The sequence below is a fragment of the Lygodium microphyllum genome, chromosome 29 (assembly GCF_053477565.2).
Source record: "Lygodium microphyllum isolate KBCC chromosome 29, Lygodium_microphyllum_v1.1.10, whole genome shotgun sequence".
Taxonomy (NCBI): Eukaryota; Viridiplantae; Streptophyta; class Polypodiopsida; order Schizaeales; family Lygodiaceae; genus Lygodium; species Lygodium microphyllum.
Window position 1 is genome coordinate 12,067,867 of NC_141163.1, and position 288,358 is coordinate 12,356,224.

The window sequence follows — 288,358 nt, forward strand, 5'->3', positions numbered from 1 at the left end:
TATTTTCTAGTTAATCTTTGTCTCCTACCCATACAAGAGAATTATATATTCCCTTCTTTCCAACAAAAGTACCCAGTCCAAATCACATGGCACCATAATTTCCATCCATTATCTAGAATAGGATCTTCCAACTCCATAAATGTTGGACTCACTGTAGTCTACAACTCTGTTCCGGTCTAGGCAAAGGGTGTCCAAAGCTCCAACTGACCTACCCCTACCGACCTAGGAGTGAGACACAACTTCTGTGGTTGGCCTTTTCACCACTGGACCTTCAGCCAGTAAATCAAGCAGTGCCCTCTTGGGTTGAAATGTGGCGTGACCTTGGAGATGATCCACCCACGAAAAATATCCTTCCATAATTAATCCAATTAAGGGTCAAGTATAATCAAGGCAATCAACCTAATTTCATCTTTCAAGAAAAATATTCCTTTATTTCCCCATGGCAACTTGTCTTTACAGACCCTTGCCATGAATTTTCCAACAATCACAAGCACTTAAAATAATCATCCAAATCACATCCCACAATTTGTTTAATGCAAAAGCATTTTGGGACGTTATTCGATCAATCGACAAAAAAAAAAATGGTGTCCTTTTTCTAACATTGCAGGATTATTCACGATAACCTTCCATCGCACATTTGCTCTCCCCCTCAGGACCTAAGTGATTCCATGCAAAATTTAACACTTCCTTCATTCGGCTAGGACATATGTTGAAGTTTCAACATTTCTCAAGTCATGAGTTCTAATAGTCCCTTACCTTGATTGATAATCGATCCTTCTTCCTAACGAGTACAAAAGCATTGGTCTTTCCTTTGACTTGGGGTTTCCTAGCTCGTGAGCTCCTCATTTGGCTTTAACGCCTAGAGTTGTTTGTATCTATTCTAGTCCCTAAATAAGATTGATAGCATCGTAGTGGACGGATCTCGAGGCATCTCAATTTTAGCCCTTATGATTGTTGTTTGTGTTAACTATGCACAACATCAAGACTCCCAATCTCTCAAACATAAGCTATTAACAAGAGCTTGGACAACGGTCTAGAGCTTCGATAAGGATTCTTTTCTAGACTCAGATGCTTGCCATGCAATCCTTCAAGCATGCAAGTTGCAACATATACCTTCAAGTGAGGATAATGCACATACTATTGTGAGGACAAGAAGTCGACAATGCTTGAGTCTTTATATAGTTATGAATTCATCGTATAGCATTCAAACACAACGGTCTTCTCTTGATACACGCATTCGGGGAATTCAGTCTTTCAAATACTTGCGACGCAGTTTATTCTTTTTTATGTCCTATTCACGCACAGCATGATATAGGCCTAATGCTCCTTATGCAGGAATTCAAAGTAGGCATCTATTAATTTGGAAACACATTACTTACGATCAGTATCGCATGCGAATTGCTAGTGATGTCCTTGTGTGAGCCTTCGTTGCCCATTGTGAGGTTTCCATCCGCACACGTCATTTTCCGCTTGGGGGCCATTCCCAATCGATGCGAGACACGTAAGATTTCCACACCTTGTGCTCGAGTAGTGGGGACGTTTTCAAGTGATGGATAATCCCGCGAGACAAATATGGGTTTGTAGCCACCACGGGGGAAAGAGATGTGTGTGGTCACCCTCTTCAGAAGGGAAAGGAAATAATCTCACTCCCTCTCTCACTCTCTCTGTTTCCCTCTTCTTCTTCTTTCCCTCTCTCCCTCTCTCTTACCCTTCTCCTCCCTCTCTCTCCCCCTCTACTTTCTCTTCTCCTTCTTCTCTTCTTCTCTCCTCTCTCTCTCCCTCTTCTTCTTCTCCTCCCTCTCTCCCTCTCTTCTCCTCTTCTTCTTCTTCTCCTCTTCTTCTCCCCTCTCTATCTCCCTCTTATTGCGCTTCTTCTTCTCCCCTCTCACCCTCTCCCTCTTCTTCTTCTTCTTCTTCTCCTCCTCCTCCTCCTCTCTCTCTCTCCCTCTCTCTCTCCCTCTCCCTCTCCCTCTCCCTTCAATGTCCTATTCTGCATGTCAAGCTTCCCTCTTCCTCTCCTTTAGCGTATATGGGTTTCAAGGCACTCTCTCTCTCTCACGGCAACAACAATGGCAAGAGGTGGTCTCCCTTTTCGATGGGGGGTGTTTTATAGGGAAGGAAGGAGTATTATTGGGCTTCTCTTCACCTCCACCTGGATGCCCAAGAATGCCCTGCCGTCATGTAGTCAGCAATTTGGGAAGGGGGAGGGGGGAAAGAAAGAGATAGTGGTGGGGGCATCATCGTCTCCATCTTCCTTGTCATTACCACCTCCTTCCTCCCCTCGCAATCATCGCTGACAGCTTCCTCCCCTTGTGATCATCTTCACACTGTCCTTCTCCTTTCTTTCCCCCCCCCCTTCGCCACTTGTCAACGATGACAAGGGGGGAAGGGATTTTAATAAATTTTGAACTAAGGTTAATTATTAAAGGGGGGATTGTTCCCATGCGGGCGGGAGATATTACACAATTAATATATGGCCACATATCTTCCCCTAAAAGACAATACATGACAAGTACGAGAGACATCCATAGTCTTTCAATTTATTTCCTCTGTGAATAAAGCACCCTCAACATCTTAGAGTTTCAAGCCATCCTTAGGCATATTACCACAATGGCTATACAAAAAGTGTCCCATGTGTCTAGAGAAGTGTAACAAGCAAGAACAAGGGAGGTGGGTTATCCTTAAAGTCAATGTTATGTGAAGTCAAAATTTGGCTGAAAATCGATTGAAATTCATTCAAATGTGAGGGCATACTAGTCCCTTCCTTCATGCAAATGTCAATAAGGTATTTTAATCAATACATTTATGATGTAGGACCTTGCTTATCATAAAGGTTGAATATTTTTTTCCATAATTACCAGGCATTATTATTAGGTGTAACAACATTGAAGTAAATCTGTTTAGACAATAATAGTATAAGGGTGGATTTATATAGCTCATTCAACTCATCCCAATCATCATCATCCATGCCTTCAAGCTTTACACTCTTTGTTTTCAATGGCATTACCTACTTCTTTTGAACTAATACTTGCAATATCTACATCTTCCAATATGTAAAATTCATGCTATTAAGCTTTTGAATATTGAAAATAGCACTATCATTCGAAGAATCAACCATAATGATAATATATCAATGCAAAATCCAAGATAATGGGCTACTATAAATGACTGCAAATTAGCCCCTAAAACTTAGCCAAGAAAACAAGGGCCAAAGAGAAGAGAATACCAAAGTATAGAGTTTTCCTCTAAGTATAAGCAATAGATTGCCAAAGTGCAATGCATGCTCTCTAAGACAATGCTAAAAATTGTAATTATAACAATGTTGAAATAAGATAAAATTATATGTTAGTTTGTGGGCAAATAGCTAAGAAAGAAATATCCCACTACCGTGGATATTTGAGTAGTAATCTAAGATATATAAAATGCAACTAGTCATGTAGCAACCAAGTGCAAATAGCTATCAAAGCATACAAAATCAAATTAGCCCACAAACAGAGGTGATTACATCCAATAGCATACAAGAGAGCATATACATAAAACAAGAGTCGCACTGTCTCAAAGAACCAAGCTTTGCTAAGTATAAATATCTCCCACTCGAAGCAAATCCGAAATGCAAAGTGAGTAAGAAAAGCTCAAGACATATACAGCAAAGCATCTAGGAGACCCAAGCACATCACGAAGACATTTGGAAGAATAAGTGTCTAATCAATCTTCAATACTTGAAAGTGAGTAATCACAAAAACTCAAAGCAATTGACCAAATCCCAAGTACATTAAATATAGCTAAAATCCAAGTATCAAATGATGTCATAACCATATCCAAGTTCATACATCAATGGTAGATATCATTGTGCCTAAACTATTATTACATCAATATCCATCCACTTCATTTTTTAAAGGTTATTTTGAAGATAGGCAAGTCAATCAACATTGATGAAGCAATAGACTTTGTGTCACATCCACTGACACTCCCAATACAATGGTGAAGTGTTATACATATGCTCCAAGATCCTTATGAAGCAATCCCACCAATCAAAATCAAGAAAATGCATGATTGAGGTAAATATTGCTCAGAATACCAAGAAGTTTTGCTAATCTTTTTTATTTTGAAAAAGATTCCATCGATAGCTAGAGGGTGAATCATTTTGCATCTAATGTTTCCTTAAATAAGGTTACAAACAAATCTTTCTATACATTGATTTCATTTCACTCTAATACCACATGTGACATGCCCACTCTGAGACATCCTCAATAGCATGATTTAGTGATCCATCGAGATGATTTTCTAGGAAACACCACTTGGTGCTCTTTCAAATAACACAAGGTTCACCGCCTAGACTCTCTCGAGTCCACTTCGCAACGGAAGGTATTTGCCATTCCCATAAGAATCAACCTAAATTTTGGCTTCTATATAAAATAGAAGTAGATCAAATCTGTAATTGGTTCATAGTGAGTAAGAAACAAGGGGGAGAAATACGCATCGACTCCTCCACCCATAGAATATAGTCTCGACTCTATTTCCCTAAAATGGCATTTCGTCGAGATCTATACCAGATAGTCACGTATTCTGTCACTTCCTAAATCTAGTGTCTTAAGGAAAACTCTTAGCTCACTAAGACTATCTATCTATAGGGTGAATCTGTCAAGGTCCTAACACATTTATTTTGTATACATAAAATAAACTTCCTTAATTATTCCCTTTAGTCACAATGCTCATTTACGTAATTTAAGTCACGACACACAAACAATGAAAACAATCCTTTGGAAAAAAAACTTCTTTGTTTAATACAAGTGTTAACCTTCTTTTTTTATCTTGTTGCAACTTAATACATTAGGATTTTGATTCAATTCAATCAACTTCCTAACTACATCAAGTTAAACTTGTATGCACCATTACAAGTATAGGCAATTCTTCCTCAAGTAATATTTCTACACAAATAGGCAGATAATCAAGGCAAGTTCTTAGCTTAGTGGCAATTCTTTCCAAGTTGGTCCCATTCATAAGGTCTTGGATTTCTCCTACTTTTCCTTTGGATTTTTCCTTTCTAAGTTTCTCTTTTTGAGATCTAAATTTTGATTAATTTCCTTACATTGAATCTTTCCTTGGTTATTAGTAGTCTTTGTTCACAATCTTGCTCATAACCCTTGTTAAAGGTTGGTCACTTAATCTTATTACGAGTCTTGACTATTTTTCTAGAGTTCTATATGTTGGGAAATAGTTAAAATTTTTCCTAATTTGTGGAACTAAGTTAGAACCTTCAATCACAATTTTTAACTTGGAAGCTATGTGAGTCAACAAGGTGACTATTTTTCCTGGGAGTTTTTAGACTTTTATTTTTCTCAAAGGAGAATTATATCATCCTTTTGGTTACTTCATGACCTTTCATTGGATGGATGATGGAGCTAATGCAGGCCTATATGTCCCACAAACGATCAGGTGGCCCAAAACACATTCCGGGGCCACGCCCCCTTTCTAGGTCAAGCTCTATAGTTGGCTCACGGCAGTCGTTACCTCAATTGTACCCACATCGCATGTGCCGCAAGGAGGGTTGCAATATCTCCAATGTATCTCCCCCTTTCACCGACTACTTCTCTAACAACGAGGCTAGGGCACAATCATCATTGTACTATCCTTTTTCTGAGCCTTCGAAGCTTGACATTTTCCAACCCATTGAAAGGCTGATAGCCTCAACATATTGTAATGGTTGTACTCAGGCAAATTTATAAAAAAAACAAAAAAAAAAGAAAAGAAGAAAAGAAAAGAAAAAGAAATGAATGGAAAGATAAGAAGCACCCACGATCACAGCACAGCACCTAGGGGTCCTCAAATTAGGTATGTCTGGTGACCTTGGTCGACCGGCTTCGTCCCTAGTCCCCTAGCCCCTTACAATCACCCACAATTGTTCAGGGCACATCAAGGGCAAGACATACTTGGGGAGCTTGTCTCACCTAGGGTTAGACCTGTCACCCTGACCCACTTGCACAATTTTCTTTTGCACTCTGCCTTAATACCATTGCAATCAGTGGTGATAAGCACCGCACGATTGGCCATGAAAAGTACACTATACTCATCAAGCAAGTCCAATGGTTTCCAGCTACTGAAAGTGCGGTGTCCTTGTATTCAATTATGCTCCGTCGTGCAGTCACAATGCAAAGGATGTCTCATATACCTTTACGTGTCCTTCTTCTCAACATGGACAACTTTGCTTCATCCACACATTGTTATGAGAAACTAGCCCACGGTCTTCTAACTACGTAATATCTAAGTATGCACGAGCACTTACATAATATCTGCCCCAAAGTATATGCACAGTTTGGATCCTCAAGTGCAGGGCAATACTCTCAGCTTGCTTAGAGTTCGACCTATCTCCCAAACTAATCAAATATGCCTTGTGCACGACAAGAAGACTAGCACTACCCCTTAGGGAGAAATCACACGAGAGGTTTTCAAATTGCAGGTATTGAAGCCTCCAACGAAATTTCAATCGTTCCTTATCAAGACTCAACTTTGAATGCTTGACCCTTACCATTCGACAAGCCCGCAAGGAATCGTCATGTGCAGAATCCCCAACAAACCAACACTGGTGCTGGCCATCAATGCAATCCCCAACACAGCATAGCCCTACCACCAACTCCAACAACCTTCCACCAGCCACCTTGGCCACCAACAGGCCCCCAGGACCTTCTGCCACACCACCACCAACACTCCTCCATGGAAACCACAATCGTCCTTGTCACCCACGTTTTCGGTGCATGCTATAGCCTGCTACCTACGACAGTGAGTGCCATGGGACTGGCACTCGTCTAGGAGGGGGGTAATGTTAACCCCAACACGAAGAAAGCAAAAGGAAGGGGAAAAGATGCAGGGCAAAGGCGGAAAAAAGGTAGCCCGACTGAAGAAAGAAAATGAGAAAATGTCAAAAGCGCAAGGGCAACCTTAAAAGTCCAAGGCAAAGGCAAAAGGGGAAAGGCACATTTTAAAATAAAAAGGCGCAGCTTGAAATCTTGTAAAAGAGCGCCGAGCTCTCACCCGTGCAAATTGTAAATGTAGATGGGCAGGGACAGGAAGCTAGGAAGATAGAAGGACAATGGGAAAAAGGGCCTAAGCTATGGCCGGCCATGTAAAAAGGGGAAAAGGGGATGACCACCCAAAAGGGATTTAGGGTTTTGTATATAAAGTTGAAAAGTGAATGAGAAGCTTATTCTTGTGTGTGGCCAAAAGTAGCTCTCCTCTTCTTCTTCTTTTTCTTGTTCTTGCTTGCTTGAGCTTGTGCTTGAGAGAGGGAGTGTGAGGGAGTGAGTGTGTGAGGGTGAGGGACTGAGGAGGAGAAGCTCTCCATCTTCTCCTCTCTTCTTCTCTTCTCTTCTTTTCTCTTGCTTGCGGCAATGGAGCTTGGAGCGTGGAGCTTGAGGATGGAGCTTGCTTGAAGCTTGCACTTGGATCGTGGAGCTACCGGAGTGTGCGGGAGAGGAGGTAACTCGAACGGCACGAAGGTAAGCTCACTACACCCGTAGGTATGGATGGCGCGTCGGTTATGTGAGAGGTAGCCATTAGTGCTTGACTTGGAACGCTTGAAACAATAAGCGGTCCGTGGGTCTTGGTGGTTGAGTGAAAGCTCCCACAAAGTGGTCTCGACATCAGTTTTTGTGTATACTATAGTTTCGGCTATGTCAGTTGCTTACAAGTGTACATGTTAAATATTTTGAATCTGTAAAGATTCATGTGTTTGTTGAGTTGCAAACATAAAAGGCATTTGCATACAGATTACAAATTGCAATTATTATTGTGCAGTCAGTGTGTGTGTGTGTGTGTATATATATATATATATATATATAGACTCAAGAGTGCTTAAGAGCTTTTTGTTGGGAGAATTAGAATTTACAGGGGCCAAGGGTTAACGTTCTTGCTAAGTAGGTAGCCAAGGCTTTTGGGCACTATATGAAATAAAGGATGGGGATAAGATATTACAACCCATAGGAGGGAGAGGAGAATGAGAACTTAAGGGGTGTAGGGCCATGTGAAGTTCAAGCTTACACTTTTTGGGTCACAAAATTTTGTCTTGGATTTAGACTAGCCTTCATGAGGGAGATTTAGGATGCTTGTGACCTCAATAGGGTGGCACCTGGAAAGGGGGAGTTAGGCTTGAGGATATGGAGGGTTAGGGCCTTTTGTGAGGTAGGTGACAATGGTTTTTTTGGGGACATGCTTGAACCCCCACCCCCCTCTCTCTCTCTCTCCAATTTGATGTTTGATATAATTGTCATATGATTGATTGAGACCAACTTCTCTATCATTATCTCTCATGTTTGCACTCTTTAATACATTGACCCCATAAAAATAGTAAAAAAAATGTATTGTGAACATTAAAATTGTCATATGATGTAGTCGTCATATGATTGATTGAGACTAACTTCTCTATCATTCTCTCTCATGTTTGCACTCTTTAATACATTGACCCCATAAAAATAGCATAAAAATGTATTGTGAACATTAAAATTGTCATATGATTGATTGAGACCAACTTCTCTATCATTATCTCTCATGTTTGCACTCTTTAATACATTGACCCCATAAAAATAGTATAAAAATGTATTGTGAACATTAAAATTGAGAACATAGACACACACACACTTTCTCTCTCATAGGTATATATGTATAGATGTAGTCTATTATTGTGCATGCCTGGTGTCTACACGTGTATGTTTGGGCACATAGGTACTAGAAGTGCAAGGTTTTACAAAGTCTTTGTTTGTGTGTGGACATGTGTGTGTGCATGTGCATTTCTATTTCTATGCATGTATGGATGTGTATGCACATGTATGAAGATGTATCTTGATGCATGGATATTGAGGATTAGGTTTGCCATAGTGCATGCATGTTTACCTTTTGTATTATGCACACATTTACATCTTAAGTTTGTGTGTGGACATATGTGTGTGTGTGCATGTCTATTTTCGTGTGTGTATGTATGTGTATGCACATATATGGAGATGTATCTTGATGCATGGATATTGATGATTAGGTTTGCCAAAGTGCATACATATTGACTTTTTATATTAAATGCACATTCACACATTAAGTTTGTCCTCTCTTTATGCCCATTTTTACCTCTTTTTGCTACTCTCTCCCCTCTCTCTCATTTTCCTTTTCCTATTCTTTTCTCTCTCCTTTAATTTTGTTCTATCTCTCTCTCTCTCTCTCTCTCTCTCTCTCTCTCTCTCTCTCTCCCTTTTTTAATTTATTTTGGTTTTCTCACTCTCACTCTAAGTCCCACTCCCTCTCTATTCTTTTCTCTCTCTATTTTTCCTTTTTTTGTTCTCTCTCTCTCTCCGAGCTAAAATGCCTTTTCTCAAGGCATTGCCTTGCCACTACTGGCCCTCTACCCTCTCTACCTAGCTTCACCCTCCCCACAATCTCCACCCTCCCCATTGTGCTTTGCTTCTTATGCTAGCTATCAATCATTGTGGGGGGAGAGAGTATTGTGGGGAGAGAGAGAGAGAGAGAGAGAGAGAGAGATGCTGCTCACCACCCAATTGATTCTCTCCTTAACTGTTAGTGGAGAGTCGTGAGGGGGAGGGGGACCAGTTGTGCTTATACCCTATTGTGCTAAGAGCCCACCACTACATCTCGAACTTCAAGCCCATCATTGCCTCTACTTTGCAACGAGCCACTACATTGTCTTTGCTTTGAGTTGCTGTTGCTTGCACGCACGCACACACATGGATGAAATGATATATTAACAAATGCCAAAATGACCTATGAGACCATGAGTTACAATCATGTGTATAATGGTACAATTGTTTGAGCAAAACATCTGCACAAAGCAAATAAGAAGGAAACTAACTAAGCCTATATGTAAGACATAAAACTCTATCTAGTAATAGTGAGCTCCATATGGTACAATCTCATGTGGATATGGAGGGCATAGGCCCTAGCTCTAACTCGAGCAATAAACTCCTATCTTGGCTTATCAAGATGCTATCAACATTAGTGTCAAGGCCTATGCTGTTTGGTTTGATCAAGTTGAGTGGCTTGATCAATCAATACTCCCTGTTTGTGTGTGAACTATGGCAGTGAGAGAGTCTCATGTGTAGACTGGGGCTGTGACTATACTAAGATCTCTTGATTCTCTCATGTAAATAAGTCTATGAGCTATATTTGGGATAGAGAGAGAGAGAGTTCTAAGGCTGAGAGAGAGAGAGTGAGTGAGAGAGAGAGAGAACAAATTCGCCACTTCTGTAGCAGCCCTCTGTCCGTTCCTCCTCACCAGTTCTGACATCGCCACGATTTGCCAAACAAGGTTCGCCATTGACATGCTGCTGTGGGCGAGGGTGCTGTTACTCAGCCGGACAGTTATAGGCACTACGAGTCTGGCTACGATTTCATCACGAGGAGGCGAGGGAGTGACCAGCTAGCAGGCGCAATACAGATAAGAGGTGGGTGCAAGAGAATATTTGGTTGCGGGCGCAGATCAAGTGTTGGGTGCTATTCAGGTGCCGACCTGCAGGTAGATTGAAGGACAGACCTGGGCAGCCCTAAAAAGTGCAGGTCCGTTCTGCCCAAGAGACAGAGAGAAAGGCCTGCGTCGTTTTTGCCCCCTGTGAGCTCATGGCTCGCCCTCTGACCGCCACAAGTACTAACTCAACATGGCTAGTCTGGATATGGCTTTTATAGACCAAATAATGGCAACTCTTGGTCCGGATTCCGATACCGAGGAACCAAAGGATATGGTTCCTTGCACAGAGGAGATGCTCCCTGGTCATGACTTTCAGCTTGCGGGCAAATGCACCAAGCATAGCGACAATGGATCATCAGGGATGTTCTTATGCTCAAGTTGCCTCTGATTTGGTGGATTCTCAGGATGTTGACTGGGAGCATTTGTTGGAGTTTGCCAACACTCTGCTTGGCGATTACGTTCAACATAATCATGAAGCGTTTTTTGACATTAGAACTGAAGATGTTTTGGAAGCCACTGTGGATTCGAAAAATGTCTTGCACTCAATTTCAGTGTTTTACGAACGTGCTATTATACTCTTCTTCACTGGTAGGATCCCAGTGCTTTCCCATATTCGCCAATGGCTGCATAGTTTGTTACAAGGGGAGTGTGTTGAAGAGATTTTTGCTGGGCCCCGAGGCTTTTATGAGGTGCTGTTGAAATTTGAGAAGCATCGTGCTGATCTCTTGTGTAAACTGCCATTGTTCTTTGATTGCCATTTGGTCCATGTTGTGCCATGGCGCCCAATGGCAAACTTTCAACGCCTACTTCAAAGTGAATGCCCGGTGTGGGTTGAAGTGGAAAACTGTCCATTGGCCACTGTTAAAGGATGCCATGGCCGTGGTGGACACTGTGCTAGTCCCCCTTGAGCCTCAGGGCCATGAATCGTAACCGTTTGTGTATGTTATGGGACATTGCTCGCAAAAGGCCGGCTTGGTTACGTCTTAATTGCTATGGCATGCATCCTTTGCACTTTTATTTGAAATGGGGTAACTTTGCGGGGCATTGCTTTTCGTGTGAAAAATTGGGGCATTTTATGGCCGAATGCCCAGACAAGCAACCGGCTTCAGATGCTAAGCATGTTGTGCTGCCCATGGAAGATATGGTGCTTGATGCTCCATCGCAGGATGCAACCCAACCACCTAAAGTTCTGGATAAAGATAAACAACAGGTTTCCGATTTGGATTCACGTGGCAATGACTGGGTAGATGTACATGTAAAAAAGGTAAAAGGTTTGATGCTGGCATGGTGGATACTGTGCCTACTACTTCACAAGAGTCCATGTGCACTTATATGCTATGTTGTCCTCGGAGCACCTTGCTCATGCTATGGTTCCTTCTGCTCCCCGTAATCAATCTACTAGGAAAGTATATACGGACGGCCTGAAGGGTCCACCGGCTAAGTTGGCTTTTGATACTAGAAGTAATGTGATTACCCCATGGGATCGTCATTATCCCCGTTCCATCTCCAAGACTGTGGACATACTGTCTATCTCCAAATCTAGCCGTCAGAACTCATTTGCCGTGTTGGCTGATTTTTTGGATGAGGGAGTCCTTGACATTCTAGGAGAAAATGTTAAATTGAGGCAAGCTATGCCTCGTACCTGATTTTCTTTTTTGAATGCACATGAAGATAGCCACGTGGAATGTGCGAGGCATTTGTTCTCACCATAAGCAACATGCCATGTGGACTGTATTGCATGAGAATCAATGGGATGTCTTGTGTGCTGTTGAGCACAAGGGTCACGGTGAAGCAGGCAAAGTTGTGGATTGCCATGGGTTTCTCTTATTTTATGCAGGGATACATGCCATGCATTATTCTTGTGTGCTTATGATTGTACATGAGAAATATCAGCCTATTTTTCTTAAAAATGATGTACATGGCCATTTTGTGGTGATTGAAGTTCTATTTGAAGGAGAGATCTTATGGTTACTTGGCCTCTATGCTTCGAATGACCCTTTATCCAATCGGGATATTTGGAATACTTTGAAGACCTCCTTGTCACTTGGCAGATGGGGTTTTCTGATGGAGAATTTTAATATGTGTGTTGATTCTTCACAGTCCACATCAAAGCATTCGGTGATGGACGCTCCAAAAAGTCGTGTGTGGAATGCGTTTGCTCTGGCTGTACTCCAGCAAGATCTCTGGTCTTGGCTCCACCCTTCTTCTACAGGGTTTACTTTCCATTCTGCACAGTATACAACTACATGGTTGTGGTTGGACCGCATGTACATAATGCAGAATGGTGATTTTCTTCCTGAGGTGCTCGAAATGAAAGTGTTGCAGCAATATGCCTTGTCAGACCATTTCCCTCTGCAGCTTGAGATGCTTGCACAACCCATTACACATTTTAAGCAATTTCTGGATAGACTACCTTTGCGTTTCAACTCGTCTTATTTGAAGCATTCAATCTTTCAGGGCTATATGCAGTAATTGATTAATAGATTCTTATTGGACTTCCCCTCTGAGGGCAATGCTTTGTTTGAACGATTGCTTTCTAATGTGCAATGGGTTGTTTGGCAGTATGGGATCCATCATGCCTCTCTTTGTCGGCAGCGTCAACAAGCAGCGGAGGACTTACTGGCTTTGGTTCATTCTCTGTTGGTGGACTCTCCAGATGATGTATTTCTGCTGTGCCACTGGCGATGCGCTTGGCTGATCTTATTAAAGAGTTTCAGTTGAAATCATATCAGCAGGTCAAATTGCAAAATTTGACTGAGAATTTGCAAGATAGTGCTTGTCAAACTCATAAGTTCTTTCGAGCTCTACATGCTTCTCCTGCTCGAGAAAATATGACTAGACTCCAAGATCTAGAAGGTCAAATGGTCATTGATCCTTAGACTATTGTGAATATGTGCAGGAATTATTTTCTCGACCTTCTTGGTTCTTCTCCTTCACCTTCTGACCAAGCTACTCACGCACGTTCAGTTTTCTATGATTTGGTCTGCAATCAGGTTCCATAGGACATGAAAACTACTTTGGAGATAGATATTTGTGAGGCGGAGGTTATGGATGTTTTGTTACACTTGCCCAAGGATAAAAGTCCCGGTTGGGATGGTCTCATCAATGAATTCTTTGAGGTTTTTGCTACTCAATTGGTGAAACCATTGACGACTATGTTTCAGCAGGTTTGGGAAACAGGGTTCATGCCTTCCTCATGGAAAGAAGGTCTTATCAAACTGCTTCCAAAAGTTCCTTCACCATCCATGTTGAACCATTGGAGACCAATATCTTTGATGGGTTTGATGTATAAAATCTTTTCCAAAGTGATGGTGAATCGGCTCCACAAGCATCTTCTAGCCATTGTGCATCCTCTTCAATATGGTTTCATTAAGGGCCGCAACATTTTGCATAATATCTTGAATGTGCAAATGGCTATTGACTATGCAAGGCATTCTAATCAGAAAGTGGTATTGATTCAATTGAACCTGGAAAAGGCTTTTGATTATTTAGACTGGTCTTTCATTGTAGAACTGATGTCCAATATGGGCTTTGGTACTCAGATGTCTCGCTTGATCTACACCATTAGTGTTGCGGCTTCTTCGCGAGTGATGCTAAATGGTGGTGTTACCGAGCCATTTGTCCTTACACGCTCTATGAGACAGGGTTGCCCTTTGAGCCCTCTCTTCTTTGCCCTTGCGACTCATCCGGTTCTGTCGATGTTATCTTCTATGGCAGCTTCAACTCAGTTGGCTGGATTGTCGCTTCCTTTTGGACAGCACTTCATTAGTCAATCTTTGGTTGATAACAGTTTTATGATTTTGCGTGCGGACAAGGATAATCTTCGCAAAGCATTAGATGTTTGGACACTCTTTGGTCAGGCGTATGGTCTTCACATTAATGCTTTCAAATTAGCCATTCTCAGTTGCACGAAGTCAGATGTATAGTCATTGGGTTGGTAGGGAACGGTTGTTTCCCGTGGTTTCATTATCAGGCATCTTGGGTACCCTTTAGGTGTTGATGTTCGGCCAAAGCAATTACTAGACTGGATTTCACAAAAACTAGTAGCCAAGTTTTTGTATTGGAAGTCGTAGGCTTGGCCCTTCCATGTTCATCTCAAAGTGGCTCAGACAATTATGTTGCCAATGCTCACATATTTCTTGCCATTGCTGCCTTGGACTCCTACTACTTTGAATACTCTTACTCAGTCAATTCGTTTCATGTTATGGAAGAAGGACTCCTTGCATGCCTGTATTTCATGGATTTCTTGGTCGCATGCATGTATCCCAGACGCATGGGCGGTGGGGATGTTTTGGATGCCAAAACTCATATGCTGGCTCTTTGTTGGTCTCTCTTTCATGCCATGTGCTTTGATCATCACCCATGGGTCGTTATAGCCCGTTATTTTCTGGAGGATCACGGGCTAATGCATGGTAATACCCAAATTCGGAGCTCCTGGTGGCATGTTCTTAATGTGGACTCTCGGTTTTCTAGTCCTTTCTCGTCCCTGCTTGCTCATTTGGTATGCTCTTGGAAATTGGTCCTCCACAAGGCTCGGTGGCATCCAATGGAGGATCGCTTACATACTAACTCTTTTCAACTGGAATTGTTGACAGCCTTGAGATTACTTTCTTGGGAAGGCAAACATGAGCTCAGACCAAAATTTAACCGCATGGTACGTTTGGGCTTGACTTCAGTTTTGCAGATACCACCCTTGCCAGTCGCAATGTGTTGATATCATTTCGTACAGCCAGGAGGCTTTTCAGAATTCCCCGTGGATACTGTGATTTATGGAAATAGCTTTTGCTAGTGCTCCAGAGCAAACAACAATTTCTTGCCTTTGCTTTGGATCGTCCCTGGCAAGACTGGGACCTTGCAGGTCGCTTGAATTTGGAAAAGGCCTCAGCTAACCAGGTGTATCATCTCTTGATTAAAGATCATCAGTGGTTGGCTGGTTGCTAAAGCTAATACTGTATGGGGATTGTGTAAATCTCAGTCATGGTGGAAGGCAACTGTGATGGAGGGTTGGTTGAACAAGACACCTTTTAAATGCAAGGTGTTTCTTTGGAGGGTGATGATTGGCGGTCTTCCGCTTGCTTCCGCCCTTTCCAAGCGCCGAATCTCTAACGGCAATTGTTTCTTTTGCACTACCAGTGTGGAATCGGCTTGTCATCGATTTATTTCTTGCCCTCTCGCTAAGAATATCTAGTCACTCTTGTCAGCGGTTTGGCGAGCAGTGGTTGGTTTTTCCCTAAGCCCTTTTGATTGGGTTTTTGCATGGCCCACACAGAGAGAGAGAGAGAGAGAGAGAGAGAGAGAGAGAGAGACACACATGATGTGATAGCTATTAAAGAGAGAGGGAAAAGATTTTCAAATTTCAAATTTGGTAATGCTATAGGTTTAAGAGATTTTTTCAAAAGTTTGGGATCTCTCGAACTTACAACTAGAGTAATATAGAGTATAAACTAGTGCAGGTTTTAAAAGAGGTTGAAAGTTTGACTAGCTTAGTACATACCTTGGAGCATAAGATTGTAAACGGAACGTGCACGAAATGTTCATGACAACATTCAAAATAATAAGATGACTAAAAGCCTAGCTGCCCGTTTTACATTTCAGGGGTTAAAAAATAAAAACAAAAACAAAGGGAGAGTGTGTGTGTGGTGGGGTACGTGAGGGGTGCGTGACACTGTGCAAGCGGGGGGGGGAGAGAGAGAGAAAGAGAGAGAGAGAGAGATGAGGTTCGTGGTTCGCTCTCGCTGCGGGGAGAGCAGGGCCCGTGCTGGCATGCTGTTTCTGGGAGCACGATGCCCCCCCTTGGAGACGCCCTGCCTCCTGCTGTCCACCCGCAAGGGCCTCCCGGACTTCATCCCCCCCGACCTCCTCCCTTCCCTCCATGCCGACCTGCAAGCCCTCCAGACCTGCCCTCTTCACTTGTTAGTCCACATCTACCTGTACAAGAAAATAATGGCACACACATTCACTATAAGTAGCTTTATCATGTACTGAGCTAATCATTTGTTTTGTCCGAATTTATGATGGTTATAATAAAGAATAAACTAGCTTTATCATGTACTGAGATAATCATCTATTTCTCCAAATTTGTGATGGTTATAAGCTGTAATAAGCTAATAAAGACTCTAAGAATGTGGTCATTGTGTATCGTGTACTGAACTAATCATTCATTTCTCCAAAAGTTGTGATGGTTATAAGCTATGATAAACTAATTAAGACTGTCTGAATGTGGTCATTGTGTACCGTGTGCTGAAATAATCACTCATTTTTCCTAATTTGTCATGGCTATAAGTACAGTAAACTAATCAAGACTCTCTGGGTGTGGCCACTGTGATGGCTATAATATAACAAGAGAAAAAACATTCTCTGAATGTTGACCACCGAAAAGTTTTTGCTGGAGCCAATTCGAAATGTTCAACTTCAAAAATTTCCAGGCCTTTCTTGATATTTCTGTAGATGGTAGGCATTTTTCAAACTGAAATTGCATGAAATTTTACGATTCTAAAGCTTCCACTTCAAGGATTGGTTCCTCTTTGAGGAGAACTGATTGGGGCGGAAGTTGAAGACCTTATGATCAGATAAGGGCGGAGAATTTGTTTCTAATGACTTTACTCGGTTTTGTACAGATTATGGCATACATCAGGAGTTTGCCAATACAAACACCCCTTAGAAGAATGGCATTTTGAAGCGGAAGAATCGCAGTGTGATCAGGATAACCCGTACCATAATGGAGCATCGTTAGACACCTCAGTGTCTGTAGGTTGAGGTTGTGGCTACTTTAGTTCACATCCTTAATTGTTTCCCTATTTCCGTTGCTGTTGGTATGACTCCTTTTGAGGCGTACTTTGGATCAAAGCCCGATGTTTCTTATTTCAAGGTTTTTGGATGCGATGCTTATATTCACATCCCGAAGACATAGTGTGACAAATTTGAAGCGGCTTCTAGAAGATAGGTGTTTGTGGGCTATAGCTCGTAATCTTGAGGCTATCGATTGTATGATCTTGTTAAGCGGGATATCTACATGAGCCGTGATGTTTTGTTCGTGGAGGTTCCAACCCCAGAGGGGGGTGAGGATCACCCTGTACTTGGAGATCCCGGTGATAGCTAGGCCCTAGCGACGGTTCCACTTGAGTCTGTGTTTCTTGAGGACTCTTCTTCAGATGAGGAGTCTACTTCCTAGCCATTGGATTCACTGATTGGTCCTTCGATGACGGTAGACCTTCCAGAAACTTCAGTAGATGGAGAGCGCCGAGGTGAGATTTGGCCTCCTCCTCGTTGGGCCCATGACACACTTCGAGATTTAGGGATCGAGGGGGTTCATGAGGAGTGGCAACCGCAGGATGGACCGTAGAGGTCACGGCGGCACCAAGCACATACTATGGAGCTTGTTTGCTCTAACTACTGTTTGATGTTACGTGTTATGTAGGATAGAGAGTCTGTCACAACTCTATAGAAACAAAATTTGTATCCTTTTTCATTAATTTGTCTATATAATGATTTATTAAATTTGTTTCCTTTGCACTAATTAGATATAAAGAAAAGTGCATTCGAGCTGGCTACTGATGAGTGGTCACAGGTTATGGTGGACCCACACGGTGGGCTAGAGAAAAGATAGTTCACACTTCCATCTATATGGCCCGATTGGGCGCCTGTGACCAGAACTCACGCATATCAGGGTTAGACTCGCACACAAAAAAGATTGATGCCTTGAAGTGTGGGCTAGATCCGCCAGAACAGACAGTTACAATCAACAAGATGGCATGATCATGAAATGCTTATATAATGTGCATGTGTGGGCTGAAAGCTTGAAATGCACATTTCTTTGCACAGAAAAGTCACATGAAGATTCTGATACCGTTTTTGCGACGTACATAGAAAAAGCTTTCATATGACATCCATATTGGGGGGTTCCTAAATTTTAGGAGCCTCGAATTAGCCTAAAAATGCTCGTCCTAAAAAATAGGGATATCATTCTAAAAATAGTAAATTCTGTACTCTGACTGTGCTGACTAAATTTGGTTGTTTCTATTCTTGATGGTATTTAGCCCAAAAAGGAAGGCCATAGAGAAGAGACAAGTGTCAAGACACTTGTCACACAAGTTTTTAAGTGTCCCACCACTTGTTACATCTCATAACATGTGGCTGGACACTTGTCTTGTGCTACTCCACTTTTCCCTTTTGTACTAGCTCTTCTCTCTCCTATAAATAAGAGCTCGTTTTTCTTCATTCAGCATCATTTTTCTTTGCTGTAAACTCATGTACAGCACCCACAGATAGCCAGAAACGGGCCCCATCCATCCCCATCATCATCTCCCACTTCTCCATTATCAAATTCCTCCAAATTCCCTCTTTTATCATTGTTGTTTTACAGGACGTCAAGCCTGTAAATTCATTACAACACCTTCTTCTTGAGCTCTTTCTTCCATTTTAGCAACAAGAAGCAAGCCCTATCCATGTACTGCTGATCAACGATGTAGAAAGGTTGATTTTCCCTCTTTCTTCTCTCATACTGTAAAGAAATCAGTTCTTATCATTGCATAATAGATAATGCATGTGTGTTTGTACATCTTTGCATAATCTTGTGAGAGTGAGAATTACTTCTCCTCACTCTCAGGTTGATTGTAACTGAGCTCTTCCCTAAGGGACTTGGGTTGAGCAGAAATACATTCCTTCGGGGGGGGGAGGGGTTGCCCATCTTCAACCCTCAATCTTGTCTCCATTACTTTTACATTTTCATGGCTGTAATTTTGTGAGTAATTTTCATTTTCAGCTTTAAGTGTTCATTCTCTTTTATATTAAATCTTGAAAACAAGCGAATATCATAATTGTTAAGCATACTATGTTGTTAGGGACGTTCACAGTGGTATCAGAGCTTTGGCTTGGTCCTCACCCCAGCACTGGTAGTGCTTACAATTATAAGTTTGTTTGTTTTTAGCCCTTGCATTGAGTGCTTGAGTATATTTTTCTTAGAGTCTCAATGGATCAGTCGAGTGCTATTCTTCAAGCCATTCAAAGTCTTAGAGAGGAGAATCAGCAAATTCGTGAGCAACTTCTCAAACTAGAAAAAGTTGAGAATCCCAAAGAATTTAAGGAAAGAAGTCCATCTGCTTCAAGGAGACAAAGCCATACCAATGAAAGGAGCCAATTAAGAAGTCAAACTACTTCTAAGAGGCAGTCCCATTCTACTTTAGGACAAAGAAAGAGATCGCGTCGAAGCTCATCCTCTTCTTCAAAGTCATCTGGCGCCTATTCTGATGGATCCTCTTCTAGTGACGAAGAGTCACATCCTTCTCGTGGAAGACTGATGCCAGGAGGCATATTCCACGGTGGATTCCGTAAGGTTTTACGGTGGATTCCGTAAACTTACTTAGATGACCGGGGCTCATACGCAAAGAGGATTCTTTGTGCGAGAAGTTGATGGGGACGCCTGTCCTTTTCGGGCGTTTCATTAATTTAGTGTGTACATGGGTGATTCCATAGCGGGTGATTCCGCAAAATGCATATTAAATTAATAAACGTTTATGAGTTTAGAGTGCGCACTCGTAATAAATTAAGGTTAGGATTTATTTCTAACCAGTTGATTTATTTATGTAGCTGAAGACTGCTAGGTATTCACTTTTGTTGGTTTAATTGTGTTATTTTACTAACGATTGTGAATGCTTCAGTTGATGTGTAGAGATAGCAGCAGTGGCGGAGGAAAGCATTGGAGTCTAGCGGGTTTTCGACCTTTGGACTATATTTTGATAGGCGCCACGCCTATATTTTGTTATGTCTATAGAGACATTGATTATTTATTATTATTTTGTATGCGCCTATGCGCCTGGATATGTTATTTCTATTTGGACATTGAGATTGGGCGTGCCAGACTCTATGGGCACTGTCCATTAGCTTTATGTTCTTATTTTTGGTAGAAAGCAAACTCAAAAGCTAAAAGCTTGTCATATTTTTGTAATTGGGCTATTTTTGAGCATGAAGATTGGAAATATACATTAAATACATGCTTTGTGAAGCGCTCACACAAGGCATGGGGGAGATTGAACCCAATTTGTCTCTTGCCTCTTGTCGTGCTTGCTTTTACATGGGTTTTTGTGCTAAAAAGTAGAGTGCTTTGTTCTTGGGGACCTTCCGGGATTCACCACGTGAGCTATCTGCGACCGATCTGCGCACCAGTGGTATCAGAGCGGAGCAGAGATCAAGAGCTTCCAATCGCTACCAATCTCGGGCGAAGGCGGAGCTCCAGGGACAAACGGCCTCTACAGTCAATCTCGTCGCGAACCGTCGATACAGACAGACTTCTGGCGATCAAGAACCCCTGTTTTCACTGTCAGATCGCGAAGGACCAAGCTCTGCAGGCGGAGGACCACGCATCCATCTCCTTCATGAAGTCGTGGAGTTACAGATAAGCTTGATTAATTTTTCTCATTATTTCATTGAAAAAAGCTTAAGAAGCTTAAAAGCTTCTAAAAAAATTCTCATCGTGGCCTCAGAGGAGGTCCGAATTTTTCGCGCGGCGAAAAAAACGGACCCCCCCCCCCCTCACGAAATTCACGACGGTCTGCAATTAAGCTCTTAAGCTTAACTTCTTTAAGTTAAGCCAAATTACTCCAGTCAGTTAAGGCAGAGAAGTCTGTAAACTCCGGGTCCTGCGCATCAGAAGTCAAGTTTCGCAAGTCGACTCTAATCAAGTACTGCAAGTTCTGCAAGTCGGCCTAAGTCCAGCAAGTCAACAACTCTGCAAGTCTGTTAAGTCTGCAACTCTGCAAGTCAGACTAAATCAGAACTGACTAGTGCTTAAAACTCATAGAAGACTTGTTCGTATGCAAAAACTCTGAACTGGAAAGTTGTTCGCAGCAAGCTGTTTTACCTATCTACAAGTTTGTTGAAGTACTTTCAGCAAACGGAGATAGAAATATTGCAGAATTTCTGAAAATTGAAGAAGAAAATACCAAAAAATACATAGCCTTGTAACCCCAAATTTGAGCTACGCTCATCCCGCTAACCGATTTTGAGTGAGAAAGGTTTGTTGAGTTTTACAGGATGACTACCCCACATATGGATGATCCTATGGCTGAAGACGATCTACCCGAGCCTACCATGGAACAAAAGCTGGATCTTATCATGCTGCAATTGGAAGAAGAGCGAAGAGCTAGGCAAGCCTTGCAAGCGCAATTGACAAAGCTACAAGGAGCGTCCACTGATAAAGAAGAACCTCAAGCTGAAGATCTGATTCGCCGTACCATCGACGCCACTCTTGAAGCACAAACCATTCGCAAGGAATCCAAGATAAGTAAACGAAGTTTCAAGTTTCGCACTTTCAATGGCATAAGAGAAGGAAAGACTGTTTTATCATTCATTAGCCAGTTTGATGACTATTTCCATGAGGAAACTTATCCCGAGAAAGATAAAATCAAGTGTGTTACTAATCATCTGATAGACAGAGCATCACTTTGGTGGACTGTAGTCCGCAAGAGCATAGAATGTCCTGCTACATGGGAAGATTTCAAGAAGAAGTTCATGCAAAATTTCCTTCCACCGCAATTTCATGAGAAGGCTATCAAGCAATGGGATTTACTTCAACAACGCGATCGTGAGCCTATTCCACAGTATACAGAGCGTTTTTGGAATGCACTCCTACAGCTACGCATGCTTGAAGACGTACCAGAGACGACACATAAGCGGAAGTATATGTCTGGACTTCTTGGACATTACTACGCTGAAGTGAATATGTTCAAGCCTGCTACCCTTAAAGACGCCATCTCCTTAGCTCACGACACTGAAGATAAGTTACGCGGAAGAGATCGACGACCACAGCCATTCCAAGCAAACGGTAATTATGGATCTAAACAATTCAATTCCAATTTCAGAAGGTTTAATCCAGGTCGTTTCTCATCACCATCTTTCCGCAAGAATTGGCCTAAACCACCTGCATTACCATCCACTGTCAATCCAAATCCTAAGCCTATTCCACAAGCAAATCCAAATATACCCAGACTCCCAGCCATTGCAAATAATGTGACCAAAGCCAAGCCCATAGTATGCTACAAGTGTCACCAGCCAGGGCATCTCGCAGCAAATTGTCATTCAAAGAAGCCATCAGCACATATCAACTACCTTGGAGCTATGGACGAAGAAGAGCATGAGGATATGCCGGATTTCACTGAAGAAGAAGATGATCCTACTACTACTTCCGATACTTTACCAGGTATGCCTACTTTACATTCATTGTTGACTATGAAATGTATGGTGCATGGAAAAGAAAGAACTATATTGCATGATGACGGTAGTACCCATGATTTTATTTCAGCAAAATTGGTAAAGGAATTGAAATTGCATACAGTACCTACGCATTATCGCATAAAAGCTGCATTTTTAGGTACTAGGTACAATGGCACACAAGAAGTTCAAGACTTAGAAATTCAAATTGGTCCATATATTGAAAGAAGAAATTTCTTAGTTGTCCCATTACAGTCTAGCGACATTATTCTAGGAATGCCATGGAGACACCAACATAATCCCAATATAGATTATTCCACACACACAATGAATATAAATTTTCAAGGAAAATCTATTACATTGTTTGGTATGCGTGCATCTCATATGTTTCCACTGCTTTCGGATACTCAAGCAAAACGTGCACTACGCAAGAACACTAAATCATATCTCATTTGGGTGAATGAATTGCACGCAAAAGAAACTCATATGCACCCTAGGCATCAGGAATTTCTTGCATATTTTAAGGACTGTTTTGCAGAAGACCTACCACCAGGTTTACCTCCATCACGTCCAGAAGACCATAAGATTGACCTAATACCTGGCACACAACCACCTTGCAAAGCCCCATATAGGCACAATCAAATAGAGCAAAAAGAAATCCAGAATCAAGTTGAAGAATTACTCAATAGAGGTTTAATTCGACCTAGCAGTTCCCCATTCGGTGCACCTGTGCTCTTAGTCAAGAAAAAGAATAATACTTATCGGATGTGTATTGACTACCGAGCATTAAACAAGATCACTGTAAAGAATAGATATCCTATACCTAGAGTCGATGACCTTATGGACAAACTGCAAGGATCTTCTATATTTAGTAAAATTGACCTTAATTCTGGATATCATCAGGTGAGGCTAGATAGATCCGACATATTTAAGACTGCATTCAGGACACAGTTTGGCCATTACGAATTTTTAGTTATGCCATTCGGATTAACTAATGCACCTGCTACTTTCAGTAGAATGATGAACCGTATTTTTCTAAAATATTAATATTGTGTGATTGTTTTCTTTGATGATATTTTAGTGTTCAGTCAAAGTGAAAAAGAGCATTATGAGCATTTATCATTAGTTTTTCAATTACTGAAAGAAAATCAATTGTTTGCAAATCCTGAAAAGAGTGAATTCTTTAAGACAGAAATAGAATATCTAGGTCATATTGTATCAAAAGAAGGAATTAAAGTTGATCCTAAGAAAATTGACGCAATATTGCATTGGCCTATTCCTAAAAATGTACATGAATTACGCTCATTCCTTGGTCTTGCTAGTTTCTATAGGAAGTTTGTACGTAATTTCTTATTACTTGCTTTACCACTGACCAAACTTCTTAAGAAAGGCATTGTTTATCAATGGACTGAAAACCAGCAGAAATCCTTTGATTTACTCAAACGTGCATTAACCAATGCCCCTGTTCTACAATTGCCTGACTTTAACAGACCATTCTTTCTAGTTGTGACTGATGCTAGCGGATCAGGAATAGGAGCCGTGCTTATGCAAGACAACCATCCAATAGCATATTCTAGTTCTAAGCTGAAACCCTCTGAGCTGAAATATTCCACTTATGACAAGGAACTCTTAGCAGTTGTACAAGCATTAAAACAATGGAAGCATTATTTAATGGGTTCAGAATTCATGATAAAGACCGACCAGCAAAGCATTAGACATCTACTTAGCCAACCCCAAATTTCTGACCGTCATATCAAATGGGCTTCATTCATTCAAAGTTTCCATCCTATCATTCAATACCAACCTGGAAAAGAAAATGTAGTTGCTGATGCATTAAGTAGAAGACCTGCAATTCATAACATTTTTATCATATCTTTTGATTCTTTAATTGCTATGAAAGACACATATCACCAGGATATTACTTTTCATTCTGATTGGCAAAAATTAGTTCAAAATAATTTCATTCCTGTTGATTCATTGTCATATAATGATGGATTCATGTTCTTTGAAAAGAGACTGTGTGTTACTATTCCATTCCGATATTTTATTTTGAATGAAATTCATTGTCCCCCATATCAAGGTCATAGGGGTATCATTTCTACATTACGCATGTTAATTGAAGATTTTTATTGGCCGCATATGGATGCAGATGTATCTAATTTTGTTTCTGAATGTTTGATTTGTCAAAGAATAAAAAGACATCATGGTAAACAGTATGGATTATTAATGCCTTTATCTATTCCATCTAAACCTTGGGAACATATATCTATGGATTTCATTACTGGCTTACCAAATACTAAATCTAACCATGACACGATTTGGACAATTGTAGATAGATTTAGTAAGCAAGCATATTTCATTGCATGTAAGAAAACTTTAACAGTATCACAAGCAGCACAGTTATTTTTGAAAACTGTTTTTACTAACCATGAATTGCCGAAAGTGATTATTTCAGATAGAGATTCTAGATTTTGTAATAATTTTTGGATTACACTGTTTGCAAATCTAGGCACAAAAATTGATTTCTCATCTGCATTTCATCCAGAAACAAATGGACAAACAGAAGCCACAAATAGCACCATTCTAGATCTTTTACGTGCATACACTATCTCTAAACCTCAGACATGGGATACTCATTTACATTTATTACAGTTTGCATATAACAATACACCGCACACATCTACAAAGAAAGCACCTTTTGAAGTTATTTATGGATATAGATTGTCTACACCTGTTGCCTCTTTGTCTAATAAAATACAAAGTGCCGATGATATTGCTGTTATGCATAACACTATTTTTGATGAGGTCAAGGATATGATTGCTAAAGCCCAACAATCATATACCAAACAAGCCAACAAGAAAAGACAAGCCATGAATTTCAAAGTTGATGATTATGTTTGGCTTAGAATAGAAAAGCGTAGACTGCAAAGTGTAGATAGACATCCAGTTATCAAATTAGCTCCTAGATTCTACGGACCATTTAGAATCATTCATAAGATTAATGACAATGCATTCAAGTTAGAACTGCCATCACATTGGAAAATTCATAATACATTTCATATTAGTTTATTGAGACCATTTAGAGGACAATTACCTATCCACCCTGTCTATGAAAACCCACCTTTACTAGAAGAAGAGACTGAAATACTTGAATCAGAAGCCATTATAGACACTGACTACATGACCACTAGAACTGGCCGAAGGTATTCTAGATATCTAGTGAAATTTAAGAACCATCCTGTAGAGGAAGCACAATGGATGCACGCTAGAGACCTAAATGCTTTCCCCACTCTGTTAGCTCTACATTGAGCTAATAGCAATTGAGGTCAATTGCTATTCCACCCCGGGGGTATGATGCCAGGAGGCATATTCCACGGTGGATTCCGTGAGGTTTTACGGTGGATTCCGTAAACTTACTTAGATGACCGGGGCTCATACGCAAAGAGGATTCTTTGTGCGAGAAGTTGATGGGGACGCCTGTCCTTTTCGGGCGTTTCATTAATTTAGTGTGTACATGGGTGATTCCATAGCGGGTGATTCCGCAAAATGCATATTAAATTAATAAACGTTTATGAGTTTAGAATGCGCACTCGTAATAAATTAAGGTTAAGATTTATTTCTAACCAGTTGATTTATTTATGTAGCTGAAGACTGCTAGGTATTTACTTTTGTTGGTTTAATTGTGTTATTTTACTAACGATTGTGAATGCTTCAGTTGATGTGTAGAGATAGCAGCAGTGGCGGAGGAAAGCATTGGAGTCTAGCGGGTTTTCGACCTTTGGACTATATTTTGATAGGCGCCACGCCTATATTTTGTTATGTCTATAGAGACATTGATTATTTATTATTATTTTGTATGCGCCTATGCGCCTGGATATGTTATTTCTATTTGGACATTGAGATTGGGCGTGCCAGACTCTATGGGCACCGTCCATTAGCTTTATTTTCTTATTTTTGGTAGAAAGCAAACTCAAAAGCTAAAAGCTTGTCATATTTTTGTAATTGGGCTATTTTTGAGCATGAAGATTGAAAATATACATTAAATATATGCTTTGTGAAGCGCTCACACAAGGCATGGGGGAGATTGAACCCAATTTGTCTCTTGCCTCTTGTCGTGCTTGCTTTTACATGGGTTTTTGTGCTAAAAAGTAGAGTGCTTTGTTCTTGGGGACCTTCCGGGATTCACCACGTGAGCTATGTGCGACCGATCTGCGCACCAAAGACCTCATTATCGTTAAAGGTGTCGACATTCTTCACCCTCGTCTCCATCTTCATCCCCATCAAGCACTTCATCATCTTCAACCTCAAGATCCGGGCATGGACGAAGGTATAAGAAGAAGAAGAAGAAGAAGACTAAGTCATTATCTCAACTTGAAAAGAAGATGAGGTTCAGTATGTATGATGGTTCCCGAAATCCTGATCTTCTTTTGAAGTTTATTTCTCAATTTCAAATTTTGTATGGTCGTGACAAGTATAAAGAAAAAGAAAAGATTAAGTTTGCAGCTTTACATTTGGCCGACTTAGCCCATACTTGGTGGACAGGGTTGGAATATGATCATGCTGCCCCAAAATCATGGCGGTTCTTTGTTCGCATGATACAAAGCCAATTTCTTCCTGTTCATTTTAAAAGAGATGTAAAAATGGAATAGGATCGGCTTTGGCAAAGGAAAAATGAGTCACTTGGTGACTATACCAAGAGATTTTGGGAGCTACTTTTGAAGGTCCAACATTTCAAGAAGATCAGCAGTTCGGAAAAGCTTAGGAAGTTTCAAGGAGGTTTGCATTTTAAACTTCGTACTGCTCTTAATCATTATCATTGTTCTAGTCTTAGGGAACTCATTGACCATGCTGAGACATGGAAAATGGAGCACAATGGCAACAAATCATTTCAAAAGAATGATAAGAAGAGAGTAGCTGATGATGAGGAGTATTCAGCCCAAATGAAGGACAAAAACAGCGGCAAAAGCAGCCATCAAATCAAAAGAAGATGAAGCCCTATGCACGTCCTAATGCTCCTCAATTTCGCTCCAATCTATACCCATAAGTAAAGCAACTTTCCGAAGAAGAAAAGCAGCGCTTCATGAAAGAAGGGAAGTGCTTTAAATGTGGATAAACAGGCCACATAGCGAAGTAATGTCCAAACAAAGGACAAAGCAAGGTTTCTGACAACAAGCCTAAGTCGCCAGTGAAAATCAATGCTATCAGTGATGTAGTTGCAAACACAACTCACACTCCAGAGATGCGCAAATTATTAAAAGCTTGGGGACAGTTGCAAGGTAAGCAAGCACTATTCTTGATAGATCTTGGGGCGAATGAAAATGTCATTTCCTTGCAATTAGCTAAAGGGCTTGGATTAAAGAATGAAGAGATGGATACTCTGGCAGAAGTTCACTAAGCTTTAAATGCCGATGAAGGTGACGCAGTGAAGACTGTGACACTCTATATTGGCAAGCTCAAGTTTCAAATTCAAGGCTACAGTGACGAAGATACCTTCTGTATCAGAGACCTTGATGGTTGCGATGTGATTCTTGGCATGCCCTGGAATCATAGAGTAGATTCAACCATCTTCTCTCAGAAAAAGAAGGTAGAACTCACCAACAAAGGCAAGAAGTACGAGATCCAAGCTGGAGTTTCTGGAGACACCATACCTATGGTAAGCCATATGCAAGTCTCTAGAGCAATTAAGGATTGCGTTCAATGTTGTTTGCTTTATGTCACTGATGTAAAAGATAATATGAATGCTGAAAATCAAGAGCGACTTCAGCTCTTGGAAAAGTATAAAGATTGTTTTTCGGAAGATCTTCCTTATCAACTTCCCTCAGAAAGGCCAGAAGACCATAATATTGATATTATTCCGGGCAGTTCTCCTCCTAATATAGCACCATATCGTGTGAGCCGTCCTCAACAAGAAGAAGTCAGAAAGCAAGTCGAAGACCTCTCAACCGTGGGCTAATTAGGCCAAGTAGCTCACCATTTTGTTCATCGGTTCTTCTTGTTCAAAAGAAAGATGGCACATTCAGGATGTACATTGATTATCGAGCCCTCAACAAAATCACTGTGAAGAATCGATTTTCTATTTCCAGAATTGATGACATTTTGGATCGTCTAGGAGGCTCCAAGGTTTTCAGCCGCATTGATCTAAAGAGTGGTTATCATCAAATTAGGGTAATACCACAAGATGTACACAAAACTACTTTCCGCACTTGATACGGTCTTTATAAATTCTTGGTGGTTCCTTTCGGATTAACCAATGCACCAGTCACCTTTAATCGAATGATGGAGCGCATCTTTAGAGAGCATCGATAATATGTCGGTACTTTCTTTGATGATATTCTTGTCTTTAGCAAGAATGAAGAGGAGCATCATCATCACTTGAAGATTGTTCTACAATTACTCTTGGTAAATGGTAAAAAGAGTGAATTTTTCATGCATAAAATAAATTACCTTGGGCATATTATCTCTTCTGAAGGGATTTAGATGGATCTTGAAAAGATCAAGATAATCCAAGAATGGCCTCATCTTCATGATGTACATGAGGTGCGATCGTTTCTTGGCTTATGCTCTTATTACCGCTGCTTCATCAAGCATTTTGCACATATGGCTTCTCCACTTCATGACCTTACAAAGAAGAAGACCTCTTTCCAATGGAAGGAAAAAGAGAAGGCAGCCTTCACAAGGTTGAAAACAACTCTTACTTCTGGACCTGTTCCTATCATTCCAGATTTGGTAAAACCATTTGTGGTGGAAGCAGATGCTTGCGATGATTGTATTGGTGCAGTGCTAAATCAAGAAGGCCATGCCATAGCCTTTGAAAGCCGCCGTCTAAATGATGTGAAGAAAAGGTATGACATTTATGAAAAGGAGCTCTTAGCAGCGGTTTATGCTTTGAAGATATGGAAACATTATCTTTTAGGCAATGAATTCCTTATTAAAACTGATCATCAGAGCTTGAAGTATTTCAAGACTCAAAAGCATTTGCAGGAGAAACATGCAAGATGGGAAAATTTCTTGTCTATGTTTCATTTTCAAATTATGTACACTCCAGGGAAACAAAATGTAATTGCTGATGCACTTTCTAGAGTGCCTCACATTGCAACTATTACAGTGGCTCATCATGAAGATTTTCAAATGATGAAGAATACTTATGATGAAGATACTGATTTTGCAGCAATTTGGTCAAATTTACAGTAAGGAGGTTCTCATCCAGATTATTCCATCAAAGACGGTTACGTTCTCATGAACAATCGCCTTTGTGTCACTCTTCCTGTTCGACAAAAGGTGCTTAAAGAAAGTCATGAACCCCCTTATACAGAGCATAGAGGGAGGGCAGCCACTCTAAGCGCAATTGAGCGTTACTTTTATTGGCCAACATTACGAAGAGATACACATAACTTCATCGAGGCTTGTCTAGTATGCCAAAAATCCAAGTATGATAGGCAGAAGACTCCAGGATTGTTGCAACCTCTTCCAGTGCCCAAAGATCCATGGGAATCTATCACAATGGATTTCATCTTAGGTATTCCAAGAACACCTCAAGGTCATGATATGATTTGGGTCATAATTGATCGATGCAGCAAGCAATCACATTTTATTCCTTGTCATAAAACATTGAAATCCGCACAAGCTGCAAGACTTTTCATTTAACATATCTTCAGATTACATGGTATGCCTTCTGAGATCATTTCAAATAGAGACTCCAAATTCACAAGTAACTTTTGGTGTGTTTTATTTGAGAATTTGGAAACCACTTTAAAGTTCTCCTCAGCTTTTCATCCTCAAACTGACGGCCAAACAGAGGTGATGAATCTCACTCTTTTGGATATATTGAAAGCTTATGTTAGTGAACATAAGTTACAATGAGAGAAATATCTTCCATTATTGGAGTTTGCTTATAACAATACAGTGCACTCATCCATAAGGAAAGCTCCAAATGAAATAGTACAGGGTAAAGTGATTCCTCCTCCAATTATTCACACTAAAGATAAGATTTTTGCTGCTGATGAGTTTGCTTCAGATTTAAAAACAGCAATGGATCAAGTTCGAGCCACTATCAAAGTTGCCTAAGAGCGACAAAAGAAGCAAGCAGATAAACAAAGAAGACCTTTGGCTTTTGAAAAAGGTCAATATGTCTTGCTAAAGTTTGATAAAAGTAGGCTCAAACAAGGTTCCGGTCAAAATTCATATTTTCCAAAGCTCTCCAGTAGATACTTTGGACCCTTCAAAGTGATTGAGAAAATAAATGAAGTTTCTTATCGACTTGAGCTTCCTGCTCATTGGAAAATACACAATGCTTTTCATGTAAGTTTGCTAAAACCTTACATAGGACCAGAACCAAAGGAATCCATTACTGAAGATCCCCTAGAAGTTGAAGAAACAGAGCAACTCTTGAAACTTGAACAGATTTTGTTTCACAAGGATCGAACTACGAGAAGTGGCCTTGTGACATGAAAATTCTTACTAAAATTCAAGAATCTACCCACAACAAATGCACAGTGGCTAGATGAAAAATTCATGAAGGATTGCCCAGATATTGTTCAGCCATATCAAGAAGCTTTTTAACTGAGGACAGCTGAATAAAAGCCAGAGGGCTGTCACAACTCTATAGAAACAGAATTTGTATCCTTTTTCATTAATTTGTCTATATAATAATTTATTAAATTTGTTTCCTTTGCACTAATTAGATATAAAGAAAAGTGCATTCGAGTTGGCCACTGATGAGTGGTCCACAGGTTATGGTGGACCCACGTGGTGGGTTAGAGAAAAGATAGTTTACACTTCCACCTATATGGTCCGATTGGGCGCCTGTGACCAGAACTCACGCATATCAGGGTTAGACTCGCACACAGAAAAGATTGATGCCTTGAAGTGTGGGCTAGATCCGCCAGAACAAACAATTACAATCAACAAGATGGCATGATCATGAAATGCTTGTACAATGTGCATGTGTGGGTTGAAAGCTTGAAATGCACATTTCTTTGCACAGGAAAGTCACATGAAGATTCTGATACCGTTTTTGCGATTTACACGGAAAAAGATTTCATATGACATCCATATTGGGGGGTCCCTAAATTTTAGGAGCCTCGAATTAGCCTAAAAATGCTAGTCTTAAAAAATAGGGATGTCATTCTAAAAATAGTAAATTCTGTACTCTGACTGTGCTTACTAAATTTGGTTGTTTCTATTCTTGATGGTATTTAGCCCAAAAAGGAAGGCCATAGAGAAGAGATAAGTGTCAAGACACTTGTCACACAAGTTTCCAAGTGTCCCACCACTTGTCACATCTCATGACATGTGGCTGGACACTTGTCTTGTGCTACTCCACTTTCTCCTTTTGTACTAGCTCTTCTCTCTCCTATAAATAAGAGCTCGTTTTTTTTCATTCAGCATCATTTTTCTTCGCTGTAAACTCATGTACAACACCCACAGATAGCCAGAAACGGATCCCATCCATCCCCATCATCATCTCCCACTTCTCCATTATCAAATTCCTCCAAATTCCCTCTTCTATCACTGCTGTTTTACAGGACGTCAAGCCTGTAAATTCATTACAACACCTCCTTCTTGAGCTCTTTCTTCCATTTTAGCAACAAGAAGCAAGCCCTATCCATGTACTGTTGATCAACGATGGAGAAAGGTTGATTTTCCCTCTTTATTTTCTCATATTGTAAAGAAACCAGTTCTTATCATTGCATAATAGATAATGCATGTGTGTTTGTACATCTTTGCATGATCTTATGAGAGTGAGAATTACTTCTCCTCACTCTCAGGTTGATTGTAACTGAGCTCTTTCCTAAGGGACTTGGGTTGAGCAGAAATACATTCCTTCGGGGGGGGGGGGGGGGGTTTGCCCATCTTCAACCCTCAATCTTGTCTCCATTACTTTTACATTTTCATGGCTGTAATTTTGTGAGTAATTTTCATTTTCAGCTTTAAGTGTTCATTCTCTTTTATATTAAATCTTGAAAACAAGCGAATATCATAATTGTTAAGCATACTACATTGTTCGGGGCGTTTACAGAGCCTACAGTAAAGGAGGCTTCACAGTCTGATCATTGGTGGAAAGCGATGGAAGCCGAGTTGGAGGCTATTGAGCGGAATGGCACTTAGTATCTTGTGCCTCGTCCCTCTCATAAGAAGGCGATTGGTATCAAATGGGTCTTCAAGACCAAGTACCATAGTGATGGCTCTTTGGACAACCACAAGGCTGGCCTTGTTGTTAAAGGTTTTGCACAATGCCCAGGTGTTAATTTCCATGATACTTTTGCCCCTATTGCTCACATGGCGACTATTTGTGCTGTTTTCGCCTTGGTTGGTCATAGGAGATGGTCTATCTTTTAGTAGGATGTGAAGTTGGCTTTCTTGAATGGTTTTTTGAAGGAGGAGATCTATGTAGAGCAGCCTCTTGGCTTTGGTTTCTCAGATGGGAAGGCTCACAAGTTGAAGAAGGCCTTGTATGGCCTGAAGCAGGCTCCGCATGCTTGGAACGAGAATATCGATTCGTTTCTCTAGGCCAAGTTGGGATATCGGCGCTCTAGGGCCGATCCACAGCTTTATGTGCACACTTCAGAGGGTGGTCATGTGTTGTTTGTTTTGTATGTTGATGATGTGATTGTTACAGGTGATCATGCCTAGAAGGTCGAAGAGACGAAGGCAGCCCTACATTAGAAGTTCGAGATGATGGATTTAGGACTTCTCCATGTCTTTTTGGGCCATGAGATTTATCAGACTCAGAGGGGGATTTTCATCTCTTAGCAGAGATATGTACAGGAGCTCTTGGTGACTTTTGAGATGGAGGATTGTCGGTCCATTTCTACTCTTATGGATCCAAATTGGAAGGCCACTTCACATGTAGATTCTCCTTTGGCGGATGCTACTTGCTAGCGTTAGTTGATTGGATAATTAATTTGGCTCCTTAACACACGAATTGATCTATGTTTTGCTGTAGGTCTCTTGGCTGGGTTCATGAGTGCACCTCAGTAGGTGCATTGACAGGTTGCTCAGAGGATACTTCGGTTTCCAAGGGGGACCTCTGACCTCGGGATTTCCTATCCAACAGGTACAAATGCTTTTGATCTTGTTCTTGCAGGTTGGAGTGATTCGGATTGGGCTGGCAACGTGGACCAACGGCGGTCTATTATAGGTTATTGTTTTACCTTGGGTGCTGGTGCTATCTCTTGGAGTAGCAAGAAGCAACCGGTGCGACAATGAGAGTTGCATTGCCTTGGCATTGAATCCCGCATTCCATGCCCGGATGAAGCACATCGAGATCCAGTACCACTTCATCAAGGAGAAGCTTTTGGATGAGACCATCGATGTGGAATATTGTAAGACCGAAGACAATCTTGCAGATTTGGTTACGAAGGCACTTCCCCAGGCTTTACTTCATTGACATTCCAGATTCCTCCGTTTGCTGCCTTGTCTAGGATTTGAGAGGGGGTGTTAAGAGTCATTCCCTGGATGCCACATCAGTAGGGTGCCACGTGGCAACAACAGAACCTGATCAATTATTGGCATTATTTCTAGTCTATAAATAGGTTGAGTTTCCAGCAGTCTTGGCATATTGTCTCTCACAGATTTCAGCGTGCTGATTGCGGAGATTGCTCTTGGGGTTGACAGAGATCGAGATTTTTATGTAGATATTATCTCTGCACCCGTGTATAATTCTGCATCCTTATGCAGCATTCTTCACTGTAGATTTTTTGTGTTTCATTCTCTCTTTTTCTCTCTCTTCTCTTTCTGTTCACTCTTTGTCATGGTCATTTGTTTCCGCATTGCTTCACTCTGACACCACCCTCTTCACCCACCTGAGCTTCCCAATGTCCTCCATGAGCAAGTCCAAATAATGACTTGCACATGGAGTCCACGCGATCATGGAATCCTCAGCCTCAAGTAAATGGCCCATGCGTCAACAATTTAATGCATTGTCGGTAACAACTTGCACCACATTCGAGGGGCCTACCTACAGCCACAATTTACAAATTACAAGTAACAATACTTGGAGGTTGGAGAGAGAGAGAGAATTGAGCCTCTTAAGTTTCAACTTTTAAGATTCAAGAATGAAGAGAGATGGGGGTTGGGGCCTGAGGGAAAAGAGAGAATCGAGATAGACATTAGAGAGAAATTAGAATTGGGAGATAGATAGTTATGCATAAATCATAATAAAAGAAAGTGAAACAAATTTAAAAGGCAATGTATACCTCAATGATAGCTTGTTGAATGTGGTGGTATATGAATGCACCCGTCATTTTCCTCCCCCTCTTGTTGGTATCTACGGCCCGCAAAAAGTAAGTGCCGAGGAGACATGAGACGAGTATGTTGATGATGCCCTGTTTCTTACGATCAGTCCATCCGTCAGTGAAAATGGAGCAACCATATTTTATCCACGCGGCCCGAATACAATCAAGGGCTCTATCAATCCTCTCCTCTTTATCAATGTTTTTCGTCCTCATGTCGTATGTGACACTAGTCCATCCTTCACATGGACCTACATTGGCAATGGCTTTTACCATCTTCTTTCATTGCTCTTGCTTTAGGACATTGAATGCAATATTGTACTTAATCACTATGCGTGCAATTTCAATGTTCGCAAGTCGTTGCCTTTCTCTAAGAAAGGCAATCGATCCACTCACGTGACCAGGAGCTTGAGAGAGAGAGGATTGTCTCTTTGGTGCCGCGTGAGCCTCCACTCTTTGTCTTTTACTGGAGCTGGATGCGGATGTGGAGCCCCCACTACCAACGGTAGAGGCCTTTCCTGCACCGGTTGAATATACACCTACATTCGATACTTTCTCATTAGTAGGCATAGGACTTGTGCCGATATAAGCCACTTCCTCCTCTTGTGGATCCCCCTCTCATCTTGGCGAGAATCTCATCTACGATGTTTAGAGGGATCTCCTTGTATGGAGCAACTTGCCCCCCCAATCTTGGAAAGATGTTGGAGAAGCTGGGTTGCACCACTTGTATAGCACTTCCCGCAATACTTGCACGTTCAATGGTGGGAGTTGGACTTCTTTGTGTCCCTCTCTACATGGATTGCATGCAAATTGAAGGCCTCGTGCTTCTCATGAGTCATGGTGCCGATGACGGATGGAGAGACTTGGGGGAGAGTGAGAGAGAGAGGGAGAGTGAGACGCTTGAGTCTTGACTCTTGAAACTTGAAAGTTGAAAGAGAGGGAGAGGGTTGAGGTAAATTTGAAAGAGCAAGAGTGAGAGAGAGGGGATGGGCAAGCCTTGAGCCTTGAGCCTTGATAGGGTGTGAGAAAGAGGAGAGAGTGAGAGGTTAGAGCTTTACAAATCACAAATGTAGAAGTATGGAGGAGAGGAGCACCTTTTGTAGATGACAGAAGGGTCAAACAGTCAAAGAGGGGTGAATAGTCAAAGAGGGCTACTAGCTAGATGGAATCCAAGGAGGGCTGGGGGGAGTACATAGCTGAAAAAGGGGGTGAGATGAGGTTTCCAAGGCTTCCCACCCCCCCCCCAAAAGTGCCACGTAAGCAGAAAGTGTAGATAGAACGTAGGGAGACGTGGAAAGGCGCGGCAAATGCGGTGGCCAAAGTGGGCCCTTTTTTCTGTACGAAACCGTATGGATACATACGGTACCATACGGTACAAATCGTACGGTACGATCAACACTGTATGATGTACGAAGGCAACCCTGATGGTTGATTTATAGATGACAACTAGCTTGTGATAAGTGTATTCTTCGATGTAGAGATGGAGCTGTAGTGTTGCCAGCATACATGCTAGGGAGGCATGGTCCACCCCACTAAATTGTAAGCATCATTCCTTGTGGAGAAGGGTGGCAAGTCCTTGATTTACTGTAAGATTTACAATCCTAATGCACAACTCAACTGAAGCAAAGAGAATCCAAGAAAGGCAAAGGAGATTCTCAGATATTTTTTACAACACTAGAATAGAGACTCTGTCCATCGCTTCTATACCAAGAAGCCACAAATTGTCCTATCTAGGACAATCTTTCTCTTTGTCTCAATCTACATTGAACAACCTTCACCTCAATCAAGCCACAAACACACTGACTTGCCTTGATCTCGTGTGCACTCTGGCTTGTAGGTAGACTCGCTTGTTGCTCCTCGCACCTTGGCACGAACACAAGAAGAAGAAAGCGAAAGCTGAACGCCACCAGGATGATCTCCACGATGCCCACTGTCACAAGGACGTGAAAATTTGATGCTTTGCTTATGTTTAATTGACATTTGATTAAAGGATTAATCAAATGTGCAATTAAAAGATGCACATGTGTTGCACATGTGAGGTGCAAGCTACTTTCTCACAGTTGAAGACCGAAGGGCCGTGTGAAAAAGATGGGTGTCAAAGGCAAAAGTTGTAACAAGTTACACTTGTTAGATTCTAGGTGAATTTTGGTGTCAGTTTGTCCCTAGGACCATTAATTGGCCATTAAGTGTCAGTGGTGACACTAGGGACTAGGCATTAATTAATGGATTAATGCTTGTCCAAGGGTCAATTAATGCATGGGACCACTTTGGGTTGCAAATGGCCTAGCCAATTAATTTTTGGATGGGCAAGGTCAATTTTCTGGGCATGGATTAAGGGCTGAATTAATTTTCAGAATTAATTAATTCTGAAAATTAATTAAATGGTTGGAAATTGCTGAAAATGGATTAAGAAAGCTGCCACTTGGCAAAACTTTCCCATGCAAGGGGGGGAAAGGCTAAATAAGGCTGAAGGGAGAGGGAAATCTCGTTTTTTTTCATTTTTGGAGCTGTTGGAAAGAGGTGTTGGACTATTGCTTTTGGGGCCAATTCCCAGCCATTGGAGACCATTTTGGTGATGGAGATTGCATAATCTTGACCTTGGGAAGCTGACAATTGCTGCTGATGCACTTTCTCTTGAAGATCACAGTCTTTGATGCTCCTATTGTTGTTGGTGCATCTGTTTGAGGTTGGTACAGCAGGGCAGCAACTGATTTTGATCAGTTCTTCGCGACAAATCTCAAAATTTTCTCTCTCTACAGCATTCTCTCATCTCCTTGAGCCTATGCTCAGCCATTCTCAGCAATTCTCAGCCATTCGGAGGAGATCTCAGCCATTGTTGGTGGGCTGATCTATAATTTCTGCAGTAAATCCTAATTCACAGCAGAAATTAGGGTTTAGCAGCCACCTTGGGATCCGTGCTAGAGATTGAAAGCTCAAGGGACTGAAATCAGCAGCTGATAATTGAAGATTATCAAGGGATTTCAGGAGCTAGCCCATCCCGAATTGATTTGGGGCAGCATTTGGCCAGCCAAGGGTCAAATCGGAGAAGTCTTGGGTGAAACAAGGGGCAAATGACCCAAAAGGCTTGCTGGACATTTATGACAGCAAGAGCAATTGGTTAGTAGGAGGAGATTGAAGAATCGCAAGTTGTACTCCTTCCAATTGAATGAAAGCTAAAGAAATACCGCAAGGGGCGCCAATTTTGGGGCCAACAGGGTGCCTGCTGTCCAAGAATGTTATGGTAAAGTGTGTATTTCATTTTATGTGCAATTATTTATTGCTGTAATTAACTCTTTAATCAGGTTATCACCACCCATTCCAAGAAGGAAGGCTGGTTTCACCCACTACAATTGACTTATTGAAAACTAGGAGCGACTTTAAATAGCCCAAATCTCTTCAAATAAATTACAAAGTAGGCCAAACTTTTAAAATAATTACAAAGTCAGCCAAATCATGAAAAGCCAGTTTTTGACCATTAAAATGACCATCTAGGGTCATCTTAAATGTCCAGACCCTTGGATCATTATACCCATTGTCTAAGAATATTTCTAACAAGGTTTCGACTCTTTCTATTGCCAAAAAGTGTTTGTTTTGTCAAGGAAAATGTTGCCATGTTATAGGTGTGCTACATTCCCCCCCACTAGAATTGCAATTGCCCTTAAATGCACTACACTCCATCAAAATTCATGAATGTACAACCAGCCTCTTTGAAGACTTCCTCAATGATTTAGCCCATGGAAATTGATAGTTGAACTTCTCACTATTGTTGTCTCTTTGGAAGTCCTTGTTCCTTACTATCAGCCATAGCCACCATACCTATCTCCACCATGACCAAATTACCAACCATGGTGCCTAGTCACTTTGTGAGTAAGCAACTCATGTGGGCAAAGCTCCTCAAGCTTCTTCATACTTATCTTGTAGGATGTCTTCCAAGGACATTCCTCGCTTGGAACTAACTCAATTTTGAGATTTGTTGGTTGTGATGGGACATTCGTGAGGTTACTCATCTTAGAAAGGAGAATCAAACATCCGCAACAATGTTAAGCTTGTGAAGATTCCTTCTCAAGGTCTTCCACATACAACATCATAGCATGGCCAGCCTTGTGAACTGCGAGCTGTCTAGAGATGGGAATAACTACCACTCTCTTAGCTTCTTGAGCTATCGAGGGTGCAAGAATGCCCTGTAGAGTTGTCAACGCTTGCCAAGTCCCATCTCGAATTAGGATGGAGTGAGGGTGATGATCCACCAAACTCATGTTGTGGACCTCATGTACACGCATCAAGTGTGGCCATGAACGAATTACGTCAACCTTTGCGGGATCCATACACATAGCATCAGCTGACACGCTATGCCCCAAAAAGTAGATCTCATGCAAAAAGTGTTAGCTTGCCATTTTGTCAATCGGTCATCTCTTGATTGTGAGTTTCGTCAGAGTCTGATGAGGCATTGGAGCTCCAACTGTTCTAGATCATTTTGTTAGTTTGCATTTCCTTTTTCAATGAGTGTCAGGTGTGTTCACACTATGCACTCCACAATTTGCAGCTTTTCAAGCAATTAGGAGTTTGGATACTTGTGATTTAGGCTGGGCGGCCAGTTTTTTAGTGGGCAGCAGCATTTTTGTTAGCCAGTTTGGGTGGTTGGCCAGATTTAGCAAAGTGACTGTATTTATTATCCCCCTCATCAGCTGGTCAGCCAAGTTCAGCCTTTTTTGGCTATTTTTAGTTGCCTTCAGCTTGGTGGGTAGATCTGTTTTACTCGCAGGTTGCACACTCCAACGTTTGTCTTTGTCTTCATCTTTGGTGCTGCCATCATCTTCAGCCTGATCGGGTGCCCTCATTGACACTCTGGGCTGCGTGCAGCAGGGACTGATCAGTCCATCATCGTATTCAACATTTGTTTCCGATTCAGTGCAGGTTTTTCTTCCCTTCTTACTGTCTCTCTCTCTTCTCCTTTTCTTTCCTTGTTTGTGTTTCTTCTGTGTTGCTCACTCTCACAAAAAGAACTCACTTTTCTTGTCATTTATCACTAACCGATGCTTATGCAGCTCATTAATTACTATGGCCAAGTACTTTTTGTGCTCAACCTCATTCTTTCAAAACACTGTCATGCCATCAAAGATTGTTCCCAATGCCCATAAAAGCTTTATGTGCTCTAAAGATTCTGTCCATTATCCGATTGAACGTTGTAGGAGCATTTGTAAGTTGAAACAACACAACAAGAAACTCATAAAGACCAATAGATATCCAAAGCGGTCTTTGGCACATCCTCAGTCTTATGCATATTTGATGCTATCCACTTTTCAAATCAATACAACTGAAAATAGTTGATCCTTGCAATCTATCCATAATATCATTGATCCTAGGAATTAGAAATGGATTCTTGATCATGATTTTATTCAACGCACGATAGTCAATGCACATATGCCACAAACCATCCCTCTTGCACCAAAAGCATTGGAGAACAGTAAGGAGATGAGCTTGGTTGAATGAGCCCCTTTTCTAATAGCTCATGCACTTTGCTCATAATCTCCTCCTATTGGGCTGCACTCACCTTGTATGGTGGCTTGTTAGGAGGGTTACTGCCATGCATCAAATCTATGGCATGATCTTCTAGCCTTTGAGGTGGTAGCTGCCCCAAAAGTGACTAAGAAAAGCAATCAACATACATTTTCAGAAATGCAATGCGATCCTTATCCAATTTAGACATATTCTCGACGCTTTCATTATCATCTTTATCCTTAGCAAAGGCCAGGCATGTTGAAAGGTGATTTTTCATTACTTTTAAGATGACAAAAGCTGATACAATAAGGGCATATTCCTCTTTTAATTTTACATCTAGAGTATGGGTCTTGCCTTGTAAAGAAATACTCAAATACAAAAGATAAACACAAATGTATACCAAAGCACAAAGTGATAATAGAACTCAGGGGTGAAGAGTAACTCAGAGACAATGAACGCATGAGAAGAATAAATAATTAATAATACAATGCTCAATGCAATCAACACACTATGCAAAGTGAATACAAAACCTCAAACTCCTGTCTTTGAAGGACTAGGGTAGACAGATGAGCTGAAGTGTGTTATACTCTACATAGATCTTGAACCATAGTAGGCAGTCTCCGAATATGAGCAACAGCTGCAAACACAGATTTTTTTGTGTCTCCATCAAGCGGAACATGGCAATGGCAACCTGAGAATAGTGGGCAGCAAGCTGAATATGATAAGGGAGATGATGGCGATAGCAGGCATTGCAAGACACAGTCTATAGGCTGCCCGTGGAAGGTTGGCGTCTGTTGAGAACTGCAAACGCAGGCTGCAAATGTGCTGGGTGCAACAAATGCAAGTGTCAAGTGGAAGAAGGTGTAGACGGGCTGAGAAGGTGTTGCTAGCTGCAAATGCAAGTGTTTGGGTAGCATAGACTGCTTGTAGGAGCTGGAGCAAGGTTGGAAGCACCATGAACTCAAGTATCCACCACAGAGGGGTGTAGACAATAGTGGGAAGAAGCACTAGTAGATTGAGGACCTACAATGAATGAGAGATGACATGAGTGGAAGGGTAGACCCCTATTAATAGATATGGATCCTCCCAAATTAGGTTTGGTTTATAGGACATAGACACTCTCTAAGAAAGTTTTGTAATTTAATGAAAGTTTGGTAATAAGTATGTTTTGGGGCTGCATTAAACACTAATTAGTTTATCTTTCAAGGTTTGAGGTGTGCGAGCGAACCACGGCTGTGAGTTTTGCTCCAATGTTTTTTCTAAGTTTTGCAAGGATCACGGCATTTGGGTGGAGTATTCCCATCCAAACTTAACATTAGAGAATGGTATGGTGGAGCTCACCAATTAGACCATGCTTGAGATGGTTGGATTGATGTTGGAGCATCGGAGTCTACCTTGCTCTCTTTGGGGCGAGGCGGTTGTTATAGTGGTGTATATTTGCAACTTTTTGACTTTGCATTATAGGACATGATTCCTTATGAGGCTTTCTTTGGGAAGAAGCCTTATGCGTCCCATTTTGGCATCTTTGGGTGTGATGCTTATGTCCGTGTGGATAAGAAGAAATGAGACAGCAAACTTCACTTGAAGTCAAAGAAGCTTATCTTCATGGGTCACAGCATGACCATGAAGGGCTACAGGCTCTATGACTCGTCGGTATGAAAGATTGATGTGATCATGGATGTGATCTTTGATGAGGCTTTAGCCTACGATGATCCCTTTTATGGTGCTTCTTGTGTAGGTGGTTCTTCATCGCATCGATTGAAATCCCCCCCCCCCCCCGGCGGCCCATATGCATGTGCGCATAGACAGACTCACAGCCCCCCACAAAGTACCACCATTAGCTCCACCCCTTTTTTCTCGATTACCTATCAGAACCTCTTCTTTATCTTCAACTCCTCCCCCTCCTTTCCCTTTTGCTCCTCTTTCACCCTCGACAACTTGCTTTATTCCTTCTTCATCGAGTACTTCTACTCCTTCCCCATCTCCTCATGTTTCTTCTGGGGGACTTGAGTTGTTTGAAGAGGAGCCCTCTTCTTTTGACGAGGGGGATGTACCGTTACCTAGTAAGGGCGAGTCCCTTTCCTAGATAGGTGCATTATAGGTATCAGAGGCCTCTTGGTCTCCCTCGCAGTAGGATAAGCCTATCACCTTTTCTTGGTGGTATCGACAACTTTGACGAACCTTGGGATCCTTTCTTTCTTGGTTTGGATATCTATCAGATGGCACATGGCATTTTTATCTCCTAGCACAGGCCCATCTCCGAGCTTCTATCAAAGTTTGGTATGGCCGAGTGTTGGCCTATTTCTTGCCCCATGGACCCAAAGTCCAAGTTGGTTACGACTAGAGACCCCCTTCTTGATGCTACCAGGTACATGTGTCTTGTTGGATTATGGATCTAGCTTAACATGCTAGGCTAGACATCTCTTTTATGGTGGCATTATTGTCTTATTTCATGAAGACTCCTACTTGGGCTCACTAGACTCAATTCTATGGGATCATGTATGGAGAGGGGGCCACTCTTGCTAGATGGAATGACTCAGATTACGTAGGTGAGGTGGAGTCTAGATGCTATACTATAGGTTTTTCCTTCTCCCTTGACTCTAAAGCTATCCCATAGAGCAACAAAAGTAGCCTATTGTGGCCCTATCTTAGCTCTAGCAAAGAGCCTTGTGTTTCATGCTTGCATGAAGTAAATTGAGGTTCAGTACCATTTTGTTGTGGAGGAGATTGTGAATTTTGAGTTAGTGGTGGCCTATTGTCCTACCGTGAACAATGTGGCAGATCCTAGTTTAAGGGCCACAAATCACAACTGCATGTGTATATTATGGGATACCTCTCGCAAGAGGCCTAATTGGCTGCGCTTAAATTGCCTGGCATGCCATCATTGCTTGTTTGTTTGAAATGGGGCACTTTTGTTGGACATTGTTCCTCTTGTGGGTAGTTGGGGCATTTTATAGTTGAATGCTCAAAAAAATATGCAGCTCCAGAAGTTGGGAGTGCCTTGGCTATTAATAAGCATCTTATGGTTGATAGTCTTCCGAATGATGAGGCCCCTACTGTGATAAATGCCAATAAGGGGCAAAATCCTATGCAGTCTTCGCATCACCTAGATGAGGGTTGGGTGTGTTAGTAGATATGTCAGTTCATGTGTGAGTTTGTGCATGCAGAGGCTGGGCACACTATTTTGGATATTTTAGGCATTTTTTATGGTCTTCATTTTGGTCATATAAAAGTACATGCGGCATTTGCCGTCTTAGTACGTAGAGCTCTCCCTTCCACTTGATTAGTCAAGTCTTCACGAGCACTTATTGCTGGTTGACCAGCATTAAATGCTGGCCGACTTGATCATATTGAGGACATATTTTTGTCTTATATATTCGGGCTCCTTCTCCTCACTCAGTCACTTATCTGCCATGACACATGTGGAGACTCTGTGGAGAGGAGTGACTGTTGGTGCCCATGCAACCAGTGACTCACTGTTGCAGGTGACTGTCTTGTGTTGGATATAAGGATTCCATTTCCTGAGCATACATCTGAGTTCTCATGTGTATTGTGTTCTTTAGTGTTCTTTCTTTCCCTTTCTCTTTTGTCTTGTGTTTCAGCAGTTTATTACAGCATATGTTTACACTTCCATTGCCGCTCCACTTTTGACATGGTATTAGAGCTCAGATTCTATGCTATTTTTGCTGTGAATTAGTGATTTCAGGACTGATTATCTCTCTTGCTGATCAGGCGACAGCTGCTCAGCCTGTCCTACATCCCCATCTGTCTGCGTTTTTTTCCAAAAGGGACCTTTCAGCCTGTAGACGACATTATTGCTGCATTAAATTTCTGCTCAACTGGTGTTTTTACATTTGCTGTCATTGTTTTTTATTCTCTGAGTCTTTTATTGCAGTGCTTTCAGCATCTGATGCTTGCTACTACTGGGTGATAGCATCTTCTGACATCTGCCATTGTCTGTTGGCTGTTTTCCATTTTCTCTAGTTGATTTTGTGTGATCAACTTGTGAATACTGTGTATGAATTCATTTTTGTGCAATTTGTGCTTGTGTTTTGGCTGTGTTCCCCCTCCAAATACCCTCTTTTCTCTATAGATGGCTCCTCTGTGCACGTCCACTGATGATAAGTTACATGGACCTAATTATCTTACATCGAGTGCTGTGGTTGAAGGCTTGGTTTATACAAAAGCGGTTATGGTATGTTGTTTGCGGAGCTATTGAACGTCCTCAGTGGCCTTCTCTTGTTCCAACTGATTTTGATAAAGACAACCATGAGGAAGCGGTGCTTACATGGGATTCGGACAATGCAGGTGCTTACTCGGCCTTCCTTCGGTGTATTTCCAAAGAAGTCCTACCGGCGGTTACCTACCGTAGGACATCTTCTGAAGTATGGACAAAGTTGCAGTTGATGTATGTGTCAGAAGTGGTGCTCAATGGAATATAAACATAAGATGTAATAAATTGCTGAAATACAAGACAAAAGAGAAAGGGAAAGAAAGAACACAATATAGATGAGAACTCAGATGTGTGCTCAGGAAAGGGAATCCATATATCAGACACGAGACTGTCGCATACAATAGTGAGTCACTTGCTGCGTGGGCACTAGCACCAGCTCCTCTCTCCACGGGACCTCTAGGTGGTGAATTGAACTAACTGAGTAGGAGAAGCCCAGAATATATATAGGCATGAATAATGCCATGAAATATGCCAGGTCAAATGCCGGCCGATTGGCAGCAATAAATGCCACGATAGCATAAGTGCTACATAATAAAAATGCCTAAAATAACTACATAAAGTGTCTAGCCATAATACATGCTCAGACTCACACATGAGCTGACATACTTTGCTAACACTCTTTCTCAGATCATGGGTGATCTGATACAATACAATGGTACAATGAGAATGAATCAGAAACCATATAACATAGAACCACCAAGTAGAACCATGTATATCCAAGCAGTGGGTGATCAAGCCACCACCAAGGTGCCTCAGAGAGAACCTGATGTCGATGTTGATCGTATCAGCTCTTGAAGATAGAGAAGATCATAGCAGCTCTCAATGTGTGTCAACAATGCATGTGATGTAGCATACGTGACGATCGTGTCACCAATGCCGCAACACATAAATGACCATGAATTTCCCTACTTGGGCTAGACCGCCAAAGTGTCCCCTCATGTGAGCTCCAAACAAAAGCCACCCGCTCTCTGTCAAAGAACCAACCCATCATGAATCTGGTTGGCAATCCTAGCTCTAGGATTTGTACTTGCTAGACTTCGGTTGATGCATTAAGGATATCCCTCTCTGGATCATGCGTATCTGTATAGAAATATAGATGAGGCACGATTGCCCCATCTCACCACCCTCTCACACTTCCTCTCAGGCACTGGAGAGTCGTGAGGGATGATCTCATCACCACCACTAGAAAGTAGCTGAGGAAGGGGCCACCAAGCCCTTCCCACGATCCAAAGAAGAGGATTCCTTTCGCGCCTTGGACTTCACCTTGGCCAGAGGATTGGAGTTAGAATCTGAGGCAAATGATGACTTGTTAGAGGAGTCCGCATCCTGCTTCATCTTCTACTTCTTCTTCTTCTTGGAAGCCACTAACTCTTTGCAGTCCTTTCGTAAATGGCCCTTCTTGCCACAGTGGTAACATTGAGCCTTCGATTTCTTCGTCTTTGAACCCCTCGCACTGAAGTTGTAAGAACCTCACCTGAATCTCCATAAAGTGACGGAAGCCGCCCTTGTAGTCACCAAGTTGCCTCATGCTCAAGTAGCATCGAGGGCATATGAAGAAAACTGATAGGAGTCGTAGATGTCTGTGTCTGTAAAGCATTCGCTGCTCCATCAAACTCTTGAGGAAGCTTGTAGAGCACTGTACCAACAAGATGTGCCTTTGATAGGGTAGATAGCATAGTGCGAAGCTGGTCCTAGATGTGGGTAACTCGAAGTAGGAATGATTGGATCGTATCTTGGGTTTCAAACTTCAGTTGTTGGAGTTGGCCATAGAGAGTAACGGTCCTAATGGTGGAAGGAGCCTCGTATATCAATTGCAACTTCGACAATACGTTTGAAGCTGTCTTGTAGGAGGTGACTGCTGGTAGGGCTTCTTTGGAAATACATCGAAGTAAGGCCGAATAAGCACGGGCATCATCTGAATCCCATGTAAGTACTACTTCCTCATGGTTGTCTTCATGAAAATCAGTTGGAATAGGAGAAGGCTGTTGAGGATGTGTAATAGCTCCGCCAACCACGTACCATAACCGCTTCTGGATAAACCAAGCCTTCATCACCGCACTCCACGTGTAATAATCAGGGCCATGGAGCTTGTCATCAGTGGATGTGCATGGAGGAGCCATATGTAGAGGATTTAGAAGAGAAGTAGAGAAGAGAAGGTATTTGGAGAGGAAACATAGCCAAAACACAAGCACAGACTGCAAAAATCAAGAGTTCACATACAATATAACCCAAAATCTGACCAGAAGAAGACAAAAGCTGCTGCAAAAAATCAAAAAATCAGTCAGAAACTGCCAAAAACAGCAAAAACGGCTTCAAGGTACAGTCGCCCAGCCAGAAAGGAGTCAAGAACACCAAAACACAGGCTGAGTATTGCCACAAATAGGTTGAAAAGCTGTCGCAGCAGCTTGAAAACTGAAAACATAGGTAGTAGAGGGGCTATAGACAGTAGGTGATGGCAAATCTGTAGAAAACGCATGTAAAACATGTCGCCTGTATGGAGCAGCAGTAACCTGATCAGCAAGGGTGAAAACAGTCCTGAAATCAGCAAGAAAACATAGCAGGAGCACAAATCCTAAAATCTGATACCATGTCAGAAGTGGTGCAGCAATGGAAGCATAAACATAAGCTGTAATAAATTGCTGAAATTCAAGACAAAAGAGAAAGGGAAAGAAAGAACACAATACAGATGAGAACTCAAATGTATGGTTGGGAAACAGAATCCATATATCAAATACAAGATTGTCACATACAATAGTGAGTCATTGGTTGTGTGTGCACTAGCACCGGCTCCTCTCTTCACGGGACCTCCAGGTGTTGAATTGAACTAACTGAGGAGGAGCAGCCGAGAATACATATAGGCATGAATAATGCCATAAAATGTGTCAAGTTTGCCAGCATTTAATGCTGTCTGATTGACAGCAATAAATGCCATGATAGCATAAAATGCTACACAATAAAAATGCCTAAAATAACTACATAAAGTGCTTAGCCATAATACATGCTCAGACTCACACATGATGAGTTGACATACTTTGCTAACAGTACGTGGCACCTTCCACCAAGAGGGCAGTTACTCTTTATGGACAGCTCTAGCAAATTCCATTCGAGGCCAAAGATACTATCCAATCTTTTCTACTTCATGCGACCCAGATCCAAGACCAACTTCGGCAAATGTATTTTGTCCTTCCAGAGGCTCATCTTATTGGTCTCGTACTCTCCAAACTTCCTCTAGTGTTCGATGGAGTGGCGAATGCTTTGAGGGCGCAGACATCATTGTCTCTTGTCAATTTTACACACATAATCTCGATGCTATTTGAGCATGAGGCGTCTTCGTGGTTACAGGGGCAGCTTTCGTCGTGTTCTAGTGACGCTCTTGCAGCTTTAGAGAGGGGTTCGAAGAAGAAGTCGTTGAAGCCCCAGTGTTACCATTGTGGGAAGAAAGGTCATTTACGGAAGGACTGCAAAGAGTTAGCGGCTTCCAGGAAGAAGAAGGAGAAGAAGACGACGCGGGATGTAGACTCCTTCGATGAGTCATGATTTGCCTTTGACTCAGACTCCGATCCTCTGGCCAAGGAGAAGTCCAAGGCAGGGAAAGGATTAGTTTCTTCGGATTGTGGGAAGGGATTGATGGCCCCTTCCTCAGTTGCTTTCTAGTGGTGGTGATAACGACATCCCTCACGACTCGCCAGTGCCAAAGAGGGAGTGTGAGAGGGTAGTGAGATGGGGCAGCCGCGCCTCATCTATACATTATTCGGATGTATAGGATCCAGAGAGGGACTTCCTTAACGCATCGATTGAAGTTTGGTAGGTTCAAATCCTGGAGCTAGGATTGACATCCAAGTTCATGATTGTGTTTTTCAATGTTCTTTCTTTCCCTTTCTCTTTTGTCTTGTGTTTGAGGAGTTTATTACAGCATATGTTTACACTTCCCTTATTGCTCCATTTCTAACAGGGTGGACGTATGGCCTAAAAGAAGCAAGAAGATTACTACTAACTTTTCAATCGCTATTCGTAGCCCTATTGAAGACTCTCTACATACCTATGTGCAATGTAAAGATAAGCCCCCCATGGCGCATCCAAATAATGACACCGTCTCTTTTGCCCCTCGGACACCTTTTGTAGTGAAAGCTTTTACGAACCACTCTAAATATTTACTGGCTAGACTTGCCTTTGACACATGGGGTAAGGTGATTATGCCATGGGATCGTTGTTATCCAAGGTGCATCGTCCCAAAGAAGGGAGATGATCCTTGTACCTCAGAATCGGCAAGTCAAAGGATGAACTCATTTGCAATGCTGGCTGATTTCCTTAATGAGGGAACTCTTGAATTGTTAGCAAAAAAAGTTAACTCTAGACAAAACTAGCCTCGGGTTTGATCTTCTATCTTGGATAAATATAAAAATTGCCACTTGGAATGCGTGTGGCATTTGCTTACACAGTAAGTGGCATGACATGTGGTGTATTTTGCATGATAATCAATGGGATGTTCTATGTGCTCTCGACCATAAGAGTCATGATGATGCAGACAAGACATAGTCACAGGGAACGGGTGGGATGGACCCTTGGGACATCGAGATGCTGTCCCCGAGTTGGATCCGAGATGAGACGCGTCACTTTTAGATGTGATGCCACTTTTTTGTCTGCAGAGCGGGACGCGAAATGTGATGCTAGGTCATGTTTGTGACGGAAGGTTGGGACAGATTTGTGACGGGCAGCCGACTCATGAAAGTTTATTATTAAACTTAAAAAGGCTTAAGCCTTATCCAAACGAAATGTGACGGAAATTTGCGATTAAAATATGTTGATATGAAGGCAAGATGGCACGTCAGATTAAAAAATGAGGGCTTCAGTTGACTCATCTTGTGACTTGCGGCCCGTTGAGTTAGGAACCAGCCGACTCCCTTCTCTTTGGTTAGATTTGAACAAGCGATATCAACTCATCTACTATAGACGGTCTACTCACTTCACTTCAAAACAATAACTTCAGCCTCCAGCTAGTTGTGAACAGTAAACTCCACGCTTATAGTCCAGAGCCTCTCTCTCTCTCTCTCTCTCTCTCTCAACTTTTTTTAATCTTCCTCATCATCTCAAATTCTCATGGCATCAACATCTTGAGCATGGGGTAACCACACTCGTCGAGGTGGTCATCATGGCGGAAGAAGTAGGAGGGTTGACACATAGTCTTGGTGCGATGAAGTGCATGCTGAGCTCCTGGAAGTGGCCGAGGATCTCGTGCATGGACATGTAAATTATGCCCATATCGGCACATGAGTGGAACAAGCAAAGTTTGAGCTCACTTCTTACACATTGTAGGATATGAGGTGCAATACTGCCCTAATGTGACCCTCGAGAAGAGAAGAGAGCTCATAGAGAAGGATGCCGGGCTGGGAGCCTCGTCTTCTACGAGAAGAGCACCACGTGCGCTAGTCGTTGACCTTGCTACATTTGCGACGGCGTTGACCTCTCAGGTATCTCGTACACCATCTAGTGCTGGTGTTACTTCATATATTCGAGATACATTTGGGATAGGAACATCAATTGGGCAAGATTCTCCTAGGTGACAACGCACTCTTGATGCTATTTGGAAGCCACAAAAAAAAAGGAGGAAGTTGATGCTGTTGTTGCACGGTTTTTTTCCATGATCACATAGCCTTTAATGTTGCGAGGTTTGAATATTTCAAAGCGATGTGCAAAAAGATAGGGGAGTATGGTCCAACTTATACTCCTCCTTCATGAGAAACATTGTGTATTGCATTGCTTGAAAAGGAAAGGCATGTGGTGGAGCAAGCAGCTGAAAAGACCAAGCCTACATGGCAAAGGAATGGTGTGTCTACATTGCAGATGGATGGAGTGACTCGTGCAAGAGATTTATCCATGGGGTGGTTGCTTATTCTTGAGGTGACATGTACTTCATTTCATCTCATGATGCTTCAGGTATAGGAAAGTCAGCTGATGCACTTGCTGCTGAGTGGACAGATGCAATAGATTTTATTGGTAGAGATCTTGTTGTGGTTTTTGATGTTGATGGTGAGCCCACAAATCGGGCTGCAACTGTTATTTTACAAAGCGTTTATTCTCATATTATAGTTTCTTTTTGCATGGCTCAGTGTCTGAATTACTTGTTGAAAGATATTGGAAAGCTCTCATGGATAGAGCCTGTCATTGATAATGCAAATTTAATGGTATCATTTCTGCTGAATCATCAGTTCTTGTGCCATGAGCTCAACAAGAAGTCAAATAAAATCCTTTTAAAATATTTTGATACCCAGTTTGCATTTAATTTTCTCATGTTGGGTCGATCGAGCTCATGCAGTGGTGCTTTGCAACAGCTTTTTATTAGTGATGAGTTCTTCACCACTAGCTGTCATTGATGCAGGAATGGAATGTAAAGAAGTGGCAGAAAATCTTGTGTTTTGGGATGATGTGAAGTGTATTGATGCTATGGTACAGCCAACAATGCATTTATTGAGGCTTGTGGATGATATGCAGCCATGCATTGGTAAGGTGTATGAGGCCATGGATAGGTTGATAGAGAGATTGAAAGATTTGGAGCCTGATGCAGATAGGTATGAGACCATCCATGAGTTGTGTGTCATCAGATGGAATTCCTACTACTCTCCCTTGCACACAGAAGCATTTGTCTTGGATCCAAAGTTTTAGGGGGTTGATCGAATGACAGATAAAGAAGTATCCGTTGGTTGGAGGGCAATATTGGATAGTTTGGTGCGTGATACTGACACTAGGTATTGGCTGTGCAGATGCACTTGTGGATTGTTACAAGGTTGGGGCAGCACTATGTTGGGAGGATTATGGTGCAAATGGGTGTGAGCTGCAGATTTTGGCCATTCATGTACTTAGCCGGACAGTTAGTTCATCATGTTTGGAGCAATTATGGAGCTCCTACAGCCATATAGCATCTAAGAAAAGAAATCGCCTTGGTGTACAAAGGCAAGTGACTTGGTTTTTGTGAGTGCCAACTTGCATATGCTTGGTAAAAGCATGATTGCAAAGGCAGATCCTTTTATGGAGTGGGAAATGCAGCAGACAGAAGAGGCAAAGGAGCACCAGTAGGATGAGGATGAGAAGGATCATAGTGAGCATCGTGATGAGGAGGATTCCGAGTGATGTCAGATGCTTCTAGCTTTCAGCTTTGGCATGAGTGATGCCCATTTTGATTAGTGCTTGGCTTGTAGCTCCAATGTACCTTGGGCCTTCGCATGCATCATATGCCATTTTTGACTTGTCATGACTCATTTTGATTTGCTAGCCTTTGTCATAGTCATTTGGACTTTGTTTGAGCAGATTTTCTACTTTGGTCTTGAGTTTCAGTTTATATGTTTCAGCTTTATAGTATATACTTGTAGTCTTGCTGGCAGCGGAAATTTGACCATCAATGGCAAAACTAACATGTCACATGAATCACACTTTGTTTGAGCAGTTTTTCTACTTCGGTCTTCAGTTTACCATTTCAACTTTATATGTTTCAGCTTTATTATTTTTAGTATGTACTTGTAGTCTTGCTGGCAGCTGAAATTTGACCATCAATGGCAAAGCTAATGTGTCACATGAATCAAACTTTGTTTGAGCAGATTTTCTACTTTGGTCTTGAGTTTCAGCTTTGTACGTTTCAACTTTCAACTTTCAGCTTTATAGTATATACTTGTAGTCTTGCTGGCAGCTGAAATTTGACCATCAATGGCAAAGCTAACATGGCACATGAATCATGATTTTATCATTATACATTATTCAGAATTTCAGCTATTTGAAATTTGTATCGTGTAAGGTGTTATTACTAATTATACTTTAGCTTGAGCCTTGTATTAGTGTCGTAACTCGTTACTCATAAGTCATATCTCAAGTTACACCTTTGTATTTTGCTTTGATGATGCATATTCTCATTCTAAAGAATGTTAAGTACAGATTTTGTTAATTTTTAAGTATATTTTACATTTTTGGAATGCCACCCTGGTCCCCTACTTTTGGCCGTCCCTGTCACGTCCTTGTCCCCGTCATTGTTCCCATCCCTCGTCACTTGTGACTATGAGACAAGATTGTGGATTGCCAAAGGTTTCGCTCGTTTTATGTTGGGGGCTTTGCATGACATTTGAAACCAATCTTCCTTCTTGGATAGGGTGGTAATAACTTGAGTTAACAGTAATTACAACAAGTAATTAATTTCACATAAATTGAAATGCACACTTTACCACTTTAATCTTGGACAATGGGCAGCTTGTTGGCCCCAAAACTGGCTCCCCTTGTGTTATTTCTTTAATTTTTATTGCAAGTGGATGGAGTACAATTGAAATTCTCTAATCTCCTCGCCTAATCCAAGTGTCTCTTACTATCAAAATTGACCAACAAGCTTCCAAACCAATTTGTCCCTTGATTTGCTTGGGGATTGATCTTAGTCCTGCTCCTTGAAAGACAAGTTAAGCTCCAAATTTGATATGGACTAGCTGGCCTCTTGAATCTCCTTGAAATCCTTCAATTTCAGCTATTGAAATTCAAATCTGAGGCCTTTAATTTTGAGCATGCATCTCGAGGTGGTTGGCAAAACCCTAATTTATGTTGTAAATCTCCACTTCTGATGACTCAAATGGTTGAATTTTGTAGAGATAACTTGAGAGATGGCTGTAGGATAAGAGAGAATATTGTATAGAGAGAAGCTTCAGAGTTTCATCGTGAGAAAGAGCTGAAAAATTGCTCATGCACTGCTCAAATAGACACAGAAGCTGTTGCTTGACTTTTGAAAAGAACAAGAAGAAATGATGGTAATATCATTAAGAGAGTTGGGCGACAATCAAGGACATGGACAAGTTTTGCCAAGCGGAAGACCTTTAATCCTATTTTTCAGCATTATCCAACTTATCAAATTAATTGTCAAAATATTAATTCTAAAAATTAATTTAATAATTATTCTAGTGGTTAAAAAAATCACGAGCTAATAATTAAATTGGCTAGGCCAATTTGCCTCCCAAGTGTCCTTGAGCAGTTACCAGCCCTTAAATTGGCATTAATTAATTTATTAATGCCTAGTCTCTAATGTCATCATTGATATTAGTGATTGGTCTAGGTCCAAATCTGACATTAGGTACCACCTAGTACCTATCATGTATAACTTATTACAACTTTTGCCTTTGGCACCAATTGATATCTTGGGTTTTTGGGTCTTACACCATGAAATAATTAACTTGCACTTTACATGTGTAAGTCACATTAGCACAGTTGATTAAATTTGAATCAAATGTTAAGCAAAGTAATAAAATCTCACATCCTCATGACATACAATTTCCTTGAAATCCTTGCAATCGTCCTACATTGCAATGTGCCAAAGCATCCATTGCCACTGCTGGAAATACATGTTAGCATCATAGCCAAACAACATGTGTACCTATTGCTCAACCATGCTCATGCCTTTTGCATGTGAAATCCGAGTCACTTAAATCAATTACAATCTACATACACAAATGATAATCACTATCGAAACCACAAGGGATGCATTCACATGCCAAAACCTAACATTGTTCTGACAACTAAGGCAAAGTAATGCATAAACTAAGCATGGCCAATACCTCATAGCAATGATGTACCACATGATAGCATATATTAACTGCAAACCACATGTAACTTATGCAATCGTATTTCTCTTGCATTATGTGCAAATGTACATTGCACGCCATCCATGTATCCCATACATGCCTTGCAAATATACATCACATCAAAATGTACATTCCATGTATTCCATGGGTGTCAATAACCTTGCAAATGTATAGTTTCAGAGCCTAAGTACAAACCATATACATCTGAATATCAACTCACAGTGACTAGGACGCTGAGTAGTGTTCCCAATGACAAAAATACTGTCAGCATATAGTACTTGTTGAGCTGACACACGCTTTATAATTGATTAGCATTTTTAAATAGCCCCAATACATGCTTAATTAATGAAAAACGCAAATTTGGTGCATGGTTCGAGAGAGTTTCAATGGTCCCCCATAACCCTACTTTTTTGGGGCACCCTTCAACATCTATAAATAGATGGGCTGCCCACCATTCAACCTTATCCTTTTGTGCAGGTTTCCCACTCTACCGTGCAGATTTTAGCCATTAGCCACCTACCATTTGCTGTCCAACCATCACTGACTGCAGCCCATCACTGTCTAGTCCTAGGTAGCTTGTTTTCAGCCATTGCCTTGTTGTTTGGAGGTCTCCATCTGTTGTGTCATTACAACACTTGATCAACCTGCGTTTTCAGCATTTGGTGTTTTTGGTGCTTTTGGTGCTAGGTGATAGGCTGCTACCATCTCTCCTACCAGGTGACTGTTGTAGTGCTTGCGTTTTTGCTGTCCAGAAAGTCATCTATATCAGCAAACACCTCTCTTGTTGTCGCCTCGGTTCCCTAACACTCTAATGATTAGTGTTTGGTGTTTCCTGCACTCTAACACTCCAACTGGTGGTCACAGCACTTGGGATCCATCTTCGGTGGATGTCACTCTCCGACACTACATTGCTTTGCCTTTGGGCATTCTATACACTCTTACATTTATTTATAACATTCGTTCACTTCAGAGTTTCTTCTCTTTGTGTTTGTCTTTGTGTTTGAGTTTTGAAGTTTTGTGTTTTGTGTTTAGGGTTTGAGTTTTGCTTGTCTCTGTCTGAGTCTTTGTGTTTTAGTCTTGGTCGTACATGTTGTGTTTCCTCAGTGTAAACCCTAGTATATCTTCACATGGTATCAGAGACGGTGCTCTTCTAAAGAGTATCCTGCAGTGATTGTGGAGGCTAGTCTTTGTGCGAGACTTACACACGACTCGATTTTGACTCACAATATCTCAAACACCTTCTTTAGAGCCTATGACGCCCTATCAGGCTGCTTCATCATTGGAGGCTTTGAGAAGGCATTATGGTCTTGAGGAGGAGATAGACACACCTTCGTCTTTATCATCTTCTTTTTTTCATTTTGATCATCTAACAGATGAAGAGTTTGAGCACTTGCGCATCTCATATAGTTCGGTTTACACTCCTCCAACAAGTGCTACTACTCTATTTGGACCGATTGGTGAGATTGGCCATCTCTCTAATCTTGGAGGGACCACAACATTTGGTTTGTTTGGCGATCCATCTCCTTTATCATAGCTAGGCCTTGTGTTAGGTTTGTATAACCCTTTTGAGTCGTATGAGTCAAAACCCTCTTCTGTTTTTCCTTTTGGTGTGCAAGATCCAGATGGTTTTCAATATGTTAACTTTAATATAGGAGGCTCTCAAAGCAGATACCCTTCATCAGGTATGTCTCTACCTTCTGTTTCATTTGAGCAAGTAAACTATACTTCTTAACTTCCTTTCATCCCACCACTATCTTTTCTATATTTTAATATATTTACATCTTTATTCCAAAATATTGGATTACATTTCACTTCTGCTCAAAGCACACAGTAGGGGTTGAATCTCCCTCCTACCATCTATCTATTCTCCATTCACTCCATCTCTTGGTGCATCATTAGGGAGAATGCGACCCTTTATTACTGTATCTTCCACCTACTCTCACTTTACTCCATCCTTCCACTCTGGGATGGTTGTGATAGGCATCCCCCTCACTACCCTCAAACACTTACAAACCCCCCACATGACCTTTCAGACGCAAGGAGATTCATTCTCTGCTTATGGACTATCGTCACACATCCCTTGGGTCACTCCTATGCAGGGATTTACATTCACTACTTCCCGTGTCCCTATCCCTCCACCTTGGGCTCCATAGGCACTTACCATACCCATACCCAATCTGCCCATGCCCACATTTGGATCCGCTATGCACACTTCTCGTATGCATGGTGGGCACTTTGGGATTACTTCCCAAGTATGCTCCACTGCATCTCCCTATCCACCCTACCTCCCATTATCCACCTTTTCCTCTCCTAGCACTACCACTCCTGTTGCAATGGCCAAGAATGCCTTCACACAGGTAAAATTCATTTTAATGGGTTGAATTTCACCACTTGGTCGAACTTTATGCAACAAGTGCTCGAATCTTAGGGACTTTGGACCTTGATGTTGGTATCGACAGACCCTTGATTAGCTCACCTTGATCACATTTGTCAATGGAGAGCTCGCAATGCCACAACCAATGTTGAGTTAATGCAGGGGTTGCTTCCTGAGTTTCACTCTCAATTCCAGCATTTTTCCCTTGCATCTGAGCGTTGGAGTCATCTCATTGACGGCTATGCGGCTTGAGATCGCACTCGATGTATCAATCTCGATTTTGAGCATCAGGAGTTTTTCATTAAGGAAGGGGATAGTTTGAAAGTCAAGTTGGTCGAACATCGGTGGTTACTTGTCGAGTTTGCTACTATTGGCTTTCCAAAGTCAGACACGTTTTTCTTAAACAAGTTACCCAACAAATACTTTCATTTTATCCAGCATATTATTTCACTATCTAGATTACTGACCTTCTACGGGTTTGAGTGTGAGTTCTTGCGTTATGCGAGGTTGCATGATTAAGTCTGAAAGAAGTTCTTCACACATATCCATTCAAAGAGGCAAGGGTTGGTTGTCTCTTCTTCAAGAGGGAAAACCACCGGTGGCAAGAACTCGCAAGATGCGATGGCAAGCCAAACCAAGGGTGACACAACTTTCTCCGATGGAACCAAAGAAAGGCGACCCTTTTGGTAGCAAATTCCTAAGAAAAATAGGTTTTGCACACACTACTAGAGGTCAGGCCATGTGGACGAGGAGTGTTGTATGAAGGCCCAAGGTCTTTCTCCTAGAAAACCATAACAAACTGTTGTGACTATCTCCACTCCTTGGCTTACTAGTCTAGAAGGGCTACGCCTCTCGCTGCTACGCTATCTATTCTATCTGCCCCAACAGCTAGTGGATAAATGGCACACAAATAATCTCAGCAGCCTATCTCCTTCACTACTCCTGAAGGATTGGCTGATTGGTCTGCTAGTGACTCACTTATTGCACTTTACGTATCTGAAAACCGGCCTGTTCACTGGGAAGGGCGGTAGTGTACAACCAAAATATATAAATGCTTTCACCCAATTAATAGTCCCCCACTTTACTTGAACTTAAAGACACAGAATCAAGAAGAAATACAGGAAGCTAGAATGCTCCTGTTGCAACACAGACACCCTGTTGGCCCCTAAGTTAGGTGCCCCTTGCGGTATTTCTTTATTTTTAAAAAGAGAGAAATTACAATGGGCTGTCTTTCACCTATTCTGGGTGAAATTTGGCAGCATAACAGTACAATTACTGACCCAAAACAAGCCGACCAGGAGGGGAAACTCTGCAAAAGATTGAATCTTCTGGTTGGAGTGCAGAATTGACCATTTCAGTCTGCTGTAATTACAGGTTCAGACATGTTCTGAAACCTGTTTACAACTCATACTGTTCCCTGTACTGTTCAGCCCACTGTAATTACTGGTTCAGACCTGTTCTGACACCTGTTCTCAACTCATTTTGTTCCCTGCACTGTTCTGCATCATCTATGCCAAATGCCCCTTGATTCTGGCATCAATTGGGCTCTAAAATAGCCTCTGAACAGTCCAGAATCAGAACTGATTTAGTGCTGTTTCAGACACTTGCTTGGTGAGGTTACCACCCTCACCTGTTCTTGCTTGTGGGCAACAAACAACTGCTCCTGTTCCTGGAGAAAAGAGGCTCTTGCCTCATGCAAAAACAGCATATTCCACACAGCTGTACCTGAATCAGAAGAAAGGCCCTTGATTCTGCAACATAACCATACCGTCAGGGAGAGAGAGAAAGAGTAGGGAGCAAGCCCAGCCTTTTGTGCATCATAGACAAGGTAGGCCAGCTCTCAAGAGCTCTCCATCTGCAGCTGTTCATCACAAATGAGCCCCTCTTTTCCCAAAAACTGCACGCCAGCCCTCTTTAAAGAGGTAAGTGCACCAATTTGTGCCAAGTGGCAGCATTGGAAGATATTTCATGTTCCAGCCTTTTGGTCTAAAATTCTCCATGCTCGGTGCAGAATTTGACCCCGGCACAGACCAGAGGATTGATCCTCGTGCAAAAACGAAGATAATGACGCGAACAGATTGTGGGGTCCAAAAATAGTAACTCCCTAAATTTTAGGAGTTGCTTCCTTTGCATCCATCTTTATAGACTGTACCACTTTCACAAGTCTCTTCCAGACTTATACTGGACCTTAACTGTCCAGTCTTGACTCACTAGACATTCCTGTCCGTTTCACATACTGGCCATGCAACTTAGGCGTTTAGATTTCAAGAGGGATCCTTTCAAAAAGAAAAACCAAATAAAGTATGTAATAAAGAAATCAACAAAAAGGTAATAGTTGTCACAGTCTTGTGACATATCTCCCTCTCGAAATCGCAAACGTCCTCGTTTGCATGAATGTCATACATGCTTCCAGCTAACCCAGTGAACTTACACTTGGCAGCACATGTACAACACATACATGCTATCAGTCAACATTGTGTACTGAACACACTGTTAACACATGTATGTTCTAACTGTGAAACATGGCAGACTATCATCATGTGACTCCACATCACTGTCTCCAGATATAGTGGCCGGTACACCACAATGATATCCCCATAGTGGCAGATTCTCATTTGATGACTCCACATCACCCTGACTAGAGATCTAGTGGCCGGTACATCAAAATGATATCCCCACTAAGTCAATTCACAAAATACATGCCCGATCGAGTAACCATTGTTACAACATGTATTCAATTCAATAGAAGTAAAAACTGTATTCTTGCAAGCAATACTTACTTCTTTAGCACTGAGAAAACCATATGGACACAATAAGTGTTACCCTGTACAAAATCTATTTCTGCACATAATTTCTTTCTTCAGCAATTATCACTTTGACAATCTATTTCAGCTTAGAGATACAAGGGGTCAAGGTAGGTTGCAAGGGAAATGCTTCAAGGTAAAGTTCCAACACATTAGGTGACTTTGCAAGTTCACCTTGGTCCATCCACTTAGCATCTATAGTTGGATAGTTCTTGAACTTAACCAAATACCTTCTAGCAACTTTGCCTGTCTGTGTCCTTGGAAGATCAAAGATAAAATCCATAGCTATGCTTTCCCATGGTTTATCTGGAATAGGCAATGGCTGTAAAAGCCCTGGTGCTTTTTGCCTGCCAAACTTGACCTTCTGGCAAATCAAGCACTGCCGCACAAAAGCATCCACGTCTCTTCTCAAAGTAGGCCAATAAAAGAATGTCTCTACTACTTTGACTGTTGCATCAATACCACGATGCCTTGCATACGGTGGAGAATGACTCTTTGTCATAACTTTCCGTCTCAATGGCATAGTCACACATAGTCTACCATGCATCAACATGAAACCATCCTTGAGAAGATAATGCTCATGATGTTGTCCATTGACAAGCTGATCAAAGATCCTTGCAAAATCTTCATCATTAGCATACTGTTCCTTCATATCATCAAGCTCATGATGATAAGGAATTGACATAGCTGAAATTTGTGGCTTCCTTGACAAAGCATCAGCCACAACATTCTTTTTGCCTTCCACATGCACAATCTGAAAATGGAACATTGAAAAAAAGTTTGGCCAACGCATATGCTTTTCTAACAGGTTAGTTTGAGTTAAGAAATAACGCAATGTCTGATGATCTGTCTGGACAACAAAATCTGCCCCAAGTAGGTAGTGTTTCCAACAAGAAAGTGCATGAATCACAGCCAACAATTCTTTCTCATAGACCTGCATAGTCTTCTCTAGCCCTCGCAAGATTCTGCTTTCATAAGCCACTACCCGGCCATCTTGCATTAACGTTGCACCAATGCTGTTGCCACAGGGATCACATTGGACAACAAATGACTTTCTAAGATCTGGCAGAATGATCACTAGACTAGAAGTCATCTTTTCTTTAAGAAGATTAAAAGCTGAAATCTCTTTCTGTGTCCACTGGAAAGAGACTCCTTTCTTCTGTAAAGCATGTAAAGGTGAAGCAATCTTTGCAAAATTGCGAATGAACCTCTTGTAGTAAGAACACAAACCCAAGAAGCTTCTAACATCATGGACAGTCTTCAAATCTGGCCATGTTCTAATTGCTCCAACCTTAGCAGGATCCATTCGGACACCATCCTTTGACACTATGTGCCCCAAAAACTGGATTTCTTCCAAGAACTCACTCTTCTGGCCATTGATAAGCAACCTATTACTGCAAAGCTCATCAAAGACTGCTTTCAAGTGTTCTCTATGCTCCTGTTCATTCTTTGAAAAGACAATCATGTCATCAAAGAATGTACCAACAAATTGCATGTATGGACGAAAAATCCTGTCCATCATTCGATTAAACGTAGCAAGAGCATTAGTAAGTCCAAATGGCATTACCAAGAACTCATAGAGACCAAACGTGGTCCTAAATGCAGTCTTATGCACATCCTCTCCCTTAATCCTGATCTGGTGGTATCCACTCTTCAAATCTATCCTGTTGAAAATTGACACTCCTTCCAAACGGTTGAGGATGTCGTCAATTCTTGGAATGGGGAACGTGTTCTTGATGGTACTCTTGTTCAACGCTCGATAATCTATGCACATGCGCCAAGAGCCATCCTTCTTCTGCACTAGGAGCACTGGTGAGCAAAAGGGAGATGAACTTGGTTGAATCAGCCCTTTTTCCAACAGCTCATTCACCTGGCTCAATATCTCTTTCTGTCGGGCTGCACTAACCCTATACGGAGGTCTATTTGGTGGGCTACTGCCTGGCACCAAATCTATCGCATGATCCTCAGACCTCTCTGGTGGCAACTGTGATGGTAATGAGTTAGAAAAACAATCATTGAACTGAGACAAGAAAGCAGACCTGTCTCTATCTAACATAGAGAAATTTGACTCATTATTATCCTTGACATCACGTGCAAAAATCAAGTACGTAGAAAGATGATTCTTTATTACAGATGTAGTGGCAGAAGCCGATACAACAAGTACAGACTCTCCTTTAAGCTTCACATCAAGCACATGAGTCTTTCCCCTATGTTCCAAAGTCAGTGTCTTATTAAAGGCATCCAACACACCATGCTTTCTGAACATCCATGGCATTCCCAACAAGACATCACAGCCTTCAAGTGGCATGATATAAAATTCTTCTGCATCAACATAAGACTGTACATGAAGACGCAGCTTTCCAAGAATGGGTGTCACAGACTCTGAGTGACCAGGCAATGCCAACCCTGCCTCTGCTGTGTAGCCCATCTCATCTGCTCTGATGCCCAAAGTAGAAGCCAACTCTGGTGAGATAAAGTTTGCCTTAGCTCCAGGATCAAAGAAAATAAGTACATGTTGATCCCTAACTTTACCCCAAGCTCTGCAAAGCTCATTAGCATCCGAGTGTGGCTTATCTCCCAGCATATCTAGCACTAAACCTGCTGAAGGTTTGGGCTTCTTTCCTTTCCTGTCCTCTTTATCATCATGAGCTGATCTCTTATTCTTGTCCGGACAGTTAGACGCAATATGACTAGTCTGCTCACAGATAAAGCATTTCCTCTCAGCCATTAAAGCCTTTCTCTCTTCAAGAGACTTGCACACAAAAGGTTTCTTCTGGTCCTTTGACTGCTGTCCAAAGAACTTGGCTGGCTTCTTCTTGAATTGCCAAGATTTACTTGTCCTTTGAGAAATTTGAGAAACCTGTTTACCAAATGGCTTCTTTGCTGAAAAATTTTCAGATTTGTCCTGTTTAATGCTGCCCCCAAAACCACTTGACTATCCCAACAATAATGCATTTCCTGTAAGTCTTCTTAGACCCTATGTGGGTGATGTGCCAGAAGATATGCCAGCTGAGAAACAGCCCGAAGTTGAGGAACTTGATGAAATTCTTGTTCCATAACAGGTATTGGCACACAAGGAAAGGAAAGTGAAAGGCAAAGTTGCTAGAAGGTATTTGGTTAAGTTTAAGAACTATCCAGCTATAGATGCTAAGTGGATGGACCAAGGTGAACTTGCAGAGTCACCTAATGTGTTGGAACTTTGCCTTGAAGCACTTTGCTTGCAACCTACCTTGACCCCTTGTATCTCTAAGCTGAAATAGATTGTCAAAGTGACAATTGCTCAAGAAAGAAATTATGTACAGAAATAGATTTTGTACAGGGTAACACTTATTGTGTCCATATGGTTTTCTCAGTGCTAAAGAAGTAAGTATTGCTTGCAAGAATACAGTTTTTACTTCTATTGAATTGAATACATGTTGTAACAATGGTTACTCGATTGGGTATGTATTTTGTGAATTGACTCAGTGGGGATATCATTTTGATGTACCGGCCACTAGATCTCTAGTCAAGGTGATGTGGAGTCGTCAAATGAGAATCTGCCACTATGGGGATATCATTGTGGTGTACCAGCCACTATATCTGGAAACAGTGATGTGGAGTCACATGATGATAGTTTGCCATGTTTTACAGTTAGAACATACATGTGTTAATAGTGTGTTCAGTATACAATGTTGACTGATAGCATGTATGTGTTGTACATGTGCTGGTAAGTGTAAGTTCACTGGGTTAGTTGGAAGCACGTATGACATTCATGCAAACGAGGACGTTTGCGATTTCGAGGGGGAGATATGTCACAAGACTGTGACAACTATTACCTTTTTGTTTATTTCTTTATTGCATATTTTATTTGGTTTTTCTTTTTGGAAGGATCCCTCTTGAAATCTAAACGCCTGAGTTGCATGGCCAGTATGTGAAACGGATAGAAATGTTCAGTGAGTCAAGACTGGACAGTTAGGGTCCAGTACAAGTTTGGAAGAGACTGATGGCACTGTAGATTGACAAGCCTGAAAGAGACTTGTGAAAGTGTATATGGACAAGTGTGTTGAAGAACTAGCCTGGAAGAGACTAGTTCAAAGTGAAGATGGAGAAATCTGCAAGAGATTAATCCATATGGGGTCATCAGTGGAAATTCACTTTCAGTTGAGCTACATTACAAATTTGGATGTAGCTATAGTCTGCAAAGATGGTCAGAAGACTAGTGGGATGCAATGGAAGCAACTCCTAAAATTTAGGGAGTTACTATTTTTAGACCCTAGAATCTGTTCGTGTCATTATCTTCGTTTTTGGACGAGGATGAATCCTCTGGTCTATGCTGGGGACAAATTCTGCACTGAGCATGGAGAATTTTAGACCGGAAGGCTGGAACAGGAAATATCTTCCAGTGCTGCCACTTGGCACAAATTGGTGTACTTACCTCTTTAAAGAGGGCTAACGTGCAGTTTTTGGGCTGAAAGTGGCTCATTTGTGAGTAACAGCTGCAGATGGAGAGCTCTTGAGAGCTGGTCTACCTTGTCTATGATGTACAGAGGGCTGGGCTTACTTCCTACTCTTTCTTTCTCTCCCTGATAGTATGGTTATGCTACAGAATCAAGGGCCTTTCTTCTGATTCAGGTACAGCTGTGTGGAATATGCTGTTTTTGCATGAGGCAAGAGCCTTTTTTTTTTCCAGGAACAGGAGCAGTTGTTTGTTGTCTCAGCAGGGACACGTGAGGGTGGTAACCTCACCAAGCAAGTGTCTGAAACAGCATTAAATCAGTTCTGATTCTAGACTGTTCAGAGGTTATTTCAGAGCCCAATTGATGTCAGAATCAAGGGGCACTTGGGCCAGATGATGCAGGACAGTGCAGGGAACAGTATGAGCTGAAAACAGGTCTCAGAACAGGTCTGAACCAGTAATTACAGTGGGCAGAACAGTGCAGGGAACAGTATGTGTTGTAAACAGGTCTCAGAACAGGTCTGATCCAGTAATTACAGCAGACTGAAATGGTCAATTCTGCACTCCAACCAGAAGATTCAGACTTGGGCAGAGTTTCCCCTCCTGGTTGGCTTGTTTTGGGTCAGTAATTGTATTGTTATGCTGTCAAATTTCACCCAGAATAGGTGAAAGACAGCCCATTGTACTTTTTTTAAAAATAAAGAAATACCGCAAGGGGCGCCCAACTTAGGGGCCAACAGGGTGTCTGTGTGGCAACAAGAGCATTTTAGCTTCCTGTTTTTCTTCTTGATTCTATCTCTTTAAGTTCAGGTAAAGTGGGTGACTGTTAAATTGGGTGAAAACATTTATGTGTTTTGGTTGTACACTACCACCCTTCCCAGTGAACAGGCCGGTTTCATAGTCTCCATTTCTAGGATATCCATTGCAGCTTCTAGGACCCCTTCCCCACCTCGCCGTACGTGATGGTGGCTGTACACTCAACCTTTCTCTTTTTAGACTTCCACTATATACTTACATACTCATTGCATTGCACTTAGCTTTGCTTTCTTTTATTTTCAGCTTTGTTTTTAGAGCATCTTACTACTCATCTTTGTGCTTGTAGATTTTTTGATCTCTTTTGCAGGGTGTTGTATTTTAGTATCGGGCTTACATGCAGGCTTGCACTAGTTCTTTTTGAGTTGGAGATAGGAGATGTGCGCCGTTCCTTTCATGGTCCATCTACTTGGAGTTTTGCTCTTCTACTAGCATGAAGGCTTTCCCTCCTATGGTGGATCATGCAATATCCCTCTTGATGCTATCATGGTGGTGACTTCTATCCTTGCTCTTCTAGTAGGGAATGTGCATCATCTTCCTCCACGTGGTTCTCGGCACCACATGAAGACCCACATCCTCAGGCTCCTCTTCCTTCTTTGGCATCAATATCTAGTTTAAGAGGGGTTTCTATCCTTCTTGGTATTCTACAGGTTTTGGCACTTGTCTTCGATATCGATCTCCTTTCCCCGTTGTACCTTCTGCATTCCATGTTTCATCATCTTTGTACTAGGGCACTTGGGCAAGTGAACAAATTTTCCATGAGGGACAACTATCCATGTGCCACCTGTTGCATGAACATTTTTTACTATGTAGCATAGTATGCATCCCATTGTGCAGAGCACCATTGGATGGATCCTAAGTTGTTTCATTACTGTTTAGTTGGCTTTGGTTTTTACTGGATCTTCTTCACAGGATACTTCATCACCTTTCCCTCGTCATCGACATTTTGGAGTGGTTGGGTAAGCTTTTACTGTTTTGTGATGTGTTGGGTGTACCATCCCTACTCGCGTCTTCAAGGTCACTGTTACTTTATTGGCCACTACCCCTAAAATTAACTTTTTACCACAAAAAGAAAAAAGAAAAAGAAGGATAAGTGTGGTTTCATTCGCCTTTGTAGGGCTTGATAGGCCACTGGACAGCCGATGAGCACACTTTGTTCGATGCCCTATCCTCTTTGGGGTAACTACTTGGACTCCCTTGGTAAGATAACCATCGCCTTTGTAGTCTTGGTAGGCCACTGGGCAGGCGACGTGCACCCTTTGTCTAGTGTCTTGGGTGCTTTGGGGTGGGATGCCTTGGGATAAATATTGTTGGCGTTCTCTTTTAGGCTCAGTTTTGGGCCTGAGAGGGGGTGTTGAGCTAAGACACGCTTTACAGTTGATTAGCATTTTTAAATAGTCCCAAAACACGCTTAATTAATGAAAATGTAAATTTGGTGCGTGGTTCAAAGAGTTTCAGTGGTCCCCTAAAACCCTAATTTTTTGGGACACCCTTCAACATCTATAAATAGATGGGCTGCCCACCATTCAGCTTGGCTTGTCGTGTACTTGTAGATAAAACCACATAAGTACGGCCATGTGCACGGTCTCTGCTAGAATGTGTCACATTGTGACGTGTATCTTGCCAAAGCACCAATGGAACTAGCTCCTTTTAAGTGAGCGTCTCCTAGCTACGAGAAGTGAGAAGATTGGTATAGAACACATCATAGGTCGATGTGGGAAGTATCATAGCTAGGTCCTTCGAGAAAATGTCTGTATTAAGGAATGAAAGCTCATCTTGTATCTCCTCCATCATGTGGATGTGATTCCTTATCGTAGGGGAATCTGCGACAAAAAGTTAGTGTAGCTTCAACTCAAGAGATAATCGATGCCAAATGTCTGGATCTGGAAGAGAGATGCCAATCTCCTCCAAATCTCTGTAGTGGTGTAGATATGTCTGACATGCACAAGCACAAAATCTGCACAACTCAAAAGGAGATAAGAGCGAGCCCTAGCATTCAGCCGATCCCATAATGGTGCGGAATCTATGGTCACACATCATGAGGATCCATGGGAGGTAAGGGTATAGCGACTGTAACAAAATCCCAAAGGTCATAGTCATGGAGAAGGTACTCCATGCGGCTCACTCTGAAAAATAGTGATCCTCATGATGCTAACCAAGTAGACAACCCATGTAACAATTGAATGAGTCCTTTATGACCCTCTAACTCACCTAACCACCTTTTCCACTCATCCTAAGTTTCCTAATTTAGTGATGAAAATCCCAAATGTACTTGCATGCACAATGATGGTGCTCTCTCAAGTGCATGTGCATCTAAAGTTTTACTGCATATAGCTAGAGCGGGTATCATGCTATGCTAATGCTCAACAATGGTATAAAGAGTGCATTACTCCAACCCATGGCATGAAAGTAATTAAAGACATTCAGAAGAAAATCCTCAAGTATGGTGTCTTAAACAAGTGTAATGTGAAGTACTCCTAAATTCATAATCCCTATGACGTGTAAATATGTCAGTAATAAAGTCTACCTAATTCACAATGACCATAGAGGATAGTTCGTCCCATCCGACTTGTTGGATGTGGAGAGAGGGGGTAGGATTGGCACCTACTCGAGAGATGCCATCAATGCCAATGGGGGACTAGAAGTCCTAGAAGAATAGAATGGGAAAGAGTAATAAGATGGTGGTCGGTTGGAATGATCTCGAACCACATGATTCCCCACAGCATACACGTCAGCCATAAATGTTCTTCAATAAAGTACGTGCAAGAAAACAAAAAAGATGTTGTCACTAGAATAAAGGTGACCAATATAAGGTGTCGTTGGGATAATTGGGGTTCGTTGGGCCATGGTACAGAAGAAGACTGATTAGAGCAAGGTAGACGGGGAGTATTTGATGGTAAAGGGAACACACAATATCGGACAGAGAAAGGGAGCAGTAAATGTAGCTGAAAATAGACCTTTAGTCTGTAATCGCAACCAATCCAGGGGCTGATAATGTACTAGCAATGCTCGGAAATGGTATACCTGTCATGAGGACATGTATTTTTGAAACCTCACTTAAGATGTGGATTAATTTTAATCACATGATTAAGTAAATGTTGCACATGTGAGGTGCAATTGGGGTTAAAGTAAATTTGCGTGCCCGAGACCCGAAGAAATCACGAGATGCCAAAGGCAAAAGTTGCTATAAATTATGCCGCACAGGTACTTGGTGTATCTAGTGCTAGTTGTTTGCCTAGGTCATCCATTTGGCCATAAGTGTCAGTTGGTGACACTAGAGAAGTGGCGTTTAATGGTACCTAATGCCAATTTGATGGTCAAAGATGGCGCAAAGACATTCGGGAATGAAAGTTGCCTAGCCAATTTAATTATTGGCCAATCAGATTATTTTTCAGGGCACCAAAATAATTATTAGATTAATTTTCAGTATTTAAAGACTGTAAATTAATATTTAATTATGAAAAATGTTGGAAAAACTATCTGGAAAGGTTGTCACTTGTCGAAAATGCCCATGCAAGACTGAAAAACGTCTTTAGAGGTTGGAGAGAAGCATTTCTATAAATTCAGCCTACAAGGGAGAGGGAGGGGAGGTTGCTGGTTTGATTTGCAGCCATTGGAGGACCTTCTAAGGCTGCCAGGGGCAAGAGAAGACCAATCAACAGCAAGAGACAGCATCTACAGGCTGTTGAGGCAGGGCAGTAGCTGTAAATGACTGATTTTCTTCAGTTCTTTGTATCTACAAGTTGTTGTGGTAGGGCATCAGTTGCATTTGATTGATTTTCAGTCATCCTTCGCAACAAAAATCTGAATTTTCTCTCTCTACAGCTTTCCCTCTCATCTCCCAGCCATTCTACAGCCTTGCTCCGAAGATCTCAGCATTTGGACCCTTGGAGGTTGAGAAATTTCAGATTTCTCTGCTGTAAACCCTAATATGCAGCAGAAATTAGGGTTTAGCAGGAGCCTCAAGAATCGTGCCAGAAATTGGAAGCTCCAAGACTTGGATTGAACAGGGCTAAAGCTGTTTTTTAGCCTATTCAAGTGGAGGGACCGGCAAATAATTGAATTTGGGGCATTTTCCATTTCCATCAAAGCGGGTGAATGCCAATTGATTGCCCGAATCAAGGGGCGAATTGGATTAAAGACTTGTTGGTGATTCATCACAACAAGGGGAGTTGGAATATCGAAAGGGATTGGGAGAATCCCATTGTAAATCAACTTATTCTTCAATTAAGCTAAAGAAATACCGAAAGGGGTGCCAATTTTGGGGCCAATCGGGTGTGCATTGTCCAAGATCAGTAGGTAAATTTGTATTTTCAGATTTGCACTAATTGTTTGTTGCCGTAATTAAGTTGTAGTAAGGGATTTACCACCCATCCACGGAAGGAAGACTGGTTATAGTACCTGGAAATAAATGCAAATCTGCCCTGCTGCTGGTGTGAAAAAGAGGCTGCCCAGCATCGAAAAGAAGTCACCCTGGTCATAAAGACTAGTGTGTATGAGAATGCAAAAAAGAAAGAAAATTGTCCGCTTGTAAATAGGCCGAGAATAGGTGTCACCCAACTTGTAAATGTGCCGCCTAGAAGGGCCGATGACTTGCCTGCACAAAATGCAAAGATACACGGGCTGTTTGCACAAAAATGCAAGTAATGCAAGGCCTGGTTTTGCAGCACGTGTGCCTAGGGCTGCCTCTAGAAAACACATCTGTTTTGGTGTTGCCCAACCAACGAAATGGCCGCCCGGCTTGTTTGAGACTGCTTGGTGCAATAATGGTGCGGCCCAGCTTGGTAGAGGCCGCCTAGGAGCAAAACACAAATCTGCCTTGGTAAACACAGCCTTAAAACGGGCTGGAAACAGGCTGTCTTCTCTCGTTTGACTCCAAATGCAAGGTTTGTAGCACGTGGAAATGATGGCTGGCAAGTTTTGTCGTGGATAGTACACTCCTCTTCAAGATCTCTGGCTCCCATGCGTGGCTCTAGTACCATGTGAGAGTGCGCAACGGAAAGAGGAAAGTGAACATGGAGAGGAGACAAAGAAAGAATGTAGGAGAGAGAAGGAACAATGTGACTGCAATGGCTAGAGGTACAAGGCTGCAAAAGTCAGGCCCAACATGTAGCTCTACACGTAGTGTGGGTGCCAGACGGTATTAGGGGGATGAAAGAACAAGGAGGGTTGGCTGATCACGAAGAATCAATGATGGATAATGAAAGTAGGAGGGTAGGCCGTCTATATATAGGCGAAAAAGAAGGAAAACTCTAATGTGGTCAAACCCCAAAAAAGTAGCCAAAAGTGCACAAAATGAGATGCACTAATGTGTCCTCCATCTAAAGTGTCTAAAATACATAAAATGATAGACAAAGGCAATGTTAGAGCTCCTAATGTCCTTGTCTAACTTAGACCGAGGCTCATAGGCAGGAGATGACCACACAAGACACACATGATTGCTAATAGTTGCTTGACCATGAGACGTCTTTACACTTATAGGGGAAGCTTTCATCGTAGTCTAGTGGTTCGAGTGAGGCCTTTATGACTTCAAAGAGGGGTGACATGAAGAAGAAGTCGAAGGCCTAATGTTATCATTGTGGTAAGAAGAAACATTTTTGCAAGGATTGCAAAGAGTTAGCGGCTTGAAGGAAGAAAAGAAGAAGAAGAAGAAACAAGATATGGACTCTTCTGTTGAGTCATCCTCTTCCTCAGACTCCGATTTCGATCCTCCGGCCAAGGCCAAGACCAAGGAGCAGAAATGATTATCTTCTTGAGATTGAGCGAAGGGCTTGGCAGCCCTTCCCTTTGCTTTCTAGTGTAGGTGATGCGGTCATTTCTCACGACTCTCTAGTGTTAGAGAGGGAGTGGACAGGGTGGTGAGGTGTCGTGGGTGAGCCTTATCTATACAGGTTCATAGTTGCGTAGGTTCTAGAGAGGGACTTCCTTGACTCATCGACTGAAGTTTGGCAAGTTTAAATCCTACTGCTAGGATTGACATCTAGGTTGATGATGGATTGTTTCTTGATAGAGAACGGGATTAGCTCCTAGTCAGAGCTCACATTGAGGAGATACTTTGACGGTCTTGGTCAAAGGTGGGGAATCCATGGTTATGTATGTTCAGAGGCATTTTTGATATGATGGTCTTGTATGCTATTGCAAGACATTGTTGAGAGACACAGAGATTTGTTATGATTCTTCTTGGTTTTTCAAGTGCTGGTATGATTGACATCGACACTCAAGTTTTCGATCATCCACTACTTGAGTATCCATGGTTCTATTTTGGTGGTCTTTGTTGATGAGTCATTATCATTGTATTATTGTATTGTATGAGATCACCCATGATCTGAGAGAGTGTGTTAGCAGTCTAGATAGCTCATGTGCGATTTTGAGCTATGCCAGGCATGGCTAGGTATTTTAGGCATTTTTCTATGGTCATTATGATGCTTATTTGGGCATTTTATATTGGCCGACCAGCATTAAATATTGACCAACGTGCTGCCATTTATGGCATGTTTTTGTCTTATTTATGCTAGGCTCCCTCCTTAGTCATATCACTAGCATAGGTTCTGTTAGAGAGAGGGAGTTGGTGCCAGTGATTCATTGTTGTACGCGTCATTCTTGTGTTTGGTATATGGATTCCATTTTCTGGGCGTTCTTCTGAGTTATGTTATTTTGTGTTTTTCTCTTTTGTCCTTGCGTTCAACAGTTTATTACAACATTTGTTTATGCTTCCATTGCAGCATCCACTTCTGACACTTGAAAGACAAATTAAGCCCCAATCTGATATAGGTTGGTTGGCCTTTGAATCCCCTTAAAATTCTTTAATTTCAGTTGTTGGAATTTAAATCCTAGGCCCTCAATTTCGAGCACACATTCTGAGGTGGTTGTTAAAACCCTAATTTTTTCTATAAATTAGGATTTACAGCAGAGATTAGCCAAAATCTCCACCTTTGATGACTTAAATGGTTGGATTTTGTTGAGACAAGTTGAGAGATGGCTGTAAGATTAGAGAGAATGATGTAGAGAAAGAAACTTCAGAGTTTCATCATGAGAAAGGGTTGCAAAACTATTGATGCTTTTCTCAAACAGCTATGAAAGTGGTCATGTACAACTTAGGACCACCAGAATGGTTACTGCCCTCTCTTGTACGTTGTCACCTGCACTAGAAAGGCCTTGGGTTGCTGTCAGTTGCACCTGGAGGGCTCCAAACTACTGTCACCTGCTGCAGGATTGGTCCTTGTGGTTGCAATTAACATCAACATCTCCTCCTTGCTCTCTAATAGCCTCTTCTCTCTAGCAATGGTTGGAAAAACTTCTACCAGCCCCTAACAACGTTTTTCCTACTTACATGGGCAAGTTTTGCCAAGTGGCAGCCTTTTAATCCTATTTTCCAGTATTATCCAGCTTATTAAATTAATTTTCAAAATACTAATTTTTAAAATGAATTTAATAACTATTCTAGTGTTTAGGAAAATAATTCCAGAAGCTAATAATTAAATTGGCTAGGCGAATTTACCTCTCAAGTGCCCTTGAGTAGTTATCAGCCCTTAGACTGGCATTAATTAATTAATTAATGCCATGTCTCTATTGTCAGCATTGACATTAGTGGCAAATAAATTGGTCTAGGCTCATATTTGAGATCGGGTACCACCTAGTACCTATCGGGCATAGCTTATTAAAACTTTTGCCTTTGGCACTAACTGATATTTTGGTGTCGTGGGTCTAACACTGTGAAATAATTAACTTGCATCTCACATGTGCAAGTCACCTTAGCACAATTGATTAACTTTAATCAAATGCTAAGCAAAGCAATAAAATCATATCCTCATGACAACATTGCTCTCATGTGCTCATGGTGGTTACAAGAGATCTCAACTGGTCTTGGTCAAGAATGATATGCATGGTCGTTTTCTGGTGGTTGAAATTGTGTTTCAAGGGAAGGTCTTGTGGCTGTTGGGCCTCTATGCCCTAAACGATCCCTTGTCTAGACGTGATTTGTGGAACATATTGATAGTTTGTTTGGCACTTGGTAGATTGGGTTTGTTGATGGGAGATTTCAATATGTGTATTGATGCATCACAGTCTACCTCTAAGCATTTGGTGATGGATGCTCTTGAGAGTCATGTTTGGCATGAGCTTACTTTGGATGTTCTTAAACAAGGTCTTTGGTCTTGGCTTTGTCCATTGGATCCAGGATTTACTTTTCATTTGGTATAGCATACAACTACATGGTTTAGATTGGATTGTATCTATGTCATGCACGATGATGGCTTCATACCAAAGATCTTGGATGTGCAAAGTCTTGCAAGGATACACCTTGTCGTACCATTTTCCTCTGCAGTTTGAAATGCTTGCATAATTTGTGGCTCCTTTTATGCAGTTTCTGGGCGGGCAGGCTTCCATGGTGCTTCAATGCATCTTATTTGAAGCACCTTGCTTTCAATGGTTATGTGGGGCAATTGCTTGACCAATTCTTGTCTAATTTTTTGCTAGGGGATACTCACTCGTTTGAGCGATTGATTGGTAATACGGGTTGCCCAACAATATGGCATCCATCATGCAAGGTGTGGTAGAAGAATTATTAGCCTTGGTGCGTTCATTGTTGCTTGAGTCCCTAGATGATACATTTTTGTCCCCATTAGCTATGAGATTGGTTAATCTTATTCTGCTGTTTCAATTGAGATCTTATGAGTAGGCTAAATTGAAATCTTTGATTGACAATTTGCAAGATGCCTCTTGCTAGTCTCATAAAGTTTTCGGGTTTGCATCCGTTCCCTGCTTGTGAGAATGTGGTTAGATTACAGCATCCGGATGGCCACATGGCTACAGATTCACAATCCATTGTTCGCATAAATCACAACTATTTTTTGGAGCTTCTTAGCTCGGCCTAGAACCTCTCTAAGTAGATTTATGCGGCCCATTTGGCTTTTCATGCTTTGATTGGGGACCATCTTTCTTTTGACATACAGGTTGCATTGGAGAGTGACATTCATGAGGATGAGGTCATCGATGTCTTATTGCGTTTACCCATGGATAAAAGCCCTTGCTGGGATGGCCTAATTGATGAATTTTTTAAGACCTATGCCACTCATTTGGTGAAGCCTTTGGCCGTTTACACATTGGAGACCCATCTCCTCAATGGGTTTGATGCATAAAATTTTCTCCAAAGTGTTGGCTAATTGCCTCCATAAGCATCTCCTTGTCATTGTGCACCCCAATCAATATGCCAAGCATTCTAACCAAGAGGTGGTCTTTATGTAGTTGGATTTGAAAAAAGCTTTTGGCTATTTGGATTGGTCCTTTCTTGTAGAACTAATTTTGGGCTGCATGTGTCTTAGTTGATCTATACTATCAGTGTGAATGCTTCTTCTCGGGCTATGTTGAATGGTGGTGTTATTGACCCATTCATTTCTCCTTGCGCGCTCCGTTGATAGGGCTGTCCATTGAGCCCCTTGTTTTTTGCCTTGGCAACACATCTGGTGCTTACCACGTTATCCCATATGGTGAACATTGAGTAGTTGGTGGGTTTATCTTTTCCTTTTGGACAGCATTTTGGTGCCTAGATGCTAGTAGATGACACGTTCATGATGTTGCATGCAAAAAAGGACAATTTTTGTAAAGCATTAGATGGTTGTGGATGTTCAGTGTTTGGGCATGCTTGTGGTCTCCATGTTAATGCTGCAAAATCATCCCTCATTAGTTGCATTGAATTTGACTTCTAGTCCTTGGGATGGTAGGGGGTGGTGGTGCTCTGTGGCAATGTTGTTAGACACTTGGAATATCCTTTGGGTGTTGGTGTTTAGTCAAAATACTTGCTTGAATGGATTTCCCGAAAGATGGAGGCAAAATTTTTTAATTGGAAAACATAGGTGTGGAAAACATAGGTCCTTTTATGTATGCCATCATGCTACCCACGCTTACCTACTTTGTACCACTTTTGCCTTGAAACACTGCTTCCTTGAATGCTCTTACCAAACATATGTGTTTTATGTTGTGGAAAAGGGACTCCTTGTATAAAAGTATCTCTTGGATTTCTTGGAGCCATGTTTGTATCCCGAAGAGCATGGGTGGTGAGGCGATTTTGGATGCATAGGTCCATGGTGGTCCCTCTCGTTGGTCCCTCTTCAGAGCAATGTGTATAGATAGTCATCCTTGGGTCTTTATAGTCCACTTTTTCTTGGAAGACCAAGGTATTGTACATGATAACATCAATACACAAGCATTGTGAGGGCACATTTTTAATTTTGATGCCCACCTTTCCACATTCTTCTCCATTTTGGTGGATCATTTGGTTTGTTCTTGGTGGCTTGTTCTTTAGAAGGTCTGTTGGCAAATTCATTTCAATTGGAATTGTTGGTAGTGTTATAGCTGCTCTCTTGGGATGGGAAACATGAGGACAGGCTCAAGTTCAATCATATGGTATGTTTGGGTTTGTCTTTTGTTGTGGATGCCACTTTGGTGAGCTGGGACTGATGTCCTTCCATACAACTATGAGACTTTTCCGGATTCCTCGTGGATACCATGACTTATGCGGCTGGATTGAAAGGGTGGTGCAACCTTTGCGGCCTTTTCCTGCACTTGACTTTGATTGCCCTTGGCAAGATTGGGATCTTGCTAGCGGTCCTAGTCTTTAGAAGGCTTCAGCTAACCAAGTGTATCGTCTCTTGATTAAGGACAATCATTGGCTGGTTACTAAAGCCAATGTGACTTGGGGCATACATACATCCAAGGCTTGGTGGAAAATGACAGTGATGGAAGGATGGCTGAACAAGACCCCATTTAAATGCAAGATCTTTCTTTGGAGAGTGATAATTGGTGCGCTTCCCTTTGCTTTGGCCACATTTCAAAGCGCTGAATCTCAAGTGGCAATTGCTTTTTCTGTATGAGGGCGTGAGATCTTCACATCATTGATTTATTTCTTGCCCTTTGGCTAGGAAAATTTGGGCTCTCCTATTAGATATTTGGCGAGCAGTAAATGGTCTATTGCAGCACCCTTTTGATTGGGTTTTTGCCAGGGCCTCCTTGGTGCAGCCACATATGAAGGTCTTGTTCCATTTTTTCAGATTTTGGGGCTGCTGGCATAATTGGATCACCCGGAATGCTGTTGTCTTTGACTGTGCCACAGGTGTCCAGGGACACGTTGCCACAAACTCCAGGGTCTTCTACACTGGCAGTTAGATCTTGTGTAGCATTCTGATCTTCTCCCTAAGGAGGATTTAGCTCCTTGGCGTACAACAATATCTTCTGCTTCTTTGTCGTGACTTTTTGTATCTTTCATGTTATCTGACTTTTGTATGCCTTCTGTGATTTTTTATAATATAAATTACCCATTATGAGAGAGAGCGGATGACCCTTTGTATGTATTTCTTTTCATTAATTCAAAATCCTTCACGAAAAAAAGAGAGAGGGAGGGAGGGGGATGGGAAACATTCATATTAATTTCTTGAGACAAAACTTTTGACTACAATTAATCCATGGGATGTTTGGTAATGGATCCACTGAATAAGCAACAAGAAATATGAGAGAGAGAGAGAGAGAGAGAGAGAGAGAGAGAGAGAGAGAGAGAGACTTTGAAGTGTTTCTTGCAGTCTGGATAGCCCATCTGCAAGCACTTTGATGGCCATTGGTGGAATTCATAATCTTGTTAGCTTGCCCGAGTTTGCTATGGCAGCAGTTCCCTGTGATTCTGTTGTTTGTTACACACACTTTGAGGGGACTTGCAAGCTGGGAGCATGTTTTCAAACCCCTTTTGGTCGCCGATTGGTATGGAAAGCTGGGCTCTTTTCTTTCTCAAACTTCTTTCTTTGACAATTTACTTACAACTTAAATATTTGACTTTGAACAGGTGAGTCCCTCAGAATATATGAGTGTTGTAAATGCTATGCAACCTGAATTTTGGACAAGCCTCCCTGATGAGGTCCCAGCTTGGGTTTCAGCTAAACGCAACCTATTGTCTGTTGATAGAACTCTTAAATGGCTTGATCAATGCTTATCACTTCAATGTGTAAGGGAATCACTTTGTTTTCCTGGTATTTTTATTTTGTTTGCAGATTTCAGAAAAATGCTTCTACCTTTTTGCTTGTTTTCTCTAATGTGCAAATAACCATACATATGGGCAATGCTTATAGCTTTTGCCCTGTTTCCTCTTAACATGCCAAAAATTATACGAGTTCATTGTTCTAGAAATCTAACTCAAAAAATGTACAACTCTTTGATGATATTGCATGGTCAAGTTACCATAGACTGATCAACAAGTTTTGCAATATGAGTATACAACAACGATATTGTGAACACACAGTTCCAAGTTAGGAACTAGACTTGTGATTTTTAGTTCTCTTATCCTGCCAGTCTCACTTTTGACATTTTATTGAACTACAAACAAAGTTCCACAAGATCTGCATTTTGAGAATGGTGGAATTGTTTGTATATTGATGAATAGGGAAGCAATCTAATGAAGAATATCATACCCAATCCAGGTCTAGCACTTGAATGGATTTGGAAAATACAAGAATATTGTATTAAACATCAGTATCCCTTGGCACACTTTCAAATATCATATTTGTTTAAAGGGCACCGATCTTTTTATTTTTTGTGATAAATTTGTTATATAACATAATATGAAGCAAGCAAAAGTGCAGATGTAAGTAGATCTGATTTGAGCTTTGACTATCAATCGGGCATACTGGAGAGAAGCTGGTTTCTTTATTGTCTTTTGTACGTTTTTAGTTTGAAATAAGCAACAATCTAAGAGTATCTATTTAAACTTTCTTCTTGCAGTTTCAATTCACACTACTTGGACATTACACACAGGAAAAAGTGACATAAATTGGGAAATATGATACATGTTGTTTTATTTGTTAATGGAGCTAGGCATAGGGCCTAAAAGCATAGAGGTTAGTCGGTAAGATATAGCAAACCTTTAAAACATGTCTGTACACATGGACTAGGCAAGGGATGCTTGGACCATGTTGTCAAAATGACCACATTGTGAAAGTTAAACAAAAGATCAATGCACATAGGGAGATAAAAAACACGTATACTTAAACAAAAAAGAGAAACAGAGGAATAGAATCCATGTGTGTAAGCAAATCAAGTACAAGGCCAATCGCCATAGCGAGGAGGAAGCAAAGTTAGAGTAGCCTCTTTGCTTCTAGAAGCAATGAGCTCATGCCCAAGGATAGCCATAATGGGATGTAGAAGTATGCACAAAACGGCTAGGGTAGACATATATGGAGGCAACTTAAGTAAGCACTCTATGAGAGGAACCAAAACGGACCATTCAAGTGGCTTTTAGGTCCTACTAATGTGGACATATGCGAGATAATAAAATGACCTCTAATATCATGTACCAGTTCATTGGTGAACTCTATCATTTCGTAGGTGAACACCAATGACGAACAAAGTGCACTATGTACACCCTAGCATAGGCCTCTGCTAGATACATGTTCGAGAAGCACAATCTTGAAGCACTATCAATTGCCAAGTGTAGCAAGAAGCTTTAAAAAAAAGAAAAAAAGAAGAAAATTCTACAAAGACACCTAGGAGAAAATCCCCTTGAGGTAAGAATAGATAGTACAAAGAAGGCCTATAAAGAGCAACTAAGTTACCAATCTGGTGAGCTATAATACCTGACCATAGGAGGGGCAAGGTGAAAGAAGGTGTTGGAGTCCCATGCATGCATGAAACCATCTCTTCTCATCCACTCAGAACCACCCTAGAACCTCTCCCACTTATTGCGGAGAGTATGGATGATCTCTGATCAAATCCTAGAAAGGGTCTCTTAGAGGAAATTGTAAAGATGCTGGTCTAAAGTATGGAGCAGCAGACACAGCTGTACCAGCAGTAAAAACTGGTTGCCAGGCTGCTGGTAATTCTTTGACAGCAGGGGCAACACTTGTACAAACTCCTGATGTCCTGTGGAAAGGGTGTGGGCAGCAGTGGATGATGAGAGAGCTGAAGCTGTAACTGGTTGGAATGAGGGAATAAGGATGCACAAACACAAGACTCCTATATAGAGGTTTGGTGGTGCATTTCTCCTACTATTAAAAATAACCTGTTTTTTGGGTAATTTAGCATAGATTGCTTTTTGCGGCTATTTCAAGAAGACTAAATTACTGGCTGATTCACCATAATTATGTCTGAGTGCAAACCATAATATTAGTGCTGAACACATCTTGAAGGCCAATAGAATGGCTACAGCTTGCAATCCAAATGAACCGAGCAAAGATATTGGCAATCTGCTTTCATCAACGACATTGTCCTTGTGAGAGTGCGTAACGAGAAGAGGAAAGTGAACACGGAGAGAAGGAGACAAAGAGAGAATGTAGGAGAGAGAAGGAATAATGTGACAGCAATGGCTGAAGGTACAAGGCTGCAACAGTCAGCCCCAACACACAGCTCTACACATTAGCATGGGTGCTAGATGGTAGTAGGGGGATGAGAGATCGAGGAGGGCTGGCTGATTACGAAGGATCAATGATGGATAATAAGAGTGGGAGGGCAGGCTGCCTATATATAGGCAAAAAAGAGGCAAAACCTTTAAAAAAATTGCCGAAAGTGCCCAAAAAGAAATGCACTAATGTGCCCTCCATCTTAAGTATCTAAAACACATAAAATGATAGACAAATACAGTGTTAGAGCTCCTAATGTCCTTGTTTGACTCAGATTGAGACTCACAGGTAGGAGATGACTACACAAGACACGCATGACTGCTAACACCCCCTCTCAGATCCTAGATAGGGTGGAAGGCCAAAGGAGATGTGGATCTGAGGGTGGCACGAAGAGTGCCAATGCGGATGTAGTCCGTCGATTAAGAAAGCCAGCCAAGGAGCAAGACCCCCTTTCCATAGAAAAATCTGATCAAATGGAAGGCCACCAAAGAGCAAAGAAAATGAAGAGGCCTCAAATGATCACTTCTTAAAACTCTAAAAAAACATGGGTGAGCAAAGCCTCTAACCCAACTCTAAGATGATATTGAGGAACTATCGAAGGTGCCATAAGTTGCATAGAAACAATAGGGACCAGGGGCCAAGTGGCAGGGGATGGTGGCTTGATGATGAAGAAAGGAGATTGCCAGATAAAAGAAAGACCCAAAGTAGATCAGAAACCCTAAAGAAACTTGTCCAGATCTTGGGAAGGCTCCTTTGAAACACAAAGGGCTAGGAAATCCACAACCGCATCACCAATATTGTCCCCCTTTGAAAGGGCTGGGAGGTATGAGGGAACCACTAGAGGAGATGGTGGGGAATGGGATGAAACTCGTGGGATGAACTGTGCACAATCCGGAATAGGTGTGGCTATAGAAAGTTGCCTCAGAGGGCCTTGCACAAAGAAAGGGGTATGGAGTATAACTAGCCCTCTCCTGTGAATGTGTCACAAAAGTGGCTCCTGTAGAAGAATCCTCAACAAAGACGGCTGGTTGGTGAAGACAACACGGGTCCTGAGACTAGAAAGACCATGAATTGAGAGGAGGGGGAAGCTTAAGTTAGGAACATGTAGGGCCTTAGAAATGGAGCTTGATGGATGGTCAAATAATAGAGGCAAGGTGCCAACACCACTAATAAGCAGCAAAGAGATGTCACCTGTGGTGACAATACCCTGTGACGGATAGAGATCTTGCAAATGCACCACTATCAATGAGCCAAGACTGCTCAGAAGACTAGACAATTAAAGAAGGCTCATCCACTTGATAAATGTGTACTTAGTGGTAATAGCGGGTAATGAAGTAGAGGTAGATGAAGGCTTTGATGTAGATTTGCCCTTTGCTCTAGGGTTGCATTCTTACGTTGTACGGTATTGATCGTACTATACGATTTGTACTGTACATGTTATGGGAGCACTAGACTGTGCTTGAGAGACCAGACTAGATGCAATATTTGTTACAAGAATTCTGATTACAAGATAATCCCATGTAGGGGCACAAGGTACAATGATAATAAGATACGGAAAATCGGACAACCTGAGACCGTAGGTATAGACAACATGACTCAATAGGATATGAAGGATTCCACAACCTGGGATCATAGGTATGGATACAAGATATCGGAATTACAAGATCTTCCTTGACGGGGATGAACAAGATACAATACAGTAGTAGACAAGATCTTGTACTATGAGATTACAAGGTGATAAGACAATTGGAGTATAATGGAAGACCACACAAGACTAGATACCATGACCTAACAAGAACTAGAACTGGAACTTGAAGTTACTTACTTGGAGGTCTTGACTCCTTGAGCTCCCAAGATTGGCATTGACAAGACTGAGGAGCTCTATGGCGAGCCCCTCCTTTTATGGGTGTTGGAGGGCGGCTAAAGATCTTCTAGAATGTTCCATGATGATATCATTGATGATGTAGGCGATGACATGGCATATCTTCTAGAAGGTTCTATAATGACATGGCAAGGATGGGTTTGCATGGTTGGCTTGAGGATGTCCTGCTAAGGGTGTGTTTGCATGGGGTGTGGATTCATATGGCATGAGCAAGAATTAATCTGTGCACTTGATCATGGCATGTCTCTGACATCACCCCCTTATCTAGGGACAAGTTTCACGAGGAGCGAGTTGGTGGTTTGATCCAAGTTTTGTTGGATTCCTCTTGTGAAATTCTTTAACTTTGAGAGGTACTCTTTGGAGATATTCTGCAGGTTCCCAAGTGCGATCATTGATGTCATATCCTTTCTAGTGATGATGAACAAGGTATTCCAATCAACCTCAAGAGATCCTCAAGTCAAAGACATGCTCAACCTCAAATTCTTCATGATCTTCAATCTGGACACGTGGTGGGGGATTAGATTTGTTCCCCCTCAGTGGTGAGCTATGGTATGGCTCAAGTAAGGAAACATGGAAGGTTGGGTGGATCTTCATGGCGCTGGGGAGTTGGAGTTGGTAAGCAACTGGGTTGATTTGGGCTACAATAGTGAAGGGCCCAAATCTTTGATGGTCTAGCTTGGTGGAGGGCCTTGTTGTTTGGAGGTCATAGTTGAGTAACCATACTATCACCGATTTTGTATGTTGGATGTTGGAGACGATGCTAGTCTGCATAGTGCTTGTACTGATTCTGAGCCTTTTGGATTTGTTGCTTGAGTTCTTGGTGTATATCTGGTAGGTGTTGAGCTTTATCTCGGGCGGTAGGGTTCTTTACTTGATTGGAGAGATTACATCCATCCTTGGATGCCAGTCATAGTTTGCAAAGAAAGGAGTTTGATTGGTAGATGCATGGATACTATTATTATAAGCAAACTCTACAAAGGGCAAGAGCTCAAACCAATCATTTTGATGGTAGTTAATGGTGCAATGGAGATATTGTTCCAAGAATTGAATCTCGATCGCTGATGATGTTGTCTGGGAGTCCATGTAATCTAAAAATGTATACGAGGAAGAGTCTAGCTGTAGCTGCACCTCTGATAGTCTTAGTGGTAGGGATGAAATGTGCTATCTACCACAATGAGAATAGAGTCATATTTGTCTGACTTGGAAAGATCTGTTGTGAAAGCCATGGACAAAGAAGACCAAGGTCGCGCTGGAATGGGCAAGGGTTCTAGTAGGCCATGTGCCAAGGTGATGAGGTACCTTGGCCTTGTTGCAGGTATCACATGATTTTATATATTCCTTAACTTCTTTTCACATCTAGGGCTACCAAAAATCTCTTGAAATAAGCTCTAAGGTCTTTTTAACTCCAAAGTGTCTTGCTGCTGGGGTATCATGGTGCTGTTGGAGTACTTGGAGTCTTGGCTTTCTTGGAGGGATGTAAAGTGGATCCTTATAGTAAAACAATCCATTAGTTTCCTGAAACTCACAAACGTCATTTCCTTTTCCCTCTTGATTTTTTCTCTTGACATTGTTGGCCAAATCATCATGCGGCAGGGCTTCATGGATTAACTCAATCAAGGTAGGGTCATCTTGGTGACAACTGGAGATGGCTGCTAGTTGGAGGTGCTTTGGCTTGAGTAGTATTGCTCGTTGTTGATCAAAAGCTTCTTCTCTCTTTTTAGGTTCCAGGTAGGATCTTCTTGATAAAACAGTTAATTGGCATTGTTGGTGTCCTAGGTGATAGGTGATGACAAAGTCAAACCTAGATAAGAAGTTACTCCAGCAGGATTGTCTTCGATTGAGGATGTGGGTTGTCATAAAGTATTCTAGATTTTTGTGATTTGTATAGATGATAACTTTATGGGATGCATCCTTAGATGATGACTCCAAGTATCAAAGGCATCTACAATGGCAAGGAGTTCTTTGTCATGGATCTCATAGTTTATCTGGAGGGGAGAACTTCCTTGAGTGGAATGCCACTGGATGCATATGACCATTATCTCTATGCTAGGACAAGATGGCTCCTAAGGCATAGTTTGATGGATCAGTCTCCAAGAAAAATGACTTGGTGAGATCTGGGTGGGCTAGGATTGGGGCAATGGTGAAAGCGGTCTTTAGGGTCTAGAAGGCCTTCTCGGCTTCTGGGATCCATGAGAACTTTTGAGTTTCTTGTGAATCTGGTGAGTGGTGTGACTATCTTTAAGTAATTATTGATAAATATCCTGTAGAAGTTGGCAAAGCCAAGGAAACATTAGACATCGCGGACACATGTAGGTGTCTGCTAATCAAGAATAGTCTCGGTCTTCTTGGGGTCCATGAAGATTCCTCTCTGGGAGATGTTGTACCCCAAGAATTCCTCTTCTATCTGATGGAAAAAACACTTCTTAAGTTTTGCATATAGTCCTTTTTCTTTGAGCTTTTTCAAAACTAATTTTACATGGTGTTCATGCTCCTTTGGATCTTTTGAGGATATCAAGATATCATCCAAGTATATAACTACAAAATCATCTAGATGCTCTTGGAAGATATCATTCATTATATGTTGAAACACTGCAAGAGCATTGGTGAGACCGAATGGTATAACAACATACTCGAAGTGACCATACCTTATGTGGAAGGCTGTCTTCCATTCATCTCCTTCTCTGATCTGTATAAGATTATAAGCCCCTCATAGATCAATCTTTGTGAAGATCTTGGCTTTTCCAAGGCGTTCTGTCACCAGGTGGTGATACTTTTTACAGTTGCTTTTCTTATTTACTTATATAAATATTTTATTTTTCTTTTCTTTTGTTGTTGTTGCTTTTTACCCCTAGAGTTCTCTTGGAATAAGCGAGATCTTTGCATGGCCAGAAGAGGCAACCATTGGGACAAATTGGACTAATGGTTTGTCTGAGCCTTAGGACTAGTTCCATATTGAATGGGCACTGAAGAATAGAATGCCAGTGGTTTGGGATTGTGTGCTTAGCCACTGGAGATGGTGCAAGACAATGAGCCTGGCCAAGATAGAAGATGCACATGTGAGAATGCTCACGGAATAAAAGTCACTGTAACTGAGCCACATTACACTTTTGATGTGGTCACAATGATAAAAGTTGCACAGAACAACTTGAGGAATTCAGGGGTCACCATCCCTAAAATTTAGGGAGTTACTATTTTTGGACCCCAGAATGTGTTCGCGTCATTGTCTTCATTTTTACACAAGGATTAATTCTCTAGTCTATGCCGAGGTCAAATTTTGTACCAATCATGGAGAATTTTAGACCGGAAGGTTTAAATGGGAAAATTGTTACATATATGCCATGTGGCACAAATTCCCAAAAGAGAGAGAGAGAGAGAGAGAGAGAGAGAGAGAGAGAGAGAGAGAGAGCATTAAAAAAAACGTAATAGGCGTAAGGGGAGATGGGAGAATGAAGTTTGGAGGAGCTGAGAGCATATTGCTGCAAGAAAACCAGTCATGGAGAGTACTTCTACGTCTCTGACTCAAGCACGGAGGTAGAGCTTGCTCCCTCTGATCACCTCTCTCTCTATTCTCAGAAGAAATGCTTTGCATGATGGATTGATTCCATCGAAGGTACAATTCTATGTTTTTCTCTGCACATGCTGAATCAGAACAGTGAACTCTGTTCATGCTGAATCAGAGCAGTGAACTCTGCACATGCTGAATCGTAAGAACAATGAACTCTGTTCATACTGAATCAGAACAGTGAACTCTGCACATACTGAATCGTAAGAACAGTGAACTCTTCTCATGCTGAATAAGAACAATGAACTCTGCATATGCTGAACAGTAAGAACAATGTGCTGGATAGTAAGAACAGTGAATTCTGCACATGTTGGATAGTAAGGGATGTTGATCTGGACATGTTGTACTGTTCCTATGCAGCTGGGATTTACTTAGAAGAGATGAAAACCAATTGTTCACAGGTTATGTATTTTGGAACATTACCATTTTTATAACTTTCTTTCTTTTAATTGATAAAGAAATACCGAGAGGGGCGCCGGTCTTCGGGGCCAATTCGGTGTTAAGCGAGGGAGAGAGGTCTCTGTTTATGTGTGTGTAAGTAAAGTCCAGGTGTTAATTGAAGGAACTACCGCTTTATGTGAGTCATAGACCGGTTGCATGGTTCCATCCCCGGGATTTGAATTCTTTTCTGTAAGAATTTAAGCTCGGACAATTTTGGGTGAAAAGGCCATACACACTTGTTTTACAGAGATTACAAGACTAGAGAGATTGCAGACATGGATAAAGGCAAAGGAAAACTCCCCCATGAAGAAGAGAGTTCTTCTTCTGCTCATAGACACCGAAGAGAGAGTATTGGTGCACAGGTGTCAGCACCTTCTAGAACCAAGATTGAACCACATGATGAGGAGCAAGAGCAGGAGGACTTGTTTATGGCACAACTCCTCAGTATGGTTGGCTCTTTTCAACGGTTGGTAAAGAATCCTCGGATGCAAAAATGTTTGAAGTCACATAATGAGGATTCTCAGGCTGAGTCATCACATCATACCATGGAGCTCTAAAAAAGGCAAATCTCTAATGTGTGTGAGCATGTGGAAAAGACACCAAACATGGAGACAGGTCCAGTGCAACAAGAAGCACAAGCACAGGATCAGGGAGTGAATGGTCAAGGCAGTTATGCACAAGTGGCACAGGAGACTATTCCTCCTCAGCTTGCTACTTATCCTGGTTACTTTGGTGGTGGGTCAGTTTTTCAAGCAATGGCTGGATTACCCACGGGTTATCAGGGATACTTGCCTAGAGGGCCACCAGGAATAATGCCTATTGAGGCAGTGAACCCACTTTATGCTACTAATTGGTCTAGAGCCCGGTTATCAGACTCTGCAGAGTCCTTATTTGATGCCTGGACTACAAAATGCAGCCGCTGGTTTTTCTCAGCCTAGTGGGCATATGGCAGCTAAGATAGGTGAAATGAATGTTGATAATGCACCTAAGGGACTCCCCTTTTTACAGCCACCTGTCTATGACAACCTGACAGCAAAAAGTGCAAAGGCTAAAGACTTTAAAGAGGGTGGTTAGGCAATAAAGTTTGAAACCTTCAGTGGTATGCAAGATAAGCTGAAAGCTTTGACATTTATACATCAGTTTGATGCAGCTTACACAGGAGGGAATTTTATTGAGACTTCTAAGGTGCGGAAGGCTGCAACTTTTTTGAAAGGTAATGCTTTGCAGTGGTGGAACATATTGTTGATGCAAGGATATGCACTTGCCACTTGGGTTCATTTCAAACAGTTGTTTGCAGCCTCATGGTTAACTAACACGTTTGAAGTAGATGTCATGACTGCATGGCATAAATTGGGCGTGGAAAATTGCACAGATTTAGAAGAGTACAATAAGAAATTTTGGGAAGCACTTTTGCCCATGAGTTCTTACAGGACAGTGCCCCTGTCAGAACAAATTGAAAAGTACTATTGCGGTTTGCTTGAAGCCATCAGGGATTATTGTATCAAGACTAGGGTTACAAATATGGTACAGTTAATTGAAAATGCTGGTGTGGCAAATGCATTGTTGAAAGGAAAAGCTAACAGCTTTAAAGGTACTGAAAAGAAGGATTCTCTGTTTAAGCAGGATCCTGGCAAGAAAAAGAAGCAATTTCCAGAAAGGACCAGTCTTACAAAGAAGTCTTTTTGGAAGAAAAGATTTTAGTAGAAACCTCAAACTTCTTTTAAACAGGGTAAAGGACAAAAGAGGCCACTTTTTGGCAAAACATTTGAAGAAAGAAAGGCTTTAATGATGGCTGGAAAATGCTTTAATTGTGAACAGAAAGGCCATATTGCTTCTAAGTGCCCATATCAATTTTTTAAAGATGCGGAGGATAAAGATGCGCCAAGTAAAAAGAAGCCTAGCATTGGCTTAGTGCCTAATATGGTGGGAGATCAATCAGTTGATGATGCTACAGAATTGTGTAGAGCTTGGGGAAAGATCAGAGATTCCACAGTGCTTATTTTCTTTGATCTTGGAGCTCGTGCAAACTTTATTTCACCAGCAGTGGCAGCTAAATTGGGTATACGTCTCGAGGAAATGGGACCAGTTGGACAGGCTGATTTGGCATGCCCAGGACATACTGAACCTGTCACCCCCATTCTCGGCAAACTTCGTATGCATATTCAGAGCTATGTGGACACAGAGGAGTTCCATATTATGCCTCTAGAGGGTTGTGATGTTTTGTTGGGTATCCCATGGTGCCACAAGAAGCATGCTATCTTGGATACTTACAATAGGACGATTACTCTTGTGCATAGAAGCAAGACTCATGTGTTAGATGTGAAGCTTAAAGGAGAGTCTATCCCAGTTGTTTCTACTTTTGCAATTACTTCTGTAATGAAAAATCATATTTCTGCGTACTTGGTTTTTGCAAAGCAAGTTAATGAAGTTGACAGTAATGTATCTGTACTAGATGAAAGTAGAAGGGCTTTCTTGGATAAATTCAGTCACAGTTTCTCAGATTTGTTACTAGGAGAGTTACCCCTTGAGAGGCTTGAAGATCATACCATAGATCTTATTCCAGGGACTAGTCCGCCCAATAGGCCACAGTACAGGGTTAGTGCAGCGCATCAGAAAGAGATTATGACACAGGTTAATGAGATTTTTAGTCATGCCGTTTGGATTGACCAATGCTCCTACTACGTTTAACAGGATGATGGATAGAATTTTCCGCTCTTATCGAAGTTTCATTGGCACATTCTTTGATGATATGATTATCTTTTCAAAGAATGAAGAGGAGCATAGAAAACACCTAGTTGTAGTCTTTACTGAGCTTAAGCGTAACATATTACTCATTAATGGTAAGAAGAGTGAATTCTTTTTGAAAGAGATTCACTTCCTTGGGCACATAGTTTCTAAAGATGGTGTGAAGATGGATCCTGCAAAGATAGAAGCAATTGTTTCTTGGCGAGACTTGAAAACTGTTCATGATGTCCGCAATTTTCTTGGCCTGTGCTCTTACTACAGAAGATTTGTAAGACACTTTGTAGAGATTGCTTCTCCTTTACATATGCTTGAAAAGAAGGATGTCAAATGGCAATGGACTCATAAAGAGAAATCAACATTTAGATGTTTGAAGGGGAAAATGACTATAGATCCAGTACTTATCTTACCAGATCTGTCTAAGCCATTTGTAGTGTAGTGTAGTGTGTTGCCTCTAATCCTGTGGATTCGTAGGAGATTGACTGGGAGCATTTGTTGGACTTTGCCAATACTCTGCTTGGCGATTATGTCCAGCACAATAATGAAACTTTTTCTGACTCGAGAATTGATGACGTGCTGGAAGCCACAGTGGACCCGAAATCGGTCTTGCGGTCTTTTTCGGTGTTTTATGACCGTGCCGTTATACTTTTCTTCACTGGCAAGATCCCAGTGCTTTTACATATTCGCCAGTGGATGCACCATTTATTGCAAGGGGAGTGTATTGAGGAGATCTTCCTTGGACCCCGCGTCTTTTATGAGGTGCTGTTGAAATCGGAAACACATCGGGCTGAGCTCCTGTCCAAGCTGCCATTATTCTTTGATCGCCGCTTGGTCCATGCTGTACCATGGCGCCCTATGGGAGACTTCCAGCGCCTGCTTCAACGAGAATGCTCGGTGTGGGTGGAAGTGGAAAATTGTCCGGCGGTCTATTGGCCATTGTTGAAGGATGCAATGGCAGTTGTGGGAACAGTGCTGGTTTCCCCAAGCCTCAGGGCTATGAATCAAAACCGTTTATGCATGTTATGGGACACGGCCAGGAAAAGGCCTGCGTGGCTTCACCTCAATCGCTTTGGCATGCATCCTTTGCATTTTCGCTTGAAATGGGGCAACTTTGCAGGACATTGCTTTTCATGTGGTAAATTGGGGCATTTTATGGCCGAATGCCCAGAAAGACAACCGTCTTCCGAGGATGCGCATGTTGTGTTGCCTAAGGATGACATGGTGCTTGATGCCCCGGCACAGGAGGCCCTTTAGCCACCTAATGTTGTGGATAAAGGCAAACAACAGGTCCTGGGTTTGGATTCCCGTAGCACTGATTGGATTGAGGCATGTAAAAAAAAAGGTAAAAAGTTGGATGCAGGCCTGGCGGATTCTGGGCCTAATGCTTCACAGGATTCCGTGCGCACGTATATGCGTAGGAAAGAAATGTTCACTTCACAGCATGTTGTGCGTACTATGGCCCCGTCTGCCCCCCGTAATCAGTCTACAAGGAAAGTCTATACAGAGGGTCCCAAGGGCCCACCTGCTAAGCTGGCGTTTGATACTAAAGGTAATGTGATTACACCCTGGGATTGGCGTTATCCCCGCCCCACTCCCAAGGCAATGGATTTTCCATCTATCTCTAAAGCAGGCTGCTAGAATTCGTTTGCAGTATTGGCTGATGTTCTGGATGAGGGTGTCCTGGATGCTCTCGCGGAAAAGGTGAAATCGAGGCAACAGGCGCCTCGTTCCTGATTTCCTTTTTTTGAAGATATATGAAGATAGCCACGTGGAATGTGCGAGGCATTTGCTCTCGTCATAAGCAACATGCCATGTGGACTATCTTGCATGAGAACCAGTGGGATGTATTGTGTGCAGTTGAGCACAAAAGTCGCGGTGAAGCAGGAAAAGTTGTGGATTGTCATGGATTCCGTCTGTTTTATGCAGGGACACATGCTACGCACTATTCGGGCGTGCTGATGATTGTCCATGAGAAATACTAGCCTGTTCTTGTTAAAAATGTTGTACAGGGCCGCTTTCTGGTAATCGAAGTTTTATTTGAAGGAGAGATTTTATGGTTGCTGGGCCTCTATGCTCCGAATGATCCCCCATCCCGACGGGATCTTTGGTCGACTTTGCAGGGCTTGATGTCACTTGGCCAAAGGGGTTTTTTGATGGGCGATTTCAATATGTGTGTTGACTCTTCTCAGTCCACTTCAGGGCATTCGGTAATGGATGCGCCGGAAAGCCGGGTGTGGAATTCCTTTGCTTTGCGTGTACTTAAGCAAGATCTTTGGTCTTGGCTTCACCCTTCTTTTTCAGGGTTTACTTTTCATTCCGCACAATATGCAACTACTTGGTCGCGGTTGGACCGAATGTATATCATGCAGGGGGATGATTTTCTTCCCGAGATGCTGGAAATGAAGGTCTTGCAGCAATATGCATTGTCGGACCATTTCCCCCTCTAGCTTGAGATGTTTGCACAACCTATTGCACCTTTTATGCAATTGCTGGATAGACTCCCTTTACGTTTCAACTCCTCTTATTTGAAGCATCCAATTTTTCAGGGCTATATGCAACAATTGATTGAGAGGTTCTTATTGGACTTCGCCTCTGAGGGCTTGGCTTCCTTTGCACCGCTGCTCTCTAATGTGCAGCAGGTTGCTCGGCAGTATGGGATCCATCATGCCTCTCTTTGTCGGCGACGTCGACATGCAGCAGAGGACTTACTGGCTTTGGTCCGTTCATTGCTCGTGGACACCCCAGATGATGATTTTCTGTTGTCACTAGAGATGCGTTTGGCCCATCTTATTCAAGTGTTTCAGTTGAAATCTTATCAGCAGGCCAAGCTGCATAACTTGACTGACACATTGCAAGATAGTGCCTGTCAGTCTCATAAGTTCTTTCGCGCCTTGCATGCTTCTCCTGCTCGTGAAAATATGACTAGACTCCAAGATTCAGAAGGTCGCATGGTCACTGATCCGCAGACCATTGTCAATATGTGCAGAAATTATTTTATGGAACTTCTTGGTTTTTCTCCCTCACCTTCTAGCCAGGTTACGCATGCCCGCTCAGTCTTCTATCATCTGGTCCGCCAGCAGGTTCCACTTGATATGCAAGCTACTTTGGAGGCGGATATTTGCGAGGAGGAGGTTATGGATGTTTTGTTACACTTGCCTAAGGATAAAAGTCCTGGTTGGGATGGTCTCACTAATGAATTCTTTGAGAACTTGGCCGCGCAGCTGGTGAAGCCATTGGCGGTTATGTTTCAATAGGTTTGGGAAACAGGGGTCATGCCTTCCTCATGGAAAGAAGGCCTTATCAAACTGATTCCAAAGGTCCCTTCGCCGTCAATGCTACAACACTGGAGATCAATTTCTTTGATGGGCTCGATGTATAAAATCTTCTCCAAAGTGCTGGCGAATCGGCTTCACAAGCACCTTCCAGCTATTGTGCATCCTCTCCAATATGGTTTCATTAAGGGCCGCAACATTCTACATAATATCTTAAATGTGCAAATGGCTATTGACTATGCGCGGCACTCCAGTTAGGAAGTGGTATTGATTCAATTGAATTTGGAAAAGGCTTTTGACTATGTAGACTGGTCTTTCATTGCAGATCTCATGTCTGCTATGGGTTTTGGTAGTCGGATGTCCCGATTGATCTACACCATTAGTGCTGCAGCTTCTTCAAGAGTTATGCTAAATGGTGGGGTTACAGAGCCATTTGTCCTTGCACGCTCGGTCAGACAGGGTTGCCCTTTGAGTCCTCTCTTCTTTGCCCTGGCGACTCACCCGGTCCTTTCAATGTTATCCTCAATGGCGGCTTTTGCTCAGCTGGCAGGATTGTCTCTTCCTTTGGGGCAGCACTTCATTAGCCAATCTTTGGCTGATGACACCTTTATGATTTTGTGGGCAGACAGGGACAACATTCGAAAGGCATTAGATGTTTGGACGCTCTTTGGTCAAGCTTCTGGTCTTCGCATCAATGCCTTTAAATCAGCCATACTCAGTTGCACGGAGCCTGATTTACAGTCATTAGGCTGGCACAATCATTAGGCTAGCATGGCCAAGTTGTTTCCCGTGGCTCCATTGTAAGGCATCTTGGATACCCATTGGGGGTGGATGTACGGCCAAAGGAACTACTGGAGTGGATTTCACAAAAACTGGCGGCGAAGTTTATGTATTGGAAGTCGCAAGTGTGGCCATTTCATGTCCGCCTCAAAGTGGCTCAGACAATTATGCTGCCAATGCTAACGTATTTCTTGCCATTGCTGCCGTGGACGCCTACTACTTTGAAGGCTCTCACTCATCCCATTCGTTTCATGTTATGGAAGAAGGATTCACTGCAGGTAGGTATTTCGTGGATTTCATGGTCGCATACATGTACCCCTAAACGCATGGGTGGTGGAGCTATTTTGGATGCGGAAACTCATATGCTGGCTCTTCGTTGGTCTCTTTTTCGTGCCATGTGTGTGGATCATCACCCGTGGACCATTATAGCCCGTTATTTTCTTGAGGACAGTGGGCTACGCCATGGTAATACATGACTTCGGGCCTCCTGGTGGCATGTCCTTAATGCTGACTCTCGATTTTCCAGTCCCTCTTCCTCTCTGTTACTGCACTTGGTCGGCTCGTGGAAAGTGGTGCTCCAAAAGGACAGTTGGCATCCAGTGGGGGACCGCTTTCATACTAACTCCTTTTAGCTGGAATTGTTGGCAGTATCGAGATTACTTTCATGGGAAGACAAACATCAGCTCAGACCGAGATTTAACCGCATGGCCCGTTTAGGTGTGACTTCGATTGCGGATGCTACCCTTGCCACTCGCAATGTCCTCGCATCGTTTCAGACTACTAGGAGACTTTTCAGGATCCCGTGCGGATACCGTGGTTTATGGGAACAGCTTTTGTCGGAGCTTCAGGGTAGGCAACACTTTCCTGCCCTGGCTATGGATCGTCCTTGGCAGGACTGGGACCTTGCAGGCCGGTTGAGTCTGGAAAAGGCCTCTACTAATCAGGTGTATCATCTTCTCATTCAAGATCATCAATGGCTGGGTGTGAAAGCTAATATTGTTTGGGGACTGCGGAAATCGCAGTCATGGTGGAAGGCAATGGTGATGGAGGGATGGCTGAATAGGACACCTTTCAAATGCAAGGTCTTTCTTTGGCGGGTAATGATTGGTGGTCTCCCTCTTGCCTCGGCCCTTTCCAAGCGTAGAATCTCGAATGGCAATTGTTTCTTCTGTATCACTACTGTGGAATCGGTCCGACATCGATTTCTTTCTTGCCCGCTCGCCAAGAATATTTGGTCACTCTTGTTGCAAAACTGGTGCGCAATGGTGGGGTCCTCACTAACTCCTTTCGATTGGGTTTTTGTGCGCCAAAGTACCTCACACCGCCACAATTACATATGAAGATCTTATTTCACTTTTTCAGATATTGGGGATGCTGGCACATTTGGACCACATGCAATGCTTTTCTCTTTGATTCGGCCTCTAATGTACCGAGACACATTGCCAGGCTTAAAGGGCTCTTGCATTGGCAGATAGATCTCATCTGGCACTCGGACTTGCTTCCTCGGGAGGATTTGCTTCCCTGGCATATGGCAATTGCCTCTGGGTCGTTGCCATGATTGGTGTAACCTTTTTCGTGGATTAGTACAGGGATTTTCCACACGTTGGCCTAGGGCCCTCGTGTCTTTTGTAATCATGTAATCATGTAATCTTGTACCTTTTTTTCGTAATTAATACAATTACCTTTTATGAAAAAAAAAAGAGAGGTTGAAATAAAAAAAGAAAGATGTATAATACTGTCTTCTGAGGCCAGAATTGGCCTATGAGATAAAACCATGTACAATGTTGATTGTCACTAGACAACAAAGTGTGACTTGCTAAAATATGATCAGTGATATACTGTGTAAAGAAGCTAAGGTGATGTACAAGACAAGACAATGCCCATGACGGGATACGACAAGAGGATGAAGTAGTACATGTATAGTTGTGTGGTTGAATATGAATCTGATACACAGATATCAAGTTCCACCCAATCAGGGATTGGTTGGTAGAGTGTGTCAAGGAGGTGAAATTTTCATTGCTCTACTTAACATTTGGATAAATTTTAAATCACATGTTAAAGTATGTGTTGCACATGTGAAGTGCAATTGAGATGATTTCACATTTACGAGCGAAGGATCGAAGGAAATCAATGGATGCCAAATAAAATTTTTGTCTTAAGTAATGTTGCATAGATACTAGGTAGCATCCGGGGCCAAAAATTGGCCTAAGACATTTTATTGGCCAAAAGTGTCAATTAGTGAAACTAATGCCAATCCTGGGGCTAAAGAAGGCTCTGGAACATTTGGCAGATGAATTGGCCTAGCCAATTTAATTGTTGGTTGGTCAAACTAAAGTTTTGGGCATTGAAATAATTATTAAATTATTTTTCACAATTTTAAAGCTGAAAATTAATTTAATAATGCAGATAATGCTGGAAAATGGGATTGGAAGGTTGCCACTTGGCAAAACTTGCATGTGCAAGTGGGAAAGACGTTTTTGAGGCTAAGGGAGAGAGAGAGAGATACGGCTTGTGCAAGCTGAAAGAGACATAGAGAAGGCTGCCCTAGCTAGTACAACAATTAATAAGCCATTTCCAGCTACCAAGAGACCCTTTGGGAGCTGGTGACATGCGTTGAAGAGACCACAACAGTAGGTGATAGTAGTTTGAGGGTTGTTTCTCTTAGCAGTTATGTGTGTCTTGTGTGGTTATCTCTTGCCTATGAGCCTCAGTCTGAGTTAGATGAGGACATAAGGAGCTCTGACATTGTCTTTGTCTTTGTCATTTTATGTGTTTTAGATTCTTTAGATGGAGGATACATTGGTGCATTTCTTTTTGTGCACTTTTGGCTATTTTTTTGGGGTTTGACCACATTTAGGGTTTTCTCTCTTTTTCGGCTAAATATAGGTAGCTTGCCCTCCCACTTTCATTATCCATTATTTGTCATTGATTCTTCATGATCAGCTAGCCCTCTTCATTCTGTCATCCCCTTGCTACTGTCTGGCGCCCACAGTGACATGTAGAGCTACGTGTTGGGACTGACTATTGCAACCTTGTACCTTCAGCCATTGCAGTCACATTGTTTCTTCTCTCTCTTGCTTTCTCTCTTTGTCTCCTGCTCTCCATGTTTACTTTTCTCTTTCCGTTGCACACTCTCACAGTTTCAGGCAAACAAACATCATATTTGGTGTGTTCCATCAATGGAGACAACTTTCATGGCTGTCTAGGCAGGTGAGCAGCTGGTTTTTCCATTTTCTTGCCATGAAACTCTGAATTTTTTGTCTATTTTGCATTCTTTTCATTCTCTAGCCATTTGCTAGCCTTGCTCTAAAGATCTTAGCATTGTAATCCCTAGGGGTTGAGAAATTGTATTTTTCTTTGTTGTAAGTTCTAATTTATGGCAGAAATTAAGGTTTGATAGTAACCATGGGAAGCGTGCTAGGAGATTGAAGCCTCAAGACTTGAAATTTCAGGGCTAAGAATTAATTCTTAGTAAGACTCAAGAGAGGAACTAGCCAACATTTGAATTTGGGGCAAATTTCATTTTCCAATGTATTGGTAAAGGCCAATTGCTCAAGCAAATCAAGGGGCAAATCAATTTGAAGACTTGTTGGTCATTATTGATAGCAAGGGGCTTTTGGATTGCGAAGGAGATTGAAGGAATCTCATTGTAATCGAATTCAATTGCAACAAAAAGATAAAGAAATACCAAAAGGGACGCCAGTCTTGGGGCCAATAGGGTGTCCAATGTCCAAGATTGATTGGTAAATGTTTGTGTTTCAGCATTTCATTAGTTATTGCTTGCTTTGAAGATCTCATCATTCTAATCCTTGAAGGTTGAGAAATTGTATTTTTCTTTGTTGTAAACCCTAATTTATTGTGGAAATTCGGGTTTGACAATAACCAGGGGAAGCGTGCTAGGAGATTGAAACTTGAAGACTTGAAATTTTAGGGCTGAGAATCATGAATTTGGGGCAAATTTCATTTCGCAAAGAGTCGGTGAAGGCCAATTGCTCGAGAAAATCAAGGGGCAAATCAATTTGAAGACTTGCTGGTCATTATTAATAGCAAGGGGGTTTTGGATTATGAAGGGGATTGAAGTAATTCCATTGTATTTGAATTCAATTGCAACAAAAGATAAAGAAATACCGAAAGGGGCGTCAGTTTTGGGGCCAAAGTGTGTCATGTGGTAAAGGCCATTAGGTTGTGTTGTGCCGCGAGCAATCACTAAACTAGTTTGAGAGTCTAGGACCTCGACTGTGGTCTGTGTGAAGAAAACTGCTCACCCCAATCGGCAAAACTGTTGAATGGACAACAAGTTGACATGATAGACATCATCCATCGAAGTGAGATTTGGACCGAGGTTAGTGAGAAAGCTAATGCAACCTTGGGTCTGAATCTAGACCGAGAATTTGTTTCTCACGCAGACACTCCCGGTTGCAGGGGCTTGAGAAATAAAAATGTCCACTCTAGGAGTCATGTGATGGGTAGCTCCATTGTCCATGAGCCAAGTAGGTACTGACTTGCTCGGTTGTGACGAGTGAGTCTTTGTAGACACCTCATTAGGAAGCAACTCGCATATGTGACTGAGACTCGCATCTGATGTCTCTAAGGACATGATGTGGGCCTTTGTAGACCAATCAAACAAACCCTCTGGAGTTGAATAGTTCGTCGACTTAAAGTCATCCTTGTCTGTGATTTTGAAATTTTGGAGCTCATGATTCAAATTGATGCGACGGGTCCTATGGTGAGCCACATAGCGGTTAGTCAAGTGTGCCCAATGCTCGGATGCTAAGTTGAAATGTTGAAGCTAAGAGTGAAATTGAGGTAACAAGCCCTACATAAGCTCGACAATAGCGGAGGCGTTATGAGCCTTGCATGAGCGGATGACCTCGTATGAAACAAGGGCGAGATCAGGTTGAGATTCTAACCTTTGCACCAAATCCCATAGGTTCTGAGAGTATAAGACATGTCTCATTAACTTTGACCAAGTGGTGTGGTTTGACCCATTGAAATGAGTCTTGTCATTAAATGCATGCTTGGCGGATGAGGAACTAGAACCATGAGGTATTTGGGAAGATGGATGGATGGGATAAGATGGAGGATAAGATTGTGGTGGTGGTGGTGTATAAGAAGTAGGAGAAGGTAAAGATGGATAGGTAGAAATAGGTTGTTGATGTGCAAGGAGTGCCAATTGCTACGAAGATACCGAAACGGACATAGGTCCATATGATACCGTAGGTATAGATGGAGGCATTGGGAGCCTTATCCAAATGTCGGTTGGGGCACTACAGAATGATCGGATGGTTCACTAGGTAATGCCAAACTATGGTACCAAACAATCCACACTCGAGTATGTTTGGGATGTACTCACAGAGGGATAGCCTGAAAGTGTGTGTGTGTGGGAGGTCGAGCCTCCATCATAGGTACACCACCCGGAAACAGGTATGTAGAGGTCATTAAGGCTGTGCCTAAATGTGCAGAACTCTCCAGTGTGGTGTGTGGTGGTGGATAATATGGTGCACTTAATGGAAGCGGAAAGGAAGGTGCAACGGAAGATGATGGAGGGATAGGTAGGAACCCAAATGGATTTGTGATGGATGTTGTTGGAAACATCATAGGTTCATGCACTAGATGAAGATGCACCTACTCCATATTGACCATGAGAAAATCATTTGAAGGAAAAGGAAGGGTAGCAATACTTACATGCTTTTCTTTTAGCTTCTTACCTAGTATTGAGTTCATGAAGAAATACTTGTCTTTCTCATTACTCACAAACCAAAGCTTGTTTTGAAGAGTCCCTTCCTGATGAGCATCTCCCAATCCAACATAAAAGATAGAATCAATTGGCATAGAATCTGAAATAATAGGGTTCATACTTGGCATTGGAGAAAATAAGTAATGTGGAAGTGATGTGTAATCCTAGCCAAGTTCCACTTGCAGATGACCGGTGCGTAGTGGAGATCCTGAAGGTCCTGCAAGATCATTAGTTTTGTGCACTGAATCTAAAGGGGAAAATTCAGGCTTACCTTCAACCTATGGCTAAGCCCTATGCATAAGAATAATATCATCCTCAGAGGTAGAAATTTGATATGGTTTATGGTCTCCATGGTAGTCCAATGGGGCTTCACCCATATCAGATCGGGCGGTAGCAAGTTGGAAGGCATATTCCCGATCATTTCTGTCCATGTTTGGCTATGGAGATTGGAGTGGTGTCGTGAATGTGTTTGAAGTTATCTGACTCTTTTGTTGTTTTTGCTTTCACAAATGAGCTTTCTGATCAAAGGCCAAGGTTTCTCAGAGAGTACCTTGCTCTGATACCATGTGAAGAAATGCTCTAAATGCAAAAAGTACGAAACCAATCATACGACAAAACACAGAGTGATAAACTCAGAACACAGTTAAGGTTAGGGTTAGGATAACTCAGAGATAGAGAACAATGAATGATAAAGTGAATGAATAATGAATATACAGTGCTTATGCAGTAAACACACTATGCAATGAATATTGAACCTCGAACTCTCGGATGTCTGGGATCAAGGTAGAGGTTATGAGCTATAGAGTGTGTCATACTTCGAATGGATCTTGAATCGCAGCAAAGGGAGCCTTTGAGTATTAAACACCATTAAATTCAGGCAAGGAAGGTTGGATTTGATGAAGATGACAGTGTAGGAGAGAGAAATACTAAAAACGCAAGTACCTGAGGAGAGAGAAAATCTGCACAATAGCTGTTACGTCCAAGCACAATAGACAATGGTGAGAGAATGTCAGGGCGGTAGCTAAAAAACCAAAACGTAGCATTCAAAGGAGAGAGAAGATGGAGACAACAACTAGTTGATGGCGACAACTACCAATTGTAGGCGACAGCTCTTGGAACCTGGCTACAGTTGCAAATACGCGAGGAAGGCTGGAATCAGGTGCCAAATGGTAGCAGGTGGCTGGTGGAAACTCTGACCGCGATGTCCTTCATGAACGGTATGTGGGCAACAGAGATATGGTTCTTGAAACTTGCAAAACGAGATTGAGGAAGAGTGGTGGGTTGCATGCCTATTTATAGAAAGTTTGGGGCATCCAAATTAGGGATTTGCATGTGGGGCACAGTAACTCTCTAGGATCACGTTTCTTTTTAAAATAAGAGTTTTTCTTCATTAATTAAGTGTGTTTTGGGGCTGTTTAAGTCAAGCGAATGCATTTTTAGCTTAACAGCTAGGAGGCCCATACCTGCTTGTTTTTGGACATGTTTGGTTGTGGAGATTGAAGCAGTGTGGAAGTGTTCAAAGTCACCTAATCCTTCTGTTGTTCTTGCTTGTGCGGATGAGCTTTTCAATCAAAGTCCTATGTATCTCAAAGAGAACTTTGCTCTGATACCATGCAAAGAAATGCTCTAGACGTAGAAAACGCGAAACCAATGGTACGACAAAGCACAAACTGATAACATAGAACATAGTTAGGGTTAAGGTAACTCAGAGATAGTGAACACAATGAATAATGTAGCGAATGACTAATGAATATACAATGCTCATGCAGCAAATGCACTATGCAGTGAATAGTGAATCTTGAGCTCTCGTATCTCTGGGATCAAGGCAAAGGTTAGTCATACTCTGAACAGATCCCGAAATGTAGCATCACAGCCTCTATGTGCGAATACCAACAAAGGCAGTTGTGGACGTTGGATCTGATGTAGACGGGCAGTGAGGAGAGAGGACAAAAAGTGCAGGTATCTGATAAGAGAGAAAAACTGCAGCAAGCTGATGATGATGTGGCAAACTGATAGTAGCAAAAATGCATGCGTGATGATGCGGAAGGCTGATGGCAGCAAAAACGCAGGTATGATGATGTGGTAGTTGGTACAGGAGCCATAGATCACGAATGCAGTTGTTCAGTAGTTGGCGAGCTTTAGACGATGTGGTTGATCAGCAAACATAGCAGAAATCAATGTAAATTACACGATGGAGGCTAGAAATAGGCTTTAGACTGATGGAGACAACAATGGACAGCTTCAGATGAATGTCCTTCACAAATGGGGTATGGGCAACAAAGCTAGAGGGCTTGAAACTTGCAAAAACGAGATTGAGGGAGAGTGGTGGGCTGCATGCCTATATATAGAAAGTTTGGGGTACCCAAATTAGGGTTTTGCATGTGAGACACAGTAACTCTCTAGGATTGTGTTTCTTTTTAAAATAAGAAGGTTTCTTCATTAACTAAGCGTGTTTTGGGGCTGCTTAAGTCAGACTGATGCAATTTTAGCTTACCAATGAGAACATTGTGCTTGAGACAAGTCTGGGATGATTTAAGAGCAAGGCACATGCGAATCACTTGCATTGAGAGAATGTTGGTTTGTGGCAGTAGGTCACTTGTGATTTGTGCAAGCTTTGAATGATGGTAATAACATAAGGGGCACCAACCTTTGGGGCCTATTGTATGCTGTTTATCGTCCATTCTAGCTCTCATGTTTAGTGAGTCTTTTGTTTATTGGGTGCTATATATTATGTGTGTGAGTTAGTTTATATTCATAGTCCTTTAGATTATTTCGAAGTGTGGTTTAATTAGTCTATGTATCATATGCATCAGTTTTTGAATTGTTCTGTACATCGGCTGGCCCTTGGCTGCCACTTGAAATTAACCTCAGCTTAAGTTTACTCTATTGATCGTTGATTGGGTGGTATGGCTGCACTTGGGGTCCGTACATGGAGGAAGTCACTCTTTGGCACTCTTTTTTTCAGAGGAGAGAAGAATTCTATTTATAAGATTCCTTGGAATAAAATATCCCAATGTAAAATGCAAAATACAAACTAGCCATGTAAGGGACTTCTATATTAAAAAAAGATGTACCAATTGGAAGTCCATTACAAAGCTTGAATGAGTAACCAGTCCGGAGGTCTATAAGGCCAGACCGTGTGGGTCTAGAAAAGGAGGAAATCGCTAGAATCCCATGTCTTGAGAAATGCATCTCTTCTTCTCCTCATAGTCTTTGAACTACCTTGAATTACTCTTCAACACTCTCCCTCAGTCCGTTCCCACAAAAGTGAGTGGTGGTTGGACATCTCCACTCCTTGAATATCCACATTTGTATCATCTTCATCACTTATTCATTTACAACATTTATTCTTTCTTTAGATTTTACTTCTCTCCCTTTTTATGTTGCATGATTTTGTTTGAGTTATTGTGTTTTAGTTGCCTTTGTGTGTTTTGTATTTTCTCTATGTAAACCCTAGCATATCTTCATAGGAAACCCTTGCATTTTGAGCTTGTTGGAGTGGTGCAGTGTGGTGCCAAGAGTCAAGACTCAATGTGGTTGCTGAGTGTGGATAGATGGGAGGTACAGAGTACACAAGTGGGATTCTTGGCAATGAAACATTGTAGATCAAATGGGTAGTCACTTGAGAAGAGAGATAAGGTGCCCAAAGACCTAAATTAGGACCTGGAAGTAACATAATTAAATCCATAAAAGGATATGAGGCTAAATGTATGGAGAAGATGCCAAGGAACATGTTTTAGAGAAGGAATAGATGTAAATGATCTTGAACGAGTGCTACAAAAGGGTGGGATGGATGGGCTTTGAGAAACTTCGAGGTAGAAGAGGACGATCGATCCCTAGCTGTTCCTCTGATGGTATATTCTCGCCTAGTAGAGTGGTGGCCATCCCCACTGGCTCGTTGCCTTGCCTAACATGCACCTTTTGAAGACCTTGGAAGTTGGGGTGATGATACTAAAATCATAAGGATGTTGGCTAACACCTGAAGCTGAAGTAGAAATATGGAGAGGATCCCACAACTGTCAAATGTGATGGATGAAAGTACCACTTCTTGAGAGCCTCTAAAGATGGGGAAATTGGATGAGAGGGTCCAGGTTCTAAAGGTGAGTGCTTCGACGAGGTAGGCTGAGGTACCCACAAAAGCTCATATAACTCGGAGAAGAGCACCCTACTCTGATACCATTTGAGACTATAGTAGAGTTGCAGAGAAAACACAGAGTTTACAAACAAACAGATGACGAGCAAATGAATTTTGAGATGGATTGAGAATGAAGCAATGAATGAACTCAATGAACAAAATGAATATGAGATGTATGATACGACAGACACTTTAAGCAGCAGAATGCTGTTCTCTGAGGCCTGAGTCTTTTGGGTAGTGGGCTGGGGGATGTAGGAGTCTGTTGTGCTCAAATGGACCCCAAATGCAAAAACTTGATGCTGGGCAGGAAGAAGAGCAGTTGACTCAGCTTTGGGTAGGCAAAATGCAGCTATTCTTGTCTCTATGATGACATTGCAAGCTGCGTTTGGGGCAGCAATGCAGTAGTCCTCTTGGAAGCATACAGCATAGCAGTATGGAGACTCCAGGTGCAGGAACTAGCGACAAAACAGCAGCACAATCAGCCCTGCATCTGGATGATGTGTTGGGGCCGAAAATGTGGCCGTGCAGTTGACCAGTAACAGTACCCTTCGTCTTTTTGTCTCATAGTTATGTTTTACGTTTTCTTTTTTATACCCTGGCCTATTAGGATGATCATTTGGAGCAGATGTGGCAGGTTGGAGTAGTAGTGAGGAATGACAAGGCAGCAGCAGCAGTCATCTCAGTTGCTGGGCTGTTGTGATTCATGAGTGTAAAAAGAAAAACACAGGCACCAGGGCTAGGTGATGAAGTCTGCTAGATGATAGGAATGACAATGATGATGTATCTGGTCAGGAAAGTGTGCAAGTGGTGTAAGGAAGTGGCCTGCCCATGATCTTCTTCTATTGAGCTTTTTGAACTAGTTTGCACACCTAAACTGTAGAATGAATTCCAGAATCTTGTCTTTTTAATTGTCTCAAATTTTGTTTTGGAGTTGTACAGAGCTGAATAAATTACCCCTGTAATGAGTCTAAATGATTGCTTTTCTTAACAATTGTTATATGCTCTTAAGCTTTGCATTGTCATGCATCACAAAGTCTTTGAGAAATGCTATTTCCAATTTTGCAGACAAAGACTAAAAATGGTTTAGGATGTGTTGTTGGGGGTGCCTCACTTGAGGAAAGAAAACGTTCTGCTCAAGCAACTGCCATTCGTGAGGTTGCAGGCAAGTTATTCCTACAATGTCATGTTGTTCATTAAAGTTGTCCAAGTTGAGGGCTGCCATTTCTTTTGTATTTTGCATTTACTGTCCATGCATGTAAACAGTATTTTATTTATTAGTTAAAGTTTTACTGGTATAAATGCTCATGTTATATAAAGTTCCAGTTTCCAAAGTGCTTGGCATTCTTCGAACTTCTTATAAGTTTGAAAATTGCACAGCAAAGGCTCATGCTTTCATCAGGATTATGAAATCATGATAAAACTAGTTCTTTCATTTGATAGTGGCTCTATCATCCTTTTTGTTTTAGTATAGTGTATGAAAAGAAAGATCATGCTATAAATGTGTTAGAAAAGAGAATGAAACACAGATTTGTGCTGAAAGTGTATGAGGTAAGCAAAAACAGTAAGCTTAAAGCAGGGTATTTGTAATCCTTAATAAGCAAAATAATAATGAACATGCTGTCAATGCAAACTTCAAACCACTATATTGGATGAAAGAACTGAGAAAAATGTAAGCTTTGTAGCTCTTTGTTGGAGCAGTAAGTTTGGTAAAGAAGAATGTGTATGTACTGAATTTGATCATCGGTTGTGGGGGTTTGGAAAAGGAGACCTCAGATCTGATATATTGTAGCAATGCAGCTAGAATGATTTTTTTTTTCCAAGAAAAGTAAATTTCTATCAATAACACCTGGCAAAGAAACCCCTTGAGGGAAAAATGCAAAGTACAAAGAACCCTGTAAAGAGCATCTAAGACATCATAAATACAATAGTTGTGTGACCAACGAATCTAGTGGGCTATAATGCCAGACCATGTGAGGGGCTAGATGAAAGAAGATGCCAGAATCCCAGGTCTGCAAGAAGGCATGTCGCCTCCTCCTCCTCCTCCTCCTCTCAGAGCCACCCTGAAATCTCTCCCATCTCCTGCGAGAAAGAAAGAAAGAAACAATGAGAGAAAAGAAAAGGAAGGTATACCAATGTCTAATACAAGCCAATGTGACCCACTAGACTGAAATGAAGAGTATGATTGATCCATGTATGTCTTGTCATGGGTAAACAAATTAAAACAGGAACCAATAAACTACAAAGACAGTGATGCTATCAGTGTTTTTAAGAGGTTCTGGCTCTTACACAGTTGATCCATGGTTTGTTTTGTCATGGAGAGTACAAGGATCCAGGGTATGTCTTGTCATGGGAAAATAAATAAAAGTAAAAACCAAGAAATTACAAAGATGGGAAGCTATCAGTGTGTATAAGATCTCCTGGCTCTCCTGCCATGTAGAAGATCCATCATATGTCTCTCAGTTGTGTACTGGTCTGCACAAATCAGCATCCTGTGTCGCAACTTGTGACAAGCTGCCCCGTTGGGCATTTTTTAACAATAATTCGTGGTCTTTCCATTCTCTGCCATTTCATTCTGATTGAATTCACACCCAATTAGCCACATGTAGCAACTTATTATCCTACACTGCCTATCTCTAGGCATTGTTTGCCATTCATCATGTACCATTATTGCTAAACACGCACAAAACACCAACTGGGTTTCCTGCATGTCTCATCTTTGCTCAAATCAGACATTTCTTTGGCAATACTCAGATAAGAGTCTATCAGCTCATCATCATTCTTAACCATATTAAAAGAGTAGTCATTGCATTCCTTAGGACACTCTTTTACTTTCTTCTAGACCAAGAAGCTCACTCTTGGGCTCATCCATTTCAGAATCCTTTTCACAAGGCAACAATATCAAATACCCGACCTCCCTTCGAAGGTATTCTAGTCCTAAGTTTTCATGGCTTATCCATATCATCTCTTGCCTCTCTGTTTAGTTTCTCTTTCTCCTCACCATGCTTTGCTTCATGACATCCAACCTATGAGCCCACCCCCTTGTGGAGCTCTTCCAAATCTTTGACACTTAAAAATCTCTCAATGAAAAGTGAATCTATGGTGCCCTTAGAGTAATCTCAAAATCAATATCACTCTTTGAATCTCTAGGTTTCTGACTCTTTTCAACTTGTTTTTCCTCACTCCCTTTACTAAATTGCTCATCTTGAACTTTGATTCCCCATCTTAGTCTTAAAAACACATCCTCATTAGTCAGGTCATAAAGCTATCTAGACAGACCAATATTTAGATATTCAAAATTAGCAACACAAGTAGAATGGAAACTCTCACTTGAGGTTTCTCTAGCACCTTCTTCCTCTAGCAAAGAGTCTTCTATACTCACCGGTCTCTCTTTCTTTCATCCACCTTCTATATTCACCAATCTCTCTTTCTTTTATCCAACTTCAAGTATTATCTCTCTACTTTTTTGTGTTTTAAAAGAATTTATGGTCTCAACACACAAAGTGTTTCAATCTCAGTCAAAGATTCAAATTGAATGTCCTCTTTTTTTGTTTCCACTATGAGCTATGAGACTTCTAGATTAAAATGCAACTCAGTCTCCAAATCCTCATCATTCTCTCCCTCATCTCCTGAGCTATTGGTGTGCTCTTCATCATCCTCCTTATCTTCACTATCATCATCCCCTCTAATCGCTTACTAAAGGGCATATCAAGCTTTCTAGGTATTCATCCTCAGTCATAAATGGTGATGGTCCTCGTACCCTAGTCTTGATATTCTCTCATCTTCCTTAGCCAATGTCTACCTAAAATTTAGTGCAATGCCCCTTTTTGAGCTTGCATAAAATATCAATTAATCTTCATTGGCACCCCATAAACTTTGACCTACGAATCTTGTGTAATTCCTAAGCACTTGATTCTAGTATGGTTGGCCAACTAGATATGCAAACCGGGTTCTTCAATCATTAGAATGCCAAATTGTTCCACATAGGCTTGTATAATATATTGATACTCCAATCTATGTAAGCCTCTCCAATGTTCTAATCCTTTTACAAAGCATTCACAATTGAGATGGTAATTCATCTAAGCTCAAAATCCTCAATTTCCCTTTCTTTCTCTCAATTGCTTTTTTGATTTCCAACTTTCTTCATTTTCTTCTCATTTTGTGTCAAAGATCCATGTGTTGGGCAAAAGAAATGTATATTTTCCTTCCCATCATGTCCATTCATAGGTCTAGTTCTCTTTCCCTCTTGCTAGAGGTAAATTTATGGCACGGTAGTGTTTCGTATGGCCCCTATGTTTTCTCTCAACCTTCTTTACATCTTGTTTTTTCTCTTCCTGTTTGTGTAGCTCTTGCCTTGCAATTCTTAAACTTATCTCCTTAGTCCCTTGGAATCTCTCCTGCACTTTCTAGTTGGCATAATATCAAATATTCTACTTTCTATAAGTATATGAATTAAAGTATCATTCTCTTTCCCTTCAGTAGTAGGTCTCTCGGAGGTTAAGAGTTCATAAATTTGGATTATATTTCCATTTTCCTTAGTGGGAATGTTTCTTGTAAGGTGGTAAAGATCTCCTCTACCTCCAAGTAGATAGGGACAATGGGGTTTTATATGCCCTCTTTCTTTATAGGAATGATAGACGAGGGGCCAACTATAGTAGCCCCCAACGGGAAGTAGTCCTATTAAACTCTTGCATAAGCTCTGCCCATCTCACCTTGCGGCCTTGGAGATTGATCCTATGATCTAAGGTTTCGCGCGATGACAGAAGTCCATGAGATAGTTCAGACAGAAGAACGTTAGCATACTCATGTAATGTTGGACCCAAATGCTCATTCATATTTTAATTCGAATTACATTGTGAATTAGATGATTTGATTTTTTCAGTAAAACGAATATAAGTAGTAACACTTGATTGAAATAACATTCACTAAATTCCAATATTGAAATCATATGTATATTATTTTCTATGATCTGAGAGGGTAAATGACCCTCGATTACATGGAAATGACCATCAGTGTGTAAGAAGTACATGATTTTTGTAGTCAATGTACAAAGATGAATATTTATCAAAGAGCCACGGCATGCTAGAATGACACCAATATAGTCAAGGCTTATAAGTTGGATGTCCATAAGTTGATGATATTGTTGGATCGAAAGATCCAAACATGATATCACTTGATCCTAGCGATCCATAGTTGGGCCTTTTGCATTTCGGATACAATAAATTCGGTCAGTGGATACCGTGTAGAGCTGTAGTCTTTGTACCAATTGAGAAGAAATAAAATTATGAGTAGAGTCATCATCGAATAAAATTGTAACTTTTTGTTCATTTTTATTCCTAGTGACTTTTAAAAGGTCATGTGGGCCAAACATAATTTTATGAATGAAACTACAATTGCAACTACTTGCATTGCAAGTGGGACAAACGTTTTTCTGGGCTGGTGGAAGTCCTATTCCAACCATTGTGAGAGAGCAAGAAGATGTTGCCGATGTAATTTACAACCACGAAGGATAAGTTCTACAATAAGTGACAACAGTTTGGAGCCCTCCAAGCACAGGTGACCACAGCCCAAGGCCTTTCTAGTGCGGGTGACAACATACAAGAAGGAGAGAGCAGTCTTTCTAGTGATACTAGACCTATATATGACAGCTTTCGTGGCTATTTGAGCAGGGTAATAGTAGTATTTCAACTCTTTTCCCGATGAAACTCTGCAATTTTTCTCTCTATAGCATTTTCTCTCATCCTAAAGCCATCTCTCAAGTTATCTCAACAATTAAAGGTTGAGATTTTTGTTAATCTCTCCTGTAAACTTTAATTTACAACAAAAATTAGGGTTTTAACAACTACCACGGGATGCATACTCAAAATTGAAGGCCTAGGACTTGAATTCCAACAACTGAAATTAAAGGATTTTAAGGAGATTCAAGAGACCAACCAGCCCATATCAAATTTGGAGCTTAATTTGTCTTTCAAGGAGCAGGGCGAAGGCCAATTCCTAAGCAAACCAAGGGGTAAATTGGTTTGAAGGCTTTTTGAGTAATTTTGACAGCAAGAGACACTTAGATTAGCAAAGAATATCAAAGAATCTCAATTGTACTCCATCCATTTGCAATAAAACTAAAGAAATACTGCAAAGGGCGCCAATTTTAGGACCAACTGTCTGTCCATTGTCCAAGATTTAAGTGATAAAGTGCTCATTTTCAGTTTATGTGAATTTTATGCTTGTTGTAATTGGGTCTCTGTCAAGCAAGCTATAATTAGGCCTCTATCAACATGCAATATGGAGTTGCCTAGGCAAGCAAACACATAAGTCTAGAGGGGACATCAATATTGCATCGTGCACAGAAGATTTTGAGGTGAGGAAGCTGTGCTCCAAAATCTAGTCAATGCCCATAATGCACTAAGCCCATTGTTTCAAGAGCAGCTCCAACCTTGCAATTTCCAACCATTAGGATACATGCTTTGTCATGAACTAGTGGATGACTTCCACCACTTTCTTTAACCACTTGTTGTAGTGTGCAATCAGTACAAAGGGGTAGTTCAACCCATCTAGAGAAGCCAATGAATGTGCACTATCGTTTCGAGATTTATGAAGATGACGATTCCCACCTATAGAGCAAGCGAAAACTCTCAACATGCAACTCTCACGTATGACCAAGATCCACAATGGTAAAACTCTTGTAGGACAAGCTAGATGTCTTCAGGGAATCCACGAACCACAAGTGTTTTGGGTATCAGCATTGCACAAGTCATGGCTTTCATAGTCACAGTGGCCATAAAGTAGCTTAGTACGAATGCACTAAGGACACTTCAAGGTTAGGGCAGCCAAGTCTTATTTATAGGACTCAAAGCCCTATTATACACATCATTGTGTGATCACCACTCTTGGACTACTGGCTTGTTGGCGGATGCATCAATACACCACGATGGTGTGGTGTCTGGGACATCAATCCTTGGGATGTGATTGTGACCCAAAGTGCTACTAGCTCCCAAGCTTGAAGGTGAGCCTGTTTGGCTCAATGGCTAGGAGATGAGTTTGATGTCCAATAACTTTTATTCGTGGCTATGGCTTCTATCATGTCTGGTGTACAAGTTGGACCCTAGGGGGGCGTTTCATTGGTATCAAAGAGTCAACTTGCAATTGGACCTGAGATTAGATAACATGCACAAAACCACTTTTGCTCATGGAAGCACGATGGTTTACACACCTTACAGGTACACCTTCATCTCATTAAGGATGGTATGGGACATTGCTACCAAGAGGGGCATGCATGGGGGGCACATGTTGGAGGTGGTAGATATGATGACAAGGTACGTTTCTGGTCCGGTACTTGCGCTCAAGTTCTATGTTGAGGTGATGCTTGTGCACACAAGAATATTCGGTGCTTCTTATGGTCAAAGTCCAAGGTGTTGCCAGTCCAAGGAATCCTGAATTATATTGTTGTATTAAAGAGATTAGGTTCTTGTCGTTTGGTGTCCATAGTCTTTCCAAACCCTTGAATTCGAGGAGAGAGAAAGATTGATGGATCAGGGAGAGAGGATTTGAGTATGTCACAAGTGATAGTAATAAACAAAGAGAGAGAATAGTGATGTTGGCTGGAAGAGAGAGAGAAAGAAATGTTGATTGCTAACGAGCAAGGAGATTGAGAAAAGCCTTGCTTGTTGAGCATCCATCCCTAGGCAATGACCACGACATGAACTATAGGGTGATGACTCCTAGGTGCGACCGAGATGTTGGTAGGTAGGGCAAGCCCTATTTTGGTGAAGATTGCTAACCCGTTTGTCTGTTAAGCTCTTCCACATAGGGAGAAGGAGAGAGCTAAGTATGTTTAGCCCACATGGCTTGGAGATTGGTGATCTAGGGGCTGCATGGCTGGATGTGCACTAAGACTTTAATCTCTCCGATTCTTCTTTTCACACGTAGAGTAAGTGTCGCCGAAATTCGATTCTCCTCTTTTCACTTAATAATTATTTTCATTTTTCTTGTAAGGTTTTAGTTAAAATCTTTATGAAAGAAAAGGAGCAAGCCTCCTGAGCTGCCCTTGCTCCGCCCAAAAAGAAAAGGACTAAACAAGTTTGCATTTAATCCAGCTTGATTACAATCGTGCCTCCATTACCACCCTGTCTCTCTCAATTTTGAATAGAACATACTCTCGTGATTTACCCTTCTCTCTCAATCTTCTTAATTTCTCTCAATCTACTTCTCCTCTCTTATCATCATGGCTTCCCGCAGTGTATCTCCTTTCGATGCACACATTGCTACTAAACCTCAACACATGGAGGATGTCCATCCAACTTCTCCCAAATCCAAACATACACACGGATAGCATTCAAAAGCATTTCCTTCCTTTAGATATGGGTTGATTTTCAATCCGTTTTTCGGAAAGGTTTCGTGACAAATAATCAATTTGAAAATATTTGAAAATTATTTGAGCTAAATGTGGGGAAGAAGAGCTTGGAGCATATTCACAAGAGTTTAAAGATTTGTTGCATAAAACAAGGGCCTTGGACAAACCTCAAGCGCTGCTTTACACGCACTGTCTTTTCAAATTGCTGCCGGACTACCAAAAGGAGGTGCTCCACAATCCGTTACACTCACTTGAGGATGTCTACAAGTATGCAAAGAATTTTGATAATACTTTGGCTACGAGTAGAGGTAGCTAGTCTCAATGGGAAGTTCATATTGAGCTGCCTCTATCTTTAAGTCCCATAATTTTTCTACCCCGGTAATCATCTTTGGGATTGCATAGGAAGAAAAATGGTAAGCACAAGGTCATTCGCAACAAAGATGATTGCTTAAAGAGTCGTTGCTTCGCTTGCTATCAGACCAATCACTTTCGCTGCGACTGAGAGTGCCCCCTAAATAAGAAGGCAAAGTCTACTTCTAAGACTTTAATAAATACTCTTGAAGCTCTAGCTATAGCTTCTAAAGTTTTATTAGCATGGGTAAGTTTTGCCAAGTGGTAGCCTTGTAATCCTATTTCTCAGCATTATCCAGTTTATTAAATTAAATTCTAAAATAATAATTTTAAAAATTAATTTAATAATTATTCTAGTGCTCAGAAAAATCCCACCAGCCAACAATTAAATTGGCTATGCCAGGTTGTCTTTCAAGTATCCTTGGGCAGTTATTAGCCCTTAGAAATAAGTTCGGGTGATGAGGGGTAGAATGGTATCTATGAGTTCTAAGGAACTCTTCCATCCTCTGGAACTAAGATTGCAGTGCTTGCTTCAGCCCATAAAGAGCTTTTTGCAAGTGAAAGATCTTATTTTTCTGGTCAACTGAAGAAAATCGGAGAGGGTGCTTCATAGAGACTTGCTCCTCCAGATAACTGTTCAAAAAGGCACTTTTGATGTCCATTTGATAGACCAGCCAACTGTAGTGTGCGGCTAGTATAACCAACAGATTTCTCCTTGGGTGATATTGGTGCATAACCAGACTGGTCGCTGTGTAGGATGCATGCGGGGTGAGAGTGGAAGCAAGTTCGCCTCCCACCAGTTTTCCGAGTTTTTACATGAGCGTTGCATCTCACGCCTGCTTACCTTCACCAACTCCCCTTCAGAGAATGGAATCGTAGATTGTAGGAACTCGACCATCTTGAACATGACATGCTTTATGTCATTTGCAACAAAGCTCGCTGAGCGCCTTTGGGTCGAGGTTGCTAACACTTTGTTGTACATCCTCAACTGGTGTACGACTGCGGATGTCTCTTAGATGACTCCGTATGAGGCTTTTTTGGCTCTCGGCCTAGAGTCTTTGGAAGTCAGGTCTACATGCACACTCCTAATGATCAGACAGGCAAGCTCACACCATGAACCGATCTCCTAATTTTTGTAGGATGCACCTTCGAAGCGAAAGCTTATCGTCTGTTTGATTCTTAGACAAACAAGATGATCGTTAGGAGAGATGTAGTATTTAATGAGAGGAACATTGTGTAATTTTCGGTACCATACTCCAAGCATTTTCCTCACATTATTCCCTTGGAGATAGTACCTTCAAAGCTGGGTCCACTACTCTCTCTTAACCCACCTGCAAATTCTTCAGCTCCCATGCCCCTTCCGCAAGACCCGTTTCCTCACTAGTGCCAGTATACCATGCAAGATTTTGAAATCCTTCCATGGAATTCCACTCCACATGGCCCTACAAGATCTCCTCAGCTTGCAGCTCAAGCATCATTTGCATCACTATTTAAAGCTAGTTACATAGCGCATTCTCTGCCGGATCATTGGCAAGAGGCTCTTCAACACCCCCAATGGTGAAAGGCCATAAAAAAGGAGCTAGAGAGTATTGACCGAAATAATTACAAAGTGATCAGGATGAAGTGGATTTTTAGAACCAAGCTAAAGGTTGATGGGACTTTACACAAGCATAAGATCGCCTTGTGGTGCAAGGGTTTCGATCAAAGGTTGATGGGACTTTACACAAGCATAAGATCGCCTTGTGGTGCAAGGGTTTCGATCAAAGCAAGGTATTGACTATGAAGAGACCTTTGTTCCTACTATGCGGTTGAAAATATGTGAAGGCATTGGACTTATACTTGAGAAAGTACACTCGCATGTATCTAGAATGATCATCCATAATCAAAAATATCGGCCCATAAAGATTAATATGAATGAATAGCTTTATGTGTAGACAGTTGAGGGAAGGGGTACGGTGCTGCTTCGTGAGTCGATAAGCTTTATAGATATCCCGTGATAGCTTCAGGCGTGGAAGGCCATCAACCATTTGTCGATAGGACAACTCGTAAAGAGAGTCGTATTTGAGATGTCCTAAGCAAAAACGCCAAAGACACTTAGTGCTTCTAGGCTCCTATGTAGTGGCTAAATCTTAGAAGTAGTGGAACTCAAAGCCCTCTGTTGTTGGCTCAGAAAGAAACTGTCATGTGGTATAAGCCATTGAGCTATATTGAGCTAGGAAATGCATTCCATGCTGATTAGCCACTTAAATAGCCCCAAAACAAGTTTAATTTAATGAAAACCCTAAAACGGGGAGTGGTTTGAGAGAGTTCAATGAAACCCTGATTTGGGAGGGTCCATCCTCATCTATAAATAGACAGGTTGTCCCCATTCAGTCTTTATCTCTTCGATGTAGGTTCTCACTCTTCAGTGGGGCTTTCAATCATTTGTCTATTGCATTTGCACCTCCAATGTCTAGGCAACAGCTGGCAGCCCATCTCCCTCGTCAAGCAACCTTCTATTGATGCGTTTGGACCTTTCCATCACCTTGCGGCAGCTGGCGATTGCATCTACAGCTTGCATTTGGTGTCTTCTTTTCAAGCGAAAAGTGCACATCAGGCAACATCTACCAGCCCTCTTTCACACTTGTCCAGCTTGCATTTGGTGCTCCAAGCCCCCCTGACACGTGCGTTTGCTGCATCCTTTGCATTCTACACTTCGATTGGTGGTCAGAGACTTGGGATCCGTCTCCAGTGGATGTCACTCTCTGACACAATGCTCTGCCTTTGGGCACATTGTACACTCTTACATTCATTTACAACATTCACTCACTTTAGAGTTGTGTTCTTTTTCTCCCTTCTTGTGTTTGTGCTTGAGTTTTGAGTTTTGCATTTAGGATTTGAGTTTTGCTTTCTCTGTCTATGTTTGTCTCGTTCTGCTTCTGTCGTGGTCGTACACTCTGTGTTTCCTCAGTGCAAACCCTAGCAGTGCCTCCACACTTTTCTTCACATGGTATTAGAGCTAGTACTAGTACTATTATAAAGAGTATCCTATGGATATTGTGGAGCGCTAGTCTTTGCATGAGGCACACAATATGACTCATGACCGAATCACAATATCACAGACACCTTCTTGTTACCCCATGATGTCTTATTAGGCTTCTTCATCACTGGAGGCCTTGAGGGGGCATTATGGACTTGGTGAGGAAGGCGGCACTCCATATTCTCTCTCACCATCACCCTCTATGCTTACATGTAAGCCAGATATTCCAGATTTCATTAACCTCACAGAGGAGTTTGAGGAGTACCTACACAACAAGTATGGGCCAAGAAACATCCGTTCTTCCAGTTTTGCTACTCCTTCCGGATCGGTTGGTGAGGTTGGTCACCTTTTGAATCATGGAGGCAATAGGACATTTGGGACGATTAGCGATCCATCTTCATCATCATGACTAGGCCTTGTGTCAAGTTGGTACAATCCTTTTGAGTCGTTCAAATCAAAACCCTATTTTGTTTTTCTTTTTGGTGTGCAAGATTCGGATGGTCAAATGTATGTAAATCTTAAGAGAGGGGGCTCAAGAAGCAGACATTTATCATTAGGTATACCTACATCTTCTGTTTCATTTGAGCCAGTCAATTACTCTTCTTTTCTCCCTCCCGTCCCATCCTTTTCTCTTGAAGCCATATCACATTCATTTCAAAACCTCAGCTTACATTCCACATACACCTCTATCACACTGGGAGTTGGATCTTCTGTCTCCGCTCCTAGCACATTCTCATTCTCTCTTCCATATTCACACTTTCCTACCACCTCACATCACGGTGCATTGTTAGGGGGTCTCCCACCTCTTAACATTGTCACCTGCGCTTTCCCACAAGCCACTCTGTACTACGAGGCTTCATTACAAGGAATGCCACCCTCTAACACAGGCACAACTTTTCCACCTAGGACGGTTGTGATGGGCATCTCCCTGACTACCCCCCAGCTATACACACACTATGACCTCTCAGACGCAGGGATTTCCATCCTCCACTTATGGTGCGTCATTGTACTTTTCATGGGTTAATCCAACGTAGGGATTTCCATCCTATGCTCCACGTGTCCCTATCCCTTCACCATGGGGTACTCATCTGGTGACACTGCGCATGCCTAGTCATCCTATGCAAACATTCGGATCCATCGTGCACATTTCTCGTCTGCGTGTTGGGGCACTCTAGGACCCATTCCCAAGTATACTCCTTTCCACCACAATACCCACCCTATCCACCTTATCCGAGCACTACCACTCTTGTTGTCAAGGCCAAGAATGTCTTCACGGATAAGACTCATTTCAACGGATCGAATTTCACTACTTGGTCAAACTATATGCAACAAGTGCTTATAAAACCAGCCTTCCTTCCGTGGATGGGTGGTAAATCCGTGATTACAACTTAATTACAGCAGCAAACAATAAATGCAAATCTGAAAATATAAATTTACCTACTGATCTTGGACAATGCACACCCGATTGGCCCCAAAATTGGTGCGTATTTCTTGTGAGAGTAGAGGATCGAAATACAGCCAGATTCAGTAGACAGTGTGAGAGTGAGAGAGACAGAGTTGAAGCACGACACCCAAGAGAATAGACTGAATGAGTGTAATCTGAAAGTACAAAGTACAACCCTTAAACCTTAGGGTTGTAGGGGGGTGTTCACACCCGGCGCACACTAAGTGCCTAAATGTGTGTAACATAAGCACATAAGTACATACGATAATAAGACCATAAGTCTGGGGGAAAAAACCTCTCCTACCGAGAGTAAAAAGTGCCCCAGTGTCCTACTGATCACCGACACTCCTATATGAGCGTAGGCGTAAGTAAGGCGTGAGTAAAATACCCAACAAACCCCCCTGGAGTGAAGAGTGATCAAGAGTACAAGGATCATCCGCCACCAAAGGATATCAAATTTAAAGCATCGCGTAATGCTTCAAATTTGTCACGAGGAAGAGCTTTGGTGAAGATGTCTGCCACATTACTGGTGGTAGGACAATAGACAAGGTTGATATCACCTGCATGTAGCCTCTCTCTGACAAAGTGATAGTGAATCTCAATGTGTTTCGTGCGAGCATGAAACACTGGGTTCCGTGCCACTGCAATGGCACTTTGACTGTCAGTGAACAAAGGAGTAGGCTCAGTACAGATACATCCAAATCAGCTAGCAAGCGTCTAAGCCATATGCATTCAACTGTGGTGGTGAAAGCTGCCTTGTATTCAGCTTCACATGACGATGTGGCAACAGTGGATTGTTTCTTGCTAAGCCAAGAAATGCAAGAAGTGCCAAGAAAGAAACAATTGCCACTAGTAGAGTGACGTGTATCATAATCACCAGCCCAATCAGAATCACTGTAAGGATGTAAATGCAGTGGTCCCCCCTTGGCATAAAGCAACCCAAGAGAACGAGTACCCTGCAAGTAGCGGAAAAGACGCTTGACAGCTTGCCAATGTGACATACGTGGCTGATGCATATACCTGCTCAAGGCTGAAACTGCAAACTGTATGTCCGGCCTAGTATTGCATAGATAGATAAGACATCCAACTGCAGGAGCATATGTATGTATATCAAACAAATCACGGTCATCATGTAATGACAGTTTCAGTCCAGGTTCCATGGGAGTAGTAGCTGGCTTGCAATCCTGTAAGCCAAATTTCTCAAGAAGCTGCCCAATATACCGTGACTGTGATAACCCAATACCTCGAGCATTATGTATGAACTAGATGCCCAAGTAGTAATGCAAAACTCCCAAGTCAGACATGTCAAAAGTTTGCTGCAAATTTTGTTTGAATGCTGAAATCTGATCAGCATGTGTTCCAGTGAGCAAAAGGTCATCAATATAAAGACATAAAATCAGCATAGATCCCCCTTCTTTACAACGTAAAGGGTAGACTCAGATGAATTGTTTAGAAACCCCTGACCAAGCAAGAAAGCATCTATCTTTTCATACCAAGCTCTAGGAGCTTGTTTTAAACCATATAGTGCCTTTTTGAGCTTGCATACCAAATTTTCTGAGCCTTTAACTGCAAAACCAATGGGCTGCTGTACATAAACTTCCTCTTGAAGTTCCCCATGCAAAAATGCAGTCTTGATATCTAGCTGACGGACTGTCCAACCATAATGTGCAGCCAAAGCAATCATAGACCTGATGGTCGTCATACGGGAAGTAGGAGCAAATGTCTCCTCATAATCAATGCCCTTTTTCTGTGCGTAGCCTTTAGCTACCAGCCGTGCCTTGTATTTATCAATGGATCCATCTGCTTTTCTTTTCAATTTGTAGACCCATTTTGTTCCAATGGCTTTCTTCCCAAATGGCAAGGACACCAAATCCCAAGTTTGATTCTTAGTAATAGAATCTAATTCAGCTTGCATGGCTGCCTTCCAATGCACACTGTGTTGTGCATCCTCATAACATTCAGGCTCTTCATTATCAAAAGTACTTGCTGCCATAATAAACTCCATAGTATGTGCTGAATCATGCAAACGAGTTTGCCTTCTAGTACGACCAGCCATGGGTGCATCCAAAGGACTATCTTGCATAGTCTGCAAATACCATCTAGGTAGCTGTCTAGCATCCTGGCTGTGTGCAAGCTCTTGCTGAATTTCTGTTTCAGCATGATGCTGAATATTCCGATCAGCCAATGGCTGAATTTCTGCACTATCCATAGGAGCAGCTGGCTGAACATTAGGTTCATTTTGTGAACCTCCAGTTGAATCACCAAAAATAATGGGCAGCAGCCCTTCAAAAACATCACGGTCAGCCTGATATGTGTCCAAACCAGCCAAGGATAATTCTGATTTTTCATCAAAAACAACATCCCTGCTGACAAAAACCTTCTTAGTAACGGGATCATAGAGTCTGTAGCCTTTGCTCTCATTGCTATATCCCATAAAAATGCACTTAACAGCCTTGTTGTCCAATTTTCTTCTAAGTACCTGTGGAATATGGGCATAGGCAAGACACCGAAAGGTACGAAAGTGACCAACAAAAGGTTTACGGCTGTTCCAAGCCTCAAATGGTGTGATGGTCTTCAAGGCTTTGATAGGGCATCTGTTCAAAATATGGCAAGCACACATGACTGCTTCCATCCAAAAACTATGAGGCAAGCTCTTTGCCTTCAGCATACATCTGGCCATCTCCATGAGTGACCGATTTTTCCTCTCTGCTACCCCATTCTGCTGTGGAGTATAAGCTGTAGTATACTGATGTACTATGCCCTTCTGCTGCAAAAAAGAATTCAGCATAGAGGACATGTATTCCCCCCCCGGTCTGAACGGAGAGTCTTAATGTGGCATCCAGATTGGTTTTCAACAAGTGCACTGAAAGCCAAAAATGCATCATACACTTCTAACTTCTTTTTCAAACTATAGACCCAGCAAAAACGTGTGAAGTCATCAATGAATGTCACAAAATAATAACCACCACCCAATGACATGGTCTGCATAGGCCCACAAACATCTGAATGCACCAACTGCAATCTGGTTGTTGCCCTGAAAGCAATATCACGAGGAAATGAGAAACGATGCATTTTTTCCAAAATGCATCCCTCGCATAAGTGCTCAGGAGGTCTCTCCAAGAGAGGTAAGCCATCCAGCATCTGAGTACGCTGTAAAAGCATCAAGCTGCCAAAGTTTACATGCCCTAAACGAGTATGCCATAACTCTGCTTGTATCATAGCAGGAGTAAGAGTGGATGTCAAGTATGCTGACTGATCTACTGAAAGAGCATCCAACTCATATAAACCATGACACAAAGATCCTGTCAAGACCAATATCATGCATTCTTTTTCTCGAACCATGCAACGGTCATCATCAAAAGTGACCTGCATACCACAATGTGCCAAAGAAGAAATAGAAAGCAAATTCTTCTTTATTCCAGGCACAAACAAAGCATCCTGGAGGCGGAGAATAGAGCCATCAATGGTTGTGAGCTGAATCTCCCTAATACCACGAACAGGGTATGATGCATTATTGGCACACTGTACCGATTTTCCAACGGGAGGTGCACTAGCTGAAGCAAACAAATCTCTGCGAGATGTGATATGTCTAGAAGCACCACTGTCAAAGAACCAAGTGTCAGCATTCTCTGTAGAGCTAAGTGCTCTATCGGCCCAAGAGATGTCATAACTGCAAGTGTAAAAACAATAGTCCCTGTCCACAACAAAGGACGCGGACTCACTAGCAGTGGAAGGAGTAGTAGAAACAGACATTCTTGACTCCTTCTTCTTCTCTTTGGCAATGCGCTTTCTGCACTCAGTGATATAGTGGCCGGGCTTCTTACAATAATGACATTTTCCTTTCTTTGCTTGCGTCCCCTCTTGTGACTGATTCTGCGATGTGCCCGAAGTGCTAGAACTCTGTGGAGTATTTTTCACATTTCTGTTCTTGCCTTTCTGTCTTGCCACAAAAGCCTGCTCAGAGACTATAGCATCCACACCACTATTTTTCCGTGTTTGCTCCTCCTCTAGAAGTAAGCTAACCGGCTGAATAAAAGTGAGTGGGTGCTCAGCAATCCTCATGGTGAGGTTCAATGCAGTATGAAAAGACAAGTATGAAGGAGGTAGGGAATTCAAGGTGGTGGATATCAACTGTGCATCCGAAAAATACTCATCTACATTCATGAGCTGCTCCCTCAAGTCCTGAATCTTGTTTAAGTGATCTTGCATAGAATCGCCTTCATGCATCTTCAGAGTTTCCAACTCTTTCTTTACGAAAGAGATCCGTGTCTCATTTTTTCCTGCAAACATATGCTCCAAAGTCAACCATGCATCTCGTGAAGAAGATGCCGAACGGATATGAGGTATGATGGACCGTTGAATTGCCAGAGCAATCAGCGACTAGGCCTGTGCATCACGGGTATCCCAAGCTTTTTGAGCTGCAGTTCTTGGAGGAAGTGGCTGAGGTGGAGTGGGCTGAGGTCCCCGTTGTCGACGTGCGCCATGGGGAGGAGGAGTAGCGGGAGCTACAACTCCCGGCCGAGTTTCCTCTCCACTGACATAATCCCATAAATTCTTCGCCACTAATACATTTTTCATCATAAATGACCAAAGGGAATAGTTGTTTCCGTCTAGTTTGTCCTCCTTGGATACATACGTAAAAACATCACCTCCCTGATTTGCCATGATGACAAATTTCCAAAGACAAAATGAGCAATGTCAAAGCAGTACGAATTGGAAATCTGCAAATTTCCAGAAATTACAGCAAATACGTTTCTGCAATTAATGTGCAAGGGCGTACTCTGTCAGAAAACTGTCTTTTACTGCACACTTCCCAAGGTGCAAACAGTGCAATGCAACACTGTTATGAATAAATGCCCAAAATTTTTGCCAAAATTTCTGTCAAAAACAGTCTTTCTGTGACTGTATCAGCAGTCCAAATGCAACTGTCTTCCAAATACAAAAAAGCCCCAAAATTTCTGACGATTTAGTCCAGAAATTTGCATGAAATTTATTTCTCCACTTGTTCTGTGCCAACCGTGTGTGAACCTCCACTTCCAGAATTTTATTCTGGGCTGAAATAATAAATTTTTTTGAAAATTTTACCTGTTGCAGAGCAGACTGGCGTGTGGTCAAAAACGGTGGTCTGACGGGCAGGCGACATGGACAGGGCAGGCGATGTGAAAGCGAGCTGACTGGGCAAGTCTGACGTGGACGACAGGCGACGGGCTGTAGACGTTGCTGATGCTGACTGTTGGAGCTGCGCGCAGGGCAGAATTGGGCAGGTGTGGAGCTGGCGACTCGGGGGCAAGACTGGCGGGGACTCCTGGCTGTTGAGACTGAGGACCGCTCTGATACCAAATGTGAGAGCAGAGGATCGAGGTACAGCCAGATTCAGTAGTCAGTGTGAGAGTGAGATAGACAGAGTTGAAGCACGACACCCAAGAGAATAGACTGAATGAGTGTAATCTGAAAGTACAAAGTACAACCCTTAAACCTTAGGGTTGTAGGGGGGTGTTCACACCCGACACACACTAAGTGCCTAAATGTGTGTAACATAAGCACATAAGTACATACGATAATAAGACCATAAGTCTGCTGGAAAAAACCTCTCCTACCGAGAGTAAAAAGTGCCCCAGTGTCCTACTGATCACCGACACTCCCATATGAGCGTAGGCGTAAGTAAGGCGTGAGTAAAATACCCAACATTTCTTTAGCTTTATTGAAGAAGAAATTGATTTATAATAGGATTCTCTTGATCTCCTTCACAATCCAAACTCCCCTTGCTGTCGAACGTGAGCAACAAGTCTTCAATCTGTTTTGCCCTTGATTCGGGCACTTAATTGGCCTTCACCCACTTCATAGATGATGGAAATGCCCTGAATTCAATGGCTGGCTAGTCCTCCACTTGAACTTAGCTGAAATTTACCTTCAGCCTTGAAAAATCCAAGACTTGGAGCTTTTGATTTTTTGGCATGCTTCCCAAGGCTGTTGCTAGATCCTAATTTCTGCTGTAAATTAGGGTTTACAGTAGAGAAATTTGCTATTTCACAGCCTCCAAGGGTCCAAATGCTGAGATCTTTTGAGCAAGATTGTGAAATGACTGGGAGATGAGACAGAAAGCTGTAGAGAGAAAATTCAGAGTTTTGTTGCGAAGAATGACTGAAAATCAATCAAATGCAACTGCTGCCCTACCACAATAGCATTAAATGCTATCGCCTACAGCTGAGACATCCAAATCAGTTGTTACCTTGTACCTGGATGCCTTCGCCCAGCTAAGGAGGGTTCGAATCTACAATCGCCTCCTCAAAACTCACTCTTGGCTGGCTGCAATGGTTGAAAATTGGTTGGCCATGGTTGCTCATAGCTCTCCCACATTTGCTACAACAAGAATAATCTCGTTTTTTGTTTTCTTTAGTCTTTTACTAGCCTGTATGGGCAAGTTTGCGAAGTGGCAATCTTCACAAATGGTTTTTCTAACATTTTTCATCAGTAAATATTAATTTTCAGCCTTTAATTATTGAAAATTAATCTAATAATTATTTCGATGTCGAGAAAAATAATTTGCCTGGCCAATAATTAAATTGGTTAGGCATCTTTCACTCCCGAGTCTCTGTGTGCCATCTTTGACCATTAGATCGTCGTTAGGCATCATTAAACACCGCATCTCTAGTGTCACCAACTGACACTTATGGTCAAATGAATGACCTCGGCCAACAATTGACACTAGATACCACTAATTACATGTGCAACATAATTATAACAACTTTTGCCTTTAACATTTTGTGATTTTCTTGGATCGCAGGCTCGTAAATTGACTCTAAACTTAGTTGCACCACACATGTGCAACATTTACTTAATCACGCGATTAAAAATTAATCCACATGTGAAATGATGTTTCAAAAATACATGTCCTCATGATAGCTTGAGTCTCAGGGTCTTTGGGACCTCGTTGTTGGTCTTGAGCCTATGCGTATACCTAACCCTCACCTAGCCCACCTTGATTACATCCGTCTATGGAGGGCTTGCAATGCCACAATCAATGTCGAGATGATACAGGGTTTGCTTCGTGAGTTTCACTCTTAGTTATAACACTTCCCTCTTGCATCGGAACATTGGAGTTATCTCATCGACCGCTGTGCAGCCAGAGATTACACTCAGTATATAAACATCGATTTTGAGCTTCAAGAGTTTTTCCTTCAGGAAGGGGATGATTTGAAAGTCAAGTTGAATGAATATCGCTGAACGGATAACAAGTCCCCAAGTTGGGGGGTATAGTATATATCATCCAGTGTAGCATGATCTCAGCCTTGGTCAGTGGCAAAGCATACACAACTGTTAGCATGAATCTTAACCAAGGAGTTGTTTCCAATTCGGACTCACCTAGCTGAAGGGGCTTGGGAAATGAATGTGCTCGATGGGGATCATAGGATGGATAGCACCGTAGTCCATAATCCAAAGAGTAGTTGAAGTACTCAGTTGTGACGAGTGGATCTTTGTAGTCACCTTGGTAGGAGGCAACTTGTAGACCTAGACGAGACTCCTATCCTCAAATGTCTCAATAAATATGATGTGGGCGTCAAACAAGCCCTTTGGTGTTGAGAACGTTGTCGTGTGATGGTTGACCAGTGGCAGTGTGGGTTTGGTCTTTCTAGTGCCCGTGCTGAGGGTTGCCACCACCCTACCTCCTGTTACACTTATGATGTTCCTCCTACATTTTGGTGTGAACACTCTCTTATCCCACGGGCACTTTTACCTTCTAGCTTGAGAAGGTTTTTTTTTTTTTCCGTGTGAACATCTGTCAATGGGTATGGTACTTAGTACCTTACGGATTGTACTTTCATTCACTCTCACATAGTGGATGTGACCTTTCAACACTCTCTTTTCTCTTGTTGTTCACTTGTTCACTGTGAATGTGTGTGATTGTGTTTGTGTTGTTGAACCCTAACCTAATAGTGGTATCAGAGGCATACCTCTTTTGAGTTGCCACCTTGCTCGTGTGCTGCCATGGTTGCTGTTGAGCCTTGAGCTCAACTGCTATCTTTCTTTTGTCCACGTGGCACCTTCAGTTGGTTATCTTGTTGCATGTTTTCATTGACAACTTGTCCAGTGTCTTACCTCATGCCCATTGATTGAATCCACATGGAGCATGATTGTTGGTTGTTTGCACTCGTATGCCCCATCCCAGCCAAGACCGTAGATACAAGAGATGCATCGGGAATTATTTCATCAATATTAGCAAGCTATTCCATAATGTCCTTGACATCTATATTGTATGCATCCACAAAATCACCCTTTGTGAGGTGCTTCATCTCAAGTTGCTTATGCAAATAGGCTACATGAGCCTCATTGCATACCTAATATAGTGAGGCAAGCTTATCCCAAGTATCCTTGGGCATTAGGCACGATCGAATATGCAAGATAAGATGTCTCTTGCATGAAAGTGCAATCAAAGGGGTGACGAGGCGGCTACATGTGTGACGCGGTAGGATTTTTGACAAGGCGCAAGCTATGTGCATGTCAGGATAGGGTGTAGCTCTCTGAAGGTAGGATATTGGTACTTCTCAAACTTGGATTGGTCTATTCTTAAGAGGAAACATTCTTTTGAGTGATCAGTGCTAGTAGACAGAGGGCCTTCATCTTTATGCTAGAGAAGTGGCCAAACTATTTTGTGGTTAAATTCCACATGCATCAATGTAGTATCTATGATTGTAGTGATAGGGATGCCTTCATTGTCATTGGTATTTTGTACAGTGGACTCTTATCAGCTTGATTTATATGACAGGAGAGCATTAGAGGATGCATTACAGGAAGATACCACCATTGTGGATGATAGTGAGTAATGGCATGCTCGGTTTGATCACCTTAATTATGGCTGTTAGCTTTGCCTAAAAAGAAAAAATATGATGCTTGATCTCCCTCCGTTGAAAGCACCTACTAACAATGTATGTGAAAGTTGTGTACTTGGCAAAATGCATCGTGCTTCGTTTTCCAAAGATGGTTCTATGTGTACTGAGATAAGAAATTGCAGCTTATGCATAGTGATGTTTGTGGGCCCATGTGTGTCAAATCCATCGAAGGACCTTATACTCTGTTTCCTTCATTGATGACATGACACGTCATTGTTGTCAAGATTGTGGGAGAGAAGGAAGGAGTCTCACTTGTAGCTTTCTTGCTTGCACAATGGGGGAATACACACAAGGGTGGAGGTTGAAAACAGTTTTCCTCTTCTTAGTTGTGGAAGCCAAAAGAACTCAAGTACAAAGAAAATAAAAGAACCCTATATATGGGTCTCAAACCAAACTCAACTAACTAAGGTGGCATACGAACTGAGCCACGAACTAGAGTAGATAAGAATAGCTATCATGTAGCTATTATTCATGGGCGGTGTACCAACCGCGTCTGCAACTGACAAGTCGGTGACATAAATACACAACGGTCACCCTGGCGTATCACGAGTGGAGCTCGATATCTCAACACTCCCCCTCGAGCTCAATCCCAATTCCTGCACACCAAGTAGGTCTCTGAACTTGCGCAGCTTCTCTGCGCCCAATGCCTTCGTGAATATGTCAGCTACTTGATCCTCTGTGCTGACATAAACTAGATCAATAAGACCTAGTAAAACCCTCTCTCGCACATAGTGATAATGCACCTCAATGTGCTTTGTTCTAGCATGATAGACTGGGTTATTTGCGAAGTGTATACTACTCATGTTGTCACAATAAATGACAACTGGCCCATCTGTAGATTGATGCATATCATAAAGTAGCTTATGCAACCAAGCTACCTCACATGCAGCCATTGCTGCACCCCTGTACTCAGCCTCTGTGCTGGACAAGGCAACTGTAGGCTGTTTCTTGCTGCTCCAAGTGACTGCAGCACTCCCAAAAGAGAACACATATCCACTGGTAGATCGTCTATCAGAAATACTACCAGCCCAATCAGCATCAGTGTATCCATGCAACTGTATCTGAACCCTAGTCTCATAAAATAGTCCATACTGCAATGTGGACTTCACATACCTGAGTATGCGTCTAGCCGCATCCAAATGTGGTTTCCTTGGAGCCTGCATAAACTGACTTACCAATCCAACAGCATAGCTCAAATTTGGCATGGTAATAGTCATATAAATCAAACTTCCTACTATGCGTCTGTACATAGTAGGGTCTTCTAGAAGCTCACCTGTATCTGTGCTCAGCTTCACATTCTGCTCCAAAGGAACTGAAATAGGATTACAGCCTGTCATCCCATATTTGGACAGCATGTCCAATCCATACTGCCTCTGCAAGAGCTGTATCCCACTTGGTGATCTGATCACCTCAATGCCCAAGAAATAACGTAGCTCTCCCAAATCCTTCATCTTAAACTTCTGCTTCAATAGCATTTTCACATGAAGGATATCTTCATCACTGTTACCTGTCATAATCAAATCATCAATATAAATGACAAGTAGCATAATACCTTTCTCTGTTTTTCTCACATAAAGTGAGAAATCTGCCTTGGAAATCTGAAAGCCAATAGTGACAAGATACTGCCCTATCTTGTCAGACCATGCTCTAGGTGCTTGCTTTAAGCCATACAAGGCTTTCTTCAACCTGTAAACAAACTCAGGATGAACAGCATGCACATAACCTGGTGGCTGCTCCATATAGACCTCTTCTTGCAAATCACCATGCAAGAAGGCATTCTTTACATCCATCTGATGTAAAGACCATCCCTTTGATGCAGCCATAGCAATGACTGCTCTTACGGTTGCCATCCTTGCAACCGGACTGAATGTTTCTTCATAGTCAATGCCATATGTTTGTGCATATCCCTTGACTACTAATCTTGCCTTGTATCTGTTCACAGAACCATCTGCATTGTGCTTCACCTTATAAACCCACTTACAGCCAATTGCATTTTTACCTTTAGGCAAAGGTACCAATTCCCATGTAGCATTTGCTTCCAAGGCATCCATTTTTTCATCCATGGCTTTCTTCGATTTTTCTTTTCCCATGGCTTGCTTAAAAGAAGTGGGTTCTGGTTTCTGTATCACCTTGACCATATATGCATAGTGAATGGTTGTAAATCCATCATATTTCAGCCTATCCACAGGATACCTAACTCTGGTAGACCTGCGCAAAGTAGGTTCACTCCCAGGTGCTCTCAAAACATCCCTGGTCTTCCTTACTCCAGGTGTAACAATAGAAGGAATATCCAACTCATCATCAATGCTCTGTTCTGAGCCACTGGATTCACCATCCACATAAGAGTGACCTACATTCACATCAAATATGGGCTGATCAACCTTGTCTTTTCCTTTTCGTGATACCTGCATACCACTATCTGCATTGCTTTGAGAAGATTCTCCTGATCTCAATCTGCCTGTCCATGGCGAAGAATGTGAACCACTGCTAGAGGACGCTCCAGGTCCACTAATATTTTGTGACTGCTGCTGTGAATTCTGTGCAGCATTACCATTTTGTGCATCTACATCATCAATCACATTTACTGGTTTATACCAGCTACTCATCTCATAAAAAACATCTCTGCTCACTGTAAACTTACGAGTAGAAGGGTTATAGCATCTATACTCTTTTTGCTGCAGAGAGTAACCAATAAAGATGCACTTCTCAGCTTTTGGATCCAACTTGGATCTCAACTCATCTGGCACATGTACATAGGCAATGCAACAAAAAATTTTCAAATGAGAAATATCTGGTTTTCTACCAGTATACCTCTCCTCTGGAGTCATTCCATGTATTGCTGCAATGGGAGTCCTGTTCATTATGTAGACTGCTGTAGCAACTGCTTCAGCCCAATAAAAATCTAGCAGGTCTTTTTCATTGAGCATGGCACGAGACACCTCTCCAATATATCAGTTTTTTCTTTCTGCAATTCCATTTTGCTGTGGGGTATGACTGCATGAATATTGCTGCTTGATGCCATGCTCCTGTAGGAACCTTGCAAACTCATTTGAGAGGTACTCTCCCCCTCCATCTGACCTTAGGCATTTTATCTGCAGGCCTGTTTCTTTTTCAACCATCGCTTTAAGAGTTTTAAAATGCCCAAAAACTTCACTTTTCTTTTTCATAAAATACATCCAAACTTTTCTGCTATAGTCATCAATAAAACTTACAAAATAATGACAGCCTCCAAGAGATGCAGCTTTAGTTGTCCACAGATCAGAGTGGATTAATTCCAATGGCTTCTTACTCTCTTGAACATGTCTAGGAAATGGTTTCCTTGCTTGTTTTCCAAACTGACAGGCTTAACATACCTTATGCATTTCTGCAACCTTGAATTTTGGCAAACCTGCAACAATATTTTGGGCTTGCATTGATTTAAGTCGCTGTACATTAACATGACCAATGCGTTTATGCCAGATATCAATATCTGCAACTACACCGGTCCCATGTGCAAACATTGCTGCACTCAATACAGACATGTTTGCATCCAATGTAAACATTCTGCCCTTCTTATTTCCTTTTGCTATCAAGCGACCTTTATTTTTCATATCCTCAACAAAGCATCCATGAGGATTAAATCTGACCTGCAAGCCCTGCTCAACCATTTGACCAACAGAAACCAGATTCTTGGTGATATTCGGGACATGAAATACATCGGACAGGTATTTCTTTTTCCCATCCTGCATGGACAAGGGAATTTTTCCAATCTGCACAATAGGATGTGCAGTATCATCACCAGTCTCCACAAATCCTGGTTTTTTCATTTTTCTTGCATCCTCCATCCATTCTGCATGACCTGTCATGTGGTTTGATGCACCTGAGTCAACATACCATACATCATTGCTTTCTTCTGCACTTGTCACAGAATTGTTCATGTGCTGCACCATAAACAAGTGCTCATTTCTGTCATCACCTTGTCTACTAGAAGATGCATAATTCCCTTGTTGCAGTTTTCCATTCATGATGTCATTCTGCTTTTTATAGCAGTCTTTAGCCATATGACCCATTTTACCACAGTAGTAGCATTCAACATTACTGTTTGCATTTTGGCCTCTTTGCCATCCACCACGACCTCTTTGGCTCCCCCTGCCTCTAGAGTTACCACGTCCTCCTCCATAGGACTTGTTTTCTTGAGTTTGCTGCATATTCTGCTTTCTATCACGGCCTCCAGATCGGCCTCCTCTACCTCTGCCTCTACCTCTTCTAGCATTTGAGTAGAAGACAGCTTCTTTTGAAGTTCCTCCTGAAGAAGATGCACCACCATTTCTCTGCTCCTCAGAAATTAGAAGAGCAATCAACTCCTCAAAATCAGGAAATCTTTCACGGACGGAAATGGATGTTCGGAACTGTGCATAATCCTTTCCTAGACCATTCAAGGTCACGGAAACTAAATCATCATCTTCCACTGGCGACCCAATGGAAGCAAGTGCATTTGCAATCTTCTTCACCTTCATGTGGTAGTCATTGATGCTCATACTTTCTCTTTGCACATTATGCAACTCTTGCTTGAGCTGCATTTTCCTGGCTTGCGTATTTGTGCTATACATTTTTGACAAAGTATCCCATGCCTTCTTTGGCGTACTTGCATCCTGAATATGCACAATCATAGAGTCTGAAATGCTGATAGACAGCCAGTACATAACTTTCCTGGCTCTCTCATGCCATGTTTTAAATGTCTGCATTTGCTGTTGATTGGGAACATCAGGAAGAACTGGTTCTTCTTCATTTCCTGCAACAAATTCCCAATATCCTTTTCCCATAAGGAAATTCGTCATTCTAAACTTCCATGCTTGGAAGTTGTTCTTGTCAAGCTTTTTAGTGACAATCTGTGAAAGGGAATCAGACACCATTACAGAATATTGCAAAAAAATCTGTCACTGCAAAAAACACAGCTTCACCCTCATAAGGGCAAATCTGCAAAACTGGCGAAAGTCGTATTTGACCACACAGTCACTTTCTAGTGACGATTTTGCATAAACAGGAACCAAGGATGATTCTATAACTCCCAATATCTCTGCACATAAGCATACGATACAATTTCTACAGTAACTTTTCACCGACCTGTAGAATAGTGGTTGCACAGCATAAAACTGGGCCTTTTTCTGAGTGCGTGCAGAAAACTTCCGCCTCCAAAACAGGCCCTGAAATGGCCTCAAATAAAAAAAACAGGGTCGCCTAGGGCTAAAGCCCTTTCCCGCAGCATATACTGCCCTCTTGCTTCACCGCGAAGGGCGTCTCAACCTGAGACACTGCACTCTTGCAGTTTCCGGCTGTGCTACCTGCAGAGATCTGCTCCCAAAACAGAAAATGAAAACAACACTGCTCCTCTTACCAGAACGCCGCGAGCTTGGCTTGCTTTCTTGAGCTCCTTACCACGAAGAAGGCTCTGATACCATGTCAAGATTGTGGGAGAGAAGGAAGGAGTCTCACTTGTAGCTTTCTTGCTTGCACAATGGGGGAATACACACAAGGGTGGAGGCTGAAAACAGTTTTCCTATTCTTAGTTGTGGAAGCCAAAAGAACTCAAGTACAAAGAAAATAGAAGAACCCTATATATGGGTCTCAAACCAAACTCAACTAACTAAGGTGGCATACTAACCGAGCCACGAACTAGAGTAGATAAGAATAGCTATCATGTAGCTATTATTCATGGGCGGTGTACCAACCGCGTCTGCAATTGACAAGTCGGTGATATAAATACACAACGGTCACCCTGGCGTATCACGAGTGGAGCTCGATATCTCAACAATTGTTGGGTATATGCTTTGAGGCATCAATCCGAAGTGTTTGCATATTTTAAAACATTCTTGGCTTTGGCTGAAAATGGCAATGGTGGATGCAAGCTGATTACACTACATATCGATCAAGGGGGGGAATGCATGTCAAAGGAGTTCAACTCCTTGGCTGAAAGGGGCATTATCCATCAGCAACTATGCCTTGCACATCTCAACAGAACTGTGTGGCTGAAAGAAAAAATCACACTTTGATGGAAATGGCATGTATGCTGTCACACAATAAGCTGCCCCCAAAGTTTTGGCTTGATGCTATCATGCATGTAGTGTATGTGGTAAATTGCAGTCCAACTTAAGCATTGGCTGAATGTATGCCTTATGAGGCTTGGAATGGTCGGAAATGAGTGGTGTCACATATTCGTGTCTTCGGTTGTTTGGCATATGCTTTGGTGCCACAGCCATGAAGACAGAAACTAGAAGACAAGATTGTCAAATGCATTTTTATTGATTGTAGTGTAGAAAGTAAAGGATACCGCTTGTACCAAACCTCCACCAACAAGACTTTTGTCAGAGTATTCGCTGAATATGCTGGTCAGCCCTTCGTGGACTGCTGAAATCAGCCCAATGTGGGGGCTATGGACATGTTTGACAGTTTGTTGCCTTTATTTCAGCAAATTGAACCTGATTTTGGTTAATTTCAGCAAATTATTAAGGGTTTACAGTAGAAAAATCATTAGCAAACACATGTTGAACAGTAGCTTGATTTTCAGCACATTGATCAAGGCATTGCTGATTATGAAGTGGTCGATGAGGGGGCTGCTATTGAGGAAGCTAAAAAGGCCCCTAGATGGCTATTAGATACATTACGAGACAACAAATAGCCTGTTCCTCCTCTTGGTAGAACTAGAGCAGCCACTCGCCATGCATAGGGTAACTTAGTTGCATATGCACTTGTAGTTACTCCATGCAATGAAGAACCCGTTTTTGTGCATGATGCTTTACAAAACGAATGTTGGATGGCAGCGATGCAAGCAGAGTTAAACTCTATTGATACAAATGGCACATGGGAGTGATGTGATTTGCTTGCTGGCAAGCGTGCTATAGGTACTAAGTGGGTTTACAAATTGAAATGAAAATGTGATGGTAGCATTGATCCCTACAAGGCATGTCTTGTTGCCAATGGGTATGCCCAAAAACATGGGGTTGACTATGACGAGACATTTGCACCTACTTTATGTATGACCACCATTCGCAGTGTCATTGTTTTGGCTGCTCATTATGGTTGGGATGTGCATTAGTTGGATGCAAAAACTGCTTTTCTGAATGGTGCTCTTCATGAGGGGGTTTGTATGAGTCAACCTCTTGGTTTTGTTGAGAAATGATCAAAAAGCAAAGTGTGCCATTTGCATATGGCCCTCTATGGTTTAAAGCAGGCACCTAGGTCATGGTATGAGAAGATACATGCATACTTGATTGCTCTTGGCTTTAGTATTCACACACTGAAAGCACACTTTTGTCCAAAAAGATGGGGATAGACTCTTGATTCTTCTTCTTTATGTGGATGACATGCTATTAACTAGACCTGATGAGACACATATTTCAGCCTTAAAAGCTGAATTTCAAATGCTTTTGATGTGATAGATCTTGCCTACTTGCAGTGCTATCTTGGCATATAGTTTACTGTAGTTGAGGGCGTATTATTTTTCAACAGTTTAAGTATATTGGACAACTTCTTGAGCGTTTTCAGATGCAAGGCTGCAAGCCTATCTCTACCCTTGTTGAGATAGGCCATAGAAAGGCACTAATCTTTGCTTGCATGCATATACAGAGTAATTGGGCTGGTTGTTTTGACATGAAAGTGTCCGCTAGTGGCAATTGTTTCATGCTTGGTGATTCATGCAGTTCTTGGTTGATAAGTAGTCTACTGTGGCCACATCTAGCTATGCTGTGAAGGTGAATAATGGGCAACATTTACAGCTACATTGGAATGTATGGCTTAGATGCCTTTTAGTTGATCTTAGTGAGGGACAACAATCACCCACTCCTATCTAATTGACAGTTAGAGTGCTCTGGAAATTGCTGGGAATCTAGTTTTTCATGCTCACACTAAGGACATTGAGGGGCATTATCATTATGTCAGAGAAAGGCTCCATGCAGGGGAGATCCGAGATTGACTTCGTTTATATCTCTACATAGGACAACTTGGCAGATGTGCTTACGAAAGCTATCTCTAGAGAGAAGTTTGAACCCTTTCACAAGGCTCTAGAGTTGATACCATTTGGGGATAAATCTGTCTATTATTTGTATACGTGCACGTCATTTACTCAAGGGGGGTTCCTCATATGTTCTTGTGTAAATGCCCCGTTATCCTAGGAGCACTTTTTATCTTCTAGCTAGAAGTGTTTTTTTCCCATGTGAACACCTATCTGTGGGGTGTGGTACTTAGTACCTTAGGGAATGCACTTTCATTCATTCTAACATAATGGATGTGACCTTTCAATATTCTATTCTCTTACTGTTCTTGTTTGTTGTGAGTGAGTATGTGCATATTGTTGAACCTCTAACACCTTCCCTCTTGGGGGTTGCTTGTTTGAGGGGCGGGGGTTTAAGTTTTAGCTTTTGGTATTCTGCCACTTGCCTTTGATCAACACTCATCATCAAAGTGACTAATCTTTTGACAGTGTTGACAATATTGATTTTTCTTCGGTACATTCTGTCCATCGGGTTTCAGAGATGACTGGGGATTTCTTGGGGTCTCACTAGATTGATTCTAATTCTAATTTTGAGTGGAATTTTGATTTTATTTACCCTTCCCTTGTTGCCCATTTTGAGAAGAAATAACAAGAGCGTGCTTTGTAGAGGTCAAAATATGAAATTGATCGAACAACTGAGCTTAACACATTAGCTTACACTCAAATTCATAGAATGTGGGCATAATAGGCTATGAGATCACTTGTTGCATAAAATTGAAATATTTTCTTGGTAGCTTGTTTAGAAACAATGTGATCTGATCATTTGAGGACTTAGGAGCCCCCATGATAGAGAACTCGGTGAGAAGGTGTCAATACTCAGTCAACTTGATCTCAAGTCATCCTAGTCAGTGATAAGTTTTGGAGCTCATGGTCCAAATTCGTGCGATGAATCGTATTCAGAGCCGCATTGCGGTCAATCAAGTGTGCCCAATGCTTGGATGCTAAGTCAAAATGTTGAAGCTGTGAATGAAATTTAGGTGATAGACGTTGCATCAACTTGACAATAGCAGAGGCATTTGTAGCCTTCCATGAGTGAACAACCTTGTATGGGGAACAAGTGCGGGATTAGATTAGGGCTCCAACCCCTGCACAAGATCCTATAGGTTCTCTGAGTCAAGGATATGTCTAATTAGGTTTGACAAGGTAGTGAAGTTTGACCCATTAAAACGAGTCTTGTCATTAAAGGCTTGTTTAGTTGATGAGGAGGAAGAAACATTAGGTGTTGGATAAATGGAATAAGATGGATAAGAACGAAGTGATGGATGGGGAGGTGGATAGGTAGAAAGAGGCTGAAAATGTGCAATGGGTGTCAAGATATATGGAGGCATTGGAACTTGAATGTTTCCATAAAGTGCCAATCGAGGTGGAGCCACGGGCACATGTAAGCCCTGTCCAATGGTCGGTTGGGACACAACAAAATGACCAAAATACCCACTAGGTAATGCCATAGAGGCAAACTCTGATACCAATTGATCCACACTTGGTGATGGTTCAACGGCATTTTTAAGCTATGAAAACCAGATAGTGTGGGGATGGGAGGATGAATCTCTATCATGGAGACACTACTTGACTCCAAAAAAGATGAGGTTTTAAAGGGCGTGCCTAAGGGTGAAGGACCCCCCGGTGTGATGTATGAAAATGTGAAAGGTGCATTTAATGGCGGTTGAAAGGAAGGTGCAATGAAACTAGTGGGTGGAATGGGTGGGAGATTAAATGGATTTGTCATTTGTGTAGTTATTGGAAATGTGTTAGGTTCCTTTTGTCCATTAAATGCAAATGATGAAAAAGACGATTCACCAAAATCAAATTGACCATGAGATGTGATACGCATTAGGCTCGAGGATGTACCTAAGATAGCTTTTAGGACATCTTTTGGGTTGTATGAGTTTCTTGTCTAGTCTTTTAGACTTACGAATGCTCCTGTCACTTTTAATCAGATGGTTCACATCTTCAAGCTACAGAGAGCATTTGTGGACACTTTCTTTAATGACATGATTGTCTATTCAAAGAATGAGGTAGAGCATAGAGAGCACCTGGACATAGTGTTCAACGAATTGCGTAAGCATAAGCTGGTCATAAATGATAAAAAAAGTGAAAATTTTTTGCATGAAATCCACTTTCTAGGGCATATTGTATTGGCTGATGGTATTCATATATACCTTACAAAGGTTGAGGCAATACAATGATGACCACCTTTCAAGAATGTTTGTGAGATCTGTAGCTTCTTCAGTTTATGTTATTTCTACAAGAAGTATATATGTAGGTTTGTTGAAATTGTATCTTCATTGCATGCTTTGCAGAAGAAAAATATGCCATTTAGATGGACAACAATGGAAATTTCAAAATTTGAGAAGTTAAAGGAAAACATGACTTTAGATCCTTTGCTTCTGTTGCCTAATCTAAGCAAGTCGTTTGTGGTTCAGTGTGATGTATGTGGAAACAACATTGAAGTTGTTTTAATGTGGAATGGCCTAGTTAAGGCTTATGACAGCTGTCTTCTCCATGGTGCAGAGAGAAATTTATAGGTCTATGAGAAAGAGCTCTTGGCTATAATTCATGCATTGTCTATGTGGAAACATTACTTGTTAAGGGCTAATTTTATAGTACAAACAAACTATCAGACTATTAATGCCACAATTAAAGCAATGGAACATTTCTTTTATAAGCCAGCTTTGAGACATGATGTAGAGCAATTTGTGAGGACATACATCATATGTAATTTGTGAGGACATACATCATATGTTAGAAGGTAAAGCATGATAGCCATAAGATGCCAGGTTTGTTATAGCCCTTGCCTAATCCAGATAGGCCTTGGTGAGGCATTGTTGTGGATTTTATTTTTGAGCCTCCTAGGACATGTACAAGGAATGATGGGATATGGACTATCATTTTTTGCAGGTTTAGCAAATGGACCCATTTCATTCCGATGAGGAAGAAATTAAAGGCTGATCACATGGTACGATTGTTTTTGCAACACATCTTTAAGTATCATGGTATGGTGGACCTAATTGTCATAGTGGTTAAGATTCTTGGATAACCAATTTAGTTTGGAAGGGGTTGTTTGAGAATATGTATATCAAGCTGAAATTCTCATCATCCTTTTTTCGGTAGATAGATGGTTGGCCCGAACAAGCTAATTCCACAATGTTGGATCTTTCGAGGTGTTATGTTTCAGACCATAAGATAGAGTTGGAGCAAAATTTGTCATTGGTTGAGTTTGCTTACAATAACACGATACATAGTTTCATTGGTAAAGCTCCATTTGAGGTGGTTGAGGGTGGCAAGAAGGTACCGCTTATTTTGTAGACTAAAGATAAGATCTTTGAGGCTAATCACTATGTGGAAAACTTGGATGCAGCCTATGCAAAGATAAGGTATGCACTTTAGAGATCACAGAAAAAGCAAAAGAGGACAACTGATCGGCATAGACGCACTTTGCGTTTTGTAGAGGGCGATTATGCATTGTTGCATTTTGAAGAGGCAAGGTTGAAAAATATAAAAGGAAGAGGGAGGTTGTATTCAAAGTTAAGTATGGGATACTATGAGTGTTGGAGAAGATTAGCAATGTGGCATATTGGCTGGAATTACCTCCACATTGGTAGATACACAATGGCTTTTCATGTCAGTGTGTTGAGGCATTTTTGTGGTGATGTGCTAGAGGTTGTATCCGCTGAAATTCAGCTTGATATTTGGTGAAGTTTCAAAACTATTCAACAATGGATGCAAAATGGATGGAAGAGGATGACTTGGCAAGCCATCCTTAGTTGTTGCAGCTTTACCTAGGTGCCTTTTAACTAGAGCTGACTTTAGATGGGGCTTAATCAGGTTTAATAGAGCAATGGTTGATGCTCAAGGGGGAGGTAGCACTTCCACTCCACGAGTTTTGGACAACTCTCATATATAGTGGATCTCAGATATATTCAATATGGATCTAGGGTGTTGTGTTGATAGTATGTCTACCATTGTGAGGTCACTATTTAGTGTGCTAGTCACTATTGGATATACATAGATGAGTACGGGTTTCACCGTGGCATTGAAACTCTATATTTGCATCAGTTTGGCATGATTTTTTGCATCAGTTTGGAGATCAAATTTTTATTAGTTTCATCTAAATTCTTGATCAATTTATGTTCACTTTTAGGATCAGCTATGCATCAGTTTTTGCATCAGTTACGGATCAGATTTTGCACTTAGTTTGTGATCGGCTTGAGATCACATTTGGAGCAGTTGTGACCAGTTTTCAGATCAGCATAAGATTAGTTGATGCTCACTTTTCAATGGTTTACAACCATTGACAACTTCAGCCATGGTTTATTGTGAGAATATGCTTTACTATGGTTGTGAAGTTAGAACAGTTGAGAAACATGAGTTAGGGATGCATCGAATGTGTTTCTAGCAACATTTTTAAATTGTTTTTCAGTTTTATTTGATGTTTATGCTGGTTGGAAAATTTCGGCAAGTTTTGGGGGCATATGGCATAGTTAGACAACAGTGGTCAATGTTGTGATTGTGATGCCTTATGGAAATTCTAATGCAGTAGACTTTTGCCTTAGCACAATACAATGCAATTGAGGATGATTGCAGGGATTTCAAGAGGTAGGTCTGTCACGGGGACGTGAAATGTTTGAGATGCTTTAATCTTGCTAGTAACATGTCATTAAGTTAATAATGAAATGTGCAAGGTTGTTAAGCATGTGTTGCACATCGTAGTTATTTCATGGTAACAGGCCAAGGACCTCGAGGATGGAGTGGGTGTCAAAGGGAAAAGTTGTGACAAGTTATACTAGTTGGGTTCTGGTTGTTAGTTGGTGTCAGTTTTGACCCTAGGATAGTTGTTTGGCCTATAAGTGTTAGTGGTAACACTACGGACTAGCATTAGTTAATTAAGTAATGTTAGTCTAGGGGTCAACAAAGATTGGGGACCACTCCAAGTGGCAAACGGCTTAGCCAATTTTAGTATGGATGGGCACATCGAATTTTGGGTAGGGCCAAACGGGCTAAAATGAAAATTAATTTACTGGTTGGATAATACTGGAAAATGGGTTTAGAATGGTGCCACTTGGCACAAATACCCATACAATTGAGAGACGTTTTTGGGATGGTGGAGGCTGTTTTCATTCATTTGGCCTATGAGAGAGAGGGAGAAGAAGTTGTTGATTAGAATTTGCTGTTGTGGAGATATTCAAGAGGCTGCTAACTACTGCAGGAGACCCTAGTGATGTAAGCGACATCGTTTATGATGCCTACATATGTAAACAACAACATTTAATGTACGTGATAGCAGCCGAACACTTCCCTTGCAGTAGGTGACAGCATTTTGGAGCTGATTAGAGTAGGCAACAATCAATTTTAGGGGTTCTCTTGTGTGGAAAATCAAGAACTTCCCTCTCTTTTGCATTCTCTCACCTTTTCCAGCCCATTCTTAGGCTATATCAGCATTTCCCAGCCATTTGTAGAAGATCATAACCAAAATCGGTGGACAGCAAAAGAATTTTTGCTGCTGTAAACCCTAATTTACAGCAGAAATTAGGGTTTAGCAACCACTTCGTGACGCGTGCCATTAGTTAAGGGCATAGTATACTAAAAGTAGCACTTGAAATTCAAGGAATTGTCAAGGATTTCAACTGCCGGCTTATCCATTGCGAATTTGGGGCAGCATTTGGTCACTTGGGGTTCCATTAGAGTATGTTCTAGGTGAAAATCAAGGGGCAATTGGCCCGAATTATTTGTTGTTTGTTTGTACAACAAGGGGCTTTTGGATTAGCCAAGGAGATTTTGGAATCTCAACTTATACTCAGTCCATTAGCAATTAAAATTAAAGAAATGTTGAAAGGGGTACCAGTTTTGGGGCCAACAGGGTGTCTATTGTTCAAGATTATTCAGGTAAAGTGTGCATTTCAATTTATGCTCATTTATTGATTGCTATAATTAAGTGCCTAATTAGGTATTACCACCCTATCCAAGAAGGAGGACTCGTGTTTCAAGTGCACCCTTTCCTATTGCTTTGGATTGATGGGGAGAGGGTGATTTTCTTTGGCTTTTCCTTTCATATTGCGAGGAGAGGTGAGGGGGAGTTTCTTCTATTGAGGGTGACAAGATTTTGATTCATTATTGCTTCAAAGTCACTTATTATTTTGTACATTTATCATTATTCGCATTCTTTGGGTGATTATGATTGTAAAAGAGTGCTTGGGCATGTGAAGAATTCTCGTGTGAGGGATTGTCCAAGTGGCACTGTTACATAGCATTTTGCATGAGCATGATGACGTGTATTGCCTCTTGTTTAACTCTAGTGCATCGGTATTTTGTTCTTGTAAACATGCATCTCTGCATGTTTATCCCTTTTCAGTCGTTTGGAATGGTCGACTTTGGGTCCACCATATTTGTGGTATCTCACTTGGCTGTCTCCCTTGCTTGCTTTGCTTGCCTGACTTGCTTAGCTTGTTTCCCCTCGTCTTTTTTGCTTCCACCGCATACCCTCCATAGATTTCTTTGTGATTGAATTCTAGTGGTGGTTGGGATAGCTTTCTTATTTTATGAAGGTCTTGTGTCTGACTATCCCTTTAAAGTTTATTCTCCCCAAAGCACATAATTACTGAATAGGATGAAAACTGATTGAAAACCCTGAAAGATAAATCTTTTCAAAAAAATCAAAACCCCTTTTTTGAAAAAAAGAGAGAGAAGCAAAGTCCATTGTGGTCCCATCCACCTTTATAGGTCTTGATAGGCCAGTGGGCAGCTAATGAGCACCCTGTGTCCGTTGCCTTGGCCTCTTTGGGTGATCACTTGGACTCCCTTGATAAGATGACCATTGCCTTTGTAGACTTGGTAGGTTTACTAGGCAATTGATGTGCACCCTTTGCGCGATGCCTTGGCTGCTTTGGCATGGGAGGGCTTGGGAAAGAAAAGAAAAAATTTGGGCTTGGGCTAGTACAATCCCTTTATGGTCCTAGTTTTGGCCTTGAGAGGGGATGTTGAGCTAAAATGCATTAGCGTCATTAAAACAACCCCAAGACTTAGTTGATTAATGAATTAAACCTTCTATTTTTTAAAAAATGCGCTCCTAAAGAATGTTTGTGTCCCATAAGCATGAGCCCTAATTGAGAGGACCTAATATGCCTATAAATAGACATGCTGCCATCCATCTAGCCTAAATCTCGTTTTTGTAGCTTGTAGGTTCTAGAGCTTTGATGTGCACACTCCATTCTTGGTTGTTTGTCACCTTTCCAGACTGCATGGACTGGCCAAGAACTGTCATCTAAAGTTGGTAATTGCTAGACAGGCTGCGTTTTGATGAGCCTCTTACTGCCCAGCCTCACACATCATCTTGGAGCTCGCATTTCACATTACTTGCAATTCATACTCTCCTATGCTATGTTTTTGCTTTTCAGCCTTCTGTACAGTTGCCATGCCATCATCATCATTAGTGTTTGCTGATTCTATCCTTGGTCTAATACAGTCTTGGCATATCATTGCTGCACTTGCTGCTGCCAAACACCTTCGGAGGTTGCCTTGCTGCGTTTCGGGATCCGTTAGGGTACGACACACTCTTGAGCTTGTACTCTTTGACTTATTACTTGAGACAAGGGAGTTCAAGGGTCAATATTCTTCACTGCATAGTGTGTATGCTACATTGAGCATCGTATTCTATTCAATGTCCATTGTTTATTATTCACTATGTCCATTGTTTATTATTCACTATGTCCATTGTTTTTGCATTATCCTAACCCTTACTATGTTCTTTATGAGTCTGTGCATTTGTTGTACAAGTTGTTTTTGCATTTTTTGTGATAGAGCATTTCTTTACAGCTAGCAAGGAGTACATGGAGTGAGCACGCAATTGGAGATTGATGGAGTGGTCCTACATGAGTGTGTGGCCCCTCCCACCATGTGCCAGTGCAATTGGGCCGTGCTTGGACAATACGATTTTCACCAGTGGGCATCCTCTATAGGTAAAAGGCAAAGATAGAGGTTCCCCTTCAAACATGTTCATTGTGTAGGAGTGGCCAATTAGCACTAGTTAGAGGGCTAGAGGGCTTAATTTCACAAACCTCCCTTGGAGGAGGGTTTGAGTCATGGGACTCCAAGGGACATTGCAACTTGACCCACACATCGCTTGTTTAGGTACTTTGGAGTGGTGACTTGGGCAGGGCCTTGGATGAGGTGGACAAGGATCCACGAGAGTGGAGCTAGTTTGCCTTTGTTAGTTTCATAGAAGTGAAAGTGTCTGTGTCTATATTGCATGGAGTCGCAAGCATATCTTGATGTAGAATGTTATAGATTGGACTCCATCGTGCAACAGGCACCAGGCAGAGCATATCTTGATGTAGGATGAGTCTCTAACAGTTGGTATTTGGTTGGTCTAGATGCAGTACGATGGGGTCTGCTCTAGCACTACCTTCAATACTGCTTGGAAAATTTGAAGCACTATCTATGGTTGTGTGAGGCAGTGCGGTTGGTTTGGAGAGGAGCCTATACAATATTGCATTGAGTTGAGCCCAGCCTTGGGTGTGTCATTCGGGATGCTTTCTGTTGGCAATGAGCTAGCTGTTAGCCAAGGAGATCACACACTCTATGAAGTGAAGATTTGTGACACAATCTTCATCGTTGAGGCAGGTGTGCGCAGTTGTGGGTGTGTAGGCTCTGCCCAGCTGCAACACTGGAGCCTACTGCGTCCCTAATTGAGGTGTGCAAATTTATTGGCAGGCTCACAGGGTAGCACATCTAGAAAGCCTGTCGCTAATCAGTCTTCAACGGTGAGAGCCTCTCAGTGTATGCGACCTTGATGGAGCTTTCAGCGTCCAACGTCACTCCTTCAAGGGGACTCTCATCATTGACTGAAGATTTGGCAGCAGTTACTTCACATTTGCGGTTGCGATATCCTGTTTTTCACCCTCAAAAACAGTAAGTCCTGGTGGTCTTAGACTCCTCAATGGCTTCTTTCCCCCATCCCCCCCAAACTGCATTGGGAGGCCTCGTATACTTTTAATTTGCACCCAGGTCAAGCTAGACTGTTGAGGTTTTGCAGTTAGTTGTATTGTTTTATAAGTAATATAATTAGCTGCACCTTTTTCTTGCAAAAAAAGGTGTTGCACGTTGAGGGAGATCTTAACTTGAGAGTTTATTGATTTTTTAAAAGGTTGAACTCACAGGGTTTTCCTTAAGTGGATTTGGACTAGGAGAAAGTGCAGAAGAGCGAGGACCTCTTCTCGAAGCTGTCATAGTATAATTGAAGATGCATGTCATTGTTCTTCTTCCTTACTGAAATTTGAGTGATTTGATTCCACTTGCAAGTAATTTAAACATCTCTGGTCTATTTTTAGGTGAATTTACCAGTTGAGAAAGTGCGACATGTGAGTGGGCTTGGCAAACCAGGTAATATGTGGTATTGAGGGTATGATGACTCAAAATAAAAATGTGCTTGTTAGCTGTAGCACAGAAGTGGGTTCATGAGGAACTGCTTATGACATGATTGCTGGTGATTGTTTTGCAGAGGAGGTTTTGCAGGCGGTATCTGCAGGGATTGATTTGTTCGACAGTGTGTATCCTTATATAACTAAGCATTCCAAACTTTTCCTTAGATGTGATAATCTTGCCTCTAGATCAATAGAATTGTTGTGTAAAGGTTTACTTTTGTACATACATAAGGTCACTATTCAGAGCCCCTTTACTGTACACAAGGTATCCACATCTTCTTACTGTGGAAGGTCTTGCAATGGTATTTCCCATCAGCATGGAGGACAGTATAAACAGTAAAGAAATGAGAATTGGGGACACTGATCTTGGTTCAGATTTTACCAAAATCAATTTGCGATCAGTGGCTTACAGGTATAGTATTGAAAAGTCATAAACATTGCTGCTTGGTTGTTGCATATGTCTTTTGAGAGCTACATGTAAATGGAACACTCTCTAACCAATTTTAGAAATATAGCATCTTCACAATTTCGGATTAGATTGTCCTCCCTTTTGCATGAAGCTTATAAGATGGATCACAATATTAGATTATGATAGATCACTGCCTTTTGTTCTGCACAACGTTTTCAAAGGTTTATTGAATTGATCAACTCAGAAATTACATTCTACACTAGCGTTAAGATAAAAGTTATTATTTTTGGTGGGTGGGTTGTGAAGTGTTCATGTATGGCTTAACACCAGTCTATGAATGGCAGGAAGCCTGCAATGATCATTTAATTAACAATCACTGGTGTATTTCTCATGTAGAGACAGTGGAAACTCAAAAGTACTATGCTGAGTAGGAGAGAACTATCATCATACTATCTACTGTTCAAACTAGGTTGCTCTTTAAGCCTTTGCGCTCGTGTTGGATGCCACCTCTGCTGGCATAGCTTGGATTAACACCAGGCTATGAATGGCAGGAAGTGCAGTAATTGTTTATTTGACAATCACTGGTGTAGTTCTGATGTAGAGACAGTGGAAGCTCAAACCACTGCTCAAACTAGGTTGCTCTTCAACCCTTCAAGTTCCCTTCCTTGGATGCACCTCTACTGCCTGTGTGTCATGTTGCTCCACCTCCCTCTCCTGTCAATTCACACCCTCACTTCCCCTCCCCTTCCCTCACAGTTGCCTTTCGCAGCTCTTGCATCTGCCATGATGCCCCCCTCCTTACACACCTCCCTCAGATGCCAGCACTGCTGCCACTTGCTGGCCTTTTCTTCCTTGTCATTTTGTCTTGCTGCTGCACCTTTTTTGCTGGCTGAGATCAGCCACTTTACTGCTGATTTCCCTTGTGTCTCTGCCCTTCTGGCAGTCCATTACCTGTCTCACCCTCCTTGCCAGCAGATAGTTGCTGCCTGTATACCTTACAAGCCCTCCATGCAGCATAACAGCCACATACATCTGTTGCCTATTCCACTTCTTTCTTGGGCTAATTTTCCCTACCAGAGGACTTCAGGCACCTCTTTACTACCAGGCTCATTGCTTGTTTACATATGACAGTGATGAACCCTCATTGGAGCTCCTCTCTCATTGAGATAATAGTAGGAGACTCCGTTACTCAATAACAAGTTATCATCATATTGGGGAGCCAAACAGACACCTCAAGTTCCTTGTCATCATGTACTAGTTGTTTTGTTGCACTTTTGGTAGGATGCCACTTGGCAAGAGACCCCAAATAGAGTCTACATCCATGCATATACTGAAGTTTCGCCATAGATAGAAGGGAGCCTTGCCAAGAGACACGAGCCAACCAGCAGAGCCTACACCCACCATAGATGTCAAGGATTCATCGTACTCCAAAGCTGCTAGAACAAAAGTGACCTTTGTTGCAGCTTCTCTTCTAATGTTTCCAACATAATGGCTTGACCATGGCAGGTTGAGCTTATGGTCTTGATTGGACACACTTGGGTCATCCAAAAGGATCCTCAATATCTATGCATCCATAGAGGTTTTAGCAAGAGTAGTTTTGTGGTCAAGACAAGCCTTCTAATACTAGGCTCTTGAATGCTTGGAGAGGCATCGACAGTCTAGGGACTTTGGAGTAGGAATGTGAGGGAGAGAAAAGGTTGAGGAGGAACCTTGTTTCTTGAAGGAGTGTGGTGCAAGGGTTCCACTTGAATTGGACTGGACGATACAGTAAATGGGACTAGTCTAGAGAAGGATGGTGTAAGAGCTATTGCTCTAGGGTTGCACATGGGCAGTTTAGCAGCCAAGCAAGGTTTTAGGGACCCAACGCTGCGTGATGCATGGATTGTAGAGTGGTCAATGGCGTCGGCGCGATTTCCTTCTCTTGGGTCTTCGGGGGATACAAAGAACAAAGTTTCATGGGCATTGAGTAATCATTGCGACAGGAGTAGGTGTTGCTATTTAGATGGATTTATACAATGCTTGGAGAGGCCCAAACTTCCGGAGGGAGGATTCCTTAGAGTATGGGTAGATATTTCTAGGAGTATGTAGATCGGGTGTTGAGATTCCGTATTGATTAGCTCTTACAACAGCCCCAAATCATGTAAATTACCAAAAGTTTCAATCAACAGGGAGTGGTTTTAGAGAGTTTCGGTGTCCTACATGCAAATCCCTAATTTGGGAGGATCCTCCTGCATCTATGAATAGATAGGCTGCCCACCATTCAGCCCTATCCTTGTCCTGTAGGTTTTAGCCATCAGCCCTCTTCCACTAGCTGTCCAGCCCCCAAACAATTGCTACTACGCGGTCTACAATTGTTGCCTAGCTTTCCACTGCTACCAGTGATCAGCTGCCATCATCTTCAAGTAGTTACATTGTTGCGTTTACTGGTTCCAGCCCCAAAGTCTACTGCATTGTGGTTTCTAGCCTACTGCCCTTCCATTTCTAGCATCGGCCTGATTTGCATTTGCATCTACAGCAAGTCATTTTTGTGTTTTTAGCACTTTTCTTCATCAAATTTTACTTTGATCGGTGGTTAGTACACTCACGGTCCATCTCCAGTGGACAACGCACATCAACACCTCCCTGAATCCACTCCCATGAAAGCCACCGGTTTGTGTTGGACAGCTCTACCATTGAGCATCTTGTACATTCTTTCCTTCATTTACAGCATTCATTTATTCACTTTAGAGTTCTCTCTCTTCTCTGTTTATGTGTGTTTTTTGCATTTTGCATTTTGCATTTGTGTTTATTGCGAGTTATTGCATTTGAGTCGTGTTCGCTCATTATGTGTTTTCTCTCTGTAAACCGTAGCATATCTTCACATGGTATAAGAGTTTGTGCTCTTTTAAAGAGTATCCTATGATATTGTGGAGGCTTGGTTTTGTGCAAGATACATGGACGACACGTAACCATTTCACAATGTCTCAAACTCCTTGGGATCTTACTATGCTTCAAGATTCGATCAATCCTTTGGTGCCAAGCCCTAGGAGATTGCTTTAGGTCATAGAGAGCCTTCCACAATTTATAGACATGATTCTCCTTCCCCTGCGCAAGAAAACCAAGAGGCTCTAAAACATAAATCTCCTCCTTGAGTATGCCATTCAAGAATGCAAGCTTCATATCTATCCGAAAGATAAACCAATTGTAATGGGTTATGAGAGGCAAAATAGTCTGAATAGTAGACATTTGGATTGAGGTGCAAAAGTTTGGAAATAGTCCAAACCCACCCTAAGAGCAAAATGCTTGGCAACAAGCCTAGCTTTGTGCTTATCCAAGGAGCCATCAGCTATGTATTTTGTCTTAGAGACCCACTTTATACCAGTCACCTCCTGCTCCCTTGGATGAGAACCAACTCCCAAGTTTGGTGATACTCAATTGCATCAAGCTTCTCCTGCATTGCATGGTGCCATACATCGTGTGTACAAGAGCTTCATGAATTGTAGTAGGCTTATGATCTTGAAGAATTTGTGACATAAGAGCATAGTTCACGCAAAGTGAACTATCTCGTTGGGCTTATATGTTAGTTGATCTATTTGGGCTGGAAGGGGTCACAAGAAAGTGAGTCACTCTTGTATCCTTTGTGAACCACTGATACCATTGAGGAATGGTGATCGACTTATCTTGCTGTGAAGGGAGACCTTGAGGTCTTTGGTACCTATGGTACACCTCTTTTGGATAGGAACTCCCACTCATTGGGTAAAGCTATATCTTTGTTAGAAAAAGGGGCGGCGTGCTCAAATGGTTTAAGACTCGTAGAAGACACCTAAGTGGATGAGGAGGGACTAGTAATACTCGATGAAGAAGGAATAGAAAACCTATCAAGGGGGGAAAACGAGCTCAAGGGGGAGGAGGAGGGGATGGAGGGGGAGGAGTCGAAAACAAAGGAAGGGTTTTAATAGGTAACCTATAAGGAAGGGGAGGGGCTGATGGTGGGGAGGGGAGGGGTTCAATTGATAATGAAGAACACCTTGCACAAGAAGCATCATCTATCGGATCATTAGAGGCCACGGCCTCATTGAAGATTATATCCGTGCTCACATCAATCTTTCATGTCTTCGGGTCATGGAGCCTATAGCTCTTTGTGGTTGTGATGTAGCCCACAAAGGTAAGAGTCTTTGACTTTAAGTTGAGTTTGCTACCTCATTCCTCCTTGTCCACATGGACATAAGCATTGCATCCAAACATGCGAAAATGGGACACATAAGGCTTCTTCCCAAAGAGAGCCTCATAAGGAGTCGTGTTCTGCAATACTGAAGTTGGAGACTTGTCGTGGATATATATTATTGTAGCAACCATCTCACCCTAAGGAGAGTGAGGGCCTGCTTCAACATCGATCGGGCCATCTCAAGCATAGTCCAATTGGCACGCTCCACCACACCATTCTTAAATGGTGTGTTTAAATGGAATTATTCCATCTCAATGCCATGATCCCTATAAAACTTGGGAAAAACATTAGCCCAAAACTTGCTGGCGAGGTCAACTTGAATACCTCGAACCTTGAAAGTGGTCTGTATTTTGGCAAACACCTTTCACTTGTAGAAGTTGGGAATATATCTCACTCTTGTATTCCCAAGTGTTGAGAAACCAAGCCATTCAGTATTTTCCTACTTCATTCCTATTTTGGTTTCCTTTTGCAATCCCAAAAAGACTTTATTTGGATCATTATTTAGTGTTTGAGCACCACTCGAGAGAGCTAGGGCACCACCCGAGAGACTTCACAGGGTGACACTCTAGCTAGCCTATGCCTATACATATGGCACTAACTCCACCCAGTCATTCATCGCATATTTGTTCCTTTCGACGTTCTATCACACTGTTCCTCTCCATTGTTACTCCCCCCTCCTCCCCTAAAGGATATTGTAGTTCGTGGTCTACATCTCTCCTCGCATCAAGCACACTATCTTCCAGACCTTCAAGGCTATGTTTGGGCTACAGAATCTCTTTCTCCACCTAGTGACCATTTGCATTATCTGGCGTCAAATTGTATGTGTGTTTTTGGTTGCAAATTCTCTTCCGCCACATGGCAACCATCATCTCCATTTGGCATAGCAGATACCCTTGTTTTTGGTGCCATATCACCTCTGTCTAGTGCTCTCCACTTGGCCTCAGTCTCTTAGGCTGTGTTTCATAGTCTGACACCTCCCTAGCATCGGTGATGGGTTCAGCAAGCCCCTACTATCTTAAAACACTTGTGTTTTTGTAATTCTTGCTCCATCAAGGGTTGGATTTCCTCATGTGGTAAGCCGTCCTGTTGATCTTCATCTTTTGGAGCACATGTTGGTAGTTAGTAATCTTTTTCTTTGATTTGATGCATTGGAGGCTTGTATTCCGCTTTCTCGACAGTTGTCCTTTACCTTCAACATACATCTTTGACATCCTATTATTGGAGAATTATGTTTCACTTTCTTCACAGTGCAGATTTCCTACAGGTGTTGCCGTCTGATTCAGGTAAGATAGTGCACGTATCCTCAAAGTTTCAACTCCGTTGTATCAACTTGATTCACTTAACATGATTCAGTGATCTATCATTCATCTTCTTCTTCGTTTGTGTATTTTAAGTTTCCCTTCTCTCTTAGTGTTTGCCATATACTCTGTGTTTCTCCTAATAAATTCTATTCTCTTTGGTTTGCTTTCACAACACTCATATTTTGATATGATATGGGAGCCATAAGTATTCAGAGAGCCAAGAAGATCCTCTACATTGGGGAGGGTAAAGACAGGTGTCATGGGGACATGTATTTTTGAAACCTCACTTAACATGTGGATTAATTTTTAATCACATGATTAAGTAAATGTTGCACATGTGAGGTGCAACCGGGGTTAAAGTAAATTTACGAGCGTGGGACACGAAGAAATCACGGGGTAACAAAGGCAAAAGTTGCTATAAGTTATGCCACACAGGTACTTGGTGGTATCTAGTGCCAGTTGTTGGCCTAGGTTATCCATTTGGCCATAAGTGTAAGTTGGTGATACTAAAGAAGTGGCATTTAATGGTACTTAATTCCAAACTGATGGTCAAAGATGGTGCAGAGACACTCGAAAATGGAAGTTGCCTAGCCAATTTAATTACTGGCCAGTCAAATTATTTTCAAGGCATCGAAATAATTATTAGATTAATTTTAAGTATTCAGACCATGGACAACAAGCTGGAAATGTTGTTGGGCAAGATGCACGGCCTTCAGGGCATAAGGAGGTTGATGACCAGCAAAGTGAAGAGGAATTTGATGACCAATTCAAGAATCGGATGAGGATAACAACAAATCTCTTTGTGGAATCGGCAAAGGATTCTCAATTTACCTGATTTTTGAATGCTCCAAAGAAGGACAGCAAAGGCAAGAAGAACGAAGATAATGTCAAACCCTTCATTTGAAGCTTCCAAAGATGCTAATGAAATAAAACAGTTGGTACCTACGGGGTAAGAAATGCAAATGCAAGGCCATCACGGAAGTGCCAAACCAATGGATTTTGGACAGCCTGGCGTGCAGGGGCAGCCATGATATTTTGGTGGAAGCATGATTTTTCATGGTATGATTGGACAAGGACCGCATAAGGAAATGTATGGTGCAAATCCTTATGGTATGCAGCAACCAATGCATGGTGTGTAAGTCCCAATGTATTCGCGTATGACTGGAAATATGCAAAACCCTATGTATGGCAGCATTGGCTTGATGCTTGGGGCACAAAGTAGCATGTTTGGTACTGCATCTGCACCTCCGAATGCTTATGGAGCTCAAGGAATGAATGTTGGTCATGCAAATGCTCCGTTTGGTGTTGGTTTTGATGTAAATTCAGCAAATGCACCCTTTTTGCAGCTGCCAGCGTATGACAACTTGACACCCAAAGGGGCATCAAAAGACTATGATGAGGGTGGAAAAGGAGTAAAGTTTGAGTTCTTCAGCGGTGTACAAGATAGGCTGAAAGCTTTGATTTTCATTCAACAGTTTGATGCAGCCTATTTAGGGGGGAACTTCACGAAGTCCTCAAAGATTCAAAAGGCAGTCACTTTCTTGAAAGGGAATGCATTATAGTGGTGGTCCACTCTTTTGATGCAAGGTAGAGCACTATCAACGTGGGTACAACTCAAGCAAATGTTTGCATCGAATTGGTTGACAAGTACCTTTGAGGTGGATATCATGACAGCTTGGAATAAGCTGGATGCTAAGGAATGTAAGAATTTGGAGCAATATAATAAGAAGCTTTGGGATGCATTGCTGCCTATTACTTCTTATCGCCCCGTATCCCTTCATGAGCAAGTGGAAAAATATATTTGTGGGCTGCCCAAAGAAATCAAGGATTTTTGCATTAAATCCATCGTGCCTAGCATGTCTCAGCTTATAGAGATTGCTGCTACAGCCGATGCTTTGCTGCGTGGGAAGGATTCAGGCTTCTTAGAGAGTGGGGAGAAGCCGAATAAAAAGTTGTTTAAGCCTAAGAAAAGGGGTAGATCTGAATATTAGTCTGAAGAGAGGCCAATATAATAAAGAAAGGGCTTGAAAACATTGGCGCAACGTAGGGAATTGATGGCTGCAAATAAATGTTTTATTTGTGAATAGGAGGGTCACATTGCAAGGGATTGTCCTATTAGGCAACAAGTTGGAAAATCAAAAAATTAGGGAGATTCTAAAGGAAAGAAGCCTAAAACATCAGTGGGATTGGTGCCCGATGTTGTTAGTGATCAGCCCAACGATGATGCTACTGAGTTGTGTAGAGTATGGGGCAAAATTAGGGATCAACATGCATTGATTTTCTTTGATAATGGTACATGAGCCAACTTCATCTCTGTTGACATGACCGTCCGTCTAGGCATCAGAGAGGATGAGATGGGATCCATGGGGGAAGTTGGAATGGCATGTCAAGGCCATGTAGAGCCTGTCACACTACTCATTGGAAAGCTTCGGTTGCACATACAAGGATATGTGGACAGCAAAGAGTTCTTCATTGCTCCATTTGAGGGTTGTGATGTATTGCTTGGTATGCCATGGTCTCACTGTATGCATGTAGTGATTCATTCTTGTGCAAAAAAGATCACTATTCAGCATAAGGGAAAGGTACTCACACTTGATGTAAAGTTGAAAGGTGAATTTGTCCCTGTTGTATTTGCAGCTGCCATTTCTAAAGTAATGAAAAATCATCTTTCAGCGTACTTGGTTTTAACTAAGGATAAAGATGATAGTGAGAATGTTGGGAACATGTCTAAGTTAGAGAAGGATAGCATGTCATTTTCTCTTGAGCAAAATGTCAAGCTAGACATGAGCATTGGAGCTGAAATTGAGGATGTGACTATATATAAGTAGATGGTCAGAAGTGTGATCTACTTGACCACATCACTAGGCCTGACTTGAGCTATGCTGTAGGGCTCATAAGCCAGTTCATGCAGAAGCCCAGAAAGTCTCATTTGGATGTTGTTAGGCGTATTATGAGATATGTTAAGTCCACTGTAGATTATGGGTTATTCTATGTGAGAGATAAGCATTTGAAACTGGTTGGATACACGGATGCAGATTGGGAAGGATGCTCATATGACCGTAGATCTACAAGTGGCTATGCTTTTGGCTTGGGAAGCGGAATGATCAGCTGGAGCAGCAAGAAGCAACCTATAGTTGCTTTGTCGAGTACTGAGGCTGAGTATAGGGGTGTTGCATTGGCAGCATGTGAGATTGCATGACTGCTCAAGCTTATGGTTGATTTGGGGCTGTTGAGACAAGGCAGTAGCAGTAAATGATTGATTTTCTTTAGTTCTTTGCATCTACATGCTGTAGTGGCAGGGGAATAGCTACATTTGACTGATTTTCAGTCATTCTTTGCAATAAAACTCTGAATTTTCTCTCTCTACAGCTTTCCCTCTCATCTCCCAGCCATTTCATAGGTTGATCTGAAGATCTCAGCATTTGGACCCTTGGAGGCTGAGAAATTTCAGATCTCTCTTCTGTAAAGCCTAATCTGCAACAGAAATTAGGGTTTAGCAGCAGCATCGGGAAGCGTGCGAGAAATTTGAAGCTCCAAGACTTGGATTCAATAGGGCCAAAGCTGTTTTTAGCCTATTCAAGTGGAGGGACCAGCAAATAATTGAATTTGGGGCATTTTCCATCTCCATCAAAGCGGGTGAAGGCCAATTGATTGCCCAAATCAAGGGGCAAATTAGATTAAAGACTTGCTAGTGATTTTGAGGAGCAAGGGGAGTTGGAATAACGGAAGAGATTGAGAAAATCCCATTGTAAATCGACCTCTTCTTTAATAAAGCTAAAGAAATACCAAAGGGGCGCCAAATTTGGGGCCAATTGGGTGTGCATTGTCCAAGATTAGTAGGTAAATTTGTATTTTAAGATTTGCATTAATTGTTTTCTACTGTAATTAAGTTGTAATCAGGGATTTACCACCCATCCACGGAAGGAAGGTTGGTTTCAACAGGTTGTAGGTTCCGTATAATTTTTTGATTTCCCTCCCTTATTTCCGTTGCATCATCAGGAGATATTCTGTTCCTCTCCTTCCCTCCCTCCCTTCATGGATTAACAATCTAGTACTATGGCTTCTCCCGTGACAAATGGAAAGTGCACTAGGTGCTCCTACTGCAGCACGAATGGCCATACACTTAAGATTGTCAATTTCAACCTTTGCTCCCCACACCATTAGAGTATGTGTCTACCACCAGGCACTCTTTGTGCCACATCTCCCTTTTGGGCCATAGAGATTGTTCTGGATCGGCTATCAGAGTATTATGCTCAAGGCAATATGACACATCCAATGCACAATTAGTCCTTTTGAGCAAAAGGAGGATCATCAAGCGTCGTAACCTCCTAGAGATTGCGCCAATGTGCTACTATGGAGGTTTTCCCAATCCATTTTCGGGTGCAGTGGCTTTCCCATCCACCGGCTCTATAGTTTGCATTACTAAGAGAGTGATTGTTGGATATTGTCATCTTGTTTGTCCGCTCCTTTGAGAGATAGAGGTTATCTTGTGAGAGTGCACAACAGAAAGAGGAAAGTGAATAGAGAGAGGAGACAAAGAGAGAATGCAAGAGAGAAGAAACAATGTGATTGCAATGGCTAAAGGTACGAGGATCAGCCCTAACACACAGCTCTATGCGTTTGTGTGGGTGCCAAATGGTAGCAGGGGGATGAGAGAATGAAGAGGGTTGGTCGATCATGAAGGATCAATGGATAATGAAAGTGGAAGGGCAAGTCGGCTATATATAGGTGAAAAAGAAGCAAAACCCTGAATGTGGCTAAACTACTAAAAATGGCCAAAATTGCCCAAAAACAAATGCACCCATGTGCCCTCTATCTAAAGTGTCTAAAACACATAAAATGATAGAAGAATACAATATTAGAGCTCCTAATGTCCTCGTCTAACTCAAACTAAGGCTCACAAGTAGGGGATAATGACACGACATATACGTGAGTGCTAACATGTTCGACTCCTTCCTCTTCTTCAGCTCTGTAGTCCATTGTATCGAGAGACGGCGATTGTTGTTCACCCCTAGTTCCACAAGAGCTATCTATTACCTCCCCTCTCTTGGATTGCTCCATGAACGACTTTGATGCGGGCATCGAGGAGATTCGAGGTGATACCCCTTCTTACACTCCCTCCCCTACTCTAGTTCAAGAGGCCATCTTTGGGAGCTATCTAGCCTCTGTTTCGTTGGAGCCCAAAATACCTTCTTTGGTAGTGTGGGCAGTGTTTCATTTGTCTTTTGATGTTTTGAAGGCTGTGATCCATGAGCTTCTTGATTCTCTCTCTCTTAGGTGGATTCAACAGGGGATTTCAAAGGGACTTATCTTTCTCCTTCCAAGGGGAATGTCATTCCTTTAGCTTCAAAGAGGGTCCCTACTCATCCTACGATTCTTCCTACACCTTGTCGACAACCCTTTACATTATTGGGGTGGTTGACATCTCCATGCCATTTCACCCGTTGATTCCCCTTCCCCTTACTTTCCATGACACCTAGGATCTACAGGTTCTTTCTAGTTTGCAGCTTTGGATGTTTCAGCTATGGCTTGTTGGCTAGGCCTTCATAGACCTTCCAACATTGAGTAATGGAGCTTGTGGCTTCTCTCCCAAGGTTAAGTTTCGGGTCCTATTAGCTTATCATGTCTACTTTTCTTCACTACATGTTACCTTACACGTGGAATACTAGAATTTCCGGATTGATCTTCTTCTTCTCTCACTCCTCTTTTGTGCTCCTTTTTGGGCGTGAGAGGGGTTGTTGAGAAAACCAAGTCATTCAGTACATTTCGCCTACTTCCTTCCTATTTCTGTTTTCATTTACAATCCTAAAAAGGCTTTATTTGGATCATTATTTAGTGTCGGGGTGCCACTCAAGAAAGCTGGCGTGCCACTTGAGAGACTTCAATAGATGACACTCTAGACAGTCTATGCCTATATTTATGGCACTGACTCCACTCATTCGTTCATTCCATCTTCATTCCTTTTGACGTTTTGTGGCTCTCTTTCTCTCCACTTTTGCTCACAACTCACTCGAAGAATATTGCAATTCATGGTCTACATCTCTCCCTACATCACATACCCTATCTTCCACATCTTCCAAGGTGGGTTTTGGGCTGCAGATTCTCTCTCTTCACCTAGCAACCATCTCCACCATTTGGCATCAGACTGTAGCCACGTTTTTGGTTGCACATTCTCCATCTCCCTTCAGCGATCATCATCTCCATTTGGTGTCATAGGCACCTACGTTTTCTCTATTAAATTGGACACAAAGTGTGAACACAAGGAATCTAGTAGTCCCTCCACTAATCACTTCCATGAAGCATATCGAATGTAGCTGAAATTTAGATGCCCATAATGGACATGCCAAAGTAGCCCAAGCTCATGGGAAGTCCATGTAGCAGGGATAGTGAGCTTATAGAGCCCACCCTCCTATGCACATTTCCAGCAAATGGAACATGTAGAAGCATCCTCAAATGGTCATAGTATTTTGAGCAAAGACCACCGCGTATGTAGTTGTGTCAAACCATGGACAGAAAGAAGGTTAAAGCCCAAATCCAATATAGAAAGGACTTTGGTTATTAAATTTTATCGATCCAGCAAAAGGAGGATAGTCCCCACTCCACAAATTGTAAGAAATGGGGTACTTATAAAAGCCCAAAGATCAAATGTGTCTAGAATCCACTCCACTTTGCAAGACCAAAGGAAGTAATTAGATCCATCCAACCGATCTTCTTCAGGCAAAGAAGGGAGAATGGGCACTTGTACTGAAGGTGCCATCGTAGGCATCCTAGGGCCAGAACGACAAGTGTTTAGCTAAAATTGCATTAGCTTTACTTAAACGGTCCCAAAATAATAAAACAACTCACGCCCGTCACATCGCAAGCTGCCCCCCCGGTCATGTCTGTTCACGCCTGCACAAATCCGTCACACCATCCCCAGTGCTCGTTATGAAACCCCCCCCCCCCCCCCCCCCCCCCCCCCGACAGTTCGCCCCCATTGGCTCGCGATAGCTTGCCCCGACAGCTCGCGACAGCCCGCCCTACCTATCCGTCCTTCCCCCCGCCCCCAATGGACTCGGCCGCCTAGTCTTCGCCTGCGACCCGCCATTCCACCACTCTAACGGACTTGGCCACCTAGTCTTCATCTGCGACCCGCTGTTCCACAAAACATTTCCCCCCCCCCCCCAGTCAAACATCTTGGGTATCGTCCTCTTTGAGGAGCAGCTCTTAGCCGTCTGAGCTAAGGAGTTGGAGCTGAAGGAAACATCGATTTATGGTTAGGTAGTAGGACATTCCCCAGCCAGGGCCCAGCTTCGGGACTGGCTTTACTCCACGCTGCGCTTTGGCATAGCGCAGATCATGGAGGCGGTCCTAATGGGCCAAGGGATTCTCATGGTCAGGCTTAGTTCGGCAAATGTAGCTTGCGAGTTGCTTGCCAGTTTACCATATGCGTCCACCAAGGGGGTCATATACATGGTCCACTGGTATAGTGGCTTTACTGTGAAGGCATTTGTACTCCACAATAGGTTTCTTCGGCACTCGGTCATCATTCTTTTCCCCAGCCTGGCGATAGAGTATCACCAATTGGTGGAAGACTTTGGACGGCTCTTCGGCACTATCCTTCCCGTGTCCTTCGCGGATGTAGTGACAGCTCTGCAGGAGTCTCAAAGGTATGGGTGGCAGTGAAAGAGGTCAAGAATATTCCACAGTTCCTAGAGATTGAGGCTGGCGGGCAGTTCTTTAGGCAGCAGGTCATTGTGACGGGGCAGCCAGGGTAGTGCCTGCGCTGCCACGACTTTGGGCTTCAGGCAGCAGTTTGCACATGTTTCGGAGCCAAGGTGGCTTCGCCGACAGGTCCGCAGGTGGACACTGACGGCTTCACACGGGTCTAGAGATGACAGAGAGGGAGACGGTAGGGGGGGCGCAGACAACGTCTCAGACCCAGCCTTGGTAGCAGGGAGCAGGTGGGCGAGTGACACCCCCTCGATAGAGCACTCCAGAGGCCCCCCTGGCCCGCCCCACCTGACAAGACCGCAGCCCTCCACATCCACCACCGGCGCCACAGACTACTTCTCCTAAGTTCCCATAGCCCCCCCCCCCCTAGACCCTGGCCCACAGTTCTCCATTTCCAGGGCCACCAGTCCCCCCCACACACCCACTATGTACCTCCGTCCATCCCACCATCCCACAATCATCCTCCCTCCCACCACCCCCCTTACTAAGCACCCCTCTTGATCCTCACCTGGTTCAGGTGATCCCCCCCAGACCCACCCCCTCTCCTCCCACAGGAGATGATGAGCCACACACGGCTACATTCTCCTTGCACTAGTAGTCTTTCCCCTCCCATACAGCCACTAGCTTATCCACCCCTGCCGCCCGTCACACTTTCCCGAGACAAGCACACCTGTTGCCACAGGAGTTCTTCCGCAGTGGCCCATGGTCCTACTTGAGAGTTGCGGATGGTTCTACTTGAGAGTTGCGGAGTGCAGAGAGTTCCCACTACCTCTAGAGGTGGGGATGTTCGTGGTTCGTAAGTCAAGGAGGGGCAAGGTCCATCTACTAGTACCACTGGATGGACCAAACTACGCGTTTTTTCTTTAGTTCTCTCACTCAGGGGAGTGGACGATGACATAGATAGAGGAAGAGTTAAAGAGTCAGGTGGCGGACCACACCTCCCAGTGGATGGGAGAAGAAGGACTAGCATTGTTTGCACAGCAGTGGCTTGGTTTCATGATGGATATTAACTGGTGGGCTGGTGTCGAGGTCCCTCACTTGAGCATTATCTTTCGAGCCCCTCCACAGTGGAGAGCTTTGAGGGATTTTAACAAGTGGCCCCTAGCATAAGCGGCTCGTTTCTACCAGTGCACATTGTCTCGACTGTCAGCATGGCTGATAGATGCATTGATAGTACCACTTGGAACATCTATCACCCCTATGGTCTAGCTGAGGGCCACCATGGGGGATTGGAGTTCGTCGGCCAGACCGGCGGCAAAGCGTACTTGCATGTCTCATAGCTTCTCATCTTCATCAGCAGCCTTCATGCCTGAACAGATGTTTGTTCGGTCAGTCACATGTTTCCCCATGAGCTTACACCTTGCATCTTGGAATGTGAATAGCCTCCACTATAGTGGGGCACGTGGTTCCAAGAAGTTGATTGTTTGGCAGGAGTTGCAGCCTGTCCTTGCCGGACGGATCGACATCTTACTTCTCCAGGAGCACAAGCTCATCCCCACCCGGGCCCAGCGGGTAGGGAAGGTACTCCCAGGCAGCTCGCACACTTATTGGGAGCACGCCATAGATGCCCACGGCAGGAGTGGAGGCGTATGCACCTCTATTGGTCCGAGTCTTACCGCTTGTGTACGAGACCACGAGATGATAGTGGCAGGGAGGGTTCTATGGATCAGATTGGATATTGGGGAATCGTGGCTTGGAGTCCTTAATGTCTATGCCCCTACGAAGTTTAGGGCACGCAACAGGTTCTGGGTGGAGATCGCGTGTGGACTCCCAGAGGTGGACTCTTGGATTGTTGGAGGAGACTTCAACAACCTGAAGGCTTTGGAGGACTAGTAGGGCAGAGGGAGAAACTACCAGGGCATGGGCGTCGACGAGCAGGAGGCATGGGAGGTCTTTCTACTGGCAGTAGGAGCACAGGATGCCTGGAGAGACCTTGTCTTCCACAGGAGGGAGAGGTCGCTGGACTTCTCTTGGGGATACAGGCGGCTAGGTAGAGTCCTGTTGGAGCGGTTGGAGATGTTTTATGTGGGAGAGTGGGGAGGCTCTCGGGGAGGCCAGATTGGGCAGTTGGCGGGCATCACGTTGTCCGATCATTGCCCGGTTCTCCTGGCACTAGATCCCCGAGCATCTGCCCTAGATACACGATCTTGTCGGATCGCTGACTCGATCTATAGGAGGGAGGATGTGACGAGACAGATAGAGCAGATTTGGACCAGAGAGTGGGGTAGGAGGGACTAGATCGTAGAGGAGGTTGCAGAGGTCCTAGCTGAGTCGAGCAGAATCTGCCAAGAGGCAGCGATACAGGTGAGGCAACAGAGGTGGGAGGAGGATCGAGCACTCTGGTGGGACCTTGCAGCCATGGAGAGATTATTACAGGTTGCACCAGGGGATCCCACTCTCTACGCACAAGAGATGCGCGTGCGAGCAACCATTGCTGGCCTAGAGGACAGGCGCTCAGAGTTCTCTTTCTGCACCTTAGCAGCTTTCTAGGTGTGGAAGGGGGACACGATGTGCAGGGAGTTTTTCTAGGTGCACCAGCCTTGCACCTCAGGAGAGTTGATATGCAGCCTTCGAGATCAGTACGGAAGGACCCGTTCTAACCCAGACAAGGTGATGGAGATTGCCACCGACTACTACAAACGCCTCTTCTAGTAGGAGACAACCTCAGCTAGAGGACAACGATGTAGATAGTAGGTCTGGGATAACATCCCATCCCTCGTCATAGAGGAGATGGGACACTCCCTCCTAGCCCCCTTTACAGAGAGGGAATTAGAGGAGGCTTTCCATACACAAGACCGGCAGAAATGCTCGGGAGAGGATGGCCTCTCTAAGGCTTTCTTTACTACCTTTTGGGAAGTGGTGAAGGAACCCCTACTGATGGCCTTTCAGGAGATTTTCACTTCAAGACAGATGCCAGGGAGTCTTTCGGCAGGCCTTATCAGTCTTCTCCCCAAAGAGGGAGACCAATTGGAGCTTTTGCAGTGGAGACCGATGACCTTATTGTTAGTGGTCTATAAGGCGCTGGCAAAGATGATTGGTAGGCGACTACACCTCGTGCTTCTAGACATCATCCATGACACACAGACAGGCTTTGTCCAGGATAGGAGCATCCTAGACGATGTATTCATCTTCTTTGAGGCGATAGAGTGGGCCTAACACAGTGGGTAGAGACTGGTTGTACTACTCTTGGATTTCAAGAAATCTTATGATAGGGTGGACTGGAATTTCCTAGAGGGCACCATGGTGAGGTTGGATTTCCTAGACAATGTATTCACCTTCTTTGAGGCGATAGAGTGGGCCCAACACAGTGGGTAGAGATTGGCTGTACTACTCTTGGATTTCAAGAAATCTTATGATAGGGTGGATTGGGATTTCCTAGAGGGCACCATGGTGAGGTTGGGTTTCCCCCAGGCTTGGATTTGCGTGGTCTCCGCACTTTACAGATCGGCCACCAGTAGGGTTCTCATAGGTGGTAGGCGAGGGGAGGAGTTTCGGCTGGAGAGAGATCAGTCCGAGAGGGCTGCCCCCTAGCCTCGTACCTGTTTCTTCTCTTTGCAGAGGCGATGCCTCACTTCCTCAGGTTACGTGTGAGCAGATTATGTGGCCTCCAACTTCCAGTGAGAGAGGAGACCAAGTTGTTAGACTCAGAGTATGCAGATGATACAACACTCTACATAGAGGACGATGAGTTGATGCTAGAGAGAGTGAGGCTGGCTCTTGAGGTGTTTTGTTTTGCAGCGGGAGCAAAAATCAATTGGTGAAAGTCGGTTGGTTTCCTCACAAACCCGGACTTTAGCATGGAGTGGAGCGTCCACCTGGGATTTAGATGGGTGAGCAGAGGGCAGACCGTCCAGTACCTAGGGTTCCAGGTGGGACTCGACATCACTCCCGCCCAACAGTTTCTTCCAGTCCTCGATTCTATTCGGAGGAGGAAGCTGACCTAGTGGAGTACGGCTCGCCTCTCACTAGCCGGTCGAGCCGTGATGGTTAACCAGGTCCTCCTAGCGACGGCCTGGTACATCACCTCATGTTGGTGCTTCTCATCTTGCGTAATGTAGCTTTGCCGCCTAGTGCGGAATTTCCTTTGATCCGGGTTAGACGGCTTGAGGGATTCCAGGGCCAAGGTGGCATGGGCGACCATCATACGACATCGGTCAGAGGGAGGGCTTGGGATCATAGACCCAGAGTATCAGAGTATGGCCATGTTGGGCAAGCTAGTTGTCCACGGCCTCACACCGAGAGGGTAGACCTGGAAGATCCTATTGCAGGAGGGTCTTTAGGACTGTAGACCAAGGCTCAGCGGTGAGTGGAGGCTGGCCCTGAGATGAATCTTCATGTCAGCCCAGATTACCTCCTCTAGATCACCCCTTCTACGTAGCTTGCTCCGCGTTTGCCAAAAAAAAAACGACCCCAAAACATGCTTAATTAATGAAGAAACCTTGTTTATTTAAAAGAAACGCGATCCTAGAGAGTTTCTACGTCCCACATGCACAAAGCCTTTTGGGAGGGCCCAAAATTTCTATAAATAGGTATTCTGCCCTCCATTCAGCCCTTAATCTCGTTTTTGTAGATTTCAGGTGTTTCAGCTTGCTGCCCATACCCTGTTCATGGAGGAAATCTCAGCCAAAGCTATCCATTGCTGTCTACATCAGTTGGCACGTGATTTCTAGCCTCGCAGTTTGGAGCTGATCCCAGGAGGCGACTGCTGTTCTTGCACAGACCTGCTGCTATATTGCTTGCCATGTCATCTGCAGCTTGTGTTTGGCAGTTTTCTCTCTCTTGCAGGTTATCGTTTTTAGTATTTCTCTCTCCTGAAGGCTGTCTTGCGTGCGTTTTTAGTCTCTCTCCCGTAGTCTGTGTTTTTTGTCTTTCTATCTCCTCATTGTTGTCTGCATCATCAGATCCAGCTGCTCATTGCTGCGTTTGCTGGTGTTTGACAGCCGGAGACTGCCTTGCTGCGATTCGGGATCCATTTAGAGTACAACACACTCTCCAGTTCATTACCCCTGCCTTGATCCTTGAGATACAGGAGTTCGAGGTATTCATGCAGTGCATAGTATGTTTGTTGCATGAGCATTGTATTCAGTAGTCATATCAGTTCATTCATTCACTGTGTTCATTGTCTCTGAGTTACCCTAACCCTAACTGTGTTCTTTTATCTGTCTGTGCTTTGTCTTACGGTTTTTGATTATGTTTCTGTGTTAGAGTATTTCTTCACAACAAGTCCTATGGGAGACATGAAGAGAGAGGAGGGAAAGGCTGCTTTGATCTTTGATATTTACTAGGTGATGATTCCCGTTCGGATTGGGGCTCTAACCTGTGATCTTTGCAATATTCATGATGCCTATCAAAGGGATAATGAGGAGACTCCTCATCTAAGTTATCAAAACCTTGGAATTGGGATATTCCATGTATGTAGACCTGCAAACACACTAAATATGCTACATTTTCCCATAGAAGAGCCTGAACAAAGGGAATAATCAGCTACACTTGCAAAAGATCAATTGTGGATGTACCCCCTTTCTCGAAAGCACTTGAAAAATGCAGAAAATCTGCATTTTCAGCAGCAAACAGCAGGCTGAAAATTTGTGTTTCGAGCAACAAGGTGGTCTTCTCTATGTGGATACCATTTGAGAGTGCACAAAAAAGGAGGAACATGAACACAGAGAGAAAATGAGTAGAGAAAGACAAGAGGAACAGACAAGAACTCTGAAATCAATGTTGAATACAATGATGGAATGATTAGTGCCCAAAGCATCAGTGAGGGCAGCAGATCAAGTTGAAGATGATGGCAGCACTGGACACAGAGATGGCCATAGATGAGTGTGTAACCTGCAAAAGAACACAAGTGTTTTTGGCCCACACAAGCTACCTGCTAAAATTTGCAGCAAAACAGCCAAACTGGCTGACCTGCCATAAATGCTACTAGAAATAGCAGTCAGCCTGCTAAAATAGCATCCAGTTATAAATACTGGCAAAAAACCTAATATGGCATACTCTTGGGTAAATCGCAACTGGTCAGGCTGTGCAACCCCTCTAGCAACGCTGAAAAATGGCTGCCTACTCAATGTGAACACACTTGACACTAATTGAGGAAGAGGGGCACTTAAAACTGAATGGGAAAGCAAAGTCAGAGGTCCAATGTCTCCGTCAAACTTTGATGGAGCTTATGACAAGGAGATGTCAAATTGACAAAATATGTTTCATGTTATGAGTTCGGCCACCCATAACTCGAAGGGGGGTTTGTTAGTTATACGCCCTTGTGTGAACACGTTATGTTTGTAAGTGAGTATGTTAAAGGTGTAAACACCTTTTAGATCTCCCAAAATTAAATAAGGGTCGAAGGTTTGGGAAAAACCTTGGGTCTATATAATGATGCCCTAAGCATTGTATTTTGATCAATATCTATCACATCAACCTATTCAGCTTGTTGTGTATGTGCAAGAGTTCTCTTATACACTCTTTGTTCTCTCTCTTTTTTCTGTTCTCTCTCCATCATGAAGCTTCACCCTCCATAGCCTATTGGCCACACATGAGCTCCTTACCTAACATATGTATGCTACCTCAACATAAAAAGAAGCAATTTTATATAGAAGGCCAAGTTACCTAATAGAGGACTAATGGTTCACTAGGTAAAGCACGTGTGCATATTGTGGTACCATTGAAGGGACACTAGGGCTCAATATGCTTGGGAATGAAATCCTTGTGTGTAAGTGCCCATAGATGCTTGGTTTGTAGCATATATCCTTGAGGCTTGCCATCATTGTGTTGAGCTAAAATATGCAGTACTTGCTGATTAGCCTCTTAAACAACCCCAAAACACACTAAAAATGCTCTTTTAGAGTAAAACCCTAAAACGAGGAGCGGTTTGAGAGAGTTCAGTGGAAACCCTAAAATAGGGAGTGGTTCGAGAAAGTTTAATGGAAACCCTAATTTTTGGGGCACCCTTCCACATCTATAAATAGACAAGCTGCCCCCATTCAGCTATCATCCTAGTTTGTAGGTTACACCAACCCACACACCCTTTGCTGCTGTTGGCGCCTTGTTTCCAGCCTGCAGCCCGCCTCCATCTTTTGTGCAGCCATCATCGACTGTAGCCACATCATCTTCAGCTTGTCCATTGCTGTAGGTGACAGCTCTCAGCTGGTGGCGACTGCTCTAAACTGTCCCAGACTGCTGTCCATCATCTCCAGGGTCAGCCAGCATGTGTTTTCAGCATTGCAGGCCTTGACACTCTCAAACACTGTTTCAGCTTGTTGTTTACAGCAGACTATACACAATTTCCAGCCCCCGATCTGTGGTACACTACTGCGTTTACCAGTTTCCAGCCTCCAAACTGCTGCGTTTTGGTGACAGCCTCCTTTCATTCACTTTTCAGCAGTCCTACACTCCAATTGGTGGTCACAGACTTGGGATCCGTCTTAGCTGGATGTCACACTCCGACATTGCTCTGCCCTTGAGCACACTGTACACTCTTACATTCATTTACAACATTCATTTACTTCAGAGTTGTGTTCTCTCTCTCCCTTCTTATGTTTGTGTTTGAGTTTTGAGTTTTGCGTTTAGGGTTTGAGTTTTGAGTTTTGCGTTTAGGATTTGAGTTTTGCCTTCTGTGTCTGTGTCTGTGTCCGTGTCTTTGTGTTTCTGCCGTGGTCGTACACTCTGTGTGTCCTCAGTGCAAACCCTAGTAGTCTTCTTAACATGGTATCAGAGCCGGTGCTCTTGTAAAGAGTATCCTGTGGATATTGTGAATTTGCTAAACTTTGTTGTGAACTTGAGGTCCTATCATCTTATCCTTATCTAAAATAAGAGCTCCTCTTAGGCAGCCTGCTCACCTCCTTTAATGGTCTTTCTGCATTTGCCTTTCTTATCCTTCAAGGCCTTTGGTGAAGTCATCCCCTATTATCCAATTGTTGACCTACGGTAGGGAGTGACATAAGATAGTCCAGGACTGTGTTTGGCTGGCCATTTAGGATATAGATGACAAGTATACCAATAACTGCATCCTCCACTCTCAAATACATGGTTCTTCCTAGAACCAAGATATCTTAGCCTTGTGTTGCTCAAGTCAATTACTTCCCAACCCATATGTAAAAACATGTTTGTATGTGTGATACTCACGGGTGCTACTCAATAATAGTGTAGCTTGTCTTGGCAAAAGCTTCCCATTTTGAGTAGTCCTCCAAAGCCTTGTACACTCCATGAGAGAATCCTCACGGGCTGCGTTTGAGTTCTTGAGATTAGTGTGTTTGTGCAATCCGTGCTAGTTATTGCTGTCTCCTAGAATACACGTCAAGCCTCCTCTCCACTAGCTTTGTTGCCACATGTGAGGGGGGAAGTCTTTGAAGTACGCATCAGAGTATCTATCTCTCGGTTGCTATCCTATGTAGACATTGGCGTAGTAGCAACTTGCAACATTTGCTAGAGAGTTGATGGTGTTTGGACTGTCTCTCCAAGTCATTGGGGTGCGCTATCTTCATCTAAGGGGTTGCTAACTAACCAAGGTTGTGGAACCTCTAAGTTCTGGGTGGGTATAACAATGTTTGCACAAGCTATAGGAGGCTACGGTGGCACTACACAGGCTATTGATTTGAGATCTTTAACCACTCTCCATCATCCCTCAGCATGCATGTGCTACTTTGGGTCTCTTTACCCTTGTCTCTATCAGTCATCTATGTGCCCTTGTTGTCATTGGTATTGGCTCCTCATCTATTTGGCAATGTGCTGTCTCTGTCACTTGTCTCGTTGCTCATGTAAGGTTTTTGTTGCCTCCAACTCGAAAGGAGACATGTTACTGCCATCTCCTAGGGTATTTCGTTGGTAGATGCATAGTTGTCAGGTATGAAAGGTACGATACGGTTTGGTACGACAAAATACAGTACTAAATGATACCTTGTGATTTTTAAAGGTACGATAGGATATTAATATGAATTTTTTTATAAATACGATTTCTTAAAAAATCATATATAATTAAATGATAGAATACATGTTTAAAGTGGAAATAGCCATTTCATTACAAAATAAGATGAATACATAAGGGTGACGATCACAGTTGCTACATGGGCTGCACAAAACATGTGATATAAATATAGTTGAGTGCATCATAGTGGCATCATGCATGTGGATACGATGATAGTAGATACAAAAAAGAGAGAGACCTATGAATCTATGATGGGGTATCACTATCATCATCATCATCAGTATTAGAGCATGCCATACAACTACAGTCTAGTGTATCATAGTTGCATCATGCGTGTGGATACAATGATAGTAAATACAAAAAAGAGAGAGATCTATGAATCTATGATGAGGCATTACTATCATCATCATCATCATCATCATTAGAACCATTTGAGTGCTCATCAAGAGAGTCTAAAGATGACTCCCTAGCATCGAATGATGAGACACACTCATACTCATCCTCACTGATGAGGTTACCATCATTATCAAATGATAGCTCCCTAGGTGGCAGCTGTGTAGGCAAGGGGGGGGATATCATCATGAGGCACAGGATGTAAGCTACTAGAGCCCCGCCTTACATATGTCTGCAAGCCACTTGAGCCACCCCTTCTGGATGTTAGAGGGTATTGAATGACTATGTCCCTATTACCATATACTCGAACTCCTCGCCCACAAGTACACTGACTACGAGTGTCGCGAGTATCTGTTGCTATAAGCTCTCTATAGAGCTTTGCAAAAATCATTTCCTCCTCGTCCATCTCCTAATGCACACTTAGAAGAGTATTGCCTATCAACTTACATGTATCAATATTTACCCACACAATGCACATAAGATTGTAAATGCTAAAGTCTAAATTGTAATGTATGAAATTCAAAGTTTAAAGTTTAAAATAATAAATTTTAAATTTTATGGTTAAGTGTTTAAACTTTACTTGCTTTGAACTACCCATGCTCATTGTAGCCCTCATCATGCATAAGTTAGTGCGGCAATAGACTAGCTGCTTTAACTATCGCATGCTAAGCCGATTATGAATCTTCGTGTGAATGAGAGAATAGTCACTCCAGTTTCTCTCACATGCACTGGAAGAGCAATCTTGGGCAAGCACCCTCATGGCTAAAGGTTGAAGGGTCTCCAATGCGTATCCAAAGTTTTGCCACCAAAATAAAGGCTTCACAAGTGACTCTGTCCTCCAACAAGTGGGAGAAGCAAAAGCCACATGCTTTCTTTGATCTACATAGCATCCTAGCTTCTCCAGCACCACATTCTGATAATCCATAAGGACCACGTGAGTCAGATAAGCAAGCTGGTTTGAACGGAGATCTCTATTATCCATGACCGCCGGCGACTTGTAGGCCAAATTTATCAATGCGGCAAAACCATGGATAGGTATATGTATCCTTGCCGATATTCTTTCTGCTATCTCTAAAACATGTGCATGCTATGTATTTGTGATCATTGTAGAAACATGGGCCTCCACCAATGCCACTCTAAAGAAGTGAATGAGAAGGCCCATATTGGACCCCTCGCAGACAGTCACTCATACATAACACCCTATAAAAGGGAGTCACGACTATGACAACGGCACAAACTTTTTGCCAAAATTGCTCATTAAGGCACAATCGCTGCACGGCTTTGGGCCTCCTCTATCTCATGCTCATCTCACTCATTCCATAGAGTTGACACCACTGTCTGGCGCAACGGGGACCGCACCTCATAAAGGCACTCCAGCAATAACCACATGTAAGAAAACTAAGTTGAAGAAGGCTTCTTCAACTCCAGTGTGCTATGCTTACAATACATCGCAAGTACCTTTACCCTTACTGTACAGAAGGTGACAATTGATATAGCTTTGTGAACCACCCTCTTCACCCACTTGAGCTTTTCAATATCCCGCATGAGCAAGTCCAAACAATGACTTGCACATAGAGTTCACACAATTGTGGGAAACTCGGCCTCAAGCAAATGGCCGATGCATCGACAATTTGATGCATTGTCGGTAACAACGTGTAGCACCTTCAAGGGGCCCACCTACAACCACAATTCACAAATTACAAGTAACAATACTTGGAGGTTAGAAAGAGAAAGAGAAAGTTGAGCCTTTCAGTTTCAACTTTCAAGATTCAAGAATGAAGAGAGATGGGGGTTGGGGCCCAGGGGGAAAGAGAGAATCGAGGTAGATATTAGAGAGAAATTAGAATAGGGAGATAGATAGTTATGCATAAATTATAATGAAAGAAAGTGAAATAAATTTAAAAGGCAATGTATACCTCAATGATAGCTTGCCGAATGTGACGGTAGATGAATGCACCTGCCATTTTCCTCCCCCTCTTATGGGTATCTAGTGCTTGCAAAAAGTAAGTGCTGGGTGGACATGAGATGAGTATGTTAATGATGCCGCGTTTCTTACAATCACTCCATCCATCGGTGAGAATGAAGCAACCATATTTTATCCATGCGGCCCGAATAGGATCAAGGGCTTTATCAATCCTCTTCTTCTCTTCATTAATCTTTTTTGTCCTCATGTCGTATGTGACACGGGTCCATCCTTCACATGGACTGACATTGGCAATGGCTTTTACCATCTTCTCCCATTGCTCTTGCTTTAGGACATTGATGCAAGATTGCACTCAATCACCGTGCGTGCAATTTCAATGTTCGCAAGTCTTGATCCACACATGATCAGGAGCTTGAGAGAGAGAGGATTGTCTCTCTGGTGGTGCATGAGCCTCTACTCTTTGTCTTTTATGGGAGCTGGATGTGGATATGATGCCTCCACCACCAATGGTAGAGACCTCTTCTGCATCGGTTGAAGATACGCCCACATTCGATGCTTTCTCATTAGTAGGCATAGGAGTCGGTGCCGAGAAACCACTTCCTCCTCCGCTTGTGGATCCCCCTCTCATCTTGTTGAGAATCTCATCAACGATGTTTTGAGGGATGTCCTTGCATGGAGCAAGTTGGCCCCCATCTTGAAAAGGTGTTGGAGAAGCTAGGTTGCGCCACTTGTATAGTACTTTTGGGAATACTTGCATGCCCAATGGTGGGAGTTGGACTTTTTTGTGTCCCTCTCTACATGGATTGCTTGCAAATTGAAGGTCTCGTGCTTCTCACTAGAGTCATGGTGTCGATGACGGATGGAGAGGCCACAGAGAGAGAGAGAGAGAGAGAGGCCTGTGCTGGCCTTCGCCGTTTCTACCTCCTGTGAGCTCCTGCCTCGGCATCGGCCCGGCACAAGTAGTGTTACACTATGGTTGGTCTGGATATGGCTTTTATAGACCAAACGGTGGCAGCTCTTGGTTCATATTCTGATACAGAGGAACCAGAGGATATGGTTCCTTGCACAGAGGAGATGCCCTCTGGTCCTGACTTCCAGCCTGCGGAAAAACGCACCAAGCATACTTCGGAAGAGATCATGGATCCTCAAGAACGCTCTTATGCTTAGGTTGCCTCGGACTCTGTGGATTATCAGGATGTTGACTGGGAGCATTTGCTGGGGTTTGCCAGCACTCTACTTGGCGATTATGTTCAACATAATCATGAAGCGTTTTCTGACTTTGCCATTGAAGATGTTCTGGAAGCCACTGTGGACCCGAAAAATGTTTTGCGCTCATTTTCGATGTTTTATGAACGTGTTGTTATGCTCTTCTTCACTGGGAAGCTCCCAGTGCTTTCCCGTATTCGCCAGTGGCTGCACAGTCTGCTACAAGGGAAATGTGTTGAAGAGATTTTTGTTGGGCCTCGAGGCTTTTATGAGGTGCTGTTGAAATCTGAGCAGCATCGTGCTGATCTCTTGTTTAAACTGCCATTGTTCTTTGATCGCCGTTTGGTCCATGTTGCTTCTTCAGAGTCCATATCAGAGCATTCGGTGATGGACGCTCCGGAAAGTCATGTGTGGAATGCGTTTGCTCTTGCCGTACTTAAGCAAGATCTCTGGTCTTGGCTACACCCTTCTTCTACCGGGTTTACTTTCCATTCTGCGCAGTATGCAAGTACATGGTCGCGGTTGGACCGCATGTACATCATGCAGAATGATGATTTTCTTCCTGAGATGCTTGAAATGAAAGTGTTGCAGCAATATGCCTTGTCGGACCATTTCCCTCTACAGCTTAAGATCCTTGCACAACCCATTGCACCTTTTAAGCAGTTTCTGGATCAACTCCCTTTGGGCTTGAACTCGTCTTATTTGAAGCATTCAATCTTTCAGGGCTATATGCAGTAATTGATTGAGAGATTCCTATTGGACTTCTCCTCTGAGGGCAATGCGTCGTTTGAACGATTGCTCTCTAATATGCAGCGGGTTGCTCGGCAGTATGGGATCCATCATGCTTCTCTTTGTCGGCGGCGTCGACAAGCAGCGGAGGACTTACTAGCTTTGGTTCGTTCTCTGCTGGTGGACACTCCAGATGATGTATTTCTGCTGTGCCACTGGCGATGTGTTTGGCTGATCTTATTAAAGAGTTTCAGTTGAAATCCTAACAGCAGGCCAAATTGCAAAATTCGACTGAGACTTTGCAAGATAGTGCTTGTCAGACTCATAAGTTCTTTCGAGCTCTACATGCATCTCCTGCTTGAGGAAATATGACTAGACTCCAGGATCCAGAAGGTCAAATGGTCATTGATCCTAAGACTATTGTGAACATGTGCAGGAATTATTTTCTCGACCTTCTTGGTTCTTCTCCTTCACTTCTGACCAAGTTACTCATGCACGTTGAGTTTTCTATGATCTGGTCCGCAATCAGGTTCCGCATGACATGCAAACTACTTTGAAGACAGATATTTGTGAGGCAGAGGTTATGGATGTTTTGCTACACCTGCCCAAGGATAAAAGTCCCGGTTGGAATGGTCTCACCAATGAATTCTTTGAGGTTTATGCTACTCAACTGGTGAAACCATTGACGACTATGTTTTAGCAAGTTTGGGAAACGGGATTCATGCCTTCCTCATGGAAAGGTCTTATCAAACTGCTTCCCAAAGTTCCTTCGCCGTCAATGTTGAAACATTGGAGACCAATTTCTTTGATGGGTTCGATGTATAAAATCTTTTTCAAAGTGATGGCAAATCGGCTACACAAGCATCTTCCGGCCATTGTGCATCCTCTTCAATATGGTTTCATTAAGGGCCGAAACATTTTGCATAATATCTTAAATGTGCAAATGGCTATTGACTATGCAAGGCACTCTAATCAGGAAGTGGTATTGATTCAATCGGACCTGGAAAAGGCATTTGATTATTTAGACTAGTCTTTTATTGCAGATCTTATGTCTACTATGGGTTTTGGCACTCGGATGTCCCGATTGATCTACACTATTAGTGCTGCGGCTTCTTCGCGAGTTATGCTAAATGGCGGTGTTACCGAACCATTTGTCCTTGCACGCTCTGTGCGACAAGGTTGCCCTTTGAGTCCTCTCTTCTTTGCCCTTGCAACTCATCCGGTTCTTTCGATGTTATCTTCTATGGCATCTTCGACTCATTTGGCCGCATTGTCGCTTCCTTCTAGACAACACTTCATTAGTCAATCTTTGGCTGATGACAGTTTTATGATTTTGCAGGCGGACAAGGATAATCTTTGCAAAGCATTGGATGTTTGGACGCTCTTTGGACAGGCGTCTGGTCTTCATATCAATGCTTTCAAATCAGCCATTCTCAGTTGCACGGAGTCAGATTTACAGTCATTGGGCTGGCAGGGACTAGTGGTTCCCCGTGGTTCCGGTAATACCCAAATTCGGAGCTCCTGGTGGCATGTTCTTAATATAGACTCTCGGTTTTCTAGTCATTCCTCATCCCTGCTTGCTCATTTGGTAGGCTCTTGGAAATTAGTCCTCCAGAAGGCTCGGTGGCATCCAACGGAGGACCGCTTACATGCAAACTCTTTTCCACTGGAATTGTTGGCAGCCTCGCGATTACTTTCCTGGGAAGGCAAACATGAGCTCAGACCAAAATTTAATCGCACGGCACGTTTGGGCTTGACTTGAGTTGCGGATGCCACCCTTGCCAGTCGCAGTGTGTTGATATCATTTTGTACAGCCAGGAGGCTTTTCAGAATCCCTCGTGGATACCGTGATTTATGGGAACAGCTTTTGCTAGTGCTCCAGAGTAGACAACTGTTTCCTGCCTTGCTTTCGATCGTCCTTGGCAGGATTGGGACCTTGCAGGTCGCTTGAATTTGAAAAAAGCCTCAGCTAACCAGGTGTATCATCTTCTGATTAAAGATCATCAATGGTTGGTTACTAAAGCTAATACTGTATGGGGATTGCATAAATCTCAGTCATGGTGGAAGGTAACTGTGATGGAGGGCTGGTTGAACAAGACACCTTTCAAATGTAAGGTCTTTCTTTGGAGAGTCATGATTGGTGGTCTTCCTCTTGCTTCCGCCCTTTCCAAGCGTCACATCTCTAACGGCAACTGTTTCTTTTGCACCACCAGTGTGGAATCGGCTCGTTATCGATTTATTTCTTGCCCTCTCGCGAAGAATATCTGGTCACTTTTGTGAGCGGTTTGGTGAGCAGTGGTTGGGTTCTCCCTAAGCCCTTTTGATTGGGTTTTTGTACGGCCCAAATACCCCACACCGGCACAGTCACATATGAAGATCTTGTTTCACTTTCTTAGATACTGGGGCTACTGGCACAACTGGACCACTCAGAATGCCTTTTTGATTCGGCCTCTAATGCTCCGGGACATATTGCGAGGCTTAGAGGTCTCTTGCATTGGCAGTTAGATCTCATTCGACACTCTGACTTACTCCCTCGGGAGGACTTACTTCCCTGGCATATGGCAATTTCCTCTGCATCTTTGCCATGACTTTTTGTAACTTGATGGCTTAGAGCCATCATGTATCTTGTAATCATGTCAACTTGTACCTTTTTTTCGTAATTAATACAATTATCTTTTTCGGAAAAAGAGAGAGAGAGAGTGAGATGCTTGAGTCTTGACTCTTGAAACTTGAAAGTTGAAAGAGAGGGAGAGGGTTGGGGTAAAGTTAAACGAGCAGGAGTGAGAGAGAGGGGATGGGAGAGGCTTGAGCCTTGAGCCTTGATAGGGTGCAGGAAAGAGAAGAGAGTGAGAGGCTAGAGCTTTACAAATCACAAATCAATTCAAGATCCAAGAGAGCAAGATGAGAATGGCAAATGCTTGCTGAATTGGTATGGAAGCATGGAGGAGAAGAGCACCTTTTGTAGATGAGAAAAGGGTCAAACAGTCAAAGAAGGGTCAACAGTCAAAGAGGGCTGCAAGCTGGATGGAATCCGAGGAGGGCTGGGGGGGAGTGCATAGTTGGAGGGGTGAGATGAGGTATCCAATGCCTCCCACCCCCCCAATAGTGCCACACAAGTGAAACACAGGGAGACGCGGGAAGGCGTGGTGGCCAAAGAATCGTGCAGTACAATTAGTACCGTACAATGTACAAAGGAAACCTTGGGTAGATGTTTGACCATTGTGCAAGTGAAACACTAGTCAAGGAGTCCTGAAAATCAGACTGATTGGATGAGGAAACATTCATGAATGGAGAAATCTAGATGGCCTAGGTAAGAGTACATAGAGATTCTGGGGGAAAAATAACTTTGATGGACGAATATCAATGGGGGCCCTTGGAGACCACATTGGTAGAAATTCTCTTTGTATGACATGGCTGAATGTGGTGCCAATGCTGAACATGTAGAGTGTGAAATACTCATCTAGTTCAAAAAAGAGGGTAAGGGTGGTGGTGCCAGTCCTGAGTGATGAGTAATCTTGGCCCTCAACCCCTCTGTCAAAGTATGCTATTGAGGAACTGACGTCAAGAAGACTCGTAGCAAGTGATGCCTCCATAGGCTTGGGTAAGCTGAATTGGAGCTGTACCGGAGTCCCAAGGTCCCCTAGTGATGGTGGTGGACAGGCTGCAACTTTGCAAGCCCCATTCACTCCTTGCTTTTGTGGTGTTGAAGTTCATGAATGTCTGGCTCTTGCTGCAGTGATACCGACCCTTAGGGAGCTTGGATTGGAGAGGGTACAAAAGAAGCTGCTTGGGGGAGGAAGTGCAAAAAGGCTGCTAAGGTGGAAGAAGAGCTAGACGATGCTTCCATTCCTGGACTAAAGGGAGCGCTGTGCTGGTAAAACAGGCTGCAATGTGCGGGGCGTTTGGGAAGGGGCAATGGCCTTGCTATGTAAGTACAAGACGGGGCAGGGCAGCCATGCAGCAGCAGGCAAAAGGGGGCAAGAAGAGAGTAGGCACAAAGCTGTAAGGCAGAAGCTGTGCAGGTGGCAGTGTTCCAATGTGACAATATGTTGTGGCAGAGTGGGGTGGTGCTGGCAGTGGGCCAAGCCAGACACCATGCAGTGCTGGGCAGGTAACGCTGGCGGCAGTCCGACTCAAATAGTGGCAAGGGCAGGAGGGGCTGAGGCAGGCAGAGCAGCAGTAGACCAGGTTGACTTGACACAGTCTCTTCAGGTGCATCTTAGCCACATGTCTTCTTGCACAGTTCAGGGCTAAGGACATCCTTTGAGTCGCCTCAACCTTGTTTTTTCCTTTTCACTCTTTTTTTTGTAATGAGTAACTATATTAATCACATGAGAGATACAAGAGTCACCTCAGAAATGTAGAAGAAACTACCGTATGCCAAGCAACTAAATACTCCCTAGGGAGAAGCCTAGCATGCTGCATAAGATCCAACTGCCAATGGAGAAGACCCTTGAGCATAGTTGTTAGGTACGAAAAGTACGATACGGTACGGTACGATAAAATACGGTACTAAATGGTACCTTAATATTTTATAAGGTATGGTACGATATTAGTACGAAAAAATAATAATTTCATTTTTTTAAAAACTATAAATAATAGAAAACATGTTTAAAGTGAAACTAGCCGTGCCATTACAAAATATGCTGAATACATGAAGTAAAAAGCCCTCACAATCACATGCGAGCAGCAAACATGCGGGCAATGGTATAATGTATTGGATACATCATACAATCATCAATGAGTGAAACTCGATACAATCAACAGTGAGTATTAAGTAGATATAAAAAGGTGAGACTCGAGAGAGTTGAGGCCTAGAGGCTAGGATGACTCATGAGGCATCACTATCATCAGCATCATCATCGTCATCATCTAAGTGCTCATCAAGAGAGTTTGAATATGACTCCTCGTCATCGAATGATGAGGCACTCTCATACTCATCCTCACTGATAAGGTTAGCATCATCATTAAATGATGGCTCCCTAGGCAATGACGGTCTAACTATAGGCAAGGGGGCAATGTTATCATTAGGGACTGGATGAGAGCTACAAGAATCCTGTCTCGTCGATCTCAAAACCACCTGAACCACCCCTCGGGAAATGTCTGCAAACCACTTGAACCACCCCTCGTCGATCTTGGAGGGCGCCGAATGACCATGTCCCTACTAGCAACTAGAACTCCTCGCCCACGAGCACGCTCACTACGAGTGTCACGGGTGTCTGCTACTATGAGCTCTCTATAGGGCTCTGCAAAGATCTGCTCCTCCTCATTGACTTCCTGATGTACACTTGCAAGAGTCTCGCCCGTCAACTTGAATGTATCAACATTCACCTACACAATGCATATAAGATAATAGATTATAAATACTAAATTGTTGAGTATAATACTATAAAGTAATAAGTTGAAACCAACAAATTTAAAAATTAAACTTGACTTATCATTTTATGGTTAGGTGTTTACCTGCTTTGGACTACCCATACTCATCATGGCCTTCATCATGCGCAAGTTAGTGAGGCAATAGACTAGCCGCTCTTAACTGTCATGTGCTAAGACGATTGCGAATCTTCGTGTGAGTGAGAGAATAGGCACTCCAGTTTCTCTCACATGCACCGGAAGAGCAATCCTGCGCAAGGACTCTCATGGCCAAGGGCTGAAGAGTCTCCAACGCATATCCAAAATTTCGCCACTAAAATAGAGGCTTCACAAGTGACTCCCTTCCCCAACAAGTGGGAGAAGAAAATGCCACATGTCCTCTCTGATCTGCATAGCATCCAAGCTTCTCTAGGACTGTGTTGTGGTTATCTATGGGGACCACACGAGTCAAATATGCAAGCTGATCTGACCGGAGCTCTGTGTCATTCATGATCGCCGGCGACTTGTAGGCCGGATGCACCAATGCTGCAAAACCAGGGATGGGCCTATGTGTCCATGCCTATCTCCTCTCTGCTATCTCTATGATGTATGCACACTAAGAATCTGTGATCATCGTGCAAGCCCGTACCTCCACCAATGCCGCTCTGAAGAAGTGAATGAGAAGGCCCATGGTGGACCCCTCGCAATCAGTCATGTGCAACACCCTATAAAAGGGAGTCACGGCAATCACAATGGCACGGACTTTCTACCAAAACTACTCATCAAGGCACAGCCGTTGCATGGCTTTCGCCTCCTCTGTCTCATGCTCATCCCACTTATTCAATAGAGTGAACACCACTGTTTGGCGTAGGGCGGACTGCACCTCATAAAGCCGCTCCAACAATAACCACATATAAGCAAACCGAGTTGAAGAAGGCTTCTTCAACTCAAGTTTGCTATGCTCGTGATACATCGCAAACACCTTCACCTTCACCATGAAGAAGGTAACAACAGATGTAGCCTTGTGTACCACCCTCTTCACCCATTTTAGCTTCCCGATGTCCTCCATGAGCAAGTCCAAACAATGACTTGCACATGGAGTCCATACGATCGAAGGAAACTCGGCTTCAAGGAAACGGCCCATGCGCTGACAATTGGATGCATTGTCGGTCACAACTTGCACCACATTCAATGGGCCCACCTACAAGCACATCACACATGGCACAAATTATAAAAGCTTCGGGGAGAGATGAATCATGAATCATGACTTGAAAATTCTAATTATGATTCATGAATAATGAAAGCAACTTTAAAAAGACAATGTGTACCTCAATGATAGCTTGCCGAATGTGGCGGTAGATGAATGGGCCAATCGTTTTTCTTCCCCTCTTGCCGGCGTCTATGGCCCGCAAGAAATATGTGCCAAGTGGACATGAAACGAGTATGTTGATGATATCCCGTTTCTTATGGTCACTCCATCCATTGGTGAGAATGGAGCAACCGTATTTCTTCCATGCAGCCCGAATAAGATCAAGGCTGAGACGCCGCTCCATCCTTCATATGGGCCCACATTGGCGATGGTTCTCACCATCTTCTTCCATTGCTCATGCTTTAGGATGTTGAATGCAAGATTGCACTCGATCATCGTGCATGCAATCTCAACATCGGCTTGTCGTTGCCTTCCTCAAAGAAAGGCAACCGATCCACGTATATGACTGGGAGCTTAAGAGAGAGAGGATTGCCTCTCCGGTATTGCATGAGCCTCTAACCTTTGCGTTTTGCCAATGCCGGAGCCCGAAGCGGATGTGGAGTCGGCACTACCAATGGTGGAGGCCTCACCCGCATCGGTCGAAGATAGGCCTACATTTGAGGCTTCCTCATGAGTAGGCACATGTGTAGATGCCGCCGCCGCCGATTCGCCATGTCCTCCTCTAGTGGAATCCCCCCTCATCTTGGCAAGGATCTCGTCCGCAATGTGTTGAGGGATCGACTTGCACGGAGCGACTTGCCCCCCCCTCTTGGAAAGATGTTGGAGAAGCTGGGTCACACCACTTGTGTAGCTCTTCTTGCATTACTTGCATATGCAATTGTGGGAGTTCGACTTCTTTGTGTCCCTCTCCAGATGGATGGCGTGCAAGTTGAAGGCCTCATGCTTCTCTCGTGTCATGGTGCCGAGGCGAGGTTAGAGGCCCGATGAAGAAGAGAGAGTTGAGACTTGTAACTCCGATCGGCGGTGATGGTTGAAGAGGGAGGGGATGGGGGGAAGAGGAGAGAGTGAGATGATGCTTGAGCCTTGAAGAGGGAGGGGATCGGGGAAACTTGGAAACTTGGAAGAATAACGAACTTTGAAAAGGGAGAGGATGGGAGGAAGACTCAAGAGAAGAGGGGAAGAGGAGAGAGGAAGAGGGAGCTTGGGGGGGATGGGAGCTTGATGCAGCCTTGGAGTCTTGGAGACAAGAGAGAGGGTTGAGGAGAGAGTCGAGACTTGCAAGAGTGCGTGTGTGTCACAAATGATCAATCGTGCCCAGTTTGCACCTTTTTCCCCAGCCCGTTTTGCTCGGAAACTCTTTGGAAAGCTGGCCTTGTCCTGGAGGATATGTGGCTAAAACATGTCTAAAATCTCGTACGAAACAGTACGGATACGTACCGTACGATTCGTATGGTATGAACCTGTCTGTTCGACGTACGGGTGCAACTGTACCCTTGAGCTTAGCAACATGACTTTGAACTCCATAGGTTGAATCGAAGACAAAGGCATTTTGGGTGACCCAGTTGTGCCAGCAGCCCCAGAACTGAAGAAAATCTTTTTTTTTTTCGTGAAGAAGTTTGAGTTGATGTATAGAAATATTTACATCAGGCCTTCTGGCCAACCAAGCACGGTCATAGGCTTTTCGAAATACATCAGGCCTAGAACCGAAGATAATCTCTCACTCTCTCTCTTTCTCTTTCTCTGCCTCTCTTTCTCTCATTGTCCAATAGCTTGGAGGACAGTCATGATCGTGGCATGCTTCTCTTCTCAAGTCATTTTTGTCAGCAATTTTCTTTTTATATGGCATGCACTTGGGGCTTCACTTGAGCACATCAGCCCAAGAGGAGATCCAAGGAAATTGTTTTTATGGAACCACCAGATCCAGAAGCATGGGGGGCAATAATTAGGCTAGAAGCTCAAAGTCTATTTAGCTGTTTGGGCTGTGGACCAGCCAAGTCAATGTCTTGTTAGTTGAGAGCCTTAAATACCACCCATTACCTGCAATTGTGCAAGGCACCCTAGTGCTGGAAGGTCAAAAGAGAGAGGGAGATCAGGTCCATTGTCTGGAGGCTATGGTCTCTACCATGTGGTTGATTTGTTGTCATGGATGTCCTCTCTGATGGTTGGGACTAACTGATGAAAGCCTGCCGTTTTGGAGCTGGAAAAGGGGGAGGTGGGAGAGGGCTAGAAGCTGTATTGCCATTTGGCAGCATCTGACAGTGCATGGTATTGACAAGGAAAAGGGGCACAGATTCCTGACTGTGTTGCAGTTGAGGAGGCTAGGCATGCAAAAGACATGCCTTTCTAAAGGAGAAGCTTATGGCAAAGGTTGAGTGAATTATAAATGAGTAGAGCTGGTCTAAGAAACAAATCATGCATGAGTAGTCAGCTTAGCTCGAGCAGAATCATTTCTGAACAGCAAGCACTTAGTATGAATCGGGTGCTGTTTTCACCATTGGCATGAGGCCTAACTCTTCTAGAAGAGTTTTGGCGGTTTTTCTTGGACTGCCAGTCGAATGTTGGCAAACAAGGTTGTTTCATTGTGGGCAGTTGGGTGGCTCAAATGGAGCAGGCAGCAGTTATCAGAGATCTTTTTCAGGGCTGTAGAGGGCAGCATAAAGGGGCATTCTGAGATGGTGGAAATATGGTCTTCTGGCAATATCCACAGGGGGGTCAGTTTTCTTGGAGCTACGGGGTCTGATGTTATGCATCCTTTGAGAGAGGTTTTGTTTGACGTTATCTGGGCCTTTGGATGCAGGTGTGACAGTGTACAAATCTCCTTCCAGGCCCAGACAGGGTGTCATGTGGGCTTCCCATGGATGTGCAATATTTGCACATATGTCACTGCATTCATTTGTATGAAAAAACATTGAAGTATAAGATTGGAAAGTAGTTAGTAGTGTGTGTGTTTTGTGTTTAGGGTTTCATGTTTTGCGTTTAGGGTTTCACAGTGGACAGCCCCAAAAAGGGGCTGAGCACTTACAATGGGGCACCACCCTAGACTGCTGAGTCCCTCCCTCTGGGCGCCACCCTAGACAGTCTCTTGCCTATTTATAGGCTGCCTCTGTCACTCATTCTTCATAGCTGATTCATTCAGTCTGTCACCTCTTCTTTCCAGCCTCTCCACTGCCCTCACACCCCTTCAGGAGGACATTGTGGTTCGTGGTTCGTGGTTCGTGGCTGTCTTCATCATCTTCCTCGTGCTATGGCACCCTTGTTCCTTTGTATCACATTCACTCCATGATTCAAAACTTTATCATTCCATTCATCAGAGTTTCTTCTCTCTTCTCTTCTCTTCTCCATGTTGCCGAGTTCACTCTGTGTTCCTCCCCGCAAACCCTGCTGTCTCACTGGTACGTCATCTTTTGACAGAGGGCTCATGGTCTAAATTCCACATCTGAGCTAGTCCCCCTCCAGTAAATGAGTAGACACCCTTTTATGACAAAATGAGTCTTTAATTCGAACCAAGGGTTCAGCATGGTAGAGCGTGCATCACTTTACGAGAGCAGATTGAACTGGGAACATCTCTTAGGATTCTGCACATTGAGTGTGCATCACTCGTGGAGCAGATGGAGCTGGGAATATCTGCTCCCTGGAGCATTAATACAAAATGAAGCTAAAGGTGGAGTGTTGTAGTTTGTGCAGTCTACAATTTTAGCCCAAAAATGAAGGCGAGGAGATCTTTCTTGATTGTGGATTTGTGACAGTTGGCCAGCATACAAGCTGCTAGTTCCCTATTTTTGACTAATAAAAACCTTATCATCCTTATCCATTATATTACTGCCTATCACCACAAGCAATGTCTGTTTTGATTAAGATTGTGGGAGTTTTGCACTGTCAAAGCTGTCTAGTCTAGATCTTCACATTATGTGATGAGTAATTTTTCAAAGCCAACTTCTGAATATGCTGATGTTGGTCATTGACTTACTGTTTGTTAGTTTTAGCAGGTCCACACAGTCAAATCAAGTTACTTATACTTGCGTATAATGATATATGTTGTACTTCCCAAGGAGTAAATAGTTTGCTGTGTCTCAAATTTGGTCGGCCCTTGTCCTCCCACGTGAAAAGCCTTTCTGTATCATATGATAGAAATTGAAATACTTTCTAGAAGTTAGTTATGTGGAGTTCCAAGGTGTTTCCCCTCTTTAGACTCTGATTTTCACAAAATCCTTGACTATTGACTCGATTCTATAAAATGGTTAAGTTTCATCTATTTTGTTGCTTTGCAGGTTTGACAAGACACCAGTACTTGAAAATTGTAAATGCTACACTTGTATGAAGCATAGCAAGGCTTACCTTAACCATTTATTAAACACACATGAAATGCTGGCTCAGACACTCTTACAAATGTGAGTACTCTTGTGATTGTCTTTCTGTTTTTTCTTGGGGCTTTGCTGTTTAGGTGCAGGAGTCAACAAATTGCTTTTCCTTCACATAGTAAGTTCTGAATTTCTAGATGGTTCTGTGTTATCGCCATAGGATCTAAAGTAGCCGTTGCTTAATTCTTGAGCTACACAAACTTCTCTTGCTCCTGCTGCATCACTCTCTCTGATGTGAAGGTGATTTTCTGACTTGTGTATTGATCTGCATTGTTTGGTGGTAGTATATAAATGCCCCAATTAATATGAAATGGAAGTGCTTCTCATTCGTAAATTAGGGTGGCACTCATCCAGAAATGTGCTGCTAGGAGCCTTGCCAGAAGATTTGGAAGGCATTGATCTATTTAGAAGATTTGGAAGGCACATAGTATTTATGTAGAACTGTTGTGGGGTACTGCATGAAACCCAGCATTCATTGACTGGAGGACCAAAATGTCAGTATGAGGATATAACCAATACATAACTTTCTGAAGACACCTCTTCCATTTTAAGTGAAGCTGGTATATTTGGTGTCTGTAGAGTTCTGGAGCCTTTTGTTACCCAGATAGATTGGAACACTTGATCTGGTATTTTGTGACTAAAGTAAAGCTTTCTACATGCATAGAATGGAGGTCAGTTTGCCATTTTGAGTGGATGCGAGATTGACCTGAATGTCCTCGGATTGCTGGATTTTGCTAGTTACTCCTCACACTTGTCGAAGCCCTTATGTGGCCCCTGTGATTCTAGAAAGCTTCTCTGACTAACGGTACTGCATTTTTTTGACTGGAGGAACTTGGTGTGAATTTCCTATTGTATTAACTTAATATCTGCCCTTCTTGCAGACATAATAGTCACCATTACCTGAACTTTTTTGGAGCAATTAGAGATGCAATCCAGGGTGGCTACTTCAGCAGATTTAGGGCATGGTTTGTAAGTCAGAGGCGAGAAATTAGTGAGGTGATGCTTGCTTCATGCCAAACCAAGTAGCACATCTTTGCTAAGCGGCCCCTGTATCACAGGAGGATAAGAGATCAGGAATGTTGAAGTCCACTACCACTATTGTTACTTAGAATCATCCACTACCACTATTGCAACATTTATGTGGAACACCATTTTAGGGATGTATACGATGTTCAATGACAACCAATGATAGTGAGGGCAACTGCAGCCACCTTTTTACATGGACAATGGTTTTTGAGGCAATTGACAGATTGCATATGCACAAGGCTCAAGCTAGCAACCATGGAATTCAACATGCACCAAGGATACAATGGCTTCACAGAGTTGGACATACAATATAATATAATTGTGCCACTCTTTAAGGGTAGAGATCTTATGTGGTTATCAAACTTTCATGTTTGGACACTAGCTAGCCAAGATGTATAGATCCATTGTTGAGCATGAGCTAGCTTTAGGAGAGGCTATGTTATCTTGGAGACCTATAATAGAAGAAAGTTTACATAAAAAGAGAATCTATTTTTGTTTTGTAAGAAAGCATTCGTTATTCTACCACATAGCAAACTCATGAAGAGATGGTATGACCTAGGAGTGCCAAATGAGATGAATTGGGGGATATATACACTAGATGAGTCATGATAAACTAAATATGGGCACAGAAAAGCGTTTTGACAGAGTAACTAGCACCATTGGGTTGAAGCAAGGTTGTCCCTTATTGTCTACACTATTTGGACTCTACTTGGATAAATATAACATACTTTGTAGATAGAATCGCATGCCCTCAACAAGAAACAGTAGTGTTTGAAGTCTCTGATCCTATTTCTTTCATATGTAAGACAACAAGAGCTAATTTCAAACTCATCAAAAGGGTAACAATTCGACCTAGATGCATTGTAGATCTTTAAAAAATAAATAAAGACCTTTAGTGAATTTAAAGAAAATAAAAATTAAGGAGCCACTTAGGTACGGGTGACTAGATCATAATCAATGTATTATTTAGAATCCACACACTAAGTTATGGTTACTGGCATGGCAAGGTGGTCCAAATAGGAATGGTTACCATGGAGAGGCCATTGGCGGTGATGAAGGAATGCATGACCTATAGTAAATGATCATCAAAGTAAAGCTAGGTACAACATGCATTGTGAAAGACTCTCTTGCAAGAAATGATATTCCTTCATAGATTATGGAACCTTTGAAACTAGAGGTACTTTCACATGGCACTTGTATCTTTCAAGTAGGTGGCAATACAGGGTGATACACAATGTTGGTGCACCTAAATAAGCTTGCATGGGATCAAGATCGAGGCTCTACTATTGTTTGAATATAGTCTAGATTGTCCCCACCAATAGTTGAATGAGGTGATAGGATGAATATTGTGTAGTTGAACATTGAGAGTACTTTGGTGGATCTAGTATAACAACATGCCAAGAAGATGACCCACTATTAAATGCATTTTGCATTTACTTAAGGATGACTTCATCATATGGACATCTCTCACAAAATCTCAAATGCACCATAGACTTGGTCTCTATATCTTGCCAACCACCGATTGAGTATAGAGATGAAAATTTGGGGACAGCCTAAAGGACCACATGTGCCCACTATGTGGAGTAGGGGTTGAGTTCAGGAGCACATCCACCAATGTCTAATATACTATGAAATTAGAGGGAGATATCACTACCTCTTTTGGGAGGGTTTTGGATCTTTTCGCTACATCATGAAGTTTAAGGACTAGAGATGTTTGGTTCTACTCCTATGAGAGCTTTGATGACACACGAAGGCTCTTCTCATGCCCTCAAATCCACTTAGAAATCCTTGGCAGTGTATTCATGTAGTGTACTATATCAAAATATACACAAAATATTCTATTGCTAAAATTTGACGTGTAAGATAATATATTCTAGATATGTGTGTGTGTGTTTTTTTTTTCCAGTTATATATGCGCATTTGAAGTATGTCAAGTCATAATTATAAAATATCAGCACACAAGACTATCTAAATAGTAAGATAAATCAATTAAAGAGAGAGAACTACTAATGTGTTATGAGAGAGAGAGAGAGAGAGAGAGAGAGAGAGAGAGAGAGAGAGAGGAATTGGAATTTGAACCCCAGATGTGAGAGAAAGTGGGGGGAGGGAGGGAAGAGAAATTTTGAAGAGAATGATAGAGAAGAGCAAGAGATAGTATGGCAAGACAAAAATAGAGATATTGGGATTATGGATTCAAAATGTGTGTGTAAGAAACAAAAGTTGTTTTTGGATATGACACATTTAATAATATTTGGGTTGATCTTAAAAAAGTGTAAATTACAATGGTCTATATATATAAATTTATTGTGGAAGACTATGGTAGTACTTTAAAGTTTGTGCTAAAGTAGGACAAATCAAAAATTCAAAAAGGACAAAAGATGGAAAGAGTCAACATTTGTGTCATGAACAAGGGCACTAGAATAGAATAATAATTGGAGACACTAACATCCTAAGATTCAGTGTGATGGAGATTTGGTGGATTAGTGCATATGAAGTACCATTTGAAAATAATCAAACCTTGAAATGGTTGTTCTCTCATATGGGTAATCCTAATATTATTAAGTCTCAAGGTAAAGTAGAAACATTAAAAGTTAATGGAATTTGTAGTTTTAATGTACCATGGCATATCAATATTAACTTGAAGACTATTAAACGTTTGCTTTGAATATGCAATGGAAGTAATGCAAAATACCCTTATATTTATTACATGGAAAGCATGGGGTCTAAAAATTAGAGTAATTTTTTACCAGTCAAAAGATTCGTAATTAGAGAATCTATAGATTTTAAAAAATTCAAAAACGAGGACATATGGGATTCTATGTTTTCAATCTCTTTTAGGAATATTCATATTTGCACTTTGGATGTAGAGATTGGAATAATTGATAAGCTTCTCAAATTGCATCTTGACTATACATATTCAATTAAGCCAATATCCTTGTTCGATAAGTGCATTAATAAATGTGAGATATTACTCTTGAGAATGGGATTTCACAAGGAACAAGTTCACTTAAGAAAAGACCCAATAGCTTCAAGAAAAGCAAGAGATGCCTTAGCAGATGTCTCTATGGGAGGTACAAAGACAAAAAAATAATATGAGAAATCACAATGAGAAACAAGTAAACGTGGTATGGGAGTATCAAAGAGAGTTGTGTGAGATCACGATAAATGTGACTAGCACACCACACTAAGTTACATTTTTGTGAATAGATGTTTGGAGACGTTTCAACATCTTTCTAAAATTGCTTAAGCAACAACAAATGTCATTGAGGTATCCAGAAGATTATACATATTCAATTATAAATCTTATTTGAGGTAGAAAGAAAGCATGTGGAAAAACTAATATTACTTTCAATTTAGTAAGATAGAGAAAAAATTCAATCCCAATATTTTTAAAATAAAAGATTAAATTATATAAACTAACTACTTTTTATATGATGCAATGCATTCTTCTAAGTCATGGGCCTTATTTTGTGGAAGAGCACAGGTCTTTAACAACCTATAGTGGCTAAGGAATGGAAACATCCCACTATCAAGCATGTATATGCTAATTTCGTAGCACAAGACAAATTGAAAAAGTAACAAAAAGCAATGTTGTTGAGTAATTCAACTAGTTTTTTCGAAGAAAGCTTCAAATACTAGAGAATACAACAAATATTTATAAAATCCAAATAGCCAAACATACAAAGAGTTGGCTAGTTTCCAATACCCTTTACATCCTCTTCCTCCTCAGATATCTTTGCTCTGTAACACAAAAAATTTCTCTCTTATATCCAAATATGGATTTGATATTTGTTTATTGTGTTGTCAAACCATAAGAGAAGAATGCTAGAAAGTATAGAGCCTTGGAGGCAAAGTAACCATGATCATAATCGAAAATTCAAATGGCTATTGTCTTTTCTAGAAACCATGATTTTGTGGGCATTTGATCCTTTGTCTCTTCTCAATAAATTATTCTAATCTACAATATTTAACTAGAGAAAAAGAATATAAGATGAAAAGGAGATGTGAGAAAGAATACTGTAAAAAGAAAGTGTAAAATATCAATAGGTACTCATGAAAAATAAATAAAGTATTACCATTTGATTTTCATCATTCTCTAATTTACTTGGATTCCATAAGTTAATTGATGATGTTTCCTTAATGTCTTTGACTTCCTTTACATACTCCTTATCTTTGAAAATTCCAAGTTTTTCTGAAGCTTGTCAAACTCCTTATCTCAATAGTCTATAAATCCTTCTCAACATCTTTTACTTTGGTCAAACACATAGATAAGGCCTCAGGCTTGTCATCAGACATTTATGTATCTAGTAAAATAAAATCATCTTTAGACTCGTATTCCACGTCAATGATGCCATCAACATCTACAAGAAGCTTCTATAATAAATGCCAAATAATAGTCATATCTCAAATTGAAGAGCCTTTGGATATCAGATAACAATAAGTACTCATTGTCTTTGATTGGAAAGGTCAGTAGAGAGGATATAATAAATCTCAAAGATGACTCTGATACTTCACGAACCTTAGCAGTGCATTCTTTAATAATAATCTCAACTTTAAAATGAGCAATATCTAGATTCTTTGTAACATATGCCCCGATTTGAGGGTCAACCTAGTCCTCCATCTCCTTAGAGAGGATTTCATTGTCTCCAATTGCTACTCATTAGATCTAATTGGATACTTCATAAGAGCATACATAATAAATACCATAGACTTCAACATAAGCCTAAATTTCCTTGGGTAGAGAGAGCACAACATGAGGAAATAGTCCACCATACATGCATCAAGATGGTGATATGTTTCCGCAATTGTGGGATGAACTTCTTGTGGAAAGTGGCTTTAGCAATGAGAATCTCCAATTCTTTAGTGGTTAAAGGAACTTTGCAAACACCCATTGAATTCTTCTCTTCTGCGCAATGCCATTTCCTTCATTTTCAACCTCTTTTGATGCTTGTTGATGGTAGTGTTTTCTCGACTGTGCACAAAAAACATGGAGCCCCAAAATGAACACTAAGGAAATAGGGTTTCTACTACAAGAAAATCTATCTTGTAACATCAACAACCAACTTTTATATGATCTCAACAAAGAAAACACTAAGAATAAAAAATCTAATGCAACTTCATAGAAACAATTCTCTCACAGCTTTAACAAAATCCATCATTCTCTTCTCTAAGGTGTCCGTCCCGTCGGCTGCCCATGCACGCTTTTAGCGGTCTATCGAGAAACGAATCTAAGCGTTGCTGCCCAATATTCCCATGGAATGTTTCAAGTTTTGTTGCCCAGGGTTTTTCGAATCCGCCTCACAACGGAACGTTCACGGACGAACCCACTAGGATCGACCTGAATTTTGGGCTTTTAGTGGCCAAGGTCTCCTAATAGCATTCTAGCATCAGATCTTGGACATCCTACTTTACGCAGAGATACCCAAGCTGAAGCAGACCCATGCGGCACTTGGTTCAAAGAGAATGAGAAACGAGAGGGATGTGCCGCTCAACCTCTCTGACATAGTCTCATTCCGGTCCCCTAAAATGGCATGAGTCGGGTTGTAACCTAACAATACCTAGAGGTCAAACGATGGTAAAATCTTGTGAGAAACCTTCCAGTTCTTTGGGACCACCTTGCCGTAGGACAGATCCATCGGGTTTTCCGTCCACCCGCTTCCCTTAATAGCTTTAGTTTTCTAATTAGGTCCTATTACATTTACGTGTGACACTTAAAGTCAGCTTCATTAATTAAGCCTTTTAGGGAACAGGGTTCGTTCGCATAACTTACAGCACAAACACAAAAACAAAGTAAAGCAATCTATTGACAAACAAGTTCAAACAAGTTCCTTAACTTATCTTCAAGTTACTCTTTGTCTCTCGCCCATATAGGAGAATTACATATCCCTTCTGTCCAACAGAAGTATCCCGTCTGCCCTGTAGAACTAACTGGTCCAAATCACATGACACCACAAATTCAATGCTTTATCTAGAATAGGATCTCCCAACATGCCCAGACATTGGGGGCCATGGAGGTCTTCAACTCCATTCTAGACCTAGCAAGGGACTTTTAGAGCTCCACTTCACCTGCAAGCTGTCTAGGAGCAAAACATCATTCCTGTGGTTGGCCTTTTCACAACTCAACCCTTGGCCCATGAATCGAGCAGTGCCCTCTTTGGGTTAATCCGCAGTGCGATCATGGAGGTGATCCACCCGTGAAATATATAATTCCTTAATTAAATCCTTTAAGAATCAAGCACAACAAGGCATTAAGCCCTAATATCAATTTCTAGGAAAACATTCCTTTATCCCCATGGCAACTTGTCATCACAGATCCTTGCCATGCGTTTCACATAAATCACAAGCACTTGGAACAATCATCCAAACAACAAACTAACAATCAATTGAATGTAAAAGCATTTAGGATGTTGTTCGATCAACCAATTAAAAACCCCATTGTATTCTTCCCAAGCAATGCAAGAATAATTGCGATAACATTACCATCGCATATATGTTCTTTCCCTTGGGATCAAATAACGATTCTATGTAAAATTTACTTAACACTTGTATGCATAATTTTTAATGTCATGATTATGCCATTCATAACCCTTGACCGATTCCTCCTTGTAATTGCTCTATCAACGAACAAGCCATACACAACTAGGTGCAATTAACTTTCCTTAATATATGCACTTTGCAAGATCGATCTTTTGAATATGTGAGATAAAATTTATCCCTTCCGATAACCTATACTCGTGCATAATAGTATGGGGCCTAACATATCTCATACGAGAATCAGAACAAGCATCTATCAATTTGGAAATACATTACTTACAATCGAAACCGCAATTGGGTTGGTAGTGATGCCTTCGCCCGAAGCTTCGTTGCTGGTTGTAGGATTGTCATATGTACACGGCATTCTTCGCTTGGAGGCCATCGTCCACAAGTAGACTCAAGAGATTAAGAAGGCAAAATAGATTTGAGATGGGAGAGTGTAAGAGAAGATGGCTAAGTCGAGGATCGAAATAGAGGGAATTGAGCTAACTCTCTTTCTTGCAGCCTCTTGGGGTGATCTCTCTCTCTCTCTCTCTCTCTCTCTCTCTCTCTCTCTCTCTCTCTCTCTCTCTCTCTCTCTCTCTCTTTCAAGCTCTTCCTCACAATCTCTTGGAGAGATATCCTTCTCTCTACCTCTCTCTCACAGCCTCTCGGGATCTCCTTATGCTCTCTTGTGCCTCCCCATGCCTCATATTTATAGTGAATTAGAGAAGAGGGCTCGTGGGGCTAAGAAGTGGAGCTGTTTGTGGAGGGGGATCTTGGAAAGATCAGTGATCTGATGCTCAGATCATAAATTCGATGGTTCCATTGACTCCGAAAGGGGAGTAAAACTCGAAGGCACTTGCTTAAAAAACTATTAGTTTGCTCCTCCTTTTCTCTGTTGGTCCGTTTTTTTTTTCTATCTGTAGACTGCGATCACGGCGCGTGCGATTTCACCAGTCACTTTTCTTTATTTTTCTTTTTATAAAATCTCCAAAAATAACTAAAACATCACTTGTCTTTTCTTTTAAATGACATCCAGTTTTAGAAATCTCTATATCTTTTTTTGGATAATATCTAAAATATCTAAAATATACTAGTTTTACCCAAAATCTAGTATTTTTGGACCATCCAAACTATACACACATTAATGCTAGTGATTAATATAGGTCTACAAACATAACCGATGAGAACATCATAGAGTCTCATATCTCTACAGAAAATCATCACGAGCTTCCAAATCATAACCAGTCTCATCCAAAACACTTTCAAAACAATCAATCATCACTCAAAATCCATAAAAAATCAACCATTCAACTCTAAAAAACAACCAAAAAACCAAAAAACCAAGTCATTTCAGCATTCAACACCATGCTTTACATGCAATGTACTACGAGTAGCAGAGACCATAAAAGCAAACAAATTTTTATTATCATTGAACACTTTCACTTCAACAAACATGAGTGGTAGAAAACGAGGGATTAAAAATTCTATAGTAAAGTTAGGATTGGAAATCATTAACTTCCCTTATCAAGAAGATTTAGGGTACAATAGGTTGGAAGACCTAGTGAAAGTAGTGAGGCAAGCAAAGCAGACCTTGGATTTACAAAAGATGGCTCTTTAAGACAACAACAAAGACTCAAGCTATTCAAAGCATGGTGAGAAGGAAGCTGAAGAAAACAAGGTGCTCAATGTTCCTCATGCAAGTGAAATTGAAGATGATGGCAAAAGCGGGTTCCCCTTAGCAAGAGGTGCAAGCACTCATGATTAAGAAGAGAAAGGCAAAGGATGCTTCTAATATTGAATGTTTTCAAGAAAATTTATCAAATAGGAAAAAAACAAAGAGTGTAAGTGGCTCAAAAGATCACATTCAAGAAAAGTTATCAAAGAGGCAAAAAGCCAAGAGCACAAGTGGTTCAAAAGATACAGAGGTTTTGACGAGGAGTTACTAGCAGTGAATGCTTCAAATCAAGATAACAAGGCAATGACTTCCTTAGAAATCAAGAAGGCTTATTATCCTTTTGGTGTACATGATGTCTTCCATATTGATGGGAGAGGATTCTAACACTAGATTTCATTGAAGACATAAAGAAAGAATAGATTTTTGGCAATATTAATGCCCTTGATTGTGCTAATAAGTTTTCCCTTGACAAACTTGCCAGAGAAGATATACATAAGGTCAAATATTGGATAATCTCTGGTCAACACTCCATTAGTGCTACAAAATGTTTACAAAATGCAAATCTTCCAAAGGTGACTCCTCAATTTCTTCATCAATTCAAGTATAGGAGATCTAAGATGACTCTCAATTTCCCTCCTAAGATCTCATGGGAAATATTCAAAGATCTGAACGTATCTCTTGCCGAATCAATACAAAAGGATCCCTTTCTTGATCAACTGATGCAAGCATGAGCACAATGGAATGCAAATGGTTGTTCTTCTAAACCTCCGCCTGGTGTCAACCAAACCAAGGGAGACTTTGAACCTTGGAAGATATTATTTTGGTTCTTTGCTAAATCCTCGGAATACATGTATACATGTTGTTTCCTTACTCTTCTTAGTGTGTGCAATAAAGCAAAATTTGCAAACATAAATATAAGGCTCTCTACAACTAATCCTAAATGTAAAGAAAGTGTTGAACCTCACCTTCATATGCTAGTTTAATACTAGAAAGTGAGACTCAATCCTAAGTTTGAGCCTAATTTCTATATGATGTTGTAGCATTAGCTAGTGAACCGCAAACTCAAGTTTGAGCCTCACTTCCATATCCTAGTGTAGCACTAACAATTGATCAAAAAACCATAGACACATATTCATCATAATATTTTATATTGAGTAACATGAGATATCCAATTTGAGATCCTATAGAGATGAATGCGAACCAGTGTTAAACTTATCTATAATTGGAAGTAATTTTGTACTTTTCAAATCTGCAAGCCTTTGTGGAGACCACAAAGAACGCATTGCAAAATGGATTTTTAATAAATGATTTAAATTTGCTTTTCTATGAAGATGATATATGGAAGAATTGGATAAAGAACATAAGGCTATATGTGCAAGGGCAACTTCCAAATACAAAAGGACAAACTCAACTAGAAAGTCTAATTGAAAGTTCAATAATCCAAACTCTGAAGGGTGGGCATATTCAATAAGCACTGGGAATAGCAACATTAGGGCACCCACATTGTTCAGGTGCATTTTAGGTCTTGAGAAGAGTGGAGTTCTAGAGTTGCATGCATCACTCCTCAACAAGGAAATCTTGCTTAAGAAGGGAAAGCATACTCTTCAAAGAATGGACATGGGGGAGATGGCTTGGAAGATGAAGACAGATCGGGTGCTAAAAAAAGCAATAATTCATTATTTTTTAATCTAACAAGGAATAATCTAAATTGGAAACATGTGTGTAAGAAATATAAGTTAGGGGATTACCAATACAATCAGGGAATCTATAGCCAGTCCTTAGGGACTCTATCAACAGCGCAACAAAGAATCCCTCGCTTCCAAAAAGTGTAGTGACCTTACTCAATCACCTATATATAATAGTTATGGACATTATATCCTAATAGGACTCCATTCCTTGGACAATCAAGGGGATAGGATATGATATCATAAAAATTAAATATTTTTGTACTAAAGCACATGTACAGTTCCAACTAGCAGTGTTGAATGTATATGGTGTAGAAGAGTAGCCCTCCATGAATTTTTTCTCTAGCTTGTCACTTTCCCTCAAAACACTCAATTCACAATATCAATATGTTCTAGTGTGCTTAATTGATTTTACTAACATAAAGATGCTTGTTGAAGGAGTTTTTAGCCAATCCACAAAGGTGCACTATGAATTTGGTGTGATATACATTCAAGAAGATGATGGATAATTGAGATTGTAACTTGTATTTTTTTGTAAGCAAGATTAACAAATTTGAGACCATTGATAAGGTTGTGATACATAAGGTATCTATTTCAGGCTCTTGGAATCAAAATCAATACTTAGTAGATAGAAGCTTCATTGATGGCCTCATTACACGATTTTGTCCAAAACACAATTGTGTTCTTGAGATATATTGTGGTGGAGTTGTGTTGGAGTAAAGCATAAAAGAAACAACAATGTATTTCTATTTGCAAATATGATTTTGAAGCCATGGCATTAGAATCAAAATGCTCTACCCTGTACTCATCAACAACTGTCACAGCAACATTGCATGTGCTCCTCATGCATACATCCTAACAACTAATACTAGGCTAAGCAATTTCGGACTCAATATTGAGTTAGAACCCTTCTTAACCAAATTCTTGCAAGATGCCCAAACTTGAGTTTGAATGGTCCAACTTTGGTTCTTTTGAACTTCACCCACACACTTTAGCTATCTAGAGCTCAAAAATTAAGGCCTCTACAAACCTAGAACATGCATGTGAGGCTCACATCCATATTCTACTATTAGCACTAGCAAGTGAGACTTCAACTTAAAGTTCTTTGTTGAAACTTAAGTTCAAGCTAGATATTCCTAAGAGTTCTCCATCAATGTGTAATTATTATGTCTAGACTACTACAATGATACATTTTAATTGAATGATCATAAGGAAATCTCAATGCAATGTATAATTCCTCCAAGTATTAGCTAATAGAGTTTTATTTTATCTCATAGAAAAAGACAAAAAAAGAGGGGAGAGAGGTAATACCCCTCAAATAAAACAACAAGTGCCACCTAGTCGAGAAGTTGAGTGCCATGATAGTAATTCTAGAATTAATTAAGAAGAGATGGGGCAGGTGGAACACAACGATGAACTTGTTGCACAAGCATCTCCAAAACCTTCAATTGATTTAAGTAGAGAAACTAATAACATGCCTGTGAAGAGAGGTGGTGTAGAGGATATTGAGAACAATGGTAAAGGTAGTGAAGAGCTTCAACAATAGACTTGTGCGACTAATAAGATGCAAGGAGAAATTTGAAAAGGGATAGAAAAAGTTGCATATGAGACAACAAAAAGGGGCAAAATAGCTCAAGGAAGGGAGCAAGTGGTGGAAGGCTCCAATGAAAATGAAGGCACATATTTTTCCAATATAATCCAATTTTTCAATATCGTTCCTTTTTTATATAAGCTTGCTTGCCAAATATAAAAATGCTAAGTAAGATTAATGTTCAAAGTGTAGCTTCTATTGAGAATCAAGGGTGAATTGTGCAAAGATTAGAGCAATGTGTTGAAGAGTTATGTTTAGACACATGAAAACGTAGGCCTCTAGGAAGTTATATTCTTTTGAGAGAGATGGAGATAGAGTAGTTTTTCAATCATCGCTACTTAATAGAGAAATGCAATCAAATTTAGAAGACATTCTCATAAATGAATATGGGAGCATGAGAAGAAAATAACTTGTGATATTTTTGGTAATGTGAATTTGTATTAATATGTCAAGTTTTTTTGGAATATTTACAAGTGTATCTAAACCCAAAAACCCCTTAAACCTTTCCAAGTATCTTAAAGGCTACTTTACAAAACTGATACTTCTTTTTTAATACATTGAAAATAGCCAAATAGTCAAACTTGTGATACTTTTAGACACTTAATGATTGTGTCTTAGGGAAAGTGGAACCTAGGGTTTAGGCTCACACCCATGGAACTCGACCCACACACAAACCACTAGGCATTGATCCCATAACTTCTAATACTTTTGATTGTATTCATTGTTGATATTTTCAAGAAAAGAAAGTATTATCACTCTTATGTACCATATGCAAAAAATATTCCTCATGCAATCATAATAAAGAAACATGCACTTATTCTTGTTCTTAATGGAGTTTTACTTAGCAAAGAAGACAAGAGGCATCCATGCATAGATTGTGCTTGAATTGACATTGGTTGCACCAAAGTTTCCATTCACCTTAGTGTGTTTTGAATTTTTGGATGAAATTTGTCAACACTTTTATGCTAGCATTTGGTCAACCATGCTACATAAGAATGGTTCCTGTTATGTGAATGGACTTAAAAAGCATGCACATAAAAAATATCCTTTCTTCATGTGGTGTGGAGGTAGGAAGATTGCTACATTCATAACCTTCAAAAAGCATATAATCTAGATATGCCTAACATTGAATCTATGTTTAAGCCTTTGTTGAGGTTCCGGTATCAATGCAAAAATATTTATAATAGGAAGAATACATTGCTTATTGATGATGCCCTTTCAAGGGATGTATTAATCCCATATATAGTTGTTTTTATTCCAAATTTTTTAAGGGGAGGTCTAACTATGAATTGTTCAATGACATTCTACCCTACCTTTAATGCAAATGATATAAGGTCTATTATTACACTCAATCATCTAGGAAAATCTCCAACCATAGAGAATCATGGACAATTTTTAGAATTTCAAGAATTAATGGAAAAATGGTATCAGACCACCTCCCCCTTTCAATGAGAAGAGCTTAACAACATTGAGATAAAGTGGAAAGCTCATATTGTGTGTCTTTGCACTTACCAATGTATGGTAACAAGTTGGATTATGTTCAAGTAAGAGGAAAAAGAAAGAAGTGGATTCAATAAGCAAGGATCTAGTAATGCTAGCATCCATGTTTGGTGTGTCACTATTGTCTACAAAATAACTATACTCATGTAATATTCCCGCCACAACACTTCGTATCAAGAAACGAATTTGAGCTTGAGGCGTTTTAAATATTACTCGTCGAGCTGTCACATAAGTGACCATATGTAATTTTCTTGATATCAAGCCTTGCATTAAATCAATTCCGCAATCTGACATAAGAAGACGCCTCAATGTTTTCCTCGGGGAAATTACTATATGTATATTCTCTATATCACGTGCGTTGAAGTCCTATTTATGAATATCCTTATTTGTGAATTTTTTATGAATAAAACATATCCCTTTTCTATTCAATTTGTAAATAACACCTTATATTACACCCTTCTGTATGTAAAAAATGTATAAAAATGGTATTTTAAAAATACATTTTTTTGAACCCATGTGATACATATGCTAACAAAAAGCAAAGACACCACGTAAATAATATTAGAATGACTTAATCATATATTTTTCTTGCACTATATTTGCTTTAGCATTCCCGATTCCATTTAACGCGTTAAAGATCGCATTGATTTTATAACTGCAAGATAAATCGCAAAAGCCTTAATTGGTAGACGAAGAATACGCAAGAATGAGCATTATATTGAGTAAGTTAAGTATCAAAGAGTATAACATGACTTTATAAACTAGATAAGTCATGAGGTAACTTGGCAAAAAACCACCAGACGAAGTCATTTTGAAGAAAAAAAACGTTTTTGAAAAATAGGCCAAAATTCATGACATTTTTTACACCTAGAGGGAGAGAAAGCATAAAATAATCATCCCCATGCTACCATCCAATAGGTAGACAATCAAAATAAATTTTTAATAATGCTCAATTGGCTCTTGACAAGTAGAATGAGCCGATTGCATGCTCCCCTCATGCCTATAAATACACCCCCTCTCCTTCACAGAAAAAGGCAAGAATGAAGACCTCTTGTTGTTTGCTGGCAAAATTTCTCTACTTCTCTTATCCATTGAAGCTTTGAAGCTTGAAAGAGAAAAATACCGTCTCCCCTCATGGAGAGAGAGAGAGAGAGAGAGAGAGAGAGAGAGAGAGGCCATCATATTGTAGAAATTGGAGAGTAAGAGAGTGTGGGAGAGAGATAGGCCTTCTTAAACGTCAGGGGCAAAGGTCATTTTGATCCCCTCTTGCCAAACTTCTACTTCATTTCCGTTTTCTCTACCCCATATTACGCCTTCGTTCCATACATCCATATCGCCAAGCGAAATGTTGGGGAAAGTTTTTCGGATGACCACTAACTCTCCCTAAACTACCACATCAATTTTTCTTGATATCCATGGCTCGACGAGGTCACATAAATTAAAAAAGCATATTTGAAGTAAGGGAAGAAAGGGAGGTGACCGATGGAGAAAATGATGAAGTAGGAATTGGCAAAACCCCCATTACAACAAACCTAAGAGAGGTAACATCTTGTCAATTTGGAAAAAATTAATGTTTTATAAGCTTATCACTTTATTTGGCTTTAAATGATTATTAACACATTCTAAAGAAAATGCATATGAACTACTACTTAGGAAAATAACCTAAGTAATATAATAATTAGCTATTCAGTGAAAAGTCTCTTTCACTTGGAAAAGAATTATATTCCTATCATTAAGAAAATATATTAATTATGGTTTATTTCTTGATATTTATTCTTATTTCATTAATGACACGTGATCAAAATAACAAAAAAATGGTTGATATTGTTAGAAAAGGGAATATTTTATAATTTTTGCCTCAAAGTGACTATCTCTATTTTATTTTGTTAATGATAAATATATGCATATGAATTTTATAATAACTTATAGAAAATTATTTAGATAATATCATAAAATAATTAATGTATTAAATCAATAGAAAATTATATAGAACAATATATATTAGATGTACATGAATTAGGTGTGTAGTAATATAATTCGATCTCTGAAAGATGAGAAAAATTATAATTTTGATTTTTGCATTGTTTGGAATAAAGTTTTTAGAAAAACAATCAACATTGCACTTACGACATAGCTAAATGAAAATTGATATTTCTAGATAACGTTAAAAGTTTGGCAAATGGTTGGACATCATCAATTAAACCATAGAATATGAGTAGAATAAAATAAAAATTATTTTCTTGCTAAAAACACACGTAATGTTAATATTAATGATTATATTAGCGAGAGCGTCAATATAATGAGTTGATCCATATATGAATCAATGAAAAAACCTAACCTAAAATATTGAGAATGTTGAAGCGAAAACAACTATGAAATACTTGACAACCCTGAAATTATATGTATAAGGAATTTAAATAAATATCGAAAGTTTCTAGGACTTATTGGACATTGATAAGAATTTGTTGATATAAATTCTGGAGTCTAAACAGACTTGGAAAAGGATTTGAAATCCTGCTAAGTGCAGGTTAGGGCACAACAGCACATGAATTGCCTGCCATAGGCATAAATGTCCATATTATCTTTTAGGGTGGAAATACCAATTTTTTCATAAGGATAAAATAGAGTTCTCATAATTAATCAGATTCGTGAAATAACTTTTGGATCTTGAAAAAAGAGTGGCAAGTAGGAAGCAAAACCCTAAGAATAAGGTGGGACCCTAAAAGAAAAATCCTAGATTTTGGTGGGGCTGCTTCCTATGCTAAAAACACTTGCTACTGCTTGTTTTTTACTTGTGCACGCATTGATGGTTGCGTGGGAAAGATTGATTGTGCTTCCATCAGTTAGATCTGATTGTAAATATATAATCAGGATAATAAGAGGAAAGATTGTGCTATGCCTCTCCCACCACTAGATGGGGAACTGTGCTCCAAGCAGATTGTTTTGTACAGCCGACGGGTCGGATGGCAAGAGGTCACTTGGTGAGGAATCTGTTAGGCAGGAGGAGGTGGGAGTGCCAGGGGGACTATGGCCGTAAATCTCTCAATCACTCTTAGGAATTGCCTCACCCTCACACGTATCAAGATGGGATCCTACAGTCCCCGGTACTAGTGAAGGGATGGAAGTCTTGGACAGTTTTTTTTTCTTCTGCGCAGACAGAATGGATTTTTCGGTGAACGGAGGTTTATCTTCTGTGTAGGCAGAAGGGAAAAATCATTATAAATAACTTTGCAAAATAATAAATAAATATGTTTTGCCAAAATACTGTTTTCTCTATCTTTGTATTGTGCCATAAAATTACGTAAAGGAACCTGTGATAACGGGTTAATTAATGAAGCTTCTTTTATATGCCATAACTTAATGTGATAGGTAATTAGAAAACTAAAGAAAACCATTTGTGGAAAGTGGGTGGGCGAGATCCCTGACAGATCCATCCTATGAAATGGTGGTCCCAATAAGTTGGGAGCTTCTCTTAAGGGATTGAATGAAATGTTATTTAGGAAAAATTAGGTAGAGCTAAGCATTGGCTTACCTAGAGTCAGGTCTTAAAACCTTGATCAGAAATTATCTTAGTGAAAAGGTGCAACAGCTATACTAGAACTCCATTAAGGTTCTCTGAATCCTAACTAGTTACTAGAGAAAAGCATTGCACTCCATGAACCAAGGGTGACTACGATCACTCCAGTCAAATGAGGAGCCCTTGTGGGACACCTTTGATGGAGCTAGATGATGTATCGAGATCTCAGTTGTGTCAAATTAGGACCTCGAGCTTGTAGATTGATCCTCACGGGGACAGCTGGTACCTTGCATTACGGGGTGGGTTCTGGGAAACCTAGACAATAGACCCCGTATATTCTCACGAGTGCCAGGCGAAACCGTCTACGATAGTTCCCCAATGGACCACTAAAACATGCTGCTAGGGAATTGTTAGGCAGGCATGTGACATGTCGTATTAGAGCATAATTGAAATTAAGAATATCTATGGTTTTTAAGACCAACTGTTCTAAGTAATAATAAGCTTGCTGATTATTAAGGGATAAACTTTGGAAAAATAATGAAGCATGGAACTAGTTTAATGCTTATTGAGAAATGTACACATCTACTCTGAACTCCATGGATCACGAGTGGATAAGAGAAATGATGAGGATACTCGATTGCCTACATGATCCATCCCTTGTGAATCGTGAAAGAAGATGGTTCTAGGATGAGCGTTATTGTTATATCGAGGTTGATCGATTCTTCAATATGTAGACTAATTTGAAACGCCTTCAATGGATGGAAAATTTAAAAGTAGTTGAGGCCTTTATCTTTTGTCCACCATCCAAAAGGAATCCACTTATGATTACTAGTGGTCAGTAGATACATCTAGAATGTTATGTCTATGACAAGCAATTCTAAATAGATCCTTTACTCATCTTCTTATTATGGTCTCTTCTCTTGCCCATATAGGAGTATTACAATGTCTCCTTCCACCCACATGGAAGTAACAACCCAAAGGTTCAATCCCACCAAGATTCCACTCTTCTCTAGTATCAAGGCTACCTAGGAATACTGTCATGGGCCATGTAGGCGTTAGGTAGTTCCTAAGTGTGCCTATCCTTTCCCTCCCTTCCTCCCTCCCTCTCTTGCTCTCTCTCGCTCTCTCTCTCTCTCTCTCTCTCTCTCTCTCTCTCTCTCTCTCTCTCATCCTATCCTCTACATCTCTCTTTACATTTTCTCTCTCTCTCTCTCTCTCTCTCATCCTATCCTCTACATCTCTCTTTACATTTTCTCTCTCTCTCTCTCTCTCTCTCTCTCTCTCTCTCTCTCTCTCATCCTATCCTCTACCTCTCTCTTTACATTATCTTTCTCTTTCTCTCCCTATACTCCCTCTCCCTCTCTCTGTGCAATGTTATGACCCTTCAAAAATCCAATGCTAATAGTCTTAATGCTTAAGGCTTTTTTATAACCTTAAAGGGGGGAGGGGTACCCTCTCCTTCTGTTGTTCGGATCAACTCGTCTCATCAAGCTCTTCTCTCTCCCTCATTGTGGTTGAGCCGTTGTGAATGACTATTGCATGGTGGGGTTGCAAATTCATGGTGCACATGGTGGCATATTGAGGGTGCTGGTGGAACAAGGCAAGGTGGTAGCGGAATGATGGCGTGGCGATTATTTGATGAAGGTAAAGCTAAACCAAAGAAAAAAGACATAAACTCCTTATTGGCTCACTTGTAGTATTTGTGAACCTAGAAACACTCATCAAATCTCATCCCAATTTGAGGAAATCAAGTGGAGGGTATTGAGAACTTTACCCAAGACATCAAAGCTCACTTTGATACCAATTGTTGGATTTAGGGTTTCAAGAATACATCTACACAATTTGGAGATTAAGAAACTTAAGAGAGTATAACTCAAAGTATATAGAGAACCCTCAATAGAGAATATTTAGAAGAGTACATGTCACATAAAAGTGAATGGGTATATATATGATCAAGGGAAAAATACCTCCTAAAGAGGAAAAAGCACACTAGTAGTCCTAAGTGTATTCACACACATCATTACCAAAATATGGTAACAAAAAAGCCATTCATGGAATGCTTGATTGTATTAGAGAATTGTGTCATTGCCAAGATGTGGTATCTTAGTCAATATGAGAGGTGATAAGTCATGTCTCTAATCATAATGCTATGACCTAGTCAACTAGCAATGTGCAACTTTTCCTCTTTTAGGAGTTTGTCAAGCAGAGTATGTTAGAGTAGTTGTCCAACTAATGGTAAGTCTTGCATAGTTGACAACACTCATAGGGATGTTGAAATTACATTTGTTGGATCATTCATAGAAGCCATATAGCTCTTATTTTTTGCATGAGCAATACACCATTCCCTTTTGAATAGCTTCATCCTTCTACTTTTGTTGCAACTTTGTATACTTCCTCCTTGTGTTGGCAATGATAAGGATAAAAATATGGACTTATGTAGTGTTTCTTGGATACATTATAGAAAATATGCCATGTGACGATACGTAGATCTCCAAGTAACTCTCTCAAATATGTTATTCCTCTTCTCATCTCAATAGCCATTTGAGAAACTATTCACACTTTGCAACCAAAAATTTGATGTTGGTATGAATGGATACATAACCAAGAAGTCTCATTTTATTGTCATGTTCTTTATGGCACTCAATTACTAGATGATTCACTTTTTGTGCCATTTCCATGATCAATCTCTTAATCATCTTAGATGGTAAGCTTGCTAGAGAACTTTGGTCAAGAAGGGTGTGACTTAAGAAGTGTTGGATTGATTATGCTCTTTGCTTTTTAGGTCATAGCCTTTGTTGTTGAAGCATTGGGGAATGTTCCTTGGTTGAGGTGATATGTTTGGTCACCATTAGGGGCTATAAATATTCGGGTTTCACTTTGGATTTTGAAGTAGGACTATCAATTCCATGGGTTTAACAATATTAGTAGTCAAGGACGACCACCTACTTGGATCCTCAAATTGATTGGGAGTAGTCTAGGACTTAGAAGTTTTGGACTTTGGATGTCATTTTGATAACGATCTCACAAAGGGAGGTTGTTGATCCTTGGGTGCTTCCTTATCTATCCCTTTAGGATCCACTTTCTTGGATGCTACTTTTTGGTTCCTCTTTTTTTCTTGGGTAATGAAAGTTTCTTAAACTTAGGAGCCTTCAAACTCTTTGCATGGACTTAAGCTGTCGCTTGTCAACACTCGATAGCTTAACCATTTCCCTTTTTGAATTTTCTCTTCTAGGATGAGTAGCATCATGAGGGTGCTACTATTTCATAATCCTCCTTTTGAATATATAGTCTCTCTAGACATTGCTAGTTGCTTCTAAAAATTAGCAATTCCATAATGCTATTGCACTTCGATATTTTTAGGCTCTAGTATCTTCTCTTGATAGGCAAGAGTGTGACTTGGATTTACATTTAGGTCTAGTTTTCTTATTTCTTGAATTGGATTGAGCTTTAATCATGATCAGTAGAGGTGGTTGTGTGAGAGATTTTAGCAATCATATCCATAAGCTTTCTATGTAGTACCCTTGAGCACATAGCAAGGCCATGGGGACCCATCATTGTTTTGTACTAGCTCTTCCTTGATGCTTATGGCTCTCACATCATGCTCAACTTGACCAAAGACTACCAACTCTACCAAGGAACATGTCCCTCATAATAGTCACACTTTCTAGCTATGATAAAACCTACCAACTCTACCAAGGAACATGTCCCTCATGTTTCAATGAAGCAAGATACTAGCACTAAAGACAATGAGCCTAAGTGACTCAATGGCTCTCACATCATTCTCAACTTGACCAAAGCCTTCATCTCAATAACTAACTTGAAGCTTAGAAACTTGAAGGAAATGGTAGCTAAAATAACATAAAATGAAAACTGACCAATGACGAAGTAGGAGTTATCAAGGACGCTTATTTTGGGGTTCAGGGGTTGTGGAAGTGGACCCTTGTTGGGGTTCTCAAGGGGGCCAAGTGTTGGGAATAAAGGCCCTCATGCATTTTAATGTGCTCAGGTGTGAACACACCCTTAGCACTTGTACTTACACATATATATCTATCTAAAAACCTAAAGTGGTACACTCTTCATTGTACCCAGAAATTGTGTACTCTCTGCTTTGCTCTCTCTCACTCTCTGTCTTGTTGCACCTCACAAAAACTAATTGTCTCGATCTACGTGCCTTTCGGTCTCTACAAAAATTGGTATCAGAGCAAGCAAGAGACAACTCAAGTGTTGCAGGATTTCCAGGTAGACTCGATGAGCAGCAATCAACAGTCAATAGGGGAGCAGGTCGTGAGGCATCGTGGACAGTTGGCAGGCGCCATGTGAGGCTCCAGCGAGGAGATAGGACCAGTAGGGCATTGGTCGCGTAACAGGACTAGAGGCGAGCGAAGGGACGACACTCGATGGATGGCACCTGCAAGCCAGTTGACTTGTGTAGAAGCGTGACGGGCAGTAGCTAACGTGTGACCAGTGGGGCAGACGGGACAGGGTGCCAGGCTGCACGGATGACAGGCAACATGTCAACGGCCTATTTTTGATTACTTCTTCTTATTTTTCTTTCCCTTTGCCATGTGTTCACACCTACAAGCATAGAGTGCAAATTTGTGTCTTGAAATTTGGGGGTTTTCCCAAATTTGTGCCCGACACACATTGCAGTGTTCTCTGGACCAAAAATTGTAGACATTGAATGTGCATACCTCAGAAATTTTTTGGGGATTCTCAAATGCAAGTGAGATTTTTCTTTGATGAGTCAATTTCACTGAAATCTATGCAATCTTGGCTCAAAAATTTGGGGCTTTTCTCGAATTTGGGGATTGTGATGCAGGACAAGACAATTTGTCTTAGAAATTGCAAGAATTTTGTGACATCTTGTCTCTAACATTTGGGGCTTTTCAGGCACATGCACAAATTGGGCTAAAATTTACCCAATTTCTCAACATTGATTCACATTAGACCCTGTGCAATTTGGGGCTTTTGCAGTTTGGAAAAATTGGTGCACCATTTGGTCATTTTATGTACATGCAAGCTCAATTCCATGCAACTTGGACATCCAACACTTGAAACATTTGGGGGTTTTGCTGAAATTGCTCTATTTTGGAAAAATTGGCATGTTCTATGCATGACAGAGAAAATGCAAATGTGTGATCGATGCTTTGAGCACAAAAATTTTGGGGCTTTTGACTGTGCGTGTCAAATTTTATGCTCGTCGATACATGTACAATAGAAATTGTAGCTAAATTTTGGGATTCCCTTGGAATAGCTCTAATCGGTTGTGGAATCCTGTAGCACATGGTTTGGTGCTTTGGAAAATTTAATTACAGATCTAAAATCTCTACTTCTACGTGGTCATTTATTGTTGGTTGGTACTTGTTTGTACCTTGGTCACTTGTGAGACAGTTTGGCTTGCATTTGTTGAATTTTTTTGTTACATTTGGGCTGAAAATCATGACTGGTAGCAATGACAATAGTAATCTCATGAACATAAAGAAGCTTGAAGGAGCACATACTCACTTGAGTGAGTTTAACTCCATTTTCGGCCAGCTGGTTGCCTTGAAGTTCTTGATTGATAATGATTTTAAAGCTACGTTCTTACTTTGCACTCTTCTAGAGAGTTGGGATACATTCAGGACTGCTATGAGCAATTTTGATGCGATTCTTTTGTATGGTGATTTATAGAGTGCTCTACTCATGGAAGAAATGAATCGGTAGAACAATGCATCCAGTAAGTCTTCTAGTGCTTTTCATACTAGGGGCAGATCACAGTAGAAATGCAAATTTGATAGCAAGGGACGTAGTAAATCACGTGGCAAAGATGTTGAATGCCACCATTGTGGTAAGAAGGGTCACTTTAAACATGATTGCTACAAATGGAAGAAAGAGAAAGGAAAGGACAAGAAGACAGATGATAGCAAGGAAGAGAAGAAAGAGGGTCAACCCAAGAAGAACAGTGTCAAAATTGAAGAGGTGAATGTAGTCACTCATGACAGTGAATGACATCCTTTCGGTCTCTTCACACTTTGGTGCACATGCTTTACTTGCAGATACAAATGATGACATGCATACCTGGATTCTTGATTCAGGCACTTTCTTTCATGTCACCCCTCATCATGAGTGGTTCTCTGCCTATACAAGGGGTCGACATGGTGTTGTCCATCTTGGGGACAACTATGCATGTGACATTGCATGTATTAACAGTGTGCATTTGCAATTTCAACATGGCTCTGTCTTCACACTTTAGCATGTACAACATGTATCTCAGCTCAAGAAGAGCTTGATTAGCATAGGGCAACTAGATGATGATGGTTTTCATACCACCTTTGGTGATGGAAAATGGAAGATCTGTAAGGGATCTAGAGTGATTGCCAGAGGTTGTAAAAGTGATACTTTGTATCCTCTCCATGTATCTAGTGTGAGTGATCATATTGTTGCTGTGACCGAGCATCCAAGCATTTCTTTGTGGCATGATCAGTTAGGACACATGAGTCAAACAGGAATGAAAGTGCTTTCTCGTTTGGGTTACTTGCCTTGTCTTTGATATGCTAATTTTGAGCATTTGGATCATTGTATTTATGGTAAACATTCATAGACGTCTCATAAAAAGTCTCTTTCGCTAAAATCTTCTCCTTTAGAGTTAGTACATTCAGATGTATGTTAGATGCCAAGATTATCTTTAGGGGGAAATAAATATTTTGTCACCTTTTGTTGATGATGCTATACGAAAGGTATGGGTTTAGCCTATTCGTAGCAAGGATGAAGTGCTTGACAAGTTTAAAAAATTCTTGGCATTGGTTGAAAATCAAACTGATAAGACACTCAAGTGTCTTCGCTCTAATAATGGTGGGGAATATGTGTCCAAGGCCTTTCACGCATTTTGTGGCAGCAAAGGGATAAAGAGGGAGCTCACTGCCCCTTATAATCCACCCCAAAATGGAGTTGCAGAGCATATGAATTGGACCATACAGGATAAGGACCGTACGATACTGTCTCATGCTGCATTATCCCATGGTTTTTGAGCAGAGGCTATTATGACATCCATACACTTAATTAATCGGTCACCAAGAGGTCTTCGGGGGAGGGGGGAGTTTCCCAAGAAGAGTGGTCTGGCAAGCCACCTTCATATGCTCACCTGAAAGTGTTTGGTTGTAAGGCTTTTGTGCACATTCGTAAAGAAAAACACAACAAACTTGAGCCAAAGTCCTGTAAATGCATTTTCCTAGTATATGGTGACGAGGGTGAAATGGGGTATATATTATGGGATCCCGAGAAAAGGAAATTATTACACAGCAATGATATTATCTTTTGGGAAGATCACATGCATAAATAACCCGAAAAGACTGAGGAGATCCATAGGTTGTATTTCGGGAAGAAATACCTTTTGGACAACAAAAAGTGTCCGTTGTACATCAGTAAATACTTGCTACAAATGAACTTGTAAATATAGAAAATAATGTTGAAAATGATTAGCCAGTTATTGCCCATGATAATGAGCCACTACATGTGCAGAAACAGCTAGGACAACAAGCTGTTAATGTTGATTTGCAAGATGAAATGCCAGGACAGCATGCTGAAAATGGAAATTTGTAGGAATAACCAGCAAAAAATGATCATTGGGTTAGGAGATTGTCTAGGGCTACTAGACAACCTAATAGATTTGTTCATGGTGCAACGACGTGGCTGATTATGTCATGTTAATAGATTGTGGTGAACCATCTTGCTTCGAGAAAGCAATGGACATACATGATAGCAAGAAATGGTATAAAGCCATGTTGTCAGAAATGAAATCTCTTGAGAAAAATGGCACTTAGGACTTGGTGCATTTGCCTAAAGGGTAGAAAACACTTCCATGCAAATGGGTTTACAAGATGAAGGTCACTTCTGGTTCCTCACCAAAGTATAAAGCAAGATTGGTTGCAAAGGGGTACAAGCAGGAACATGGAATTGACTTTGTTGAGATTTTCTCTCCCGTAGTCAAGATGACCATATTGAGAACCATTTTGGGCTTGGTTTCAACTGAAGATATGTCATTCATACAGATGGATGTAAAGACTGCATTCTTACATGGTGATCTGCATGAAGACATATATATGCAATAGCATGAAGGGTTTGTTAAAAAAGGGAAAGAAAAGATGGCATGTAAACTCAAAAGAAGTTTGTATGGGCTGAAACAAGCACCAAGAGAATGGTATCATAAAATTGATACATTTATGAAATCTCAAGGTTTCCATAGTAGTCAAGTGGATCACTGCTTGTACACTAAGAAGGCAGCGGATGGCAGCCTGATTATCTTGGTTGTGTATGTTGATGACATGTTGATTGATGGTAGGGATACTCATGCCTTGGACTCACTGAAGCAAAGTCTTCATGGCAGCTTTGACATGAAGGAACTTGGTAAAGCAAAATCACATTTTTGGTATGCGAATACTCAGAGATAGGTCCAAAGGATTGCTCTGTCTATCTCAGCTGGAGTATATCTCCAAGGTTTTGTAGTGTTTCAATGTGGAAGGGGGGAAAACAATTGGGGTTCCATTGCCTCCATATGTAAAACTCAGTGCAGAGGACAGCCCTACATCTGATGATGAGAAGGCTGAAATGGCCAAGATACCATATGCTTTAGCTTTTGGCAGTTTGATGTATGTTATAGTTACTACACATCTTGACATTGCCTTTGCAGTGGGAGTGGTTAGCAGATACATGGCAAACCCTGTTAAAAAGCATTGAGAAGCAGTGAAAGGTATTATGAGATACCTCAAAGGCACAAAGGAGTTGTGCATTTTCTTTGGAAAGTAGAAGGCATCTATTGTTGGCTTTACGGATGCAGACTATGCTGGTCATGCAGATTGTAGAAATTCCTCTTCTGGGTATGTGCTTATTTTCATAGGAGGAGTAGTCTCTTGGATCTCTAGGCTACAAAAGTGTGTTGCATTGTCCACTACAGAGGCAGAGTATATGGCTACCACTGAGACATCTCTCTCACTCTCTGTTTCGTTGTGCCTTACAAACACTAACTATCTCGATCTCCATGCCTCCCAATCTCTACACCAAGGGTCCCTGGTTGGGGGTTCTCAAGGGGCCAACAATCCCCAACTCAACAATAAAGAAAGTATTTCTTAGAATATTCCATGGCCAACTATAAGAGGTTCATAATGTGATCGAACATGTTGACCACTCTATTTATCCCTAGCTAAAAAAGACCCCTCCAAACCCATTATCAATCTATTACCCAATCAAAGTTCTTCTAGTTAGTCTTAAGCTCTTCATTATCATCTGTCTAGATCACCATTTAAGCTTCATAGTGGAAGTGCACAAGTGGACAAAGCCATCTTTATATCACGTTGCTTGCAATTGAAGTTTGTGTTCTTCTCATATTTGACGTGTACTCTCATTCCTCACTTAGAAATTGTTCATTATGTTGTATAATTTTTTTACATAGTATCAAAGACAAGGGGGCTCTAAGAAGTGAAGAGTACATGAGAGGCAAAGGCTTTAATAGCGAAGAGGAGCACAATCATCATTCAAGAGCAATTCTAGTGCATTAGCTAGCAATATTGTTGTATTGACAATTCAAATACTAAGGATTCATCCATTAACCTTCAGCCAATGCAAGTTAAATGGTATAAACTACACTTTATGGAAGTTTAAAATTACAACTATCCTTAATCCTTATGAGGTCGAAAAGACAGTGCTGGAGAATAATCTAGAACTATGATCCACTCATGATCCATCAAATTCAAATGTTATGATTTCATTTGGAGGTCTTTTTTGGCTTCCATTGGATCCTTCTTTGATATCATTTAAGGAGATTTGGATAAGCCATTACTCCATAGTTTAGGCCATACTACTATTTACTATTTGGATAGTAAGTATTCATTTTTTTAATGCTCTAATGATGCTTATGGGATAAGTTTGTTATGTCCAAATACATATTGATGCTTGGGAAAGGGTTTAAGATATGTTAGAGCTTGAATAGCTCCATCATTGAGGGGCTCTTTGCTATAATATCATATAGGAAACAAGTATACATAGTGAATGCTTAGGTACTGAACTCCTACAGATGCTTTGGGGGATGCTTGGCATTGATTATTATGCCAAGATATAATTACGTTGAGCTCTAAGATTTAGATTTGAGTTTCTTGAATGAGTACTTGTAGTGGTTATTTGATACAATTGTTTTTCATTTACGATGGTAGTTACTACTGAAGCTCATTTGATTAATAGATCCCTATGCATTATGCTTGGTAGTAGAGTTGTAGAAGAGATATAGTTTAGTAAATCTCCCTTGTATGCACACTTGTGAGTCTTTGAATGTGAGGCTTTTTTTCATATTCCTAAAGAAAATCACAACAAGCTATATCAAAAGTTTGTCAAATATATTTTTCTTGGTTATGGTGATGTAGGTGAGATGGGCTATCACCTTTGGGATTTGTAGGCTTGGAAGGTTATTTGTAGTTATGATATTATCTTTTATAAGAAAAAGATGCATATGAGACTAGAGCAGGTTGTTGAGGTATGCATGGTGATCTTTTAGGAGGAGCCTTCTATTATAGTATAACTAGCCCTAGTTAGATAGCTTGCAGGTGTGCTCATGATGTAGTGGCCCAAGATGTGCCTATTTGTATAGGGTCATGATGTTAGATAGAGAGGACATGTAGTACAATTCCTATATCTAGTTTTAAGATTCTCTACTAGAGCCTCATATCCTTTTGATCATTTTGAACCCTTTATGCATTATGTCTCAGTGATAGATTTTGATGAGCCCCTTACTTATGAGGAGGCAACGCACATGGGTGATAGTCACTCTTAAGAGAGGGCCATGTAGTCTAAGTTTGATTAATACAAAAGATATCATATATGGGACTTGGTTTCCTTGCTCGACAGTAAACATACATTGCGATGCAAGTGGGTGTATAAGTTGAAAAGTATCCTTGGTCACCTAAGCTAACATACAAGGCACCTTTGGCTTCAAAGAATTTTAAATAGGAAAAGAAAGCTGGCTTTCATGAGGTATTCTCCATGTGGTCAAGATGACTACCTTGTGCTTGCTTTTGGTCTTCGTTGCATGGCTAGATCCAGAGCTTTATTAGATGGATATAAAAATGACTTTTTTACATGGGGACTTGCATGAGGACTTTTAAATGCAATAGCCTAAGGCTTTGTGGAAAAGGGCAAGGATCACCTAGTGTGTAAGTTAAAAAAGAGTCTTTGTGGACTTAACCAAGCACCTAGAAAAGGGTACCATAAGTTTAATGTTTTTATGTATTATTAGGATTATTCCCAAGGTGCTATAGATCTGTGCCTTTACACAAAGAAGGCATGTGATGGTAGCCTTATCATTTTTATGCTATATTTTAATGATATGCTAATTGTTGGGAGTGCTCATGCTAAGTTGGATGTTTTGAAGACTTAGCTCAAGAAGGTCTTTGAGATGAAGAACATGGGGCATGCCTCTCATATACTTAGTATTTGTATTAATTCACAATTGCTTTAAGAGACTCCTCTACTTGCTCCAGTAGGAGTACATCTAGAGCCTTAAGCAATTCCATATATAAGGTAGTAAGCCTATTAACTACCCATTACCTTCTCATCTGAAGGCCAAATAGGTAGATTGTCCCTATTTAGATGATGGGAAAGCCAAGCTGGCCAAGATTCCATATGCAATCACATGGTAGCTTAATGTGTGACAAGATGGCCAAGATATTGTATGCAATCACAAAATGGACAGCTTGTATATATCATGATAGCTACTAACAAAAGCAAGAGTAAAGTAAGAGCTATGGTGGATGGAGCAAGAGAGAGAGATACCATATGTGGGAACTCCAACAATTACAATGTGTAATTACAACCTTTTCTTATTCAATAGTCATTGAAAGAATAAAGAATAAAGCAACAGTGATGGGTGCACGCACTTGTAGTGTCCATGTGTGTGGTCATGGTGTGTGAAATATAGGGAGGCATAGGCACATGTACCTTTATCCCCAACAACCTTCCACTCAAAGATGAAAGTACCTCTAGTGAGAGGAGAGAACAATAAAAAAGTAACAAAGTGTACAAATGTACATAAGACCATGATGAGGAATAGACGTCAAACCACCTATATCCATCATCTTCCTCAGGAAGTCAAAATATTCTACGGAGAGGATTTTATTGAGGAGATTTATAGGGTTATTGTCAATCAAGATCTTGACAAGCTCAATAGACTTTTCCTCTACCATCTCCTCGATAAAGTGATAGCACACTTCAATGTGCTTTGTCTTCGCATGGAAGATCAAATTCTAACTGAATAGTACTCATAGAATCTGAATGTAGTGTAGGAGTAACAATAATACCAAGGTCTCTGGCCTAATCATAGGGCCTCATTGCAAGCCTTAGTAGTTGCAACATACTCTCCCTTAGTAGTAGATAAGGTTGTGTATTTCTACATCGTGGACATCCAAGATATAGCATCTCTAACAAAAGTGAAGAAGGTATGAGGTGGACTTCCTACTATTTGTATGTCCTACATAATTAGATTCAATGTATCCTGACCACCATAGAAAAATACTTATATCTGCAGTGCCTTTCATGTACCTCACAATACCCTTCACGATGTCCCAATGTCATCAGCCAAGTGCAGCCATATAATGTGCCAAAAATCCCATTGCAAATGTTATATCTAGATGAGTGGCTATCATGGCATACATCAAATTGCCCGCTATGGATGCATAAGGGATCTTGGCTATCTTAGCCTTTTATTCATTTGAGTGGGGACAATCTACCTGATTGACATTCATTTGGGAAGATAAAGGACAACTAATAATCTTCACGTAGCCATACTCTAATTTTATGGCCCTCTCCCAAGAGTGACTATCACCTTTGCGCATGGTCTCCTCATAAGTAAGGGGCTCACCAGAATTTGTCACCATAACATAGTCCATGGAGGGCTCAAATTGATCATACTGATATCTCTAGTAGACCATCTCAAAACATAGTCCATGGAGGGCTCAAACCGATCAGATTGATGTCTATCTTTAATAGATTGTCTCAAAAAGGTTGTGGGACATGTATATCCTATCTAACATTATGATTGTGGGCCACTAGAACTTAGCTGCTGCTACTGTAGATTGCCTAGCTAGTTGTATAGTAATATGAGTCTTATCCTGAAAGATCACCTTGCGTACCTCAACTATCTATTTAAGTTGCTTATGTATCTTCTCCTCATGGAAAACAATATCATGGCTATGGGTAACCTTCTTGGCTTGTGGACCCCATAGATGAAATCCCATCTCATAAGCATCCCCATAACTAATAAATATACATTTCATTGATTTGGGATCCAACTTATTGTGTTTGCCCTCGAAAATATGGTAAAAATCCACACATCCAAAGACACACAAATGAGCATATGTTGGAGGTTTTCCAAACCATATCTCCTTTGTAACCTAATAACTAATAGTAGTGTGTAGGGATCTATTTATCAAGTGTATGGCAATAGTAACTACCTTAGACCAAAAATATTGTGGTAAGCCTACTTGGCTAAGCATACTTTAGACTCTCTCTTGAATATCCCATTTATGCACTTTGCAACACCATTCTGGGGTGGAGTATAAGAATTGGTCAACTACTGATGCCCCCTTAATACCCAATCATTGCAAAACTACTCAAATGCTTTAGAGACATATTCACCCCTATTATTTGACCTTAGATATTTCAGCCTATACCTAGATAAGTTCTCAACAAGAGAAGGCCAACACTGAAAGGTAGCCAATACATCCAATTTTTGCTTAATGGGATATGCCAAAATCTTATGTGAATAATTATCAATAAAAGTCACAAAGTACTCCAGGCTACCTGGTGATTGATAGGGCATGGGACCACATACATAAGAATGAACAAGAGCCTGAGGCTCACCCATGTGTGTATGCAAGAATTCTTATGAGAACTACGTGTTTGCCAGCCATAAAGACAATGATCACATGAATCAAAATATTTGTAGTCACGGGGCGAAGATACTATAAATGAGAAGACATTTTCATTCCTTTTAAGGACATGTGCCCAAGGTGATGATGCCATAAAAATACATGTGGTATGTTAGCTACAACCAAAATATGGTCAATATACCCAGATACAAGCAAGAGATAAAAGCTACGGTACCTTGAGCAAAGATGAGATTTCTACGGGTAATCTTCCACATGGAATCACCAAAAGATATATGATATCCTGCATTATCCAACTATCTGTAGGCTTTGGTCAAAGCTGAAACATCATATATATCATGCAAAACAAAAGTGTTGTTGAAAACAAATTGCAATTTAATATCCTTAATGCCAATAATATCCAATGCCAAGTCATTTCCTAGTCTCATAGAACCTATCATATTGTGATAGGAATAAAAATAGTCTCTATGTGGGGTAACATGGAAGAAAACCCCCAAATCAAGCAGCTAACACACACTGAGAAAAAGTGGATGAGATATTAATCAATTGACTAGCATACAGAGAAGAAGCTACCAAGATGTAATCATCATTAGACTCAAACTCCAAGGCATTTATCTCCTCAATTTTCATGCTAGACTTACTAGGAACAATGTTGTGATCATCAAGCTTTTCCTACACTCTACCCTTGTCTTTCTCTTTGCGCTTATCATTGCGCATCTTATGGCACTACGGAAAAATGTGACCCTTCTTTCCACAATAATGACATGTAAGAGAGGCCTTGTGACCACAAGACTTACTGCGAGACTACCCATGAGATTGAGATGTTTGTGAGTCTTTACTATTCTTACCATCGTGTTTTCCCCTAATACTTAATGCATCAAAAGTAGAGATACATCCACATTCTTTCTATTTATCTCCTCTACGAGTAAGGGGCTCTTAACATCTCGGTGTTTCAAACTATCCTACATTTCACTTTTGAGTTTTGAGTTTTCTCTCCTAGAAAACATGGCATGCACCAAGCAAGTAGCCCAGAGGCACCCCCTAGAAATCCTATGCAGAGGCCACCTTGTTGAGAAATGTGCAACCACATCCACCATAGCCTCTTTGTATGGGACAAGCAAGGCAAAGAAACATACAGTAAATAAAGCCTTAGACTAGGTCATGTATGCACGCTTTATTAAAACCACGGTTGTTGAATACCATGGTCCCTTTCCACCTACCAATACCACCTATTGTAAGCCTATAAAAGGCACTCATCCCCACACTCATTCCATCAATCATTATCAATCAGTTGTACTTGCATCATGCTTGGATAATATTAGTTGTTCTTCTTGACAATGCTTCTACCTCATTATGATTGTCTATTTGCTCATCAGTGATTCTCCATAGCATGCATTCTCAGTATCTTAACATGGTATCAAAGCGGGTTTTAAGTTAGTGAGTCATCAGGCCACTAATTGAGTCATTCCAGTTTGAATTTCTGGCTCCCTCCAGTTTCCCATGAATCTCTCACCTACCTCCATAGCTAACCACATTCAGTGGAGGACTTGAATCTCCCTATCCAGGCCATTTCAACTCGTGGTGTCTTCTAGGCAAATACTCCCTGACTCAAGCCACTCCTGCCCATCACACCAAAGCCCAATATTGTTGATTGTATGCTCTAGCATTGTGTGTTCACTCAGTCTCGCTGCTGCTATTTTCTGCACCCTCTGTCGTTCGTATGTTCGATTTCACCTACGCACATTGTGATGCTGACGAGCATCATAGGGCTTTGATAGTCTACTTCCTAAGCTTCATTTCTATCAAGAAAGTTTTGGAAATGATCAAGTATTCAGTTCACATGAGCTGAAAAACAAGATTGCCCCCAAAAACCCTAATGCAGACTCCATAGCCATCAACCTCAAAGCTCAATTTTTTCTTCATTTTCCTACTTCCTTTGGCTCACTAATGTCATTGACCCTCTGATCTACTACAACACTGATTTCCAAGCTAAGTTATCACTTTAAATCAGCAAGAAGAAGATTCAACATCAAGTGCCAACTACATTGTATCTCTTAGTACTAGTATTGATTAACACTAATCCTCTTGTGTCCTTTGACATACTCAAATTCAACACTTATGTTGGACTATTCTCAGTTTTTTTTTGTAACTCCAGCATCAAAACAAGGAGGGGAAGACTCGGACTTGCAAGATCTTGAAGATTCCAACTTCAAGGGCATCATACTTACCAAATCACCTAGTATCTCTTGATACTAATCACCTAGTGCCTCTTAGCACTTGTGCTCAACTGAATTTTGAATTGTTTGGAGCTTATTTGCTGCTGATCTTGCAATCTCAAAGTGGGCAAGGACTCACGGACATCCCGATTCAATGGTGTCGGATTCCATACATGGCAAACTAGGATCAAATTGATCCTAATGAAGAAAGGCTTGTGGTCAATCACAAGTGGTCAAGAGAAGAAACCAAGGGAAGCTGCACTTTCAATTGTATGGGATAAAAATGATAATAAGGCCCAAGCAATTATCAAGCTCGAACTTGATGATAGCTACATTCATCATGTTGATGATGTTGAGAATAGCAAATGATTCTTGTATGTATGCCCATAGAGGCTAGATGTGTGCCCCAAAGAGGCTGGCCCATAAGTGGCTTTATGAAAAAGATGTATGCTCTAGAAGCTCTAAGAAGAGTTGTCCTAAATCCCATAAGCACATAGAAGAAAAGTGGTACTATCCAAAAAGCTATATAAGCATGTACTTGCCTCTATTTTAAAAAAAAAAGGTATCATCATTCTGTGACACTCAAGATTGTGTTTATGAGTCCAAGTTAATCTATCTTGGAACCTAATTCACTTGAGTTACAATTCTTTATCTCAGTCATGGTTTATGTGTATAACCTTCATCCGCCATAGCTAGCATAGTTCTAGATCCGTGTTTCTCAACATGGTATCAGAGCCATGGTGAGCTATGTCTAGCCACACCCATTCTCTCTTCTACTTCTACTACCTCATTTTTTTGGTCCTCCTAGCAAGGATAGTGGTTTAGCTTAGAAGGAGTAGAATCAGCTTGGTGGTGTAGGAGAAAGAGAGAGAGGCTCTCTATTGAGAGGAATTGAAGGCCAAGTTGGGAGTCTATTTTCAACTGCTAAAGGGTGTTAGAAGATGCTTTGCTCAAATTGATGTTGCCAATAGAGGGGTAGTAAGCAAAGAGGAACTAAAGAAGAGACAGGTGAAAGCAATGCAAGATCCAGAAATTCAGAGTGTACTTCCAGATCCGGTCATACGGCAAGTCTACAGCAACAGAGTAGCTTGCTATACTAAGCTTGGTGAACTACCTGAAGGACTAAAGGATTCTAACAGATGTCTTGATTTGGACCCTGTTTTTGTGTAGAAGGTCAGCTTGAAACTCAAGCTTAAGTCGCTGTTGTGAACGACTGCTACTGTCGAAGAGCAGAAGTGTAAACAAGGACCTCTGTGGAAAGGAAGGATCCTCTCCACCGAAGCAGATAAGGATTGCACACGCCCTTCAGCAGTATACCATCTGTGACCCTCACTGGAAAATTGCAAGAAATCTCTATTGAAGAGAGGATTCTAGAGGTTGTCAAGGGAGGCAAGGTAGTGAAGGGAGGCATTGGCTATGGAGAGGGAGCAGAGGTCCCTATGATCTAAGGTCATCTCCTCCATCGAGCAGAAGAAGGAGAGCAAAACAACGTTGCATCTTGTGAACTCACTCAAGACGTTGTGGTACAAATTCCTGAGGATTGGAAAAGTTGCCAGTGAGCTTGCAAGAAATAGCACCAAGATGCCTGAGTCGACGAGCTGGACACGCAATGGAGTAGCGGCATCATGCCTCCTCATGAGTACAAGGGCATAGACGAGCAAGGCTATGGAAGAAACCCAGCATCCGCTATGGATGCCGCCCAAGCTTTGAAGGAAGACCATCACCCACACCTTCAACCTGAGCCACAACTAGCATGAACACTATCCTTAGGAAGGCATCGCTGTGACATAGGACGACGGCCAAGATGTTGCCCACCGACTTGAACGAAGGCAAAAACGTTGCAGTTCAAAGGAGCTCCCAGATTGGATACAATCAATCATTGGCGCAATCAACTCTGGAATCTTTGTTTATTTTTTCTTATTGTGAGATGAATTATTAAGGCTTAAACTCCTTTATAATAAAGCCCATTCACACCTCCTTCTTCAAAACAACTCCATTCAAATCAGTCTACTCATCTCACACTGCATCATCAAATTACCTTCACACTATATGTGTCTCAACTTGGCTTGAACTAAAAGAACGGATTGTTAATACGCTTGACAATTAGTTATCAAAAATCCTAAGAGGTTACTTGTGATTAGAATTTCTATTCTTGTAAGGGATTAGACACTGCCCGAATATACTCGTGGTAAGACCTCCCATATCCCAAAATCAAAATGATTTGCTTATACCATGCCATGTCAAGCCATGTACCCCAAATCCTCGACAGATATCCAAAGAGAAATATGTTCATCTTGTATGCCAAAAACATTGCAACATCCATGCTAAGCCAAAGGCCAATCCTATGTATCGCAAAGAAAGCTTGCCAAGAGAAAGCCATGTACCTATAAAGCACAAAGATCGTGTCAAGAAGGCTGGAGCAAAAAGCATGTACCACGCATCAACAAAAGGGATAAAAGAACATAACAAAGGAAAAGAGCATGAAGACAAAGACAACCAAGAAGATGAGAAGATCGAGAAGACCAAAGGATGTCAAAGAAGCAAGAAGAAGATAATGAAATTTTTGCTGCTAACAACAAAGAATTTCCCATAGTGAAACTCCCTTAGTGGATCTTGTTTCCCATAGTGGATGTAAAAACCCTACCAAGATGTAAAGTTTCAAGCCTTAACTTGACTAGGCTGCCAAAGAGCTAGTCTCCTGGTCCATGTTTGCATGCAGGGGGGGCAAAAGCCAGCAAGGGTAGGAACTCATCATTTGAAGGGGGTTGTTGAGAATAGCAAATGATTCTTGTATGTATGCCCATAGAGGCTAGATGTGTGCCCCAAAGAGGCTGGCCCATAAGTGGCTTTATGACAAAGATGTATGCTCTAGAAGCTCTAGGAAGAGTTGTCCTAAATCCCATAAGCACATAGAAGAAAAGTGGTACTATCCAAAAAGCTATATAACCATGTACTTGCCTCTATTTTTTAAAAAAAGGTATCATCATTCTATGACACTCAAGATTGTGTTTATGAGTCCAAGTTAATCTATCTTGGAACCTAATTCACTTGAGTTACAATTCTTTATCTCAGTCATGGTTTATGTGTATAACCTTCGTCCGCCATAGCTAGCATAGTTCTAGATCTGTGTTTCTCAACAGATGATTGTGAAACCTCCTATGTGACATGGGGTCAATTAGAAACCTTGTTTGCAGCTCATTCCAAATCCTTAAAATATTGTTTATTAATTGAATTTTTTCGGCTCGACATGCAAACTAATACCTCACTTGCAACTCATTTGAATTATACGGAAAGCTTGTTGACACAACTTGCAAGAATAAACTTGAAGATGGATGAAGACATTTACATTGGAGTGCTTCTTCTCAAAAGTCTTCCACCTGAGTTTGATAATGTGTCTACCACATTAATCAACATGCCAAAGCTGAAACTTGTGGACATCAAAGCCTCTCAAATAAGATCAAGAACAAAGGAGAAACAAGCATCCCAAGAGGAGACCAACAACTCCTCTATGTGAAGGGGAAGAAGAGCGTAGTCTGTGACTTTTGTAAGAAATCTGGGCATATTGAGAAATTTTGCTATGCTAAGAAAAAATCTCAAAGAGCATATCTTGCTACAGTCAAAGAAGATGAAGACAACATTGAAGAAGAAGGAGAAGAAGAACCCCAAGAACAAAAGGATAGGACTCACCAGTCCCTCTTTTGTAGCTCATTTTCTTATGATAGACTTTTTTAAAGTTTAACATGTGGACTTGCCCTATGTTCCCACCATAAGCTCCTAAACTCCTCATGTAGCCTCTACACACTACAGCCTCTACACACTTAGTGAGGCCTTGTAACAGGCTCTAGCTTTGTATGATTGTTTTTTCTTCCATGTCTACACTTAGCAAGGTTCTACTCACAACAGCCTTTGTATACTCAGTGTCTTTTCTGGTTGTGATTGAGGAGGGGTGTTGAGAAATGTGCAATCACATCCACCATAGCTTCTTTGTATAGGACAAACAAGGCAAAGAAACATACATCAAATAAAGCCTTAGACTAGGTCATGTATGCACGGCTTATTAAAACCACGATTGTTGAATATCATGGTCCCTTTTCACCTATCTCCACCTACCAATATCACCTAATGTAAGTCTATAAAAGGCACTCATTCCATCAGCCATTATCAATCAGTTGTGCTTGAATTATGCTTGATAATATTAGTTGTTCTTCTTGTCAATGCTTTTACCTCATTATGATTATCTATTTGCTCATCAGTGATCCTCCATAGCATCCATTCTCAGTATTTTAACACACTCCCCCAGCTCCACCACCACCATCACCATGCCAACATCGCAAGCGTTGATGGAAGCTAGGCACAGTGGCTCTTCATGAGATCCGTCATTACTAGAAGACCACGCACCTCTTGATACCAAAGGCTCCATTCTAGAGGCTAGTGCGTGAGATTATGGATGGCATACTCATTAGCAACAGCAGGAGGCACTTCCCAGATGGAACACACTTGCAAAAACCCGATCATTGGAGTGTCCAAGCCCTCCTTGCAGTACAGGAAGTTGCTGAAGCTTACATCATCAACTTGTTTAGAGACTCGGTTTATGCAGCAGTACATGCAAGGAGAGTCACCGTCACCAATAGGGATTTATGGATAGTGAGGTTCTTCCAGCAATGGAAGGATAGTCCTCGCGGAGATTAACAATGATAGGGGTATACTACCAAAACATATACGGAATGCAGCTTCCAAAGAGATTTTGTAAAACCTTGGTTATAATGGATCCCATGTAAAATATTATGAATATGAATACAATTTTTTTGGCATGTCTTATTTTTGTTATTCACTTGTTATTTGTTTTATTTATGTCTTTAAGTTATCGTTACATGCGTTCGAACGAATACATGTTGCGCACGAACTCGATAAAGCACTACGTATTAAATTTAGGGTAGGAATTGTGTTGCATATAAATCTGATAAATAAACATAACATTCAAGTAAAAATAATAATAAACGATGCGTATGAAAATCTACATTGCACACAAATCAAACAAATATCAATTTTCATTACTTCAAGAGAAGATTACAAATTACATTACATTGGTGATGAGATATCATTTGACACTAAGTACATCTACTCTCTCCTAGGCATCTTTGAGGTAGACTCCCCATGGTCAAAGCTATTCTTGATCATAGGCAGCAACATATTTTGCCCTAGAAGTTCTTGCCTAATGACATTGGGGTCTTCAATACTAGCAACCATGCCATGGGCTACTGTGGAAAAAAGTGGCTCAGACCTAGTATTGGAGAATAAGTAGAGGACCTTTGAATGTCGAAGCAACACTACTTCCTCCAAGCTAGAGTTCGTTGTGGGATAGTCTTGAAGGGCCCAGCCTTCATTGGTACCCTCAACTTCAAGAAGTTCTCAGCAAAAGCTGGCGAGCATGTCTTATGGAATACAATAATATCGCTCACAAGTTTGCTGATATACTCCTTCAAAGATGAGTCCTGCACCCTTCCTTGGCTACCAGATCGGCCACCTTGTCTAGATGAAAATTCATCTATATAAATAATGTCCTGCATCACATAAGTTCAATGTCAGACTCATTGTGTCAAACTCACTATGCATGGAGTGTACTAAAGATATATACATCAGATTTGCATAAAAATTTACTAGTAGGGCCTCTAGGGCATCAGGAGTGTGCACATAAGATTTTATCACGATCGAGCCCCCAGAGCTGCCCTAGCTAGAGGCTCACGTCTGGGGGTCTGAATCCGGCTAGGGTTTTGTGTGCATACTCTTGATGCCCTAGAGGCCCTACTAGTAAATTTTTATGCGAATCGAATAACATTAATCGGATAACATTACCTTCTCCACATCATCTATCTGTTGTTGTAGTGGAGCATCCAAGTCTGCTCCTGCAACTGGGCTACCCTCGTCTCTCTCTTGGGAAGGTACTGCATAGTCGAGTCGAGGTCCAAAAATGCTTTCTTGTAACTACTCAAATTCCTCATCTAAGATCTCATACTATGGCACTGCATTCTCAATCTGCTCTTGGATGCTCACAATGGTAGAGATGTCATCAACACTCGTGCCATCATATCGAGCCACCTCATCAAATATGTGCTGGTGCACCTTGTATATCAAAACCTATAAAATCATCAGGTGCATCACGTACCATGATACAATATAGCTCTTTTTCCCTTAGCTCCAAAATTCCTAGTACATCCTGCATACGTAAATATTCCACCCCCTCGATGATGACAGCATGAAGAGAAGCGAGGGGTGGCTCATCGCTTGTCGACGTCTCAACGAGACAAGGGGGTGGATGCATAATGGCTAAGCTTTGTGCTGCCTCTACTCTCGAAATTGAGTGTGATCTCCTCAGGCTCCCTCTTGAAATACTCTAGTTGTGGTTGAGAGGGTGTGTCGATGTCTTTCTCAATGTCCTCTTGCACCTTAGTGCATAAAATATATATGGCAAATGCTACATCATGCTCAATGAGATCCATCGTGATGTGGTCTTGGGATGAGGTGGGCATTTCTCTAGTGCGAAGATGTTGCCCCGTATGCATGAGGGCTCGATTTATTATCTTTGCATGGCTTGATCCAGCACGTAAATTATATAAGAAATCTATGGGGAGCCATCTGAGAGTAGAGTCTGGAATAGAGCAGGTGAGAGGGTTTGCCGCATCACAAAACAATACCAGTATACTAGAGCTAGGGTGTACAGCAAAAAGTAAGCTCTCTAGATTCAAGGTCGTGCAAAATCTAGGGTATATTTGGTCTCCTATGTGTGTGTAGCATGTGGAGCTAGTCCATGCGCGGCGAAGGTGGGAGTAGTAGCCATGGCACACAAAGAGATAATGAAGGAGAGCACAAGTGTAGGGAAGTAGAGAATGAAAGTGAAAATGAGTTTGGAGTTATAGCTTTTATGTATCTAGGGTTCTAAATAAATGTTTTTTTAAAACCCTAAAGTTTCAAATTAAAACTCTTACCTTTGTTTCTTTATTTCAATACTTTAAAGTAACCGTTAAAATTACTCATACAGACAAATGCTTTGTTCTACATCATTATATCCTCGAATATACTTGGATCACTGAGTATATTCAAGTCCAACTACAGAAAATACATAAATTTTTTTAAAAAAGAAATCTAAAAAACCTTCAAAATCCCTTGGATCCATATTAATATTTAATTTTAAGAAATAAGTAGAAGAGATGAGCCACAATATATCATTATGCAAAGACAATACCGCATAGATTATAGAACTCCAGCCTACAATTTAATTATGATTTTAATTAGCATAGTTGACTAGTTACAGTATGTATTATCACACGCTTGGATCATAGTAAACTAAGATGATCTAAATTGAAAGTACTCAGAATTAAAAAAAAAAAGATCAAATTAGAACACTGCAAAGATTTTAAAAAAAACTCTGATGCAAAAGAATAAACAATGATAAAATTTAAAAACTTACTATTTTGTTTATAATTTGTAATGTAGTTCTTATCGTGTACAGAGATTTTTTTGTGCATATAAATATGTTGGATTAACACTTATGTTACTGTAATTGTTCCATTAAACACTTTTCCGAACTCTAAAATTCTACATTTCCAATGTTTGCTAGGGTTTGCAACATCCTTACATCTAACCTTGAAACTCCCTCGAGTACTTGGGTGTTTCAAAATCCAATCCAACTTATGGTACTTATCACAAATCCAATTACCGCCGCTATCTTTCCTATTGAAGACCTCCATTGCAAATATGTTACCGATGTTTTTTCTCCATGAAGACATCTCTAATAACCAAATAGAAAAGTTACCTATCAGCATGTTTATAATTTGTAAATGTTCTCTCCAAATGAAATGAAATTTAAATGGAGCAATTTAAAAAAACATTGTACCTGTAATTCTTTTCACAAAGAAGCCCAGAGATATTGAACAAGAAGTTGACTTATAACAAGACCATTGTTCCTTCACTGATAAATTCCTAGAGTACAAAAAAAAAGAAATATCGAGTCAAAGCATACATATAACTTACATAAGCTTTGTCCAAATGAGTTGAAACTTAACCATGTAGCAATAGAAAAAAGTGGCAATATACCTATGGCTCTCTTTGCAAAGAAGCCCAAAGATGTTGAAGAAGTTGAGCTTTTAAAAAATCATTGTTCTCCACCCTCGAAGACTCTTGGAGTAAAAAAACAAATGAAAAATTAGTATGCATATAGCTTGCATACATTTTGTCCAAACAAGATAAAATTTAACTATGGAGTAGCAAAAAAACAAGACAACATACATATAACTTTGTTTACAAAGAAACCGTAAGATGTTGAAGAAGAAGTTGAGTATTCAAAAGATCATTGTTCTTGACTATAAGAGACTCCTAGAGTACCAAAACAAAAGAAATTACATGTCAAAGAATGCACATAACTTGCACGTGTTTTGTCCAAACAAGATAAAACTTTACCATAGAACATCCATGGAAGAGAACTATATACCTATAATGTTTTGTGAAGAAAATCTTAGGGCTTTGGTAGAACAAGCTCTGCTCTTATAAAACACGTGAAACTCACACTGTGTTTCTGTAGAGGAAATGTAATTTCACATGGTTACAGATAAGGCAAGTAACAATGTGCACACAATTTGAGTTCTGTCTAAGAAAGAGGGGAAAATTGAAAAGGGGAGAAATCAAAAGTCAAACATTAAAAAAATAAGAAAATGAAAATTTGAGTCAAAAACTTCCAAGAAGTGTTAGCATTGTATTCCCCACATTTTCCCTTATTTTATTGTTGAGGGAAGTTTTGGGCCAAGATATAACTAGAAGATTCATGTTACATGAATCTAGAACCCCAGCTCTCTCATTGGTTAGGCCTATATTTTTTTATTCACTCCTTAAGGGGCAGAAAAGAGAGTCCATATTTCTCCTAATGTAACCCCTTTTCTCAGTGAAAAATTTTTGACAAGTTGCTTCCATCTCATTAAGGGGACTTATGATTTTTTTTTTGTTAGGAAGGGATTGCTAATAGCTCCATGTTTAGTGAAAAATAATAATTAGAGAGGACTTGTGAAAAAGACTTTCCCTAAGAAGGGATTGCTAGTAACCCCCCTATTTAGTGAAATTTTTTTCACAAGTCCCATCAAAGAAATGATGGAGGAGACTTGTGAAAAAAAATTTCATCTCGAGAAGGGTTTGCAAGCAACCCTCTTCTCGACGAGTTGCTAGGAACCTCCTTCTAGACTGAAAAAAGTTAAAGTAAGTCATATAATCTCTCTCTCACTCACTCTCTCTCTCTCTCTCTCTCTCTCTCTCTCTCTCTCTCTCTCTCTCTCTCTCTCTCTCTCTCTCGTTTATCTCACTTTCTCCTTCTCTCTCTCTCGTCTTTGTCTCTCTCTCTCTCTCTCCCCTCTCTTTATATTTTTATTTAGTAATTAATTAAAAATAATTAGTAATTAAATTATTAACTAAATAATAAACTAATTAGTGTGCATGTGTATGCACCTCTCTTTATGTGTATATATGTATGTACTTGTGCATGGCCCTTATCTTCATTTCACACACACACACACACACACACACTCTCTCTCTCTCTCTCTCTCTCTCTCTCTCTCTAGAGTCATTAGAGAAAGAGAGAAGAGAGAGGTATATATCTAAATAATTTTTTAAGGAGAGAGAAGATAAGAGAAAAGTTTTAAAATAATATTTGATGAGAGAGAATAGATTAAAAAATAGTTACTGGCTAGGAAGATCAAATTATGTGTATATTTATGATATGTTTTAATACAAGACATAGTAGATTGAAACTTTTTGAATGAACTATATTGAAATATTTGGACGTTATAATGAACAAACAGTAGTTCTCTCTTTTGAGACTTTTTTCTCCTAACATTGAAAAATAATAATTAATATAATATATGATAACTATTGTCTTTTGCATTGTATATGTGAAAAAATAAAGACTTGTCAAAGATTTAAAAAAGTTTTATACTATTGAAACTATAATCAAAATGTGACTTTTTAGTCTAATTATACTTGGGCAAAAAACTTTTAAATAGAGAAAGTTGGAGAGAGAGAGAGAGAGAGAGAGAGAGAGAGAGAGAATGTGTGCGTATGTATTTTGATAAATATCCAAAGTTATTAATGTAAGAGAAGTCCAAAGGTAGTATTGTAGTATTATAGAAGAGAGTTGCTATAATTGATTTAAGCCATATATATATATGTGTGTGTGTGTGTGTGTGTGTGTGTGTGTGTGTGTGTGTGTGTGTGTAAAGATCCAAGGCTATTAATGTAGGAGGGGGTCTAAGGTATTACTATAGGAAAGAGTGCTAGAAAAGTTTGAAGCCAAAGAAGGGGGCATTGGCGTCCCCTTCTTTGGCTTCAAAAATTTCTAGTACTCTCTCCTATAATACTGCAATACTACTCTTGGGCCTTTCCTACATTAATTTGGAAAAGGTACCTCTCTATCCAAAGTGCCTTTCAAATTTCTTTCTCTTCTTTCTTATCAATGATTTTTGAAAGACATCTCTTTCTTGTCTCTCATCAATAATTGTTTTATTTCTTCTCTCTTTCTCTCTCTCTCTCTCATCCAAAAGTTATTTTTATCTCTCTCTCCTCCCTCTCTTCTCCATTGAATCCTAACACCCTTCCAATTGAAATTCCTTACATTCAAAGTATCTAGAATATATATATTATTTTAAAGACTAGGCGGACCATTCATAAATTACTTAGTCAAGTTAGATTAGAGTCTGTATGAGCGATAATCTCTAAAGCTATGTCTTTAGTTCTATAATATACACTAGACAAATCTACCTTGATTTCTTTCTCTATGTGCATGTACGTGTGCATGCATGCACATGTGTGTGTGTCTCATTAAGAACTTGTTTCTATATCTCTCTCTTTTTTAAAAACTATTGTCATTAAAACTCTCTCTCTCTCTCTCTCTCTCTCTCTCTCTCTCTCTCTCTCTCTCTCTCTCTCTCATAAAATATATATACATATATATGTATGTATGTATTTATGTGTGTATATTGAAAGTCAACACGCGCACACACATATATACACATATGATTAGTTCAAAGAAGTATAACTATATATACATATGTATGTGTGTATGTATTTATGTGTGTATAGTGGAAGTCCTAAGACACACACATACACATGTACACACATATGATTAGTTCAAAGAAGTATAACTATATTTTATAGCCTAGGAATATTAATATTACAACAACATGATATCAAGCTTGCAAAGACATGCACAATTAGAGATCAAGATGATACTCTCTCTCTCTCTCTCTCTCTCTCTCTCTCTCTCTCTCTCTCTCTCTCTCTCTCTCTCTCTCTCTCTCTCTCTCTCTCATTAAGCATATTGATTGAGTATTGAATTTATACTTATTTTCACCAACCAATATCCCTTCTTGCCACCACAATAAATAATCCACAAACGTACAAGCTTTAATAATGAGTTTTTATTTTTAATCAATTTTAATGAGATTATTAGAGACATGTATAAAGAAATTTTTTAATTAAGTATTTAGAATTGATGCAAATGTAGACATCTTTATACACCAACCCATGCTTATTGTAGAGGACTTATATATCATATTTGGAAAGATCCAACGTCACCCATGGTGTGACCAACAAAGTAAAGACTCTGTTAATTCTTAGAGTAAATGCATTTTATTTTGTTGAGAAAATACATACATACCTTGTTTTGTTGACTATGATCAAATTACCCATGCTTATTGTAGAGGACTTATATATCATATTTGGAAAGATCCAACGTCACCCATGATGTGACCAACAAAGTAAAGACTCTGTTAATTCTTAGAGTAAATGCATTTTATTTTGTTGAGAAAATACATACATACCTTGTTTTGTTGACTATGATCAAATTTATGATAATCTTTTATTATCATTGTCTATCAGTTTGTGGAATAATAGTACAATTGCTAGAGGTCAATGTAGTACAAATCTAGATCCGGATTGCTTGCAAAAATTATTTTGTATTGAAAATATGTGTGTGTGTGTATGTGTGAAGTATTTACAAGTAAAGAGCAAACTATTTGTTGCGACACATATCATAATCTAATGCAAAATAAATTCTGTCAAACCTAAAGTACTCGCACAAATACTTTTGTGTTGTAAATGTGAGAGAGAGAGAGAGAGAGAGAGAGAGAGAGAGAGAGAGAGAGAGAGAGAGAGAGAGAGAGAGAGAGAGAGAGAGAGAGAGCTATATATTAGTAAAGAGAGAATTGTTCATTGCAACACATATCACAATCCAATGTAATATAAGTTCTATCAAATTTTTGGAGTGCTTGTACAAATGTTTCCATATTACAAACATGAGAGAGAGAGAGAACTATTTGTTGAAACCCCTTTCACAATACAGTATGATATAGATTCTATCAATCCAGAGTGCTAGCACAAATTATTTTTGGGTTGAGAGAGAGAGAGAGAGAGATTGTGTGTTGTGTGAGAGGAGAGAAAGAGAGGGAGAGAGAGAGAGAATGAGCTACTTCCATGTAGAGAGAGAGAGAGAGAGAGAGAGAGAGAGAGAGAATGAAGGTGGCGGTGAAGGCAATGATGGTAGTGGTAGTGGTAGAATTAGCGGCAGCAGTGGTGGTGGTGGAAGGGGAAGTGGAGGTGGGTATATCTAAGGATGGAATAAGTGAACTATGTGGAATAAGAATAGAGGGGTTGCAAAAAAAAAAAACTCACTCAAAAGCTTGCTCAAAAAATTTGCTTCTTGCCCTTCCCCGAGTTGTACTAAGTATTTTATCATATATATTGATATAGTTTCACATAAAATATGGGCCCATCCTATAAGCAAAAATCAGAGGTTTTAGCCACTTTTCAATGCTTTGTTGCTTTTGATTGAGAACTAATCTGGGTATAGGTTGAAATGCTTGAGATTTGATAATGGGGGTATGTATGTCTCGCTTACTTTTGTGTAGTTTTGTGATGATTAGGATATTAAGCATCAGTTGTGATCACCCCTTATACCCCACCCTAGAATGGTATTGCAAAGTGCATAAATAGGAACATTCAAGAGAGGATTTGTAGTATGCCTAGTTATATATGGGCTTAACCCATATATCTTGGGCTGAGGCAATTCCCACTATAGTTCACTTAATTAATAGATCCCCATGCACTGATCTTAGTGGTAGGGTTATAAAGGAGGTATGCTTTGGTTAATCTCCCTCATATATGCATTTTGTGAGTCTTTGGATGTGATGCATTTTTCCATATTCCCAAAAACAAGTGCAACAAGTTGGATTTGCAGTCTATTAAATGCATGTTTCTCAGATATAGTGATGCAAGTGAGATGGGCTATCGTCTTTGGGATCCACATGCTAAGAAAGTTATCCATAGCCATGATGTTGTGTTTTATGAGGATAAGATGTATAGAAAACTTAAGCATATGATTGAGGTGTGCATGGTGATCTTTTAGGAGGAATCTCTTGTCATTGTACAACCACGCCCAATTAGATAGCCTACACTTGTTGTTCATGATCCAGTGGCCTAGGGAGTGGAAGTTATTAAGGATCATTAATTTGGGGTCTGGGGGGCACAAAAGTGGCCCCTAGCTTTTGAAAGTCTTAAGGCAAGCGCTCAGCTTCCATACAAGGCTCCAAGACTAGGGCCCTCGGTAGTCTGATGCTAAAAGAAACATTCACTGGAATATTCTTTGGTTGACCAGAGGAGGTTCATAATATAGTGAGATATGCCGATCAAACTAACTTTCCGAGCTACAAAAGTAAAATCCCTATAAATTCATTATCAATCTATAATTCTTCCAAACTAGCCTTAAACTCTTCATCTAATCATCTATCTAGATGACCATCTAAACTTCACAATGGAAGTACACAAGTGGATAGCGTCATCTTTGCATCAATTTGTTTCAAATAAAATAGTTTAAGCTCTTCTCATAATTTTTGTATACTCTCTATTATATTTTTTGTACCATGTAATTTTTTACAAGTCAATCAACTTGTGTAAGCAATTTATACTTTCTTTATGTATGATTTATGTGTAGTTTATGATAGCAAAAATGGACCCCTCCATTTTCAATTGGCATAAGGAGATCATAGAAACAATGATAGCACAAAGTGAGAAGAGAGAGAGAGAGAGAGAGAGAGAGAGAGAGAGAGAGAGAGAGAGAGAGAGAGAGAGAGAGAGAGAGAGAGGTTGATATTGAGAAGGTATTTAGTCTACTTGAGAATACCGCTATATGTACTTTGAATAGATCTCTATGCCTATGTGTGATCAATCACTTCATAGCTTCTTAAGAATAAGACATGCCTTAAAGGACCATATTAGTTACCAATTGATAGTTCAAGCAATGCAAATTTAGTTGTCCTCTCCATGATTGCTTTATTTCTATCACATTTCCTTACTAATTGGGGTTGGTGGCCTATAAAGTGATGGAGCCTAAAAGATTATCAATTTCAAGTAGCATTGGATAGCTAGAAAGGTGAGAGTATTAGTGGTTATGACAAAAACAAAGAAGCGTCTTGATTGGTTACTCATCATTAGGGCTAAAAACATTTAAAATTTACACTTTTATTCATCCCTTGATTAAGAAAAGAGCCAAAGAGAGTTAGTCACGTATACAAAAATATAGTATTGTTGTCTCCTTTGCTTTGGAGATAGTAGAATCCATTTCATAGTTCTCTTGTCTATTTTATCCAAAATATCTAACATTTGACATGTTTTGGTAGTCCCAATAGACCTATTCACTAACAAAGTTGTCAAAAGATATGGCATTTTAAAAATTGAGATTTTTTTAGTTGAAACATCTAAAGTTTGACATATTTTGGTAGTCCCAAGAGTCCTATTTCCTGATAAAAGCTATCAAAAGTATTCAACATTTTGAGAATCTAGAGATTTGACTACATGACTTCTTTTTAGCACCCATATGTTTAAGCTTTCTCAATTCTCCTTCTTGACTTTCTCTCTGACCAGTTTCTTTTTCTACACAACATGTGCACTTTTTTTTGCCATAGCGTCCACAAGGCATCCTTCTCATTCCATGAACTCTCATATGATATATAATGTAAGTACACGTGAAACTTGAAAGCCCAAAGCTTTTATTGTAAATGGTTAGATTACCATACTACCATCTTGCAAACACTCCCACAAGGTAAAAAAGTAAAACAAGAGGATGTAAAATGTCATTAGAAGACATGTATTGCTACTTTGAAACCTACACCTCAAGAATGTTTACTCAGCTTCAATATATTTATATGGCTAGGGATATATCCTTGCCTCCAACTAAATATACTTATTTATAAATACACATAAATTTTTGATAAAATTAATAAATATAAGTTTTATTCTATTAATATAAGTAATAAAAATAGATTATTTTTAAAAAACATATTTCCATTAATAAGTTTTGAGTAGCAACCTATGGAGAGGTTGACTGGTACTTTTCAAAACATTAGAAGATATTAAAGACAAATTGAAGTTCTTGACAAGACAAGACAAGTTCAAGATATAAGTTCATTTCAAGACATTTGAAAACATTAAAGACACATTGAAGTTCTTGACAAGACAACAAGTTCAAGATATAAGTTCTTATGATAGCTCTTGCATAACTTGGTTTGTGATAACACTTGCAAAACCTAGTTGTACATACCTAACTCATAAAACAAAGATATAAGATCGAGTTCAATAATATAAACACATATATAAGTTTTTGACAAGAAAATGCAACTTCTGGATATATGATCAAGCTTAATGGTTTACACCATTTAAAAAAGATTTGACTATTATTTGCTTTGTATAAGGTAAATATTTCTCGATATTACATTTTTTGAGCCAAAAATATATAAACCATTGAGAATTTGATATTGCTCATTAGCAATTTTGTGAAGAAACATTTTGAAAAAACTTCATATACTTTAATATGATTCTATAAATGAAAATGTGTTTGATTTATATATCCCAAGTATTTTATTATATCATGTGTTACAATCAATATATAAAATAATAATCTATCCTTGGAGTTTATTCCTCTGATATTAGCAAAAGTAATAAATGAATATTTACAAGATAAAAAACACAAGAAAGGGATGTGCATAATATATTTTAGTATGGCCATATATTCTATTTAAAGTTTTCATAAACTTAAGTGACTTCTCAAGGGTAAATACTGATATCAAGTAGGCTAACATAAATATGAGATATATGATACTTTGTTAGGCTATCATATGAGTTAAAAAACTTTATAATCTTTGGTATTATTCTTGCACACCATTAAAAAGTCATCAAAATATAAGACCTTTCGAAGGGTTAGATACATTCACGAGAAAAGCAAGTGTCTCAATGTTCTTTTTGTAAGTATCTTCATCAATTTCAAGTTATTTTTAACCTTCTCATCATGTTTGATACGATGCGAATAGGGAGTTCTAGCCATAGTTGATGAACCCCTTATTCACACAATATCGAACTTTAAAAAAATATATTTTTCTTAATTTTTCTTCAACTATATCTAAAATGTTTGATTTTTAAGGAATTTTCAGCTTTAGAGTAATGGTTAATATTGAATTAAATTATATGATAAGGCTATGATATTATTTTTTAATGAGACCTTACACTTATAAAAAATATAAAAATTTTAATAGGTATCTTGTGTTTTTAAAAATTTGTAAGAAGCTGCGAATAACAAATAAGTGTTAATAATGTTGATATTATGCCATGTCACACTGACATTGGTATAAAAGGTGAGAAGATGTAATTTTTCATATCTTTTTGACACATTAATACAATTACAATCTTTCTCTCCCTTCTGACTCATAGCTTCTATAGCTTCCCCTTCTTTCCTGTCTTTCTCTCTCTAAATCTAGTCTTTCTCTCTCCTCGTCACTCCTATTCTCTCTCTTCCTATAGTCTTTCTCTCTCCTCTACAGTATTCTCTCTCCCTGGTTCTCTCTCTGACAAGTGGTATCAGAGCTTGAGTCTTTGATCCATTATTTTCTTCCATTTTCAGTCCCATTTTCATATTTCAAAATCAATTTCAGACAAAAATGATACAAGACAGTGACTAGTGGAGTACTGCAGGACACCTACAGTTAGCAAGAGACTACATCTGGAGATATCCAAGGTCAGATATGGCGGGTAAAGGCTTAAATGGTTGAACGCCATTAAATTTCATGCAAAAATGGAGGTAACTAGGGTAAAGGATAGTTAACCGGGCTTAGTTAGAGACTAAACTACAGTTACTTTTCAAAAGAGGTCTTCCTTTCCTCTTTCTTGAAGCTCTGCCCAAGCTTCCATGGAGTTTGCTGGCTGAGATCTCTTCTTTTCTCACTGATCCTTGCTCTCCATCAACAATGGCCTGCATAATGGCACTCTAGACATCAAATGCAACAAGTAGAGCATCATTTCATGCCCTGTAGAAGCTGCCACGTGGCCTGGACAACAGCCCGAAAATTGCACTGATTTTTTTCAGCCTGTTCTTCATCTTCCCTCAGTTAATCCTCAGCTATGGAGCTTCGAATTCATCCTTGGCAGTGATTCCTTCAAGTTCCTGGTGTGTTTACTCCAAAATAGAGCTATATTCCTCAGCTTTTCACTCTCTTGAAACCCTACATGAACAGTCCATGGGCAACCATGAAAGCTTCAGCCCAAGCTTTCATTTCTTAACAATTTCTTGAAGATTCTTAATCCTTTTAGCCCATGGAATCATTTCAGTAAGGATTCTTCAACAAATTGCAAGGATTAAGCACGGAATGGTTAAAGATTGAAGATCAAGAGCTTCTATGGAGCAAAAATTTGGGGGAAACGGGTTTAATGCTTCAATTTCAAGCATTTGAGGCTTCAAGATTACTCTCAAGCACCAGATAAGCAAGCCTTATGGATTATTTTACCAACATTGGACAACCGGGGGCTCTATCAAGCATTTGAGAATTGATCAAGTCATCTTCAGCCATGTCAAAGGTACTTCTATTCAATTCTTAATCTCTCTCATTAATCCAATTGCTGAGCTTAATCCATTTGATTGAGAGATTAAAGAATTGTACATTATTCATCAAATTCTCAGCCAACCTTTGCTTGAATCCATCTATTCATGAATACAATGCTTGCTTAATGCATATGAGTTCCAATCAGTGAATTAGAGGCTTCAATCTGAAATTTCAGCATAACACTTGAATCCTATTGACTGAATCCATTGATTGATGCCTTTGTTTACTCTAATCCAATTGATTGGCTGAATTTCTTTTGCCTAAATTGAAATATTGTAAAAGGGTAAGTACTAGCAATCAGTGAGTCACTAAATTGCATCGGTAAGACCCTTCTCCTATCCCAATTTTTCTAATCTCAATCAATTGCATCTCATGAAAGGCTGAATGAATATTTCTGAATTGCATATCATGTTGATTGCTTAGCACACTAGCCTCTGCCATGTTGATATTCCCACTGAGAAAAAAGGTGGATGCCGGGGGAGATAGTGGGACAAAAGAGAGGTGATCCTCCCTCACTATCGAAGATCCCGAAGGGGTGCAACCAACCGACCCGGGGGGGAACTTTGCCTACCTCCCGGTGATTTGGAGCTTGTGTAGGGAGCCTGTCATGCCGTTTTATCCCTCACAAAGGTACAGCGAGTGGAGGATTGAAGATTGAAGACTTTCCAAGGACTCAAGTACCTACAGGACTAAAACAGGGTAAAACAGGGAATTTACAAGGCACTTACAGGGTATTTACAGGTGGTTACAAGTACACCATTCATTGCTGAAGCACAGGTGCAGGTACTACAGGGTACCCACAGGTCCTATATACCATTTTCGCAGGGTTTGGTAGCCATTTGGGGTTACTATCTTGCATTACAGGGTCAAAACAGGGCACTTACAGGTCTAGACAGGGTGCAAGACTGGACAGTTCAGACTTTGAAATCCAGCAGAAGAATTTTCTGTCCTAAACCTGTTATAGCGTGCTATAGCTCATCTCGAAGAGGGCAATCTTAGCTTCAATTCGCACAAAAAAGTTCTGAAATCGGAGCTTCCTAGCCAAAGTTATAGCCGTTTTATTGACAGGGGGTACTGCAGGAGTGCACTAATATGGCAGGACATAAAGGCAAAAATAAGGTCCAGGAGGATTATGCTCAGCAAATCAGGGATTCCATGATGGATAGCACACTTCAAGAGAACCCTGAAGAGCTTCAACAACAAGGAGAAGTCAGTTTACTCAATGATACTTTGTGTGCCCATGAACAAAGACATAGGGAACGACATGAGGCCATTTTGTCAAGAATGGAGCAAACGGTTTTATCTACTGATCAAACGAAGTCTTCCATTGATAAGTTGGTGGATTCAACTACTCAAACCAAGGCTTCCATTGATAAGTTAGTAGAATCTAATGCTCAACTTATGGCACAATTTTCTCAATTAATGCAGTTGCAAATGGGATCAAGAGAAGCCAATGAGAGGGCTTGTTCAAACAGTAGCCTTTCAGTCCCACTTCAGCCATCCAACCAAAATGGTCATGGAAATGGGATCATTGGAAGAAGAGGCATTCCAAATAGTTAGTATGAAGTAGGAGAAGCTTCACAAAGGCATGATGACTATTTGGGCAGTTTGAATGGGGCTAATACTCAAGCTTTTGGACTGCATACTCAAAATTCCAGGGGTACTTTACCAACAGGAAGATTACATGGTAATTCTCAGCCACTTGTTGGAAGATTTCAGTCTCAATTTGGAGGTTCTGTACTTGGAAATCCTGATCAGCCAATTTTGGGACAGCAACCCTTTCATGAAAGAGAATTCAATGACAAAATTGTTTTAGCCAAATTTAATGGCCAGTCATCTTCACCATCAGAATTAGAGGAATGGACCTCTAAGATGGAGTCTTACTTTGATATTTACCCTAAAACTAATGATATAAAGATTCAATTTGCTTCCTTGCATCTAGAAGGATTTGCCCATACTTGGTGGAGGTATATCAAGAAAGAGAATGTACTTATTGAGAATTGGGAAGCTTTCAAGGCACTTATGGCTGAAGTCTTTGTTTCGCCTCTTGAAAAAGAGAAGCTAGCACGGAGATGGTATGGTTTGGAACAAAGGGGCCTAAGTGTAAGAGAGTATACAAACCAATTCCTCAACTTGAACATGTATGTGGAAAGCATCAGTGATGAGGCCAAGCTTCACAAGTTTATGTATGGTTTAGAGCCATCTTTGTCAGCTGATGTTATGGCGCAAAATCCTACTTCACTTTTCAAGGCTATTGAGCTTGCGGAGCGCTATGGAAGAAAGTATAGGAAAGAGTCTTCATTTCAGCCAAGTTATGGACAGCCAAGGATTGTTTTAAAGCAGGGACAAGTTGGTAACATTTATGGCAGCAATCATATGCCTAGTGGGAGCTTATGGGTACCAACTTATCCTCCATTCAATGCTTTTAGGTCTCAAAGTAATTTCAGGACAGCAAACAATCCAAAGGTTGAATTTAAGCAGGGTGACAACAAGCCTAAGTCCACTTCAACTAATACAAATCCCAAATCTATTCCCATGGATCTTTACAAGGAAAGGAAGGACAAGGGCTTATGTTTCAAGTGTGGAGAAAAGTATACACCTGATCATGCTTCAAAGTGTGTATACAAAAATGTCAAGCCAAAGCTTTAGAGTATGCTAGTTTTTGAGGACTTTGAAGATGACATAGATGAAGCTAATGCAGTGGCAATCAATGCTGAAAATGAAGATTTTGAGGAGGACGTTGGACAGGAGTACTTTTATGATCCAGCCGACTCTTTTCCTTTTGATCCAGGTGGAGATGTTCCATTTGACCCTGGTGAATCTTGTGATGAGTCGCTTGTTGCCACTAATTGTTCTATCTCTATGGATGCTTGGACGGGATCTAAGAGCCCTAATACACTTCGTATGAAGGGAAGCATATATGGAAAGCCAGTGTTCATCCTAATAGATAGTGGCAGTACTCACAGTTTTGTCAATAAGTCCATCATGGACAAGTTAAATTGTGTTCCCACAGACTTACAGCAGCCCATTAAAGTACAAGTGGCTAATGGTGAAGAGGAAATCAGCATACAGATTTGCCCACAGGTTTCTTTGCAGTAGCTGGCTGAAAATTTTGAAGTCAAAGTAAATCTAATCACTTTGGAAATGGCGCCCATAGATATTGTACTTGGTTGTGATTGGTTGATGACATTAGGAAGGATCACTATGGATTTCTCATAGTTATATATGGAGTTTATCTCTAATGTATAGCTCATCCATTTACAGAAAATTCCTAGTAGATCTAATTTTCAGCTTATCACCATTCAACAACTCAAGAGAGATTACAAGAAGCGCTCACAAATATTTGTTTTGCATTTGAACAAGGAAACACAGGATCAGCCCAATAGTTCAGCAAACCATCCAGCCTTGATAGCTCTTCTTGAGGAGTATAGAGATTTGTTTGAAGTACCTACTTCATTGCCTCTTAAGAGAGCAGTGGATCACCCCATTGATTTGGAACCCAACTCAAAGACAATCAATAAGCCACCTTACAGATTATCAAAATGTGAACGAGAGGAAGTAGCCAAGCAAATCAAAGAGCTTCTTGAAATGGGATTCATTGAACCAAGTTCTTCACCTTGTGCATCTCCAGTCCTGTTAGTCAAAAAGAAAGATGGATCTTTCAGAATGTGCATTGACTACAGGGATCTCAATAAGATAACAGTGAAGAACAGGTATCCTATACCTAGAATTGATGATTTGCTTGATGAGCTTAAGGGGGCTCGATTCTTTACGAAGATTGATTTGAGATCAGGGTATCATCAGATTTGCATGCATGAGGATGATGAGTCAAGACTGCTTTTAGGACTGATCGTGGGCTCTATCATTTCTTGGTGATGCCATTTGGGCTTACAAACGCTCCAGCTACCTTTCAAAGCCTAATGAATAAGATCTTGCAACCTTTCCTCTTTCAGTTTGTCTTGGTGTTCTTTGATGACATTTTGATCTATAGCAAGACTTTACAAGATCACTTGGCACATATGAGGAAGGTTTTTGATGTGTTGAGACATCATAGGTTTTTTGCTAAGGAGAAGAAGTGCTCTTTCATACAGACTGAAGTGGAATACTTGGGACATATAGTCAGTGAAAAAGGAATACAGGTTGATCCCAAGAAGGTGCAATGCATAAGAGATTGGCCAACACCTACTACTACTACCTCTCTTAGAGGATTTCTTGGTCTATCTTCATTCTATCGCCGATTTATAAAGCATTATGCGGCAATTGCAGCTTCTTTGACTGACAGGTTGAAGAAGGAGGCTTTCTTTTGGGATGCTCTTGCAGATAGCAGCTTCAACCAGTTAAACGAACTACTTACTTCTGCTCCTATCTTAGTATGCTCGGATTTCTACAAAGAGTTTATTATACAGTGTGATGCTAGTGGCCGTGGCATTGGGGCTGTTTTGCTTCAGGAGCATGGAGTAATTGCATTTGAGAGCCGTAAGCTTACAGATAAGGAGATGGCCATGAATGTTTATGACCAGGAAATGTTAGCTATCCTGCATGCAATCAAGAAATGGCACCATTACTTATATGGTAGCCGATTCAGAGTACATAGTGATCATCGGGTACTCAAGCATTTCCTTACTCAGTCAAATCTCACTTCAAAGCAACGTCGATGGGTAGCTACATTACAGAATTATGACTTTGATATCACTCATACAAGGGGCAAAGATAACATAGTGGCTGATTCTCTTTCTCGTATGTGGGCCTGCAAAGTGTCAGCCATGACAAAACAACATAATGATTGGATTGAAGAACTACAGGAGGCCTATCTTTTAGATGAGGAATTCAGCCAAATCTAGTTTCAGAAATTACAGCAAGGTCTTATGGAAGAAAACTCGCATTACCAGCTTAAAAATGGTATTATTTGGTGGAAAGGCAAGATTGTTATTCCCTCTACTTCTTCTTTCAAGCGAAAAATTATGGAGGAGTTACATTCTTCGCCTTTAGCTGGACACTTGGGAGTTTTCAAGACTTATGACAGGATCAGCAAAAGCTTTTATTGGAAAGGACTGTGGAAAGATGTCAAGGACTTCGTTATGAAGTGTATGCCTTGTCAGCAAAATAAGGATAGCACCCATAAGCTAGGAGGTTTGTTACAGCCATTGCCTATTCCTATGGGTAAATGGACTCATATTACTATGGACTTTATCACCAGCTTACCTACTACTAAGAAGGGGTGGAATAGTATTTATGTGGTGGTTGACAGACTCACCAAAGCAGCTCATTTTATCCCAACAAAAATTCAGTTTACTGCTTCTCAAGTGGCCAACCAGTTTATGGAGCATATTTTTAGACTACATGGATTACCGCAAGTGATTGTCCATGATAGGGACTCAAAGTTTATGAGTAATTTCTGGCAAGCGGTATTTACATCTATGGGCACTAAGTTAGCTCCATCTACGGCTTATCATCCTCAAATTGATGGACAGACATAGAGAGTTAATAAATGGTTGGAAACTTATCTTCGCCATTTTTGCTATGATGTCCAAACCTCATGGGATTCTTGGTTACACCTGGCTGAGTTTGCTTACAACAATTCCACTCATGCGAGCATAGGAGTTTCACCCTTTGAGGCTTTGTATGGTTACAAGGTGCCCTTATCCACAGTCATCTTTAATGAAAAGATCAATCCTCATGGGAAGGAGGAGTTGGAAAGAATGCAGACCCTTCTTCAGCAATGCAAGGTGAATCTAAGAAATGCTCAAGATCAAATGAAGATGTATGCTGATGAGAAGAGGAGGCCTTTAGAGTTCCAAGAAGGAGAGCTGGTTTTGTTGAAAGTGCCCAAATCCAAGTACTCGACGTTAAAAGATGGATCCAGTAATAAGATTGCCCACAGGTTTTATGGCCCTTACAGGATCCTTAAGCAGATTGGAGATTTGGCATACAAACTAGAGCTTCCCTCTTCTACAAAGATTCATAACGTCTTCCATGTTAGTCAGCTCAAGCCCTATTATGGTGATCCAGTGGATATAGTTGATGAGTTGCCACCTATTGATGAAGATGGTCTTGTTCAGTACATCCCAGAGGCTGTTATAGGTCAACGCGAAAAGAAGCTTCGATCGCGTTCTATTGTGGAATACTTGATCAAATGGAGAGGTTTACCAACTGAAGAGGCTTCTTGGAGACCTGATTTTATATTGGATGAGTATCCATACTTGCGGGAGACATTGGTGGCTGAAGCCTATTGCTTATGGAGCTAGTAATGATGCAGACTGGTTCAAGACAGCACGCTGTTTTAGAAAAGTTTTTATCGTACCTAATTTTCAGAATTAAGCTATATATATGGGCTTAAAGTACTCTTCAAGAGCTTCGTTTTGATATATGGTATATCTCATTTAGACACTTCTATCAAAAGTTATGGCAGATTTGGTCTAGCGGGGACTGTTTATTCAGCAAGCTGTCTACTTTCTTCTGGGACTATTTGTTGAAGACTTTATGGCTCCATTTGCTTCTGAAGTATTTCAAATCATGTATATAGTTGGGCCTTACTTCCATTCTTCAAATTCAGCTCTTGTAATAGTCATTCTTCATTCATTTTTCATTTGTAAAGCTGTAAAATAGAGTAGTACTCTGTTCTATCCATCTCCTTTTTTAGTTGTTTCTCGGTTTGTTTTTTAGGACAAAAACTTTTGGGAAGGGATGGATTGTAAGAAGCTAGGAATAACAAATAAGTGTTAGTAATGTTGATATTATGCCATGTCACACTGACATTGGTATAAAAGGAGAGAAAATGTAAATTTTCATATCTTTTTGACACATTAATACAATTACAATCTTTCTCTCCCTTCTGGCTCACAGCTTTTATGGCTTCCCCTTCTTTCGTGTCTTTCTCTCTCTAAATCTAGTCTTTCTCTCTCCTCGTCACTCCTATTCTCTCTCTTCCTGCAATCTTTCTCTCTCCCCTCTGTAGTCTTCTCTCTCCTCTTTCTCTCTCCTTGGTTCTCTCTCTGACAAGAATAAAAAATAGCTCATTTACTATTTTAAAAATATTTTAAGGCTAAAATTAGGCTTAAATTTTAGGAAAAATCACCAAAAATAAGATTTGCCCCTATGATATGATTAGGGGGATTGGTGGATGGATTGCATTGCAGGTATAAGTCCCATTTTTGGTGATTTATTATCATTTTAAAATCAACTTTTGGCTTAAAAATATTTTATAAATAACAAATGAGTTTCAAAAATTATTAAAAATTTATTTTTTTCAAAGGTTAATATATTTATGAATTTTTTTTATCTTTTTTTCATAAGTATAAGGCTTGCTATGAGTTTGATCAATTTATGCTCAGAAAATCAGAAAATCATAAGTGTTGTGACTGAAATTAATGGTGTAAAACCCGTAAAACACGCGAAATAGGGGGAAATTGGGTGTTTTTGAGATATAAATGAAAAATATAGTAAGACACACCAACTAAATTTGTGTTTTTGCTACAAATGAACTTAAGGGCCACATCCCACAGCTCATTTTGTATTTTCAGTTATTTAATATTGCAAAAAATACAAGAAAAATAGGAAAAATGAAAAAAATAGGGAAAAAATGGATTTTGAGTGCCAAAAATTAAGGAAAAATAAGAACCATATTTGTGAATGTTTGGGGGGTCTGAAGTATAAGGTTTAGCCTTAGTTTAGCCTTACCTTTATATTTTTGTGAGTTTTTATTGCTTTTTATACAATAAAAACCTAGAAATGATCATAGCATTATCACATACTTTACTCTAATAGTGATCATTACTCTAAAGCTTGAAAATCCTTTAAAAATGAAGCATTTTAAATATAGTTAAAAAACACTTAAGAAAAAATAGGACTTGCCTCCATACATCGTGGTAAAGAGGATTGGTGGCATCCAGTAACCCCCGTAATCACGCCATATAAATAAGTTCTATTTTTAACCATTTTCAAGCTTATTTTTAGTGTAACAATATTTAAAAAATAGCAAATGATTTAAAATTTTTTCAAAAAGAATTTTAATTTTTTCAAAGTTTGAGATATCTATAAAATTTTAACAAGTGTAAGATATAATTAACATTAAAGGTTATAACATTATCACATAGTTGAATCTCGTAATGAGCATTACTCTAAAGTTGAAAATTCATAGAAAAATAAAATATTTTAATTTTAGTTTAAAAAATTGAAAAAAATTTAAAATATTCGATATTATGTAAATAGGGAGATTTAGCCATGGCTAGAACCTCTTATTTGCATTATATTAAATATTTATCATTCTTTATACTTTTTTGGATACTCTTAATTAATATGGCATGATATAAAGATTGTTAGCTAGTTTAGAGTGTTACTTAATAGAAAGATCATTATAGGTAGCTTAGAGTATCTTAAGCATAGTAAGGCTTGAATTTTTTTTTGCTAGTCCTTAGTTATTTTTTCTACCTATCATTACATAATTTGGATCTAGAAGATATTATCTTTTTGAAGAGATATTGCATTAGTACATCTTTGCTACATAAATTCTGTCTTTTTTAAGAGCTTTAAAAATATACAAGAGGTATTGAATAGTTATACATTTTTGAGATAATATAATATTTTTATCATTTTTTCTAATTATTCTATCAATTTTAAAAAATATGTAAGATTATAAAAGCTATAGAATAAATGAGATATATAATCACAAGGATTATTTTTATTGATAATTTTTTTTGTAAAATATGAGGTATATTACATTTGAAGAAAGATATACAATGATAGTATTAATAGTATAGTGATGCTTTTAATCCTAAAATCAATATGTATCAGAATCAAAGTTTTGAGAGGAAGAAATAGAGTTAAGTTCTTTATATTTCTTCCTATAGATCAAAGGGAGAGATCTCGAGAGACTGCTAAGTATATGATAATATAGATAGCATCATCTCATGATATCAAGTCACCATTCATGTATTGAAATTTGATAGTGTTACTAAGAATTGTAGTCAAGGATATTAAAATCTACTAGTGCTATTAAGAACCATGGTTGAGGGTATTATGAAAAAAGGGCTCCCAAGAGTTAATATCAAGACTTAGTAAAAAGTTGTATTCTTCATATTCTTCATAGAATCTTGCACACATGAGATCCTTTCAATCTTAAAGTGGATATGATGCAGAGTGTCATCAATACTTTTATTTGTTGCTAAGTCAATCTTTTTTATATTTTAGTAGACTAAAAGCTTATAAATAATAAAAATTAAGAAAAGAAAAAGGTTTACCAATAGTACCAGGATTATTTGAATCAATACTTTTTGTCTCTCACAAATCAAAGTGCTTCTTTTCTTCTAATCATAATATACTACCCTTGTCTTATCCATCAGTGCTAAGTTAAAAAGTTGACATTACAACACAACATAATAAAGGTTTTATATTTTCAAGTACCAAGATCAAGGTGAATCTTTTCATTTTCAGTTCTATTAACTTGAGGTTCATTCTTAGTATAATTATCCCTATCAATTTTTGTTAATATCATGAGTCTCTTTTAATCAAATTTTTATGAATCAAATTGAAAAGATAAAAGAAAAAACCTATATTTGATTGAAATAAAATCTTACCAAATGGATGACTTGAAGGACGAAGTAAATATACGGATTGGATGTCTTGACCCACTTAGATCTATCGAAAACTGATAAGATGATCTCGTTTCAGGTCCATATTAGTCGATATCTTTGTAGTTAAGTCATCAAGTGGTGATGGTCCTCTAGGCAGAGACTCTTTTAAGTGTTGATCACCTTTTTGAAGGTTTGGGAAAGGAGACAAAGGAAGACCAAAGCACATTGGTGATAAGTATCTTATGTTATTTTGATGAGAAAATTTATGACACAATAATATAATCTTCTTGGAGAACTAAGAAACAAGGAGAAGAGGAGAGAACGATAGTTCAAATTACTGTAGACGAAAAAATAAACATGATTTTGGTGGGAAAACGTGATAGCAAAATATTTAACCATTCAAAAAGAAAAAATAATGATCGAAAAGTGACCCCTTGGTATGAGTTAATATCTTTAGGCATTTAATAGCTGATCTCTTAAATAAATAATATTTTTTATTAATCACATTTAAATAATAAAAATTAAAAGATTCAATATTTTAAGACCTCAACTAATTAACAATAGCTTAATCATTTTCTTACAAGTACTTTTTTTGAAGGGTTTTGATCCTAATGTGGTTTGCTCTCTCATGCTTTTCGTAGGTAGCAAATTGCAATCTATTCGCCTTTCGACCTAGTTAAGATAGCTCTTTTAGAGTAGGACGTCACATTTGTTTGTCGTTAGGACGTCATATTTATAGTCGACATATAATGGGTCGTCAGGCATGACTCACGCCTCGACTCTTAACACGATGACAAAGTATTATGATGAGAGCCTAGAGCATCGTTTCCTGAAGGGATGCAAGGAAAGAGTGTGCCGTTTTGGGGTGTGGGAGTGTCAAATTGATCGCAGCCAGCACAACGTCGTGATTCTATCTCGTGATATTGCACTTACACTGTCTGTCTTGTCCTGCATTTGCGAGGGCGGAGGGGTGGGGTGTAATTGATCAGTTACAGCCAGCACGAGGTGGTGATTGCCTGCCGTGCAGTAATTATACTGCACTACTGTTGCTTCACGCATATTTTGCGAGGGCGGACGTGCAATTAGGGTGACGTAAAAATGAGAGGGCTTCGACTCAGGAAGAAGGACAGCGATCGCAAATCGCCAAGAATGAGCTGTTTCAGGTCGTTGTTCAAACGACGTCCACCGACCAGTCCGACGGATATGGACGATGACGGAGGCCGGCGGCCATTAATTTACAACTGGGCGGCGAATGCGATTCCGAGGTCGACTCCCCGGGAGGTTGTCACGTCGAGCGGGAGCAGCCAGTGTGCGAGTGCCAATTCGACGGACGTGACGATGGAGGAGCTGATAGATGCGCTTCCGTCGATGACGAAGCCGGCAGCCTCGACAGGGCGGACCGTCATGTACGCCGTGGACGACGATGCATTCTCGACGGTGCCGACCGAGTACGCCGACGCCAACGAAGACTTCGAGAGCAGCTCGGACGAGGAGGCGGAATGCGCTGACGAGGAGTCGGCATTGCTGGAGGAAGCGCTGGCGGGCCGTCCCCGACCGCTGGGCCGGGCCACCACGGAGGACGTCGCCCAGCAGCTGGCGGAGATGGACCGAATGATGGACCTTCAGGCGCCGTTCCCCACGTCCCCCACCATCCACGACATCATCCTCCACCTCGAGAGCGGCCGCTTCGGCCCCAACGTCGTCCCCGCCGAGCTCATGAAGAAGCGCGGCACCGACATGAACGACTTCTTCATCGAGGCCACCGACGACCAGCTCCAGGTCAGTTCAGTAGGTGGTGTTGCCCAAAAAAATTATTTTAAAAAATCCCCATTCGAGTGTTGGAAAGCATGGGAGAGAAAAAAAAACGAGTAAAAAATATCCTTAATAATTAAACATGTAGAAAAAAAATTAAAATTTTAGAAAAGACTAGAAATTTCGTATACTACAAGTGATGATATGCTAACTTATTTGCCATCCAATGTTAACTAATCACGCACTAATGGAGTGTTGGAAAATTGTCTTTTTATAAATAAAAATGGGAGGCCGTTGTTCTTGAAAAAATATAATTTTTTTTTTCAAAAACAAGAAAAACTACAGAGTACTAATGATGATGTGAAAAAGTCAAATTTATTTCCAATAGTTAAAAATTGAATTTTTTTTTGGCAATAAGTGTACTTGAATTGATGATAAGCTGCATGTGTAAAGAGGAAGAGGTTGAAATATGACGAGGTCTGGGGAATAAAATAGTCAATCTTATAATTAAAATATCCCAAAAAGAGCCATGAATTCCAACCAAATTTTTTGGAAATTTGGTTAAGAAAAAACACATAGTAAAGGATGGTTTTCTATGAACATTGCTCTAGATTCTCGAGTGCCTCCTCTTGAAGGCCCGCAAGAACTACTTCAAATGGCGTGCTATCGCCCAAATGAAGGGTGATGATGAATGGTTCAATCCCAGCAAAAACTACATCACTTACACTAGTAGGAAAGTTCGCGGGTAAGTATATTGCTAAACTTTTGACTACCTACCAATGTCATGGTAAAACTCTATTGCTAACTCTCATAAGAAGTTTTTGGCATTTTCCCACTATAATTCTCACATTATGAATATATACCAACACTATGAGCTTTTGTAACGGAGAGATCGCATACCTAGCTAGGTGGGGGTGGTGGCAGGGGATATGGCTTGGCAACCCCTTGCCCCCACCTACACCTAGCTAGGTATGTGGTGCATCTTGCGCAGAAGCTCATGATTTTGAACACTTTATAGAAAAACAAGGGAAAAGAAGCTTGTTCTCAATTGAACTGGAAAAACCCTAAAACTTGTAATGTAAGGGCAAGGCAAACTTCCAACTAGGAGTTTAGGATTCCAACAGATACAAATACACTAAAATGACAAATTTTTTTGCTCCGAGCACCGATGAGGTGTACAAAATTTAGAGCACCCACGAGGGACGAAGATATTGACGGTTGGAGGGGTGGATTTGTTTGTGTGGTTGCAGTCGCGACGGCTCAGAGAGGTGGACCATGCCATTCACGCCGATTGTGCCGGGGGTGGGGGCGGGGCCAGGGGACGAGGGGAGGCGGCTGCGCGACCTATCCCGGGACGGCATCCCGAACCCGCTGCGGATGAAGGTGTGGCTGGCCATCTCGCGGGCGGGCGAGAGGATGAATGCCAGGACGCGGTACATGTGGAAGCACCTGGCCACGCAGGCGGAGTACTCGGCGGCGGCCACGGCGGCGAAACCGGCGGCGGTGGAGACGGCGCGGGCCATCCGGGAGGCCGCCTACGGGGGCACGTTCCCCACGCACAAGTGGCTGGGCAAGGTCGACGGCGATGGCCCCCGCGCCCTGGAACGCGTCCTGCTGGCCTACTCACAGTACAACCCCAGGGTGGGCTACTGCCCCGGCATGAACTACGTGGCCGGCATGATGCTCATCTCCATGCAGCAGCGCGAGCGCGAGGCCTTCTGGATGATGGTCGCCCTCCTCCAAGATTTCCTCCTCCCCGACTATTACGAGGCCCTCCACGGCTGCCGAGCCGAGCTCCGTGTATTCAAGGTTATATATTTATATATTCTCTCTCTCTCTCTCTCTCTCTCTCTCATTCATTTACTATTTTATATATTACTAAATCTTCCTAGACAAAATTACCAACAACAACATTCAGGCTCTCTCTCTCTCTCTCTTAACCCTTATTTATTTATTATTTTATATATTACTAAATCTTCCTAAACAAAATTACCATCAATAATAATATTCAAGGACCAACTTGCATACATAACTTGGTCACTCAATTTTCAACCCCCTCCTCTTTTATTATCTATGCCTTACAAGAATAGTCATATTTTAAAACAATCATATTGCTGGCAATTCCTAGACAAAATCAATCCCTTTTTTTATGTATTTCCTGAAAGAATTATTAGCACAAAAAATAATATTACCAAATGTTCCTAGACAAAATCACCCAAAAATTTATTTCAGGGTAAAAGTTACATACATAGCCAGCTCACTCAACCCTCTCCTTTTACTATATATTCCTAAAAGAATAAGTATTATAAAGATTAATATTGCAACAAGTATTCCTAAAGAAAATCAACCCCTCCTAATTCTAAACATTTTCTAAAATAATTATCAACATAAAAACTAATATTACTGGAGAATTTGCCAAGAAACAAGAAGATTTGCACATATCTTAGTTGCCCACAATGCCCTTTATATAGTCTTCAAGAAAAAAATGAATGAGAAATGCACACAAATCACCCCCTCCTTATTATATATTCCTTAAAAGAATTATTATTATTATTATTATAAAAATGATATTACTAACCATTCCTAGATGAAATCAACTTCTCCTTATATGAATCTTCTATAATCATATTATCAACACAGAAAATAATTTTCCAATTACCAAAAAATAAGAAAATTTCTACATATCTTAGACTTCCAAAGTTTCCCAAAATGCCCTTTACATAGCCTTTAGCGAGAAAAAAGATTACAGAGAAATGTAAAGAAATCACCACCTCCTTTTTATATATTCCAAAATTAGCCCCTCCTTCTTTTATATTTTCCAAAATCATATTAGTTTACCCTTTCAAACCATCGAAAAGAATAAAAGACTTTTGAATGGCCTCTAAAAATAAGAAAAAAAATTCGATGAACACACTCAATTATTATTAGTTTACCCTTTTAGAATAAGTTTTTGGCATTTTTCCATATTGCAAAAAGAAAACTTTTCCACTGTTTTTCTCTTTAGTATCCAACATCATGAGCTTTTACTAGAGAGGCATTATGTACCTAGCTAAGTGTGATTGGGGTGAGGGGTTGTCGGTCCCTGCGGCACCTCCCTTCTCCCAACCACATTTGGCTCAGTGTGCAGTCCCTTCCGATGAGAAGCCCACGATGTTGTGCTAAATTCACAACAAGCGAGAATTTGTCTAAAACTTCGAGTGTTTTGCGCAATATTAGTGATTGATTATCATTAATTTGTGAGGCTTTTGTTTGTGCATCCACGTAATACCTTCCAAATTGTGTCCGAATTGAACGTTATAATATGTATATATACGAATTATTAGGATCTCTTGCGGAGACGTTTTCCGAAGGTGGCGAACCACTTGGACAAGCTACAGTGTCCACCAGGGTTGGGCATCGAGCTGCTGATGACGGAGTGGTTCGCGTGCCTGTGGGCGAGCCTGCTGCCGTCGGAGACGTGCATGCGCATCTACGACGTGCTGTTCAGCGAGGGCTTCTTCATCATGTACGGGGTGGGGCTGGCCATCTTCGGCTTGTGCGAGGGCCCCCTCCTCGACTGCGACAACTACGTCGCTGCGGCGTCCCTCCTCAAGAAGGCCTCCCGCGGCCTGTTCAACCCCGACGCCCTCCTCGCCAGCGCCATCCACGAGCTCACCACCTTCGTCTCCCCCCTCACCTCCCAGATCATTCAAGCCCGTGCACAATTGATTTGAGCGCCCCCCCCCCGCCGCCAAATCGATGACATATTCATTCTCTATCAACCAATCAATCGCAACACCACCACCTGTTGATACGATCGTATTATCAAGACAACCTCTATCAACGGCCAGGTGATTCTAAGTAAGGTGGACATGCAGCACCACCAGCATTTGATCCATCAAGACAACCTCTATCAACGGCCAGGTAATTCTAAGTAAGGTGATCATCATCCCACTCAACTCTCTACAAGGATATTGCTCCTAAGTCTTTCTTTTGCTCATAGATCTTGCTCCTCCATCTCCCTAATTATTCTAAGACATCACAACCTTGCCCTCTAATCACCCTCTCCACATACACAACCCACACCCTAATTACTCTCTCATCGTGCCATCACCCTCTCCTCAAATATAACATCCCCTTATTGCCCTCGTACCCTCTACCCCTTTCACCTTCTCTAGAAAGATGACACATCTTGCCCTCTCATCACCCTCTCCACAAAGACAAACACACCAAAATTATTCTCACCACCATGTCTCGACTCACCCTTGAATCTACAACCATATTATGAAGTGACACTACAATCATAACCAACACCCTCCATATTAACACACACAATGATTGGAGAGACACATGGACCATTTGTGCTTGCCCCTCCATTCCTAGTTCACCTTTCAAGTTATCATATATCCTTATTAGATACACTAGCTTTGCCCACCCTTGTGGGACCTCTTGAAGCCATCGCCTCTACTCATCATCCTCTACACTAGTAATCATGTCACAAACTATGTCAACACAATTAAAGATCATCATCAAACTAACAAATTAGGTTAAGATAGGGCTCATATTTGAATTTCATAGCATAATTCAAAGAAAATTCGAAATCTTCATCCATATAAAATATAGGTTAAGATATGCCTCATGTAAAGAATTTATAAATATGAAATTCAATGACATACATACACAAGTTGATAATCCAATTTGAATATAATTTCTATGTCAAAAACTCGAAAACAAAATCACAATAGTGTTCAATAAGTCTTTTTATTTCCAATTAATACTATTGGATTTAAAAGACAAACATCATATAATCATAGTTTCAAGACAAATTTACCAAGATATCTCTATATTCTAAAGTAAAGCATTGATTTTGTTGTCTATAAGTAACCCTTAAAAAAAAAGATGTTGCATAAGAATCTTCTTGTGACCTTAACACCTAGCCTGGTTTAAAAAGACTATTCTACTCTAGACCATCCTTACATAACGTTACAATATACCTACCTATTATAACTATTCTGCAATTTGTACTATATGCGCCTCATATATAATGTCAAAATTACCAAGGGGATCATTTGAGAGCTAATGCTATCATAAGTAGGAGCTACATATATATGAATGCTATTATGTTTGTGAGAGTACATAATAATAAACCGTTGATGTGGGATGAATTGTTGGAGATCACTTAAGACTTATCTTAACCTAGATAATACTTTAGCCATTCAATTTTAGCAACCAGAACTACCATGAACTTCCCTTCTAGACATCATTCATAGTTAAGTTCCAATCCTACCAGGATGCTTAATAACTCTCATATTCATATTAGTACAAAACTAGTTCTTTGTAAGGGCATCATGTAAAGTGATGGCCATCTCAAGTTCATAAGCACACCTATAACGATCCACTCAAAAGGCACACATTCACAAAGAGATAGTGATACAATATAAAGAGGCTCTAAAATAATTTCTTTGAACAAAATGTCCTTACAAGTTGGCACATATTAATGTTTAGCTTGAATACTAATACTTCAAAGGGTATTTTCCCATGTGCTACATTTAGATATTTGTGTGCAAAACAGTAGAGTAACATAAAATGTTACAAGAACTGCATCAAAATGTCAAGGTGTTTCAATCATATTATCGAATGTCATGTCACATATTAGTACACCTAGAGCTAACCATAGAGGTTGTAGCCAACAAGTGTGAAATAGAAGTGTTACATTGATGGGACTTATCAAGGAAATAATATGATCATACATGGTGCCATCATCAACTATTTTAGATGACACTATGATGATTGCTAATTTTCCCTTCCTTCACATCATGTGAGCCTCGTTAAACCAAAGAAAGAGTCAAAGATATCATCAGAAAGAAGTTGGATGTTGCCACCCAATCTTACTAAGTCTATAGAGGAAAGACACCCTTCTCTACATAGAAGAATTAGTGATGTCTGCATGTGGATTATGTGATCAAATATAGTATATATTGTAAATTTGTTTCATACAACAACATGTACATGACAATGATTAAAGCTCTAATCTCCGAATCCCCTTGAGCACACAAAAACTTCTTTGTTAAAAAAAAATCTAAGTAAAAATTAGCCATATTTGTATAGACTCTTTAGTAATTAAATTTTTCTTTAACTTGTTCTATTAGCCTTTGCATTTTATCAAAAGCCTAACAATATTCTTGGATCTTTGGTAACTTCAAGATATCTCTATAAATCCTTTTTTACAATTCAAGTTAGATTTATTTTAGAACTTCATGATATCCATTTAGATATTCTTTTATGACTTAAATTAGTGTTATTTTAATATATGTTCATATTATTTAGTATTGTTCAAGTTTGCATTATATATTAGTAGATGGACATTTTCAAGGTGTTCTATTGATCCCTTCCTACTTAGCTGCCTAAGCCACCCTAGTAACCATCAGTGTTCTACATTTTAGGCCCCCTTGAGCACATGTAGTTCTTTGTAAAATTTGTTCTGAGTGAAAGCTAGCCATAGTTGAAAAAAATAGAAGGGGTCAAAACAAGCTAGGAAGTGTATATTTATCCATCTTTTAAACCATTTTTATAGAACATTGAAAACTTATAGTGCTTCTAATCAAAACCATCTCACAATACTTGAAAAATAGTTTGATATCTATGACATGGATTTCCATTAAGATAATTGCAATTCAATAAAAACTACCAAGTTTTTCTATAGCTCCCTATATCATTACTTAGTGTTATTTTGACCAATTTTCATCCAGGTTTGAAAATTCAATATTTATAAATATTCTTTTTCACTTAAAACTTTTGGTCAAGATGTAGGGTTTGTGAGTCCTCTTGACCCAACCCAATCCCTAACCTTACTAGGCCAATACTGTTTGGCCCTAGGGTTTCTAAACTTAATTGGAAGTTTAGTATTAGGTCGATCGATCCTTAGGGTAAAACCCTAGATCATTGTTGTATGGGCGTCTAACTAACCCAACATTCCGTGAATATGAGTAGGATCCTTTGGGATCAAAAGTCTCGACTTGGCATCCCAAGTGCGATACTAGGTAGAAATTTTAACGTGCTAAACCCTATCTAGCACTTTGAAGTTTTTGTCGTACCAACTAGTTATGCTTTTACGAATCCCTTGAGGGTTATACCCTTACAGGTGATCTACCTAAAACGATCTAATTTTCTCGCGTCGAGAATCATCTTTGCTTGAAAGAGATGCGAATATTTTTCCTAAGGGATGCAATTAATGAAATTCAAGATGCAACATTCCATGTAAGTATGGAAATCATAGGCTTTTCCTTCAATGCAACTATAGGATTTGCAATTGACCATTTCTCTTCCTTGCTAGAATCATAATGATTGACACTTTGGGGGATAACTTGCATAAAACTACATAAATTTATATTAAGAACTTTGCCTACAACCTTTCGTTTAATGCAGTTGAATTTTAGGCTTTAATATGGCATGCAACCTTTTCTAGATACAACTTCGATAAATGAAGTTCATGCATGACGAATATCATAAGACTATTGTTGGCTTAATCCATTCTATGGCACTTAATCCGTCTTAAAATACAAGCATCTTTGCATGCAACATGCAAGTCCATGGTTTCATTTTCCATGCAATGCAACTACTTGGACAACATCGACAACCATATGAATCTACAAGTAGAAAATTACTACCTAAATGCCTTATGCGCTTTTCTTTTCTGTGGTGGCCAATCAAAGATTCATTTGAACAATTTCATCTTTTGAACCTAAGCAATATGCGCTTAGGATTCGGAACTTAGAAATGCAAGCAACCCAATTTGCACGACATGCACTAACTCTTGTAAATCGTTCAAGGAGATAATTTCCCAAATGTATTTTAACTAGACTACATGAATTAGAAACATGTGTAAATGCATTCTTCCCATGAAAATTTAACGTGCCTAATGCATTGCTTTAATGCGGAATCATTCTTTTAAGAACTTGGGCTTGAGAGCTCGTAGGGATGTCCATGCGTATGCTTGGGTTGGAGACTTCCGCGCGTACGCCTTGCATCTTTTGTTTTGGAGTCATTGTTGATGTAGTGGATTTGGACTTTGCGGTTTGTCCTCGCCCTTATGCGATCTCCAAATTTCCTCCAAGCTTTGGCAACTCAGTCTCAAAAACTTGCCTACTTCTCCCTTGCACAGAAATGCCCTTTATAGGATGTGGATTGTAGGAAACCGGGGATAAACCATGTGGACAAGGCTTATGGAAGCCTTATCTTAAGAAGCTTCTAAAGAAGCTTCCAAGAAGCTTCTGCTTCTTACAGACTGACATGGAGGGGAGGGGGGTAATGATTGGAGGAGAGGAGATTGATGATGAACAGGAGGATGATGGTGGCAATGGGGAGAGGTGGCAATGGGGAGAGGTGGCAATGGGCGTGGTGCAGCAGGCGATGGAGGCGAATCCAGAGGCAGCACGTCACGGTGGCGATGGCGGCAACACATCAGGTAGAGCCTCCTTTCTCTCTCTCTTCGTGTCTCCCCTCAAGCTTAAGGTGGAGGTTATATAGCCTTTGAGGGGAGGGGATAACCACCCCCGTGGCACTTGCATGCCTTCTCCCTTCTCCCCCTGCACTCCACCACTAAGCCTTCCTCTCACACTCCCTCTCCCCCTGCCATGCATCGGCTGAGGGGAGGGGGTAATTAATAAAAAAAATTGTACTTTAATCATTTATCCATTTGCCTTTCCGTAAAGGGTGTTCTTATGCGGCTTGCGGGTTTTAACCTCGGCCTTATTTGCACAGCGCGGACGGGGATTATTATCACGCCCGTGGGGTAAGCGTTTAACTGCCAACATTTTTCGATGTGGGAGATCACTTTGGGGTGTCTTATTGCGCGAGGTGTGTGGGATTTAAGGTTGACTTAATATTTCAAGCGGAAATATTACATTCTCTCCCCCTTAGAAGAATCGAGATGCCCTCATCTCGAGAAGAGCTGGGGGTATTGTTGGTTGAGAGTACTTTCATCCATCCAAGTGGCATCCTCTTCACGATAATCTTTCCGCTGGATGAGACATTCTCTCAAGGTTCTGGATCTCAATTTTCTCTCCCTAACATCTAAGATCATGTCAGGCCGTAGCTCAAGGACTCCTTGGCTAGGCATTACAACTTGTTGATCCCATCAAGTATATGACTAGGGTTAGGTACGTACTTCTTCAATAGATTGATATGGAATACATTATGAACCTTTAGGTTCTCAGGGAGTTGCAGTCTATAAGCATTAGGCCCTAAGCACTTGAGAATCTTGTAGGGTCCACAATACCTTGGACTTAGCTTCTTGCATTCACCTAAGGATAGGGAACTCTTCTTTGGGCATACGCGAATGAAGATCATATCTCCTTCAGCGAAGGATCTATCTTGACATTTTAAATCTACGTATGCCTTCTGTCTATCCTTGGCAGCTTGGATGTCCTATCTTATTGGCTTCATTTGGTCATCCATATCTTGAAGCTTCAACCCTCAAGGTTGGATTCAAGAAGTTTAAAGGACTTTGACAGTCGTGCCCATACAATGCTTGAAAAGGGGTCATCTGAATGCTTTGTTGATAAGAAGCATTGTAGGCAAACTCAACCAGTGGCAAGTATTGAATCCACTTTTTGGGTTCGCGACAGCAGTGTGCCCTTAGCATATCCTCAATGACTTGGTTGACTCGCTCCGTTTGACCATCAGTTTGGGGATGGTAAGTTGTACTGAAACAGAGTTGAGTCCCAATGGCTTCGAAGGTAGCCCTCCAGACGTGTGATGTGAAGAGAGAGTCACAATCACTAATGATTCTTTTGGGTAACCCATGCAGTTTAAATATCTCCTTGATAAATAACTTTGTGAGGCTTTATAGTTTGTCTTAACAGGGATAAGATGTGCAATCTTGGTTAGCATATCAATCACCACCATAATGGAGTTGTAACCTCCCTGAACCTGAGGTAGGCCAACAATGAAATCCATACTAATGAATTTCCATTTCATTTGGGGAATGTCAAGTGGTTGCAACTTCCCTGGCATTTTAACATGTTCGGCCTTATGGTTGACAAGACAAACACTCTGTGACATATTTGAGAACGTCACCTTTAAGCCTCTCCCAATAATAGCTCTTTCTGACTGCATTGAGGGTCTTGGCATAGCTAGGATGTCCTGAGAAAGGGGAGTCATGAGATTCCCAAAGTATCTTCTGCTTGAGTGACTGGCTTGCCGGTATACATAATCTCATTCTATAGTAGACAAGTCCATTATTGATAGAGAATTCTTGATACTTTGCATGTAGCTTCGGGTCTTGATCCTTGATGGGGATCTCCCTTAGCAACTTCTGATAGGATGGATCATGGCATGCCTCTTCTCTAGCTAGCTCAAGTATCAGGTTGTTTGGCATGGATACCTTTGTGGCTAGAGATCTAGCTATTGATGGATCTTGCAAGATCAGAGAATTTAGAAACGCCTTGCGATTGAGTGCATCGGCAACTACATTCTCCTTTCTAGGCCGGTATTTGATTTCAAAGTCATATTCCTCCAGCACTTCAATCCATCGACGTTGCCTCATGTTGAGCTCATTCTGGCTAAAGATCCACTTAAGACTTTTATGATCCGTCACTAGGGTAAACCTGTTACCCAACAAGTAGTGTCTCCAAATCTTGAGAGCATGGATGACAGCTAACGGCTCCAGATCATGGGTAGCATAATTCCTCTCATGGCTCTTCAGTTTCCTTGAAGAGTATGCTACATGATGACCTTCTTGCATAAGCACACATCCTAAGGTAAGTGTGCTAGCATCAGTTATTACTTCAAACTCCTCACTAAGGTTCGGAAGTTTCAGGATAGGTGCTGATACCAAGCTTTTCTTTAATTTGTCAATGTTGGATTTTTTAGCAGGTGACCATACGATTGATGTTTGCTTCTTCAGTAGATTCATCAGTGGCACCGCAATCAAAGCATAGTCTTTGATAAAGACCCTGTACCATCCTGTCAATCCAAGAAAGCTACGTACTTCTTTGACAGTTGTTGGTGTTGGCCACTCCAGAACATCTTTGACCTTAGCCGAATCCACTGAGATTCCTTCCGTTGATACAATGAATCCTAGATATTCAATCTGTCGCTTGAAGAATGCACACTTCTTTCTCTTAGCATAAAGCTTGTGTGCCCTCATTGTCTCAAGGACAATGCGAAGCTGGGGTTCATGATCTTCTTCCTGTTTGGAATAAACTAAGGTATCATCAAATAATACGAGTACAAAGTCATCAAGATATGGTCTAAAGATATCCTGCATTAACCTATTGAAGGTAGCAGATGCATTCGTCAGTCCGAATGACATGACCACGAACTCAAAGACAGTCAAGAAGTTCATCTATTCTTGGAATAGGATATTTGTTCTTGATAGTCGATTGATTCAACCCTCTGTAATCAATACATAGCCGAAGCATTCTATCTTTCTTTTTCTGGAACAGTACTTGAGCTCCCCATGGTGAACTGCTAGGACAAATGTAACCTTGTTCTAACAATTGCTTGAGTTGCTCCTTCAACTCAATTGCTTCCGGGATGGACATTCTATATGGCCTCTTTGCAATTGGTGCAGCTCCTGGCACTAGCTTGATTTCATGATCAACTTCCCTTTGAGGTGGAAGTTTTGTCAGCTCTTCAGGAAATATGTATGTGTACTCCTTTAGCCATGAAGGTTCTTCACTAGACTCCTGATTCTGATCTAGCTTATTAAGTTTGATCAAATAGACAGGTAGTCCCTTTCTAACTTCCTTTATTATACGAGATGCTTTGGCCAATTGAATTTTTGGCTTACCAGCCTCTCCTTGAGTTGTGACCAATTCCCTTTCAGAATTTTGAAAGAAAACTTAGCCCTTTCCACAGTGAATGTGGGCATCATTAGGTTTAAGCCAATCCATTCCAAGCAAACACTCATGGATACCTAGGTTCATAACCCTAAATCTAACCGAAGTCAACTTTCCTCCCAGCAGGAATTCCATCTTAGCAGTTTTCCTGGTACAAGTGACCTCACGACCATTTGCTAATTCCACAAGCAAGGTAGGTGCATCTTTTGTGGCTATTCCTAATCTTCTTGCATAAACTAGTGAAATAAAGGAATGTTTACTGCCATAATCAATCAAGGTTTTGAAGCCTTTACCTTGATAATCCGATGGTGTTTGAATCACCGAAAACTGGCGATTCGGGCCTTTCTTGTGAAGGGCGGCATGGACTGTTGCCCTCTCAAAGTCTGCTTCCATGGTCGGGTCTTCTTCATTGCACATCTCCCTATTGGCAACAAAGGTGGTTCTTCCTCTGCCCCGGGTGGTGGCTCCTTGGCCACGGGTGGTTCCTTGGAATGGTCCTTGACGTTGTCCTCCGCCAAGCTTGGGACATTGCCTTTTGAAATGACCGGGCTTGTTGCAATGGAAGCAACGGAGATTACAGCCATTACCTTGGGTAGGAAAAAAATTATTGACACTGTTGGTCCTAGATTTCTTTCTTTGTCCCTGGTTTTGACCTTGAACTCTCTTCGCCTGGGACCTATACACTCCTTTGTTCTGATTCTTGTAAGACCAAGTCTTGTTACTTCTTGACCTGGTCTACACTTCCTGTATTATAGGTGTAGCTCGAATGAGTGCATCCTGAAGATTTGTTGGGCGCATTGATTCGAGGTGGGTGTTTATAGGTGGGTTTAATCCGGCACAAAACTTCGACACCTGTTGTGTCATATCCATTTGTGGCACTTACTTCAAAAGAGAGACAAACTTTGAGTAGTATGCATCAAGAGATAGACCAAGCTTCACGGCTCTGAAAGTCAGTATTGATAAGTAAGTAAGTGTTCTTAACAGCAACATTTTCTCTACTTCTCCTCATTAAGTTTCCTTGTAAAAGACAGATCTTTCATTGGTTTGCTCTGATACCAACTGTAATGTGTTCACCTGTTCGCTCATAGGACACGTCTTAGCAGCCCATCAAGAAGAGAGTCTAGAAAGAGCCACCCGGAACTCCCACGGAATGTCACAAGGTTTGCGATCTAGGTCTTTCCAAGTCTGCCACAAAGTGGAAGCATTCCGGCCATTCCCACTTAGGACCGAACTGAATTAGGGATTCCCTAATAGTCAAGTTCCTAGAGAGTATCTAGCGTCGAAACCCCAGGCGAACTACTTTACGCATAAACGTTAGGGTCAAAGTAGATCCATGCTGTACTTGGTTCAAGGAGAATGGGAAATGAGAGGGATGCAAAGCTCAACCTCTCTACCCATAAGGCATAGTCCCATTCCGTTCCCCTAAAACAACATATATCGGGACTCTAGTAACCTAGACTCTAGGTCAACACTCCTTGCTGTTCATTTCCTTCGAGAAAAGTCCCTAGTTAACCGAGACCACCCATCTATAGGACGGGACCATGGCCAGATCTACCGCACTTTCCTCGGGGTTGCTTTAGTTATTTAATTACCTACCACATTTAGTTTGACACACAAAAACATCTTCCTTAATTATCCAATTAATCACCGATTCCTTCACGTAATCTTAGCACTTGACATAGAAAAACAGTGTCAAGTAAGTTTCTTTTCAACAATTGATCTTATTTATCTTTGGAATACATCATATAATCCAGCCCATAGGCTAATCCATAATCTGCCCGAAGGCAATCCATAATCCGCCCGAAGGCAATCCGGCAATCCTCACGGATTACTAATCCAAGTTTCCTCCCGTAGACTAGTATGTGGGCCTCGAGATCCAATCCCGAATCATGTCGGCCTCTTGTGCAGGACTCGGAAGGCAAGGGATTTACGGCCCGAGCCCCCCTAGCACCCAAGCGTCCTCTTGCTCCAAGTAGCACCCAACAGAGAGACCTCTTGCAGCGGGTTCGGTCCACGTTCTCGGAGCGGCTAACAACCCCCTTGGTTAGGGTCAGACAAACAGTCGGGGGTAACTGATGCTGCCTCTCCCTCCAGGCCTTCAACCTGAAGCATTAATTATCTTTCCATCTTTAGTTCCTTCAGCAAAACAATACAAATAGTTCTCCTAACTTATACAATCACAAACAATCTAGTTCCTTGAGCAAAACAATACAAATAGTTCTCCTAACTTATACAATCACAAACAATCCAGTGGTCGTTTGTTTGGCTGACTGCTAAGGTGTGAATCCTTCTCTTCGAATGCATCCAGCATTCAATTTGGGATCAATAGCAACTTGGCAAGATCCCCAAGGGTTTGTTTATTTACTCTTTTATCCTTGGGTTAGGGTTTATACCCTATTAACCCAAATTAGCAAACACCTTAGGTACCTTGACTAAGACAGTATATCTTGGGCAACTTCGTCGCCCCATCTTGATTGATCCTTTGCTTGCTAGGCAATACATAACTTCCCCTAACTTGGCAAATCAGCCCAAGAAGGAAGATGTAGTAGGATGACTACTCATCCTCTTACGAGTTAGACTTGCGCTAGAACCTGCCAACCTTGTTCTAAGGAGTGGCAACTCTACTTTGTGTTTTAACACAAAACCATGCGACGTTGCAATTTGTTGCATAGGAGTCGCATCGGACTTGCAGGAATCATTTTCCCATCAATGACATTTCTCAAAATATGTTTGGTCAAGATGTAGGGTTTGTGAGTCCTCTTGACCCAACCCAATCCCTAACCTTACTAGGCCAATACTGTTTGGCCCTAGGGTTTCTAAACTTAATTGGAGGTTTAGTATTAGGTCGATCGATCCTTAGGGTAAAACCCTAGATCATTGTTGTATGGGCGTCTAACTAACCCAACATTCCGTGAATATGAGTAGGATCCTTTGGGATCAAAAGTCTCGACTTGGCATCCCAAGTGCGATACTAGGTAGAAATTTTAACGTGCTAAACCCTATCTAGCACTTTGAAGTGTTTGTCGTACCAACTAGTTATGCTTTTACGAATCCCTTGAGGGTTATACCCTTACAAGTGATCTACCTAAAACGATCTAATTTTCTCGCGTCGAGAATGATCTTTGCTTGGAAGAGATGCGAATATTTTTCCTAAGGGATGCAATTAATGAAATTCAAGATGCAACATTCCATGTAAGTATGCAAATCATAGACTTTTCCTTCAATGCAACTATAGGATTTGCAATTGACCATTTCTCTTCCTTGCTAGAATCATAATGATTGACACTTTGGGGGATAACTTGCATAAAACTACATAAATTTATATTAAGAACTTTGCCTACAACCTTTCGTTTAATGCAGTTGAATTTTAGGCTTTAATATGGCATGCAACCTTTTCTAGATACAACTTCGATAGATGAAGTTCATGCATGACGAATATCATAAGACTATTGTTGACTTAATCCATTCTATGGCACTTAATCCGTCTTAAAATACAAGCATCTTTGCATGCAACATGCAAGTCCATGGTTTCATTTTCCATGCAATGCAACTACTTGGACAACATCGACAACCATACGAATCTACAAGTAGAAAATTACTACCTAAATGCCTTATGCGCTTTTCTTTTTAGTGGCACAAATGAAAGATTCATTTGAACAATTTCATCTTTTAATCCTAAGCAATATGTGCTTAGGATTCGCAACTTGGAAATGCAAGCAACCCAATTTGCATGACATGCACTAACTCTTGTAAATCGTTCAAGGAGATAATTTTCCAAATGTATTTTAACTAGACTACGTGAATGAGAAACATGCATAAATGCATTCTTCCCATGAAAATTTAATGTGCCTGATGCATTGCTTTAATGCAGAATCATTCTTTTAAGAACCTGGGCTTGAGGGCTCGTAGGGATGTCCACGGGTATGCTTGGGTTGGAGACTTCCGCGTGTACGCCTTGCGTCTTTTGTTTTGGAGTCATTGTTGATGTAGTGGATTTGGACTTCGCGGTTTGTCCTTGCCCTTATACGATCTCTAAATTCCCTCCAATCTTTGGCAACTTAGCCTCAAAAACCTGCCTACTTCTCCCTCGCGTAGAAATGCCCTTTATAGGACATGGATTTTAGGAAACCAAGGAGAAGTCGTGTGGACAAGGCTTATGGAAGCCTTATCTTAAGAAGCTTCTAAAGAAGCTTCCAAGAAGCTTCTACTTCTTACAGAATGACGTGGAGGGGGGGGGGGGGGGGGGGGGTAATGATTGGAGGAGAGGAGATTGACAACGAACATGAGGATGATGGTGGCAATGGGGAGAGGTGGCAATGGGCGTGGCGCAGCAGGCGATGGAGGCAAATCCATAGGCAGCACGTCACGGTGGCGATGGCGGCAACACATCAGGTAGAGCCTCCTTTCTCTCTCTCTCTTTGTGCCTCCCCCCAAGCTTAAGGGGGAGGTTATATAGCCTTTGGGGGGGGGTGGGGGGATAACCACCTCCGTGGCACTTGCATACCTTCTCCCTTCTCCCCATGCACTCCACCACTATGCCTTCCTCTCACACTCCCTCTCCCCCTGCCATGCATCGGTTGAGGGGAGGGGGTAATTAATAAAAAATTTGCACTACTTTAATCATTTATCCATTTTCCTTTCCGTAAGGGGTGTTCTCGTGCGACTTGCGGGTTTTAATCACGGCCTTATTTGCACAACGCGGATGGGGATTATTATCGTGCGCGTGGGGTAAGCATTTAATTGGCATTATTTTTCGATGTGGGAGATCGCTTTGGGGTGCCTTATTGCACGGAGTGTGTGGGGTTTAAGGTTGACTTAATATTTCAAGCGAAAATATTACAAAAGAGGACTGTTTTGATTATTTCTAAATGGTGAAAAAAATACGAGTCAATTATATCTTGTACTAATGCCAGTGTGATTTAGTATTTTATCTTCTCAAATATTAATCTTTCTAATTCTTTACATTCTATCCTTGCCCTAAGACTTTTTGTCTCAAAAACAAAATGGAAAGTTATTACCAAGGCTAGAATAGTAGGCAAGATAGAGTAATTATACTTTGTTTTTAGCCTTAGAGAAAAGTTGAAACTTGGGTTGAAATGAAGACTGAAGTAGAAATCGCTTTAGTGTAAAACATCATGATGTCTTCAAAAAATCTTCATAAAATAGTGTGTGCATCCAATAGATAACTTACTATATAAACAAAGCTTGTTGGGAAAAATCTAAGATAACTATCCAAGGGCTCATCCAAACGAAGCATGGTGCATATCAAAATGAACCTCTTTGTGTTTAGGGTTAAAGGCCACCTATTCCTAGCCACCTACATTTACTTGTATACAGTACCCACACACCTATACACTACAAGTAGTGGTGGTGGCTGCCCTTAACTGTCACTTTATGCTTTATTGGTTTAGTGGTAAGAATAAGGAAAGGTAGTTCACACCTTGTGACTGTTAGATTTTCCACACATCGATCTCTCTCTTCTTGCTTAAACCTCCATAGCTCTTGCTCCCTTCTTACTTTAGCTCGTGCTTCCACCCTCTGCTCCACCTTTCAATTGGTATTAGAGTGAGGTTTCAAGGAGCTTCTTCACCACTTGCTTCAACTTAGAAAGAAGAGCTTCACTTCAAGCTTTCATGGCAACCATACCCCAAGGTATGCATTGGTCCCATTAATCTTCAACTTATTCCAACTTGATTTGGACTTGGGTAATCTCCTAGACATTAACAACTTGCATTCATGTGTGTATTGGAGTTGAATACCTTTAGCCAATTGGCTATGTTCCAGGATAGGTCTAGCTGTAATGCACTATGGACATCATATATTTAATTGCCTATGCCTATATAATGCTTATGGGACAAGTTTGATACTCTCAAAAGTTAGTTTGATGCTTGGGCAAGCCTCAAATTCATTTAAGCTTGATTAGCTTAGTTATTGAAGGGTTTATTATTGTAGAAAAGTTTGGATAGAAAGCATATATTGTAAAGATCTATATACTAAATGCCTACAAGTGCTTCAGGTACTCTACATGCTTATATGGATGCTTGGCATTAATGTATGTGCACAAATATGCTTATGATATACTTTGAGCTTTGCATTTGAGATCCATTGGATGTATTTGCACTTTGGACATTTGATTCAATGATTATTCACTTGTGGGTTGAAGGCATATTGGATGTATATACTCCCAAATGTATTTGTGATGTGCTTGGGATTCCCAATGCTATGACACTTATGTCTTGCTCAGTTCACATTCTAGATTTGCTTCCAGTGGGAGACACTTGTATTTACTTGGCAGAGCTTGGTGCTTTAAAGACAATGGGAGTGCTCATGTCTATGCTTAATTGATATATGCATACAATGTTCTTGCATATACTAACTCTTGTGGACTAATTTGCTTTTGAGCTTTTGGATACCCTTTACCTATCATTGTCAATGGTGGATGCTTGACATGCATTGGGGTATGCATGTATGTCTTTGACACTCCATATGCTTTGGCAGTTCTTGATACTTTGTTGTACACTACTAGTTGCATTCTATATATCCCAAATGGCTACTCGCATATTTGTAACAATGGAAGCTTACTCCATTGGTCATTTGTCTATTGATGTACGGTCATTTACTGTAGTTTTATGGACAACAATGTTGAATATTGTTTATAAGCAATTTCTTTGATCTCAAATGCCTTATTTGAGCACTCTACTACATACTATTTGTGGAGGAAAACCATATACTTTTTTGTTTCTCGCCACTTGTCCACCCTTTTGGCTTCATTTTGGGGATATTTTATTGTAATTATAATAGCCCATACTATTGTACTTTATAGTCATTTGCAATCATTATGGCAAGTAGCTCTAATGCATTAGTCTCGATAGTGTTATTTTCAACATTGAAAAGCTTATTAGAAGATGCAAATGGCAAGTCTTGGTACAAAAGAAGTAGATTAGGCAATTGAAAGCAAGAGGCATAAAGCCAAAAATTTGGGATAGATAAGATTGGGATGAATTGAATGAGTTATGCAATTCTACAATGATACTCTCTTCGTATAAGTAAGCGTATGTTATCACTACTACTGGTGTGGTGCATATGATTTATGGAAGAAGATATGTTATCTTTATGAGTATTAGCGAAGAAGAGTACCAACTCAAATAGTACTAACACAGGGATTACTACCACATAGTGCTAATGGTGAATGCCATTACTAATTAGTTTTAATTGCTTTATTTTGCTATGGCAAGGTAAATCATGCCAACACTAACTAACATGCTAACATAGGGTACTAATTGACATTAACATAGGCTAACATGTAGTATTAACATGAAAGACTAATGCAAAAGCCGACCACAAAAGAGAACTAATGTAGAATACTACTAGCAAGTAGTACTAATAGGGAAGAGCATCAATACAGATAGTACTAATGGATATTGATAATAGAGAAGACTTTTTCTAGCATAGAATTACACAAGCACATACAAAACTAACATATAGTTCTAACCTAGAACACTAACTTATAAAATTAACATAGCTTTAACTTGGAGCACTAGAATAGTTTTTACATAAATAAAGTATTTTGTACTTCTAACTTAGTAGATAAGTAGTACTAAATACTACTAGCAACCTTGTCACACAACATTAACACTGAGTAATAATATGGACAACTAATAAGGACTAACACATCATACAAAATCAAGAACAAACACCATCACATCATTTGGTAAATTCTTCAAGCATAAATTGAGAACCCTACCAATAACTATGAAAACTATGGGGGATGAACACATTCAAATGTTATAAAACAATGGGATATTTTCTTTCACAAGTGTCTTCTTATAGACTTACTTTATTTGTTTCCTTATTTGACCTCCCCCTATGTCCTCTATGATATATTCAATAGTCTTATGCTTCACTAGTTCTTGATTTGCTGCATCAAGCTCATGAGGACAAAATAAAGGATTTGGATAGTTCTTAGATGCTTGTACCAAGCATTCAAGCTTGTGGCACTTGGTTGATGGTTCCTTTGGGCATAATGTTGTTGACCTCCATGATTCTAATACCAAAAAAAGGGTAGTTGCATGGGCAACACACTTTTTCTATGTATTCGATGTGCAAACCATAGAAAAGCAATCACATGCATCTCCATGTAAATTTTTTGGATCCATCCTCATGGATGTTGGCGCAAGTTGAATTAAATCAATTCTTGTATGGTAAACACAACATCAAATGCTTCTCTCCTTAAATTTTCTAACAAAAATGGGCTCTAGCTTATGAAAAGTATGAAAATAGACATCAATATAGGGATGCCTCTTTTTGAAGTTCATGAAGAATTTTGCCTACATTACCAAAACAAAAAAAATAAAATCAAGAATTACTAATAAGGATGAACTTGGCTACTATTAATAGTAGTTCTAGTGGTTCTAGAAATATTCTTGATTTTCTCAGGGGGATGCACCTGCAATAAACTACCCACATAGGTGTATTCAAAGAACCTTTTAAATTTTTCCTTTATCTACATTTTATAGCTTGTAAGTCAATAAAATGGCCCCTTTTTCTTATGAAACTAAGTCTTAGATAGTTCATTGAAAAAAATAGGCAAAGTTATATAATGTTAAAGATGGTAACATTTTATGTAAACATAGCTCGATACACTCCAAGTAATGGTCGAGATAAAATTTGTAGTTTTTTCAACCCATTTGCTACCTATAGACATCCTTCTTATTTAGATTTGCTTGTCCAAAACTAAATAACAAAGTGAACAACCTCTTAACTTAGACAATCAATCCTACATTTACGACCGAGTTACAACCTTCTCCTACCCATTTGAACTTTTTAGTTTGCATATCAACATGATGCTTGTTCAAAACCCAAGGGCTTGGTTGGATACCAAGCCCTTGGTACATACCAAGGGTTTTAGCAACTCTCCTATCATTGTATTGCCTTTTTGCTACATTGTTAAAAACCATGTGAGTTGTTGCTCTCTTTGCAATTAGCTTATTTGGACTTTCCACACCCTTGAGACCATGCTTAAAGATCTTGATATTCTCTATAATTGCCTCTAAAACTGTCTAGATAGAGAACATTCTCTTCTTTACGATTCCTTGTAATTTTGAATGTTGTAAAATTCTACCAAGAATTTATTATCATCCTTCTCTATCAAAACTAACAGTAATGTTAAGAAAGTGATGCACTATAGACAATGCAATACCATGCTTTCTTCTATTAAAGCACTTTGAATATCCACATGATGATCCCACTGACATGCATGGCATAGTTGACATTTGCTCAAAATCTCTAGATATACATAAATGAGATAAAGAATTGGCATATTAGGGGGAGAGTTACATAGGGAGAGGGATTGAGAGAGACAAAGAGGAATAGAGAAGTGGATCAAGAAAAAGGTAGAGACAAAGAGAGAGAGAGATAGAGAGAGGAAGAGTATAAGGGAGAGGAGTGAATGAGGGAGGGATGAAGGTTGGTATGTCTAGGAGGCATAGATCATGAATGTGCATTATATGGTAGTAACAATAGAGCACAAATGTGGTGAGGAGGAAGGTGAAATAAACTACCCATGTACATAAAAATTTCAATATTTTGTTAATTTGGTCTAAGTTTGAAATCCTTTATGTCACCATTTTTAATACTATAAGGGTGCTTAGCACCCTTAATTTTTTTGCCAAGGATACTACTAAACGGATATATCGTAGTATGCTTTCACCCTTATGCAACAAACAAATACGTAAACTTACAAAAACCTCTAAACAAAGAGTACCAAGTTGCTACAAGAAGAAAATTTTGAATCAATTAGTTTCTCATCAAATAATTAACAAAGATTTTTAAATTGATTACTGCTCGTCAAGTCCTGCTACACACATACATTTTATATTTCTCTCATTGCTAACTTTTGAGCTACTTTATTCATAGTCTTTTGAAAAGACACTATAAGGAATAGATATAAAGAGCAATAAACCCTAGTCTAGTCTTTATATGCCCATATTAGCCACTTTATGTTTAGGCTTAGGCTAGGTTGGAGAAAGCGTACACTAGGATTAGGCTTAGTGCATGTCAAGGGCTAGGTTAGGGTAGGGTAGCTTTATGTATAGACTAAGTTAAACTAGGAAAGGCTAAGCTAGAGCTTACGCTTGGGCTAAAGATTAGATTTCCTCGGAGATCAGGAAAAGCTATCTTACAATAAGTTAGGACTAGACTATACTTATGTTGAGATGGCAAGCTCAACACATGCAAACATTGATGATGGACCACTTAGTTAGATGGGTCCGCACATCAATACTTAGCACATCAATGGTCATTACAATTCCCACATGGCTATTGACTTACACTTATTATATTTTCTTAGTTACACCTACATACAACTGGCAGTTATAGTGCCAATCTATTAGTATAGTTATTTATATATTATTTCACTTAATATACCACTTTTCTTTTTGTTGTATCTTATACTTTGCGTATATTGTATTGAGTATGGAAGAAGGAAGAAAAACTAGCAAGAAAATATTTTATCCTTCATCTCTCTTCTTATGTTCTTGAGTGAGCTTCTGTTTACATCTATTGTGTATTCGATACAATAACTCAAGTGAGTCCTCCCAGAACATGATTCATGACATCGTATTAGAGAAGTGTCACTAATAGAGGCTAGTTTTGGAGGTTCAAGTGAAAAAGAAGGATCAAGGATTCAAGCAAGAAAGCAACCAGTAAGAAGCTGCCTCTCCTCATTTCAAGTGGCTCAAATGCATGAAGTGGTTAGTAGGAATTTACTCTATGTAGGAATTTGGCAAGGCTGTTCGAAGTAAATACAAAGGCTAGAAAGCTACAACTCAAGTTAGAGTTGAATCAAGTGAAAAGAGGGAACCTGTCCATTGATGATTATGCCTTGAAGATCAAGAGTATTGTGGAAGATCTTAGATCTGTCAGTGTGGTAGTTAATGATGATAATGTTGTGCATCTATGCTTAGATGGACTTGGAGATGAATACAAGAGCTTCAAGTCATCTATGAATAAGAGGGATTATACCCCTGATTTTGCAAACTTGATTTCTATGCTAATACATGAGGACAAGAACCTTAGCTTGGATTTCTCTTCTTCTCAAAGCAAGAACAAGTCTAAATAGGTGTTTTACTCTGCTAGCGAGTTAGAGGTCATGGCAAAAGCCAAGGTGGTGGTCGTGGTCAAGGTTATGATGTACAACAAAATAGAGAAGGACAGTCTCAAGGAAGGAGGAGCCAAAAGACAACAAGTTGTAAATTCTAATAGGCAAAAAAAAAATCGGTGACAACAAAGAATGCTAGCATTGTGGTTGGAAAGGTCACATTTCTAAAAATTACTTCAAAAAGAAGGCTAAAATTAGAAATTGAAAAAAGCAGCAAGGTAGCTATGCATCAATAGTAGAAACAATGATGATAGAAGTGAGCATTTGTTTATTATACAACACTTTATAAATACTATGACTATTAATGGTTCATCAAAGAATGGTGTATGGTATGTAGATTCAGGTACCTCTAACCACATGACTTCTTATATGGAGAGTGTTTTACAGAGATGCACAATCTAGAGTATCCAAGCTATATGGAGACAGGGGATGATATAGCTCATTTTATTACTCATATTGGAAATGTTTCTTTGAGTATGCAGGACGGCAAAACTAAGTACTTTGTTGATGAACTACATGTACCAAATATTACAAAAAATTTGGTTTCTGTTAGTTAGATGGTAGAACAGGAAGTGCCATTTTAATAAAAAATACAATCATGATTGGCTTGAAGCTGTAAACCAATCCATAAAAGGAGATAGAATATATTTGATTCCTATAGTGTACATAAACTCTATCTAATGCTTTACAAGTATCAATCAAATATCATTCCAAAATTTTAAAAAAATGGAAATAATTTTTCTAACTCCTAGACCTATAGTAGTCATTGGAAAAATCTTTGTGATAAACAATAGTTATGAATGTAATTGTGGTGGTTTGCCTTGCCCCTAATGTAGTCGTGCCAATGTGGGCTAGTTTAGCCTTAAGGAATTATTCCAACTCTTACCCCTAAGAAGCATTTCAAACTATGGCCCTAAAAGTTATTGAACTCCAATCCATTAACAAAAATCCTTGCAATTAATATCAAGCTTCTAAAGTAAATTGTGCACACAATCCTTGTGATGATTAGCAAGCCCCTAAAATAGCCCATCTCAGCATGGGCTACTTTAGCCCTTCAATCATTTGGCTAAACTCATGATTCTATAGAATTCCATTGACCTCATCTCGAAGCTTTACGATACAAGCATCTCATGCCACCTAGACTCCCACCAACTCCACCCCAGCCAACATTCCACCCTCTCTAACTTCCTTTCAGACAAGGAGCTCCTTCTCCTCTTTGACTCATATGCTTTGCATGTTGTGTGCACATCACCACCCCTCACGGCTATCCCCTAGCTATCTATCGACGAATCAATTAGGGAGATCAATCCTCATGCCAATTATCCATAAGACCTCAACGAATCTTCAAGCCTGTAATGTCAATGAGACTAAAGTAACCTAAAGCATTTGTAGCTCAAAGTGGAGCCATGTTCAAGCCCATACATTAGTTCCAAGCATTCACATAAGCATATGCCATACCTGAGAAGCATGAAAGCCTTCAATAGATAAATTTTTCAAGTTAAATGCTTGTTTCCCACTATGTATATAGCAAAGAACCCTACTTCAAACTGAGCTAAGGAGGAGCTAAGGAAGCTCAAAATAATCCAAGAAGCATCTCATGACATGTAGCAAATATGCCAGCATCAATACATAGACGTATGAGTATCAATGGAGCTCAAACAATGAAGTAATGGTTGTCCATGTTTGTATTACAAAAAATATCCTAAATGTATAGAAAATAGCTAAAGTATGAACTTGCAAAGAGTGATCAAATGGGTCCCAATCATTGCTGGGGGAGTTATCCAAGATATACCAAGTGCTATTGTAATGTGCCCACTCCTCAAACCGTAGGTCACGTCTTAGCAGTCCATCGAGAGATGTATCTAGAAGACGCCGCCCGCGGCACTCCTAAGGAATGACACAGGGTTTGCCAACTAGGGTCTCTCGAGTCTGCCCCGCAATGGAACTTATCTCGCCATTCCCACTAGGATTGACTTGAAGTGCGGGTTCCTTGTAATCGGGTCTTCCTAACATTCCTCATTAACACTCCCTTTGAGGAAAGCTCTCGGCTAGCCGAGACCACCCTTCCGCAAGATAGACCCATTGGTCACATCCACCACGCTTCCCTAGGGGGTTGTTTTAGTTATCTAATTACCTACCACATTATGTTTGACACATAAAAGTAGCTTCTATAATTAACCTGTTAATCACAGGTCCTTTTACGTAATTCAGGGCACTGACACGAAAGCAAGATAAAACAAGATCAAACACTTCCTTAACTTATCTTCAGATTACCAAGCGTCCTCCTACGCCAAGTAATTTCCACAGAGAGACCTCTCACGGCAGGTTCGGTCCATATTCCTGGCGCGGATTCACAACCCCCTTGGTTAGGGTTTGGCAGTTCGCGGGGAGTAGCTAGCACCATCATTCCTTAATTATCCCTTTAGAAAATCAACCACAGCTGAAGCAACCAGCTTAAAAACAATTACTAGGGAAAACATCCCTTTTGTTTCCATGCCAATCAGTCATCTCAGACCTGGCCATGCAATCATCAATCACACCCCACTTGGGTTAACATCCAAAACCACATTAACAAACTGTTGAATGTACAACCTCTTGCTTCAAGGCATCACAATCCCATTGCATGCATAATCAAAATTTAACTTGGATGTATCAAAACACTTGCTCAAGGGATTTACAACCTTTTCAAACAACCAAGCATAACTTGGGTCAACAATCCTTTTAGGGTTAGGTCACTAGCTTCAATTAAGCTAGGAGCGTATCCATTTGCGATAGTCCACAGCACGATCGATAAAACAATTCACAGGCAATTATACTTATTCCTAATGCACCGGATTCCATGAAGGTCTAGGTTTCTATCCATCGAAAACTATCATTTCATGTGTTTCTTTTAGTCATGATCGCGAAGCATGAATTCTAAATGACTATTCATGCACTGAATTGGTTTTAACGCTATTATTTTATGTGAAATAATGCAAAAACCTTATCATTTTATGTGTGTAAAAGCTATCATTTCATTCATATAAACTTATGCGAACTCCATACTCTACCATTTTACGCATGCAATCGAGCGCTTAGAAAATCCTACGACTCGTCCTTATTCCATGCACGTAGCTAACCCTTTTATCTCTTCCACGAGAAATAAATTAACTATAACGCTTAAAGAACCTAGGTTTGATTCGTGTTCGTAGGGGCGTTTATTGTGTTGGTCACTCAGCTCGCCTCTCCTGCATTACGGGTAACAACGGTAGCTTTGGCACCTACGCTTCTTGCGATTTTCTTCTTGGGAGCCATTTCTACTCGGGAGCCATTTCTTCTCAGGAGCCATTTCTACTCGAGGTTTGGATAGTCCGAGCCTTAGCAGCCTTCAAGATGACCGGTTCGGGAGGGAAAGGTCGCGGAAAGGGGATCCTTTGCCGATGAGGGGGTGGCTTGTGTGTGGCTCCTCGAACAGTCTTCACTCTCCAACTCTCTTCCCCTCTCTTTCTCCTTCTCTCTCTCTCCCTTTCTTCTTCCTCTTCTCTTCTCCTTCTTTCTCTCTCTCCTTCCTCCTCTTCTTCTTTTCCTACTTCTCTCTTCTCTCCTTCTACCTCTTCTGCTTCTTCTTCACTTCTTCTTCTCCTTCTCTCTCTCTCTCCCTCTCTTCTTCCTCTTCTCTTCTCCTTCTTTCTCTCTCTCCTTCCTCCTCTTCTTCTTTTCCTACTTCTCTCTTCTCTCCTTCTACCTCTTCTGCTTCTTCTTCCCTTCTTCTTCTCCTTCTCTCTCTCTCCTCTTTCTCTCCTTCCCTTCCTCTCTTCTCTCTCTCCTCTTCTTCTCTCCCTCTTCTTCCTTTCCTTCTTCTTTTCCTCCTCTTCTCCTTCCTTCTCTCTCCTCCTCTTCTTCTCTCCCTCTCCTCTCCTTCTTTTCCTCCTCTTCCCCTTCTCTCTCTCTCTCTCTCTCTCTCTCTCTCTCTCTCTCTCTCTCTCTCTCTCTCTCTCTCTCTCTCTCTCTCTCTCTCTCTCTCTCTCTCTCTCTCTCCTTCTCCTTCTTCCTCTCCTTCTTCTTCTCCTTCTTCCTCTCCTCTCTCTCCCTCTTCTTCTCCTCTCCCTCCCTCTTCTTCTCCCTCTTCTTCTCCTCTCTCTCCCTCTTCCTTCTTCTCCTTCTCCTCCTCCTCTTCTTCTTCTTCTTCTCCCTTCTCTCTCTCCTTCTCTTCTTCTCTCCCTCTCTTCTCCATCTTTTCCTCCTCTTCCCCTTCCCTCTCTCTCTCTCTCTCTCTCTCTCTCTCTCTCTCTCTCTCTCTCTCTCTCTCTCTCTCTCTCTCTCTCTCTCCTTTTTCCCCTCCTTCTTCTTCTCCTTCTTCTTCTCCTCTCCCTCCCTCTTCTTCTCCTTCTTCTTATCCTCTCTCTCCCTCTTCCTTCTTCTTCTTCTTCTTCTTCTTCTTCTTCTTCTCCTCCTTCTTCTACCTCTTCTTCTTCTTCTCCTTCCCACTCTCTCTCCCTCTTCTTCTCTTCTTCTTCTTCTCCTCCTCCTTCTTCTTATCTCTCTCTCTCTCTCTCTCTCTCTCTCTCTCTCTCTCTCTCTCTCTCTCTCTCTCTCTCTCTCTCTCTCTCTCTCTCTCTCTCTCTCTCTCTCTCTCTCTCTCTTTGTGTTCACGGGAAAGGGGGGGGCATACTGCTAGGCCGCTAGGCAGATTGACGAGGCAGGGGGTGGCGCCTGGGCTGTTGGGCCACTGGGCAGATTGACAAGGCAGGGGGTGGCGCCTACTACAAGCAGTGGGGGAGAGCTCGCTGCTTCCTTGCGGACCACCAGGGGGCCCCCTTTTAAGGTGAGGAGGGGAGGGAGATGGTTATGGGGGGGAGGACGCCCCCATCTGGGGGGCTGCATGCCCCCCATCACATGGCTCACTCCCTGTCTCTCTCTCCTCGCCATGCTCACAATAGGGGAAGAGAGAGGGGAGTAAATTTTTTTTAGAAAATTTAATTTAAAAAACTCAAAAGGGGAGGGAGTTCCTATGGGGGGAGGCACGGGGGTCACAGGGGGGGGGGGGGGGGGAATGTTACAGCTATAAGAGCCACATGGGTTGCAAATGCCCACAATAGTGCCAAGAACAAGAGGCTCTAAACATGTGCAAATCACACTGGTATTGGTAGTGTGTTTGCTAGTCTTGCTACTCTTCATTGAGCCCAAGGCGATGGTAAACAATGTGTCTTGGAAACCTAGAGCAAGCCTCAATAGATGGGAACAAGATGAAGTAAAATTCATATATCAAAAAGAAGAGGGTTGAACTACCAATGGAACCTTCAAGTTGACGCTTTTTCACGAGCTAAAGTGAGTGACAAAGAAGCTCCTAGAATGGTTGCTCCAATCGGTCGATACTAGTTGAAGGGAGAAGCTTGAGTGGAAGTATGAGCACGCAAAGAGAGAGAGAGAGAGAGAGAGAGAGAGAGAGAGAGAGAGAGAGATGATGTGGGAACTCCAATAGTCACAATGTGTGATCGACCTTATTCAAAAGTCATTGAAAGAATAAAGAATAAAGTGACAGTGATAGGTGCCCTCCACTTGTAGTATACAGTTGTGTGATCATTGTGTGTGTGAAGTAAATATAGGATGGCGTAGGCACATGCACTTTTACTACTAAGAAATTTTCCAAAAAAAGACATCCTTTATAGAAGGCTGGGTTGTAGTTACGAGTCAAAGTGTAATGACATGCTAATCTATGGATTTTTAAATGCCCAAGGTGATAGTGCTATAAAAGAATGTTGGGTTTTAGTTATGGGGCCAAGTGCAATGATGTGCTAATCTATTGATTTGTAAATGCTCAAGACAATAATGCCATAAAAGAGAAGAGTAATTGTTGTGATCTCAGTCATTAGCTACACCTTGGGCTTCATTAGCAAGCTCACTTCCACCTAAAAGACATAAATGGCTAAATTTTGGGCAAGGAACAAAGTAAATTGTACCATTAAGAATAGTATCATTGACTAAGCAATAGATATGATGAAATTTAAGGTAGATATCATTTGATAGTAATTTTCCTAACAAGGATAAGCTATTTTGCAAGGTTAGGCACGCAGTAGACATCTCGAATAAGCCAAACTTTCTCCATTGATAATTCTATAATAGAATTGCCAACGGCTTTTCGAACATGATTATTTTCAAATCTTATGCTAGTAGGTGCATGCATCCTTTGTAATCACTAAGGTAACATTGATTAGTTTGTGAGATAGCAAGTAGCCCCTATATCAAAAATCCATGTGTGTGGAGTAAAGATTTGTGCATCTTTTAATACCATAAAGGCTAACAAAGCATAATCGGTGTTTGGACATTCTGTTAGAGACACACTTGATGAATCTTGATCATACATTTCATGACAAGATGATTTGAGAGCACAAGTGAAATGGGCTTGAGCCTTGTGCCTATAAGTGCATCCCTTGGACTATGGTAGCAATCTATTATGCCGCATGAATAATCTTATTGCAAATTTCATATAGTAACGTGTAGTGACACTACAGTTAGATTTCGGATTGTAGGACTTCAATTTTTTGTGTAAATGATAATTATCACTTGAAGAAATGCAATGATTAGTTTTGTGAAATATTATTCCCTTTGATTGAACATAGATAGTTAGAGTTGACAATGAAGTTTTTGAGGTATGATAAGCATGCCACATAGAATTTTCTTATAAAACTAATGGAACTAAAGTTGAAACTAATAAAGTAGCTTGACTGGATTGAGTAGTTGTGAAGGATTGCCAAAATAGAGGAAGGGATGCAAAGGAGAAGAATGGCTTGTAAATAAGGTGGGAGTAGTAGCCCCGAAAGGAGTGCATTTTTAATCTCCATTAATGTTGATAATTTTTCGGGTGGTTGATCCTCCTATATTATTATATTAACAAGTGTTTTAAGATTATGTACTTGACTCCCAATGGATTTTTGTTCATAGATATCATGTAGTTGTGCCCAAATGTGCTATGGTCCATGTGTAAAGAGATCGCTTTTGGGTGTAATCCATGTGGAAAACTTAGAAAAAGTTTGAGTCTCACACTGATCAGATCATGCTCATCCTAAAACTTGACTTTATCAATGGGGCTAGGATCTGTCTTGTCAGGACAAGGAGTACTTCCATCGATAATATCAAAGGAGTTCTAGTTTTTGAAGGATTATCTCCATTATCATACACCAAGGTTTTGTAATTGTAGTCACAAAGCTTATTGATCTTGTACATTCACGTTAATGTTGATTCTTGCACCATGTTGATCAAGCATTGGATTGATATGGTCACATGATGCTTGTGTGAATTTCAAAACTTGGTTACTACTAATACCATGTAGGAATATGACATAGGCTCTTAAAGAGATTAAAGCATATGGAGGCATAGGATGTTACATGTTCAGTATCTCAGTATGCTTAGAAGGGTGGTACCTCTTGGGCTATTGAATAATGTTTCATTTGAGTTTGTTTTACTTTGTTGTTTTAAATAGAAGGGTCAATTCCTTGTGCTACAATAATTTTGTCATAAACATGCAGTGTATGATGCTAGCTAGTTTTGCCTTCGAATATGAGACTTACTACCCCACAATATTGTGCACCTTTGTTGCTACTTCTAATACTTCTAGTACTATAGCTTTCCCACATGAGTAGAGCTAGTTTTGTGGAAGAGGAAGAGGATATAACATAAAGGTTAATAAAAACCTTTAATACTTATTGTTTTTATTTTCTCATGATGCCATCCTTCCAAAAACGTTGATGTCAACCCGCCGCTTCTCAACTCACCATGATCTTCAGGACTGTGACGACTGAACAAATCCTCATCACATGATCATCTAATCATCGCTCTCACAAGCATCATCATCATCACTCATTGTCAGACTCATCACTGACTCCAATTGGATTAGGCCATGAACTGGCATTGAGAGAACGACATGTACCACATTGAATGCAAATTGAGTCACCACTTTGGGATCATCACCAACATCGCAATCATCATTCAGTAGTCAAACCACAAAGCAGATTGTAGTAGATCGTTAAGCTCAAGAAAGAAGAAGAGTTTGATGGGGAAACAATGACCCCATGAAGACTATATAACATCTTTTAGCTAAAGGCATAAAGGTTGCTCGATCATCTATACTACTTTAGAATGGAAAGAAATCCCAAACTTCTTTGCTCCGGGGAGTCCACCCTTTCTTTACATGCTGTAAAAGGGGTCATTTTATGGCCTCATAGCATGTAAAGAAAGGGTATTTTTAAATACCCTTTGAACACACGTTATAATGATAATTTTTATAGGTGCACCTTTGAGGCTCTCTCCTAACCTGGGTGGCAAGTGGATTAGACTCCCTAGATCTCATTTTCTTTTTAAAATTTAAAAATAAAAACTCCTCTCTCTCTCTCTCTGGAGGCGTATTGCGATTTCCAAGTCTATATTTAGCCATCTTCAAGTGCCAAGTAGCACCATTCATAGCCCATACACATGAGTTACGTGAACTCATGTGTGTGGGCAGTTTTCTGATGTGGCAACGAATTAATTAAAAACCCGTTACATCATTCTCACGAACGGGAAGAAGCCCGTTTCACTCGACTAATCGATCTCTTGGGAACGTGATGCGCACGTGGAGCTTTGCAATTGGATGCTGATCACCTTCCCGTTGCCTAGTGCAGGTATGAAAACCGCCCCGGTTTCGCCATCGGGCTTGTCCTAGCCATTCCGGTCTACATCACCACCGCTTCCAACCTTCTCATCCCTCCAAGCCACACGTTCCGCTCTAGTCTATAGCCGCTACTCCTGGCCATCACCACTGCCCTCCTTCTCTTCAAGTACAGCAAGCTGCCTGTCATTCATTCAAGTATGATGTGGATCTAGTGTTAGTTTATCAATTAATTGAAACCTAACACCTTTGTTAATTGAAAACTAAGGAGTGCCACTAAACCTTAGAGTGTTTATATAAACATGATCTCTCTCTCTCTCTCTCTCTCTCTCAATTGCAAGGTTTTTAGTTGATACATACAATATAATTGTAAATTGCATGTTGACTACAATGAGCACTAATACACTTTTTTTTTGGGATCATGACTAGGTATTGTGCTTGCAATGGATGGCACCAACTCTTGCCCTCTTTTGAGTGCGCTCACTGCATTTCAATCTTCACAAGTACTACCTTCTAATTCACGCATCCCTCACTCTTCAAGTTTTAGAGCATACGTACATCATCCATTTGTTAGGTAGGATTTGCATCCCACCACCACATTCCTTCCCCCTCCCTCCAATGGGATTCCCTTCTTTTAGACCACCTTTCAACACACACCACAATTTTTTGGAATCATTGTATAGTCAAGATGATACCTTTTATCTTAATGAGTTAGAGGATGAAATAGTGTTAGAATCCCAACCTATATCACGTCCTTCCAAGTGTAACGTTCACCCTATGGCAACACTCAATGTATCTAGCTCATTTTAATCTCCCACTATGTCAATCTCACAACTGTTGAGTGATGTTACAAGTCCTCAATCCGCTTCCAATATCCCAAACCCTCAACCTCTTCAAATGTACATGTTAAATTGCCCAACCTTGCAGAAAGTCCAACACCACCCCAAGTGGTAGAAGAGAATGATTTAGTCTTCTTCCCAAATTTCTACCCCTCTTGACTACTATCAAGATAAATGGATTTCTTTGGAACAAGGAAATTTGAAGGCTAAGCATTGGGCTGAAATTGCTTGAGATGTGAATGCAAGTTGTGGAGCAGAATTCACGAAAACTCAATGCCAAAATAAGTGGGACAACTTGAAGAAGGCATACCTAAAATAGCGCCCCAAAGACGCCACATCAGGCACAGAACCATCAAGGTGGGAATTTTATAAAAGAATGAGTGATATGTCATCAACCACCCCAAAGGTTAATAGTCTTTAGGGTGGTGTTAGGGGAAATGATTTTGCTTGTGTGGACATTGTATCTCTGGATGATGAGGATGATTCCAATGTGCCAGTACCTAAAACTCAAGACCAAGACAAGTCATGGAGGTAGATAAGGAGGATACAGAGGCCATTAGAAGGCCCTCTACTATGGAGAGGGCTACATGAAAATCCAATGAGAACAAGATTAAAGAAAGCAACGTAGGCTCATTTATTCGGAGAGTAATTCGAGGACAACACGATAAGAAATGAAAAAGCATGTTAATAGACAATGTTGGTGTAGCACTCAAGCGAGGCATGAGCAATTGGGCACAAGCACTAAAGGAAGTGGAACTTAGGTGCATTAAGTCAAAAGAGAAGTGTGAGGAGAAGTAGCTAGAAAATCAATTGCAAATTGCCTAGCTCCTTGCCAATACGAGGAATACAACCCCCCCATGAGGCTACATTTGTAACCTATCCTTTTGATATTAATGGAAGATCTCATTTCATCTATAAAATTACTTTTTCTAAAGTATATATCTAAATAAGTTTGTACACTAAGTATCTATCTAACTAAGTATATTCACTAAGCATCCAACTAAGCATCTAACTAAGAACCTAACACTCAAGCATCTAACTAAGTATGTGCACTAAGTATGTTTAGTGAGTATCCAAGTATCTAACCAAGTATGTACACTAAGTAAGTAACTAAGAGTTTAACACTCAATCATCTAAATAAGTATGTTTAGTAAGTATCCAAGTGTCTACATATCTAATGAAGTATGTACACAAAGTATACCTAACTAAATATGTACACTAAGTAACTAACTACGAACCTAACACTCAATCATCCAACTAAGTATGTTTAGTATCCAAGTTTCTACATATCTCACCAAGTATTTGCACTAAGTAACTATCTAACTAAGTATGTACTCTAAGTATCTAGCTAAGAATTCTGCCAAGAATATACACTAAGTATCTAACAATGTATATCTAACTAAGTATGCATAGTAAGTAACTATCACTACAAGGATATGAGGGTATAGCGATACCCATTAGCAAAGAGAAATAGCAGCGTCGCTATTTACGTTGCTATTAGCGTCGGAAATGCGACACAAATAGTGAGGTACCCAAAGAAAAAAAACACGGGCCAAAATTCGAGCGCGTCATTTTTTGCCCATTCACGAAAGAGAGAGTGAAAGGGAGAGCGAGAGGGAGAGCGAGCATCTTGCTGAGAGGGAGAGAAAGAGAGAAAGAAGAAGAAAGAAGGCTTCTCACTGCCACCACCGCCACTGCCGCCGTTCGTGAAGAAGAGGAGGGGGTGTACGGAGGGTGAAGAGGAGCTACCGTCACGAAGAGGAGCCGCCAAACCCTTCTTTGAGCCTTTACGGTGAGTGCATTGTCCATTCTTGCTTTGCTTTTGTGTTTTCTCTCTCTCTTTTACTTGTTTTTGGTATAATTCGTGTCTATTGAGAGAGGGAAAGGAAATGAGAGAGAAAGAGAGGGAGAGGGAGAGGGAGAGGGAGGGAGAGGAAATGAGAGAGGGAGAGGGAGAGGGGGAGGGGGAGGGAGAGAAAATGAGAGAGGGAGAGGGAGTTTTCTCTCTCTCTTTTACTTGTTTTTGGTATAATTCGTGTGTATTGAGAGAGGGAGAGGAAATGAGAGAGAAAGAGAGGGAGAGGGAGGGAGAGGAAATAAGAGAGGGAGAGGGAGGGAGAGAGAAAGAGAGGGGGAGGGAGGGGGAGGGAGAGAGAGAGGGAGAGTGAGGGTGAGGGAAACATTGAAAGAGAGAAAGAAAGGGAGAGGGAGAGGGAAGGAGAGAGAAAAAGAGAGGGAGGGAGAGGAAAAGAGAGAAAAAACATTAAATGTAATAGGGAAAGAGAGAAAGAGAGGGAGAGGGTGAGGGAGGGAGAAGAAATGAGAGAGGGAGAGGAAGAGAGCAAAAGGAAATGAGAGAGGGAGAGGAGAGAGAAAAAATGAGAGAAGGAGAGGAGAGAGAAAAGATGTTAAACATAATAGGGAAAGAGAGAAAGAGAGGGTGAGGGTGAGGGTGAGGGTGAGGAAGGGAGAGAAAATGAGAGAGGGAGAGGAAGAGAGAAAAAGAAATGAGAGAGGAAGAGGAGAGAGAAAAAGAGAGAAAACACATTAAACCTAAAAGGGAAAGAGAGAAAGAGGGTGAGGGTGAGGGAGGGAGAGGAAATGAGAGAGAGAGAGAGAGAGAGAGAGAGAGAGAGAGAGAGAGGGATAAAACATGAGAGAAAGAGAGAAAAAAAATGAGAGGGAGAGAAGAGAGAAAAGGAGAGAAAAAACATTAAACCTGATAGGGAAAGAGAGAAAGAGAGGGTGAGGGTGAGGGAGGGAGTGTATACGAGAGAGGGAGAGAAAGAGAGAAAAGGAAATGAGAGAGGGAGAGGAGAGAGAAAAAAATGAGAGAGAGAGAGGAGAGAGAAAAAGAGAGAAAAAAACCCATATACCTAATAGGAAAAGAGAGAAAGAGAGAGAGAGGGTGAGGGAGGGAGAGGAAACGAGAGAGGGAGAGAAAGAGAGAAAAGGAAATGAGAGAGGGGGAAGAGAGAGAAAAAAAATGAGAGAGGGAGAGGAGAGAGAAAAAGAGAGAAAAAACATTAAACCTAATAGGGAAAGAGAGAAAGAGAGGGAAAGGGTGAGGCAGGGAAAGGAAATGAGAGAGGCAAAGGAAGAGATAAAAGGAAATGAGAGAGGGAGAGGAGAGAGAAAATACACTAAACATAATAGGGAAAGAGAGAAAGAGAGGGAGAGGGTGAGGGAGGGAGAGGAAATGAGAGAGGGAGAGAAAGAGAGAAAAGGAAATGAGAGAGGGAGAGGAGAGAGTAAAAGAGAGAAAAAGCATTAAACCTGATAGGGAAAGAGAGAAAGAGAGGGAAAGGGAGAGGAAGGGAGAGGAAATGAGAGAGGGAGAGGAAGAGAGAAAATGAAATTAATTGTTGTTGTTTGTAGTAGTAGTAGTATTTTTTTTTTCTTTTCTTGTTTATTGTTGTTTAGTTTTCTTTTTTTGTAGTAGTAGTAGTAGTAGTATTTTTCTTCTTTTCTTGTTTATTGTTATTTAGTTTTCTTATTTTTTTTGTAGTAGTAGTAGTAGTTTTTTCTTCTTTTCTTGTTTATTGTAGTAGTAGTAGTAGTTGCTTTTTTTTTTCCCTTTTCTTGTTTATTATAGTGGTCGTAGTCATGGTAGTGGTAGATGTGGTGGTCGTAGTCATGGTAGTGGTAGTCGTGGTCGTGGTCGTGGTCATGATCGTGGTCGTGGTCGTGGTCATAATCGCAATCGTGGTCGTGGTCGTGGTCATCGTAATCGTAGTCGCAATCGTGGTCATGGTCGTGGTCGTGTAGTGGTCGTGGTCATCGTAGTTATAGTCTTAGTCGTAGTCATGGTTGTGGTCGTGGTCGTGGTCGTGGTCATAGTCGTAGTCGTGGTCGTGGTCATCGTAGTTGTGGTCGTGGTCGTGGTCGTGGTTGTGGTCATGGTTGTCGTAGTCGTAGTCATAGTCATGGTCGTGGTTGTAATCGTGATCGTGGTCGTAGTCATAGTTGTAGTCATAGTCGTGGTCATGGTCATGGTCGTCGTAGTCGTAGTTGTAATCGTAGTCATAGTCGTGGTTGTAGTCATGGTCATGGTCGTGGTCATGGTCATGGTTGTGGTTGTAGTCGTAGTCTGTGGGTGGGTGGAGACTTTACATACGTTAATTTTTGCTGAGTTATAAGAGAAAAAATCCCTTCTCAAACAATTTAAGAAAGAAAAAAATAATGATAACAAAAACAAATTGTTTGTCGTAATGTAGATAAAATGGAAAATGATGAAGGTCTTGTTGTTCAAGATTGCGAGGCATATCTTAATCAATGTGTCCCATGTCATTGCTCTCAATGCAAGCTGGCAATTAGACGAAAATGTCAATTTTCTATAGAACACGTATGACGCTTTGGCGAGTTTCAATCTGAGATCATTGATCAGGCGATCTTGGATTTTCAGCAAATGGTAAGAAAAGTTAATATCAATCATGCATTATACTCGCAAGCTAATTGAATACCATATACAAGAAGATTGGGTATGGCTGCTATCCAGGGAAGTGGCATCTCGTCCCAAGGAGGAGTGCACCCTTTGCGGCTAATTAGAAGAGTTCGTGGGTGTGCGATGGATGGAGTGCCTAAGCCAATCCACCACTTGGAAGGTACTACCCAATCTATACCGTCAATACTAGAGGAGACAGGCAGCCTTCCAGACCTACCTACAATCTTGGAGCCTGAGATGGAGGCAATGATCGATGCATTGATTCCCATGGATGTCGAGACTTTTGATCCACTTAGAGAGGAAGTATCCATACCATTATATGATGGGTGCTGAGCATCTCACCTGAAGACACTACTTGCACTCCTAAGTATGCAAGCAAAATATGGGTAGAGCGATGTGAGTGTGACCGAGTTGTTCAGGTACCTTGTACATATGCTTTATTGATTTCTTTTCGGCACTATCATTAAAAATATTTGTGCTTTTTCAAGGTGTTTTATGATTTTTTTCAGGTTATTGAAATATCATATATTATCACCTATAAATACCATTCCTAAGTCTCGTGATAATGCACGACATGTTTTACAAAAGGTTGGTATGGACTACAATAACATCCATGCATGTATCAACGATTGCATACTGTTTCGAGGAGAATACGAGACTATGGAGATATGTCCAAAGTGTGGTGTTCACAGGTATCAACAGGACTTGTAAGGAAAAACCATCCCTCAAAAAGTTCTTAGACACTTTCCTCTTATCCCCCACATAAACCACATGTTTCATACGTCTGGCATGGCGAGCTTGACAACGTGGCATGCACAGAATATGTCCACGGATGGAGTTCAACGAATATCAACGGATTCACGCACATGGAGCCACATTGACTCTACCTTCCCAGGCTTGCGAGAGCCAAGGAATCTTCGGGTCGGTCTTGCAATGGATGGCATGAACCCATTCGGTCTACGCTCAACTTCTTACAGTGTGTGGCCTATAGTCCTTATTAACTACAATATCCCTCCATGGCTTTCTATGAAGAAAGGACATCTCATGCTTAGCTTACTCGTTCCCGACCACTACAAAGTAAAAAATATGGACATGTATCTTCGTCCATTAGTCGATGAGCAGCTTGCTATGGGACCACATCACAGGAAAGAGAGATACTATAGGGGCATGAATGGATTTGAAGGAGGTAGGCAAGATGGAGGCGCTTTAGCCGCAGTCGAGTGCTGATGGTCGCGTGCAGCTACCTCGCGTTCCTTGGGTTTTGTCCACTAAAGAAGAGTGCATTGTGAAGCAAAGTAGTCAAGTCTATCTGCACTCCGACGGGTATGATACGTTCTCTTAGGTCTGCATTTTCTAAAGACGACCAATTATCAGGGCTAAAATCCCATGACTGGCATAAGATATGTCAGGTTTGCACTATAAATGGATTGTAATTGGCATGCGCATTTTTCTATTTGGAGTGTAGCCATTGTTCATAATGCTCTCTCATTTGTGGCAGTTTGTACTACCGATCGCGATCGTAGGATGCCTTACTCCAGAAATACACGGAGCCATTTACAGGTTGTTAAATTTGGTGCAATGGATCTTACAGAAGGAGATTAAGATGTCCTCTATTGAATCCGCGAGGCGGGGAGCAGTGGAGACGGTCTGTCACTTTAAGAAATACCTACCTACCAGCATGCTCACGATACAAATCCACCTTCTTGTGCATCTTGTAGATGAAGTGGAGATTGCTGAACCTATCCATACACGATGGATATTCTTCTTGGAGTACTTCATGAAAACCCTGAAAGGCTTTGTGCGACAATGAGCTCGGCCAGAAAGTAGCATGGCTGAAGGTTGGTTGGTGTCTGAGGCACTAGTGCATATTTCACAATGGCTACCAACGGTGGATCCAGACAACAAAATGCTATGGTCGCTGAAGGACAATGATAGACTGACCAGAGATGTGGTAGTTGGAAATGGGGTAGAAAAAAGAATGGATACTGCAATGGAGGAGAAAGTGAATTGCTTTTGTATGTTGCACCATGCCTCTATGAAGACGTGGCTCGCCAGGTACTAGATCGCTAGGCAAGATCGAGAGGAAGCGTGATTTGAATTTCAACGTAGTACTCACCATCGACCGATTCAATATTCTGAGGGCATGGAGGAGATGCTGCGGTTCATGTCAACGCAATGGTTGCATGGAGCTTTGACCGTAGTGTCTCACGAAGGGGCAGAGGTCTCAATGGAGGAGTGGGAATTCTCGAGGGGATGTAGTCCAAAGGTGATGATGTGTTTAGGATTTGTCGTATCTATATTTTATATGGGACAACTAATTTGAGTGTTTCAATGTACAGTACAAAATATATAGTGCAGCATAGTCACGCGGGCGGCATTTTCGTATGGAGCGTATTGACAAAATGCACTCCACAATGGATTGTGGTATCATGGCAAAGTTCGAGCAGGAGAGCCGATAAGGAGCAATAGATCCAAACACGGTTATAGATGAGATGGAGTATTTTGGAAACTTGCAAAGTATTGTTATGATGGATTATCGTAGCTTCTCCATGATATTATTCGATGTGTAGTGTTTCAAAGTGGTACTTGAAGGAGTTGGAGCAACAGTTCGACGAGGTCCATCTGGATTTCTTGAAATAGATTCTGAAAAGAAATGGATGGATTTGCGCGACACTTTTGTGTTGCCGGCCCATTGTGAACAGGTGTATGAACTCATTTATTTGTTAATTGTATTACGACATGGTACATGTCATAATAGTTTAATCTCTCTTGTATGTTGAACAAGTAATCTTCTATCCAAACCCCCGATAACCTCGATGGTGGTATGTTATACCTTCACCTCCCCGAAGTGCGAGAGTATATGATCAAAGCGATGTTCCAAGCATAGATAAGGACAATATGCAAATAGACAGGTCGATATTGCAAGGGATGGAGGCCACCGAAAGCTTGGAGCATGTAGAGGAGCCAACATCGGCTAACAATGATGGAAATACAGGAGTCCAAGAATTCTTTGAGAACAAGGTGGACTCATCCTTTTGTGGTGACATGTCTATTGACCTTCCAGTGTATGCGGAGTTGTGTTAGGAGATTGAAATGGGACCATAGGATACTTCATACTACTTGGAGTATCCATTTACTCAATTCGTTGACTAATCACTTATAAGGGTACATAAGATATGCATTTTAAGTGAGATTATTTTTTTAGAATTTATATTACTGTGCTTTGTATGATTTAAATTGATTATGCTAACATCATTTTTTATCTGTGCAGGTGACCTTTTCAGGATGAGTCGAGGGATGAGCGATGAGGAGTTGTAGGATATCTTCACGCGCATGTCTCTAGATCATGCCATCTTCATCTTCCATTATACCATAGCACATTGTAACCATGGAAGTTGAAATCAAGATACAAGAAATAAAGTTTGGTACTCACCCCAAGATGATGATGAACAATAAATCTCCAAAAATTAGTGTAAGTGTCAAAAAGTTACCCCACATGAGCTCTTCTTACCTTTTTTGTAACATTCCCAAATCTAAAACACGCATTGTTTATATGAATCTCCTCTTAGGAGGCCAAAAGGTTAGGATAATGGCAAATTTTTTATTATTATTCCCCTTATCCCCCCAGCCGACTGTCGTGCTGGAGGGGAGGGTAATAACAGGTTTGAATAAGCTCCTTGATGGAGTTTGTAGGGGGGAGAACCCCATGCATAATGACGCGTGGGGGAGGGAGGATCCCCTCCCCTCACATACATAAACCGTGTGAGGTGGAGCCATGAAGGGATCGTGAAGGATAGGGGAGCCACCATACTATCCACGACTGATAGAGAGGAGGAAGCGATAATCATTGTGGAGAGACGAAGACGTTGAAGTTCGCCATCAGCTGTGCCGCCACCATCACGTTGCCATCTGTCGCCGTCGCCCCGGTACTACCCACCAACTGCCGCCTTTGATTGACATCCACCTTTTCTCCACGTGGGCAGAAGCTTTTGGAAGCTTCTTGAAGCTTCAAAGAGGGCTGCCATAAGACCCATTTCATATTGCACCCCCCCCCCCACAAATTTTCCTTGTGGGCTTCCACCTAGCCTTGTTCATGTGGGCTCGGTAAAACCCCTTCCCACCCCACACAAAAACTTCTCTCTAAGATCTTTCACACCCCCTTTTTTTTCCCCCCTTTTCCTTTCCACCAAGAGCTATTTTAAGCCACCCACCCCCGGGATCCAAAAAACCCCCTTTCCCATGGACCCTCTCCAAGTTTAAAAAAAAGCCATTAAGCCTTTCTTTTTCCCCCCTCGCATTCTTACTCAAGGATCATTTCAAACCTCGAGGTACCTTAGAACCCCTTTCTCTTGGCCTTTACAAGACACCCTCCCCCCCCCGTTTCCATTTTACCCAAGGGCCTTTGAAGAGCTCAGTTAACCCGGGAGTTAAGGCTTTTCCCCCTTTTTTTGGGTTCTCCACAAGCATTTACTAGCCCGAGTCGAAAACCCTTTCCGTGGGGCTTTGTTATTGCCTCTCTAGTGGGTTTAAAAGCCCATTTATTCCAAGACAAAAAGGTTGCATTTGCGATGGCTCCTAAGAAAGCACGAGGTGCACCCGCCGTAGGAGGATCGTCTCCTAACATCCATGTGGACATTTCACCACAAGTCTAGGTTTTTTGTTCCTAATTTTTGATTTATGTCATTATAATCCAATCGTGCATGGATCATTTTTGGAGATAGGATGCATCTTTCGATTTAAATACTTTGACTAATTTAAAAGAAATAGCTCATGATGGAAGAATTCAGTCTTTAGTCTTTTTCAATAAAACGAACAAAATAAAATGAGCATAAGATTTCTATGCATTTTTGGCAAGTGGCTTTATGCATTAATTAGATTAATTAATGCCCTTTACAAAATGGAATTATGATAGTATACTTTGATTAAGCATGAAAGTAATAAACCGCATATTGCATTATTGAACATCTTTTTTTCGAAATGATTCTTAAAGAAAGTTGCTAGCAACTTTAGGAAATTGCTAGGGCTGCATGAAGAAGATTTAACTCTAGGCAAGTGGCCTAAAAACTTAACTCAACGAAAGGGTGTGTAAGTTCAGCATATGACAAAACCATTCAGAAAGGAAAGTAGAAAAAGGCTGCATGTTTAAACATAAAATCCTAAATCTTAGTAGCACGAATCTTGTTTGCATATTATAGGATGATCAATTGGAATTATGTCTATGCTTTGATCTTAACCCGAAAGTTAGGGTTTGTAAATCAACTTATACGTAGAAAATGAATCATGTTCAAGACCAGACAAGTTAAATTGGTTTAAACCTAAACACCTAAAACCGCGAGGTACTCGTTTAGGAAGGGTTATTTCAATGCAACGTATCCCAAAGAGCCAACTAGGATTTAACACATTGAGGACATTACCTAGTCGCTCGTATTACCAAAGCTGAAACTCCTATACCCTAAAGTCTTGCCTACATTCACGGAATGTAGGGACATTGGAACATACTTGCGAGAAGTGATCTAGGGTTTTTCCTAAGAATCTCTCGCTAAAAAGATGGAACTCGGAACCCTAGGACCGAACGTGTCAGCCTAATGCAATCAAGAACGGATTATTATATCTAATCATGATACTGTGATTAAAAGACATAGTTGATGGGTAGAATAGTCCCATAGTTTGATGCGACACTTGTGCAACAAGTTGTAGAGTCGCATGATCTTATGATTTGATCACAAGGGAATGGCCAATTCCTCGGGATGAGATTGGCAGATTCTTGCGCAAGTTTATCTTGCAAGAGGATGAATAATTATCTTGAAAGTACCTTTCTTGGGTAAAGTGACCAAGATACAAGGATTAGATATTTGCTTGGAAGCAAAAGACCAATTAATAAATTGGAATGATATATGAACTTAAGGTATTGACTAAGTCGGGTTAATAGGGTACGGTCCTAACCCAGGATATAGGGTTAACAAATAAACCCTTGGGGATCTTGCCAAGTCGCAATTGATCCCGGATTGAGTGCTGGATGCATTCGGAAAGAAGGATTCGCTCCTTAGCAGTTGGCCATAAATAACGACCAATGGAAATGATTGTGCTTGTGACAGTTTTAAGAGCACTGTTTTGCTTTGTGTTGCTCAAAGAATTAAAGGATGAAAAGATAATCTAATGCTTCAGGTTGAAGGCCTGAAGGGAGAGGCAGCTTCAGTTACCCCTGACTGCCTGCCTAACCCTAACGAAGGGGGTTGTTAACTGCGTCGGGAAGGTGGACCGAACCCGCCGCGAGAGGTCTCTCCGTTGAGCGCTACTTGGAGTAGGAGGATGCTTGGGTGCCAAAGGGTGCTTTGGCCATAAATCCCTCGCCTTTCAAGCCCTGCACAAGAGGCCAACGTGACTCGGGATTGGATCTCGAGGCCCGCATACTAGTCTACGGGAGAAATCTTGGATTAGCAATCCCTGTGGATTGCTGGATAGCCTTCGGGCGGATTATGGATAAGCCTACGGGCTGGACTTTATGTATTTCAAAGATAAATATGATAACCTGTTGAAAAGGAAATTGTTTGACATTTCTTTTCTATGTCAAGTGCTCTAATTATGTGAAGGAACCAGTGCCTAACAGGCTAATTAATGAAGCTAATTGATATATGTCCAACTAAATGTGGTAGGTAATTAGATAACTAAAATAACCTGAGGAAAGTGCGTGGATGTGTCCATGGGTCCATCCTACGGATAGGTGGTCCCAGTTGGCCGGGAACTTTTCTCAATCATGATGGACAGCAAGAAGATCGTTTCAAAGGATACGAACAGAAAAAGGGCGCAGACCTAGATTCTAAGTTATAAATGATCCCGATTTATGCTGTTTTAGGGGAACAGAATGGGACTATGCCTTATGGGAGAGAGGTTGAGCTTCGCAACCCTCTCGTTTCCCATTCTCCTTGAACCAAGTGCAGTGTGAATTTGCTTTAGACTTGGCGTTTCTACGTAAAGTAGTTCACTCGGGTTCGACGCTAGTTGCCGTTAGGAAATGACCAATAGGGAAAACCCTAATTCAGGTCGGTCCTAAGTGGGAATGGCTGGAATGCTTCCGCTACGTGGTAGATGCGGAAAGCCCTAGATCACAAACCCTGTAACATTCCATGGGAGTGCCGGACGAAGCTTTCTAGATATCCTTTCTGATGGACTGCTAAGACGTGTCCTAAAGATAACAGGTGGACACGTTACATTTTTATAGTAAACCTTAGTACCATCATGGCTAAGGTATTTATATGGTTTTATCTTAGTAAAGGAAGCAAATTGATGCACCTAATTTTCTTTATTACAACTCTTTCTTCTTTTTCATGCCTTTTTTTAACTTTTGATTGCCACCACCAGAAAAGTGTTTCTAGTAGTTTTGGCTTTATCGGTACTAGTCTCCTTATGGTGCATGTTGAAACCAACATTCCTTCCATGGAGGGGTGGTAATAACTTGATTATAACTTAGTTACATCAAGCAATAAGTAATGAAATGTTGAAACATAAACATTTACCAATCAATATTGGATATTGGACATCCTGTTGACCCCAAAACTGACACTCCTTTTGGTATTTCTTTATCTTTAATTGTAATTGAATTCGAATACAATGGGATTCCTTCAATCCCCTTCACAATCCAAAAGCCTCTTATTGTCAATAATGACCAAAAAGTCTTTAGATTGATTTGTCCCTTGATTTTCTTGGGAAAATGGCCTTCATCAACTCCTTGGCGAATGGAATTCACCCCAAATTCGAATGTTGGCTAGTCCTTCACTTGAATCTTGTTGAGAATTAATTCTCAGCCTTGAAAATTCAAGTCTTGAGGTTTCAATCTCTTGGCACTCTTCTAGAGGTTGCTATCAAACCCTAACTTTATTTGTAAATTAGGGTTTAAGATAGATGAAAATACAATTTCTCAGCCTCTAGGGATTAGAATGCTAGGATCTTCAAAAAAGCAAGGCTGGGAAATGGCTAGAGAATGAGAGAGAATGTTGAATAGAGAGAAAATTCAGACTTTGATTGCAAGAAAATGGAAGAAATCAGTTGATGTTCTATCTAAACAGCCATGAAAGCTATCTCCATTGATGGAACACACCCAATATGGTGTTTTTTTGGCTGAAACAACCCTCAAACTATTGTCACCTACTATTGTAGTCTCTTGAGGGCATGTCAGAGCTCCGAAAGGGTCTCTTACTAGCTAGAAATGGCCTATCAACTGTTGTATTAGTTATGGGAGCCTTCTCTCCATCTCTCTCAACTTGCATAAGGTTGGAATCACACACACACACACACACACACTCTCTCTCTCTCTCTCTCTCTCTCTCTCTCTCTCTCTCTCTCTCTCTCTCTCTCTCTCTCTCTCTCTCTCTCTCTCTCTCTCTCTCTCTCTCTCTCTCTCTCACACACACACACACACACACACACACACACACACATGAAAAAACATCTTTCCCACTTTCATGGGAAAGCTTGCCAAGTGGTAGCCTTACACACTTAATTTTTTATCATTATTTGCATTATTAAATTAATTTTCAGCTTTAAAAAGTTAAAAATTAATTTAATAATTATTTTAGTATCCAAAAATTTAATTTGACTAGCCACAATGAAGTTGGCTAGGTCAAATCATGTGCTCCTGAATCTTGTGTAGCCCTCGAATTGGCATTAAGTACCATTAAATGCCAAATCCTTAGTGTCATCAACTAACACTTATGGACAATAAAATATCTTAGGCCATTTTTTGGCACCAGATACAACCTAATTTTTGTGTAACATTACTTAAGACAAATTTTGCCTTTGATATCCATTGATTTCCTTAGGTCCTTAGCCCATAAATATGAAATAATCTGAGTTGCACTACACATGTGCAATACATACTTAAACATTTGATTAAAATTAATAAAATGATTGAGTAAATAAAAAAAATCACATCCTTGTGATATGTGTCTTGCTCCAAGATCATGGGAATAATATCCTCCATGCCTCATCAGATTTGACCCATTGAAACGAGTCTTGTTAGAATAAGCATGCTTGGCCGATGAGGAAGATGAACCATGAGGTATCCGATAAGATAGGTAAGAAGGATAAGGTGGGTAGGAGGGAGAAGAATAAAAAGGCAGAGAAGGTAGGTAGGTGGAAATAGGCTTCAAGTGTCCATATAGTACCAATGGTGGACTCACTGAAACATGAATGTTTCCATAAGGTGTTGATGGAGGTGGAGGTAGTGGAACACATTACCCCTGTCCAAATGTCAGTTGGGGTACAATAGAATGACCAGTAGGTCCACTAGGTAAATCCATGGAGGAAAATTGTGATACCACCTGATTAACACAGATTGGACTTTGTGCATTCATATAATTTGGAATCTTTACAATTCTTGAACTGAATGTCTTTGTGGAGCTTAGAGTGCTTTACTAATGTTGCTATGGTGTTAAATGGTCACAGTGATAAACCCATGCATGTTCAAGAGCATTGTATGCTTAATCTTGGCTTATATGAGGCTGGTTTGTTGACTAGTTATAGTCTAACTGGAGGTTGGAAAATATATGAGTAGTGATACTTATACACCTATGTATTGAGGTTCAATGAGGGTGGCATATGTCCATGATATCATTGAGTTGATTGGGTAATGTCGTAGATTGCTTGTCTACTAGAAAGCTTGTTTGTAGAAGGGTTACACAATAGATAATGTCTACAATGGTATGATATCATTCTTGGATGTCATGTTAGATGTCTAGATATACAAAGCATGGTATTAGGTTGATATACTACTAGTACTGTAGA

The 288,358-nt window shown here is 41.0% G+C and overlaps 3 protein-coding genes and 1 pseudogene across 7 annotated transcripts; 3 read left to right on the top strand and 1 right to left on the bottom strand.

Annotated features, from left to right (window-relative positions):
- The first annotated feature begins 16,093 nt into the window (after positions 1 to 16,093).
- Positions 16,094 to 180,149, top strand: LOC148010385 (uncharacterized). 5 transcript variants are annotated; one of them, XR_015689600.1, is made up of 11 exons: positions 16,094 to 16,368; positions 76,222 to 76,396; positions 76,479 to 76,637; positions 102,640 to 102,736; positions 140,799 to 140,869; positions 140,970 to 141,021; positions 141,140 to 141,188; positions 141,328 to 141,474; positions 178,692 to 178,811; positions 178,942 to 179,021; positions 179,663 to 179,800. XR_015689600.1 is itself a non-coding variant. In XM_087672211.1 (11 exons), exons 3-11 carry the CDS (start codon positions 76,250 to 76,252, stop codon positions 179,805 to 179,807), a joined length of 987 nt encoding a protein of 328 aa, XP_087528337.1. In that variant the 5' UTR covers positions 16,751 to 16,906; positions 17,074 to 22,649; positions 76,222 to 76,249; the 3' UTR covers positions 179,808 to 180,149. The 5 variants fall into 5 exon arrangements, 4 of the variants coding, with proteins under 4 accessions (XP_087528334.1, XP_087528335.1, XP_087528336.1 ...); XM_087672211.1 differs by lacking the exons at positions 16,094 to 16,368; positions 178,942 to 179,021 and adding exons at positions 16,751 to 16,906; positions 17,074 to 22,649 and having other exon boundaries at positions 179,663 to 180,149; XM_087672208.1 differs by lacking the exon at positions 178,942 to 179,021 and having other exon boundaries at positions 179,663 to 180,149.
- Positions 85,121 to 87,596, top strand: LOC148010386 (uncharacterized; annotated as a pseudogene).
- Positions 173,830 to 174,357, bottom strand: LOC148010387 (uncharacterized). The gene is given in 1 exon segment (XM_087671025.1): positions 173,830 to 174,357. A coding segment is annotated over 1 exon segment (528 nt).
- A 60,693-nt stretch (positions 180,150 to 240,842) lies between the features above and the next one.
- On the top strand, positions 240,843 to 247,776 carry LOC148010388 (uncharacterized). The gene is made up of 4 exons (XM_087672113.1): positions 240,843 to 241,719; positions 242,304 to 242,437; positions 242,943 to 243,501; positions 245,016 to 247,776. The coding sequence occupies exons 1-4, from the start codon at positions 241,039 to 241,041 to the stop codon at positions 245,403 to 245,405; spliced, it is 1,764 nt and encodes a 587-aa protein (XP_087528239.1). The 5' UTR covers positions 240,843 to 241,038; the 3' UTR covers positions 245,406 to 247,776.
- The last annotated feature ends 40,582 nt before the right edge of the window (positions 247,777 to 288,358 follow it).

Coding starts and splice junctions, on each gene's coding strand:
- LOC148010385 (XM_087672208.1), top strand. CDS start 16,169: ATGAGGTTCGTGGTTCGCTCTCGCTGCGGGGAGAGCAGGGCCCGTGCT. Junction 141,022..141,139: donor GAGTGGGCTTGGCAAACCAG/GTAATATGTGGT, acceptor ATTGTTTTGCAG/AGGAGGTTTTGCAGGCGGTA. Junction 178,812..179,662: donor GCTCAGACACTCTTACAAAT/GTGAGTACTCTT, acceptor CCCTTCTTGCAG/ACATAATAGTCACCATTACC.
- LOC148010388 (XM_087672113.1), top strand. CDS start 241,039: ATGAGAGGGCTTCGACTCAGGAAGAAGGACAGCGATCGCAAATCGCCA. Junction 241,720..242,303: donor CCACCGACGACCAGCTCCAG/GTCAGTTCAGTA, acceptor ACATTGCTCTAG/ATTCTCGAGTGCCTCCTCTT. Junction 243,502..245,015: donor CCGAGCTCCGTGTATTCAAG/GTTATATATTTA, acceptor ACGAATTATTAG/GATCTCTTGCGGAGACGTTT.